The following is a 288,358-nucleotide window of genomic DNA, read 5'->3' as shown; positions in this document are numbered from 1 at the left end:
TACTATAACAAATCTAAAACGATATATAAAAGAAATTAAACAAATAAAAAAGGAATCAGGTTTTCTCAAACAATTCAGCGCCGCTTACCTAATGCGCATGAGCTACTCCTAAACGTTCACTTCTGTCTGAGTCAGACAAGGCAAAAATACATAAAAACTTAAAATATCTTCATTAAAAATTGGAAGATAAAGAAAAACATAAAACACAAAATACAGTTAAACCAATTTTAAAAAATTACAATTAAAATTAGAGTTTCTGCGCAAAAACAAGCAATTCGGCCAGCACGTAGAAAAGGCAGATTTTTCAGTGCTCAAACTAAAAGTTTCCTTTTGGTCCTACTCGGTAGAAAGACACTGAATGCGTAGAAAGACTTAATTTGTTGTGTTATATGCTGAGTCAATATATGGGATAATTTAATGACTCAAATGCTAATTCCAGAGTTGATTAAGCATGATTTAATTCGAAATAATAAAAGAAGACGTTATCTCTGTTCTTCTGAAGCTTAATTTCTCTAGATTGGCAACAAATCCACTATTCTGCTAAGTTTCAAATGTAAACAAATATGACTGCTATGGTAAAAAAATTAGGATTAGCCGCACTTAAAGAACTTTTAAATTGTTGATAATTCTACAACTATAACATGTAGGTTAAGGAAAGGCATAAAAACCTTAACCGGAAGATAAGAACAATATTATTCAATTATTTTTAAGCAAAAAATGCACGATTTGCCAACGTATAAGATTAAAAAAAACTCACGGAGCCGAATAAAACTCTGTTACTCAGCTCACGGAGCCGAGTAACAGAGTGGATATATATATATATATATATATATTCATATACCTTTGGTAACGCCGATTACAACCAAAAATGGAGGCCCACATCTACATGTTATATCAGTCCCACATACAAAATTTCAACGTTCTGAGACTATTCCTTTTTGAGTTATGCGAGATATCACTCAAAAACTTCGTTAAATTGCTTTCGATAGCGGTGAAAATGGGTATTTCAATCAAAATTTGGTAACCGGAATTTTTCGTGATTACAATACTTCCTTTACTTCGTACAAGGAAGTAAAAAGTGTTAAGATAATTGTTTCGTAATATATTTAAGTTTAACGCTTTCATGATTAGCGCGAGGGATATCCAGAAAGCATTAAATGCTCCTCATTGGCTAATGCGGATTATAGCTTAACATCCATTAACCCTTCAATCGACTAGGTCATATACAGACTGCCCATTAAAGTCCGGTACCACACGTTTAACTGCCGAACGGCTGTGGTTATAGTCATAACAGTGATGTCTAGGTATAGTAAAGTGGCTAAGCGCTATTAAATGAGATAGCTTTCAGCGCCACCTGGTGGAAAGCAGTGGAGTTAGCGTCCCTATCTCAAAAACGATAAGAGATAGAAAGAAAAAGTGAATTACAAAGTTGTAGAGTGTCATCGATTTAGTCCAAAAAAGACACCTCGTGGACATGAATATTAAAAGCAGAACGTTATAAACGCGCATTTGTTTCTTTGCGATTTGCGAAACTGTGACGTCACGAAACGATCTTTGAAAAAAAAAACAACTAGTTATCACAAGCTATGTTTATTTTCGATGTTTTACACTTCTCTCCGTCAGCTAAAATGCACATCTGGACCCTTGTTAGAGCTTCATGTTGCACATTGTAGCATAGCGGGTGACTCGTTTGTACATGTATCTGTAATACGTCGTTAAGTCTTGCAATGTTTGTGGAGTGATCGCATACACCTGCGGTTTGAGGTATCTTCACAAGAAAACATGCATTGGAGTCAGGTGAGGTTGAATGTGGAGGCCACGCTTCGAAACCACCGTACCCAATTATTCGTTCTCTGATTTTCTCCATCAGGTACTGCTTCCACGTGCGACGTCATACTGGAACAATCCATTTAGAAGTTGAAGCAATGGCAGGTTCTCAACAAAATCGGGTATTATGTCTTGCAGTATTTCTAAATATTGTGCAGCCGTTAACAGACCCTGGCAAATATTCAGCCGATTAGCCTGTTATTATAAATTCCACACCAAGTATTAATCGAAAACCGTATCTGATGTCAAACGTCGGCAGAACATGATGGATTTTCCAGTGTCCAGTAATGGGTGTTCTGTCTATTGTACATTTCATTCCGCGAAACACATGCTTCATCCGTCCACACTACACCTACCAAGAATGTTGCCAAGTCTATCTGGTTCATGACGAAATTGCACCATGCAAAACTTCTCCCAGCATCCCCATTCAGTAACGCCTGATTAGGTGTTGGTCGGTATGGATGAGCACCTAATTCATTTAGGATTTTACAAAAGCGACTTTCTGAGAGGCCACAGTTTTCACTTCTCTCGCTTGTGCTGCTGTTTGGATATGTGAAGCCGTATGATAAGATATCTTCCGGTTGCACTTTTGGCCCCACCTTAGCTGCTCTACCGGATCGAAGTCAGCTAGTCAGGCAATCTGTCTCCCTTAAACTCTTTACGACTTGTAGGATGGATTTGTCTGAAAGATGCGGGCCTGCAGGAAAACTTTGCCTTTACAACCGTGCTACCGACTGTGTTTTGCACCCACATTCACCGTAAAGTAAAACCATCTCACAATAATTATTTTTTGAAAATAGCTCTACGACCATGAGCTTCAACATACAACCCCGAAGAGATATCTATTTTATAGCTGTCTCATGTGAACAGGTGTGACTTTTCATATACTATTTGCATAATGCACAAATTCGCACACCAAGCGGAAGTTGCGTTGAGTTGGTGCGTTTTGCGACACGATTGTGCACGATCTGTATGTTCTCTACTCTATTTGTAAAGACAATCAGTACAAAGATGCACCCCGCGGGGTTTGAACCTCAGTCCTCTCGAATGTTAATTACAAGCGACATCACTGTGCTGCGATACGGGTATGTTTTTCACCCGAAAGATAATCATTTCTCCTTTCGTTCAAGTTTCCTGATGTCACAATTTCAGAAATCGAGAAGAAATCAAATGTGCGTTTTCTGCTTTCTTTTTTTTTTGGTATTTGTATCTACAAGATGTCTACTTGTATTAAATCAAACTATGCTCTACAACTTTGTAATTCACTTTTTCTTCCTATCTCTTATCCTTTTCGAGATATGGAGGCTAACTCCGCCGTTTTCCACCAGGTGGTGCTGTAAGTTATCTCATCAAGTAGCACATAGCCACTTTACTATACCTAAACACCAATTTTATGAATATAGCTGCAACCGTTCGTCAGTTAAACAGATGATACCGGACACCCTGTATATTCTCAAGAATATTTATAGTGAAACTTGTAAATATTTACTTGTGCGTACATCTTGTCCAAACATTCAAGAATACTTACTAGGAGAGAAAGATGAAATTATCTTATTCCGATATGGTAAAGCACATAAGGGCTATCTGCCTAAGGGGGAATGCTTTCGTAGAGGAAATTCTAAGAAGAAAATGGCTCGTATTCATGGGGAAAACCAGCAGTGTTGCCAGCCCATTACCCTGGGAAAGAATTCAAGTCGAATTCCCAGTATTCAATTCCCTTAATTATTCGGCCATAGGTGGAGTTAGAAGGTAGAGTCTAGGTACAAAATAAGAATAACACTAATTAAACCATGATTAAAAAAATACCTTTTTCTTCGTGGTATTTTTCAGAGCTTTGGGCCTTTTGTAACACACCTTAGAACGGTGAAAGGAAGTATATTGCCTAGCAATAGTTACAGCAATGATACACAAATGTAAACATCACGTGTTTAAGTTGCCTGCAAGAAAACGTTCTTCGCACTTGTGAAGCGCATTTGTTTGTTTAGGGGGAAATTTATTAGTTAAAGGGTAATAGGTAACTAATTAGCAACAATAAATAACAGTACAAAAAATAAGTACACTGAGCTGTTAAATTTGTTATGTCCAAAAATTTTTAATTCCACCTAATTGTTTCAAATATTAAGAAGTTGTTACGCTTCCTCTACTTTAAGATAGTATAACAATCTGAAAAATCAACTGCTGAAGGAGACTGATTTAGAAAGCTTTAATGAATTCGATTTGATGTGTTAACGAGAATTTGAGAAACCTGATAATGTTAACGTACAAAATAATTACCTATGAAATTCATTAGTCTCGCATATTAGTGGCTAATTTCGCCGCTGCAAAAGGGTTAAAGAGATCCCTAGTTAAAACTTTGCTTGAACCTGTGCTTACTAATTAATTCAACAATAATGAATTATGTTTTGCGAATCATATTAAAACTTTCCTTTAATCTAACTTCTACTTTCTATTAAAACAGTTGTCTATTTTATGTAAACTTTTTAATTGAATGAGAGATTATTTTTGTTTTGAATCATGCATATATCTCGGTTTTGGAACATCTCGTGGAAAAAGTTAGGCTTCCTTTCTACCGGCTACATTTTGCTTACAGATGATCCCTTTCAAGAAAATAAAGTAAAATGAAATGAATTTTTAATATAGTTTAGAATAACATCACCGATGAAAGGGAAGATTATCAGCATTACTACTTAAGTTACTTCATTTCGATTGCCGAGTACAGTTAAAATGCAATAAGTTAAATATTAGTTTAAAATATACACTAGAATAATTAAGATAAGAAAGAATAATTAAGATAGCCCACAACTGTTTTGTAATAATGCAAAGGTTTTGAAAGGAATTTCATAAATGGTCCACATGTAGACCAGAGAGAGAACAAAATCTGTAGAACAGGTCATTTGTTTAATACATTATGCGAAAGCATTCAACGCAAACTTTGAAAGTTGCAGCATTTTTGTGTTTTTTTCCGTTATGGGACTACTAGCACCAAACAACTTTCAATAAAAAGTAATATGTGCCAGATTTTCTTATAATGGCTACTGTTATATTAAATATCTTATCCTTATCTCTCAGTACGTTATCCTTATCCTATCTTGTAGGTCCACTTCGGTAACGAAGACTACGTTAAGTTATTTGAATTTGGCAAAGCGCACGAGAGCTTTCTGTCTAGTAGTAGACGGAAAACTCACTGGGATTCGCATTTCCATTCGCTTGGGATCGAGCCCAAGACGAAATATCAGTATTCATCAATCTAACTACTATGCCACTGGTGGGGCTACGATTAGGAAGGACTGCAGACATATGACGGCACGTGGACTTCATGAGCTTATGGAAATATTTTGTAGGAAATGCACACCATGTTACTTGCAGAGATTTTCACAATTCTGGTGTATTCCCAAATTTTCGAATTCTATATTTGATAGCACGTTACATGGCATCTCGAATGTGATCTATGATAATCAGATCTGGAGGCGCTTGGGAATGGCAAAAATTTGAATTCAGATGAATGCTGCTATAACCATAATGTAGCGTCCCGACACTTGTGTGGACAGGCATTCTGTTGTAGAAGACCCAGTTCATCATTATGTATGCAAGGCATAAACCGGAGCACCTCATCAGAAAAAATGCGCACATACCGTTCATCTTTAAGATGGAGCAAGGATCCCTTAAGTTTCCTGATAAACAAACCCCATGGCATTGTGGACTTTTCCCCCACCAGACAGAACAATTTCCTCTTCACAGACAGGATTCATGGCTTCAAACGGGTTCTACCAACAAAATCCTTCCATCTGAATGTTACAGTTGGAAACTACATTCACCAGGCCACGTTACTTGTTTTCAGTCATCAAGTGTCCAGTGTCAGTGCTTCTGTTTCCAAGCGAGACTCATAGAGCCCTGTGTTATGCAATCATCAAGAGGCTGTCTACTTTTAACATGTAAAGCACCAAACCTGTTTTGTTTTCTTTTCAGTTTAGCCCCCCCCCCAATATTCGATTTCACTTATATGTTAACTGCCAGAGTTCTATGTAAAATTCGACAGAAGACAGAGCTGCTAGAAAAACGTACTTTTTAAAATTGTATATCGTCAGTCAAAAATAATTGACGCAACCTGAACGTGAAGTCACCGGTGACCTGACGTAGTCCGGACAGAAAGTTTGTCAGTCACTGGTGATTGACGCAGCCTGAACAGAAAGCATATTGTCAGTCACCGGTGACTGACATGGCGCTGAACATGTTAAAGTCCGTATTCTAAAAGGTACGTTTCCCAGTTCCAACCTTTTTGCTTGTTGAGGCTTCGTCACTGAATTTCGATGTTGCCAACTAGAGTATTGCAAGCCTGTTACATGAAGATGTCAAACTTCATTTCTATCTCTGAAATGAATCTTCGTCTTATCTTACGAAGGTTAACTGTGACACCGCCCTGAAAGTCGCTTAAATCTTGGGTACTTATCTTTCTAACACCTTAAACAGCTTTGATAAATACTGCAATTTGACGGTATTATTTTGGGATTATATTTCGTGCAGATTCAAGGTGATTCTTACGGAACCTAAGATTGAGAATTACATCATATGTTTTCACGAAAAAAAGAACTTGATCTTAGAAAAAGAGAATTTAGACACTTCCGGCCTGTAAGTTCAAAAACCAGACCTGAGCAAGTTCGATGGAGAAATATCTGCTTTAGCAGTAGAAGGCGATTAGTGTAGGCGGTGAGGTGCGTGAAAATCCTGTTTTTCAAATTTTATTTTTTGGGAAAGATTGATGCATTTGATTAAAAATAGTCCTATGACCCATCGAAGTAATAAGAAAAAATATGATCTAACTTGAAGCTGTTAATTACAGTTTTGTTTGCTGACATCCCAAATTGCAGTTAATTGGCCAGGGTCAGTCTGGTGCTAGTGAAATTTCAGATTTTGTTATGGTGTTATATACATACTGTTAGATGCGATGGAATTTACACGTAGGTTACAATGCTATGTGTTTCGCATAAGGTCTTGTGTGCCCGGGTTTTGGTTTTTGAGAGTATTGTTTATTAGACAACATTGTTTGGCGCATGGTTTCCTAAAACGTATGGTCTTTATTCTTAATCAAAATCCTTTACAAACAGATAAGTAATTTAAGACCTAATCTACATGCATACACATATGTAAGAATATAATCAAATAGTATTTATATATGCATATGTGCATTGCTACGTTTTTAGGATTTATGACAGATCTCATGAAACACTATTCCAATGACTGCAAAAATTTGAGACTTTATTTAATCTTAGAGCATTTAATAGATAAAATACAGTAGAAGGCAAATACGACTATTCTCGACAAAGATAGGTCTGAGTATTTTCAAAAAGCTAGCTAAATCTTTACTTTTTATATCTAAAAGTATTCAGAAGTACCAAATGTGAGAGATTGATATACATGTCATGAAATTATTCAAACATACAATTTTAAAAATATTGATGGGCACCGATTTCTTTAAGCATCATTTTAATTTTAAAATCTACTTAAAACTATTACCTCGAAGCACTCTGGGGATGTATAGCTTGAGTGCTAGTTATATTCAAACTATAGATCATCGGTGACTAGTAGTCTTAACGGGAACCAGCGTGTTTTGCTTTTATTTTAATTTAAAATCTATTTAAATATAATGCACCACCTCACATCCGTGATTTATTTATAGAGCGTCAGTCATCCTCAACTTATAGGTCACTAGTGACCTACGGGTTAGAAGTAAAGGTTTAAGAAGTTTGCGATGCGAAGATGAAATGTAGAGCATAGTAAATTTTCTTTTATAAAAGTGCATAATATGAAGCATATTAAAGGTTTCGATTCTAATAAAGCTTCACGAAGGTAATCTGTTACAGTTCGCTGGTTTTTGAGTTTTCTCGCAGCATTTTTAAATCTTGCTTCACGATTAAATAGCTACTCTTTTACCTTTTAGGACGGAACTCTTTCGGAAGATTCGTTTATATTTATTTTCAAGTACTTGTACACTTTTGTAAATTTCTGTTATTCCTTATTCACGGGCAGGAGCATTCTCAATAAAAATCTTCCATATCATGTGTTATGTTTCTGTTTAGTTTGGGGAAATAAGAAATCAGTGTAGCAGAATGCTCCAAAAGGTTTGGCACATTTTCTTAGATACTGATAGTAGACATATTATGCAAATTACAAAGTTTCTCGAAATAAGCAGAAACTTTTAGCGGCTAGGTTGGTTAACGTAAGTATAATATTGAACTATTTACAATATACAAATTTAATATAAGAGAATATTCTTTACGCTTTGATAAGTTTAATACTAAACATGTGATAGCATCAAAAATGCATGCAATTAATATATTCAGGAGTTCAATTACAAATTCAATTATGAGAATTAATTTACTCAGTAGAAACTATTAATCGCCAAAAAAACTGAAATTTCATTTTTCATTTGTGAAGTTTAATTGAATAATCCTAAATTTATCTCTTTAATGGCTTGTAGGAAAAGTGAGTAAATTAGCTCTCAAAGATCGCTTTTAATTTTGAAAGAAAAATATGAAATGCTTCGTATTTAACTTATTAAAATGTAATGAATATTTTGCGAATGCTAAATGGAGTATTTTCTCTGCAAAGCCATATAAAAGTTATATTTTTTATTTACGAGGCTTTACTATTTTCACTGAGTTAAAGTGCTTCATAAAATTGTCTACTTATTTAAAAAAAAAAAGTTAGTCAAAAGTGCACGGCTGAGATCCTTAAAGTTATTCAACATATTTATTATATTTAAATTAAGCAGATTTTCTCAACATCCTATATAACAGTACTCCAAATTCACTGTCACATGAAGCCGCGGATAATATATGACTTTGTACATCACAGGATTTTCTTACAAATATGTGAATACGGTGAATTCGCGGTTATGTGAAACCGCCGTAAGATAGAGTTCTGTACATAAAACAATATTCATGCAAAATTACATAAATACAGTGAAGTTATTTCATAAATTAACATGCAAGAAGACCTTGCCAGTATCAAATAAAGCATTAATTATGTTGCATTCTACATTGACAAGACCACTAGTAACCTAACTACAAAACAGCTAAACACTGGTAGCTCATCCAAAACTGACTCCTAACGAACGGGCTGGGTGCTTGAGAATTTCTATGGTTTTCTCCAAATGGTAGGTGAATATGAGTCAATTTTCCTTAAAGCACTCTATGAAGGCATTTTCCTCCTTAGGCTGTCAGCTGCAAATAACCCTAATCCCTGACATTTTATTATAAAGCAATAATAGTGAAAAGTAAATATTGCATCTTGCTCTGTAATATTAAACATATTTGAGGAAAAATGAAAAGTAAAAATAGTATTTACAATCAGATCATTATGAAAGGGAATAATGACTCGCAGTAAAAAGCTTAATTACAGTGACTCGAAAAAGCATTGGGATACAAAACAGTTTAAATACGGAATGATAAAAAAATTATCCATTAATTTAAAGCTAACTTTTAAAATTATTTCCTGAAACTAAATACCATGTTAAATCTATTATGATAAATCAAATTAAATTAATAAATAAAGAGTTGTTTTAAATACTGTGATTGATTTTAAATACAAAATTAAGGTTAAAAAATATATCGGGGCATTGAGGTAACTCTCAAGATAAATACACGATTCTGGTTGATTTTCTTGTATAACACTTGGATGTTAATTACTGAAGGCAATGCAACACGAGGGTTATCTTCCTTGGGAAGGGATATTTTCATGAAGGACCGTTTAAATGAAAGTGGCTTGTATCCACTAACTTATTTAGTGGTTTTCACCCAACAACTTCATTTAACAGGTATATATCTCGTTGCTTTCACCGTGTTACACATTGTGAAAACCACAAAAGCTAACGTGCTGCAGACACGTTCGCCGGGATTCAAACCCGTGTTAAGGTACCAGTGTTCAGCGACTTTACCATTCAGTCGGTGTGCGCCGTTATACACCTGAAAGAAAGATTTTAGACTTGAAAAATGAAGGAAATACTTTATGAACAAGAATAAAAAAGATCTGTGATTTTTTTTTTTTTTTTTTTTTTTGAATTGAGAAATGTATAATTTTTCATGGATTTGTAAAAACCTCAGAGAAAAATAGCTGAGCTGTTGAATGTAAGCAAATCTATCGTTCATAATATAATTTCGAAATATTGAAAACAATTCTGATTTATAACAAATCACGAACACAGCAACTATAGCCCGAACTGGGTGCGAAGAAATGTGGATTCTTAGAAATATCTGTAATCCTGAAACTAATGCAACTGAATTGATTTTAGAAGCTAGTGAAGAAATTGTTAAGAATATTTTAAGTTAATATAAATTTCGAGGTTGAATAGCTAGAAGAAAACAATTTCTCTATAAAGCGAATCGTAATGCAATATTGCAATTCACTAAGACCTGTATTAAAGAGCCTCCAGACTTTTGTAATTCGATTATATTTGTAAACAAATGTAAATTTAATATTTTGGGAATTGAGAGAAAGTAAATAGTACGATGGAAACCCAATGCTTGAGAGAAAGCAAATGGTATGACGGAATCCAATACTGCGCCGCAAATGAAGAATCTTACTCTAACAAATAAATACAAAATAAATAAATAAAAAATTGGAGATAAACAAATGGTCTGGGGCTGTATGAGTGCATTAGACGTTGGAAACCTACATTTTATTGATGGCAAAATGAGCAGATTTGTGCATTTAAATATTATAAACGAAACTTTAAACAGACTGGGAAAAGTGGGTGTATTTGTTGCATTACAGATTTTATCACCAATATGATCCCAAGCATAATACTCATGTTTTGGCAAACTGCGGATTTTAGAGAACTATCCACCTGTACCATATTTCCTAGCAAAAGTTTTCTCCACCTTGTTATGAAAATTTTAAAAAAAATTTAAAAAGCATTCGTAAATAATAAATCGTAAATAAATTTTAAAAAAGCACTAATGAATAATAAATTCATGTAAATTAATAGATTAATTTTCCCTTTCCTCAATGCGTTCAGAGAACGAGCTACCCTAAATTTTAAAAAATCGACTAATCCAAGTAGTAATTATTGTCGTCTTACTAACAAAGACAAAGTCCTCACAAACTACCTGCGAATTTCACACCGAGCCTTTCCCTTCTAACTGTTGAACTTAATGGCAGTCTAATACAAAAATTGACCAAAGAAAACACGAATCAACATTCAGTTCTACAATTCCGCTAAGTCAATTGCACATTCATTTTCTCTAATTATTTATGGATAATTGAAGGCCTAAGGGTACCAAAGGGTCCGGGTTCGAGTCCTGGAGAAGGCATGGATGTTTGTGAATGTATAGTGTCTATGCAACATGGAGGCACTTTAAATATGCGGTGAGCGGAAAGTCCTCTCAAGAAGTTGTGGTGGGGGAAGAGGGGTGGGAAACCCTCAGACCCCTTCCACCAGGATGCTATCCATCAAAATTGGGGGTGGAACTGAGCGAAATTGTACTGTCACCTGTGTGGTGCTCAAGGCTCTTGCCAACGACAGGCGAAATCTTGCACTTCTTGCCAGGATGAATTACGTGGGCTAGTTCTGATGTTGCTGTTGGAGAAGAGAGATAGTATGTCACAACACAACAGAAGAGGCCTAAGGGTCTCAAAGACAACAATAAGATCGAACGAAATTCAAATTTTAGGGAAATACAAATGAAGGTATTTTATTAGATACTGTGATACTTATATTATTATATATTCCAATTGGAATGTAGGTTTCTTTTAAATACTGTGATACCTGTAAGTTACCCATGATTACATTTTATTTGTAATGTTCTTACTGTAATCTAATCATTCAGGAATTAAATTATCCGAATAATTAGCTCCTCTCGATTTTCAGACTATAAAATTAGCAAAAAAAAAGGGAGGAGAGGAAAATATGAAAATAAATGCGGCAATTAAATACCAGCACAGATCCAGCCCTTAATCCCATTCAGCGTATTTAGAATAATTTGCAAGACAAAATTGATAAATTTAAAATGTGTAACAGAAATTAGCGTGTACAAATGAAAAATTTACCTCAGACTGGGGGAAAAATTAGAGGCAAATCTCTGTCAAAATATTCTAAAATTCATGCGCAGAAGCCGCGACAAGGGCAACTGAGGCACTTGCCTTCGCAAGTGAGGTACTTACCTTTGATAATTAAGGGGCGCCAAGTGAGCTACAAAAATTTAGAAATTCGTTAAAAAAAAAAAAAAGAAAGAAAGAAAGAAAGAACAACTATGAGCTTTTAACCCGTTCAGCGCCACTCCCTAGTTAAAACGCGGCACTGAATATAGGTTCGCTTTTAGAGCGCATAAAGAATCGAAAGGAATTTTATGTTATAAGCAATCCAGCTGATATAAAAGCAGAATCAATAATGCTACTTTACTCTAAAAATGCTGAGATTTCATAGCAATATATACCTTTCCAACATTAAAATTTATTATTAGAACTAATGTATTGAAGCTAATTTACACGTATTGAGCTGTGTAATCTAAATTTGTCTAGATAACATCAGCAAACAAAAGCATTTCATTTAAGTTAAATAAACAATTATCCTTTCAAAAGTTGTTCCAAAGTATGTTGTGATCCAATACCTTTCTGACTCATTGTACTTTTTCTCGGACGAGAAAAAGTACAGTGTTGGTCGCTTAAGACAATATTGATCGATTTTAAGTTATTGCATTTTATCATGTTATAGACAGTTTGTAATTTATGAACGATTTACTTCTTTAATGAGGAAGATACGTTTTGAAGAAGGTGATGCCAGTAAATCACATATGCCGAATCATAGGTTACAGGCAGATGCTGAAGCAAGGCCGACATCAAAGATATATATTAGGTATCGATTGACCTTGCTGAATGTTAAGCTTCTGCCTTAGTTTTAAACAGGAAAATTTCCGGAACGCGTTACGGCAGTCTCCTACCCATCTACCATCAACCACTCGAAAGGAGTTTCAGCTTGCAGTGTACTTTGTGTACCCTCTTGCCACACAAATACTATACACTTACAAACATTCATGATTTCTCCGAGATTCAAACCCGGCTATCGGTACCGTAGTCAGCGTCATTAACTACTATACCGACTGGGCGGTAATTTGTGGTTACAGAGACACACCATAATATAAAAACACTAGAGGGTATGTTGTTACTAATTCCCCTGGGGCAGGAAAGACTACTCCAAGAGATCTTGTCGCACATGTGAATCGCTGACATCATCCTACCAGCCGACAGCTGTCTCAGGAAGACGCCTAAACAATTTAGAAGGTGAGCGAGAGAGGCAGGGAGGGAACAGGCACACGACGAAAAGGTACTTTCCCTCCCGCTAAAATTTTTTGCATTGAAGATGCCTGCTTCTGAATCTGGTCATGGCCGTTTGGAGAGATCTAGTTCTTTACTCTGTAGTGACAGGCCTGGTTGCTCAGTATTATACCAATAGTGAGCGGGAGAAATTTTCCACTCCATGTTCGTTTCATTCTTGTAGTGGGAATGTATTTCAGAAGGTCTAAAACCAATGGAAGTGGGAGTAGGGAAATGACAACCTTTCCTTTGCAAAATCGTCAGCTATTTCATTACCGTACACCCCCACATAAGACTGGATCTAGAGATTTATCGATTTATGCTGTCCAAGCTCAAAACATTTAGATATGATATTCTGACCGGTCTTATCCATGATCTTAGGCCAGTTTTTAAGGTAGTGAATGGAGCTTTTACTGTCTGTCAGAATCCGTATAATGTTGCTAGCCGAACAGAGAGTATAATCAAGTGCTTTGCTGATGGCGATAAGTTCACATCTGAAGATGGAGCAATGATCAGATTTTCTGATGCTGCATCTGATAACTCCCTCATTGGTGTTACTATAAGTATCACTCCCTGCTCAACCCTTATCTGATCTACTCCTATCTGTATATATCAGAAAGGCCTGGGCAGGAATATGATTAATGATTTCAAGAGCCATTTACATGAGAAGTTCCGGTTGATATGGTTGCCCTTGACAATATTAGTCGACAATGCCTCACGGATGTTAACATGATTAAATTAAGTATCTGGAGCATAACGGCTAAAGGCTTAATATTTCAACATTAAAATTGATAAAATCCGAATTCCACACATAACTAAGTGGGCTGTCTCGCTTTGGGTGCTTATTGCTTGGCCAATTTAGAATAAAAGCTGAGGTCCGATTATAAGGACCGATACTCTTGAGCTTATTAAAGTACTTGTAAGAGTTCACATTAAAACGCACTGCCAAAGGCTGGATGTCCACCTTATAGTGAACCACGTCGTTTAGGCAACTAGACCAGGGATAATTCTCGCCGCACTCCGCTGTATTCTCTTCAATTTTCTCAAGTTAGTAGTTAAGGCTAATTAATAGATTTGGTAACCATATTTAAGGACAAGGCGGACTAGAGTGATGTAGGTATTCTGAGAGTAGAGGCGTCAGAACTCCAGTTCCTACCCGAGATATATTTCATGATCAGAAGTTTTTTCTTGCTTTATCAGCTATTTTCTTGATATGTTTACTGCAGTTCACTTTGGGATCTAAAGTTGTAAGGATCTTAAGTTTTACTAACGTTTATTTTTATTTTAAAACTTTACTATCACTTCTTATTTTCTACTTCCGGCCAGAATTAAAAGCTTTAACTTATTTATGCAAATTTGTCTGGCGAACGCCAAGTACTTAAGTTGTGGCTTTTTGCCAAGCGAGAGAGAGGAAGGAGTTAGTCGAAGCAGGCCGCTTACCTTAGCAGTTTTACTCGGTTGCTGGTTGCCTTCCAGGTCCGAGGTTTAATCCTCGTGATAATTTTAAACGTATTGTAGTGTTAACAGTTCTCTGTACTACATACGGCTTCCTGTTAATATACGGCCAATCTTCCACGTAGGCCCTTGTTTATTATTCCAAAGTTAAGTTAGATTTTAGTTAAATATTTTTATATTCTTACGTTCAGACCACAAGTAGTTGGTCTCTGTATTCCGAAGTACGGAAATTATTGTAAAGAGTGAAAAATAAAGGGTTTCGTATACCCTTCCTGTGTATCTTGTCTACTTCCACATTTATTGAACATAGCTTTAGTAAGCTCCCTGTTCCGAGTCAGGGTCTTTGCATGTTCCCAAAGAAAGTAAGGCGGAACATTGAACCTGATAGTGGCGCCCAACGAAGAAGAATAACAATGGCCGAGTTTCAAGAAGAACCTGTGCTGCCTGCAGAAGCGGCTCAGAATCCAGAAATGCCAGCTGCCGCCCTGGAAGGATTTGGTTACATCGTCCAGACCATGCGCGCTTCGATGAAACCAGAAGCAACATTTAATGGAAACTCACCGGTAACCAGTTTTTTGGAAAAATTGGAGGACCACTTCATGATGTATCCCGTGTACGAGTTCCAAAAAGTCACCTTAGCTACCAGCGCTTTGAGGGGCCAAGCGTTTAACTGGTTCAAAGGTATAGGCAGAAGTCTCTTGGGTCAAGCAGGAAGTCCCACCTATACTTACGAAAATTTCAAGACTGCCCTAGTAAAAGCCTTCCCTGTCGTAAGGGATCGTGCGAAATTAGAAGCGGAACTTTTCAGCATATATCAGCAAAGAATCGAAAATCTTTCCACCTTTATTTTAAAAAAAATTCACGTCTTCAAACTCTTATATGGAAACCGTCCGGATCCTGAGATAGTTCAAGTGATTTTGCCGAGGTTACTTCCCCAAGTGCAAGACTTTATTGAATTAAGGAATCCGACTACACTGGAAAAGTTATTTGAGCTAGCAATCCAGTTTGAAAGTAGAAGAACGGCGGACATTGAAAGAAGACGCCAGTATGAAAAACGAAACAAATTTGGTGCGCCAAGACCACAGCAAAGTCAAGCACACGGCTACGGAAGCAAAGCGAATCAGTGGGCAAGGAAACCCGAGCATCCAAAAAAAAAACAGCCAAACCAAAAAACCAAAACCAAAAATCAAAAAACAGCCGTCGAACGTCGACAGTTCAATAGCAATCCAGAAAAAAGTCTCAAGGCCAGTGGAAAAAGAAGGAAAGCATGGAAATGAAAAATGATTTAAACTAAAACGGATTTCTGCTGACGGGAGGGTGCGGAAATCCGAAGGCCAAGAAAACCCCTCTTCCTTCAAGTTAAATACAGTAATGGTGAAAATTTTGACTCTTCCGAAGATTGAAGTGTTGGTGAATAATATCCCAGCCACCGCAATCCTGGAAACAGGCGCGCAGTGTTCCTGTGTGGCAGAAGATTTTTTTAGGAAGTATTTTCGTAAATATCGCATATATAATTCGGATAATACGACAGTGTTAACTGCGCAAGGAGAAAGATGTAAGTGCATAGGTAAATTACCGCTGTATGTCCGTATCAAGGACGAACAAGTAAAGGTTATGTTTTGTATAGTAAAGAATCTGCAAGCACATATTATCTTAGGAACAGATTTTCTTTCAGAGTCACAAGCAACGCTGGATTTTAATGAAGCGTCCCTTAAGCTGACGATGAAACCAGTTCGAGAAGAAAAATCGGAGCCGCCGATGTTAAACCTTGACCACCTGCCTAATGAAGAGCAACAAAGAATCTGACAAGTGGTAAGTGAATTTGCTTCGTTATTTAGTGATATTCCAGGATTTACTCAAGTTACTAACCATAGTATTGACACCGGAGATTCAATGCCAGTTCGCCACAAAGCATACCGGTATGATAAGAATAAAGAAAAAATTATAGAATGGCACATCAGCGATATGCTACGTAAAAAGATCATAACGCCCATCTCAAGTAGTTATGCTAGCCCGGTGGTTTTATGTAAGAAAAATAATGACTATCCATTGACACATCCAAAAAGGTGGCGATTAGCGATTGACTACCGTAAATTAAACTCCATAACTAAATATCCGGTATATCCGTTACCTATTATTGAAGAAATTCTAAGGAACATAACGTCTACCAAATATATGACGACTTTAGGCTTAACGACTGGTTATTTTCAAATAGGGGTTAGACCTGAGGACGTGCCTAAGACTGCTTTTATTACCAAGTCTGGCACTTATGCATTTCTGCGTATGCCGTTTGGCCTTTCAGAAGCACCGGTAACATTTCAGCGATGAATGGACATTGTGTTAAGGCCTGTTCTTGGAAAGTCCACATTTATCTATTTAGACGATATCATTATTACTAGTGATAAGTTGGACCAACATGTACAGGATTTAAGACAGGTGTTTTCTTTATTAAATGAGGCCGGTCTAAAAGTTAATGTCGAAAAGTGCAAATTTGCAGCCCCTGAATTAAAATATTTAGGTTACAAAATATCTCAGAAAGGAATCGAGACAGTCGAATCAAAAATGCTGTGCAAAAGTATCCGCCACCAAATACGGCGAAGAAGCTCTCTTCTTTTCTAGGACTTTGTTCATATTATAGGTCCTTTATAAAAGATTTTGCAGCTATTGCTGAACCATTGTTAAAATTAAAAAGGAAAAAGGCAAGATTCTCGTGGACGGCCGAAGCCAATAGTGCTTTCGAAAAATTAAAACAAACATTAACGCAAGCCCCTGTGTTGAAATTTCCTGAAATAGATGAGATTTTAGAAATTTCAGCGGATGCTTCGGATTATGCGGTAGGAGCGGTACTTTCGCAAAATCAGCAGCCCGTGGCATTTTTTAGCCGAACTTTAAATCAAACACAAAGAAATTATTCCGCGACCGAGAGAGAGGCACTTGCATTTCTGTTAGCAGTGCAAAAGTTCCGAGTCTATTTTGGAAAGGCGCCAATAATAGTGTATTCTGATCATGCGGCGGTAACTAGATTGTACTCAGGGAAAAATTAAATTAAACATCTTATTAACCCCAAGGTTAATAAGATGGGCACTCAAGCTACAAGAATATAATCTGGTAATCAAGCATACCCCCGAAAAGGAAAATATCGTAGCAGATGCCCTATCCCGAATAAAAATAGGTGAAGAAGTAATACTGTAAAGGTGGCAATGCTCACAGCATGTACAATAAATTCCCGAGAAACTGTAATAACCGAACTGGGTAAGGATCCTGAGTTTGGAAGCATTTATGAGTATTTAAAGGATCCTGAAAATTTTAGCCACCAAGATATTCTGGCGATAAGAAATAGGGCGGCCCATTACGAACTAATAGATGGTCTATTATTTTATACAAAAACTACAAATTCCAACAACGAATTTCGACTTGTTATCCCAGCTAGTCTTAGATTAAATATCCTGCAGGAGCTCCATGACAGCCCTTTAGCTTCTCATGCTGGTATTCGAAAAACTATCCAACGCGTACGCGAGGCAGTCTATTTTCCTGAACTGCAAAAGTTAACAAGGGCGTATGTCCAGTCCTGCCCAACATGTCAAGCAGTTAATTATATTAATTACCGCCCGGCCGGGTTTCTAAATAGTATTAAATCCGAATTTCCAAATGAAATAATTGGCATCGATTTATTGGGCCCTTTCCCAAAAAGTCAGTTAAATAAATGTCGGTATCTCCTTGTTATGGTTGATCATTTTAGTAAGTGGATCGAAATTGTTCCCTTAAAACGAGCCTCCGCGAAATTAGTTACTGATTCTATTTTAAATAAATATATTTTAAAATACGGGGCGCCCCTAAAAGTTATATCGGACAATGGTCCTCAATTTGTAAGTAATATATTTGAAGACATGTGCCAAAAACTGGGCATACGTCATTTAAAAATGGTCCCGTATCGGCCGCAATCAAATATAGCGGAACGGGTCAACAGAAATATAGTGAAAATTATCCGTAGTTATGTTAAAAATTTTCATAAAAGCTGGGATAACTATGTCAATGAATTTGCTTTCGCCCTTAGAACCGCAAAACATGATACAACGGGCAAAACTCCTGCTGAGTTATTTTTAGGCAGAAAGATTATAACGCCGCTAGATAAATTATTTTATGTGCAACAAAGAGCCCCAGAATTTAAAATGGGTGATATAGAAAAATTAATTAAAGAAGCAAAAAAGAATACTGAAGTAGCACAGAGAAAACAAAAACTTTATTACGACTTGAAACGACGGGGAGTAACTTATAAAGTAGGAGATGAAGTATTAAGAATTAAGCATTCACTTTCTTCAGCACCAGAAGATAAAACCGCCAAATTTGTTCCACGATTTGAAGGACCATATGTCATAGAAAAAATAACTCACGCTGTAGTGGTAAAGCCGGGAATGGTGAAACATGCTCCGCAAACATTGATCAAATAAAACCATATTATGATCGTAATAAAATGCAAATATTCACAGATCTTTTGCAGGATCCGGCACGGCAGGCACAAACTCCAGAGATGGAACAACGACAAGTACAAGGGCAAGCCATTAGGAGGCAGGAGCAATTGAAAAGAAAGTTTCCCCGTTGGAAATATGAAGGTAACAAGAAAAAGAAGCCGTTCCACCGTCCAGAAAAGAGAGCTCACGACCACCCCCAGAATGAAGAAGGGAGAAGTACGACGAATGCAAAGAAAGCCAGGAGAAATAACGGCAACTATAACCCGGCTCCCAAACGGAAGATCTAGTCATCGGACAGGACTCTCCGCAGCAAATGTCGCCGAACTGCGGAAGGGCCACTAGTGGCGGAGGAAAAGATACAAGGAAAATTTGAACGGCCAGCAACGAGGTCCAAGCAGGAACGCGAAAGGATTCTCCCGGTTCCGCCAAGACCAGCTGCCATCAAACGGCCAAGACCACAGGCAGAGGCGAAAAAGAAGGTATTCAAGGGTGACCGAACTGGAGGAAAAAGAAAGCTTCTAGAGGAAGGTACTGAAGGGCGAGCCCGCACAAGAAGGAGGATAAATTAAACTAGAATTTTCGCTACCTTCCAGGACTGGGCTGAGAAAAGAATGTCCGAATATCACAAAGATAAGTAAAATTTTATGTTACTTTGCAAACTTAAGTTAATCTTTCATTCTTACTGCAAGTGGCAGATTTCAAGAAGTTTTACCTCATGTGAGGTCTACCTTTATCACCAAAAAGGCGAGAAATGAGTTGTTACCGATTTTGGTATTATGTTTTTCAATTACTCGCGAGTAAAACTAAAGTTTATGTATAATAGGAATGTTTAAATACTTGAATATTGTAAAAGTTATTGTATAAATTTTATTTAAAACATTCTGGCAAGAAAGAAGTTTTAGTCTGAAAGACTTTTGAAATGTAGTATTTCAATGTAGAAGAATTGGCACTTGCTTGGAAAAGAATAGAAGTTAACAATGTACTACTAATGTATGTTTTAAAATGCGTAAAATTAACGGCATGTTAATATGTTCTTATATACAATGTGAACTGTTATTTTAAATGTTAAGAAATACTGTGATATGGTAAAAGTGAAAGTAATGAAAAAAAAAAAAAAATTAAACTTATTCGTGTGACTGTAAAAAGACCAAATTATGGTGAATATGTGTTAAAGGTTGAATGAATGTAGTTAGGCTCTCTGACGCTACCCTTCAGAGTTAGCCACTTTCAGAATAGTACCTCAGGGTTTAGAGTTGAAGATAGGGTGTGTTACGAGGTCTTGTTATGTTGAATTTTAACACGTTAGTGTTTTGATTGTAGGCGGCAGTGTTGAACACGTATACATAAACACATTCGTGTTTGGTGTTTTCTTGTACAACACATGTCAGAGAGCACGGGGAGAGATAATTAAAATAAAGTCATGAATGAAATAAGAATGTTAAGAGAAATATAAATATTCATGTTACTTGCCATTTCATTGTGTAACATTTCATTAAACTAGTTTTCCTTCCAGATCTCTGGAAGGAACCAGATTTGAATAAAAGCTCCTGTTTAGATGCAGTACAGATGAAAAAATTGGTTGTCCATGGAGCTGATATTGTAAAAACAAATTTTTTTTTTAATTTCTAGTTTCTAGTGAGAAATGTTTGTAAAAGATTGGCCTCGCGTTAGATTCTAGAGCTAAAAGTTTTCAACAAGGTCGTTTTAGACCTCAGTTTCAAACTAATTAACTCTGGCGGGAAGTATGTAAGGATCTTAAGTTTTACTAACGTTTATTTTTATTTTAAAACTTTACTATCACTTCTTATTTTCTACTTCCGGCCAGAATTAAAAGCTTTAACTTATTTATGCAAATTTTTCTGGCGAACGCCAAGTACTTAAGTTGCGGCTTTTTGCCAAGCGAGAGAGAGGAAGGAGTTAGTCGAAGCAGGCCGCTTACCTTAGCAGTTTTACTCGGTTGCTGGTTGCCTTCCAGGCCAGAGGTTTAATCCTCGTGATAATTTTAAACGTATTGTAGTGTTAACAGTTCTCTGTACTACATACGGCTTCCTGTTAATATACGGCCAATCTTCCACGTAGGCCCTTGTTTATTATTCCAAAGTTAAGTTAGATTTTAGTTAAATATTTTTATATTCTTACGTTCAGACCACAAGTAGTTGGTCTCTGTATTCCGAAGTACGGAAATTATTGTAAAGAGTGAAAAATAAAGGGTTTCGTATACCCTTTTTGTGTATCTTGTCTACTTCCACATTTATTGAACATAGCTTTAGTAAGCTCCCTGTTTCGAGTCAGGGTCTTTGCATGTTCCCAAAGAAAGTAAGGCGGAACATTGAACCTGATAAAGTGAATCCGAGATAAGTAGGGTGTTTATTATAGTCCAAGCTCTCTCCATTCAGGGAAATGTTAGGAGAATAATTATAAAGATGTCTGTTTGTAGTAAACTGGGGTGGTCCCTTGAGGGAGCCTGTAACCCCTACAGGGCGTGTCCCTAGTTGGCGGATCGGAGAATGCCTCTAATTGGTTTTCTGATGGGTAGTAGAAGGGAAATAAAATACTTTTCGCAGACCAACAGGCATAGAGATCTAGTCATTCTTCAGCCTTCGTGGTACCTCGATAAACTGAAGCTGTATATTAGCCTTCGCCATGAGCCAGCCGTAGCCGACCAGAGAATATAATGCTAATAATAGGTGGTACTATTCTGGTTTTCGGATTATTATAAGAAACTTTTAACTGAAAGTGTTAGACAATACATTGTATTTATTACCAAAGACATATATTATTACAAAACACCTTTAAAATGTTTTTGGCTGATATTTGACATTTATCTTCTGAAATAGTTTGCTATTCGGAAATTTTTTAGCTTCACAGTAAACGGTTATTACCAAATAGTTGCCCTAAGGTAAATTTGCGCTTCCAATTTTTCTCCATGGAATCCCAGCGTCAGCCGTATCATTTGATTTTGATTCTGAGAAACGTATTCAGAATTTCTCTGCGTTTTGCGCCTCAGTTACGCTCTGCGTAAAATCTTAGAATTTTTCAAGTTTATTCAGAAGCATCGTCCTGATAATAGAAGATGGAATCAAAGAATAAAGATAAATGGAAATCTGCAAAGAAAACACCCAGATTATTATTCGAAGTCGTAACCTTTTAAGTTTAATTTTATACCCAAAGGCATCAGAGTTGAGTTCATTTAGAGCCTCGTTTTCCAACATATCGAATCATTTTGCTGTAAGCGAAATTGGCGCTTCGTCGGATTCTTAATACTTTCAGTCTTCATAAAATGATGATTAAACCTAAGTAAATCAGGATATTCCTAATGGGAATTTTATTTTCTCAGTCTCTGTATCACGGAATAAATAAGATTTCCATCCAGTATAAAACTGTGTTTGAATAACGCTCTTTTATAAAAATTTCTCAAATATTAGATTAGCATGCATCTAGTTTTCAATGGAGATTAAAAAACCCATAGGCTTTCCTTCTAAAACCTTTTGTTATTGTTATAAATGCGCCGTCTAAGCATGTTTTTTCCCTTTATTTCTTACTTCTATTGTTTCCTTCGTTGCTCGTGCTGACAGAAGAAGGAGAATAGGATATTTATTACAGATATAAAAATAATGACCCACATTCTGACTCATTATAATAAATTTAATGATAGTGGCTTTCAGGAAAGCGAAGCATACGAGAATACAATAAAGCATTTTGAATGCAACATTTAGCAGAGTTTTCGCAGAACTTACATGGATGCATTCCACATAAAAAAAATCTGTGTAATAAACCATCTAGTCATGTGTGTTTGATCTTGCGAACCAAACTGTGCAAGTGATAATAGATTTCAATACTATTTTTCGCAAAGATGAAATGGAACAGATGTCATGACGTCTGATGAAAGCTGTGCGACATCATAGAGCAGACCGCATTCCATAACAGAGAAACCATCCGTTAATCTTGAATACGCGAAATATTGCTTAATGAGAAATCACGTACATGATAATCAACTAAAGCGACTGAATGAAATGGCACTATTTCTGGCTTTAAACAAATGATAATTTATCTAACGCATTTTTCTACATCACGTGAAATTTTGTATCTGCAATCTGCACCGAGATCTGGTAATGAAATGACTGAGCAAATGAACTCACTGATTTTTATAACCAAGCTGTTAACAATAATAAATACGCTGATATCAGCACATTGAGAAAGAACTTGAGCATGATAAAGGAGAGTTTCTCAAACTTTCTTCGGAAAAGAACCACTCTTGTAAACTAGAATATTTGTTGGCCATCTTGTTGTTGTCCCATTCGAAAGCAATTTTTTAGCTTCCAGTACACTTATATTTTTTAATTATAATTAATTAAATTCATCTCATTTTATATTAGTATTAATCAATTATAATAGAAGAAAAGTTATATTTATTTTTGATAATTCAAGGATTTTCAAGAGTTTGGATATTTTTAACTAAAAATTAAATAAATGTTGGTTCTCATTTTTATTTCATGGATGAGCCTTCTGATGCTTGCACGGCTGTTCTATGTTTAGATGTATGCTAATACGCTTAAATCTAAGATCGACAAATAACGGGTGGCCATAATTAAACTGACAGTGCTCACAGTGTTCTGTAGCGCGATCTATTTGCGAGAATGACGCCACATTTTGTAGGAAGATTAAACAAGACGGGGGACGAAAGATTCCGAAAAAAAAAAAAAAAAAATAGTTCCAAAAGTCACCACTAGGGGAATATTTGGCTCTGTGTAATAGAAAATAGAGTGTTAACAAATGCAAATCAATACGGAAATTACCTTTTATTTTGCATTCAAATGAGGTTCAATGTGACTGCCGTTGTTGTGGACCACATATTGCATTCTGTGCACAGTATGCACAGCAGCAGAAAGTAACATGTCGGCAGGAATCTCCCGTACAGTCCGTGATATGTTATCCTTCAACGTAGCCAGGTCCTGGACCACTCCTTGATAGACCTTAGACTTAAGGTAACCCCATAACCAGAAGTCGGATGGCGTAAGATCAGACGACCGAGGTGGCCATGCAGTTGGAAAGTAGCGGCTAATGACTCTCTCTGTCTTAGCATCTGTTGCACCCGTACTGCAACGTGTGGAGGGGCTCCATCTTGCATTAAAATGATTTCCCCCAGGCATTGTCTTTGCTGAAGTGCCGGAATGACAAAGCTGTTCAACATGTAGCGATATTTCTCTCCGGTAACAGAATAGGTTTCCAGTCCTGTCGAGGTAATCTTCTCATAGAAGAATGGACCTACGATAAATTCCGCTGTGAACCCACACCAAACAGTTACCTTTGATGAATGTAAGGGAATTGCTGTGACTGCATGTGGTGATTTGTCATCCCAAATTCGGCAGTTCTGGGTATTCACAGTTCCATTCAGGTAAAAGTGGGCCTCGTCTCCCCATAAGATTTTCCACGGCCAAGCATCATCCGCACCTCCATTCTGGCAAGAAAGGTGAGAGCAAAAGTCAATCGCTTATTATGGTCGGGGTACAGTAACTCCTGTACACGGCTGATCTTGTACGGATAAAAGTTGATAATCTTTCGTAAGATTTTCCATACTGTACTGTAAGGCATATCCATAATAAAAGGTAATTTTATTCCGTATTAATTTGCATTTGTTAACACTCTATTTTCTATTACACAGCGCCAAATATTCCCCTAGCGGTGACTTTTGGAACTAATTTGTTTTTCGCGGAATCCTACGTCCCCCGTCTTGTTTAATCTTCCTACAAAATGTGGCGTCATTCTCGCAAATAGATTGCGCTACAGTACACTGTGAGCACTGTCAGTTTAGTTATGGCCAAGTCGATTTCTGTCCGTTGCTTTTATTTGAGTTCGTGGTGAAAACACTTTCTTACACAGTTATATAGAACAAACGGAACTATAATTTTTAAAGTATCGTTATTAATTTCTCCATATTCCGTTTTCACTCGTAATGATGTCCAGAAATTAACCATACATAGAATATCGTTAGAAAGTTCAACTAACAGTTCTCTTTCCTTCAATGACAGTTTATTATTTTAAAATTGCGGTGGAAATTATCAAGAGTTATATCATTCATATCATAGACATATATTATTCATAATTCTTTTCCAGTAGAAATAATTTTCTACTGAAACTATTCTAAGGTTAAAAAAATGGAGAACCATTTCTCTGTTTTACCTAACTAATCCACAAACTAAATCTCCTCTCAAGCCCCTTTAATTTCTCGTGAGCATTGATCACAGTCAGAGAATTACCTCGCAGACAGAAATTTAGTTCATTTTATTTTGAGAGTACATCTGAAAAATATGCCAATGTAAACAGTCATATCTCCTCAGCAAGATATGACGTAAAATCTTGTTTAATTTCATTTACAAGTTATGGGACATTTTTGTAAAGGTAGGAGGACCACAAGCGCAGACTTCGAAGACACTTGAGTTCTAAGGACCATAGTTAGAGAACAACTGTGATGATAGGATAACGAAAATGGGAAAAATTTGATCGATTCTGAATAATATCTTTCATAGCGACAAAGTGCATATGAAGAGGAAGTACGTCAAGAACTGTGAGTAAGAAAGGAAAATTTTACTTAACAAGTGAACTATATAAAAGAATTTTACTTAGCTGCTCTACTTATTTCTACAGCTCCTGTTAAAGGAAGATCATTTCTTAAAATGGTTTCTTGTAGCCTTTTGTCAGCGATGCTCAGAACAGTTTTGGTTCTTACAAGACGGTCGTTTTGATCACCATATTAAGAGGATTGTATCAGTTTTCTACAATTTGTGTAGAGTACATCGAAACTTTCGCTTTTTCTTGTATACGGCTGTTGAACATAAATATTTCCACTGTATCATTTCTTTTAGGTGTTATGTAGGATTCTAATGTAGTTCTACACCATCTTCACCAACTGAGTTAAATAAATTGCAACTTCAGATTTTTTTTTTTTTTTTTTTTTTTTTTTTTTTTTTTGTCGTTACCAGGTACTTCCTTTATCAAGTTCTTTCGTTACCAGTCGTCCCAGATGCTTCCACTATTGCTTGAACACTTGCGCCAGTTTTCGACCATATTCCCATGCACCTACTGGACGTAAACCTACTGGAAATTTCTAGAATTGCACATTTGATTATGTTCAGAGTTGCATATATTTTTTAAAACATTTTCTTTGTGTGCGTGTGTGTAAACTGCTTGAAGTTCGGCAGCTATCGCGACATGTAGCATTTTCGTTATAAATAATTACAAAAACACAATCATTAGAAAGTACATACACTTATTTATTAAGTCTTATTGCAAGACAACTCTAGAAATCCAACTACAATTCGTTAGTTACAATGTTCTACCGACAACGCAATGCAGTCTGGAATATTAACTGCATACAGTTAACAAAACACCTGTACTTTAAATTATGTTATTGTATAAAATATCAGATGAAAAACTTGATTTTTCGATGAGATAATATTGTTAAATCTCTCTAGCTTAAAAATGACTTCCTGAAAGACGTATTCAAAAAGCAGGAAAAACTTAGTCTATTCAGATCGTCAAGAAGATAGTTCTGCTACTCATCACAGCATTTTGTAAAAGGAAATTTCTATTATTCAAAACGATAACAGAACTTTGGTAAAAACAGGCAAAGAAAAATTCCTCTCTATTTTTAAAAAAATAACATGGAAAGGAAGAATTCTCACTGAAAAATCTCAAAAATATTCTACGAAAATAAATCAGTACAAAATCTGAGATAAAGGTAGTTACATGAAATTTTCAATACATTTAACTTATAGTAAAGCCTCAAGCAAAACTGAGCGGCTGACTGAATCGAAATCGTACCTTAGTCATATTTTTTATTAGGGAACTAATAAACAAGGAGGGAAATACAGAACCTTCTAAAACCTCGACTTCTTTTCCGATAACAATTTTCAAAGATTTGAAACTTCAGGTATTTTTGAAAAATTGCTAAATGAACGATATGATATATGCATAAACTGTACGAAAAATGTATAATCATACCTTTGTGTACGAATAAAATATTTGAATAGATTTGCATGATATGCTGGAACTGCTAACGGAAACTTGGTTTTAAAATGAAGAACAGTCAGTAAGTTTCAGTAACCAACGTACTACGCTACTCGAAATAATTAGGCGATATTATGAATTCGGTATGAAATAACCATGTAATCGACAACTTTTTTAATAAAAATGAAACAAAACAGATTAAAAAGGAAAACTGTAACATTTAAAAAGTTTGGAATATGCAAATTTTGTCTGTGACGTCGAAAACTACGCGTTTTAGATAAGGTGTTGGTGTATTTAATTATGGCAAAGCACACGAGGGCTATCTGCCTAAAGGGAGGGATGCCTTTCGTGGAGGACTTTCTAAGGGAAACTGGCTCGTATACACGTTACACATGGGGAAAACCACGAAAACGCCCATGCAGCCAGCCCGTTCGCGGGATTCGAACCTCAGACCGAACTACCAGTGTTCAGCGTCTTTACCGCTCGGCCGCTGGTGGGCTTGTTTTAGATAAGGAGTGGAAAGCGATCTGCGACAATTCTTCTGTAGGAGGAGATTAAAAACAACTGATACGCGCTGAATATTCCTGTAAGAGTGAATACGATGTTTCAGCAAGATGATATAGCTGAATCGGTAACCTGGAGGTCATCGGACGTTTAGAGACGAGTCAAACGCAATCCGTTATGGTGGAAGAGTTAGGAGTTTCTCAGTCTCATTTCCAAACTATAGAATCGGTTTCTTTAAAACTGGAAATGTTCACCGAAGATCGGGATAAGATCGTTTGCCTGCAACAAGACAAAATGAGGATCGGTATTTGACACTAACTGCCAAAAGAAACCACACTATAAACGCCCCTTTCTTGCAACAGCACTTTTGGATGGCTAAAGCTACCAGAGTTTCATCTTAAACTGTTCGAAATCAAATCTAGTATGCATATTTGTATGCTCGCAGACCTATGCTTTGTGTTTTGTTGACTGTGCTGTCCGCAGAAGATGAGCATAGGAGCATCTCAGGTGGGGAACGAGATGAGTGGAGCAACATGCGTTTCACGGAAGAGTCCTTCTTTAAAGTACAATCTGGCAATAGGCGGTTTCTCATCTGGAGGGAATCTGGACGGTTATTCTACGCTATGAGAGTCGACAGCAAGTTGTGGGCCGCCAGATGTCGCTGCTAGTAAAAAACAGGTCTGCCCGACATCCTATATTCTCTGAGTACGGAAGTTGTCGAAAGCGCGTGAAAAAAATGTTGCCGCGTCGTCAATCAGGGTTGTCCAGTTGACGTACTAAGTAGACAATGGCTTTATATGTGTTTCGCCGCTGATTTTTTCATATTTAAACGAAGAATACGGTCGTAGATCTCTGAATCGGTGGCGAATTTATAGAAAATATGTTGATGCTTTTGCTCTGCCAAAAGATGTTTTCATTGCGTATTTCAGATTGCCAAAATTTATAGTTATTTTAATTTGGGATGAACTGAGAGAGTATTTGGAGCCACATTCAGAAAACAAGAACGCAATTTCTACTAAAAGAAAGGTTATACTATTCCTGAAATTATAGATACAAATTGTAATTGTACGCTTTAAAAATGTAGAAGATAATAAGTTTATCAAGCACATAAACCGTCTTCATTTAATACAAATATAGACATCCGATAAGCTTCTACTCGATTTATGTGCAGCAAGAATTACGTTTACTTTAAAATCTAACAGTTAAATACCTTACGAATAATACTGTGAACACAAAAATGTCGTTCATTATTACGCGAAATTCACACTACTGTAAAATAAAAATTAATAATAATAATAATTATAAAACTATAAAATAGATTTATAATATTTTTTCAGTAGTTGTACTACTATTAGTGTGATACTTTTAAAAATAAGTTTTAGCCCAGAGGGGCTATTAATTACGTTTTGCCATTTTGTAGCGTTTCACGATAAATGGCGTTTCACTTTTCAAATCGTTGCCACCAAGTATTATCGCACTCTGTTATATTTAAAGAAATTAAATAATGAGGAATCTGCAGAATGTATGAATGTTTCTCGCACTGTGATAAAACAACGGTACCTAGAGCCATGAAATTCTGAATAACGTAATCCTTCATCCTAATATAGGCATCTGGAGGCCCAAATTTGGAACTGGGAATTTGTATTACTATCCATTTCATATATCATATTTTGTAAAGCATTTATGGGTTTTTGATTAAGAAACCCAACGATTTCAAAGCGAGCAATGGCAAAAAACATTTTCATCTCTAGCGCGCGAGACTATGTATCGGAAATTCTAAAGATATGCTTTGTTTTAATTATATGATATTGCTGTTGAATTGAATTTTATGGTTTAAGTGCGAAAAACATGATATTTAATAAATAAAGGTAACACGCAAAACGTTAATAAAACGGCTTTTTGGGAGTAATATAAAATCTGAAGGCTTTCAGATTTTTTTTTTTTTTTTTGGTGTGTATGTGTGTGTGTGTAATTTTAATACGTTTTAAAACTGGTTTCTAAGTGAGGACTTTCTAAGAGAAACTGGCTCGTATACACGTTACACATGGGGAAAGCCACGAAAACGCCGGCCAACTCGTTTGCGGGATTCGGACCTCGGACCAAACTACCTGCGTTCAGCGACTCTACCACTCGGCGGCTGGTGGGCTTGTTAGCAGAATTATACTGTATTATTATTGTATTATGCTATAAAGTAACAATGCTATAAGACTGAGGGTTTGTTCATGGAATAGTACTTTTGTAACCTATTATAGTATTAAAAAATCATTGTTTCTTTGCAAACTTAAAAAAATAAATAAATAAATAATAAAAATACCGTTCATAGCATTCTCATTTTTATATTGTAAAAGAGATATTGATTATTATTAGTTTTCTATTTAAAATGTGTCGAAACGCTGGTTTGATAAGGACTTGAACTGCAGGAGACCTACACTGATTATTTTTACTTTAGTACTTCCATTGTGAAAACATTACTATCTTTTAATTATTTTCACAGAACAAAATCTTTTGAGAAGGAAGAATATTTAAACTGAGCAGTTCTTATATATATACACAATTAAAATAACAGCAATGTAATATTGAAAAAAAGGTATTAGTAATTGTGTGACAAAAATTGCAAAACGAATTAATCACACATACAGGATAGATTAGTTTAATTTTGGTTATGTATTTTATATTGAAAAAATAATTTTCTTTCATGTTAATTATAGAATAAATTATTTAAAATAAAGCATTTTGATGCGTGTGTGATAATTGAATGCAGGAGCAATCGGCCATACTGTAATAGCGAATGAATTTTATTTCTTTTCCTGAAAGAAATAATTTTCATAGAAAAAGAAAATAAAAAAGGGGAAGAAATATTAAGAAAGAAATATTTTCTTTCTAATTTCTTATTTAAAGAAATATTTTTCTTCTCTTAGTTTGCTATTAGATTGTAATGTAAATTAATCATATTGTTGTGTGCGTACGGGTTCGTTATGAAATGAATGCACAAGTCCGATGAAAAATGAACAAAAATTTATTATTATCACAACAGAAATGCTTAAATTTTCTCAAATTATCATGCAGTAGCACAATATCTCACAGTAGTTATCTTTTAACTACTTAAATGTACAATAGAACGTAATTCAAAACAGCTAAAGAACGCTAATCCGCGAATTCGCTATAATCAACAACGGCAGTTTTCTAAACAACAACAAACTAAGCAACTACTACAAACTGAGATGTTTTCCTCCTTTTATAAGATTTTAAAATCACGCGCTAGAATTTTCCAGTACTTTCTCGAAATCAAAAAGAGATATTTATTTATTTAACGCACGCGCTCTTGTATTTTTAATTTTTCCGGCTTAGCTTTCTTTTAATATTCGTCACGCGCTGCACTGCGCGAGAAATAAAACCATTTAATTTATAATTGAACTAACATTAGCTTTTTTTTTAAATACCAAATTCGTAACACTGCCCCCTTCCCAAGGACTGCACGTCCCGGGCAGTACAATCCCTGGACAGGAAGCTAAACTTACAACTGTGGCATAAATGCAACTGAGGCATAAACATTACATTACAATATCAAACAATATAAACAATAAATGCAATAACTAACTTAAACAAATCAAATGCTATCAAATACTAAATACAAAACAAATACTAAATACAAATCAAATACTAAATGCAAATCAATTACTAAATACAAATCAAATACTAAATACACATTTATAAACAAAAAGGACCATAGTCTGATACTATTTACAATTATTTACATTACGTACTATGGCCATAGTAATGAGCTAACCTGTCGTAATGAACGACTTTAGGTTTAGAGTTCGAAGACTTACGAATCCGAACCACGACGTCATTCAGCCTTTTTAGGACTGTATACGGGCCATCCCAAGGTGACTATAATTTCGGACAAAGTCCTTTCCGTCGAGTCGGATTCCACAACCACACCTCGTCTCCTTCGTGGAACTGATGTTCAGTAGCTCTTGTGTCGTAGCGGGTCTTCATCTTCTCCGTCGCCAAGTTGACTCGCTCTCGTGCAAAGTTGTGCATCACTTCAAACCGGGCCTGGAGATCTTGAATATATTCCTCAGACGATGAGGGAGCATCCGGAGGGCGGCCAAACAATAGATCACAAGGCAGACGAAGGTCACGACCGAAGAGCATCTGTGATGGAGAATAGCCGGTAGTCTCGTGTACAGCACTGCGGTAAGCCAGTAAAAAGAGTGGTAATTTCTTGTCCCAGTCCTGTTGGTTTCTGGAAACCACTAATGAGAGGTTATTAAGGATGGTTCGATAGAACCTCTCTACCATGCCGTCCGACTGGGGATGCAATGGCGTCGTTTGAGTTTTGTCAATGCCGAGTAGTTTGCATAGTTCTTTGATTACTGCCGAGGCAAAATTCCTTCCCTGATCGGAATGTAACTGAAGAGGCACTCCGAACCTGGAAATCCAGTGCTGTATCATTACCTCAGTTACTGTGACAGCCTCTTGATCAGGAATAGGATAAGCTTCAGGCCACTTGGTGAAGTAATCAATGACAACGAGTATGTATTTGTTGCCATCAGCAGTTCGTGGCAGAGGTCCCAGGATGTCAAAGGCGATACGTTCAAAAGGCGCCCCTACGTTGTAACGTTGCAGCTTGCCTCGGCTGCGTCTCCTCGGTCCTTTCCGACCTGCACAGGCATCGCAAGATCGGCACCACTTTTGCACGTCATCCTTTGCATTATTCCAGTAAAAACGCTCACGAACTCTCTGCAAGGTCTTCATTATTCCAAAGTGACCTCCAGTAGGGGTGCTATGTAACTCTTTAAGGACATCAGGAATGCGGGATCTTGGAAGTATAAGTTGCCATCGGAACGTCTTCCCATCATCCGATTCGAATTTCCGGTATAAGACGCCGTTTCGAATGTGAAGTGAATCCCAGAGTGCCCAATATTGTTTGGTTGTAGGACTACAGATAGAAATGTCCTGCCAGGTAGGTTTTCTGTTTGATGACTCCATTAAATCAATTATGGGTTTAATGTCGCGGTCTTCCAGCTGGTCTTTCCTGACTTCATCATCACTCCACGGTTCTCGATCAGCCGATGTTGATGTTGTAATTTGTCTTGCGACCGGAGTCAGCAGCTCGTATTTCGCTTCCACCCTGGAACAATATCGGCAGCTTTCTTGGCAAGGTCTTCTAGACAGGGAGTCGGCGTTTCCGTGTGATGATCCCTTACGATGACGGATAGTGATGTCATATTTTTGGAGTCTCTGTATCCACCTGGCTATTTGACCCTCAGGATTCTTGAAATTTAAAAGCCAGGTCAATGATGCATGATCTGTGCGGAGCAGGAATTTTCTGCCGTATAGATAGTGATGGAACTGTTCTACAGCTTTGACTATGGAGAGCAACTCTTTCCTGGTGACACAATAATTCCTCTCCGGTTTAGACAGGCACTTGCTCCAGTATGCCACTACACGTTCTTGGCCGTCTATCTCTTGGGACAAAACAGCACCAACACTTTCATTACTCGCATCGGTGTCGAGAATAAATGGTCGGTCAAGCTGAGGATACGTCAGGATTGGAGCAGATGTTAAAGCCTCCTTTAAGTTGTTAAATGCATCGTCGCATTCTTTTGTCCACAAGAACTTTTGGTTGCTCTCTGTCAGCTTGTAAAGGGGTCTTGCGATGGAAGAAAAGTCCTTCACGAATCTCCTATAGTAGGTGCAAAGCCCTAGGAAGCTTCTCAGCTGATGGACATTTTCGGGACGTTTCCAGGATTTAACGGCTGATACCTTTTCAGGATCCGTGCGCACACCTTCTGCAGAGATGACATGTCCCAGGTAAGTCACTTCCTTTCGGAACAATTTGCATTTAGCGGGACTCAGCTTCAGATTGGCTTCTTTCAGTTTCTGAAGCACCTTCCTAAGATTTTCTAAATGTTCTTCAAAACTCTTTCCGACGATGATGATGTCGTCCAGGTATATGAGGCAGGCTTCGTAGGAAAGGCCTTTCAAAACAGTTTCCATAAGACGTTCGAATGTTGCCGGCGCATTACACAGTCCAAACGGCATCACCTTGAATTGCCAAAGCCCTTGTCCCGTAGTAAATGCCGTCTTTTCTCGGTCTTCAGGCTGTATTTCTACCTGCCAATACCCACTCTTTAAATCAAGTGTTGAGAACCACTTGCTGCCAGAAAGAGTGTCTAGAATGTCGTCAATTCTAGGAAGAGGGTAACTGTCTTTCTTCGTAACCTCATTCAACCGGCGATAGTCGACGCAAAATCTTGTTGAGCCGTCTTTCTTTCTGACTAGGACGATGGGAGATGCCCATGGACTTACTGAAGGCTCAATGACATCGCTTTCTTTCATATCTTTTAACAGTGTTCGCACCTCTTCCTGTTTAGCAAACGGTAGACGTCTTGGATGTTGCTTGATCGGGGGATGATCGCCGGTATCTATTCTATGTTGTGTCAAACTAGTTCGACCCACGTCAGAAGACGAGCGGGAGAAAACAACTTGAAGATCTTTAATGACGCGATCGGCAGCATTCCTCTCTTTATCGTTTAATTGCGCATTCTGCAATAACTCCGATGTAATTCTCTCTGAGGACACGGATTCTTGGATGTTACTCTTTCTTTCAACGGTGGTTACTGGAGTACATGCTGCAACCACTTCACCTTTCCTAATAATTCTCCCCTTCTCAGTTACATTAGCGACTCTCACCGGGATAACCGTTCTGGATAGGTCGACGAGTGTTGAGGCTACTAGTACTCCTTTTGGGCTATTACAGTTATTGGGATATTCTATGATGCCGTAGCGGAAATTTCTGTTTTCGGCTATGGATCCAGGAAGTAAAATTTCTGTTCTTGCCGGTATTGTGATATTGTCTTGTGCTATGATTTTATGGACAGATTTAACTTCATCATTGACTCCAAATAACGCTATGTCCTCAGATGTAGAATGCAATTCGTTATTTTTAAAGTCCAAGGAAAAATTGTGTTTCCTTAGAAAGTCCAATCCGAGTATGCAAGAATCAGTGATCTCTGCTACATATGCCGTGTGATAGTAAGCGGCACTTCCAAACGTGATGTTAGCATTTACTTTTCCATCGATGTTGATCTTCTCACCGGACACAGTCTGTAGGGTAACGCAGGGCGGCGTCCAGATAAGTTTGCTTCCCAGTTGTTGAGCCAAATCTTTTCGGATGATGGTAACGTTGGCTCCTGTATCTATCGTCATATTGCAGGGAACTCCATTAATATGTCCTATTATGAAAAGTCTATTACTGCCGCCTCTCACTGCAGAAATCTGAAGCGCTTTAAACTGGGCCTTTCATGATCTGGCAACCTCCGCCCCGCGAGATGGCCACTAATTAGTTTCCCTGCTGTTTGTTAGGAGCGGTCTTAGCATCCGTGCCCTGGGGTGTTCTGCAGTTTCGTCGGATGTGTCCTTCAGCACCTCAGTCCCAGCACTTTACGGTCGGTTTCTTGTCACCAATATTCTGTCTCGAGGCGTTCAGTTGTCTAGTTAAATCGTCTAGACGAGCAGTGACTTGATCCCCTGGCTCCTGGACTTGAGCAGCTCTGACTGGATGGCGGTCTCGACGGGTGGCTTGCTGGGCTGCCTCAAATTTCATGGCATACACTAAAGCGCTTTTCAGATCTTTAACATCCGCCATTCGCAGTGCTTTCTGTATTTCAGGGTCCCGGATGCCATCGATGAAATATTGCAGGGACAGGATTTCCCTTGTTTCTGTCGGGCACTCCGAAAAGGCGTGATGTGACAGCCTTTCAACATCCGTGGCGAGCTCCTGAAGCGTTTCGGTGAGCTTCTGTTGACGAGATTTTAATTGGAGCCTGCTGTAGTCTTTTAAACATTTCTCGCCGAAGCGCAGCTCCAAAGCGCCGGATAGAGCTTCGAAATCTAGCCTTTGATTTTCGGGAAGCGTCTGCAGGATATCCGCTGCGTCTGCTCTCAGAGAAGCGGCGAGATGACAGGCCTTAGCTTCGGAATCCCATCCATTCGCATCCGCAACGATAGAAAATTGTGTCCTATACACCTGCCAGGAGGTCTTCCCATCATATGTAGATAGTTTCAGAACGGAACGAGCAGGCATCGATAAAAATTTGAAACCTTCAGAATTGTTTCCTACCGTCGCTATGCACTTCTTTAGGCTGTCAACTTCTTTGGCAACGGCAGCAGAAACCCTATCATCAATTTGTTGTTCGACGGCAGAAACTCTCTCTTTTATATGTTCTTTTACAGAAGAAATTCTTTCTTCTACTTGTTCTTTTACCGAAGAAACTTTTTCTTCTATTTGTCCAACTTTAGTTTCAACCGCGTCTATTCTGCCTTCCATAGCCTCAAATTTATTTTCTATTACGCAGGTAATTTCTCTTTTCATTTCGTCCTGACCTGCTTTCATCTCATTTTTAAGAGATTTCATCTCTTCCTTAACGGATTCCTGGCCCAATTTCATTTCTCCTTTAACGGATTCCTGGCCCAACTTCATTTGTTCCTGTGCCGCTTTCATTTCTTCCTTGAGGGATTCCTGGCCCAATTTCATTTCTTCTTTAAATGAGGCAAAGGCTGATATTAAATGCCTTAATTGCTCTTCCATCGCTCTTGTTATTGGCATTCAAATCCCACTTCTGACACCAAAAATTGTTGTGTGCGTACGGGTTCGTTATGAAATGAATGCACAAGTCCGATGAAAAATGAACAAAAATTTATTATTATCACAACAGAAATGCTTAAATTTTCTCAAATTATCATGCAGTATCACAATATCTCACAGTAGTTATCTTTTAACTACTTAAATGTACAATAGAACGTAATTCAAAACAGCTAAAGAACGCTAATCCGCGAATTCGCTATAATCAACAACGGCAGTTTTCTAAACAACAACAAACTAAGCAACTACTACAAACTGAGATGTTTTCCTCCTTTTATAAGATTTTAAAATCACGCGCTAGAATTTTCCAGTACTTTCTCGAAATCAAAAAGAGATATTTATTTATTTAACGCACGCGCTCTTGTATTTTTAATTTTTCCGGCTTAGCTTTCTTTTAATATTCGTCACGCGCTGCACTGCGCGAGAAATAAAACCATTTAATTTATAATTGAACTAACATTAGCTTTTTTTTTAAATACCAAATTCGTAACAATATTATAAATTTAAATAATTAAAATTGTTTATTTCTAAAAGGATTTGAAGTAAGCTTAATTCATTTATTCTTATCTATTTACCATTGCTTTCGTGGTATCCCATATCACTCTTTATTTCTTAGCTCTAAATTCCTGCGTTAACTTTCCCATTAAAAAACGAGATTTTCTTTCACATAACACAGCAGCATATTCTACTGCTTGTTGGTCATAATACTGTTTTATGCAATTTTTTTTTTTCGAACTACAAATGCAGCGTGTGAGTTAGTGAAATAATGGAAGAATATTCCTAGAACTTCAGCCAGCGCGCGCTATTTCGTCACTCGTCTGTACTGCGATTGGTCTAAAGCTCCTTGAAGCCTTGTCCCCTTCCAGTAAAGTTAAATGGACCCACCCGCCCTCCAACTGAGGACCACAGAATGGCTTTCTCCGATAAGTTGGGATGGCTGTCCATACCGGTTCTTTTGAGTCAATATTGTTCGCTCAAGTTGTAGACAGATCCAGTGATCATAGAATAGGCGTCCTGGTGTACGGAATAGCCCTTCATTTATGCAGGAAAGTGCCCGATTTGGGGGAAGTGGAGGGATGGTCGCTCTGGGCCGGTATTTCTATCAATGGCCGCACCAACCTGCACATTATCAGTAATGGAGCAGATCGCGATTATGAACACTAGTAAATGGAAAACTTACCTAAAATGCACACTTTTTCATAACTACCGTAAATTTCAAAATCAATTTTTTAAACAAATCAGAGGACTTCCAATGGGCTCACATTCCAGTACTTCGATCTATAATCTCTTTTTATTTATCAAAGAATTTACATTCCAAAAAAATTTACAACAGCAAGAATTAAATTGCTACAAGCACACTTACAGATATATAGGTAATCTTATTACATTTAATAACTTTAATAAGATTGAGTACTCCGAGATTTATCCAGAATACCTTACATTTAATAAAACTAATCATTCGCAAAATAACATCGACTATCTCGATCTTCAAATCATTAACTGCAAAAAAATTTTACTGTTTGACAAAACAAGAAACTTCAATTTCAATACTAACAAATTAATAAATTGGACTTCCAACATCTTCAAAACATTATTAGTTATACAATATTAAATCAAATACAACGTATTAAAAATATTTGCACAGATACGATAGATCTAGAACGCGAAATTGGCTCCTTATTAAAATTCTCAAAAATAATCTAATACCTAATCGATTTTTTAACCATTGTCTTAAAAGGGCAGGCGTTAAATACTCACTCTAAACCATTTAACTGATAGGGATATGATAATTTATTCTTAAACCTGAGAAGGCGGTATAAGTTGGATGACTATCAGTTGGAGGATTTGTACATAGTGTAATTGCAAAATTGTATATAATGTATAAAAAGCTAATTGTTTTCAGACTTTTCTTATGCTGTTACTAAAAAAAAAATGAGCCTATTTCATACTCTTTAGTCTGTCAAATAGCTCGTAGACAGTGATAATTACTTTTTTCCTTGTTCTGACACGACAATTAGCCAGACTTTAATTAATTTCCATTCACTAGTTAGTATATTCAAAATTTTAACAGATGTTTTCACTCACATAAGAACTCTGCAACAAACGTCCCTCAAACATTCCTAGTTCCTAATATAGTACCTAATACAGGATGATTGACAATCTTTGAGAGTAATATATGATGATTGGCAATTTAATTCATTCAAAATCAGATAGTTTTTGTTTCTGGTCTGAAAAATGATCAATGATCGATTGAATAACGCCCTGGCTATTTGTAAAAAGTTATATTTAGCGTAAGTATGAAAAAGTGTCTATTTAATGTCATATTGTTTGACCTTGTCAATGTTCCAGCTTTCATTTAGGAGGTACTCCTTAGTGTTCCAAGAAACTTTTATAAATACTGTTTAACTATGAAACAGTAGTTCTGAACAACAGTTTAAGGAATGTTATATATTTTAGAATTTATTGGCTGCAGAAATAAGTTCGTTTCCTTCTTCCTATAATCGTAATACATTTAAAAAAAAAAATCCTAAAAAGCTTAATTTATGGATTAAAAAAAGTGAAGCTCTTTCACATGATCTGCGAAATATTGCATATAGTAAAACTGAAGTATAAATAGCAAAGGATTCTAATTCATTTAGTACTCACCTAAGACGATTTTTTCATTACTGAGGACAACTTTTCTTTCGTGTTAGTTGCATGTAAACAACCAATATTAAAGACATCTGTTAATGAGCACCAGATAATATAGAGGGAAAATCTCATTTCTATGTTAAGCAGCCTTTCTCTGGGGAAAAAAAATCATATTTCACGCACAATTTCGCTTCAAGAACCTATGTTCATCTGTTTTTCAAAAGCATTCTTGTGCTTGGTTGGTTGATTGATAGGATATGTTAGATCAAAATTCCAGTCTAGCTACATTGCGTCAAACATAGTAGGTCTTAGTAACTCCGGATCAGTAACTCCGAAAAAGAATAAAAAAGGAATCTATATAGTATGAGCACCTAATGTAAGCAGTCTGAAAAGTTAACTGTAAGCAGTCTGAAAAGTTAACTGTAAGCAGTCTGAAAAGTTAACTATCTTACATAAACAGTCTTAAAAGTTAAGTATCATATATTAGCAGTCTTAAAAGTTAGGTATTCTACATAAGCAGTCTTAAAAGTTATCTGAAAGGTTAAAATACACATAATACATAAATACACCGATGAAGACTAAATTCATGACAGAACAAATTACTAATTTGCATGAAAGAATAAGAGAGCGCTGTTAAAATCATTCCATTTAGCATAAAGCATGAAAAATTATTGTGAATTCAAGATTATGAGATGATATTAGATCAAATCAAAATCTGAAAAGATTATAACTAATATTACATTTCTATGGCTTTAAGAAAGTAAGGATGTTAATATTAGGTTTAATTCCCAATAAGTTTTTTTTAATCCAAAGACGCGTCACTCCAGCAGACTTATTAATTTCGCCTTGGCATTTTACGTTGGCTCACTATAAAAATCTGAATCACTTTTCAAATTGTTGCCACCAAATATTAGAACCCTGCATTATATTTAAAGAAATTAAATAATGAAGAATCTACAGGAATCTATGTATGTTTCTCGAATTGTGAAAAAACAACGGTACCTAGAGACATCAAATTCTGAATAACGTAGTCCTCCACTAGAATATGGGCGTCTGTAAGCCCAAATTTAGAATTTGTTTTTTTTTATCGGTTTCATATTTTGTAAAACTTTAACGACTTTTTTGATTAACAAACTCAATGATTTCAAAGCGTTCCATTAGCATTAACATGGCGGATATTTTATGCGCTGGGTTTCTTTACATTTCTGACTGATATTACGTTGGTAGCTTAGCAACGCAAAGACGTTACAATGTCTAACGGTATTTTGCGTCGAATGACTTTCAATATCTATATCATTTTTCAAATCCCGTTTTGAATGCCACGTGGAACGAAAAAGAAAAGTCCCTTTGGGCGTAAGTAAAATTTGAAAGCTTTCAGATGTATTTTTTTTTTTTTTTTTTAAGATATATCTTAGTGTATAAAAGTATAAAATAATCAAAAAGTGCTGAAAACAAAAGAAGGTGTGCTGAAGGGAGAAAACAGTGTCGGAAACATCACATATTGACAGTTTGTTGCTCTTTGTGCTTTTAAAAATATCTTTTGTCTAGACATCACATTCTCATAATTTTTATCCACTGTTTCATTTTATTGCTGAAGAGTTAAAGAGATAGGGAAAAAAAAAAAAAAAACTGAAATTCTTATCTTGCTGAGTAGTATCAGTGGTTATTGTCCTATTTCCAAAGATATAGAGTGCTGTAACGTCATGAAATGTTGTAGACACTTCTCTGATGGTAGTAGGCAGTTAAGTTTACTTGAGCTTGGGGATTCTTTGCCATCGCACGGCGTAGTTTTCTAGTTTTAATTGGGAAATATTCTATGACAAAAAAAATCATTGTTAATTTCGAAGAAAGTAAATATTTTCTAACTCACTGACAGAGGGAAAACCTGTTTTCAAGGAATTTCCGCAAACTGCTGTGAACTATGTATGGACGAGAAGAAAAGGAATTAAGGATAAACCATCCTTAGAAGGGGGGCGAATGTTAAAAAGGGAAAGAGAAAATGCAAAATTTGAATCTGCGTTTCTCGAAAGCTTTAAATAAGAGTGATCAGAAATTGCTAGCAGACTGATTTTAAGAGCTAACGCACTAGAAATGGCCAAAAACTAATGTTCAAATACTTTTCGTTTCACAACGATGGATGTTTAACGGGATTGAAAGAGCTTCATAACAGCGTTTTTCGCGCATGCGGACAGCATTACTACACGTGTTTACTGTCAAAATATTTGAAAATTTAGCTATCGAAATATGCTTTCTATTTCTAGTGCGGACAACTGTTTGCACTTAGAAATCTTTGAAAACCTTGACTGATCACATTAATGGGAATTCATTATATATATATCCATAATTTTAAAATAATTAAAGATAATATTAATTTATGTATAACTATAAATATCTGATAAAAAAAAACTTTTTTACAATTCAAATAAGAGTGTCTACCCAAAAACAAGCCATTCTTCCAACGGCAGGAAGACAGATTTTTCGGTGCACAAAACTGAAAGTTTACTTTTGGTCCCACTTTGCAAAAAGACACTGAAGCTAGTGCAAAAACTAACTCAATTCACTATTCTTCTAAAGGTTTCAAACGTTAACAAATGGCGGTTTCGTTAGGCTTAGTAGACTTAAACAACTTTTAAATTGCTGACAATTCTACAACTATTGCATGCAGATAACTAAAAGTATAAAAATCTCAGTCGGGATATAAGTATAATTCAATATACAATACAGTATAATTCAATAACTTTTAAAGTAAAAAATCCACAATTTACCAACATATAAAAATAAACTAAGCTCAGCTAGCCAGGTAACAAGGTGAGAATGTATATATTATATATATATATATATATATACATTCTCACCCTGTTACCGGCTATATATTCATACATGTTTGATATATATATCTTCATATATGTTTCCTGCCAAAAAAAAAATGATTCAAATGAATTCGAGGGCGACCAAAATGGCCATTTTCGTTGAAATATGATACCCGAAGTTATCGGGATTACAAAACTTCCTTCACTTCACACAAGAATGGAAAAATGAACTCTCTGCTTATACACGAATTGGTTTACATTCAGAAATATACGGTGTACATGTTACAGACAATGTATGAAACACCAGGATTCTATAGAATACCTTGGCACTTTATAGAATACCTGGCGTTTTTAAGCTTAGTATGAGATAGGAGAATTATTATATACTTGCATGTATCTAGTAAGGCATTCATTAGAATGACAAATGCTTTCTAGGTAAAGTAGGAAAAAAGATCATAATAAGGCTATTATTTAAAAGGTGTTCATTCCTCAAACATAAAACTGTAATTTTGAAAAAATAATAAAGAACTGCTATTTAAAGGTTTTTTTTTTTTTTTTTTTTTTTTTTTTTTTTGAACTGCTATTTAAAGGTTTTTTTTAAGAAACTTAAAAAACATTAGTTTGATAATCTTGGGACAAGATAATAAACTTGTCTGTACCTGATTGAGCCTGGAAATCAACAAGATCTACCAGACAAAGGGCATTAATATTCAGAAATAAATCAGGTTTCACAACGAGCCCTTTTCAGTACCTTTTTGTTTTTTACTTCCTTGTACGAAGTAAAAAAGAAGTATTGTAATCGCGAAAAGTTTCAGGCAGCATATTTCAACGAAAATATCCATTTTGACAGCTTTCGAATGCAATTTAACGATTTTTTTGCGTGATATCTGTACATAAGGGACAGAATAAAAGACTCTTTTCCTCCAAAAAAATTATAAAACTGCTTTAAAATGAATTCTGAAGAGAATTTTTCGTGGCGTCTGTACGAACGTATGTACGTACGTATCTCGCATAACTCAAAAACGTGTAGCCTCAGAACGTTGAAATTTTGTATATAGGACTACTATAACATGTAGATGTGCACCTCGTATTTTCGTTGCAATTGGCCGTGCCAAACGTATATAAATATATTTATATATATATATCCACTCTGTTACCCGGCTCAGTGATCTCAGTTTCTTTACTCTTATATGTTTGTAAATTGTACATTTTTTGTTTTAAAAATGATTGAATTATGTTGTTTTTATCTTCCGGTTAAGGGTTTTATGCCTTTAGTAAATCTGTATGCAATATTTTTAGAATTATCAACAATTTTAAAGTTGTGTTTAAGTGGAGCTAAGCCTTTTTTTTTTTTTTTTTTATGGCGGCCATTGCTCTTGTTTACATTTGAAACATCAGAGTAGTGGATTTGCGGCCAATCTAGAGAAACTTAGCTTGGCAATAACAAAGATAACGCCTTCATTTATTATTGCGAATTAAATCATGTTTAATCCTTTCTGGAATTTTTTCGACGAAATAAACGTTTAAGATTTACTTCGTAATTTTTAATACAGATATTTTGAGTTTTTATGTATTTTTGCCTTGTCGCGAAGTGAGAACTGAATGAATTGAATGTGAAATACTCAATCGTCCGTAAAAAAAACTCTTTTCTTTTTTGTTTTGTTTCCTTAATTTCTATTTTACATCGTTCTAGCTTTATTATCGTATTTGAATAGAACATGTGGCAACGATTAGATAAGTCTTTAAATGATATAAATTTTGTGCATTCTGAGTTATGATATGAACAAAATATAATATTGTTAAGTGAACCTAGCTCCAGAGTGTCGCTATGGCAAACAAATAGAGTCAATTTTAAAGAATGCATTTATTCTATTGTGGCTTATGCGCTGTCGGCGAAGTAGATTTAATTCAATCCAATAAGTTTAAACGAAATGCAATTAAAAACGCGTATAATTTAATACTCCTTACAAGGAAGTCATGTGGTGTACACATCAGATTTTTTTCTGGTACACCTTGCACATACACACACATGCAAAAAAGAGGGGACAGTTTTATATCTCCTGTTCTAGTGGGCTGATTGATGAAATTTAACCTTTAAATATGTTTGTAATTGAACTTGCGATGTGAATACTCGTAACAAAGAAAGCACTTAAATATAAGTGCATACAGTACAGTTTGAAGACATATATAAGAACACTGATTAAAGCAAGAATTAATATCATATATTTTATAGTCCTCCCCCCAACGGTGGGCACTTGCCTTTTCGACACTAGCCACTCTAAGGCCGGAAGTGGTGGCCATTTTATTGTGGAGGGGCCCATAGAGGTAGGAAATAAGATGGAGTCGCCCTAAACAAGTTTCTCCGTACCCTGCTCTGAAGCACCGGCGATCCCTACGTGGTGACCAAAACATTGGGTCATTTACCATTGAGTTCTATGGGATTTGACGCGTTCGGGTGTAAATATTTTGTAATTACGTCGCAAATATACATATAAATGTATATATTTTCTTTTTCTACAACACTTCAGAGTCCTAAGTATGTGAAAACAACATATTTTTAAACAACATTTCATTCTGAACGGAATAAAATGCTATACTTTTCACAGGACAGTTTTCTCAGAATGGTTTAATTTGAAGGAAATATTTTCACAAGTTTTCGTTAATTACATTAGAAAAAAAAAATTAAGGTAATTCGATTTTATTCGGTTAAGGTACAAAAATTAAGATCAAAGTTTATTGTATTATTAATATTAAAATTATGCATTATTTCTTTTCTATTTATAGAGCTTCTTCCTAAAATACTTTCTTAAATATGACATGATTTTTTGGTTTCTTTTAAATCGAAAAATGTAAGTCAATTTATAATTAATGCTCTATTCGGTTCATTTTAAATTAGAGAATTATTAGGAATTAGCGAAATACTTTAAATAAGTATTTCGCTAATTCCTAATAATTAAATAGGTATTAAATAGTATTTGACTTTCTCTCAACATTTCTGAAAGGAAATAAAATAAGTTTTTTTTTTTTTTTTTTAAGTATTATTTAAAACTTGTAACTGAGTTATTATAAAATGTAAAGGGAATAATTCTTTTAATTATACTTATCAGATTTTTTTTTTACCCTTCATTTCAACAATACATATTCCAAAACTCTTTATTACGTTCTTAAGTGCGCATCTCATAGCATTTGCTTTACAATACCTTTTAACAGATTGCTTTTTAATACGAACAATTCTTGCTTAAATAGTTTTATAACGTATTTGTCAACAGGATTTCAATTTATGTTTACAATTCAATATTAAGGTTATTATATATTTAGATAACATTTATAATCATTATAAATTAGATACATTTAATCATTAGATTTCTTCACAGTACTTTCACAGTTGTTCATAAGTGAATAAATTCTTCATTTCAAATACATTTATAAATAATTTAATGAATATTTAAGTATTTTGTCAAAGGCAGATACATGCTTTTTGCAAGCACATGCATAAATACCCATACATATTTCCTATTTATCATTTCCGGCATGTGCAAATCTTTAATTTCTGTGCATTCACTATATTTTTCGTGTAAAGTAATTTACACTAATTTAGCATACACCCGAAAGTTTTACATAAAAAATATATATGAATATAATTTGAGTGAAAATTATAAGTATTATTTTTAATACCCACTCAAAGGTCAGTTTTTCTTCAAAATTCCTCCATGATGGCATCTCTCTCTTTAGGCAGATACCCTCTATTTAATAAAAACTTAATCTGACCTATGTGCCTAATTACAAATATTTTAACATACATAATTTTATATTTTAGCCATTAAGTTTCAAACTTTTCAAATCTTCTAGAAAATAAATTTTGACAGATCTCTTTTAGCAATTTTCTTAAAATCTATATTTTTGTAGTGCAACAGCTTAGAATTTTATAAAACAAATTCATAATCAAAATCGCTGTTGTTAGTTATCGAAAAATAACCAAGATGTGATTTTTGCGTAAATGTCAGTAAACTATACAAATTGCTATTATCCATCACACTATGAATGTTTCTTTCATGCGAGAGTGTCCCTTTTTCGATTTCTATGGAACTGTCGTGTGTCGAAATACTATCAGAATTTTGTCAAGCGAGCTTCTGAATGTAAACAAAGAATACCCCATCTGGTGACCCAAGCTTCAAAGCAGTGCTTCACTTCTAGCGCGGAATGGCCCCTCCTCCCTTTCCTACCTCCATGGAGGGGCCTAATAGGCGGCAATTGTTACCCCTTATGAAAGGACGAACAGTTACAACCATGCTTTCTGCGGTATTCGAACACGGACCCTTTGGTATTGCAGTTGTCTCCCCTAAACAAGGGGATGTAATAAAAAAGTTTGCCTGCCTACAGATCATATTTGGTGATTCGACACTTAACACCTGACTATCTGATTACTTCATACTTCAGCAGGTATCAAAGTATTAATTTACACATGCAATTAAAGCATGCCTAGAATGTTAAAAAAAAAAAAAAAAAAAAAAAAAAAAAAAAAAAAAAAAAACTAAATGCAGTCACATCTGTTTCTAAAGCGACAGCTGCGCAAATGATAAAATCATCTGGAACCCTGAATAATCCTCTTAGATGAAGCTTTTTACAAATAAATTTTAGAACTTTTGATGACACTTTTGAAAATATTATTAAAGTATAATGAAAACAATAAGATATATTCACTTATTCTTAGTCTTTTATTAGATATTTAAACGATTTTTCTTAAAAAAAGAACTTATTAAATTATTATTTTATAAAGTTTTTAATAAATTACATGTCAGGAAAGGCATCTTTAGGAATTGTATTAATGACCCACTCAGCAATATTGAAATTTCTTTTTTTCTAACTCAGAGAGCTTTTCGTATTTTAGAGCAGTGTTTCTCAACTGGATTTACTCCAAGGACCGGTAGAACATTTCAGTACATTCTCGCGGACCAGTAAGTTTAATAATTCGACCCATTTTCACAATTTTTTCACATAAATAAATCATGAAGATAAAAACAATTTCACGTACCGGCAAATATATCTTGCGGACCGGCGGTTGAGAGACATTGTTTTAGAGGACCTCACCTGTGACATTCCTCTATGTTAATGAAGAGTGCTTTAATGAAAATATTACATATCTTGCCATCCCAAGATTGTAAGTTAAAAACATACATCGACAAATTATAATCAGATGGGATACAATGCAAACTTAAGAATTAACAAGATGGTATGCAATTTAAGAAAATAAAAGTTATCTAAGTACTTATTTTGTTTCACATCTGTATGTTAAATCTCATATCCATAATCTAATATTTCATGTTTGTTAAGCATATCCTCAAAGTGTAAAATATTATTTTAACATTTTTATTAAGTAATGTTTATTTTTATTTTCTCTTATAATATTTTGGAGAAAAATGTTTTTCCCCTTTAACTTTGTTTTAATTTTTTTATTCCTCAATATTTCTCCATGACCCTTGAAAATTTCTGCACTATGAAAAATGTTTGTTCTGAACAATGCATATCCAAATGAATTGTTCTGATAAATGCTAATAGTTGTATATCAAGGAAACTACATACATGAGATTTGTCAATGTTAACCGTACATGTTAATATAAAATGTGTTTCTCAACTTAGCAATTCATAAGTATAACTAAAATTGTTGAATTTTTTCATGTGCTATGTAGCGCGAGACAAATTTTAAGAAAAAGCTATGCGGAAAAGTAAAAATGCAGGGCACGTGCATTTAACATTGAGCAAATTGGTATTCGGTAATTTGTATTCAAACGGAATAAATTTACAAATAAATTTACCACTACGTTAGCTGTAACCTAATTCCATCCTCTTATTGCTTTCCAGTAATTTCGCGAAGCAGAAAGTACTAGATATCTCGCTGCCGGTTGAATGCTAATTTAAGGCCGAGTAGAGAGCATCTGCTGTCAGTTGCTAAGATACTGTTTTTGTAAATTGTTTAGTTCCGCGTGAACTGAGATATCCGAGTTAGCTTTCTCCTTAGATGGGCTTTATATTGCGTTGTATTTGACGTTTTTAGTAGTTTGAAGTATAACTGCTGATTATAGTGCGTGATATTGTGAAAACTTGTACGAGCATCTCTAAGGAAAATTCCCAGAGTTCTGATATATTTCTTTTGACAAGAATTAATTTTATTAACCTATTATCGGACTTGTGCTTTCAATCTATTACGAACCCGTACGCACGCAACAATACTTTCTCTCGTTGTTCAGGGAAGGGATGGGCAAATGTTTTCGGTCGCGGGCAAAAAATAAAAAAAAAAAAATAAATAAAAAGTTTGTCGGGCCAAGATAAATTTTTCTAAAATTTTAAAAACAATATACAAGTATTACAATTCAAATATGTTAATGAGATGAATGAAATTGCGATTTCATTTGTATAAGTTCCTTATACTGATTTGGTGGTTTGTGTGCTTAATGCATGATATAATTAAAGAAAATAAGAGTAGACAATCTCCTATAACAAAAGAATATATTAAGTACTAAATTACAATTTAAATTACATTGCAGAGATCAACGCAGAGCTCCGAACACAGTTCATGCTACTGTCGCGTATAGTTGTCTCACGAGAAGTCTGAGTGAGTAATGACGTCGCTTTGCTGCTCCGATTAAGAACTGGATTTTACACGTGGCGCCATCTCATGAATAGAAGTTGAAGTATCTGTCGGAACGCCACAGTACTCCCCCCAAAGTACCATCGGTACGTTATAAGTACTTTGGGTTAAATTTAACCTTTCTTCCAGATCTGGTAGTTTTAGGTTGCTCTTTAACGGGATGTAAGCTTTCTTCCGGGAGTGATGTTGATGAGGAAGTTGTTGGATCTTGCATTAGAAATGCTGGTTTGAGACGATCGATTCCAATCACTGATTGTTTACCATTGCAGATGATGGTGAAATGTTTCGGTGTTCGTTTGACAACTTTGAATGGACCATCATATGAAGGTGTTAAAGTTGGCTTAATTGCATAGTTGCGCACGAATACGTGCGAAGATGTCTCAAGCGCAGGATGTACAAAATAGCTTGGCTGGTTATGCGAAGATGCTGGGGTTGGCGAGATATTGCTCATGGTCTCACGTAAACGATGAAGGAATGTTGGAGGGTCGAGAACTGGAGTAGATTCTGGGTGAAAGAATTCACCTGGAAGACGGAGGGTTGCACCATATAACATTTCAGCACAAGTGCTACCAATGTCTTCTTTGCTGTGGGAAGACCAAGCAAGACTAGGGGTAAGGCTACTGTCCAGTGTGTGCTACTGTGGCACTTCAGACCTTGTTTGAGAGATCGGTGAAAGCGTTCCACCATCCCATTTCCAGATGGATGGTATGGTGTTGTGCGAATATGGCGAATGCCAAGAAGAGAGGTGAGGGATGCGAACAAGTGACATTGAAATTGTCGGCCTTGGTCAGTAGTGATGGTGGTAGGCATGCCAAATTTTGAAAGCCACTGGGAGATGAATGCTCGAGCTACAGTTTCAGCGGATATATTTTCAATAGGAATGGCTTCAGGCCATCTTGTGTACCGATCAATACAAGTGAGGAGGTATGTGTAACCATTTGAAGGAGGCAATGGGCCAACCAAGTCTAAGTGCACATGATCAAAGCGTCTTGCTGGACGGTTAAATTGTTGAATGGGGCTGTGAGTGTGACGGGATACTTTACACCGTTGACATCTAATACATGAACGAGTCCATTCTGTGATGTCTTGATTCATTGCTGGCCAGACAAATCTGTCTGCGATCAGCTTTTTGGTGGCACGGATTGCAGGATGTGCCAAATTGTGCAAGGCATTAAACACTTCACGTCTAAAATTGACAGGAATATAGGGACGTATTCTATTGTTCTCTATGTCACAGTAAATTTTAAGCGTTGGATCAATGTGCAGCGGTTGTAACTGAAGGGAGGTTTGTGGATTTGAGATTAGGTTCTTGAGTTCCTCATCATGCAGTTGAGCTTTTGCAATTTCAGAGAAATCTGGGGTAGTGAGGTTGATATTGTTTACCCGAGACAAGGCATCAGCGACACAATTATCAGTACCAGAGACATATCTGATATCTGTACTAAACTGGGCGATGAAATCCAGATGTCGAAGCTGACGAGGAGAACATGAGTCAGAGTTTTTTCTAAAAGCGAAGGTTAATGGTCGATGATCGGTGAAAATGATGAAGTGTCCTTCCAAGTTGTGCCGGAAGTATTTAACAGCACAGTACACAGCAAGTAGCTCCCTGTCATATGTGCTGTATTTCCTTTCTGCAGTAGTAAGTTTTCTGGAGAAGAATGCCATTGGGGAAAGTCCTTTAGTGGTATGGGCTTGAAGCACTGCTCCTATGGCCGTTTCAGATGCATCTACAATTATAGAGAGCTGATCACTAGGTGAGTGATAAGAAAGTGTGGCTGCATTCGTCAGATCGTGTTTGCATTGCACGAATGCTGCAGATGCAGATTCAGTCCAAGGGACAGCTCGTTGATCGTTTTTTTTTTTTTTTTTTTTTTTGCTATTCTTCAGAAACTCATGTAGGCAGGCTTGTGTTTTTGCGGCATTTGGCAGAAAGTGTCGGTAGAAATTTAACATTGCTAGAAAACGCTTCAGTTCAGAGATGGTTTTGGGCTGAGGTAGGTCGTTAATTGCTTTGACTCTTTCCGGTAAAGGTTTGACTCCATTCTGGGTGATAAGACATCCAAGAAAGGAAACTGAGGGTTGACCAAGTACACATTTGGATGGATTTAGTTTTAATCCATGATCTTTAAGGCGAGTGAATATCTGACGCAGATGTTGAAAATGTTCTTCCGCATCTGTAGATGCAACCAGGATATCATCAAAATATGGGAAGCAGAAATCGAGGCCAGACAGTACTTGGTGTATGAAACGCTGAAATGTTTGGCCAGCATTGCGAAGGTCAAATGGCATATATAAGTACTCAAAGAGATCAAATTGTGTAGTCACTGCGGTCTTGGGCACATCTTCAGCATGCACTGGGATCTGATGATATGCTCTGGCAAGATCGAGGGTAGAAAATATGTTTGTTCCATGAAAAAGATGGGTACAGTCTTGGATATGTGGGACTGGATATCTGTCAGGGACTGTGACGGCATTAAGTCGACAATAATCTCCACAAGGCCGCTAGTCACCATTAGACTTTTTAACCATGTGAAGTGGACTGGCCCATGGACTTTTAGATGGGCGAATGGTTCCCTGTGTTAGCATGAATTCAAATTCTTTGCGAGCAGCTTTTAGCATCTCTGGAGAAAGACGACGAGGCTTGGAAAATACAGGTGGGCCATGTGTTTCAATGTGATGATACACTTCTGGCTGATGAGTATGCTGCCCTGATTTGGATGGGTTTAAAATGTCAGGGAATTCTGCTAATAACCGATGAAACCGTGTGCTGCCCGATACAACACTTATGTTGGTAGATACGTTCGATATGTGAGAAGCTTGGCCCTGTGATGTCAGCTGAGTTGTAGCATCAATTAAGCAATTATTCTTGACATCCACTAGAAGGTGGAAATGTGTCAAGAAGTCGACACCAATAATTGCTTGAGTTACATCCGCAATAATAAAAGGCCTGGTGAAAGTCCGGCGCAAGTTTAAATCAAGTGTCAATAGTTTGGTGCCGTAGGTTGCAATTTGGGTACCATAGGCTGCATACAGTACAAGTTTATTAAGTTGGTGAGCATTTGTTTTAGTTCTCGGGAGCACTGATATGTCAGCTCCAGTATCTACTAGAAAACATAACTGAGTTGAACGATCAGCCAGTACTATTCTGTCGATGTGGCGGACATTCTGTTGGCCAGCAGAAGACCGCCCATTTAGTTTCCCGCTTGTTCAAAAGTGCATGGAGGGGCACACTTGCGAGCTTGAGCGCCAAAATTCATATGATAAAAACATATGCCACTTGTGGGTTCTTTGTACTGCGTTCGAGTATTGTGACGAGATCGACTCCTGCTTCGACCACGAAATTTATTACGTGGGCCCTGATTTGATCGATTGTATCTCCGTGAAGCATGAAGACTTGTAGAGAGTTAAGATACTTTTTTGGTCAATTCAGCCACTTGTTGTTCGAGGGATGAACTGGAAGGTGCAGCATTAGCAGCACTAACATAAGCTGGAGTAACAAGTTTATTAATTTTGTCAGCCATTGCTGCTAAACGGGTTAGATCTTCATTGGAAGCAGCAAGAATTACTTGTATGTTATTAGGAAGACGCGAAAGCCAAAGTGACTTCAACAAGTCGTCACTAAAATGGCTTCCTGCCAGATCACGCATTCGTGACAGCAAGTATGAAGGTCGCTGATCTCCAAGTTCAAGTCCTTGTAGTAAAGTACGTATTTTTGAAGATTCACATTCTGAATAGATTTCAATGAGCCGCTGTTTCAGTTTGGAGTATTTATCACAATCAGGTGGTTTGAGAATTAAGCCATGCACTGAATTCAGAATATCAGACTCAATTGCTGCAACTTCATGGTTGAATTTTGTAGAATCCTCACTAATGCGATCGATAGAAAATTTTGCTTCGATCTGAGCGAACCACAATGAAGGATTATTTTTCCAGAAAGGCGGTGGCTTCACCGCAACGCGTGTGATTTGTGGCTCTGGTAGAATATCGTCGGGCATACTGATAGATAATTTTCACTTTAATTAATAAACATTTAACAGCACAAATATTGTAGCATGAGGATACACTATTGATATTTTACCATGATAACAATAAATATTTTAACCATGCAGAAAAAATTTACGTAACGATACACACACAAATAAGACAGGGTCAGCAATTACACAGACAAATAATATTTTAAGTACTAAATTACAATTTAAATTACATTACAGAGATCAACGCAGAGCACGGAACACAGTTCATGCTACCGTCGCGTATAGTTGTCTCACGAGAAGTCTGAGTGAGTAATGACGTCGCTTTGCTGCTCCGATTAAGAACTGGATTTTACACGTGGCGCCATCTCATGAATCTCCTCCTTGGTTCCTAACCTCCTTGGTTCGAAGACTCAGGTGTTAGAAAACACTTGTATGCAGGCACCCGGGTTTTGAAAACTCATCCTGTGTTGAATTCGTGCGAAAATGGCATATCTTTTTCTACCCTAACGTTAAACAGTTTGTAGTTGAGATAAATAAATCTTGTGAAGGTGCAAGTTATGAGTCTTCAGATACGTCCGGTGTTGAGCTAGTTCGAATGTCTGGTGGTGTAAATGCAAAAGACTGAGGTTCGAAGTGAGATGCACTGATTCTAAGGAACGAGGCTAAATGCTCCTCTGTAAGTCTACTTCTGAAATAATTCTTTCTAAGGTTCATAGTTGAAAACACTTATTCACATATATAAGATGAAGTTATCATAGCACTGCTTTTCTGGGCGTGAGATATTAAATTTGCGAAACTTAATTTTGATAATGATTTGAAAAAAATATTTGGCATATTTAAAAACAACTGCTTAAGATATTGTTAGATTGCAACTCAATTAATTCAAGCTGCAATTCTAACCTCTTTGCTTCACAGTTTACGTTGAAAGGCATGATAAAAATATCCAATTCTGTTTGAATGGCACTGAAATCTTGAAATCTTCGTTCGAACTCAAAATGCTGGTTTTTGCGAGCCATCTTCATAATTCTTAATCTTCTCTTCGTTTACTGAGGGTATTGAATTTAACCTCTGGAAATGAGACAAGTCGTTCTTAGCTAGCTGCCCAGCAAACAGATTAAGTTTTAAGTTAAGTTCATTAGTTAAGATTAAGATGTTTGTTTTGTTTTAAGTTAAGACTAAATTTTTTCTTAGAGGTCTTATTCACCTATATTGGAATCCCATATGTTTGCTCCCCGAGAAAGAAATAACCCTTGTTGGCGCCAATCTACAGCTATAATTAACGAAGAACTTCCGCTTTTAATACTTTACCGAATGAAAGCTGTCTGTGCTTGCTATTTCCGTCAATTTTGTAGAACGCAAATAGAGAAAGTACAAAGATCATCAGTTCTTTGGGAAAAGGAAGAAAAAAATAATATTTCAACAAAGTAGAAAAGGAGACGGATGTATAATATATAAATATATATTTCTTTTAATTTGCCTCTGACTGGCAAATTAAAATTCTATCTGCAGGCTGGATAGAACCTTCCGGCGGGGCGGAGTTGGCCCATCCTTTGTTCAGGAACTTTTAATGGATCTAGACGTCATAATTTAAGTAGACGTCCCAGTTGTTCCTAAATTTTTTGTGCCATTAATTTATTAATTTACGAAAAAAAAAAAAAAAAAAAAGAAAAAAAAAAAAAGATGCATCAGAAAGCAGATACAATCTTTACTGACTAGAATATTTTCAGAAAGTTTAAATTACTATAGTTTTGAAGAAGCATTCTCATTAGTTTCTGTATTATCATTTGAATTCAAACTGTGGGTTGCAGAGGAGAAACTTTTATCTTTTTCTCTCGGTGAAAGCCTAACGATAAGTCGAAATGGGCTCTTGCGAATATTAACGAGTCACTTTCTACGTTACTCCCGTATTCTTTTCGTAGAGCAGCAGATCGACCAGAACACGGCCGTAGATCCTCTTATAACTGATCATTATTATTGAATGCAAAGAATATAAGCACTAGAAGTCGCTGAAAGGATGCTTTGCTTCCGGATTTATACAATCATAATAGGGCTATGGTGTTAAAGCGTTAAACTGCGCCATGGAATGTAAAAAGTTAAATGCTAAAATTTGCTGTGCATGGCAACTTCATTGGAGAAACACATAATCCGGGAGAAATACACTCCACTTCTATAGGTTCTCAGTAAATAATAACACTAAATTGAGGCATGTTTAACATTTTAAAACTTTTTCTGTCCATCCTTGCATTTTCATGATTAACCTTTGTTTTGTTTATGCCCCCTAGAAGACCAATTTTTGTCTCATGGTTAATCTATTTTTATAACCATTATCTCTTCTTAAATCACCTCTATTTGACATTTAAAGGTTCATTTGACTCGTAACCGTATCTAGCGTTTGTTGCTGTGATTTCCAGGCGGTATTATTCGTTTCCTTGTTAGTGTGATGTTCACTTTTAAATCCAACAATGGAAAATAACGTGAGGCAGCGTACTAGACCTGTTTTGGATGCTGAATTATCATCTGAGGCTTCCATTTTTAGTGATGATGATTTTGGTAAAAAGAGATGTCCACCGCTGATCAGTAACCGGGCATGGATTTTAATTTTTATTGTCTATTTTTCAGTATTTTTAGGGGTATTGTATTGTGATGTTATTAGGTTTCCATTTCCTGTATCAGTAGAACAGCTTAAAACTTCTGGAAATTCAAGAAGTCTGCAATTTAGTGAGGAAAGAGCTAAAAATTTCGTTATTGAACTTAGTAGTATAGGTCCGAAACCTACAGGAAGTTACGAAAATGAAGTTGTAGCTGTAGATTATATAACCAGGCAACTAAATTATATTAAAAGTCATACTAAGCCTGCGAACCGAATCGAAATTGATATACAGAAACCTAGTGGTTGTTTTCCATTGACCTTTAAAGATGGAATGGTATCTTGTTACCACGACGTAAAAAATATTGTCGCTAAGATAGGGCCCTTTAAAGCCACCAATAAAAGTATAGTGATAAATTGCCATTATGATTCAGTACCAACTAGTCCAGGTAATTATTAATATTATTAACTTAATATATAATTAATTATTTGTCATGTGTAAAGTTAGGCAAAAATCAAAATATTAAAAGAGAAACTAGCTATTCTATCTAGTATAAGCTAAATATTTAAAAAAAAATTATGACTTTTGCCTCAAACTAGCTGTTCTATCTAGTATAAGTTAAATATTTTAAGAAGAGTGATGACTTTTGCCTGACTTCTTTTAAATTGAATGAACTGATGTACAGAATTCGAGTCAATCTAAGGTCCCACCCTAATTTTGTAGTTAATGGATACATTTCTTTTGTTTGAATGTATTTGTCATAGTCTTTTTCCTTATCTCACTGGAAAATAAAGTAGTTGAATTGGTTGGAATTTTTTGTTTTTACTATATTAGTAAAAGGTTTATGGTAAATATAAATGAAATACTCTGTTTTTTTAAAACTGCATTCTTATTATGAAAAATTCTCATATTTTCATTTTGTAAAATTTGTTAAAAATTAAATAAAATTAAAATTAAATAAATATAATAATATATAATTTATAAAAAAATTAAATAAAATTTTGTTAATGGTGAATTGAAAGTATCATTATCACTTTTTCCATTGGAAATTAACTTTTGAAGAACCAAGTTCTTTTTAATTTATCAGTAATAAATTGCAAAGTGAAATATAATTGTGGAAGATTAAGGAAAAATAAGTTCCTCATTAAGGAAAAATACTTTGTTTTATATTTAAAAATAAAAAAGTTGGTTATTTACAGTTGTAAAATAATAAGAATATTTATGTTAAATTTTTACAGAAAGTGATATGTTACAGGATCAAGTGATAATGTTGTGAGTTGTGCTATTATGCTAGAAGTACTGCTGTCACTCTCTCAGCATGATGAACCTCTTGTAAATGAAGTGATATTTCTGTTCAATGGAGCTGAAGAAAACATTTTACAGGTTAGTCATTCATTAGCTGTGAATTCTATCATTTCTTACACCTAGTAAATACGAATATTATGATACTTTGTGATTATCCATACCTCCATGTAAAAATGAACTCGGTGACTTTGGAGAACATTTGCAAACTTGTCGCCGACAACTAATTTTCCACCAAGCTAATCTTCAAAAGGCAACAGTTATTTTAAAAATAACAGTGTAATTTAATAACCATAACTTGTATTCCATAAAAAATTCAGTTAATAAAATTAGAAAAGCCAAAAAACTCGACATCTTGAACTTTGGCATTGTATACCGGCCAAAACAGATGTGCTACGTGCATATCTGGTTTGCCACATAAATACTTTTCATGATTTCATAGGTTATCACATAACTTTTTTCTGACATAATGCTTTTCCTTATGAATACTTTTAACTGAGAGTTGAAATGACCAGACAGTACCAATATTATTAATGAGCGTAAATACGAATATTTGAATCTTATTTAAAATTAGGTAATTTATAGAATGAAATATAGTTTGTTGTATAGTTTGGGCTTTGCAAGGAGAGCATGTAACTTCAGTTACACAAATTTTGCTGAGTTTAACAGTGCAGCTGTTGTAGATTCATATAAAATTGCATATTATTAAAAGGAATGTATTGCTAGCTCCTACCTCCTCAGAAATTACTTAGAAAAACTTAACCAAGTCTAAAATCTTAAATATGCAAAATATAAGAGTTTCTTCTGTTGTTGCTTGGCTCTGATGGCTTGGTGATTTGTGAGAGCAAATCAAATCTAAAGGTTTTTAATTTCAATCCTGATAGAAAGTATTGTCAATTTGTACTTGTACAATAAAAACATAAACTGTTGGACTGTGACAACAAGGCTGCCCTCTGGTGAGTAGCCAGAAAAGTACTTCAGTAAAAGCCAAGTTTCCCACTTGATAGGTTGTCCCAGACTTTTGCTCTTTAATTTTCTTAATGTTAAATATAATGTCCATGTGCAACTTAAACCTGTTAAAAAATACTTTTTACACTATACAGGACTCTTCTATGACCCTATCTAAAATGACCCACACACAAAGTGACACCCAACGTTAATGTTTAGCTTTAAGAATTTTCCTTGGCTTTTGCTCACTTTCTTTTTCAGAAATAGTACTTGCATCCGCACCTGCTGGATCCAACTCCTAAAACTTTAGAAAATGAAATACCTCGCCCATCAGGTATGAATTTTTTTTTTTTTTTTTTTTTTTTGTGTGTGCCACTGCAAAGTGTCATTGAAGTAAAACAGCAACAAATAGTTGTTGTCAATGGTATAATTTGTTTTGCATTTAAACACTAATGTTCTATAATGTGGTAACGCTTAATGTTGAAAACGTGAAAATGCTTAAATATGAAAACGTAAAAATACTTTACTGTAAAAAATACTTAAAGTATATATGTACATCTTTTATGAATATTGTATCATCTTGAAGTAATTAAGAAATTCTTTCATTTTGTTTACCCATAATGAGTGCTCAAGAACTGCATAATTATAATACTATTCAGTTTTGTTTCAAAATGGTAAATATGGTAAAACATAAAAAGGTATAATATATTCAAAGCGAGGCATTTTAAGAGTAAAATTCTGCATTAGAAATTGTTATTGTTATAATATGCTGAATGTATTCAATCTTATAAACGTAGTTTCGATTGAGCTAAACTTGACGAACCAGTGGCTCAATGACATGTTTATTACCCTGGTGCCTTCATAACGGTTTTATTTATTGATATTTTTTTCTTGCATTTCCGTTTACATTGCTGAAAATTGTTTATATTTGATGATTTAAAGAAGCGCAAGATTCTTTCCGGCAAAATGTTATTTTTTTATACTGATTGATATATGTTTCAGATGTGTGTAATTCTTTTAGTTTCATAAGTGCATTGCTATCCATGAATGTTTTATTTTGTTCTTTGAGAATAGAAATAATTAACGGAAAAGGATTTTATCAATGTTATTTAAACTGTGCTATTTCTAAACCCTGTAAAATGTTTTCTTTTAAGGAAGGGAGTCGAGTCTTTTTTTTATATATTATTTTGACACTGAGTTACTTTTGATACAATTAACTTTAGTATAGTGTTATTCTATAGTAAAATTACTACAAATCATTTCTGGGTACCTCATTACAACCTTCTAGTTAGTGCCATAATAAAGTGTTTTTTTTTTCATCGAAGAATTTATTTTAAGTGAAACGTGTCATCATGTTGTTTTTTGCTTTGTAAACAAGATATGTGTGTTCTAGCAAAAGAACTTGGTGTGAATGTTACGGAACAAATAACAATGCTTGATATTAAGGATGCCATTTTAACGAGTAAGGGATATAATGAAGAGTTCACTAAAGATATATTTTTTAGCATTATTGCAGAATGAAAAGAAATAGAGGAACGTGAATTTAACGAAAGAAAACAGCATGAGAAACATGAATATAATGAAAGGAAAGAGATAGAACAACGCAAGCATGAGCTTAAGAAATTGAAAGTACAAGTAGCTAGTTCAGGTGCTAGTCATGATTCCGTGCCTGCTTTGAAACCCACTGATACGGATATCCCTAAGTTACAAATAAAGTTAATTACAAACTTTAATTCCAAAATTCTTTAAACTTCGTGGTATACCACGAAGAATCATCAGCGATAATGGAACCCAGTTTATCAATGCAGTCATGCAACAAGTTTGCTGCGCATTAAAATATCAATCAAAACATAATACCAGTTTACTTTCCTCAATCAAATCCTGTGGGACGGAAAAATAGAGTACCTCGTCTTGCAATCCTAGTAGGAGATGCGCATGACAACTGGCATTCGAAACTCCCAGTTATTCACTTCACTATGAATACGGCCGTCTGTGACACTATAGGTGATACACCATTCCTAATGTTTGGAAAAGAGCTTAGGACTGTCAACAACGTTGTTCCCGATTTCATTCCTGAAATCACCCCTTATCTTAAACGATTCGCAACTATTACAAAGCACATACAAGAGCGTATCGAAATAAAGCAAGATCAACATAAAAAGCAATATGATAAAGGAAGGCGACAAGTGTTTTATTCACCAGGTTATAAAGTATGGGTCAATTTACATCCCGCTAGCAATGCAAAAGACAAAACGACTTCAAAGTTCCTACCAAAGTGTGACGGTCCATACTTGGTAATGACACAGAAATCACCTACTTCCTGTGTCATTTCAAGCCTTCATAAATCATCAGAACCGTTAGGAACGTACCATACATCTGCACTAACATCTTTAAAATCTTCCACTCAGGAAGAGAGGTAGACCACCAAAAGTTACTTTGCATTCCCGAAATAATCAAGAACTTGTGGTTCCAAGCAGTGCTTCAAAGTGCCCTTTGCCCAAGAAACAAAAAAAAAAAAAAAAAAAAAAAAAAAAAAAAAAAAAACTGAGACTAGAGACAATGTTACAAGAGCTCCCAAATCCTCCAGTTCTGTCTCCTTGCCGAGTTATTGGCGGAGCCAGAGGGGGAGTTTGTAACCAATCCCTTAACATAAACTGTTGGACTAACTGTGACAAGGCTGCCCTCTGGTGAGTAGCCAGAGAAGTACTTCAGTAAAAGCCAAGTGTCCTTCTTGATAGGTTGTACCAGACTCTTGCTCTGTAATTTTTTTAATGTTAAATGTAATGTCCGTATGTAACTTAAACCTGTAAATAAATACTTGTTACACTATACAGGACTCTTCTATGACCCTATCTAGAATGACCCCTCCCCACACATACTTTCATTTGTATTATTTCTTATTTTATCTTTGATTTTGTTTGACAATAAAATTTAAAGTATTATTTTATATACATAAAAGTGGCTTAGGACTATTTGTCTTAAAGGAAAAATAGCTTCCTAAAAAGCATTCTACATAGCTAATTATATTTTTGAGAAACTGGCCAGTATTTGTTACAAATAAGCAAATACAAACATTTCATACATTCTAGTTGATACGTCCCATTAGCAGCACCACCTAGGGAATATTATGGAATTATAACATATTGAATGTAGTTATCATTGGATGTTATTGAATGGAGTTATCAATTAAAAAAATATCACAGAATGTAACTTTAAAGATTTTTCAAAAATATTAAACAATGGCTCCAAACAAACTATTTGACAAAACCATCTTGATTATTTTCTGAGGTGATGATGCTTATGGGAAAATGCTAACTAATTCATTCAACTACTGGAAATAGAATCTGGAGTGAAAATCAGTGTTTTACAACTTTAGTATCTTAACTGTTCATGTTTTTTTTTTTTTTTTTTTTTTGTGTAAAAAAATATTTATTAGAAATATTATAACACAAAAGAAATGAAAGTCTTGGTTTTCTTATTTCTTTCTTTTCTACCAGTTTATTTGTAGGACATATTTGTCATGAAAACATGAAATGTTTCAATGGTACTTTTCTGCTATTCACCTGCCATGCATTTTGGGGGATCTTTCAGCTATAAACAATTTCTAGTTATAAGAATAGCTTATAGATACACATACACACAGGGTCTTGGAGTGTGTTTGGTTTTTCTTTTATAGGTGCTGAAAAGCATGACAGGTGCATGACCAAAAAACACCGTTTCAATTTGAATGTTAAGTACCAGTCTTGTCACAATCTAAAATCTCTTCAGGCATCTTTCTTTTTTTTTTTTTTTTTTTTTTTTTTACTGCAACAATAACTATAGGAAGTGTTCAGTGATACATTGAAGAATAAATTTTGTTGGCTCATTTTTGTTGTTGCAGTATCTGATATTTTTCACCATAAATTTCCGGTTATGTATTTTTAATAAAAATTTTAACTTTTCGATATATATAATAAACATAATATTATCAGAAAAACTCTTAAGAATTATTTGATCAAATGGGCATAAAATAGCAACCTTTCCCCATTTTCTAAAATTATTTTGAAACATCTACTTAAAATTTTTTTCAAATATAATTTTAAAAAACAAAATAACTTTAAAAGAATTAGTGGTATTGAATTTGCTTGTTTGGATTTCAAATATAAGAATGTTTTTTTAAATAGCTGCATTACCACCACTCTATCACAGACTTTCATTGTCTATGATGACTCTTTATCAAATATTACTTTATTCTTTCATAGGTGGGACTATTATTGCTTATTTAGAATATGACATAATAATGTTTGTGATATTCATGAGAAAAGTATTTAATGTAAGAATAAAGACAAAATTAAAAACTCAAAAATATTTATAAAATAAGAAAATTTTGCTGTTAAGAAAGATATTTATGTGGCCTGGAAAGACATTTCTTTAATAATTTGAAATTAATTTTTATATTAAAATTTTATATTTCAAATTATAGACTGTAAGAAAATTAAAAAGGGTTCTGTTTTTAGGCTGCTCATGGTTTTATAACTCGGCATCCCTGGGCTAAGACAGCTGTTGGTTTTGTTAACATGGAAGCATGTGGAGCTGGTGGTAAACAGATGTTATTTCAAGCAGGTAAAATTTTTCTGTTACATCTTTTTTCTTAATTTATATCTGTAGATGAAAACAATCATTTTGTTAACAAATTGTATTAATTGTAATACTTTTAATTTAATAATATTCTCGTCTAATAATGATACTTAAGTGATTATGTGTAATACATGTTTAAGCATATAACATTTTATAACCTTTTCTTCTTTTATGTTTATAAACAGGATAGATATCAAATAAAATTGTGTATTAATTATGTGTGGAAGGCAAGTGGTCTTCAAACTTAGTTGACTCACAGAACCCTTAGAACTGTAAGGTTTATGCTGGGAATTCCATTCAACCTTTAGAAAAATGTATCATAAAGTAATAGAGTAGATAAATATGTTATAGGTATTTTATATGAAGGTAATTAAAGAACTTTATTGTATTATTAAAAAATTTAACATGAAGTTATTGTTATTTATTCATTAATAACATTAACTTGTGCTCCAGGTGTCCCCCTACCCTTGCATTATATTCATTGACAGGGGTATGCCTGCACTTTTTTACACAAACTGTCAAGGTCTAGCTATGCTGATGTTGTTTGGCTCTATTGATGTTATTTGCAGTCACATTTCATATTATGCATTTAATTTGTTTCTATATTTTGTTTTTGTTGCCACCTAAAATTTTTTCATTTGAATACATTGTTCTGAATGGCATTGAAATGTTTATGGTTATTCTGCATAATAAATTAAGAGCTGCTCTTGCTGAAACTAGATTTTAAGGTAGAATCTGGCAATATGTTGATAAGTTGTCCTCTTTCCTTTGCTGGCAAAACCTGACTTGAATAGATATTTTATCCAGCCATACTTTGTTTTCTCTTATGAGAAATATTCTGTCATCATTTGAAAATGCTGCTGCATTATATAATTTTTAGCGCTGTTATCTAAATGTGATTAATGTGCCATTAGAAAACTGTTTAATTTTGCAAAACATTGCCTGTCATTCTTTTTGACATATGTCAAATTTTTGTTTGACTTGCAGAATTGATTCTCAGAACCCAGTTTGAAGATCACTGGTCTAGAGTATGATAAGTACCAAGAGAAAATTGTTTTAAGAATTATTATTCTTTGTCATAATTCTTGAAGAAATTTATGTAAGCAAATATAGCTTTATTTTAAAGATAAAACCTTTAATATGTTTTGAATGCAAAACAATTGCTTCTTGAAATGGAATTTGCCAGTTTCTTCCTAAGTAAATTAAATGGTGAAAAATATGTGAAAATTAAATTCAGTTATTCATGAAAGTGAATTCTGTTCTGAATTAATATTAAATTTAGTTGTTATTTATCTAAACTGAATAACCACTTATGGATATAAAAACTATTTTTAATAATTTGTAGACTATCCTAAAGGTTTATTTGGTAAAAGTATATTTTAGGGTACCCCTTGGCAATTTTTGGCAGTACATGGATACAGAGTTTGTGCAATTCTTTGAGCTTACATAACAGCGATTTTTGTGCCAAAAATCACCGCTACATGAAGCCAAAATAACAAAGAATAACACAAACTCGGCATCCATGTACACACCGACCTATTTTCACTTTAAAAAAAAAAAAAGAATCCCTGAATTGCACAAAAATGGCATTGCGCACTCCCTTCATTTTGTCCATAACGATAGATTTTCACTTAAAAAGTCAAAGGAGCACCCAATTTTACAATACAGGCAAACAAAAAATACATAATCTCAATAAACTACATTTTAAACCAAACAATAAAATAACATAAAAAAGGAAAAACATGTTCTACATTTAAGTACTACAAAAAGCAAATGCCCACTTATCCTATTTAGAAGTTCCTTCATCTTTAATCTGTCGCACACAAAATTCCTTCACAGCATCCAAAAACTTCCTAAAATTATTTGAACTCTAAATCCATATATCGGCATCGCCACATCCGAACCTTTCTCTCTACAAACCCATTCAAATCCATCTAAATGGTTTTTGCGTTCAACTAGGCCTATATCCTTCTTACATACTGGACCTTATAATGGCTACTAAGTAAACCTTCACTTAGCATTCATCCTAAGTTCACCTTACACATCAGTCAATTATCGCTCTTTTCCCCTTTCGTTCCAAATTGTACAGAAACTTTAAATTAATCTTACTACATTCAGCCATTCTACCGTCTAAACAATAAAACCAACACACACCACAAAAGCACTTACAAAACATTCCATGATTCAAAATTTCCCAGAATCGTGCACCTGATTATGTCACAATAGGGTTTCCATAACATTCAACTATTCAGGCTACCATAATACAAGGGGTACCTTAAAGTCTACTCTAACCGTTTATTCTAAGCTATATCTAATATTAGTAATTGCATATTATAATTTTTTTTTATATATGCTATGAAAATTAGTTTTGTGTGTATAATTAATAATAGTTAAAATAGTTCTGTAAGTAAATATAACTGTGAAGTGGTTTTAATGAAAATGTATGCTGAAAATATTTTAACTACAAAATTTTTAATATATGGCTTTCAGATAGAGAAAGAACTTGGTTATTACAAGCATATGCTAGTGGATCTCCTTTTCCACAAGGCTCAGTTGTTGCTCAGGACATTTTCCAAAATGGTTTAATTCCATCAGATACTGATTATAGGATATTTGATCATTTTGGTGGTATACCAGGTATTTATTCATTTCATATATAAATAATTGGTACTTATGTATTATTGCAGCCACCTTAGTTGAAGTTGTCAAAATTTCAAAATATGCCAAACTCTGGTGACTAGGTGCATAATAGCAATTCATACCACCATGTGCATGACAATTATTCATTTTTCAATGTCACCATTTTCCAAAATGTGTATTCATTCTTTTTATTGTACTCCAAATTCCAATGGCTTTTATAGAAAAATTATGATTATTTTTTGCCTTAAACTCGATTTTAAAATTGGTGCTTATGGGATTTTCCTATGGTAAAAGAAATAGAGGCAAAACTTCTGCAGGAAAACAGCATTTTGCCAAAAAATTTCTAAAGAAATAATGTTTTTAATCCTTTCTCAAAGCAATCTCTATGAAACTTCCACCACAACAAAAACAGAAACCCATTTGTAACTAAATTTATTGAATGTTTGGAATAAATAGATAGGAGACACAAAATATGTATGCATGTAATATACAGTTTGTTACAATAAACGTAATTGAAACCCATTTGTAACTAAACTTATTGACGGTTTGGAATAAATAGATAGTTGAGACGCAAAATATGTATGCATGTAATATACAGTTTTTTACAATAAATGTAATTGCTCTTTTTTTTTTTTTTTTCTGTAAAATTCACCAAATTGCACCAAAGGTGGTTGCAATAATAGGTTAAGTACCACATATTTTTATATTTTATTTTCAAATAGTTCTGATCAAATTGTGTTTTAAAATGGTAAGACTGATTTTTTTTAAAAATCCGTTAATGTTAAATAAAGGGAATAGTTTTTAAGGAGTGATATTTGTTTTGAATTTTCAAATACAAATATATATTGTTTACAAAGAATGTTATGAATATGCTAGTTGAATCTTTGTTAAATAACAATAACAATCTTTGGAAATTTAATTGCATTGATATACACTGATTTACAGTGTTAAAGTAATTAAATTTTTCTAAAAGTGTACCTGATGCAATTTGTAAAAATTCAAATTATTTTTCACTTGTTATTTGTGCTTGTCATCTTCAGTATAAATCATTCAGCAACAGAAAAAACTTAAGTTTTTTTTTGGCAACTGTTGTTTATTAGATTATCCTGATGTAAAAAATAAACCATTTTAGTTTAACCGTTTGACTGCTATGCGGCGCAAAAGCACTGCGTTCATTTGTCTCGAAAATGCGCTGCGAGTTTCAGAGTGTCTTTGTTGCTCCATGGGTGTGAACGTACGTAGTCTGACCTCATGCATACTTTGTAACACGAGTGCATTCTAAAATAACTAACTGCATCACGGTTTTCGAGACAAATGAACACAGCGGTTTTGCACCGCGTAGCAGTCAAACGGTTAATGCAGGTATCCTTTTTTTATCACCTTCTTTATACACATGAGCACTAACATTTTTTTTACAAAAGCATTTTAAATGGTACTTATGACAATTCGACTTGTGTTGAAAAATTTTATCTGAATTCTAGGCTCATATTAAGACTCCATTCTTTGCATACTTTATTTATATATATGTATATGTATTAATGCATGATCTCTTCATTTAACAATGATGTGATATAAAAAGAAAATAGCCTTTGAAATAGAAAAAAGGTCTTCTTTTTAAAAAAATGTGACAATCAAGCAGTGTGGAGTAAATGTCTGCATATTTCCTTTATAATGCTTTCAATATATTTGCAGTACGTTGTTCAATATATAGCAAATTTTTATGTTTTTAAAATAGTTAATACTGTGCCAATTAAATAATGTAATAAACATAGTTACATCTCTCTCTCTCTCTCTCTCTTTTTTTTTTTTTTTTTTTTTTTTTTAGGTTTAGATTTTGCTTATGTGAAAAATGGTTATGTATATCATACAAAGTTTGATGTTCCAGAGGCTATTACAGTTGGTGCGATTCAGCAAGCAGGTTTGTTAATTTTTTTCAATGCATATGTTTCTTAATTTAATTTATGTATGTATTTAGAATTAAAGTGATACTCTTATCTTAAAGTTAGCTTAAAAAATAGACTATTAAATGCTTATAAATTGAAATTATTTGTTTTCTATCAATAAGCATTTACTACTGCTGTGTAGAGAAGTCTTTTCGTTTCATTTTGTTTCATGTTTGTTTCGTTTTATTTTTATCATGAGAATGTTCTTTGTGTCATTAGAGCAATACGACTGCTAATTAGGCAGAAAAAACTTTTTTTTTGTTTTGAATATGCAAAAGTAAATTTTGTTGCTGTTGTATTGCATCATTTTAGATTATGATTAAATGCTTATAAATTGAAAATTATTATATTTTCCCCCTATCAAGAAGCATTTAATACTGCTGTATATATAAGTCTTTCCCTTTTGTTTTGTTTTATTTTCATCATAAGAGTGCTCTTGGTTCATTAGAGCAATATGACTGCTAATTAGGTAGAGTTTTTTGTGGTCTTGAATTTGCAAAAATAAATTTTATTTCTGTTGTACTGCATCATTTTAGAACATGGTATGGGTAAGAATCTGCATCATTGTTGGATTGCTTATTCAACAGACCAGAACATAGCTGTGGCATGTAGGTTACCGAGAAGTCCAGATTTAGCAATATATGGTTTATTTTTATGGAGATATTACCAAGCACCAAGTTTTTGTTCACTTTCTTTCAACAAATTTGGATGATATTAAACATTGAATCATCATAGCTGCTATGACAGTTTTAATGGACATGCAGAGAGGTGTTTGAGTAGAACTTGATTTGCTGCATTGATATCTCTACCATGTTTCAGAATGCTCACACATAAAGCATCTTTAATCTAAACCATGTAAACTTCTGGGTATATTCTTTTGTCACGTAAGTATTTCAGCCATGCTATTAATACTTGTGTTTCTATAAAACTTTAGTAGTGTCTCTTTCTTTTAGAGTTAATCTATATTAATGAATATCATTTAATAATGTATGTATTTGAAAATTGGCTAAATTTTTTGCATATTGGCATTGTTAAATTTTGCACAACATATCAAATAATGAATTGAGACTAATTGTGTAAAACAAACATTAAGAAAATTGACAATTTTTTAAAATTTACAGATAATTTTACTGCTAACGTTTCTATTTGTAAAGAGTATTTCTTTAAAAAAATGTATTAAAATTGTGATTTATAAATGTATTTTTTAATTTTAATTTTTTTTTACTTTTAGGTCTGAATCTTTTAAATTTGATACATAATGCATTAAGTTCTCCAGATATGAGAAGAGTTGAAGATCAGACAAAATTAAACTTGGTGTTTTTTGATTTCATGGGATTTTTTATGGTTGTATATCGTGTCAGCGTTGCAACAGTAGTCAATGTTCTCATTATTATACTTTGCTTTATTGATATGATTGTGAAAGCTAGATCTCTAGGTAAGTTGTTGAAATTTCATAGATAACTGAAAATTGATTTAAGACTTGTATTTATAATACTGTAAAATAATTGTCTGAATAAGTATGACTGAATACTATTAGTTTTGTTGCTATTATGTTTATAGTAGCAGAATAATTTAGATTTTGTGGTTTTTGTTGTTTTCAGTGCATATAATATATATTCAATACTCCTGTCATAAAATTTATCTGTTTAAGTTAGAAAACCCATTCTTTTTATCCACACAGTTTAATGAAGCCCAGTTTTATGTGAAGTCAGGATAGTTTAATAAAATCTTTTTTTGGGAGTCCACTAAAGTACACTATTAATACTATTTTTACGTAGAGATTACTTTTGCTGATTTAGTAGTTGTATCTTAATCGATTATGTCATTTACATTAAGAAAAGTAAGTCCTTTTCAGTTTATGATATTACGCTTGCCATGCGAGAAAGGTATCACTAAAATCCTTTACACCAGAGACAGCTGTTTTTAACTTAGTTTCTTAATATTGTTACGTTTTTCCTATTCTTCTGACACCAATTGTTACGTTATTTTCTCCTTCACGTTCGTACGGGGTTCGTAGATTTGGAGTGAATAACAACGACACTTTATGAAGTATTATATTACTTTATGAAACACATTTTATTTGACAGTATTGTCAGGACAGCTCCAAAACACGTTTTACAGTCGTTGAAGATCTACTATAAACACGCTGACACGATCAGCGACACAGCCTTCAGGTTATCAGGCTATCACGGTGGAGACAGCTTCCTGCAAAGCAGCCAACTCTGCCTGTTCGTTCTTGGAACTCCACGTACTCTCGAGACTTTCCACGCTACAACTCGCGATGCACTCAACGTCACACAGAGCACAGCTCCGGACTCTTCGGTTCAGTCGTTCCCGGAGCTCAACACGCTCTCTCGACGATGCACTAACCACGATACACTAACAGACTCCTTCAGTGGATTCGACGACCCACTCGGCGCCCGGCTGTCAACTCGATCGACTCCGCAGGGATTGACTCGCTAGACGAGGCACACACACTCTCTTTTCGATGAACACACTTGCTAACTGCAGACCAGCACGGTTTATATAGCTTTTGGCTTGTGTTCGGGAACATTCTGTACTAAACCAGTAAGAATTCGTTCCAGAAGGTTCTCCAACTGTCCATGGTATATCGCCAATTTTGTTGCCAAATGGGCGATTTATCGCCAAATGTGGCAACCCTGCCCTTCTTGCAATTTTATGGCAACCCTAAAACTGCTTTGCGGGGAAGCCATCTCACCGCGCCCTTACATTTCGTAACAATATTTAAGCTATGGCACTGAAGTCACAATACTGCATATTTGAAATCAATGTCTTATCATAAATCTACCCAAATTATTAATACATGCCTGTAGTTCTGTCAACAATACAGTATTTTTTAGACTGATATCTCACCATAAGTCTTCATCTATACAACATAAATTAAGGAGGAGAAAAAGTTAAACTTCCTTTAATTTGAATAAGATAAGTCTGTAATTTTCTAAGCCATGTGCAAGCTTGAGTTCAGTGATCAGGCCTTTACCATCATGAGCTTAAAATTTTTACACAGTTATTTGACTTCATTGTCTAAATTTCAGATAAGTGCTGTATTTTGTGATTCTTGTAGAACTAATTACAATAATAAATTTATTTAATTTTTTTTCCCCTTCAATAATTTTTTCTCTCTTAAAAATGTCTTTCGATAAAAACCAACTTATGTCTCAAAGAATAGCGGGTGATACTACACTTTTGAATTGAATTTTAAAGTGAATGAAATTTAAATTGTATAGAATACTCACTTGTTTCATTGGTAGATATAATTGTTCTTACATGTGTATCTTAGTTTGAATATATCATACTCATTTTAGAATCATAATATAAAATTTTTTCATTTATTCTCCCCCTTGCATGCAAAAGTATTTATGTAAAATATTAATTATGTATTTAATAAATTAGATATAAAATTCTAGTTGTGTTTTTTGATAAAAGAAATAAATATATTTAAAACTAACATTGACAAATTGTGTATATTTAGAGAATAAATTGAAAATTAATTTTTTTAATCATTTAAGGAAAGCAACTGTTGCAATGTATCATTATTTAACATTTACAAAATCTGTTTAATATAAATTTAAAATCTGCTCTACTCTTATATACGCTCTAAGATAACCAAATGTGGCGATATGTGTTCCGTGCTGGTGTTTGGTTCGATTCCATGCTGTGGGATGGTTTGGTGGACGATGCTGTTTGTATGGCAACCCTTTTGATGTTGAAACTTAGAGACGGGGTGGCAAGATTTCAGTTGCGTATTTTAGTTTGTGTGGAAAGTAATTTTAGTATTAAAAGGTACGATGTTGGAGTTGTTAATGAGTCTTGTTCACAGGTGTGTTTATGAGGATCGAAGTGTATTTTTGGAATTTCTGTGGGACTTTTAAAACGGAGTGCGAAATTCAGAGCTGCTATGAGAACTCGGACGAAGAAGGGCGTTTCTGATCTTGTGTGAATTTGCAGTCAAATGCTTGCTGGTAAAGTATGTGGCTATCAGCGGAGTTTAAGATTTGAAATGTGGTTTTCATGTAGTAAGTTAACTTTGGAGGAAGCTTTTATCGTTACTTTCAAAATTTTGAATCACAGAAATACATGTGATATAGCAAAATCGTGGCACTTTTGTTGACAGACATTGTGTGACTGGCGAAATTTTATTCATGTATGTATTATGGTGAGTGCATTTTATTTTGTAAAATGTTATGTTCATTATTTTTTTTTGCTATGAATTTCTGTTATTTGAATTATTGTAATTTATTTTAGTTTATTTTGTTGATTTGTGCGCAGTGCCTAGATTGTGCAATTCGTAGATTTTTTTAAAGTATTAACAGAATGCTGTGTACATGGTATTCTTTGAAATTTATTGTTATGTTAATTTATTAAAGAGAGGTGTGCGCTGTTCGTAGATTCTTTCGCTGCCTAGATTGTGCAATTCGTAGATGTTTTTTTAAGTTAAAACATATCGCTGTGTACTTGGATTCTTGTCAAATATTTTTGGTTAGAAACTTTACATTTTTGCTATCTAAATTTTTTATTTTTGTTTTGGAATTTTAGCTTAAATTGTGTGTTTAAAGCATGGTTCTTGCATGCGCGAAAACCGCGTTTTTGGAGACATTTTAAGTTTAAAGTTCGAAATATAGACAAAAAATTTAGATAGTAATATGGCACCGTGGAGTTGTTTTGGTGAGAAATTTGGTGACCTGAGGGTGCGTTAAAGAGTAGTTCCTTAAAATCATTTAATATATAAAGTTTTTTTTTTTTTTTTTTTAAATTGCTATCAATTGGAATGTCTGCATAAGTTTCTTTACTTGATTTCAAATGAACTTTGTTTTGAAAATGTTTCCATATTATATAGAAATAAAGGGTTGTATGTCCAGTGTAAACAACATTTCTGATCTTCAAAATTTATTTTAAATGACAAATTAGTTTTAATATAATGTATAAAAAATATATTGATTAAAAATGCATAAATTTATAACTTCTGTGTAAATTTTGAATTTAAGTTTCTTTTGCATTTCCTTTTTTCTAAACCCATAGGTTTTCCTTTAAAAGCAAAGCTCTTTTTAACTCTCAAAGCTGTTATTGTAATGTTAATTAGCCTGGTTTGTGCAAGTGTCACTTGTACATTAATTGCTGCTCTTCTGGATTTGTTTGGAGCAACTATGTCATGGTATCGTTCACCATATTTAATTGCTGGCTTATATGGCTCATCATCTGTAGCAGTGATTTTGTTAGTTCATTGGATATTAGCCAAGCAACAAAAGGTTTGTACAGATGTTACTAGTAAGTGCAAATTTTCAATATTTTATGATATATACCATAAAAATTTCCGAAGAGAAATCTTTGAAAGTGAAATATTTAGGCACCTTTTGTGAAATAATTGATTTGTTCATGTATGGCATTATTTGCCCCATTCTTTATACTTTGTTATTGTAGAAGTGCAAAATGGCTGATTTCATAGACTGAGAAAATTATTTCAGTTTAATCAACATGAATCAAGAGCCATAATAGATTTTAGTGAGATGTATAATCGAATTTTTTACATGCAAAATAGATCATTAGAAAGATTTTGACTGAAACCATAGTATTGTGTCTTTTACTTGAAGGGAAAGCTGATAATTTAACCTTGTATAAAGCAGCAAAAATTAGAAAAATGACATCCAGACCTGGATCTGAATTGTAAGATATAATGGATTAATTAGAGAACAGCATATGTTGCTGAAAAGTAATAATATGGAATGTTTCTTCTCAGCTGAAACTTAGAGCTAAAAAATAGAAAAGAGACAGATTGAGTTTCACTCATTAAAATCAAGATCAGTTTCCTCTTTGGCTTATGCATGCATTGTTTAGAATTATTTATCATGCATATCATTCATGTAGTTGGTTCTTCAGATTCAAATCAGGACAGGAGAAAGTATTGTAACAGAAAATATTTTGAAATTCCCTTTCCATGCTATAAGAAGTGCCCAATATGGAAAGGCACTTGTGTTTACAATTATTGACAACTTAATGACTTGAATATATGTACATATCAATGAGATAAGTCACTTTGAGCATCATGTGCATTAACTGTAATATAAAATACATATCTTTGGATATTTAAAATTTACTGTAGTTATTGTATTGTTTGGATTATCCCATGTTTAACCTGTATGTTATAAATTAATTTATTTAAATTTCACTTTATTTATGATAATGCATTCAACGTGACAGTGCAATGAGCTGTAGCATATCAGTTACAAAACTGTTGCTCTTTATGGGAAATTATATCTAGAAACTGAATGGTGATTTAAGTTTTGGACATCGTGAGAATAATAAAATGTTCATAATAGTAATTGTTATATCCTTTCCATAAATATTGCAATTATTGTGTTAATTAACTAGAATTCAGTCTTTTATTCCTTGTGGGATTTTCTTTGTTTTTAATCTTTTGAATTTCTTATCTTTTTTTGTGCATTGCGTTAATTTTTACGATTCAAATTATTGTGCTTCCATTTTATCAATTTCATTCAAATTATTTCATTTCATTCAAATTGTTGTGCTTCCAATCTTCCATTTTATCATGGGAAAACTAAGATTTACATGTTTTGCTTCTATATTATCTTTCATGTTACATTCAGTTTTACATTGTATATGCATATGATAATTCAAAATCTTCTTAAGTTTTAAATCATTAAAAAGAATCACAGGAATCAATAGTGGATTTATAATTATAAAAGTCAGTGTAAATGAATATTTTTGATGATATTGTTTTCTGGATATTTTTCATTGATTAAAATTGTAAAGTATTATTGTTGGTAAAATAAGTTGCAGTGGGGTTAATGCATTTCATTATTTTCATACTTAATACGTTGCATGCATATTGTTTATATGTTATGCATATTGTATATAAGTTGTTTTTACAAACAAACTAAAATACTTATGAAAGATAATCTTTGATGAATTTGCCATTTCTCATTATTCAGTAGAAATGATATGAACATAAGTTCTATATAAATTGTAATGCATATTAAATCAATTAATTAGTAGTATTTATCAATGCAGTTTATATGATCTGTGTATAAGAATACATAGGTAATGGTAAGTAAGACAAAATATGGAATATCCACTCTGGTAATTGACAGATTTGTTCATGTCTGAGTGTGAATTGGGTGACTTAAAAATTTGTACGATTAAAACTATATGTGACTGTGCACTGCTTGGGTACCTTCTAAATATTTTCATAAACTTTTCAAAACTGTTAAACTTTTTCTTTGCAAAAATTCAGCTTGCATGCTCATTTTAAAACTAAGAAATGTTCAGATTTTGATTATTATCAGTTGAAAAGTAAAGATATTCTGGATTAAGTTTTACATAGGGAGGGGGATATTAAGGATTAATTGATGGTCTTTGACATACCTTGCTCTTAAAAAGCAGTGTTACAAAAATGAATATGTTTGTCATGTGGATTGTATTACTCAATCTAATCAGAAGAAATGCTGGTCAAATTAAGATTATTATTAGGATAACATATAATATTTAATAGTTGTATTAAATATGACTTAACAATAGTTATTTTAGGATAAAATAACTATTGTTAAGTCATATTTAATACAATAGTTATTTTAATCCTTGCCAAAAATCCTTTCAATATTGGTAAAGTTTTAGAATTAATAGTAAATATTTGTATATAAAGTGAATAGTGTATATAAGTATGTATATAAGGTGCAATAGTGTATAAATTGTTAATGCAGTATGATTTCTGTTATAATTATGTACATTAGTCTTTAAAATTTTGTTTGAGTTATTATATGGTATTAAAATTCGTTTTACATTATACGTAGGTAAGTTGAAAAATAAGTTTCCCCTGTCGACTGTGGTCAGAGTTGTGTATGAAAGTCAAAAAATAGAATGAGACATTAAAGATATGACATACCTTTATTTTATTATTCTCGTACGAGTACGTTGAGACATTTGTCATATCACTTGATAAGCTTCAAAAAGTCCTCCAAGAAAAAATCAGGGCTTTGCATATGGAAGAAGCGTTGAACGGCTTGTTTCACTTCAGTATTGCTTCCAAAACGCCTTCCCCCGAGAGTTTTCTTTTTTGCAAATGTCAGGAAGGTGGATGACATGATTAGAGTGAACTGGCGTCTCACCATCAATGAAGTAGCGGAAGAACTTGGAATCTCACATGAGTGAGCTCAAAACATCAGCCATGACATTCTTCGATACAGAAAAGTGTCAGCATGATGGGTGCCCCGACAATTGACCTCGATACACAAGGAACAACGCATGGGGGTCAGCCTGGAACATCTCGTGCGTTACCATGAAGATGGCAATGACTTTCTGTTTCGGATTGTGACGGGGGACGAAATGTGGGTCCACCATTTCACGCCAGAATCGAAGGCCGCATCTATGGAGTGGAAACATCCGTCATCACCTGTCCGAAAGAAGTTCAAGACAACTCCCTCTGCAGGTAAAGTGCTCCTCACAGTTTTCTGGGACGCCCAAGGAGTTTTGTTGCTGGACTTTTTGGAGGTTGAAACCATCAATGCTACGCGCTACTGTGACACCCTGTCGAAATTGAAAGAGGCGATTCGGGAAAAGCGGCCTGGCCTTCTCACATCTGGCGTTCTGCTGTTGGATGACAATGCCAGACCACATTCGGCGACGGCAACGCAAAACCATATTGTAACTTTTGGTTGGGAGCACTTACACCATCCGCCATACAGTCCTGATCTCGCACCAAAGCGACTTCCATCTGTTTCTGGCTTTGAAGAAAAATCTCGGGGGAAGGCGCTTTGGAAGCAATACTGAAGTGAAACAAGCCGTTCAACGCTTCTTCCATATGCAAAGCCGTGATTTTTTCCTGGAGGGCTTTTTGAAGCTTATCAAGCGATATGACAAATGTCTCAATGTACTTGGTACCTATGTGGAAAAATAAAGGTATGTCATATCTTTAATGTCTCATTCTATTTTTTGACTTTCATACACAACTCTGACCACAGTCGACAGGGGAATCTTATTTTTCAACTTACCCTCGTAAGTTCTGTAATTTAGATGTCAAATAATTTTTATCATTTACCTGAAGTTCTTTTTACGAGTATCATTTTTATGTAAGTTATGACTGATAGCTTTTATTCTACAAATCTTCACGCATTTTACCAATTTTGTTTCTGTGATAGATATTTTGCTTTGTTTTTAGAATCAAAGAGAAAAATGGTTGCAAGAAGATGTGTATTTTGATGCTGCCCGACTTGTCTGGGTTTTTCTACTAATAGTTTTAGAACTGGCTAAAATTAACTCCTCATTCATTTGCTGTGCATGGGTTCTCTTTCCTACTTTAGTTCGTGGTGTTTTAGGCAATTTATTAAACCTTACAAGTTTTAAAGGTAAAACAGATTTTTTAATGCTGCTATCTACTTTTTTTTAACTTCCCCCTTTTTTGTATTTATTTAATTATTATTTAATTATTATTTATAATTAATTTTCTATTTATATTGCTTTTTGCATTTGAGAAATATTTTAAAAATTATTATTATTATTAACACTGGCAAGAGAAACGAGTCTTTTTGTATAAAATTCTTAATGCTGTATGTTATTTAATAAACTTTATGTATTTAAATATCATGCGTATTATGAAAAGCTTTATGAATTATATTTTTTCATGTTTATGTGTTTTGTATTAACTTATAAACATTAAGTGTAATTAGTATTGTGTTTTATTTTTGTAATTTAAGACTACCCAAGCAAAATACATCATACAAATATAATTACAAAACAATTAAAAAAAAATATAATCATGCCTAGTATTTTCATGCAACTTAAGTTGCTGAAAAATTATCAGGAAAGACATAAAGTAAGAAATTTAGAACCAGTTTTTCACAAAGTAATAAAGATCTCTTTATTTAAAGGTAAAATTCTGATTTGAATTTTTCACTAAAGTATTTTATTATTTCACTGACGTTTTCAATCCTTTGGATAGAGTTTAAAGGTAAAATTTTGATTTGAATTTACTTTCTTTTTTTCCTTGCTTTGGGCAGGGGCCAGAATTTTTGGCTGAACTATTATAATTAAAATACATTGGAATGGCTCATCAGCTAATTCTCGATACAAAAAAGCAAGAATTTTTATGGAAGAGAGATTTCAATTGATTTCAATGTTTCTTCTCCTGAAGAAGTGGCATTAAAGTTGATTGAATTCCTCTTCTTTTATATTTTTTCTTCTTTAAATTTCATTGATTTTTTGAATTAAGATATTACTGGTTTGAAGTATTTTAGTTTTAGCATTTATTGAATTCTTTTTTACATTTATAGGATTTTATGAAATTTATTACTTATGAATTTCAGTTTTTGGTCTGTGTGAAAAATTGGTTCTAAATTTCTTACTTTATGTCTTTACTTATTATATATATATATATATGTATATGTATATATATATATGTATATGTATATATATATATGTATATGTATATATATATATATATATATGTATATATATATATGTATATGTATATATATATATGTATATGTATATATATATATATATATATGTATATATATATATGTAAGATCAAAATTATGAAAGCAAATTTCTAAATTGAATTCACTATAAACTCTTTTATTTTTTATTTCATTTGGAAACTTCATCTCTCTGTCCTAAAAATAGCGCTGTAAGTCTAAACTGTGTCATTCAAATTTATCATGCGATCTTACGTAACCCTTAATTCATATATCTCTTTCTCAATCAAAGTAATTTGTAAAACAAAACCTTTTTTTGACTCCCTCCCTTCTTCCTGTGAAGTACTGCAACACTCTCTCTTCTTGCTTATGCTTTCATCCTGTTATGACACTGCAACAATCTTCTATGTTTGCTTCTATTGAAATAGTATCAAAATTGTCCTGGAAATGGGCATGGTTGGAGTGCCAAGTGAATTGTGGCCACAAAATGCGAATTAAAAATAAATGTGGAATTTAACCCGGCTCGTTTGTTTCTTCTTCAAAATGGATAGATGCTCTAAGCATCAAGTATCTATCCTATCAGCATTTCTATGCTTCTATATCTCAGTGTTCTTACATTTAGTGCTTCCAAAAATGTTCCGTCATTACATTTTTCGGCCAGTTCTAATTAAGGAGAGATCTACACAGGTTTGTTTTTCAATGTTCACTGTGAATCCTGGGAATAGTCCTGTTTCACCGAAAATTTTAATGCAAGTTTAGGCTACATTCATAATCAAATCATTCATGTCATGTCTTTGAACTGAAGTTTTAATACGTATATTACATAAATATACTACTTCCAAAGACTTGAGAAAAAATGGTAATTATTAAAATACATGAAAAATGTAAATGAAAATAAAAATAAATCCAGTAAATTTTCAGAAAAGTAATTTAAGTTGAATCCAAAAGGAACGTAACTTGTTATAAAGATTTTTGAAAAAGTAAGCCTTAGAGGCCAAACCTGAACATTTTAATAAGTCACATTTATTAAATCCAAAAATGTTTGTGTTCTGCTTGTGATTCAAAAAATTCTCTAAATTAATAAAAGAAAACTTTATTTCTCAGTTAGGAAATTATTTCATTATTGATAGCAGCAATAAAGTTCTAGGTTTTAATCTAATAATATCAGACCTATGATAATCTTATCAAATTAAATTATGAATTACAAACATAAAATTAATTTTTTTATTTTAGAGTATTCATAATTAAAATAAATGGATTATTTGTTTGTCATTTACTGAAAAAAAGTTTGTCATGTATTAAATAAAAAGTATTAAACCTGCTTTATAAAATCTAGATCTCTGTTAATCAAAATGCCATATAAGAATAATAGTGGCACAGACAACTGTTTAACCCCTTCACAATGGCATGTTGCTAGCAGCCGGGTGATGCACTGATGTATCACCCCTTGCATTTGTCTTCCCGACAGGTGTGGCATATGTGCATTCCCAAACATACGCATTCTTTTAGAATTTTTTTAAATCACTAGCTAGCACTCCGTGTCCACTACAGTTAGCGTATTTGAACATATACATTGTTGACCTTGTGTCCATGAAGTACTTTCTGATTCTGGTGATTCGTTTAGATGTATTAGCAGATCATATAAAGTAAGCAAAACCCAGCTGATGTGCAGTTTGCTTCACATGATATAAACATTGAACAGTTTCCGTTGCTTCAAATCTTTTTTTTTCCTGTGGGAAGATTGGGAGTGGAGCTGTGGTTTTAGGAACTCCAGTTTGTATTCAGTTCGCATATTCTTTACATAGCATACATAAGTTTTTTTGCACCGAGTAATAGAGTTAAATTAATGGTGAAATGTCTAAGAGAAAGAATTTTTAACACAAGAAGAGTATATTTGAATTGCAAAGCCCATGAGTGTCCATTCGAGCCCCATGAATGACTATTTTGACACCAAAAACTCTAGATTTAAGTGAGAATAGCAATTTTAATGCCGAAATTTTCTCCAAGACTGAATTGAAAGTTTGTTTTGCTTTCACCTCACAATCCAGCAGAACAGTGGGTACTTCATCATGAACTCGATCAGTTAAGTAATTAAAGCCTTATGAATTTACAGGAATTGCAGAAGTAAACTTAGTACAAAATTATGAAAATAAAATTGATTTTTTTCACTTTTATATATATATATATAATGTAATGAACATAATAGTTGAAAAAACTAGTAATTTCTATGAACAAAAGATTAGTGAAAATCCTTCATCATCCAAAATAACACTCCTCTAGATGTGTTTAAAATGAGGAGGTTCCTAGGATTAATTATTCTGCTGGGATAGAATAATTAAAAAGTTTGACCTGAAAGTGTGTTTCATAACTAATGAAATGATAGCGACTAGATTATCGCACACTGTCTTCTTTCTGAATCATTTATGCTATAATATTTGATCATATATTTTATTATTATTTACATATGTTTAGATAGAGATTTAAGTAAGTTTTTTACAACATTTCATCAAGATGAGTCAAATATTTTATTTTGCATTTAGATTTTAATTAAAATTTTTTCAGAATCTCTTGATATTCTGTATTTATGATATAATAGTGTTAGATACCATTACAGAAAAAATCAAAACAACTGATAAAAAAAAAGTACTTTTAGTGAATTTTTTTTAGAAGTTAGACTTAGTGATATGAAGTATCCCACCTTGCAAGATGCCTACTGCAACAACACACCATCTCCAAGGTGAGTTGCTCTAAGCAGCATGCCATCTCGTAAGAAGATTAACTGCTGATGCCTACATGATATACCCGTCCTGAAGGGGATAATATAAAAAGAATGTGTGTGGTTAGCTTAAAACCATCGTTGCTGTTACAATTGTTAACAAATGTAGAAAAAATTAGTAACCTTTATTATAATTAACAGAAAATACTATGAACAATTTATCTTTATTATCAAGCACATTAAATTTGTAGAACAAATTCATCTGGTTATATAAATTAAATCAGCATTTTTAAAAAAGGGAAAAAATAAATAAATAAATAAATGAGAGAACACCAAGCATCATTAGAAATAAAGAAAATTGCAAACAAATATTTATTAGACATGAGTATATTTTATATTTTAATTACTTATTCCCAAAGTCAGTTAATAACCTTGCTCATGAGTAGGTTTCCATTTCTTTTCTGTTCTGGTGGAAATTTTGTGATGATCATCTTAAGAAACTATACAAATTAATTGTTCTCTCTAGTGATATTGTGAAAGATTAATGTGTTTCTGCAGAAATGTTACTGCCACTGCAGGCAAATTCCGTAACTGCACATTTTAAAACTGAGTTTCACATGAATTAATATGTCTGCATTAAATGTTGGAGTTCAAAATACAAGAAAAGGAATGCATTCAAAAATGATGATTTTGATTGTTAAAACGGAAGATGTGTCATGTATATTTGTCAGAGTTTGGAGTGTGTGAACATTTATGTGCTATTACGATTAAAGTGGTTAGGCAAATACAAAAGTACCATTAAAGAACAATATTTTTAAGAGAACTTGAACAAGGTCAATATGTTCAAACTTGCATGAAAAAAATTAGTTAGCAAACTTCATATTTTGGCAGAGTTCATCTGGCAGATATCATCTGTTATCACTGCTGTTAACCCACACATGACTTTTGGGGAGGGTATTTTCTACTGATGGTTTATAAGGATAATAATTTTTCCATTATTCTGCAATAAGCAAATAACTTTTTGCTAAATAGGACTCAGTCTGCCTTCCCCGATTAATCAGGAGTTGAGTGTATAGCTGTATCTTGGGGGAAAAAAAGTCTATTTTTCATACCTCAGTTTTAAGTGCAAAGAATACAATACCTTTGAACTTTTAACTAAAGAAATGTGGATTAACATGCTTTACTTTTTTTTTCAGGTACCCGTGAATCACATTTGTTTACCCACTTTATAATGCAAATCATACCCTTATCATTGTTGTTTTATTGTGTGTGGTCAATATATACAGTATTTGTTCCAATTATGGGCCGTATTGGTGCCATGCATAATCCAGATGTGTTGGTTGGAATGTTTACAACGATTCTTGTCTTTTTATCTACCTCTTACATGGTAAGCTATTCTTCTCATACATTTAAAATTAAGAAATTGAATGATAATATAAATAATGATTTACATCATATATTTATTCTACAAGAAAAGTCTTTATATCTTGAAGATTAGCATAATAGTATAAATGCTAATTTAAATATTTTTTACAGTATATTTATTTTTTACGAAATCCCCATGCATCACAAATGTACAACACATTGCTTACAAAAATCAAATTGATTATTTGACTGCATTAATAAAACAAAAAAAGACAGTCTAGATTTCACTAAAACAGATAAATTCATGTCTCAAAACCCTGCATGAAAGCTTTGAGGGAGACAGCATTGGTATGAATTATATTCACATAAGAATGCTCTACCAAAAATGTTAATTGCAGGAAATGATGAGACACAAAAGACAAAGCAAAAACATGCCACAGAAAGCAATGTAAAACAGGATGAATTAACTGAAATTTAATAGTACAGCAATAGTTGAATACAGACTACAATGTTACAAGAGATGTTAAAAGTTCTGAACATTCACAGTAATGCATATCTGTCACTAATTCCACATTGAATTGCCAAACATATTTGAAGATCTTGGAGTTTAGTAGAAATTGGCACCAATGAGGATTCTTTCCTCAAGACCCATGTCAGAAGTAATTAGAAGTTTTATACTTGGTGGCCTTGAGGATTCCTTATAGAAATAGTTAGAAATATTATAATATATTCAAGGCTCAATATTTCTTACAAAGACCATTTTGCTCAAAATTTCAGTTATTCAGAGCAACGTTTCCTCTAACTATTTACAAGCATATTCAGGCACTTATATTTACGAAGATGCACATGTGATTTTACTTCCTATGCAAAACATAAATTATGACATGCAGCTAAAAGAAAAATTATAGGGAATGTTGGTTCAGTGATATTTTTGCAATAACCATCTACTTATTGCGGGAAACAAAACTGAGAGTTTTTTTTTTTTTAAACTTTGCTAATGCAACATGTTTATTGTACCTCTATTGACCCCCCTAAGCCAACACACTGAGCAGGAAGCAGTGAAATGAAAACCAAAATGAGAACAGAATATTATACGATATACTTTTGTGCGAAACATATTAAATTAGTGAAAGATAAACAGTAAACAAGATATATATATTTCCTTATGGTTCATATTGATGTATTCTACTTTTTATCAAAATTTGTACATGAAGTGCAAGATTGATTTTTAATTTTATCTAGCAGTATAAAAATGTGTCTTAATGCAGTGCTTATGCAGAAAAATAAAGTACATACTTTCAAAATAAAGATATTTTACTTAACTAATGTTTTTCAAATTATTAAATAGCTACTACATTTGAGATATTGCTTATATTTTTCACATTAACTACTGATTTCATGATCAGCAGCCAGTGGGACTTGCTGAAAGTCACCATACTTCCTGATTAAGCCTGCTAGTTACAATTTATATATTTTATATTCTATTTTTGATAAATATTTATTTATTTTGTATCTGCATTTATTTTTAAAAATTAATTTTGAAATTTTTGTGTTGCAGTTTTCTCTTGTCCGGGTTATGGCTTCTATTCGTAAAGTCCTGATGCTGCTGTTGTGCATTTTTGGTATAACTTTCATGTTAGTTTGTTTTACTCCGCTTGGATTCCCTTATTCTGGAGAAGAGGATTCTCCTGTTCCAATGAGGTTATATGTGTTGGTAATATTTTTGATTGGCTCTTTTCTTATTTTTTCCTCATTTTTTTATGTTCTTATTTCTGAATATTTATTTTCATGAAAACTGATTGTAAACTTTACAGATTTTATGATGTGAAATGTGTAATAATGTTTGAAAACAATATAAGAATTTTTAAAAAATAATTTTAGATATTTTAGAAGTTTTAAAAATGAAGTCCAGTTAATGAAAATGAAATACAGTGTTTCTGAGCCTTTTTCACACCTTTTCTTTTTGTTTCATTCATTCTCCTCATATAGAATGGATCTCCTATTACTTAAGTAGTGCATGTATATTATATATGCATTTATTAACATATAAATTATTATTCTTTTTAACCAATATAAAAAAGGAAAGTTTTCTGCTCTACAGCTGTACATGCATGACTGTGATACATTTGTTTGGCCTTTTATGTCATGATGACTGAGAACTATCAGTCTTTAGTATGATCAGTGACATGCCATCAATTGACTAGAGGGACTAGGCTAGTCCCCTAATATTTTTAGTATTAACACTTTCAAATAAAATACCTAACATTCAAAAAATTAAAAAGAACATTTTACCTCTTTCAAAATGAACCATTGAAGTTGAATTTTTGTAGAGAGAAGCTTAGATTACATTGGCTGTATGCCAAGAAAGACTAGCTCGCTTTTACCTGTTACATTAGTTGCCATAAGAAAACTGTTAACTACTGATAGTCTCAGGAAACTAAACTTTGCATATATTCAAAATTAATATGCAAAATTAATTTAGCTTTTAGTGCTATATTTTAGTTCACTTTCATGAAAGCATTCTTATTATGAGTAAAAGAATTTGAAGTAAAATGTATTGATACATTAATTCGAAATTTAAACTGCAAAGAGGGAAATGATGTGAAAAACTAGTTTTCAGGCAAGAGATCATTATGAAGCATATACAAGCAACTTCTGAAGATATTTTTATGACATCGCATTCATCAGCTGCCAATGTCACAATCCTGTAGTCTTGATAGCTTGCTATCATATTCTTCAGGATAATATTGCTGCGTGAATATGGGTTCGTAATAGATTGAATGCACAAGTCTGATAATAGGTTAATAAAAATTTATTTTTATCTAGAGAAATACTTCAGAACTCTGGAATTTTCCACAGAAATATTTGTACAAGTGTTTGCAGTATAATCAGTAGTGTTACACTTTAAACTACTAAGAACATTAAACAAAATGCAGTGCAAAGCGCATTTAAAGAGAAAGCTAACTTGGATATCTCAGTTCATGCAAAACTAAACAACTCGCAACAACAATAACTAAGCAGCTGAACTCGGATGCTCTCTCTCTAGGCTATTATAGTTTTCAATTGGCCGAGATATTTCTGGTACTTTCTGCTTCTCAAAATTACAGGAAAACAATAAGAGTGTGAGATTACAGTTACAGCTAATATAGTGGTAAATTATATTTATTCAATTTCAATACATATTATGATCATGTAGGGACCATACCAAAATGTCACCAATTTTTCCGACTTTTGGCGAGGCCAAAATAAGTCGCCAAAACCAATGTCACCTTGGCGATAACTTCCGAAATTACGGATATACCTATTTAATCAATGTTAAATGCACTTGGCTCTGTATTCTTATTTTTCCAGTATAGCTTTCTCTTAAAAATTTGTCTCATGCTACATTATGCAGAAAAATACAATTGTACGTATAATTCTATTTAAATTACCTATCTAAGTACAAAATTCATAACAATATATCTTCAAATATACCAAAACAAAAGTTAGATACAATCTGCTTATTTTGCATTTGTACAAGCATAAAACATTATATAACTTATATTGAGTTTTAATGAAAGTTTCATGCTGCTGCAAATATCTCTGCATGAACAGTTTGCTTTGGCATGTTTAATCATATTTTGTCGAACGATTATTGGCATTTGAAAGAAAGAGACTTTCTTTAGAACACTGGGTTGTGAAATTTGTAAAAATGTATCATTTTCTTTTAAGAACAAGGTGTCTGATTAGGCTAGGTTATTTATTTACGGCAAAGCCTCGAGGGCTATCTGCCTAGGGGGAGGGATGCCTTTGTGGAAGACTTTCCAAGGGAAACTGGCTCGTATACACGTTACACATAGGGAAAACCACGAAAACACCCATGCAGCCAGCCCATTTTTGGGATTCGAACCTCGGACCGAACTACCAGTGTTCAACGACTTTACCGCTGGTGGTGGGCTGGTGGTGGGCCACAGACAAGGTGTCTGAAATGGAACTGTCATGTTAAAATCTATTTGGCTGATATTTTTTACCTTACAGATGGTTGATACTGTTCAGCAGAAGGATGATTAAATATGAAACATACTCAATTACATGTGTTTATACACTCTTGGACCAAAAAAAAAAAAAAAAAAAAGAGAGAGAGAGAGAGAGGATGCACCACGACGCATCGAAAAGATATAAAGCAAATTGGACACACATTGATATGCATACAGGTTTCAATGGAAAATGCAACGTTTTACACTTTGGCTGCCAATGAATGAACGGTTGTCGCTACAGTGCATCTGATCTGTGCAACTGGCAGGATATTTAAGAGGAGAAATTACGATTCTAGGTCATAAATTCTTCACGAATTTTATTCCATGTACTCTGGTAGACAGTAACTATGCCTCGCATACAGGTGCGTGAACGATATGCGCAGATGTTGGAAATTGAGAGGTCATGTAGTTGTGTTCAAAGATGCCGGTTGGTCTTTATCGGCAAATAGCTTGACATTTGAGCGGGAGCGATGCCACTATTAGACGATGTTGGCAGAAATGGGTGAACCATGACCGCACACAGCTTCAAGAAGGAAGCGGTAGGCCTAGTGAAGCGACAGAATGTGAAGAGCGAACAATCGTCAGAGCGGCACTCACAGCCCCAGATGCATCATTATCATTGATTGTATGTGCAACTAGTGCTTCAAGGACCATTCATAGACGGCTCACAGAAAGGGGGCTGAAGTCATAGGTTCCCTTGCACCGACTTCTATTGACCTCTGTACAACGTCAAGCCTGTTTGCAGTGGTGCCAGGCTCATTCGCACTTTAATGTCATTGACTGGAGTAGAATAATCTTCAGTGATGAGTCCTGCTTTGAACTGAGCCCGATGACCAGCGAAGGCGAGTCTGGAGACGCCCCGGACAGCGGTGTGATACCAACCTGACTGACTGTCTTCCAGTAGACAGGCCGACAACCAGGAGTGATGGTCTGGGGTGCCATTTCATTTCATAGTAGGACCCTTTTGGTTGTCATCCTTACAGCACAGCAGCACGTCGGCAATGTTCTAAGGCCCGTTGTGTTGCCAAATGTCACCCACACCACATCTTACATTTCAGCAAGATAATGCCTGCCCTCACACTGCACATGTTTCAACTACTTACCTTAGTGCTTGCCAAACATTACCTTGGCCAGCAAGGCCCGTTGTGTTGCCCTACATGTCATGCCACCGTGCAGATGTTTTAACTACTTACCTTAGTGCTTGCCAAACATTACCTTGGCCAGCAAGGCCCGTTGTGTTGCCTTACATGTCACTCCACCCTGGGCTTACATTTCAGCAAGATAATGCCTGCCCCCACACTGCACATGTTTCTACTACTTGCCTTAGTGCTTGCCAAACATTACCTTGGCCGGATCTATCTCATGTTGAGCACGTTTGGAGCGTTATGGGCAGGGCCTCCAACCAGCTCGGGATGTTGACGATGTAACGCTCAAGTTGGACAAAATTTGGCACGGTATCCCTCAGGAGGACATTCGCAACCTCTATCAATCAATGCCAAGCCGAATAACTGCTTGCATAAGGGCCAGAGGTGGACAAATGCGTTACTGACCGTTTTCACTTTGTGAAGCACTATCACTTCAATAAACTATCCAATTTTTCTCAAACTGTAATCATTTGTTTTTCTGTGCACGTACATCACTTCTACCGATTTTTGTCCCATTCGCATAACTCCTTCTTAGTGCTTCTTTTATTTTGTCTAAGAGTGTGCATACATGCATGCTTAACTATTTTCACGTGCATGCCAAAAACATGCAGTTCTGCTGAATGTTGTAATTAGGGATTATGGATAATCAGAAAGTACCATAATTTCTTTTGTACAGTCACTACTTTAACACTCTGGAAACATATTACGAGGGCCATCCAGGAAGTAGCTTACGTTTCCGTCTGTGTCCGCTAGGGGCGGGGCTAGCGCGGCCATCTTGGGGTCAGAGCGTTGCGCAGCTCAGTCTGCATCTAGCCGTGCTAGTGAGAGGTTCGTGCTGTGCTCCGTTCAGATACTGTGACGGTTTGAAATGTCTGCGTTAATTGAAAATCCCGCGAGCTGCGAGGTGCGCTCAGTAATAATAAGGTTTCTGACTGCAAAAAACTGTAAACCGATAGAAATCTATCGGCAGCTTCGTGAAGTGTATGGGGACAACATTATCACTGAAGGTGGAGTGCGTCAGTGGGTCATAAGATTTCAAAATGGCCGAACCAATGTTCACGACGAAGATCGAAGTGGGAGACCCAGCATAGTGACCACCGAACTTCTCGAAAAAGTCGATGCTAAAGTCCGTGAAAATCGAAATTTCACAATAATGGAACTTTCTTTGAGTTTTCCACAAATTTCGCGAAGTTTGTTGCACGAAATCATCAACGAAAAGCTTGGTTACCACAAGTTTTGTGCAAGATGGATTCCAAAAATCTTGACAGAGGACCACAAAAATCAGCGAATGGCTGCAGCGTTGAACTTTTTGGACGCTTACCATAAGGATGGTGACTCTTTACTCGATCGCATCGTTACTGGTGACGAAACATGGGTGAAACATGTGAACTGTGAAACGAAATTGCAATCAATGCAGTGGGGGCACACAAGTTCTCCCCCAAAACCCAAGAAATGCATGCAAACAATGTCGGCAAGGAAGATGATGGCGACTGTTTTTTGGGACAGAAAAGGTGTAATTTTGGTGGACTTCCTGGAAAGAGGCACTACAATAAACTCTCAAAGGTATTGCCAAACTCTCCAAAAACTCAGAAGAGCAATTCAAAACAAGCGCAGAGGAATGTTGAGCTCTAAGATCTTGTTGATTCACGACAACGCCCGGCCCCACACGGCAAATGTCACTCGTAAAGTTCTTGAATCTTTTAAGTGGGAGTTGTTTCCTCATCCGCCGTACAGTCCCGACCTGGCACCGAGCGACTTCCACCTATTCCCAGCAATGAAGAAGTGGCTGGCTATGCAGCGTTTTGATGACGATGCACAGCTGCAAGAAGAGGTAACGAAGTGGTTGAAGGCGCAGGCGGCCGAATTTTTCGACGAAGGAATTTCCAAGCTCGTACATCGCTACGATAAATGCCTTAATTTGTATGGTGACTATGTAGAAAAGTAGTATTTGAGTGTGGCTTTCATCTGTATATAATAAAATTTGTTTCCTATACTTTGTTTATTTTTTTATTCCAAAACGTAATCTACTTTCTGGATAGCCCTCGTACATTTTGAACAATTGAGTTTAATTGGAATTTCTTTTAATGATCATACAAATAAAGATTCTGATTACTTTATAGTAAGTTTGTGCTAAATGCATTATACTATTAATCTGAATTTCATTTCTTTCATAAATGGAAAGAATATAATACAAGGATTTGTATAGCATTCTAAATTTTAACATTTATAATAGCATAATGAATGAATGGACACTTTTTGCTATTTCTTAGATAATAATTTCAAATAGGCTCTTAGGGATATTATTGTTATCATTAATAACTAAATTTCTTAAAGCACTGAAAGGCTTCTTCTATTTTGTGGTGCTCGTTGTGTGGTAAAAGTCTTAATAATTATTCGACTTGGTTTTTACAACAAAAATAACACTTTCACTACTTTTTTAATAATTTTTATTGCAAAAATATATGCATGGTTTTACAGTTATTTAAAATTGAAAATTTTTTGATTATGCACTTTTATTTAGTTTAAACTGTAATATTCTGAAATATGTAATCTATCCAAATCAGAGCATCATCTGAAATTATTAAAAAATATGTAATTTTTGAATGAAATATGTAATCATTTTAAAGTTCTCAGGTGAAGCATTTATAAAATTTGAACAATCATGAAATATCAAAAACTGAGAAATTCATAAGTGGACGTTTAACTTTAAAAGATTTGTACTTTAGTCTGGGCACTTCTGTATGAAAATTTTTTTTTTTGCAAGTTTTTATGATGTATTTATAAAAGAATTTGCTCAGAGTTTCTCCTTTTATTTAAAATGCTACAACTAATCAAATTTAAAACTGAAACTCAGATTATTTACTCATAGCATACAGAACGCAAGTTTTACAACATGACAGGGCATGCTGTATCAGAAGATTCTGGCTATTGGATTGTGCCTCTGGATTATAATGGACCAAAAATGCTTAAGAAGTTTATAGATGAAGTTAAAAATGCTGAACCTATTGACTGTGATGCTGAACTAGCTTGTGGGATGCCTTTTTATATGCCTGTGATTTCTTTGCTCAGGTATAAAAGTTAAATTTTAATAGCTTTATTGAATGATATTTTTATAATGTAGTAGCTCCATAACTAAAATATCTGTAAAATAATTAGTCGAAATTTTTTTGAGAAGCATCCAATCATGAATTAAGTTAGTAGCATCTAATGGATATTTCTTATTTTGATTTTTGCTTTTCTCATTGCTCTAATTTATAAAATGCAAAGCTGTTTGAAAAAAAAATCAGACGTTTCCTTTACAGTAATCGCTGTTTAATGTGATCATGTTTCTCCATTACTGTTTTAATAACATTAAGCAAATGAAAAAGTATTTTTTGAAATATCGTTAGAATTTAACTAATTTAATATAAATGTAACTAACTAGAAGCATTTAAATACTAACTCTGACAGCATTTTAATTAAGAAAGGAGTCATTAACAGTTATAATTATTATTTTTTTGAATTCTTGCATAATTTTTTTTTGGACTGTTCATAATACTTTTAGAAATTATTTGACCCCTAATTATTGTACCCTTAATCTTAATACTCATAGAGCACTCTTCATCTTAGCATTTGTAGAAAATTCACTTTTTTTGTTAACTTCTTCAGAAAATTTTATTGCGATATGCTCAAATTTGTTTCAGAAAGTAACCTGCAGATATCTTCTTCTGTTGCTTAATCTGCAGCTTGAGGTTTTTAATAATATAATCCAAGTACTGTATTTTTCACAATTCATGTTAGTTGGAGATATTTTTAATTCTGTATCTTCTTTTATTTTATCATTTATTAAAAGTTCATTATGCATTAAATAGTTCTTTCTTGTCTTTTCTGAGATGTAGTTCTTAGACTTATGTTGCCTTATACCAAAATCTAGATGCTTAGCCACTTCTTCCCTTACTTGGAGACTTAGATGTGTTATTTGACAATCTTTTTTCCTCTGTTTCATCATGATTTGGTCATTTTATGTTTTACTTGGCAAAATTTAATTCAGTTTAAATAGTTTATTGAATAATGTTTGATAACAGTAACTGACTTATTGATCACAAGTGGCAAAGAAATGTGTGCACCTAGAAAAAACTGAGTCACATCTATAACTTGATAAACAAATTATTCTAAACTGGGGTGAAAAAAGTGTTTTATTTATGAGTAAAAATACAAAGGGTGTGAAAATCAGTAAGTGGTCAAGCCACCCATGGCAGCTATACAAGCTGGTACTCGGTTGGGCGTGGAGTCTATTAAGCTACTAGTGCCCCTTTGTAGTAGATTGTGCCCCAAATGGAATAGTTGGTTAGCGAATTGGGATGTATTTCTGCATGGATGAATTTGACTGCTCAACATGTCCGAAATATGTTTAATACCATTTGAGGACATCAACATGTCGAAGACATTGTTTAGAAAGCCGTACTGTATGTGGCTGAGCATTGTCTTGCTGGAAAACAGAACCTGGATGACCTGCTAGCCATAAGCAGTATGATCAACTGAAAAATATCATCAATGTATCTATGAGCAGTCAGAGTAACTCGCGGCATGACTTATGGTGAATGGCTATCCCAGGTGATCACTCCCCAGACTGTCACACCTTATGTTCTGGCCGTGTGTTGCTTGGTGACAAATGGTACATCAGACCACTCACTTATCCATCTCCAGACATGTATGTAGCAATCATCAGCATTGACAGAAAAGTGTGATTCATCACTGAAGATCACATTTCTCCAACTGGGCACTATCCAGCTAGAGCGAGAGTGGCACCATGCCAAAAAAAACACTGCTTATGATGGAGTGTCAATGGCAAGTGTCTTAATGGATGTCTAGATCTGAGCCCAGCATCACCTAGTCTTATGCGAATAGTATCCTTGAGTATCCTGGGATCCCTGCAAGTTGGCAAATGGCTTTAATATGATGATAGCACAACTTTTGGTGCAGACAATGGCAGCTCTTCTAAATGCATGATCATCTTGCGGATTGGTAGCCCGAGGACATTCCGAGCCACTATGGTGGCTGACTATGTCTTCACTGAGCCACGGGTTCCAACAACGGACAATGACCATATCCCTTTGATCAATATGCTGGCTGATTTGCTTGTTCAACCAACCAGCCTCCTTCAGCTCTAGGATGCAACTCCTTTCAAAATCTGACAACTGTTTGTAATGCCATCAAGTACATCTTAAAGGCATCTTTCATTACAGAGTCATGTAACCAAGCCATCAGCACGGTTATAACACATTGTTCAATAAGTCCTGGGACTAACCAAAAGATGGTGTTAGTAATATCAACTTGACATCGTTGTTTGAAAGAACTAATCTTCGAATGACACATGTCTGATTTTAATGGCATTCGGACTGGAAGCAGCGAAGCTACTGTGGTGAAAGTGACATTACTTACGCATATGATGGACAAAATGGAGAAAAATGAATTTCAAGTGTTGATTAAACATTGCTATTTAATGAGCAAAAATACTGTGCAAGCTCAGCAATGGCTTAAAAAATGTTATCCAGACACTGCTCCATCGAAAACAACCATTTGCCATTGGTATGCTGATTTCAAGCACGGTTGCACGAATACAAATGATGTGGCATGCTCAGGTAGGCCAAATGAAGCAGTCCCTCTGGAAGATGTGAAACAAGTGTTGAAAATCGTGATGAATGACTGCAAAGTGAAAGTTTGTGAGATTGCCGAGATGGTAAACATATCAACTGCAGAGTTGCCAACTCTCCCGATTTTCGACCACTCTTCCACCAACCCGATTTACAATATATTTCTCCCGACTTTTACTTATTCTTAAAATTTCTCACGATTTTTATGGAACTTGGCTTAATACTTCATTATATGAACAAAAAAGAAAAAGTGATTTTGGACGTCTGAAAGCAATTGAATTTTCTCTAGATTTTATCTAAAACAAAACCTTGCAAATCAGATGAGAATTTCTGCTTTGTGAGTGAGAGCATACATGTCCATAACATGAACCTGCACTCACCACAGTAATTTTCACTGTCTTCGAGATCCCTCGAGGTACTGGGTTGAGTTCCTCCTGACGTCCAGGTCCTTGTATTGGTGTTTTACTGCACAGTTGATTCCTGTATTCTGCGGATGTTATAATGGCTGATTCTTGTTTTTCTCCTATTCCATACAGGGTATTTCTGTACTACTGGTACAGGGGATAATTCCAAAAATGGTGTAGAAGCTGATGTAGTAGATGGTGATGATGACTTCTGGAGGTTATCGTCTTCCTCTACCATAGCAGGAATAGTGCCATTTGTAGTAAACATGAGTTCATATTCAAACACATTATCTGCCAAAATATCTCTATTGTATGGGTATATTCCACATTTCACATATTTCTGCAAAGTTTTCTTTGGTGATCTCCTTTCCTGGATGGTGGTGAACAAAGTTTCTGCATGCCTCAGTATAAAAATGTTTCAGGCTCTTGAAATATAAAATATCAAGGGGTTGGCATTTGTGAGTGCTATGTGGAGGGAGGCATAGCATCTCAATTCCAAACATTGAAGCAGAGTATCTAGATCTTTTCAGTGAGAGGTGTGTCCATCTATAATGAGTAAAATTTTTTTTGGTGGTTTGTGTTTTTTCAGATGGTCAAGAAATTTGTTGAAGACTTTGCTTCTCATGTATCCAGAGTCTGACATCTCTAACATTGACCCATTTGGTAAACCTTTGGCATAAGACGGTTTTTGTCTAACACCCTTCATTATGGCAAAGGGAGGATGACACTTCCTGTTGCTACAGACTGTGGCAGTAACAGTAGACAGCTTTTCTCCTGTTGTGGTGTGATTCACATTTTTTTTGCCTTTCCAAGAAATCACTTTGCCAGGTTTGAAAATTAGCTGCAGTCCAGTTTCAACGGCATTCAAAATTCTTGCCAGTTCTTCCCACTGGTTCAACGCATCATACATTTTCCGTAACTTGTCAAAAAAAATTTCGTACTTCATCTCTATTGAGTCTTTTTAAGAAAGGGAAGAAGGGTGCCTTTTTAAGAAAGAATATACCCAGTCGTATCCTGCCTTGGTCTTGTCTTTGTTAAACCGGTGCGTTAAATTATTTTTCTCCACAAATTTAAATACTAGCTCCCTAATATCATTTATGGCCATGCCAAATCCCTTTGAATCCAGCAATAATATATGTTCAACCAGTTCCTTTTCCATAGCAGTATCTAGTGTTGCTTCCTTTCCAATTTGCCAGTTTGACACTGCACCTGTTAGTACCCTGGCCCTTAATGTGTTCCTCGGCACTTCGAATCTTTTGGCCGCAGTTACAAGCAGCATTTTGTTCTCTTTCACCTCTCGTATGGCAGCCGTCATATCTTCTGGCTTCCATTTGCCAAGTGCTCTCTTATATTCATAAGTGCAAGACATTTTTAACCCTAAAATATCATAAAAAGGAAAACAAAATTAATATTAATTTGTTCACTAACTATCGGGTAAAGAAATATCAACAGACTTGACTTACAATATACAAATCAGGGAGAACTCGACATGAAGATAAGGGAGAACTCGACTGTCGAGATCTCGAGATCTCCCCGTAAACTACGGTCGAAATCTGCCCGCGTTACACATTTCTATGAAAGATGACAGTACCTCCCTCTGACTGGCTATGAAACCTTTTGCGTAGATCTCACTAGCCAGTCATTTGGAAATCGCCAAAAATCGAAGCCATCATTCACATTTATCATCGTTATCAAAGCCAATCTTATACTTTATGCATTATAAACTATGAAGAACTTACTTGACATATTAAGTTATTTTCTTGATCATTCTCTGACTTGACAATACTTTAGATTCACAATGACGCACTACACTCTTAGGTTATTCCAATACAGTGGTTTCCATATGCGACACCAGGGTGCAGACCACTCTACTAAGGGACTTCCTTAAAAGTGTTGAGATGTCCCTGAATGACCATGATTTCTGCACCATTCAGCAATTCAACTGACAGTTCTCAAAATAATACTGCAAAATATAAGCGTAAAGCTGATACAAATTTCTCTCAAAATAAAAAAAAATTGCTCAACACACGAAACATATTCCGATTACTGTAAGTTTATCTTGTGAAGAACGAATATTTGTTTTATCTTTGGACCTTAACAAAGCTTTTTTTTTTTTTTTTTTTTTTTTTTTTTTTTACAATTCATTTTGCCATCATTCGATGTTCTTAACACAGTTCTACAAAGCAGAATTCCATTAATTCATGTTTTGAAATCAGTGATTTATGATCTGCTTAAAGATATTTTATCAAAGTTTGTAAAACCAGTCTGTGTTTTGTCTTGTAATTCTATATATGATGTGATTTATGGTGAGATAGAAAATCAGAAGAAAGATGAAGATTTGGTAATAGGAGCTGCAACTACAATAGTGGAAGAACTTTCAGAAGAAGACAAAAATAAGTTTTATCTTCATGTTAGAAGTTACTTCTGGTGAGTATGTGATTACATACTATATAAATTTCCAGTCAACGATGAAGTGATTTTGCATGCTAAAGTTGCTGATGTTTCTGCTCTAGCAAATGGATTTTTTTCTGATATAAGGTACTTTTTGAACAGATTTCCTGTGTTACTTCATTTTGTCATGAAAGATGATGATATTGATATTGCCACTGATATATTGCAGTCGCAGTTTTGCAGTTTACAATTAGAAAACTTGGATGGAGTTATAAAATCATCTAGGATTGACACCCAATGTAGTTTAATTGGAAAACTGAAAGGTGCTGATGGAATTTTAAAATATAATGAACTGTCTAGAATTATGTTGGCCATCTTGACAGTTCCCCACAGTCATGCAGAGTGTGAGAGGATTTTCAGTGTTGTTGCGAAAGACTAAATGTAGATATAATATTAGTGATGACACATTAGAAAAACTTTTATTAGCGAAAGCAGGTCTACGTGGCAGTTGCTATGAACAAAATTATGAAGTTTCTTTCTTAACGAAAGCAAAATCTGCCACTCTTCATATCATTTGTACAAAAACTGAATAAAGTGTCCTTTTTTTTTTTCCCCTTTAAACGATGCAAGTAACAAAAATGTCTTTTACGTGTAAGGTTTTGTGTTGCTTGCATTTAAGAATTAGTAACTATCTAAAGTTAATTCATTTTTAAAAATTATATTTTTATCATTTATAAAGTCTTTTTAACACTGTGAAAAATCTCCTGATTTCTTAAAAAAATTTCCTGATTTTTGAGTGTCATAGGTTGCCAAATATGCAACTGGAAGCGCGTGTATGATTTTACATGAAAAGTTTGGCATGAAAAAAGTGTTATCCAAATGGGTGCCACATGTGCTGACAATGGAATAAAAGCAACAATGAGTCGACGATTCACAAAGCTGTTTGTCACTGTTTACTCGCAATAAACAGGATTTCTTGAGGCGATATGTGGCAGTGGACGAAACATGGATCCACTATTTCACTCCAGAATTGAAGCAGCAGTCAGCTGAGTCCCATGCAGCTGGTGAAACCATCCGAAAAGTCCAAAAATGCAGCAGTCAGAGTCATGCCATCAGTGTTTTGGGTGGATGTGCGAAGTATGATTTACATCGACTGCCTTGAAAAGGGAAAATCTATCGATAGCACCTATTACAGTGAGTTATTGGTGTGTCTGAAAAACGAAATCAAAAAAAAAAAAAAAAAAAAAAAAAAAAGACTGCACATGAAGGAAAAAAAATCATTTTCAGTCAAAACAATGCCCCGTGTCATAAGTCAGTGCAAATGCTGGTTACATTGAATGAGTTGGGCTTCACTCTGCTTCCCCACCCACCATACTCCCCAGATCCAGTCCCCAGTGACTACTGGCTGTTTGCTGATCTCAAAAATATGTTCCAGGGGAAAAGATTTGGCTCGAATAAGGAAGTCATTGCTGCCACTGAAGCTTATTTTACGGACAAGGACAAACACTTAACAAGCACGTTATTGAAAAGTTAGAAAAGCGTTCGAATGATTGCATAGCTCTTGATGGTAATTATATTGATGAATAAATGTGAATTTTTTTAAATCGATGTTGTTTTTATAGTTAGTCCCGGGACTTATTGAATGATGTGTTAAATGCTCCTCACTTGCCGCACCTCCTCTTTTATATCCTACCAGCTATGCACGTCAGATGCATGTTATTTCACTCCACAATGCTGATTGATGTTTCAAATTTAATCATTTACACAACTTGTCAAACTACATTTGCATGCTACATTTCATAGTTGCAGCTCAATTTTTTCTGGGTGCATATATATCTTTTTGTATTTTCCATATACAAATGCATGAGGCATTGACAATACAACAACTACAAATGATAACATTAACTGTGATGACAATAAGTGGTGCCTACTGTATTTCAGATTTTTGCAATGGCTGAAATTTGCACTTCTTTAAAACAGTAAATTTTGCAGTATGCACATATATATATACTATTTATTTAGTTTTTTTAAAATTATTTTTGCCACCATTTAAGTTTTATGTTGAGTGTAAAAAAGAAATGTCTACATGATATTTACTTTTAAAACAGTGTTTCTGCTGAATTTTACCACAAAATCATTTCACTCTGTTCAGATGTGTGCTGTCTATGCAACTATAAAATTACCATATTTATATTTTTTTAAATGTGTGTATTCTTTACTCTGATTTACAAAACATTTTAAATCAACAGAGAATTTATCTTCTCATAAAATTGTTACTTGATCATTAAATAATTCAATTATTTTTTATTATTTATAGGTTAAGTTATTATGTCTCTGCCCCCAAACCGAAAATTCATGGCCATCATAAGTTTGAAATGACTTCAAGGGCACTTGTGAGTCCTCAACTATATCGTTTGGCTTTCAGTGTCAGTGGTAAGAGTTTAAATTTTTAGTTTTTATTAACATAATACTTTTAAGGAGTTATTGTTTTCATTTCACTTGGAATGATGGTTTTATCTGTAAACTTATCGAGTTTAAAATATTTATAAAGCTCAAATTTCTTAAATTCTTTTTATAGGAATGAATACATTTCAACATTGCAGGAATGGAATCTTTGACTAAAACAATATTATCTCTAGAATCCTTCCTTATTCTGTTCCAGTCTCTATTTTATACCTATTTTATGTCACTAGATTTCTAAAAGTTGAAACGATTATTATTACAAACTTATTTATTATATGAGCTGTTCATATGAAAATATCTTAAACTTTGTTAAGTTAGCTTCAAACTGCCGAAAAAATATTTGGATATAGAAAAATGCTGCTATTACTGGAAGACATATACAGTCAAAAGTCGTTAATCCGGACTTGTTAAGTCCTATAATTGCTGTGTCAAGAATACCGACTAATTTGTCAATCAAAATTGTTTCGTTTTCAATAACCTCTGTGTCACTTTCTTCACTATCGGAAGCGATATTTTCTGGATCTAGAGCCATACTACAGATTTCGCTGTCTGTTAATTGATTGATGATTGGGGGATTGTCGTCGCAATGAAAAACTTCTCTTATATCATCTTTATTTATTACCGCTTCTCCACATTTCTATACAAAATCCAATAACTGAAAAATTTCACCTTTAGTTTGCGATGTCCGAAAACCTTCAAATTCGCGGCTATCATCTTCATCCTCCTCACCATGAAATATGGTAGATGGCCATAAATTATGCCAAACATTTTTTAACGTACCTGGAGACACATCCTCCCACGATCTTGCGATGCTCCACAAGGCAGATTTTATGCTAAAAAATTTTAAAAATTCTTGAATAGTCTTGCCACTGTTCAAGAAAGTTAACATAGATTTAAAAAATGCTGCTTTATATTTGCATTTCAGCGCGTGCACTATTCCCATATCCATAGGCTGAATGATAGATGTACAATTTGGAGAGAAGAATAATATAGATACATTATCTTTCACTAGAACTTTAAGTGAAGTATGCGCCGAACAGTTATCAACAATCAGGACTATTTTTGAGTCATTGGGTAAACCAACCGAATTCAAATGTCGCCGAGCCTCGGGTATAAAATGATTTTCAAACCAATCATTCATCAACACTTGTGTCATCCATGCTCTTTTATTTGCATGATATATAACAGGGAAAATCGTTACTCCTTAAAATGCTCGAGGTCGTGCATGTTTTCTGATTATGAAAAGTTTGCACTTGTGCGTTCCTGCAGCATTTCCGCACGCTAAAATTGTTAGTCTCGCTTTGGAATCTTTGACACCAGTTGGAGCCTTTTCTGTAGAGGTTGCCAAGTATTTCACGGTACATATTGCCAGAAAAGACCACTTTCATCAACATTGTAAATTTGTTCTGCAGATAATTGTTCACTAGTTAATGAATTCATCTGCAAATTGTTCAGCAGCTTCATTATCAGCTCAAGATTTTTCACCTGAAATTTTTAATTGTCTTATACTATGGCGATTTTTAAACTTGGTTAACCAACCTGTCGAATATGTGCACTCTTCGTTTAAGTTCATTTCTTCATGAAATATTTTGGCTTAAGCCATTACCATTGGACTCGTCAATGGCACGCCCTCGCTGGGACGCTGTCTGACCCATTCAATCATCACTGTATCATGATCGTCTCTTTTAGCATAACGAACCCTTTTTCTGTTATTCATTGCAAGTGGGGTGTCGGAATCCACAAAAAAATCAAAAAGTTCCATTTTCTTTTTCTTATGTCATATACAGTTGACTTTCCTATGTTATACTCCTCACATAATTTTGAGACGGATATGCCTTTATCCATTTTTTGCAGCAATTCCACTTTTTGTTTGATGGACATCGAAACATACTTTCGCTTTGTAGATCCTTTGGGAGCTCCAGCATTGGAAATTCTATTTGACATAATCGAAAGTTCAAGCTTACTTTTATAAAATTGCTCCAACAGTCTGCAAAAAATAATAAGCCAGATCCAATTCGAAGATTAAGGTTTGGTTTATTAGATTATGGCACTCGAGGGCTATCTGCCTTAAGGGCGGAATGCCTTCGTGGAGGACTTTCTAAGGGAAACTGGCTCGTATAGGGAAAACCATGAAAATGCCCATGCAGCCAGCCCGTTCGCAGGATTCGAACCTCGGACCGAACTACCAGTGTTCAGCGACGTTACCGGTCGGCCGCTGGTGGGCTTGAAGATTAAGGAACAACGCAATCTGCAACATTAACTGAAATAGATAATTAGATAATTTTAGCTTATGCTGTCCGTTATACATTAAATGCGCATGCGTAAACGTATTATGCGCATGCGCACACGCATATGCGCAGTCGTAAAGGTCTTACGCGCACGTATAAACGCCTATACGCATGCGTCAAAGTGACGCATGCGCACAAAGTTTGTAGCTTTGAAATCCGGATTATAGATCATTCCAGATTATGGGTGTCCGAATTAACAACTTTTGATTGTACAGTATAAATCCAAGATCTGAAATCGTGAGAACTTCTGTGATTTTGGAAATTTTTCAGATTTTAGATCTTGTTTTTAAATCTAGCAAGGTCAGTTTTAGAAATTATAAAATAAAAATATTCCTTATTAACATTTTATATTTTGCGTAAAAGAAGCCCCCTCCCCCCTCCGAATCACCACAGTGCAAAATCTAAATGTGACTCAATGCCAAAATAACGGTACTTTCTGGATTTAAAACCATGCAACTGATATTCATCATTCTGTTAACTGATTTTTGGTTGAAGCATTGTCATCTCAATGTAAGACTTCAGTTTTATCATTTTCATTTCTGTTTATGTTATATTAATTGGAAAATTTCGCTTTTTACTTGTTATAGCTGAAATACATCAGATTCATAGCTTTCATCATCATGAAATTTGGTAGCTGGCTGTATATCATATCAATCATTTTTTAAATATCTGCAGACACATGTGTTGCAGTGCCCCAAACATCAGATTTTGTATTAAAATATTTCTAGAATTCTTGGATGGTCTTACTGCTGCATCAGTTTTTTTAAAAAGCTGCATTTCAGTGTGATATCCATCTACAGTGATGGATGTTTAGTCTTGGAGAAAGAGTAAAATGGAAAAATTATTATTTGTTGAAACTATAATTTTGATAACGTTAATAATTGAGCTGCTTCAAAATAGAAAGTTAAAGAAGAGTATTTGCTGCTAACTTATCCTTAGAATTTAATTTGTTCTCCCTCTCCACTACTATCCCAACAAAGCGAAACCAGTGTGAATAACCTCACATTCCAGCCAATATGACTTAAGCTTCACTTCAAGTCAGATAGAAAGATGGTAATTCTTACAACCATTTTAAAGGGCCAAAAGTGTGGCTGTGGCCAGTGTCAGTCAATGTATTGTTATTGGCCATGGTGTGATTTCAGATGCTTGAAAGTGACATACAGGGATCTAGTTGGAAAAAAAATCAGCACATCTGTTTTTCCTTGAGTATTATATTATCTATTCTGAGACTTTGTAAGGGGAAAAAAAAAATTGTCCTTATGATCATGAGGTCCGGATGTTAGATCATTCTGGAGATTGGAGTTCTAGCAGATAGTAAAGTGGAAATGCAAAAGGAGACAGAAAATTATAAACTTCCACATTCATTGAAAGAATTCCAAGACTGAACAAAGTAAACGATAAAAAAAACTACACTAAATACACATTTTTATGAGTTGTATTTGAGATATAAATAGGCATGAGTAGTATTTAAATGAAATAACATTTTCTGCTTTATGTGGATGATTAATCAGTTAGCACACCTTTTTTTCTTTACATTATGTAAAAATTAGTCTGCAGGAAGTAAATAAATGAGAAATAGCTTGCAGTTGTCAATATTCATAAGAAATAATTAGGATTTTCCAATAAAATATTGAAACACTACTGATTTTTAATAGCAGGCTGTAGAGACGTTTAAGGCCTTGCATCTCTGTGCGTGAAACATGAAAAATCAGCTATGCCCTCTTGGGGATTTATACCATTGATCTTTTGATTGCTAGCTAGACATGCTACCACTTAAAAGAATGAAAGAATGTGGTAATTCCTCATATTCTCTCATTTAAAAGGTGACTGGGGAGAGGCATAACACCCAGTTGACCTAGATTATGATGAATAAATGTAGAACACAAAGTTTTGAATCATAGTAAACTTACAAAGGAAGTTTTACTAAATGGTGATCCTAATACTAGAATTAGTTCTGAAGTCTGTTAAGATATTGTTAAGCAGCTGTAAATAGCTTGACAAAATGGGGGGAAAGCACTATTCAAATATCTAGTTTTTAGTAAAAATATTTTTTAGTAAAAATTTAGTTGAATGTATAATTGAAGACAAGCTGATTTTAATCATTCTGAGCCTACTAAGGAAATTTTGTTTGATGCTGATTATGCTATTGAACCAAATTTTGAAATCTTCCAAAACCTTGTTACAAATATCCTGACAAGTGGAAAAAAGTTAAACTCTATTCACATATCTTTATGTAGAGAGAGCCCTAATGAGTGAATTATTGTTATTCATATTATTTATTGTATTCAATCTATGCAAATTAGTTTATCAAGTTATCTTATTTAAGCAAGATTTTTCTGTTATTTTGATGCCAAATTAGGTGAGTGGTTCACCTGCACTGCCCATTTTCATTCTTAAACATGTGCAAGGGTCAGTCAAAAAGTTGGTTGCACTGCTTAACAAAACAATATAGAAATTTTATAATAACTTTATTTATATCTTAAAATTCCATTCAAAATCTACTCTTCAGCATAATTACCTACATTATTTAAGCATTTGTCGAGGCGTGGTATAAGTTTTTAATGCCTTCTGCAAAGAAATCTCATCCAATGCCAATAACCATTCTTGGATTGCAGCTTTCACCTCATCATCCAAGTGGTATTGTCGCTTTGAAAGTTTAGCCTTCATGGGGACCAAAAAAATGGAAGTCACATGGTGTAAGGAGGGTGATCTCACACTTTCCACCTAAAATTTTTCAGAAGGTTACACATTTGTTTTGCTGCATTAGATCTTTTGGTGTCATGCAGGAGCACAATGCCTTTTAACAATTTACTTGGCCATCAATTTTTAAGTGATTGTCACAATCATTTTAGTGTTTCACTATAAGAAAATACATTAATTGTGACACACATCGGCATGAACTCTGTATGCACCACACCTCCTTCCCCATAGATGGAACAGTTCGAAACTTATTCAAGTCGGGGAAGTGGAATGTTTCCACTTGAGGGAGCTGCGTTTCATTTCAGGTGAGAAGTGGTGAATCCAAGACTCATTTCCGGTCACAATTTTGTCCAAAAATTCGTTTCCTTCCATTTGGTAACATTGCCAAAATTTCAATGCACTTTCAAAACGCTTCCCTTTATGTTCCTCTGTCAGTAGACGAGGCACCCAGCGAGCACAAACTTTGTGAAACTGCAGCTGATTGGCAGTAATTTTATGCACACTTCCTTGAGAAATAATCAGTCCATTAGAGATTTCAGTTATTGTGTCTGTTTGCAAGAATGCATTCATTCACAAGAGCAGCAATTTCAGAATTTGTAGCAGTTGATGGTTTTCCCTCAAGCTCAGCATTGTCAATATCTGCACATCTATTCTCAAACATGTCTCACCACTTTGCAATAGCTCGACATGACTGCATTTTCACCATAAACATCATGCAACTGCCAATAAATTTCACAGCCATTACACCTTTTTGCCCACAAAAAAGGAATCACTGCCATCATTTCCAATTTGGATGCCACTTACAGCTGTGGAGACATGTTTACGACTGATTATAAAACTAAAATTGCCTCGTGAAAGCTGCTACTTCACACAATACAGCTAAATGTCTCAAGTGTTGCCAAACAGTTTCATCAATTTCATCAGAAAATTTTTATGTTGAACAGATTACATCCTTTTTATTTGACAGTGGCTCTTGAAGCCTTATTTGTAACAGACATCTTCTTTTAACCAATTATTACACTTTTATTGGATATATGTTAGCCTATTTCTGGATTGCCTATTTAACAACTTATTATTAACAACTTTTCTGGATTGCCTATTTCTGGATCACTATTTATCAACCTATCCCTCATTCTGGTACTTCAAATTATGATGGACAAAATCCGCATATATGTCTACCAGCATTTCTTATTATACAAAATACAAAGCTGTGTGCATTGATCTTGAAATCAGAATATCAATTATTTCCTGTTTAATTTTATTCTAAAGCAATAGCAACAGAGTTGGTGTTTCAAGACTGTCAGCATCCAATGTTTTATTCGACAGGAATGAGAATATACTCATTTATATTGTACTGCCACTTACAATACATGTAACATTAAAATGCTAAGATAGTAATCAATTTAATGTTATTAGTATATTATTTTCAAACATTTTCTTAACCCTCTGAGTGGTTCGACTTTTTGAATCTGTTCAGGAAGACATGTATTTAAACTGCACTTCCCCCAAATTTGAATAATTTCTTATTGTAATCTCTCTTTTTATACAGATCTGTTTATTAAGATGATATTTAATCATTAAAGAAAGTAAGAAAACAACATATTTTAGATTATAAGCTATTATATACAAAGTGGTACAGACATAAGTTGACTTAGAAGGAAATTTTTTAACTGAATTTAACTAAGCATTACATATATAATAATTGATTTAATTTATATCTGTTTGATATAATGTTGACCTTTCATGATTAAAAATTCATGATTAGAATGTTCTCTAATGGAAAATTCTTTATTTAAGGTCCTGATCATATGACAGTTGTTATTTCCCCTCGTTCTGGTATTACTCTTTCCAAATGGTCATTAACTAGTGATACTCCTTTGCGAAGCTTAGACTGGAGAGATAGACCTACATATTTTATTTATTATTCCTATGGAGAGTACAAAGAAACATGGAAATTTTCGATTGATTTAAAAGTAAAGTTTTTTTTTTTTTTTATTTTTTTAAGTTTGACTGAAACTATCATTTTTAAATTAAATTTTAAATCTATTTTTTTTAATATGCATCATAATTTTTGTAATAATTTCAAAAGCATGCTCTTTTTCAGTTTTTCTTTTCTTAAATAATGATGGAAATAATAGTTTATAAGGTTAAACTATTTTGTCATCATTATTTTATGATAGCAGTCATGAAATTTTGTATTAATGAATAAAGGTTGATGTGACATATGTAATTACTTTATCTTTAGGTGAATGAAAGGTAGTAGTTTTTTTATTGCAGAGACATTTGCAATTTTTGAATTACCAATTGCAGTGGATTTTTGTTTTGACATCCAAAGTTATGGACTTTAATGTTAAAATAATATTCTGAAGTATAAGTATGGCTTATCGGCAATGTAATCAATGTAAAAAATTATCAAGTTATTTAAATTCATTTTTCAGTTTATCATTGTTTTTAAAATTATTTTTGCTTTTTGAGAAAGCTATTAAGAAAAGAAATGAATTGAAGTTATTTTCTTTAAAAAAAAATGAGAGAGTATTTTTCTTCAATGTGTAACATCACTAAAAACACTGGTCTATTTTTCTTCAGTTTTAGAGAGAGGGTAATTCCAAGACAATAATCATAATGCTTATGCATTAGAGGTAATTATACAGAGGCTGTTCGCACATTTTTATATGACCTTGCTTTTCTTTAAAAAACTGCTTGGAATTTTTTTTTAACTGCAGCTATATTTTTGAAAGTATAAATTATTGTCTGCTATTCTACAATTTTATTTTCATACAAAATGTCTTTAAATACAAACATCTGTCATACAAATGTCTTTTAAAGAAGCAATGGATGAAAGGGTATGTTTGTGTTCTTTTCGAAGAAAATGATTCGAATCTAGTTATTAAAAAGTATTGTGAAAGCCATGGTTTTTTTTATACTTAAAGCTACAATGGGTAATGTAGTTAACAACAAATGGAAAAAGCTTCAAAATTTAGCTTCAATTGGAAAAATTGTTCTAAATACTTATCCAAGGAAAACACGGGAATGTTTTGAATGTTGCAAAAGTAAGATCTTTAATTAATTAAGAAGTCAAACAACAAAAATCAGCATTATATTTTCAGATTTTCACAGAAATCACACTTCTGTGAAAATTTGAAAATATAACACTGATATTTGTTGTTTGACTTCTTAACATGTTGAGTTCGGCGCCGTATTTGCTGTCCTTTCCGTTCAGCTGGCAGCGAGCTAAGCCGTATTTTTGTTTAGAATGTTTCAAATACATTTCATTAAAACTAAATTTGATCACATTTCATTGAGACTATATTTATTTTCAATACATTTCATTAAAACTAAATCTGATCACATTTCATTGAGACTATATTTATTTTTTAACTTTTAATACTGTCGGTCGTAAGGACCGACGCCAGCCAAATGAAAATTCCAGGGACCGACGCTGGCCACATGGAAAGTTCACTGCCAGTCCCCAGGAACCAGCGCTGCACTCAACGTGTTAATTAATACTTATTCGGTGTGTTATTGTATCTTAATTAAGATCTTTAATGTTAAAAGAAAATTGCCCAAGTCAAAGGATAGATGCAAAATCGCTAAAATGGTCAGTGTCAACTGTAAGCAAAGTGTTTCCCCCCCCCTCCAAATGCCAGTCACTTGTCTATAATGGCATTGGCCACTCCTAAGGCCAGAAATGGTGACCATTTTATTATGGAAGCACCTAATAGGTGACCATGTTACCTCCTATGAAGGGACAGACAGTTTTATATTCATGTCTTCTCCGGAATTCGAACACGGGCCCTTTGGTATCGCAGTCAGGCTTCCCTAACCACTATACCGCCTGGGCGGCAAAGTGATCAATGTTGATTTGAATCTTAAAAAGGCAAAAAAACATGATGTCATCGTCTTTCTCCATGACATATTGCTGAAGACAGAACGCGCTGCAGAATTCTTTATGAGAAACATTTATCCATACAAAAATGGGAAAATGTTCTCATAATAGATGAATCTTGGTTGAACTTAAATGACTGCAATAAAAAGAGATCCATTTATTATCATTAAAGAGGAGAAAAATATCTTAAAACATGGTTCAAAGAATCTAAAGAAAGCTTTTTTAAGGGATTTATAATTATTGCTCGTGTTTCATATAGCAGCAAATTAAAAATAGAGAGAGTGGAGGAAAATGTTAAACTCAATTCCATATATAAACAAAAACATATTTTGTACTCAATTTTCAAATATGAAATACCTTCTGTTTACACACAGTATGATCAATCAGTAGAGCTGCATCAAGACAGTGGCACATCAAAATCTGCTGTTAATTTCCTGGAAAAAATGGGGGGAAAAAAAAAACAGGTTTCAAGGTTCACGTTATCCCTATTAAATCTCCTGATCTATCACTAATGTGTTTTTGTTCTTCTGGGCTTTTAAAAAGCGGTTATTCAAACTTCGACCTACTCCTTAGACTTTGGAAAGCTGTTCAAGAGCAATGGGGTAAAGTACCTGTTCTGATACTAGAAAAGGCTTATCTTGAAAATTGTGGTGCATAAAGATAGTGAAGAATAAGGGTTGTCAAATAGAACATTCAAAAACCTTAAAATTTTTGGTAAAATATTTCTGTAATTACAATGAAATCGTGTAAAAAGTGTGCGAACAGCCTCTGTATCGAGTAAAGTGATGTGTAAGTTATGGGAGGTTGAGAAATTTCCTCAAGCTTTCTTTCAGAAGAAAATATTTTATTTTTTGTATTTGTTCTGCCTGTTCTTTTAATAATGAAAAATATGGAATCTCTGAAGAAGCACATAGGATTAACTTTAATATAACCATTAAAAAACTTTTAACATACTTTTAAGTCTTTAATTATGTTAATGGACTTTAGTTGATATCAATGAGATCCTCAACTTACATATGCATGTTCTAGTGTTCTGGGCAAAACCATTAAGTAACAATGAAACTTTATGTCTTGGAGAAGCTTACAATTTGTGGTGCTTTGCTAACATACGTGATTTATAAACTCATACATTATGAAATGACTATTAAATTAGTCTTAGTTCACTAATGCAGATTTTAATTCGGAAGAGAAATATCTCTTTGTTTCTGGTAATTAAGGAGTTAATTAACTGACTGTTACATTAGCTAGTGTTCTGTTTCATGATGAATGTATAATGAATTTTTGTAGATTTGGTTTTTCAACTAAGATAATTGATTACTTTTATTTCCTGAATTATTTACTGAGATGATAATGTGTGCAGAATTAAAAAATCAAATTTTGTTTGATTATAGTTGGCCAAGGAAATTTCATTTTCTGGCTAATGTATTGGTGTTTGACTCTGATAAATCATTCTGTTGTTCAACATAATCATCTAGTCTCTGAAAATACTTTATCTAATTGTTTAACTACATGTTTTATTCTCTAATGATAGAAATCTGATCCTTGATCATGGAGCTATTATAGAATCGCTGTTTGCACCTCTTTGTCATTGGCAAATTGTTGTTTATCGCTTTAAACATAGATACCAATCCTAGATACCAACTTCTGCGTAATTTTTTAGACTTTTATTCTATAACTCTTATGAATTATTTTGTCAATCTATAGAATTCTGTGATCAATGCTATTGGCTTTCCTTGTTAACCAGCATCAGTCAAGTCTGTGCTGCCATGCTGAAACTACTGAAAAGTTTGTCTGCATGTGGTATTGCTTTTGCCTCGTAAACTTCTGTAATTCCTTAATGAATGCTAGTGCATTTAAAGATATTTCATACATAAAAATCGTATGTATCCTTGCACTACTTTAGCTTAAGAGAAAATTTGCAATTAATGCCTTCATTTTGCTCTTGTGTTGTGAAGTACTTCATAACACTGTTTTCATAAATTGTTTTTGTAAGAGGTATTAGACAAGAGCTTTATTTTTTACAGGTGCCATACTTGTTGCATAATTGTTTATGGTAATAATGATAGTTATAACTTATTTTTTTTTTTAAATTCTAGATATCTTGAATAAAGTGCTAACCAGGGTTTCTGAAATCTTTTTGACCCTACTTCATAAAAATTATATTTCATTAAATTCTTTTATTGCCTTATTGTTCTTGATAATTAGAATTCAAAAACTGGAGTTTTGAAACAATAGGAATGTATACTACTTACTGTTTAATTGAATTACATGTGGAAACTAAACAATCTTTCCACTGTTGTATTGCATTTCATTTAAGCTTTATTTGGCTTATTTCATTGTTCTTGTATGTAGACTTGAGTATTTTAGTATCATAGTCATTATGTATCCCATTCAACTTATGATCATTTAGCACCATATCGATTATAGGTTTTGTATGGTCTCGTAATTAAGTCTGTAATTGTAAGATACTATTTGGTAATATTCAAACCAGGATTCATTTGTTGGGATGAAAAATCTCTTCTGAAAGTCTAGTACTCAATAAAATGTATTCTTTGGCTAAGCTTTGTGAAATACAGTCTCATTTAGTAATATTATTAACAATATTTCTTATATTTAGTATCAGGTCAATGAATTTAGTATTTTATAAGAAAGCATTTGCCTAAACTTTTGAAGCAATTAATGTGATAGGTCATATCAGACATAATAACATGGCGTTTATGAGTTTGAGATGTGTGAGACATCAGCATGAATTTTTTTTTTTTTTTTTTTTTTCCATCTGTCACTGAAGAAATATTTTTGTTTCATTTCATTTTCTAGCATTCTTTCTGATATATGCATTCACATTTTTACCTGCTTTACGAAAGAAAGTTTCATTAAACAGTCAGTCTCATTAAAATATTCAGACATTTTATTAATTGGTTTGATTTTTCAGCTATCCTGCAATTATTATCTGACTAGACTGAAGAAAGAAGGTATCTGTAATCTTGGCCTTGTTTTTGATATCCATTGTATCAGTGATTGATCCACATGGTAATCTATAACTGATTTACAGGAAGAACATATATGTAGCATGAAGCTCAGAAGGAGTAAGAGGGCACTTTTATTATTACAATAAAAAAAATATGTTAAAATCAAGTTTGAGGAAGTGAAAATTATAAAAATGATTCCCTTGGATCATGGATTACGAAGTCTATTGAAGTCAAAAGCCATTAAAGAAAATCACGCAATACATTCTTTTCAATAGCTATTCCAAAAACTTAGATAAGATTTCATTGAAAAGCATAGAACTAAGATTCCTCATTTCCCACCAGAATGCTATGAATCAGCCAAAACCCTGAATAAAACGTTTGCCACAAGTTATTGATAAGAACCGATCGTAGACTTCTAAGTGGACCAATAACAAGGTTCGTGAACCAGTTAGAGACTGCTATGTGAATGAATGATGAGAATAATATTACAGACATCCTCTTTCCTCAATCTAGTAGTTATATGATCAGCAACCATACTAAACAGAATATGTGAGTGTTTTAACAAGGACTTTGATTGTTCCTTAAACCACACTATTTATTATTTCAAAGCTTCGTTTTTATTATATTAGCACATAATTTAAAACATATAATAATAATTCATTCTTAAGTTGTTTTGTAAGTAATTTTGTATATTATCTTTATAATTTATAGGTTCCTAGCAGTTATAACAAGAATTCTCCTCTTGTTGATATCAGTTTCATAACTCATTACCTTCATGGCCATGATTATATCACTGGAGATTTTCCGTCTTTCTTAGCTCGGATTCCATCTTGGATTCATGCAACACCTTGGACTTGTACATTAGACATGTTTGTCTTTTAATGAAAATCCTTAATTTAAGAACAAGGAAATTTAAAATTAGTAGTGCATTCATTTTGATTATACATACTTTAAACTGTTTTAAATATCCGATGTCTTGTAGATAATTCAAGCAAGTATTGTGCAATCTTGCTTGCACATTAATTTCCAAATTCGAATATAGATTTCATATGAAGTTTAAACTTTATAATAGAATCTTATAAGAAAATAACCAATTATATTATGTTATCATTTAGTAAAACCTCTGTTTTATGGCTTAACCACATACATTCTTTAACAATGTAGTAGAGCTCCAAATGTACAGACCAACTAGGACTATAGTTCATATGATGTTCAAAATACCCATGTAATTGTCTTGTCTTTTTCTTATATATTTACACTAATACACTTTAAAGGGATTTTATTTTATTTTTGTTTATCATATCATATTTTATTTCTATTAAATTGGAGAAAAGGGGATAAAATATTTTTATTTGCATGAAATAAAACTCAAAACATAGTTTTATTTTTAACAAAATAACCAATTATATTATTTTTCATTTAATTTAGCACACAACTGATTTTTATTTCAGTGTAAAGTAGTGAGATTTATTTTTATTTTATTCTTCACAAGCCTTAAAACTAAGCACATAATCCTGCTTTTAATTTTATTATACTAAATGCATAGCTGAGTTCTAGTCATCCAAAATTAAAAATTTTTTTATTCAAGAAAAGCATTCATAGTTAAAATATTGTTTTTAAAAAATTCTCATTTAGAGTTCTTATGATGTAAGTGAAAAGACTTGTAAATAAATTTGCACTGAGCTTAATTTTACTTGGTCTAGAAAGAAGGTTAGCGATTTAAAAACTGAATATTTTTAGAGTCTGACTCATTGACTCATCTACTGTATTTCCATCACGATTTAGTTATGCATTAATGATTCTTAATGTTCTACAAGGAAAACAATTTTAAGATTTAAAACTTTTCATGTATTGTAACTGTTAGTCATTTTCCCCCTTTAGAAGCCGTTATGTATTAAATATTATTTTATATATTTTTTAATTTCTGATCATTTCTGCATATATTCACAGTACCATATTTCTATGCATATTTTTTGCCATTTTTTTTACTAATATAAAATGAAGGTAAAATAATTGAAAAATATGTAAATATTTTTTAAAGTAGGGTTTAAGCTTATATCAGTTCTCTCTGGTTATTTAATTAATAAAAGAATTCTTGCTGCTTGTTTGATTAACAAAGAGCTTGATTTACAAACTTAGAAGCCTGAAACAAAACCTGTTTTGGAAGCCTCATTCGGTAGGTTTCTCAATAAAGTAGATGTTTCTAATATAAATAATATTTCATGTGAAGTATTCCTGCAGTAATCTTATAACTGGATGTTTTTTATTCAGAATTATTTAAATAAAAATTAATATTTTACTTTTCTTGTACATTTTATTTCTGCAGATTCCGTTTAAGGTATTTAGTGCAAGTTGCAGAATTACATATTTTAAACTACTTCTCCCCGTAAAACAAACCACCACCACCCCCCAAAAAAAGAGAAAGAAAGAAAAGGAGCTAAAGAATTCTCTCTTGTTTTATCACAAACCATTGTTAAATTATGAAGATATGACATAATTAATGCAATTAAATTGGCAAAGAAATGAATGAAATTCATCAAGAAATTCAGTCTGATATTTAAGGAAAGGCATAATAAACTAAATGTAATATTTTATTCCTGCTTCTAACTGCAGTTTATTCTATAAGCATATAAAATATAACATTTTATTTGCACTTCTAATTGTAAAATCTAGAATTCAAAAAACATTTTACTTAATTCTATAGAAAGTTTTGAAAGGCCTTGAGCACTCTAAGAACCGAAAGAAAATTGATTCAGTTATTAACTTCATATTTGTGTGGCACTGGATAGGAAATGGACTAATAAAAGGATAGGAAGAGAACTAATAAAAGACACTGGATAGGAAGAGAACTAATAAAAGACAAGATTCTGAAGTCTGCCTCTAGCAATATTAATCAAAATATTAATGAATTCCTTATTTTCTTCATCTGACTGGATGCTTTTCCTCTTCAATGCCACAAATTCTTAAATATCATTTTCTGCATTTTGTGAGATTAGGTTATAAAAACTGTCCCCTACCAATGAAATTCCATGCCTCCATAATCTAGTTAGATCTCAATTTAAAACCCAATTGTGGTTATCACCATCCATGCGCACTTTGAATGAAATATTTGAATTGTATGTATGAAAGGTCATTAACCGAGTTGTCAAATTGAACTCAAGGTTCTAAGAATTGCAACCATAGCTTCTGCAGTTCTTTTTTTAATATGATAATTGTTTAATGTACCTTCTGTTGTACTTTTCATGGAAAAATTACTTAAATCTTATTTTTCTCAAAAATATATTGCAGAAATAAGGGCATGAAAAATATGCATGAAAATACAACACACAATAAAAGACCTGATGAATATGCTACATTTTGCAAATTTCATTATTTGTAAAAGAAATGGTTATTAATAAATTTTTTATATTTATTATGTAGTTTTGTGTTGAAATTCTGGTTCATTACTTTCCTAATGTTATGAGTAAAAGGTGTTAAGGTTTAAAATCTTTGTCCACTGTTTACTTTGATTCCCTATATGAGGTTCCATACATCCTAGCTTATCAATGTCTGGTGCCTTAGTGGTGTTATTTCTTGGTATTTGTAAGAATGCCTAGCGTTGTATGCACATAAAGGCACTCAAATGTTTGAATATTCATTTCTAAAGCAAATTTTACTCTGACCTGCTGTTGAACAGATGTTGAGTGGCAAAACTAAATCATTATGTTTGTATTTGTTAACCCATTAGCAACATGTCATTCAGCAATAACCCATGGTAGACTTTTTATTCAAGCTAAATTCTTCATCACTAACTTGAAGCAATACAAGAAGTTAATTATCATATTATTAGCACATTTAACTATCTGTGTATTTAAAAATGAAAGTAAGAATTTTAGTAAAAATTTATGACTGAATCTTCTTTTTGTTACATTAATGAATGTAATACAAAGCATTATTGCTTTTACATTACATTTTGTATCAAGAACCATTTTTGGAGTTTGCTAAAACATGTCAAATAGAGGTGAGCTTCCTATTACAATTATTGCAATGATAAAAATGTTGTTTTGTACAGCAATTTCTCACATTATCCCTTTTAAATTCCTCTTATGTTGCTTTTTTAACATTTTATTCAAAATTTACTAACTTCAGATTACTTTCTACGTAAAAAAAGGGGGTGTTAATGATGATATCATGTTTATTTATTGATGTCTTTCAAAATATTGCAATAGACATATAGTTTTAGCTTCATTGTTGCTTGGTGTAGACAGTAATGTATAGCATGATGAAAATAATGAACACAGTTTACCTGAAGTTTAATATGTTAAAAATTAATGTAATTTCTCTTCAAAAGTTTTATTTACTTTCCTTACTTTAACAAAATTCTCAGTTATACTCATATGTTAAAAAAACTTTCATAAAAGTCACATCGCATGACTTGAATTTAGTTATGGGTGTAGCATAATTTCTATAGAAGACATGTATGAAGTCACATCAGTGGTAATTTGTATTGTAGTACAAACAGAATTAAAGCATCTTTGAACCATTCAATGCTTTGTTTTATTTTAAGGAAAGATTTTTTATTTTATTTTATTTTTTGAAAGAAACAGATCCCTGTCATACCACAGTCATTTTATTTGTTAAATTTTCATCTTCTGTATCGCTGTTCTGTCTTATCTAAATGGTTTTGCAACATTAGCATTTTCATATCTTTCAAGCATGGCCAGTCTACAAAAGATATTAAAAGAAGGGCCTTTTTAATGCTTCTAGAATTGCAGGCACATTTGTGAAACTGTACATCTTCCACTCGGTGTTACATTTAAGGTGATTAGGTAATACATTTTTATGTTTTCAAACTGAGTGGCACTGCAAGCATTTTCTATGAACTTATTCAACATAGGAGTTTTTTAGAGGGACTGGAGGAATGAAATATTAGAATGGACTGGAACAAAAGTATTTTCTTTTAATTATTTTTATCTCAGTAATGTGATCATTCAAAAGAAATATCCTTTTTTTTTTTTTTTTTTAGTTATTAAAAAGTATTATTTGGGATATTAATAGCTTAGTATTAGTTTGCATAGCATATTATTTAAATATTTTTCTGTGCTCTTCAAACTGAGTTATTTGTTATGACTTTTAATATATGCTTATTTCTTTGTTTGTGTTTAAATTGCAGAACAAATTAACCGTGATTTTGTGCAGTGTATTATACTCGTTAAATATAGGTAGTTGCTTATTTTTCTGATCTGATCTTTTGTAATCCTAAAAACTATTGTTCATATGCTTGTTGTACATTCTGAGTAGTCTGTATTTTAATATTTGGTCTGAATTTTAATATATGCAAGAAATCAGTGTTGCATTTAACTTGAAAAACTGGCAAAATTCAGCTCAAGCTTGGCATGAAGTTTCTTACAAAAGAAGTTCAGTGCATTTAGAGAGGTAAACTAATGCAGACTGTTTTCTTCATTTGCATGTTATCTTGCCCATTCAGTCGTTTTGAATAATAGAAATCTAGTGTCAACATTGAGCAGAATAACAGAGAAGAAAAATTGTGAAACCAAAACAAACAAATTCTGAAAGGTTTCAGATTTTAAAGGTTGCCCAAAAGGATTTGTTAAGGTTTTTTATGCTTTAGCCGAGCTTGCAGTCTACCAGTCTGCTCCTGCACCTAATTCTGCTAAGCTCCTTTTTTATTTTATTTTATTTATTTGTCTTCTTAGCTTCTTATTATTAATTATTATCATAATTTTCTTCCCACTTTTGCCACATACAACTCAATAACAAAATTTTTAATAGCTTAATAGCAGCATATGTTTAGAATTCTTAATGCAGTATTAAGTGTTGGCATATATATATATATATATTTTCAATCTTTTCTCAGTTTATTGCATCAACATTCAGTTTTCTTAGCAAGATGGCTACCCCCCCCAAAAAAAAAATTTTATTATTTTTTTATCATTAACTTTTTATGTGTTTATTAAATATGTTCTTCGCACTTATGCCACATAAAATTCAATTCAGCAGCAAAATAAGAAAATATTTAGAAACAGCATAGCTTTAGAATTCCTAATAGAATGTTAGAAGTTGCCTTACATGTTTTTATATTTGTTACATTATTTCATTAAAAACTAACCACTCATAATACCAGACACCTAAAATAGTTATTATAAAAATGATATATATGAATATAATTATTATAAAAAATTACGTAAATAAATATAATACACAGATATATATAAAAGTAATGATTTTGATAAGCCCAGCTAGTGTAATTTCATAAAATTATTAAATATTTGTAATTAGACACCTCATGATTTTAATACATATTTATTTAAATCAGTCGCATCAAAAAATAGAAAAAAATATTCTTAAGAACTGTATTTATTGCTTTTAAATTGCTTAGTTTATAACTCGGTAACCTTCCAGATTAAATTTCAAAGTATCTTAGTCTCAGTAGCGTAGCAAGGGTGGGGCAAGGGGGAAAACTATCCCTGGGCGCAGCATCCAAGGGGCGCCAAATTGATGCTACATAATTTTTTAATGAAATATTTTCCATTCCTGGCACACAGAGAGGGGCGCAAATTCTTCAGTTGTCCCTGGGCGCTGGAAACTCTAGCTGCACCCCTGCTTAGGCTTTACTGAATGGCAACACACTGGTGTGTGAAATTATTCTTTATTTCTGGCTGCAGCAACACATTGCTTTCATAGAGCTGAGTTTGTTAATTAAAAGTGAACATTTTTCGAAATGGCAAAGTTCCCCGCACTAAGGATAAAAATGTTTTATTTTGAGCAGTGTTGCCACTTTCAAAAAGTTTGTTAATAAAAAAATTCATTAAAGTTTCACAAAATATGAAAAAATAAATAAATGAAACAAATTCAAAATTCAGGGTTCCAGGTGCACATGTTTGGGTAGAGGACTATGTTATTTAGAATTTGATGGCTCTAGATACTTTTTTTTTCAGTGTGAGGAACGTACATACAGGAATGGATATTCCTCATTATTTTAAGAACTCTAAAAATAATACAGGGGATAGTATTTGGTGGCAATAATTTGAAAACCGGTTCACCATTATGGTGAACCAATGCAAAATCCCATTGAGAGAAATAGCTTCTTTTGTGCATTAAAAAAAAAAAAAACCCGTCAAAAACAAATTAAATACTTTATTTAATCTCCTTTGATAGATGTTTCAAGGTTATCAGATATGAGCAGTTTAAAACAAATGAAGCAATATACACGATTTCAGAATAATTTGCATCAAAGAATAAGAAACTACATCAGTTTATAATTCTATAAATAGGCTAAAGTTATGCGATTCTTTTAAATTTGTATTTGTTTTAGCTAAATGTTCTCTTAATATCATAATCATGTTTTAGGAGAACAAGTGCTGTCTTTATTAAAACTTGATATCTGATGTACCGAAATCCTTGTTACACCAGTTGAAATCTTTACACCAGTTGTTTTTATATAGTGTTTAAATCTTGTTCTACTTGAGTTATATACCTATCATTGAAAGCAACTGATGTCCATAGTTGCAAAATAACTTGCTTTTCAGGAAAGAAGCTGTATGCGTCTATATATTTTGAAGTGTACTGACGCTGAAGTTCAATTCAGTGTTATTGTGGCATTTTTTCTCCTGTAAGTGCTATATTTTTAATTTGAGCATAAAAGTTTTTGGAAAACAAGTTTTATTTTTGATGAATTCTTGAATTGGAAAAGGGAAATAATAATACTCCAATATGTTTTTAAAATGTTTTATATTTCAAATATTGGATGAGTTGTTTATACTTCTCTGAGTGTAGTAAATTTCTGATGGTCATGAAATATTATGTATGTATGCAATAGTAATCTTTCCCTTTCAGTTTTTTCTTGGCAGTAGTTACTTCTTGATTGATTCTGTAGAGCTTACTAAGTATTTCTAAATTTGTAATCCAAAATAATGTTTCTATTATTCTTCATCTTCAAAGTTAAGTTTGTTTGAATAGCTTTTTGTTGCTATCTATTAATTTGCTTTTACTTTTGTGTACATTTTCGCCATTATAGGACTGAAAGAACATTGTTACAGTAAATCGGATGATCAAAGTATGATATTTTTTGTGAAAGCTCATCGATTGTAAAATAGTAGTTTGAATTTATGTTGATGATCTCATTTTGTTGAAAAAATTTGATTTTTAATTTGAAACAATTATATTATTTTAACCTTAGATCACTAAAGTTTATAACATTTTAGAGTGTACTATGTATCGATGTACGATTTTTCACCTTTTCAGGCACCTTATGAGTATATGTTCATAAGCAGCTTCAGTCCAAAGAAAGCTGTTTAGTAAAATCATTTCATGTTTTACATGATGTAATTTTTTACCACAATTTTGCAACCATAACACTATTAAGATTTTATATTAGTGCTACTTCTTTGGTGTAGTTGATAAAAGTTAGTTTACAGTAACTGCTTACGGAGAAGAATTTTGAAGATCTATGAATCCTATCTGATAGCTAAAGCTCATTCCAACATCTTAGTAATTAGATTTACATGGGCAACAAAACTCGTATCTCTGCCCTACAAAAACTACGCCTAATTTCTCAGCATCATGATATCTATTTTCAGTGGATCCCATCCCATCTGGATCTTTATGGCAACGAAATTTCAGACAAACTAGCAAAGTATGGCAGTGGCCTTTTAACTTCCTCCTCTTCCGCCCTTACCTATCTGGAATTATATTTTCTGAAAACATCACAAATCATGGTGGAGTGATTGGTGCCCCTTCACCCATCTTTGGTACATGGGCAGCAAGCCTGGTTGGACTCTTAACTCTTGAGTGTGACAGAAGCTCCTGAACTGCACTCTTGACGAATTGCCAGCAGACATATTATGAGCCTCTCTTTCAAGGAGGGCATGAAAATCTTTGCCTCATGCACCAAGTGCCAAGGACATTAGGGGTCTGCTGAGTGCATATTAGGTTACTTGAGCCTCTCTAGGAAGGATATTTACTCCAATCCCCTCCTTGTGCTGGATTTTCTCAGAGTCATCAGTCTTTTGGACCTTATCTGACTTTGTCAGAAACCGGAGAAAAAGCAACAACATTTATTTGTACAGTTAATATGTAAATTTTTTTCATTTTCATATTTTAAACCAGCATTATAGTATCAGTTTCTGTTTAGTATTTTATAAAGATGTGTTCATATATACTGTATCTTTTCTTTCTCCTAATTTAAAAGATGTTGGCTGGTCATATAGTATTTCGATTGTCTAACACTCTGTTTGTTAGATAAAATGGATAAAATGATACTGAAAATAACGCACATATTTTCTGGTAGAAAATACAAAAATATGAAAAATGGTAAAAAGTACAGTTTTCCAATTTTATCTCCATTACCTTTATTTTATAGGTGAAATAAAATTAATAGCTTTTATAACTGAAGATACCCCTGTTAGGTGCAATGAAAACAAGAACAAAAATCATAGCTATTAAAATAGAAAATCATAGATATTAAAAAAAAAAAGAAAAAGTAGAGGGCCGCCCCTCCCATTTGTAATGTCACATAGGAGAAAAATATCTTTCTTTTGTCCATCAGGCAATAATTTCGGCTGTCAAGGTTAGAATGATTTCGGCTCAATGTCAGATCATTTACTGCTTAAAGCAATAAATTCATCTCAATGTACAAATTTTTCAGTATGTAATTTTACATGAACAAATGTGGTGTAATGTAAAATTTACAAAGGTTTGGTAGTCACATATATTTCTTTCATATTTCAGTATGCTATGGTGTAAATGATGCATTTTACGATATGAATTCCAATTAAAAATTCTATCTTCTTTTCTTAATTGAAGACTATTTTCAGGTTCTTCTTTTGATTGTATTTCCTTACTCTCCTCCCTTAAAAACTTCATAATTGATATATTAACTTAAAGCAGATTTTAACTGCTTCTTAAACTCGCATGTGAGTTCAAGTACCATTAGCTAATGTATAGCTAATGAAAAAAAAAGTTTAATTTTTAAAGTATTAAAAAGAAAAATCAGTTTCTGAAATAATTTATGATATTTTATTTTATTTTCATTTTCATTTCCTATTTGTAAATGTGCATACATATTACAATTAAATTTTTAATATAATTAAATTGTTATTAATATTGTTTTGATTAAGATAATTTCTCATGAAGGTGTACAAACTTTAGCGGAGTCAAGATGGCATCAAGTTTTAAGTTTACAGTAAGAAATAAAGAACTTCATTATTATTTACATACAAACATATGTATTTTTATTTATGCATCCAAGAAAATATTTATAATGAGTAGAAAGAAACTAAATCATTATTATTTATTCCCAACTTTTATTTCTCTTGGTAAATTTTCTCTGAAACTTTAGAGATAGATAATTATTATTTATTCTCAAGTTTTGTTTCTCTTGGCAAGTTTTCTCTGGAACTTTAGAAAGTTTTCCATTTATTTTTAATTTAAAATAAGTTATTTATTGATCAATTAAACATATTAGATTTATTTGCAAGAAATGTTTAAGAATTTAATATTTAGCTGTCAGTATATTCATAATACAAAGTGTAACCAAAGTGTATTTATAGATACCAAGCTTCAGACTTCAGATAGAAAACAGGCATAAATTTGAGTTTTTTTTCCCCCCCCCCCCCCTGCTATATTATTATAAGGTGCTACTTTGGTAGAGGGTTGCACGGATTTTGGCGAGCAATACGACTTGTAGTAAACTCATTGCTGGACAACTTATTTATGGCAACCGATATTTTGTTGTCATTTTATTTAAAAAATAATGCGTTTTATTATGCATAAATTCTGTACTTTAAATATTATTTATGGCTTCTAAATATTAAAAATCGATTTAATTTTGTGTTTTTATTTGAAGTAAAAATTTTATTGTTTATGATATTTTATATGATTTTATGTTGTGGATGATGTAATCAATAATGTCACCTTACTTTAAAAGTAATTGGTTTTAATATATGTAAATTTAATCTATTTTAAACATTATTTATGGCTGTTAAATATTAAAGTACAATTTAATTTTGCACTTTTTTTCAAAAAATGATTTTATTATGTATGATTATTTAAATAATTTTAATTCTGTGTGTGATGTAATCAGCTCCCTGTTTGGTTACAGAATATTTGTGCATTAACGAGCTGTAATCAGCTCCCTGATTGGTTACCGAATATTTGTGAATTACCGTGACATTTAAAAAATTTATTAATCATCTCTTCGAATTCCTTAGATTTCATAGGAAACAGATATGTTATATCTTTCAAAGATTAATGTCGTTATTTGTAAGTACCAAGAATTATTGTTATCGGAATAAAAAGATTGTCCTTTGGGACCTTTTTTTGGCCAACCTGGCTTTCCTAATCAAAGATTTATTTATAAATTATTACAGGGGTCAGAGGAAATTTATTTTACATTTTTGGAGGAAACCTCACTAATTGCTTCTTCAATGAAGTGCGAGAAATGTGGATCACAGATGAAGATCGTTAAAAGAGCCGATTCTGAGGACGGCCGTATGTGGTATTGTGGTCACAGAAATAACCGCTGTAACGGTAAAAAAAAGTATTAGACATTCCTCCCTTTTTACCGGCAGTAAACTTCTAATTACTGTCATTTTAGCTCTAGTATACAAAGCATTTTTATTTACACATTTTAAAGTATTAAATAATATTTTAATTCTTTCAAACGTTGGAATAATGGTTTTTAATTCGATATCCAGTTTAAGTAATATGTTAATTCAATTAAATATTGACGCAATGTTTTTATAGCGGTGTTTTTATTCTTTTTCATTGCTATACGAAAGTAATAATTTAACCTTTAGTATTTTATAATCGTAGTAAATGTGCTTATTTACATTTGCCTGCCATCTTAAGAAACAACGTTTTCAACAAAATATTAATCCATTATTTTTAACGATATTTATTTTTTTAAAGTTTCGAATACTTTACTATGCGCAAAATACGTAAAAACAGCATTTTTCAAGATGGCTGATGATTGTTAAAACCGCGCCAACAATTGCGCCAAAAATCCCTGCAACCTTCTACGAAAGTAGAACTAAAAACAACGTTTTCAACAAAAAATTAATCCATTATTTTTAACAATATTTATTTTTTAAATTTTTCGAATACTTTACTATGGGCAAAATATGTAAAAACAGCGTTTTTTAAGATGGCTGATGATTGTTAAAACCGCGCCAATAATTGCACCAAAGTAAATCGCCAAAATCCGTGCAACCGTCTACCAAAGTAGCACCTATTATAATTTTTTTGCATATGTTTTGATAAATAAGTAATTGAAATTTGAAATTGATTTAAAATACTTTTTTTATTTTGGTAATTAAATTTTTCTTTTTTTTTAAAAAAAAAAAAAGAAAGAAATTCTTGCCTGTCGGCTCTTTTCTGATCTTGCATTCGGCAAGATCAGAACCACATGCAATTTGAATTTGACCCAACTATCTTAATTCATATAATTTATATACAGTCTGTGATAGTTATAAAAACCTTTCTCTCTATATTTTACAGAAAAAGAATTATATAAAGTGGTTTCTGTAGTGAAAGTGGATTGAGTATATTTTCATCAGTTGCTTGAAAATTAACAATATTAATGGAATTCTGAATTTAGGGCATAATAAAAATGTATTTTTTTGACTTGCTATGAAATAAATGTTGGCAGGGAAATTAATCTATCAGTTTTAACAGAACAATATGTATTTTAAATATAAAATTTAAAGTATTTAAAATAACATTTTCCTGTATTTCATATCTTTAGAAAAACAGTTTGAAGTCTCGGCATTTGCAGTGCTTTTTATGTTAGATATTGGCATTAATTGCAGGTTCTTCCTGCTGACAACAGTAAGAAATGTAATTTTGAAATAGATTTTCTACCCAGTTTCCTTAAAATGCATTTTAGGAATTTCATATACCATATCCTCTTCAACATTTTGTGCTACGTTGGAGAGATGCGGTAGTATAAAAATATTCACGTTGTACATTTTAACTTTGTCCAGTGCAGAAATAATTTTTCTCAAAAGCCATTTTTTAGAAATGTCTCTGAAATTTAGGGTGACTGAGAGGCCTGAAGAAAGAATGGAGCATTTGTTGGCAAACATATCACTTTTGTGGATTTGAATTTGTTGATTTGGCATGAGCTGTACAGATCTTAATTGTAATTATTACTTCTCAGTATTTGTTTACCTAATAATGCTGCTACTAAAAAAAAAAATATTCTAGCTGTCCATTGTGATTTTACATTAATTTGATAGTTTACTGTTAAGTTTTAATGTTTGAAAAAAAAAAAAAAAAGAAAGATTCCCAATTTACTAATCACCACTTTATTTGTAATATTATAGTCAGTTAATAATATATTTATTTGTAATATAAGCCAATTGATCATTAAAAGCATAAACTAAGAAATTTAGAACCAGTTTTTTACAAAAACCAAAAATTTAAATTCCTGAGTAATAAATTTTGTAATTCTTTCTCCCCCATTACTCCCTTCTTTCTGTTCTTAGGTTCTATCTTTAAAAATTATCAGGTATCCCAAACTGTCAGATGCTACCTTAATAATGTGCTCTTTCTTATCCACATTAACTATGTCTTCTATTTGGTGTTTTCCTCAGAGGCCTAAAATATTATTCCCAAATATCCTTTTACATTAAGTTCAACTAATCAGAAGGAAAATTCTACCTCAGGAATGGCCCTTTTTGCCAGTGTAAGTAATATATTTCTACTTGATTTTTGAATTAAGTTACCTATTCAAGATGATAAACAAAACTGTTGGGAATAAAGCTGATTATATGGAATTATAAAAATTTAAGTTGCAATCTTCTAGAATTTTAAATATCTTAACAACAGAGTAGGTCTAAAAAGTGGACATAACAGGGATTTTCCCATAGGAGAAAACTTCCCAGAATCTAGCTTTTAAAAAAGTATGTGTATCGATGAGTAGACAATATCATCCAGTTAGCGTCCATCTTCATTACTTCCTTGTCCGAAGTAAAAAGGAAGTATCGTAATCGCGAAAAATTTCAGGTATCATATTTCAACGAAAATATACATTTTGACTGCTATTGAATGCAATTTAACGATGTTGTTGCATTACCGTAATTTCCGGAAGAAAGGCCGCATCAGCGTAAGCGCCGCACTCGAGAAAAATGGCGGGAAAAAAATTAAAATTACACAGAAACGCCGCATCAGCGTAAACGCCGCAATAGATTAAATTGCGCGTGACATCGTCGTAGGCCGTATGTATAGATGCAAAAACTCAACCTAAGTCCTGATATATGACATACCAGTTAAGAAAAATGCATGAAATTAAACCATAACTCAAAAATAAATTAAAGGTAAGAAATGTATAGCTTCATTGCCGTTTAGAGACATTTTCAAAAATTTTCCGCTCCCTAATTAAAAACTATCCAACAAGTACTTGTACCCTAACTGATGGGATCTGTATTTGGCAGAAAGCCAAGAAAAATCCATTCATGCTGAAGGGGAAATACAGTCAAAAGTCGTTAATCCGGACTCGTCGGGACTTCGGCGATTCCGGATTATCGATTTTTCCGGATTATAGATCATCAGTTTAAATCTCGTAAGATGGCATGCAGAAATTCTAAAATTAAAAATATGAAACCGTAATTTATGAAATAAAGAACAATTATGATCTAAAGGGTATCAAAATTTGCAAAAAGAAAAAGCTTAATATTTATTTGTTTACTTTATTAAACATTTCTTTCAATGTAAGTTGTTTAAGTTTTGCTTCGTTTCATGTGATAATACTTTCTCTTTAATTCTATTAAACAGACATAATTTCTTGTTCACTTACAAAGTTCCGCTGTTCAAGTCCTATAATTGCTGTATCGAGAACACCGACTAATTTGTCAATCGAAATTTTTTCGTTTTCAATAACCTCTGTCACTTTTCTTCGCTATCGGAAGCGAATTATAACGACGAGGAACTTGTTTTAAATCATATCAAAGACGGAGCATATCGAGATGAAATACTACATTTGGTAAAGAAATTATAAGCCAAATAAAATAAAAACATCTGCGCTGAAGATAAGGATAGTGTTGACAGATCAACTTCCAATTCATTACGTCGCGGCGTTCCCCCCGCCGAGCAGCGTGAAATTGATAATCAGATTTCGGATTTCAAAACATACTTTCGCTTTAGATCCTTTACATATTAACAAATATATATCGGAAATTCTATTTGATATAATCGAAAGTTTAAGCTTACTTTTATAAAATTGCTCTTACAGTCTGCAAAAAATAATAAGCCGGATCCAATTCGAAAATTAAGGAACAACGCAATCATCAACATTAACTGAAATAGATAATTAGATAATTTTAGCTTATACGTCCATTATACATAAAACGCGCACGCGAAAACGTATTCTGCACTTGCGCACACTCATATGCGCAGTCGTAAAAGGTCTTACGCGCACGCGCAAACGCCTATGCGCATGTGTCAATGCGGCGCATGCGCAGAAAGTTTTTAATTTTGAGGTCCGGATTATAGATCATTCCGAATTATGGGTGTCCGAATTAACGACTTTTGACTGTACGTCAGAGTTCGCTATTGCGAGGCAGGTGGAGTCGTGTCAGCCTTTGAAAAAAATTGCAGAAAAGGCAGGGGTGGAAAGAGGATGGGTCCTGGAAGATTCATCGAATGGCAGAGGAGAGAGACTATTCAAACTGATGAGAATGTTGATTTGAAAGGGGGAAGAATGTTATTGTTCTGAGATCTTGTTTAGGGTGAATAAGGCATGTAGGTCCGTTCAAGGGAAAGAGCGTAAACAAAATAACGTTCGCAAAAAGCAACTGAGTGGTCTTTTGTGTGGGTACAGCACCAATCTATGCACAATGACAAGGCCATCCAAACTATGTACAACGACCATCATAGGAAGTATTTTATTTTTAATGCACCTAAACGCCGCATGGGTAGAAACGCCGCACCCGCTGAAAATTTAAGTTTTAAACACGTAAACGCCACGGCGTTTCTTCCGGAAATTACGGTACATCTGTGTGTAAGGACAGAATAAAGGACTTTTTTCCCCTAAATGAATAATAAAACTGAATTAAAATGGATTTAGAAGAGATTTTTTTCGTGGCATGTGTAGGTACGTATGTACGTATCTCAATTAACTCAAAAACGAGTAGCATCAGAGTATTGAAATTTGGTGTATAGGGCTGCCATAACATGTAGATGTGCACCTCCTATTTTGGTTGCAATCCGGCTGCACCAAAAGTATATAAATATATATATATATATATATATATGTGTGTGTGTGTGTGTGTGTGTGTGATGTACCAGCTTTAGTCGTAGCTTAAATTATCAGACGATAAGTTTAAAAAACAGGATCGATTTATTATTATTCAGGAGAAAATAGCAATTACAAAATCAGATATCCGGAGTAAATAAAAAGAATTACTAATAACTTTTTGTATGAAGTTTACTGCATCGTGACATTTAAGAAAAAGCCCCCGATATTCTTTTGCGAGTCCTTTTATAGCTTCTGGAAAGGCGGAGCTTCCAAGAAATGACGTCAGCCAATCCAGTTCGCTTTAAATATTTCCAGAACATTCTATAACTGTACGTGTAGAAAAGGCAGGAAAAACAACTTGACTACGGGGCTGTGGATTTAATTCCACGTACTTTCAAATAAGAGACCGTCGCCATTAAAAATGAAAAGAACATACAGTTAGAATTTTAAGTGTATTCTTGACTGTGGAATTTTATTATTACATATATATATATCCATTCTGTTACCTGGCTGAGTGAGCTCAGTTTCTTTATTCTTGTGTGTCTGTAAATAGTGCATTTTTTGCTTTAAAAATGATTGAATTATGCTGTTCTTATCTTCCGGTTAAGGTTTTTATGCCCTTTTTACCTGCATGTTAATAGTTGTAGAATTATCAACAATTTAAAAGTTGTTTATGTGTAGCTAAGCCTATTTTTTTTTTACCATAGCAGCCATATTTGTTTACATTTCAAACTTAGCTGAATAGTGGATTTAATGCCAATCTAGAGAAACTTAGCTTCGCAACAACAAAGTAACGTATTCTTTTTTTATTGCAAATTAAATTATGCTCAATCCATTCTGGAATTATCCCACATATTGATTCAACATAGCGTTCACAACAAGTTAAGTCAGTTTCTATGCCTTCAGTGTCTTTTTGCCGAGTGAGACAAAAAAGTAAAGTTTGTTTTGCGCACTGAAAAATCTGCCTTCTTGCCCGCTGGCCAAATTGCTTATTTTGGATAGAAACCATAATTTTAATTGTAAAAAAATTTTTTTAATTGTTTTAACTGTATTTGGTTTTTTATATATTTTAATAAAGATATTTTGAGGTTTTAGTATTTTTGCCTTTCTGCAAACTGACAACAGAATTAATTGAATGAGAAATATATCTAATGAAATTCGAAGAAATAAGTTTAAATGAAATGCAGCAGAAGGTGCGTATAATTTAATATTCCGTACAAGGAAGTCATATGGTGTACACGTCAAATTTTTTAGGATTGGACTTCTGGTTTAAATGTTGATGCAACATTATCTGATTAAAATACTGTATATAAAAATCTGCCGTTTTAATGGGTTTGGTGAAAATATGCTTTTTGGATAAGTAGCTTGTTGTTATTTATATTATCCAGTTTGATCTGGCAATTGGTCAAACTCATCGATACACAAAAAATTAAGAGCAGATATATGGTTCAGGACGCATTCAATTATACACTTTAGGACTTGGGGGGGATTGTAAGGTAAGCTGAATTCAAATGCTGAATTGCAATTAACAAATCCTTGCCAGCCATTATATTGGATGTAAATATAACATAACAGAATGGGAAAATATTTGCAAATTTTGCACAATTACTATCATGAATGGTTGTTATTGCATGTACTAGTTGTATCTAATTGATAATTTTTATAAACATCAGTAGTATAAAAGATTTTTAATGCCATGTGTTATGTGTTTTCTTGCATCATAACTTGCTGCATTTTGCTTTATTTTTTAAAACAAGTCTATAATTTATTAAATAAAAATATGGGGAGACACATTTTGAAAGCAATTTGCTCTTTAAATTTAGCATTTAAAATTTATCTCAGCTTTAAATTTTTATTTTAATTTAATTAAATATTTTTGTTTTATGGCATTTGAATTGCAGTGCTCTTAATTCTGTCATGGGTTTCATCCATTTTATTCACAGAACAGGTTTTATGGTGAAAAGAAATTCTTGTATGAAAATGAAAATTTAACATTTTTTTGCAATTATAAATGCATTCAAATGGTGGTGAGACATACCTGTTTAGAAGTAGTGCAAAGAGAGCGTCTCAAAAGATCCCTCATTATTCTTGCTACTTGGATGCTTATAAGACTTTCTTACAAGCAGACTGTTTTTCATTGTAGCCCCTACCCCGACTGTGTTTCATAGGAGTAATTTTTCTTTTTTTCCTCTCACTGGCATTTTTAGCATGCAATATAAATATAGCTCAATATTTACAAACTAGCTGTACCCGCCCGGCGTTGCCCGTGCATTTAGAAAATGCAGATAAGTGAATAGCGTAGGAATAGTAGTGTAGGACATGTAGACTGTCTCTCTCTCTCTCTTCCCCCCCCCAACACACACAACATTCCCCGTCGATAAAAAGGAACAATATATCCTAACCATGAGCCATCTGTTAAAAAATTAGTTTAAATGAGAACAGACCTCATATTATCACATGCTAGGAAACCGTAGTCATGTGGTTATAATCATTGGTCTGAAGTATAAAGAAAAGTAAACATAAAAAATTCAAAATCAAAGATAGGAAAGAGTTGAAAGGGAAAGATAGAGAGTACAGTACAGAAAAAATAAAAAGTAACGAAAACATGGATGAAATAAAACATCCTGCTTACAGGAAATTTGGAGTTAAGAACCAATTAAATTTTTAATTTAAGTGTAAGTTAAATTTAGATGACAATGAATTAGAAGAGGAGAGTGTTTGTGTATGTTTGTGGAGCTCGGGCTGGGGTCGCAAGGGCCCCTGACCGATTAATGTCTGTTGGTACGGCAGCACCATTCGGATTATTGCTCATGCTCTCAAGAGAGCACTAAACAATAACATCACTATTTAAAGCATGATAGTCAGAGTTAGTTTGGGAGAGTGGAGAGTGGCAATAATTTTTCGTTAGATTGTCCTTTTCGTTAGAGAGCCTCGGGATAAACTATATTTAATGTTCTTCCATTCGGAGCTAAGATGTGTAGATTATCGGCATTACCAACTCTTGAACAACCCACGTACAGTTGACCATGGGAGAAACACGGCTTACGGAGGTCGAGCCCTACAACTTTGAGAGATTGTCCTTGTGCCTTATTAATACTCATCGCGAAACTCAAACGAACAGGGAATTGTAGACGCTTAAACTGAAACTGGAGATCGGAAGGGATTATAGGAATTCTTGAAATAAACACATCTTCGCCTGCAGCATGTCCGGTCATGATGGTGGCTTCTATAATATTTGGCATCAGTTTCTTGATAGAAAGTCTTGTTCCATTGCAAAGTGCAGGCGGATCCAGATTCCTGAGGAGAATTATCGGTGCTCCAACCTTCAAGTCCAATATGTGGGAGGGTACTCCAGGTGGCTCTAATTTGTTGAGAAACTCTGTCGTATAGTTGACAGCCTCGTCAATATTGCATGTCGTGTCTATAGATTTGTAAATATGAAGAGTTCCGGGTAAGTTCTGTAAAAGTTCCTTGTTGATAACACTGACGGCTTCGTTTGTTGGGGCAAGAATTGCTCTTTCGCACAGCCATGCGTGATCAGTGAAGTGGTGAATCACATTCGGAAACACAGCCTCTTTCAGTTCTTCTTCAGTAGTCACAATCCTTCCAATGCCTTGCATCGCTACATATCCATCTTCATTTTCTGAAGTAAGGGCTCCATTTCCTAGTTTCAGTAGATTATCTGCAAACTGCTGGGCAGAGGGATCACCGTTGAGATGAACTCGCATGTTAGTCGATAATCCAAGTGTTTGAATGCCATTCCAGATGTAAGAAGATTTTATGCAGGCCTGCATTTCATCTGCCCTCGTTCCACGCGGAATAACTGGTAGCGTCTGTCGAAAATCGCCTGCCAAAACCATTACGACGCCTCCCATTCTGTCATTGTTCCGTCTGAGGTCTTTCATGGTGACATCTAATGCTTCGAATGCGGCTTTGTGGGACATGGTACACTCGTCCCAAACGATGAGCTTGCAATCCTGTAGAACCTTTGCCTTTCCTGAATTCCTTGGAATGTTACACGTTGGAGTCTCTGTGCTTGTCAGATTTAAGGGTAACTTGAACGCCGAGTGAGCAGTCCTACCACCTGTCAAGAGTGTAGCAGCAATGCCGGATGAAGCGACAGCCAGGGCAATCTCATTTCTGTGCCGCACCTTTGCCAAAATAAGGTTGATAAGAAACGTCTTCCCGGTTCCGCCTGGAGCATCCAAAAAGAATATACCCCTTTGCCTATCAAAAACTGCTCTAGTAATCTTGTCAAAGGCTTCTTTTTGATCTCGGACCAATTTAGGCTCATTCTCCTGTATATAAGCTGCGAGCACATCCATGTTATAACTTCGTTCTCTAATTACTTCACTGGAAATGGCAGAATCGCTGTTTCTGTTAGGTTGGGGAAATCCAAAGCTTTTCAGGTTCAATCCTCCTAGAGATATTATCTTGTTCTCAATGTAGATTAGGGCTCTGTTAAAGATGTCGTCATTGTAGTCCAGGTCCATATTCTGCTGCTGGATCCTTGCTTGATGCAGTATGTCTTCAGACAGGTTCTCCCTGTGGTTCATCCATAACTGTTCAGGGCCCGACATGGAGCACGTTTGAAGCATTACAGCAAACAGATTACGCATCATCTTGGGTGATCGAGATGCAGCTGCTTCTTCTAACGCCGTGTTCCAGTGTTCGTCATTCTCCAGAAGTCCTTGAAGTTGGCAGGCCTCTTTGAAAGTGTTGCAGACTCTTCCTTGAACGGTTCTCAAATCCGTGAATGATGTTGGGCCTCTAACTTCATGTAGTAATAGGCGAAGGTGGAAGCATTCGGAGTTGTTGGGATGGACGGTGTAGACACGGCCAAGAGCATCAGTAGACCGGATTCCTGTTTCTTCTGGAACAATTTGTCCTTGTTTACGGCGGTTCCAACTCTTGTTCCTGCTGTTCCATGTGTAGTACTTTGGAATTTGGTTGTAAAGTAAATTGCGAGCAAAGTTATCTTGGGTGCACAGCTTGAAGAAAGATGTGAGCGTTGTTTCCTGGGGTGCCTGGACCCGTTCAGCAGCATTTTCTTCAGTGAAGTACACTCTCTGGCCATTTTCAAGGTGGACGCTTAGATGAACGACTGTGGGATGACGTTCGTGGATTGGAAAGTTGAGTATTCTCCACACTGCTTCATTGCTGCTAATGTATCTTCCCATCTCATATTGATGAATTTCATTCAGTTCATTGGCTCCACTGGTGACATAAAATACAGCCATGTCGGATCCTTTATTGACATACTTGCATACATACTTTATGGACTTGACAGAATTGCGTAAATCAAACGTTGATATGTGCGTTAAAAATTTTGGATAGTAGTGGACAGTAAGGAACAATCCAGGCATTGTCCACCGAAACTTCTGATCCTCGTAGATTGATGCTTGCTGTAAAACCTCCATCTGCAGGGCTTCTACGACGATACAGTGGATATCCGTCTTGTCCCGTCTGCGTCTCTTTCAAGAACTGGCGAGTGTATCGCTTCGTGCAGACTCCATCCTTCATACAAACAGAGCGGGGATTTATGCTTCCGCAGGGGCCATGCACCATTTGTTTCGTGACCGTGGTAAAGAGGTCTGGGTCTTCTTCTGGATCCGGGATTTCTGCGCTGATGAAATCATCGACCCTATGGACGTGCAAGGTGTCTTTCAGCCAAACCAGAATGTGGGCGTGAGGAAGTCCTCTCTTCTGCCACTCTATCGTGTACATGTAACATCGAGTATCACCAAAAATCTTCGCCTTTGTGATAAGACTGATGAGTGCCTTTTGCTTGAGATGAAAGACTCTTGCCAACAAATCATGGCAATCCTGGGGCTTTTGTCCATCGAAAAGTTCTTCTTGTATCTCTTTCCAGTTGGGGTTGCAGGTGAAGGTGATGAAAAGGTCCGGTCTACCGTAGTTTCGCACATAGGTCATCGCATCTTGGGTCCTTTCGTGCATGTACCTGGGCCCCCCTGTAAAGCTGGACGGTAAAATAACTAACTGTCCCATGTCAGCAACATTTCCATCATTCATAACGGCATCCCTCAAATGGGCATATTGTTCCACTCTCAACGTCTTCTGGTTCAATCGAATGTATCGCAGTCTTTCGGATTCAATCTTGGCATACATGTCCACAATAAACTGATGAAACAGGTCTTTGCTTCGCAGTAAAATGTTGAATGTCGAAGAGCGCATCATGATCCTGTAAGCGTAAAAGTCCATTGCAGAAATCTTCTTTGTTTGTGGCATTCCCGTAGTTGGATTTGTTTGGCGTAAATCAAAATGATAACCATCTTCCCCCTGCCAAAAGAGAAGTGGGTACTGTAGTGCATCGTAAGACCTGTGGGTATCGGCAATTCTTCTGATGGTGCCACTCCTTTCTTCTAAAACTATGTCTCTTGCTCCATGCTGTTCTCCAACCATTATTACAGCCACTTCTGATGATGTCGGAGCGTTGAACCGCCTTTCATGCTCACCGCGTGGGGTTTCGTCGGCTAAAATAAGGAGTTTTAATTCAGGACTGATCTTTTCCATGGCCGATTTGAAGCTTTGGACGTAGGAGTTTTCATGATGAAGCATATCTTGCAACTGAAGTACTATGTCCTCTCTGGTTTCTGGAACATTCCTACAACGTTTCTGCGCCTGTTCTGTTCTGTTGGCAACGAAATAAACTTGCATAAATTTGGGCTCTTCATTTGGTAGGGGCTGTAGACTGCCAATGCGATGATAAACTTGACCCTGAACTTTAAATGTTGGCATGTATCCAGGCTCTCTAATTTCGTTTGTTGTGCCGAAAGAGGTCATTTGGAAACAGGAATTGTAGCGTCTGATATTAGCTTGGAAGTGTTTGTCCTGTGAAGACTGGCCAATGAGGAAAGTGCGTAGGGGCTCAGGAGGATCTATTAACGGTGATAATCGAATTTTTCCTCCACTGCAGCACATACCTGGGGCTTCACCTTTCCATTTCTTCGCCTCACAGTGTTGGCAAGTTTGCGACATTGAGCCGATGAGAAGCATAATCAGATGATGGTTCATAATCGAATGCCGCATTTTCTAAATGCCTCCAGAGACACATTCGAGCATTAGTTGTTGCAGTTGTAACTCTCTGCAGTCTTGAGTTTCTTTCTGGGGTGTTTTCTTCTTCTCTTCTTCTTTGATGAATTTCTCTCACCTGTTGCTGTCTTGACTCTCTTTCTGGGGTGGTTTCTTCTTCTCTCCTTCTTCGACTTCTTTCTGCGTCCTGTTGCTGTCTTGAGTTTCTTTCTGGGGTGGTTTCTTCTTCTCTCCTTCTTCGACTTCTTTCTGCGTCCTGTCGTTGTCTTAAGTTTCTTTCTGGGGTGGTTTCTTCTTCTCTCCTTCTTCGACTTCTTTCTGCGTCCTGTCGTTGTCTTGAGTTTCTTTCTGGGGTGGTTTCTTCTTCTCTCCTTCTTCGACTTCTTTCTGCGTCCTGTCGTTGTCTTGATTCTCTTTCTGGGGTGGTTTCTTCTTCTCTCCTTCTTCGACTTCTTTCTGCATCCTGTCGTTGTCTTGATTCTCTTTCTGGGGTGGTTTCTTCTTCTCTCCTTCTTCGACTTCTTTCTGCATCCTGTTGTTGTCTTGATTCTCTTTCTGGGGTGGTTTCTTCTTCTCTCCTTCTTCGACTTCTTTCTGTGTCTTGTCGCTGCCTTGCTTCTCTTTCTGGAGTGGTTTCTTCTTGTCTCCTTCTTCGACTTCTTTCTCTCTCTTGTCTATTTTTTTTTTCCAAACATTTCTTTTTTCGAGGTGGCTGCGGCATATTTCTTCTAAAATCTGAAAAGCAAAAGTTAAGCAACCAACAGAAGAATGATTACAAAAACTGAAGAAAACGCTACAATAAAGAAATCAATTGTTATAATCGAACGTTATTTGAAAATAAATAATAGCAACACGATCAGTGAGTCAAAAAACCATGATAATATTAATTAAGAAACAAAAAGTTTATAAAGTGCAATTCTGAAAAAAAAAAAAAAGAAATTAATGTGTCATGAAAACAGCAAACTAAAGCTACAAAAAAGAAATGAATTGTAATTAATCGATTTAATGTATCGTCAAAACAGCAAACTAACGCTAGAATAAAGAAATCAATTGTTACAATCGAACGTTATTTGAAAACAAATAATAATATCAGTGAGTCAAAAAAACCGTGATTAATTAATTATAAATAATTTTTTTAAAATTTTTCTAATTCAAAAATCGAAAATCGGGCTTCGAGGTCTGGTGGCCAGCCCCTTTGTGCTTCCGTATAAAAAATTCCAGGTCCCTGCGTGCGATAGATTTGGCTGGAGAGCTCGGTCAGACAGACAGACAGACAGACACATTACACTTGCTTTTATTATTATAGATTCTTTAATTTTAAAACCACAGGTATATCTTTGTTTCCATGTACATCTTACTGTACTATTAAAAGTAAGATATTTATATTTTTATGGTATTTATTTGTTTATTTGAATCTTAATTATTGTTATGTTCCTATCCATTTTTATTGAAAGAGCTCGAGATTTTTTTGTAATTTCTGTGATTAATAATTAGTATAAGAAGAAATTGTTAAGATTAGAAAAATGCAAAATATGAATAATTTTTATTTTCAGAAAATTCTGAATGATTTTGTGATGAGGTATCTTTTTATTATTTTGCTTCTTTTATTATTCATTTTAATAAATTACACAAGTTAATTAAAATAATAAACATGTGTTTTATGCTTTCATAAGCTGTTTTAACTAACATTTTTTTAAATTAAAATATCTGACTAAAAAGCAATTGTTTAAATAATTGAAGATATTTTTTTACTATGTAATATATTGATAATGTGATGATGTATAAGCTCGTTAGTTCTTGTTTAAAAGAAAAATTGTACATATGCAGAAATTGTTTTGAAAGTACTTTAATTAACCTTGTACAAAGTTTTATCATAAAGATAGCAATAATTGTCTTTACAAAAGGCAAAATGTCTGTTATATCTGTTGCCTGCCTCTTGCAACTGCTATTGTAAAGTAACTTTCTGAATTTAACTACATTTATATTGAACTTTATATAGAAATGTAAATATTCTGGAATATTATTAGTCTTTTTCTTCCATAATTTCCTTCTTTGGAAGAAATAGCGTTTATACTTCAGTAAAGAGGTAACAAGCAATATTCTTCTAGAAATTGGCTAGTCAGTAGATATTTTGGTAATTAGAATAATTATTAATGTCTGGTTTTGAAATTAACTCATGTACTGGAGAATTGGGAATTTATTTGCTTTTAGTTCGCCTTTTATTATATTAGTATACATAGATTTTCTGTCCCCTTTTTTTTTCCATAAAAAATATATTGGAAATACAGCCAATCCTCTCTGACAAGCATCTGCAATTAAAGGTGATTTTGATGCTTTGTCATGGTGGTTGTCTTAAAGAAGTGGTGTTTATTTACATTAAGAATCGCTTTAAGAGTTGATCATCACGAGATGGTTCACTGCATTTTATTGTTCACATACTTTGTATATATGTAATGTGAATTATCTGTAAATTTTTTTTTGTGTATTATGAAAAAATTATTTTGTTTTAAACATACTTATTTATTTCCTTTCATGAATAGTCATTTTGCATTAAGTTGTTATATACTGTACCTGCAGTAATATCTACTTAAAGCTTTATTAATTACAATGAAGCTTGTTACTTTCGTTACAGTGAATTCATTACTGGATTACATCTTGTTCTGTGACATTAATTTTTATTATGTACTTTTATTATTTTGTGAACTTGTAAATTTGTTGTATAGTTTTACAAGAGCAGCTATTAATTTTAAGGTAAAAGTATTAAAAATTTATAAAACAAACATTTTTTTTTTTTTTTTTTTTTAATTTATTTCTCTTGCAGCTGATTTTATTTTGATTCATTGTTTTGTTTCATTTTGCAGTATTTCAAGAGTAAAATTATTTTAGAATTTCTTTATTATTGAGCCTCATACATACTGCTTCTTTGTACAAGATTTAAATTTAGTATCTCATATTTTTATTGTTAAAATTTGTTTTATAGCAGTTATGCATATAAGAAATATATAGTTATTATTTTAATAAATGCATTATGAACAAACTGAATTTTTGTATTACATTGCATCTTGCACCATATTCATAAACAAAATTTTCAAATTTTGTTAATCGTATGTATTTACTAAATGTTGCAAATCAAAACTATCAAATTTTATGCAAATAATTTTTTTCATATCTCATGATATACAAAGCTGTATATATAAGACCTGTAAATAATTATTCTGTCATGAATCCAGAGTTTGTACGGTCCTTAAAAGTCCTTAGATTTTTTGGAATTGATTTTTGGTCCTTAATTTTGGCCAAAATCAGCAGAAGGTCCTTAATTTTAATCATCTGAAATTTTTGTCTGTTTTTACAACTGCCATTTCGAGTAAGAATTAGCATTTTGGAGGAATATTTTTGGTGATTCACTGATGTATATATGGTTATCTTTTGAATGGGTTCATGAGTTATAATTTGTTTCTATTTCTAATATAAATGATGGAATACTCGAGTTTCTAAGCAAGAAGTGAAACATAAGCATTTTGAAATTCATTTTCTCTAATAAAGAGCTCTTAAACAACTTTTCGCTTTTGGGGATGTGAATTCTTTTATTAAACGGTTCTAAATTTGCCGATTTTAAGATCAGTTTCTATAGAAACTTTTAAATTCCGAGATCTGAGAATTTTTCGACGATTTTTTCAAAACATCGTGACATTGATTAATTTCATTAAAATAATGGTAATATATTGAAATTATATTTAAAAAAATAACATTAAGATAAAACATTTTAATTTTCTCTGTCATATAAAGTTTCATTTTGGATACTTATTATACAATATTTTGAATCTGAAAAATAAACAAGGTACAATGCTATAAAGTGCAATTTATGAAACAGCTTTTAGCAAAAGCAAAATTAGCAATGTAATTAATAAAAATGTCTTCTTTTTAATTTTTTCATAGTAAGAGTTTTTCCCGTGTAATTGTCTCAGAATATTCAAAATTCTCAGAATGTGCATGTTTTCTCTGTAAAATTAATTTTACACTTTTTCCCTCCTTTTTTTTTTCTCCAAAATATTTCTGGCTTTCTGCTGTTTACAGAATTGGTAGGGATAATTTTACTTTAGAATTTTAGACATTGCAGGTTGGAAAATTTAGAAGGATTTGAAGGCAAGATTTATAGACCCATGATTCTAGAAGATTCGAGAAATATGTGACAAAATGAAAAATGTCTCCACGGTATCAACACATAACGGATGTATTTTACAGAAAGTTTGCAATGAATTTCTTACTTTTTGGACAGCGTCTGGAAGAACAATAAAAACATAATACCTGAATGTTTTACTTCTGATACTAGAATCTTAACATGTTTATCTTCCCTTTATTTTCTCTACTATTCACTAGACACAAGCATGGAAAATAGCAAAAATGTTTCTAATCTTATCACATGGGCAGGCATTATAGAAAGAGATTTTTTATTAATAAATTAATTTAAAATTTACAATTTAAAAGATTCATCTAATATGTCTTAATGCATCATACACATAGCTGGCACTGGGCATTTCCCACCTGATGCAATCTCTGTGGATCCTAAATTCTGCTGCATAGTGCCTTTCTAAATTCTGCTTCCAATGCCTGCTCTAAATTCTAAAGTTTTGCCATTTCTAGATTTTGTTGTTCGGTGTGTCACTAAATTCTAAAAATTCTGCCACATCAGCTCTGTAACCGGCCTTTATCATATACACTGGTGTGCAAAAATTAAGGACGAAGTCGAAAAATTAGCATATCAGCTGAACGAAGAGGCAGAGCGGACAGAAAGACCAATCAGGAGATTAAGTAAGGTGATGTACGGTAGCACATGCACAGATATGCAGGTAGACATAATGGGGGATTGTCTGAGTAGTATAAAGCATGTTGTCGGTGTAAGATCAGTATTTCTGGCAAAGAGATTGCACGCCGTATAGCAGTTAAAATCACACTGAGTTGCTGCCTCAGCGAGAAATGGCGAATAATCAATGTGTTAGACGACATCTGGATGCTTTTACCCGAGGTCGAATCATTGGGAAATTGGAGGAAAGTCGCAGTGCAACAAGTGTGGCTGCAGAGTTCGGAATTGCCCACAGCATCGTTTCACGACTTTGGAGACAATTTCAAACTACAGGAACAGCTATCCGGGGGTTTAGTAGTGGTCGTCCATGAGGAACCACACCCGCAGATGACTGGTATATTGCCTTACAAGCCAGAAGAAACAGGTGGCAGACAGCGGGAGAAATCGCTAGACACACGACACAGGTGACTGGACGACCGATATCGCGTTTTACCGTGGCCAGAAGACTGCACGGTGGTAGTCTGTTCGCACGACGCTCTGTATGGTGTGGACCTCTAACGCCTGCCCATCGGAGAAGGCGTTCTCTGTGGTGCCGGAAACACCGGAATTCGAGAGACAATGAATGGGGACGAGTACTCTTTACAGATGAGAGCAGATTCAGTCTGAGTAGCGATTCTCATCGCATACTCATCTGGAGAGAGCAGGGAACCCGCAATCATCCCTCGAACATCATTGAAAGGGACAGGTATGGAGGTGGCGGTGTTCTCGTTTGGGAAGGCATCATGCTTGGTAGTCGTACAGACTTTACTTTACTTTACGCCACGAACTGAACTTCCGTTCTACGGAATCCAAGCAGAATATATTCAGTTCGTGGAATTCTACTATCGACTCACAGCCTCAGGAGGGGCTGGCAGGTCAGGCAGGCTTTTATTTTCAAAATTCAAATTTACATAGATCACAGTACAAATGTTTCAGAGGAGTTATATTTGCCAAAAGGCCACAGAGTATTACAAGTAATAATTTAGCACAAACATGATGAACAGCTATAATTGTATACAATAATATGATGTGTTAATACATAATTCAGCGATATAAATATGATAATACAAGACAGCTATACAACTATAAAAGAATATAATACATATGTTACATACAGTGCAGTGGTACTATACAATGCAATATAAATGCATAGCTTAATATGACAATATAAGTATGGTATTATAAGACAGTTATATAACAATAAAATAATATAATACATATGTTACTTGCAATACAGCGATACTATATAGATTTAATTCAATGCAAGGTGGGAAATACATATAGTAAGACATTAGGGTGACAACATGAGCATACATATAACATATACACAATATATATAATGAGTTGGAATACTAATTTATAAATAGAACAATACAATACTATACAAATAAAATGGAAAAGAATAAAGTAACATAGAAATATAATAAAATAAAATGAAAAGTATAATAAAGTAATAATGGAGAAAAGTTAATGTGTCCAACAATAGACTTATGAGATGAGTACATAAGTTCCAGTTGAAATGGTACATGCATATCTGCATATGATAGACTTGTCAACTTATACTAAGTTCAATCAGAAGTCATCATAGATCATTAAGTCATTATCAATAGACTCGGTAATATGACGCAGAGTTCTATATGATAGATAATGTTGGACTCTTACACAGGAAATGACATATTGGCAATACAGATGGATTATAACTAGGAGACAATTTTATAATACAAATGATAAGTGAATATATAGGAGCATATAGAAGATATAATTTATGCAATAATATTGTGTATTGCAGAACATACACTAGAATGAGTAGGGTGAAGGAATGGTATATATAATAGACTTGGTTAAATAACTCATAAAGTTCTATTGAGAGTTCAATAGACTCGGGTCAGGGAGTACGCAGAGTTCTATTTGATGAACAGTTTTAGACATATACAAAAGTGACACATAAAGTTCTAGTGTTAGTCATCGTAATAGTCCAATAGACTCAGTCGAAGAGTACTCAGAGTTCTATTTGATCAACAGTTTTGGACACATATATGAAGGGACACAATAGGGAGTTATGGGATTATGATAAAAACAGTACATTTGTCGACATATAGACAGTACAATCAAGTGATATGAATATAATATGTAAGTATATCATAAAGACACAGACAGGAAATAAAGAAATAACAATGATGTGATTGTATTGATACAGTAAAAAGAATATAGACAATGTGAATTTAGAGTGAGACAGAGAATATGAGTGTATATGTACATGTTGAGTATATGTATAGAGTGGAGCTCAAAAAGTTGGGAGTGCTGCATAAGTGTCTAGGCAGTTGGCGAAATGTCAGTGGGATTATCTGCAATATTGCGATAGGCACAGCGTTCATTGCACCAGGACATGATCGTGAGGAGTTTTCCATAGAGTCGAGGATGGGAGAGGGTATACTTCAGCCCAAGGAGGTTAGAATAGAAGGAGGGAGGGTTCGCAGTTTCCTCCACTATCCGGGAACGAAACTCCACGGAACAAGCGGCGTCCATGTTTGTTACTTCAAAACATTGCAATACGGTAGTGAAACGTACATGTTTGTAAGCTGTTCTATGCATGAATTTTCCAGTAAAAATATGTTAAATTTATAATGAAATGCTTCGCTATTGTTAGTTTTTTGTTTTAAAGTTATAAAGATGATATCTGTAATTTACTAAGTACAGAAAATCATTAAGAAATATTTCGAAATCTAAATGCATGTGCATAACATTAAAGCCTTTACAAATTATGTTTCTGCATAATTTCTAGAATTTGTTTAGGTTTTATTAGCAACTTCTCTGGTATACTTTCCAATTGTTTCTTTAAGAAGTGATATTTCTGATTTATTCGCAATATTATTATAATTTATTAAAGAATCATTTTTACCTGAAATTAATAGCAAATAATTATCTAAAAAAATGGTAACATGTTGCTTTTTTTTTTTTTTAAATGAAAGTTTTAGATAGATTCTTTTCACAATCAACAACCTTATATCAACAAGAAAATAAATATTAATAAAATAAAACAGATTTATGTGAATTCAATGATTTCAGTTTATGCGCGTTTCATATTTATGAATCTCAAAGAAATTACCTTGAATTAAGCTGAATTACAGAAATATACCTATATAAATTTTTGGATATATCTTTTCACATGTTCAGTTGTGTAAATATTTTACTTACGTTTATCGCTATACTGCCCAGAAATTTGTAAGCTTATGCAAAAACATTTTAACAACAGAGCAGTTTATCTTGATCAAATGCACAAATTATATTCGTAACAGTTCACAAAACTTAAGAATGAATAATAATTAATACATAAAGAAAAGCGTTGCTTTATTTAACACCTTTACAATTCATAAAAATAGTAACAATTGATTTCTTACTTTTCGTGAAAATTATAAAACGAATTATCTAAGCGTTCAAATTATACAGCAAGCATATAATCCTAGCATATATCATTGTATGTTAAAGAACGAAGATACCAGCTGTAAGCAAAAGCATTAAAATGTATTGTATTTAACATGTTTCGATTATTATTAAGTCTTTTTTGTCACATCTGGAAAGAAAACAACATGACATTGTGACATTTTTTTAACATATTTATGAAATTACATAAAAAAAAAGAAAATACTTACGAGTGAATAGTAATCCCAGGAATATTTTTCGAAAATCTATCTGTGCATCCATATGCAATATAAGCAGACATGCTTCAAAAAGAAAAGGAAAAAAAAAAAAAAAAAATGTTACAATTACAGACTTCCTTGCACAAGTCACATTGATAACAGTAACATGGCCGCCAAGCTTCACCGTTTGAGTTGAACCTTCCCTCCTTCTATTCTAACCTCCTTGCTTCAGCCAAAGTGGCCATTGTTCTCCAGCAGGACGATTGAGATGGAAGTTGAAGTCAGTGCAGTCAAAGATATAGTGATCCGACGTGCCTGTAGCTTGTAAGCATTCACACTCGTCACTGTCCTGGAGGCCAAAACGATAAAGATAAGATCGAAATGGACCATGCCCAGTCAAGAACGCTGTCCAAGCTGAAGACGTAATAAGGAAGTCAGTGGACACTTTTGGTAAAAATTGAAAAGTTCTCCTTCCTGTGGATGAAGTCGACCAGCGTTGTTGCCAGATCCGTAGTAAATGTTGAAATGTGATGGTTTTCAAATGAGATGATGGTAATGGAATGGCAGATGTCGGAAGCATGTTGCTTTGTGCAGCTTGTTTGGCCATGGTGTCAGCCCAACGACTTCATATAACAGGTAGACGGCTCACCCACAGAGAATTCGTCTGCTAGGGTGTCTCCAACATATACCACGTGACTAACGCTCTTGGGGAGTGATAGCTTAGGCTGTTCATCGCCAGTTTGGCCCGCTTTTGATATGGCAGGTAGTGCTTTTTATTTCCGTCTGCTAGCAGTCAGCAGACAACGGCCTCGAATTAGGTTGTTCGATTTTTTACAATTATATTTAGATATAACTTAACCTCTTTTTTCCTGAATATTTTATCTATATTTTTAATAATCGCTTTAAGTTATTTCCACCATTGTTTAAGATGTTTAGGTTAGATAATTTTAGGAAGAAAATCTAAAATAAATAGTAAAAAATTGAGATGGAAACTTTAATTTTGAATAACGTTAAAAAATTAATTGCACTACTGTTATAATATTTGAGAAGGTAAAAAAATCTCGTTTAATTTTAATGCGTTGCATCCTAAAGAGAAAAAGAAAATCACATTGTATTATATGTATTTATGCCATTGATTGCCTCTCTTTTCTTGAGATTATATTACTGGGACAAAATAATGCACTCTCTTTTCTTGAGGTTTTAATGCGTTGCATCCTAAAGAGAAAAAGAAAATCACATTGTATTATATGTATTTATGCCATTGATTGCCTCTCTTTTCTTGAGATTATATTACTGGGACAAAATAATGCACTCTCTTTTCTTGAGGTTTTAATGCGTTGCATCCTAAAGAGAAAAAGAAAATCACATTGTATTATATGTATTTATGCCATTGATTGCCTCTCTTTTCTTGAGATTATATTACTGGGACAAAATAATGCACTCTCTTTTCTTGAGGTTTTAATGCGTTGCATCCTAAAGAGAAAAAGAAAATCACATTGTATTATATGTATTTATGCCATTGATTGCCTCTCTTTTCTTGAGATTATATTACTGGGACAAAATAATGCACTCTCTTTTCTTGAGGTTTTAATGCGTTGCATCCTAAAGAGAAAAAGAAAATCACATTGTATTATATGTATTTATGCCATTGATTGCCTCTCTTTTCTTGAGATTATATTACTGGGACAAAATAATGCACTCTCTTTTCTTGAGGTTTTAATGCGTTGCATCCTAAAGAGAAAAAGAAAATCACATTGTATTATATGTATTTATGCCATTGATTGCCTCTCTTTTCTTGAGATTATATTACTGGGACAAAATAATGCACTCTCTTTTCTTGAGGTTTTAATGCGTTGCATCCTAAAGAGAAAAAGAAAATCACATTGTATTATATGTATTTATGCCATTGATTGCCTCTCTTTTCTTGAGATTATATTACTGGGACAAAATAATGCACTCTCTTTTCTTGAGGTTTTAATGCGTTGCATCCTAAAGAGAAAAAGAAAATCACATTGTATTATATGTATTTATGCCATTGATTGCCTCTCTTTTCTTGAGATTATATTACTGGGACAAAATAATGCACTCTCTTTTCTTGAGGTTATATTACTGGGACAAAATAATGCGCACTCTTTTCTTGAGATTATATTACTGGGACAAAATAATGCAATCTTAATTACTGATTTCCACGCTCATGTGTATGTCATGGCAGGGATCAATACATCTTATTAACTATAACAAATATTTGATATTGAATATGTATCAAACGGTAACAAACTTCAACTCAGTATTTATTATTAGGATCAAAACGATATTACAGTTAAAAATTCTCTCACTCTCCTTTTTTTTTAAAAAAATACTATTTAAAATATGATAAGTTTTCACATCACATTTTTTCAATTACAATAAATTTCTAACAGCATCGTAGATGAGACAGAATTATAATCCAGATTATTTTTATTTTAATTGATTTTATAGAAAATAATGATAAAGCATTGAGCTTTATAAAAGTAATCTGATTTTTAAAATAATGCTGTTTAACTGTTTATGTTCAATGTTGCATGAATCAAGATCTTCAGCTTTTTTTTTAACAAAGTAAACATATCGCACAATCTTTTCTCAATAATTTAATGCTAATAATAGCATTTTTCTTTTTTTTTATCGCAGGCAGTAATTGTTTATGAAATCAAAACGCGTACGACTTGGCGAAAAAAGGTTAACGCCAATTGGCGCAACTTTCTATTTCAACGGAATACACGGAAAAAACATATAAAATTCAATTATTTGTAAGGGGTGATTCCAGTAAATAGTGGCACAGTATTTAATACATTTTGATGCTAATAATACATGCTGAAAATGTCATATACGGCGGCAATTTTCTTATACAATATGGCTGAAACTTTCCAACCAATTCAACAGAGATAGTAAAATGAAATAATAAATCATGCAGTTTTAACTTACCTATGAAAGGTTATAGGTCCTCCTTTCACGAAACTTTCTTTACATCCGTAGGCGCTGCAGCGAATAACCATTTTTAGTTAAATTTTATGTGACCAAGCAGAGCAGCAGTCTTTCGTCCCATAGAAAGCAATGTAAAGTATTTCCGGACTTTCTGAATTCGCGCAGCAGTCACGTGACACTAATGTCGGAACCGGTTGAAGGTTGCAATACGCTCTCTACCAGTATATTATCTCGTTGTGTCAGCCCGCTCATTCCCGACATGTCCCTTATGAGCTGGGATCCATGAAAGAATTGGACGTAATTCAGGTGGAAGGTGTAGAAGTGAAATTTGAATCGAACGGACCAAAGGGTAGCGAATGTCCGGATTGGATATAGCCATAAGGCTGGACATAGAGTCACAGTAAATTGTAGTTTGAGTGGAGAACATATAGGAAAGTGCTATTGCCTTTTTTATTGCCATAAGTTCTGCCTGATAAATTGAATTATGCAGACCCAGGCGTCGACGCCACTCTCTCAGGATGGTGGAGCCTTGCATAATGCACAATCCGCTCCCTGTTCCCATGGACATTTTGGATCCGTCAGTATAAATTTCAAATGCAGAAGTGGATAAGATATGTTGCAAATTTATTTGTCGTGAAAGGTCAAAAGCCGCTGGGTGACAGAGAGGAGATGAGAGCTTAGTTTCATATTGATCAGCATAGTAAAATTGTTCCCATAAAGCAGAGTTTTGGCGAAGTCGTAGGATATGGCAGAGTGTGGCTTCTCTCTTAGCTAGGAGGTCGGTCGGTGGAATTCCTGCTAAAACCTGTAATGCTGCTGTGGATGTTGTTCGATAGCCTCTGTAGGGATTGGAGAATATTCCTCTCATGACCTGTTAAATGATGTGCCCAGATTCCTGAGCCATAGAGTATAAACTTTTCAATGACTGATCGGTACCATATTTTTAAGAGACTGGAGGAAATTCCCCATGTGGCAGCTGTTGTGAGTTTCATACTACTGTGGAGGTGCAGAAGTTTCGATTTGAGATAACGAAAGTGTGGTATCCATGATAGTCTATGGTCCAGTATGATTCCAAGATATTTTATTTGCGGTACTATTTTAATTGGGATGCCATTCATTAATATTGAGGGTTTCCGCTTTAAAGGTCTGGAGACGCCTATTACCATTCCTTGAGTTTTGGAAGTTGAGATGGAGATTTTGTGCGAACGTGCCCAGGCGGTGAAAATGTCGATGTAATATTGAGCTGTAGATTCCAATTTGGATCTTCCTGAGATGACCAAGAGAAAATCGTCCGCATAAGCCAAGATTTTGCAATTTTGTTCATTAGCTAGCTGATGAAGAATGGAGTTAGCCACGATTATCCATAAAATGGGGCCCAAACAGGAACCCTGTGGGCATCCTTTAGTTAAGTCATAATGGATGGTACCAGAGTCTGACAATGTTTGTATTCTCCGATCACTGAGATAACTGCGGATTAAGTCCAGGAGGTCCCTCGGACAATCCATGGCAGCCAACATATTATAAATATCTGGCCACCACAGAGAGTCAAAGGCTCCCTGGATGTCCAGACGTATAATCAGCGTATGGTCATTGTTAGCTTTGTTATCGGTGGTAATAGTCATCAGTTCTTTAATGGCATGTTCCGTGGACCTTCCTTTCATGAAGCCGAATTGCGATTGGGTCAGGACATTGTTCGAAGACAAGAAGAATTGCAAGCGACCAAGAATGAGTCGTTCCAGCAGTTTCCCAAAGGCTGGTAATAGACAGATGGGCCTATAAGAACGTGCAAGTGTTGGATCTTTATCTTTTTTCAGAAAGAGAACGACATCTGCATTTTTGGTGAGTTGAGGGAAGTGCCTTAATTTCCAACAAGAGTGTACGAATAGAAGGACTGTGTCAGGAAAAAGTCGGTATAGCATCTTGATAAAGGCGTTGTCCAAACTGTCAGGACCAGTGGCTTTCTTGATGTTCAATTTTGAGATTATGCTAGATAGTTCATATTCTGTAGGTAGTTGTATATTGTAGTTGAAGTTTGGAGATGCCTGGTCAAAAGTTGTTCGAAGCTTCGCCTGTTGGGTGGTATCTGTGGCTGGAGAATCATGGAGGAATAGTTCGGATAAGATATATTCATAAACTTCAGATGCAGACTTCGCAGTAGGTTTGAGGGAGGCAGGCAGAGCACTTGGGTGGAAAACGCGGTCCATGGCTATTTTAAAAACAATTCCGTAACTATTAACAGTTCGAGAACAAAAGTCTCTCCAAGAGGATTGCTTGGCCATAGCTATATGACGTTTGTATTCTGCGTAAGATTTTTTGTACTGCTGGAAGAGTCGCTGACGTTGCAGGGGATCCGTCTGTGCTTGGGCACAGCGTCTCTGCTTCCGTACAGTGCTACGTTCCTTTGCAAGGTCAGGTGTCCTCCAAGAGGCTTTGGAATGTGAAAAAGATTTCTTCAATCGAAAGGTTTCCTCACATGCTCTTGTGTAGCATGAAATAAAGTAATTATATACTTGATCGAGGTCTGATTGTGTAGAACATTGTTGAAATTTACAGTTGATGTTTTCTATAAAAGGAGTTAAACTCCGCTGCAAGGCTTGGATGCGGTGAGTTGAAACTTTTAATCTTCTTTTGATGATATATTGACATGGTTTCTCAAGTGTAAATGAAATAGACCTATGATCACTTAAAGTGAGAAGGTCGTCCACTGTCCACTTCTGAACATAGGGAGCTAAATTTCTTGTGAGAGAACTGTTAGAGAGTTAGACTCTATGAATTCTATTACTGGAACGGAGCGGGCATTATCAGTGACTGAGCCCCATAGTGAGCTTGACGCATTGAAGTCACCACCAATGAGGACTGTTGGAAGGTGTTGCTGGTGAATATAATCCAATTCAAATAGAAGGGAGTCAATATCCAAACTTGGAGGAAAATAAACGGAAACTATTATTATTTGGAAGTCCAGTAGATTGAGACGTATGGAGACAGTATGTTCTGTTGTTTTCTAGAGCATAGGAGAGAAAGTACTATTGAGAACTGTGGCAGCTAAGCGATTATTGGAGAAAAATTGTTTGAAGTGCGCTGTGGAACCTTCGAGTTTAGCATCTTGTTTGACATATGGTTCTTGTAAAATTGCTATTTGAATATCTTTTTTCAGTAGTTGATGTAAATAGTGGCAAGTGGCAACTATGGAGCGTTGTAAATTACACTGTGCGAATTTAATAGAAGATATAGAAAGCAAAGAAGTACTGGTACGTATTAAGCTAGAGGTTTTCTCATGAGTCGTTGCAGTTCCAGTTTGTAGGTCGGGCATTGTGATGAGTTGGCAGAATGGTTGAGGTCGTAGTTAGAATTGAGTTTGCTATTCGAGTGTTGACAGTTGATGCAGGACGGCGCCTCCTGACAATCCTGGATCGGAGTGTCGTGATGCTGTCCACAGCGGACGCAGCAAGGTTTCTCTTTGCAAACGCTACTGTGATGTCCGAGACCCTGGCAGTTGAAGCACCGGAGTAGGCGATAGTATTTTCTGAAGGGACAGGAAGTAAAACCAAAGTAGAGTCTGCCTTTTTCTCCTATTTTATCTAAGTAGCTTCTATTGATATTGTTGCGTGCGTACGGGTTCGTTATGAAATGAATGCACAAGTCCGATGAAAAATGAACAAAAATTTATTATTATCACAACAAAAATGCTTAAATTTTCTTGCTTGAACGCTTGAACGGCTGAACGCTTGAACGCTTGAACGCTTTCAAAAAAGCTTGAACGGCTTTCATTTCGTCCTTAACGGATTCCTGGCCCAATTTCATTTATTTCTTCCTTAACGGATTCCTGGCCCAATTTCATTTCTTCCTTAAATGATGCTTGGCCAGCTTCCATCTTTTCTTGGAATGCAGCAAAAGCACTAATGAGCTGTCTCAATTGTTCTTCCATCGCTCTTGTTATTGGCATTCAAATCCCACTTCTAACACCAAAAATTGTTGCGTGCGTACGGGTTCGTTATGAAATGAATGCACAAGTCCGATGAAAAATGAACAAAAATTTATTATTATCACAACAAAAATGCTTAAATTTTCTCAAATTATCATGCAGTATTACAATATCTCACAGTAGTTTTCTTTTAACTACTCAAATGTCCAATAGAACGTAATTCAAAACAGCTAAAGAACGCTAATCCGCGAATTCGCTACAATCAACAACAGTAGTTTTCTAAACAACAACAAACTAAGCAACAACTACTACAAACTGAGATGTTTTCCTCCTTTTATAAGATTTTAAAATCACGCGCTAGAATTTTCCAGTACTTTCTCGAAATCAAGAAGAGATATTTATTTATTTAATGCACGCGCTCTTGTATTTTCAATTTTCCGGCTTAGCTTTCTTTTAATATTCGTCACGCGCTGCACTGCGCGAGAAATAAAACCATTTAATTTCTAATTGAACTAACATTAGCTTTTTAAATACCAAATTCGTAACACTGCCCCCTTCCCAAGGACTGCACGTCCCGGGCAGTACAATCCCTGGACAGGAAGCAAAACTTACAACTGTGGCATAAATGCATTAATAAGCATTACATTACAATAATAAACAACATGAACAATAAATGCAATACATAAAACAAATCAAATGCTATCAAATACAAATCAAATACACATTTAAAAACAAAAATGGACCATGGTCTTATACTATTTACAATTATTTACATTATGTACTATGGCCATAGTAATGAGCTAACCTGTCGTAATGAACGACTTTAGGTTTAGAGTTCGAAGACTTACGAATCCGAACCATGACGTCATTTAGCCTGTTTAGGATTGTGTGCGAACCATCCCAAGGTGACTGTAAATCAGGCCTGACTCCTTTTCGTCGAATCGGGTTCCACAACCACACCTTGTCTCCTTCGTTGGATCTATGTCCAGCAGCTCTCGTGTTGTATCTGGTTTTCACTTTCTCCGTCGCCAAGTTCACTCGCTTTCGTGCGGAACGGTGCATCACTTCAAAACGGGCCTTGACATCTTGGATGTGTTCCTCAGGCGATGAAGGCGCATCCGTACGGCGATGAAACAGGCGGTCGCAAGGCAGACGAAGGTCTCGACTGAAGAGCATCTGAGATGGAGAATAGCTGGTAGTCTGGTGTTTCTTTTCGACCCTAGCATGATTTCGGCTGTTTCTCGAGCTGGTTCTTTCGGACAAAGCGTCGGCATTTCCAGGTGAGGATCCCTTCTTAGGATGGATAGTCATGTCTTCAGATTCTGAAAGCAGTTTTTTGTTTTTCAAGTCTAAGGAAAAATTGTATTTCCTTAAAAAGTCCAATCCGAGTATGCATGGATCTGTAATATCCGCCACATATGCCGTGTGATGGTAGGCGGCACTTCCAAACGTGATGTTTACGTTTAACTTCCCAGTTATGTCGATCTTGTCACCAGACGCAGTCTGAAGGGTAACACAGGATGGCGTCCAAATAAGTTTATCTTTAAACTGTTCAGCTAAATCTTTCCTAATGATGGTAACATTAGCTCCTGTGTCAATGATCATTCTGCAAGGAACTCCATCGATATTCCCATTGATGGACAGTCCGTTATTGTTGCCACTCACTGTATAAATTTTAAGAGCTTTAAAACAAGGTTTTTCACTATCTGGCAACCTCCGTTCCTCGATATGGTCACTAATTTGTTTACTGCGTTGTTGCTGGGAAATGGTCTTATTTTCCGTACCTCGGGGTGTTCTGCAGTTTCTTCGTATGTGGCCTTCAACTCCGCAGTTCCATCACTTTAGAATTAGTTTCTTTTCACTTCTGTTCCGTCTCAAGCCACTGACTTGTCTGGTAAAATCATCTGCTTTATATTCCTTTTGTTTTCGGGAAGAGTCTGAAGGATATCCGCTGCGTCGGCTCTTAGAGAAGCGGCGAGATGACAGGCCTTAGCTTGGGAATCCCATCCATTCGCATCCGCCACGATAGAAAATTGTGTCTTATACACCTGCCAGGAGGTCTTCCCATCATATGTGGATAGCTTCAGAGGTGGACGAGCAGGCATTGGTAAGAATTTAAAATCATCACTCCTGCTCCCTGCCGACGCTACGAATTTCTTTAAAGTATCCATTTCTTTGGCAACTGCAGAAACTCTCTCATCAATTTGTTCTTTTACAGAAGAAACTCTTTCTTCTATTTCTTCTTTCACCGAAGAAACTCTTTCTTCAATATGTCCAACTTTATTTTCAACTGCGTCAATTCTGCCTTCCATAGCTTCAAATTTATTTTCTATTATGCAAGTAATTTCTCTTTTCATTTCTTCTTGACCAGCTTGAACGGCTTTCATTTCGTCCTTAACGGATTCCTGGCCCAATTTCATTTATTTCTTCCTTAACGGATTCCTGGCCCAATTTCATTTCTTCCTTAAATGATGCTTGGCCAGCTTCCATCTTTTCTTGGAATGCAGCAAAAGCACTAATGAGCTGTCTCAATTGTTCTTCCATCGCTCTTGTTATTGGCATTCAAATCCCACTTCTAACACCAAAAATTGTTGCGTGCGTACGGGTTCGTTATGAAATGAATGCACAAGTCCGATGAAAAATGAACAAAAATTTATTATTATCACAACAAAAATGCTTAAATTTTCTCAAATTATCATGCAGTATTACAATATCTCACAGTAGTTTTCTTTTAACTACTCAAATGTCCAATAGAACGTAATTCAAAACAGCTAAAGAACGCTAATCCGCGAATTCGCTACAATCAACAACAGTAGTTTTCTAAACAACAACAAACTAAGCAACAACTACTACAAACTGAGATGTTTTCCTCCTTTTATAAGATTTTAAAATCACGCACTAGAATTTTCCAGTACTTTCTCGAAATCAAAAAGAGATATTTATTTATTTAATGCACGCGCTCTTGTATTTTCAATTTTCCGGTTTAGCTTTCTTTTAATATTCGTCACGCGCTGCACTGCGCGAGAAATAAAACCATTTAATTTCTAATTGAACTAACATTAGCTTTTTAAATACCAAATTCGTAACAGTACGTAGTAGGCGATAGTACAGAAGTACTGAAGTACTGAAGTACTGAAGGGACAGGAAGTAAAACCAAAGTAGAGTCTGCCTTTTTCTCCTATTTTATCTAAGTAGCTTCTATTGATATGTACGATTCAGTTATCGTTTGAGTCTGCTCTGTGGAGGAGCGTGCGAGGGTGGACGGGGACGGTGGAATCTTCAAATGGACAATATTGTGAAAATGCTTCTACGACGTCGTCTGCTGTGAAATCACTAGGCACGCCGAAAATGATTAAGGAATCTCTTGGAGCTTTTGGTTCTCGTATTTTTAAGTGACCTAAGTCTTCGGTATGGGAGAGTTTATCTCGCAAATGTATAATGTCTTCTTTCTTGGAACAGCTGACTAATAACTCACCACTCCGAGTTGGTCTGATTTGCCGGATAGGAATCCGGAGTTTCTTAGGATTAAGTTTATGAGCTAGTTGTCGCTGGACGTCTTGAGGGGTGGTGTCCGGTTCCGTCGATTTGAGAAGTAAAACGTGTTCCTGTTGTGCTGCGGCTACACGAGGTTTCCTTTTCTTTTAAGATACCAAGGTAAACTGATTTTTATCCGAATTTGCACGTGGTGTTGGTGTCACTGGGTCTCTGGGTTCCTCGGAATTGCTGCCGACAATTGTTGGATCGATCAGCGTTAGGGATTTGAGTAAAGATTCGTTCAACGCTATCGCAGTCTCTTTTTGTGTACGTTCCACTAGAATATTATTGTCTCTTTCAATGAGAGCTTTTTGGAGAAGCGTGAATAAGTCTGTCAAAAATTTAGTATCGTCCTTATTAAGTTTGTGTTTTGCATGAACGGTGCCAGCAAATTGCTGAGCTGCAGACAATCGAGATAGGAGATGTTCAGAACTCAAGTTGTCAGTATCTATTGATAGTCCAGATGACGAGGGAATGCGAGATGAAGATGGTGTGGCAATAACTGTATTTGAGACTGTTATTGAGGATGTTTCATGAGTTGATGCCATGGATATTGCTTATGTATAGAACATGAGCAAGGGTTATCAGTTACAATATTGCACAAGATAATGTGTATATAAATAAGTACAAATAGATGATACAGATATGTGTATACAAATAAATATAATAAAATAATGTGTATACAGATAATTACAAAAGAATATATGTATACATATAAAGAGTAGATAATTGCAATGGCATCCAATAGATAAATATATGTCCTAAATAAACAAATCGTTAATAGTAGATAATACTAATAACAGTTAAATAAAAATACGCAAGAAGTAAATATAAGTTTAATTGTATCAATCGATCAGCCACGTTAATACACTAAACACAGTAACTTAATAAAATACAATATGTATTATAAATGGCAAGCGTGGCAAAATAATGATAAAGTTTATCTCAGGAATTAATTAAAGGTGAAAAATAAGGCTAAATCGCAGAATAGGCTGCATCAGTCGATGCTGTGTTTACTTCTCTTATGCTTGGACACGCCTTTTTATGACGTAATATTGGTTACGCCTCTTCTTAAAAACAAGTTATAAGTATGCTATAGCTTCGTATTTAAAGAAAACTTAAATTATATTTTAGCTGAGTTGAAATGGTAGGTTTATAATGTTCTGCGCGAGATTTTTTTAATTATAAATCTACTTTTGTGTGTTGTGTGGTAGTGTTAGCATTTAACGCAACGAATTATCTCTCACAAATGTATTATTAAGATACCAAAGATTGAAAACGATCATTAGCAAACGACTGAAAATATTGAATGCATGAATTAAAAATTATAACCGTAACTTCTGAAAATACAGAAAAGAATTCTTTTGCTTGAAGAATATTTTGATTATTGATGAGTGTGTTAAAATCGGTGCTTACTGCAGAATGGATGAGTATCTGAATCTAGATTTTTTTAATCAGTTGGAGCGAAGAGGCAAAAAGAGCGTTATTGAGCGGTGTATGGAGAAAAGTTTGATTGCAATATCGTATAAGTGCCCAATTTGTGGAACAAATATGAAACTAGTAGAGAGACGGTTTTGAGACGTATAGACGATTTTGAGTGGTGCGCAGTGCCGAGTTTGTGCAACTCTGAGATGTTTTTAAGTGAAAATTGATCGATGTGCACGTGGGCAAAGCCAATGCTGTGCGCGATGCCGAGTTTGTGCAATTCTGGGATTTTTTTTAAGTGAAAATAGATCGATGTGCACATGGGCAAAGCCAATGTGGTGCACAAGGCCGAGGTTGTGCGCGATGCCGAGTTTGTGCAGTTCTGGGATGTTTTTTGAAGTGAAAATAGATCGATGTGCACATGGGCAAGCCAATGTGGTGCGCAATGCCGAGCTTATGTGCGATGCCTAGTTTGTGCAATTCTGGGATTTTTTTTAAGTGAAAATTGATCGATGTGCACATGGGCAAAGCCAATGCTGTGCGCGATGCCGAGTTTGTACAATTCTGGGATGTTTTTTTAAGTGAAAATAGATCGATGTGTACATGGGCAAAGCCAATGTGGTGCGCAATGCCGAGCTTATGTGCGATGCCTAGTTTGTGCAATTCTGGGATTTTTTTTAAGTGAAAATTGATCGATGTGCACATGGGCAAAGCCAATGCTGTGCGCGATGCCGAGTTTGTACAATTCTGGGATGTTTTTTAAGTGAAAATAGATCGATGTGTACATGGGCAAAGCCAATGTGGTGCGCAATGCCGAGGTTGTGCGCAATGCCGAGTTTGTGCAATTCTGGGATGTTTTTTTAAGTGAAAATAAATTGATGTGCACATGGGCAAGCCGATGTGGTGCGCAATGCCGATTTTGTGCAATTCTGGGATGTTTTTTAAGTGAAAATAGATTGATGTACACATTGGCTTGCGAATGTGGTGCGCAATGCCGAGGTTGTGCGCGATGGCGAGTTTATGCAACTCTGGGATTTTTTTTTAAGTGAAAATAGATCGATGTGCAGATGGTCGAAGTCAGTATGGTGCGCAATGCCGAGTTTGAGCAATTCTCTGATTTTTCTTAATAGTGAAAATAGATGGATGAGCACATGGACACCGAGTTTGTGGAATTCTTTGATGTTTTTCGAGCGAATACTGATCGTTGTGTAGAAGAGAAAACGAGGTTATGTGTGATACCGAGCAGTAATGTAACTTTATTTATGTGCAATGTTTAACATATCGTTAGTGTATTTTAAATTTGTATTGTTGTTTTAATTGCGAATTATATTTAAGACGTCATTTTTCATTTAAATTGTATTTTTAATTTTTTGGCTTTGATATGTTTATAACGCTTTCCGACTTACGACATATATCGATAGCCCGACGATCTACTCAACAGTAGCAAAATTGTTAACTGTAACTCTTGACGTAACGTTTACCTCATATTTTAATACGTAGTGTTTGGTATCGTAATTGCACTTGATAATATGAGTTCATTCATAATATGTGTGTGTGTGCGTATGTGAAGCATTGCTTAGTGTTCCAAGTTTGTAGTATTTATTTTATTATATTATTTTCTTTCATTCTGAGAAATTATATTTTTTTATTTATTAATGCGTAGAATTCTAGCATGCCTACACAGAATATGGCGTGATTTAGGAATTTTAGAAACTGGTATGAAATCTGTGTAATGATGTTCATATGCAATAAAAAATATTCTTCTTTTTTTATTAATGTAAAGTTAAACATTTTTAGAAATAATGAAAATTGTCTAATTATTGGTATGTAAGGAATTATGTCGTTACGTAGCAAGAAGGTAATTTGTAAAAATGATAAAATTGAAATGTTCCACAATATGAATTTAAATTTAAAAAAAATATTTTATTTGTATAAATAAAAAAAATTAATAAAAATAATTTAAAAAAATAATAATTTAATAAAAATCTTTGAAAATATTGAAGCTCTACAAGTATTAGAGACTCTGACGTTGTTTATCGTTTTAATAATTGGTAGAATTTGCTCACTGTATCATGGTAATTTTAAATATAAACAATTTATTATACTTATTATCAGTAACGCCTAAGCTTAAATGTTATAAATGTAAATTGCCCACCAGCGGCCGAGCGGTAAAGTCGCTGAACACTGGTAGTTCGGTCCGAGCTTCGAATCCCGCGAACGGGCTGGCTGCATGGGTGTTTTCGTGGTTTTCCCCATGTGTAACGTGTATACGAGCCAGTTTCCCTTAGAAAGTCCTCCACGAAGGCATCCCTCCCCTTAGGCAGATAGCCCTAGTGTGCTTTGCCATAATTAAATACACACACACACATATAAATGTAAATTAAAAGTAAAGAATTTGATATTAATTTACAATAATAAACAATTTATTATTGTTATTTTTAAGAGAAAATAGTAGAAAGTACACGTAGTGTTAATGCGAGACTACATTGTGACGTCATAAGCTTAGTCCCACTCATTTATGGACGTCACACAGCTGCTCCTACTGAACTTTGTTGATGCAGCCTATTCTGCGCTTTTACCAAAAATAATAAACTTTTTAATGAAATATTATATTTAAAATCTCTAAAATAAAGAGATTTAATAATTGGCAAAAATGAAGTTAAAAAGGAAATAAAAAGTCAGTTATATATCTGAAGAATAAATTCAAGCAATTAGTCTGCGAAAGTAAGCTTAAGACGTAATTAAATTTAAAGTAGAAATGGCTGTACAACAGCTAATCGGTTAATAAAAGTTCACTAATAAAAAATTACTGAATCATATATAGTTATAATAAATAGGAGCACATGAAGTTTAATGAGTTAAAAATAAATAAGGAATTAAAGTAATACACTGATAAGTAAAAAGCTGAAACCTATGGCAACAATGATTTGAAATTGAAAGAAATAAGAAAATATGAATTTAAGGAAATTTAGGGGAACAATGGTATAATGTGAATCAACCGACTTTTTGAAAACTATTTAATTAAATAAAACAATATTAAAATGATAAAATTGTAAGAAAATAATATAGAAATATTACAAAGTGATCACTAATTACTATTTAAATACAAATAATGAAATAAAAACAGGAAAACATGAAAAATAATGAATGTAAACATAAAACATAAACGACTTATCGGGTATCCTGTTAAAGTCTTTGAAAGTTGATTAAAGTATTTCAAAACGTCCAAAAACAGGTGGGAGCACGTAGAAGTAATCCAATGCTGTCAAATAAATGTCCCAGGAATAGATAACTTGAATTTCTGGGCTAATTTCCAAATGTTTCAGGAATCGTTACTGTGATCCAGTTGTTTAGCCTGTCATTGTCAGGAAAAACTTGAAAAAGTCCACAAGTCCCAAAATAATTGTCACATCCGTTTGTAACTGATATCAAAATGTTCCTCTCTTGACGGGCAGTCAGGGGATATCAAAATCACTACAATCGTCAAAGTATTTCCGCACTTAGATTTTTCTTATCAGGAGCGTTAAAAACTTGCAACCAACAGTTGAAAATCAAAATGCATCACATCTTCGACGCAGGTTCAGTCAACGGGACCCGTTATTGTAACGAGATTCTTCTTCCATATGTGCGTCTTTTTAGAGGCGCTATGGGTCCGCAGTTCCTTTTCATGGACGACAATGCACCATGTCATCGCACAGTAGCTGCCGAACAGCTCTTAGAGAGTGAGGATATTGAACGTATGGATTGGCCGGCACGATCTCCGGATCTCAATCCCATCGAGCATGTATGGGATTTTCTAGGCAGACGCTTGGCAGCTCGTACCTTACCACCAGTAACGATTCCGGAGCTTCGATTGGCGCTGCAAGACGAATGGGCAACAATGCCTCAACAACTCATTGACACCCTCATTTTCAGCATGGGCAGACGCTGTGAAACCTGCCTAGCAGTCAGGGAAGATCATATCCCCTATTAAAGATCGGATGTTTCTTGCTGGACACCCATCACAGGGATGTTTCGGCCTTCAGTCGCATTGCGCTTCATGCTACGTTTTCAATAAAGCTTCTATTTATCCCTCTGATTTCTCTTTTAGTAAGTGTTGCTTACATTACTCATGTCCTTACGTATTGGGGATCTTACGGTATTAAATGTGTTGATTTGGAAAGCTTTTGTACAAAGTTATATTGAAAAAACCGTCTCGTCCTTAATTTTTGCACACCAGTGTATATTTCATATTTCTTTTTAGTGTTCATATTACTAAAATAAAATTAGCTGCTTTTTCTGAACATTCTAATTGCATTTAATGTTTTTTAGAATAACAGAAATCTTTAATTAAATCCAAAAATTTTAAAATGAAAAGGAAACATGAAGAAAGAAACTGAGTACATAAAGAAAATTATTCTTCAAAGATATATGCAGTTATTATTATGTAAATTACCCAATTATTTATGATTTCAGCCTTTACTATAATTTCCCGTTTCTGTTTCCTCATATGATAGAGTTGCTGAGCCAGATTAAATTAAAATTAAATTGTAGAATCTTTGACCACTAGTCCACATTATTAGTTTGAATTTGAGCGTTCTTGTTTAATTATGTCACCGTGATCTGTAATTGATTTTATTAGCATCAGAACATGCCTTTATGTTCTAAGTTCTTCTTAAATAAGAGGCTTATTTAAACCTTTGTCTGATATTGTAGTTACTTTCAGACATAGCAATTTCTTCACGTCTGTCGGAGGTTTTGGACTATATAACTTTTACCAGATCAAGTAAACCCTCATAGGTACATAGTGGAGAGGTTGGCAAATTAAAAGATAAAGCACGCAGAAACTAGCTAGAGCTTGGTTTGCATATTGAAACAAATCTCTAATTGTTAGAAAAGATGCTTAAAGAGAAGGAAATCGATATAAACTAGCCAAAATGTCTGGGAAGGCTTCCAATTAAAATAACGGATAAATATTTTGTTGAGTGTTGTCATTACAAAACATAAATGTTTTGTAGCTTTTAATGTGTAAATATCCTAATATCGTTTAAGAATCAATGTCATAAATTACATGTATTTTAAACTGTGAAATTTCATTAGATTTTGATTTTAATAGGGCTTTTTTAACAAATATTATTTAAAAATAAAATTTAATAGTGGTCATGTAAATCCATAATGACTAAGGTTATCAAACTACGTAATTTAATTATTTATAACTAACTGCATACCCTTAAAAATTACCTCTACATATTAAAGCGAGTTATTGCCTTTCAATAATACTCACTGTGGTCACAAGATAAAATACAAAAATGTAAAAATTCAAGTAAAACTTATTCTTTGCATCTACTGAGACTTAAAATAATACAAAACAGCTTATCACCTCTGGTGCTTTAATGCCTTATTGGAATTTTAAAGTATATTAACTGGGTTACAACCCCTCGAACTTTACGCGAAGCTCCGACGCTAACTGCATCAAACAAAGCCTAACTTTCAACACTTGCCAACCTATGCCTACATCAGGACAGGTTTGTACTAATCAGCAGGTCTCTCTCTAGACAAGCAGCAGTGACAACATTCATTTTGTTATGAATCATGCTCATTATAATCTTACTTCTCATTTTAACCTATGCCGTTTGACATAAAATCTACCTGCTACTAAACCTCCAAACTGACCAAGTATGTGACAAAATGAGACACACACACACACACACACACACACACAAAAAAAAAAAAAAAAAAAAAAAAAAAAATCAACATATAGCTAGCTGTTAGTTAAACGTAAATGCCACTTATCTTCTTTCAAATATGACTAACTATTATAAACGTAAAATATTTAATGCTACTTGATAAATTGCATAAAGTTTATTTTATTCTCAAACTTATTAATAATTATGTTCATTAATTCATGTTTAGTAATAATGCATACTACTTAGGGATCTAGTATTTTATTTTTAGGATGGTGTTACAAAAGTGAAATTCAGGCATAGATAATATTTTTAATTGAATTTATTCAGTTCCCATTTGCTCATAGGTCTTTAATTTTTTCATTAAGGTCCTTAAAAGTACTTAATTTCCGTGTGCAGAAATGTGTACGAACCCTGGAATCATAGGGTTATTTTTTCCTGTATTAATATTAACCCTATAATATGCTTTTTATATAAAGTATTTAAGTTCATAATGAACTAGGTTATTTTAAGGGTTAATAATTTTTAATTTGAAGCTTGCGGAAATTCTAGAACTAAAAATTTTGAAAAATACAGAGGAAAATATATATAATGTTATCTCGAGTAAGGATATTAAATTCGAAGAACTCTCAGTCGAATATATCCATAAAGTTCGTTATATCCGATTATTACTGGAAGTTTGCTGTAGCCAGTTTTGCTCCGTGAACCCCTTTCACCTTTGTTAGATCATTCCCCCCCCTCTCATTTCCAAAACTCGAAAATTACATACATGCATTTATTTAGATTTAGGTTGAGTTTTAAAAAATTAAACAATAAAAAGTATAGAAAATGTTGATGAACACCAAAACTTGAATAAACGTTGTTTTTTCAATATTTATAAACTAAAACTAAATATTTAACGGTTAAGTAATAGGTTGACCGCATTAAAAAGCTGAATCTATGAAATTCTTCCTTAGGAGGGAATTCACCTCTGGTTGAGAACCTTTGCTATAGTTGTATATAGTAACATTTAAATGTATAGAAATGCTACCACGATGAAATGGTTACCATCCTTCATAAAAATTGTCAATTTGCTACTTTCACATTTGCAACTGCTATTGCGTTGAAATAGGTTGCTCATTCAGCTCTTTTTCTAGGAGGATTGTCATGCATTGCCCCTGAACCCGTTTAACCTACTTAGCCAAAGCCGCTGAGTGGAACCAAAACATACGTTCGTTATATCTGGGGGTGTGAGGAGAGGGTTGTTATAAACTCTTTTCGTTACAACGGAATTTAACTATAATTATTTTATATTAATTTCAGTGACTATGCAGCTCTCTTTCCGTTGGCAAATTGTAAAACATTGGGAAGTGTAAGAACTACAGAAATCCAGTTTACATAAAAACAAAATGATGCAGGTTAGCAGTTTTGATATGAAAACACAGAGTATTAATAAAATTGCAAAGAAATCGTTTCCTACTAGTGTCCGTTATTGAAGTCAATGATAAACATCATATAAAGCAGTTAATAGAAGGAAATTTCTTATTTTAGCTATGTGCTAGGAGGAAATTTATTATTTTTAGCCATTTTGCGGTGGCTCATGCTTGAAAATTCAATAGACTTATTCGAACCTCACGCGTCGAGGTGTCAAGCTGATGTATGGCGTACCGCAACGTGCCATCAATATCGGTGACTAAGCGTCCTTTAATTTGATACCTCTCAATGCTTATCATTCATATCGAGTCAAAAATAATTCGTTCATCCTATTATTTTTAGTTTTTCTCTTGCCACACAACTTTGTATCGCTAAAGGCGAGAAAAAATTTTTGGAAATAATTAATTTGCTCATTGTGTTGTCATTCTTTAAGGAATGTGTTATCGTTAGGAAGCATTTTATTGATTTATTTATTTTTGACAGGTCTGAATTTTTTAATTCAAAACGTTCAACGATTTTTTGTGACGCTTATATATTACTAATATTAGCTATTAATGTTATCGGCACTAATATTAGTTATTAAGAGATGTTTTTATGATATGTTTACAGAGAGTTAAAAAACTAGTCTTATTTTAATACTTATGTATCTTCTGTGTAACCAATCTCTTGTACTTTAAAAGATAAATTCGGCGACATAGGTGTTTTACAGTATATGCCTGCAAAGTTGGAGTCAATTGGATAACTGATTGATTAAGTTTAAGCAGATTATCTGCTCAAGGGCTGTTTGCCCAAAGAAGGGATACTTTTGTGGAAAACTTGTTCCAAAGTAATTCGTATTTACAGGGTGGTGCACGGAATGTGATGCAAGTCAATAATACCATAGAAAATTCAATAATATACAGTGAATGTTAAAAAAACGCATTCTGGTACTTCGGTCACGGAAAATTCAGAAGATGTCAGTAACGTACTCTAATTTGCCGCGAAACAGCAGTTTGCGAGGTAACGGACTACAGCTAGTTGAGTGAATAGAAGCTGAAAAAGTTGTAATGTTTTTTTAAGAAACCAAGAGTCGGATGGCGACACATAGACGTTTTAGTACAAGATGGTCTCATTGTAAGCATACTATTCGCAAACTGTATCGGAAGGCTGTGTGTTGAAGAAGAATTGACGGCTCCCAATTAAGTGTCCGTGCACGTGAAAATGACAATAGATCTTTCTTTACACACTCATGCAAGATGGAGTTCACCCATACGTTGCAAATGTTGTTTTTGCTTTTTCAGTCTAAAGACATCAAGCGGGAAGGACGTGCAACGGAAATTTAAGTAAATGCTTATTAAAAACAATGTTAAATTTTTGGACTGAAATGTATTGTTTTGAAAATTTAAAATTTAGTCTAGCATATATTCAGAGGCGTAGCTAAGGTTTTCAGCGCCCGGGGACACTAAAGATTTTGCGCCCCTTTCTGTGTTCCAAGAATGGAAAACATATCATTCTAAAATTTGTAGCATCAATTTGGCTCCCCTTGGATGCTGCACCCGGGAACAGATGTCCCCCCTTTCCCCACCCTAGCTACGCCACTTCATATGTTAAATATAATTGGAATGTATAACCCCTCCCAAAGAATTACTGGTTCTTGAGCAACAAAATTGTCACAAGAGAAGCTTCAAAGAGTAAATTTGAATTATTGATGATATTTTAACTTAACGTGGTGAGTTTCCTGTATTTATTCTTAAATGATAGAAGTCTTAATTATAGATTACAATTTCAAGAAAGATAAATTTTAATCTAAATTAAAACAAGAAGAGATCTTGTTTATTTTTCTCCTAAATTTGCGCCAAGAAAGAATGATGCGTGAATTATATTGCAGTATTTCTAGTGTGTTTGTATTTCCAGATCATGGATCAAGGAGGAAAAACGTAAAAAAAAAGTTTTCCGTAGCAATGTCAATGTAGTGAATCGCATATTGTGACTTCCCCTTTCATAAAGCCTTTTAAAAATGAAAGAATTCAGAAATAGAATTACGCTTATCACTTAATTACTAGTTAGCTGTTATAACTTCTTTTGAAATTACGTCGTTCTATTATTCAAAACTCTTTCGCTTTAATTATATAGAGAGGACTTTCCTCTACGTATCATAATTAATAGCATCTTTAAGAGAAGAGCAATATCCTTGTACATATATTTTAGATGTTACTTGGCTCTCGTATGGTAATGCTGGAAGAAGTAACTGCTAATTGCAATTAAATAAAAAATGGAAAACAAAATATCCTTAATTGATACTTTGCTTAGCAATTAATTTTACACGCTTAATTAGTCTTAATCGCTGAACACCTGTGATAAATTGAAGAATTCTACAAAAACATAACGATCACTTCAAAACCTTTCAATCAAATTAAATCGTTTGAGACTATGGATTACTGAAATGTTTTCACATTCAGCTTAGAAATGCTTCTTTACTACGAAGTAATCACTGAAATTTTGCATGTATCTAAATTCTTTTATTGGAATTTACACTCTAAGGTGCAAAATGCATATGTACAGGAGTTTGTACAAAGTAATGAAAAGATTATGCTTATAAGAGTTAATTCAGTCAGTTACACAGCAAGCCGTAAAACTAGTCATCAATGTTTTGTAATTGTTTTACATACATTCTCAGGGTTGTGTTAAATTACAAATTTCAGTTGGGATTTGTAAATCTTAGTTCACATTGAAGAAAAATAAAATGACTTTTAGTTCGTCTTGAAGCAAAATAAAATGACCTTACTAAGTTCTCAGAAAGTCGTTGGTGCATCTGTAACTTTGTCGTTGGTGCATCTGTATCAACCTCGCTCGTTGGTGCATCTGTAACTTTCATTGTGTAAAAAAGAGATTGGAGACATCGAGAGGTACAGTGTTTACAGACACGACAGCATACAACATTCTTGACAAAACATCGTCTACGAGACACACTTATAGGATAAAATCAAATCTTTTTGACAAATCCAGAAAAATGTTGAAGAGGATTGTTTTACTTCAAAAAGCAAACTTCTGCAAAAAAGGTGACTTCTGAACTTAAAATGCATCTACAGAACACAATTTCAATACGTACAGCACAAAAGAAACGACATAAGTAGAATTATTTACAGATACTGGTAATGACTCTGACTGTCGTACAGAAGGGCCAGGAGAAGGCATGGATGTTTGTAAATGTATAGTGCGTATGCGGCATGGTTTGTAAATGTATAGTGTGTATGCGGCGAACCGAAAATCCTCTTGAGGTGTTGATGGCAGGGGAAGAGAGGGAGGAGACTTTCGGATCCGTCATCCCCTGGGGATCTCTCCTACAAAATTGGGGAAGAGGACTGAGAAAAGCCCTACTGTCACCTGTATGATGCCCAAGACAGGCGAAATCTTGCCTCCTTGCCAGGATGAATTTCGTGGGCTTGTTCTGATATCAGACAAGCGAGATTTGTCACAAAAACATTTACAGAACAGCTGGCTATTTCAAATTATCTTGTTCACAAGTAAAGACGAAATAGAGTGCAGTTAACTTAGTTATGCTTTGGTAAAATTCAAATATATTGATAAATAAAATGTAATTTCTTAGACTGGCATTTTTTCAAATAATTTTAACATGTTTAATTAATCATTAAATAATTTACTTTAATTTATAATAAAAACAAACTTGAAGACTTTCTAAGTTTTCAGCGAAAGTTTACCAAGCGGAACAAAATTTAAGAATAAATAATGACAACTTAGTCTCTTGTCTCTTATTTAGTAAATATTTATTTGATGCATGAATAAAAATATGTATATTTATAGGCAAACAACTTAAACGTCTTTTTTCTTATTATAACATGACGCTTGATGGCATTTCTATTTTGAAAAATTTATGAAGCCTAATAAAGCCTTGGGGAGAAGTTACTAGAAATTATCTTCAATATGGATTGTAGATGCTCAAATGTGAATCGGACTCTTTTTTTTTTTTTATACTTCCTTATACGAAGTAAAAGAAGTATTGTAATGACGAAAAATTCCGGGTACCATATTTCAACGAAAGTATCCATTTTGACCGCTATTAAATGCAATTTAACGATGTTTTTGCGTAACATCTGTACGTATGGACAGAATAAAGGCCTCTTTTTCCCCAAACGAATTATAAAACTGAGTTAGATTCAGAAGAGATTTTTTTGTACGTACTGTACGTACAGTGGCTCAAACAATTGAGAATACACCTTACTTTTACTTGATAAATCTAAATTTCAATATGAATGACACATTACTAAGAAGAGCAAACACCTTTTTATTTTTACATGTAACAAACGGTTTAATTTAAAGTCAAAATAAAGAGGAATTAACGAAGAAAATCCTAAAATGAAAATTTTCAGAAACATTTTAAATAAACATATGCAGATTTTTGCCTAAAAAAAATTTAGAATAAACCAATGAAAAAATATGTTTAACTACCACTACATTTTTCTACGTGGCTTCTATTTTAATCTAATGTTGCGTAATCTTGTTATAAACCTTTGCACTTTTTTGATGAAGTTTGTTACATGATCTTAAAGCCGCATTTTTAAATAGAAAATGGCTGCTCGAAAGGAAGCCAGTATTGTCGTAAGGAAATTCGTACTAAGATTATATAATAAAGGAAAATCTTATATATCACCCCTTCATATTCTTTGGTACAGGCAATCCTCACGTGTGATTGGAATATACGCCGTGTTGCTGCTGACTCAGGAGCAAAAGGAATACCGCGTCAAAGTCTGCCAAGAACTTCTTGAGCATGCCGTGGATGATCAGTGCTTCGAGAATCATTACCGATGACGAAACTTGGGTGTTCGGTATAAATCAGAGGTAGTCTAGAAACGTTTTAATACTCTGGTCACTATTGTAATTAAAATATTATATTATTCTTCGTATTCCTAAACAAAGTGCAAAAATTAATTCAAAAATTCTTAATTGAGCTTATTTATTTCTTAAAATAAACAAGCACATTTATTTTTTGACACAAACAACAAACAGTAAGAACAAATGTTAATAAAATCTTTAAGTAAGATTTAAGTCACATTGTAAATTAATAAGCTTCATTTATAGATTTTCTAGTGTGTTATTCACATTCGTTTTTAATGGGAATGAAAATAATGTGAACTCAGACTTGAAATAACTAAATTCTTGAAATCTTTGCAATGGCATGTTTGCAACAAATACGTAACTGAAATGTCTTCGAATAAAATCGCTTCGGGACCATAATAAAATCACTTCGGACGAGGAGGTGGGCGCCTGCAACCCATGGGCCTCCCGTTTGAGACCACTCTATTAGATTGTTTGAATATAAGACTGAGTCAGGCTTAGTTTTTATGTTAAGTTTTTTAGAAGGTGAAAAATATTCGAAACAAGTAGCAGATTGTAAAACCAACTGATGAAATATTTATATAGAAGAAAATTTTTGTACTAGGACAACAGGGTGCTCATTCGAATAAGATGAGAATGCTTATTCTCTCAAAAATGGTTTTCGTTCAGTTTTAATTACAATAGTGACCAGAGTATATATTAGATTTCCGCATATTTCCGAATGTATGTCGATCCGTGTATAAAACGAGAGGTAAGATTTAGTTGCAGAAATTCAACCCGAATTTAAAATCACCTTATAAATCCAATTATGATATATCTCCAAATGTGCGAGTGATTGGTATTGTAGCTTAGCTAGACCTATCAAACAAGTTAAAGGCTAGCATCAAATCACCATCAGCATACATGTGAAAGCGTTTTAGAATGAAAGGACAAGTGGACGTCACAGTGGACAGTGGACTTCTTTTTCAATTCTCCCAATACCAATAAATTGGTTGTGCTCAGTATTTGATGTATTGACAATAGTATGGCGAATTTCACTTGGTTCTCAGTCGTGGAAACCATTTTCAAGCAATCACAAGATGTCTTCTCCTCAACTGCGATCTTGTTTTTAGGACTAAAATGCAATTTTTGTGCTGCTGTATAGAGCAAGATACCCAAATGAAAAGGACTGCGTTTCTTAACTAAAAGCACATAACAAAATAGCGGATGAAGACATTCGCCCGGACTGACTTCCGAAATTTGGAAGATAATTGCGACACGGATACCAGTATTAAAAACTTTGATTAATAAATGCATATTAAGATCAAATAAATTAATAAAAACATTTTTTTGCAATTATTTAACCTATAATATCTCCTTTACGATCGATTTATTTGTTTACCTTTTTGAATTTTCGACTGAAGACAAATGCCCATACTTCAGTAGCAAATCATCTGCTGAAATTTATCAGCTTGTACCACGGAGTATTTGAATGTAAGACTCAAACGGATTATGTTTCCAGAATATGAAGTGTATTCGGATGTTGTTTATAAAACCAGCTGATAAAACTGTATTAAGTTTAGAGAATATTACGGCTGAGAATGCTCATTTCCTCATAAATGATGTTATTTCAATTTTAGTTATGCCGTATTCTCGCGTGTATAAGCCGTACTCATATGTAAGCCTTAGTTTATAACCTCTAATTTAAAAATAGTGCTTTTTCAAGTAAAGCTGCGGATAACCTGCCTACCATCTAGAATATTTTTTTCGTTTGGAGGTGTGAAAGCAGCTAAAATAGAAACAGTACTTACCACAGATTGAGACAAAATTTTTATTATCGGTATAAAGGAAATATGTTTCTGTGTTTAGAATCTTTTATTTACTGTTACTATGGGCATCACTAGAGTAGTTGCCAGCGCTATCAGTATGACTATCACTGGTACTGGCATTTCACTGCATGACACCAAGACTTAACTTTTGTAGGCCTATGTGACGTTCAACTAACAGCAACAAATATCTACGCTGCCACACGTTTGTTTGTACCTGTTTCTAATCATTCGCATGTATAAGCCGTACCCCTGATTTGTATCTGCATTTTTGTGAGAAAATATCTCAGGCAGAACAAGAGGAAAACTCAAAGATAATCTTGCAGTCTTCAACGAGTTTTGTATCGCACAGAAACTATTTCAAAGAAACAGTCCAGGGCGAAGATATTTCCCAAACGTGGCCAAACCATACAATGAAAACCATAGCCTTCGAAATTAACGAAAAGAAAATAAAGATTGTAAACAAACTGAAATTTCTTCGACTTATAACAGACAGAAAACTCAACTGGATAGAGAACCTTTGAGGTATTGTAATAAAAACTTAATTGTAATAAAAAATTACCATCTCCATGAAAAAAATGAAGGGATATGACTGGGACTTAAATCCTCATATCCAGAAGCTACAGTTCAGCACCGTGGTAGTAAAAATTGTCAATTACGGAACTGCTATCTCGGCTATCCTTAGGACAGAAAGGAAGAAACAACAGCTGCGTGGCATTCAATGACCATTTCTTCTGAAAATCAGAAAAATCTTTCCGAGCCATTTCTAACTCTAACTTGTGCCTTCTATCTGGAATACCTCATTTATATTTTCTGTCGGAGCTAGAACTGCTTAAGACCAAAATATTACAGCTTAGAGAAAACTCTCTTATAACGACTAATTTACGATCGAATAACTTTGAATTCCCAACCTGTCCCTTTTCTCTGCATCCTGAAAATTCACCTAATATAAAAAATTTACTTAAAAAAGCCTCTAAATACTAGTACATACCCAATAGCATTTACAGATGGAACAAAAATAGACGGAAAAGTAGGATCAGCCTGTGTTTTCCATAAAACCGAAAATCTAAAAATATCTTGGAAAGGACGCCTTTGCCCAGAAAACACAGTTTTTCAATCAGAAATTTTTCAAATTAAAAAGGCAATAGATATTGCAATTAAAAATAAAGGCAATCAGCTTACAATTTAATGAGATTTTTCTTCGTTACATGCATTAGAAAATTCAAACATTCTTCTCCAAAGCACAAGAAATCTTCCATCTCCTCCAAGAAAGTAGTCAAATTAAAATTTCGCTGGTGTGTGAAAGCGGATTGTGTGAAAGCACACTCAGGGAATGAAGGAAACGAAGACGATGACTCCCTAGCTGAAGTTGCAGGTAACACTTCAGATTCCGAAGATATGAATTTAAAATGGCCTAAGTTATACTTAAAAAAAAAAAAAAAAAAAAAAAAAAAAAAAGAAGTATAGAAAAAAAATAAATCAAACCTGGCAGAACGAATGGGAACTCTCTTCTCAAAAGCAGGAGAATACATGAACTAATCAACTTAACAAACGGAAAAAGATGTCTCAATAACCCCGTTTAAATCAATTCATATCTGGACATGGACTCTTCCCCACGTATTACAACGAAAGAAATATTTCTTCTTCAAACAGCAGTGCTCCTGGTGAAAGGGGATCTCTCGAATGCTACCTTTCCTCATGACCAATAACGCAAGAAAATCACAGCGTTAGATCAATAAGAAACGAACTCGAGTTTCGAAAAATAAAGATCATACGGGTGTACTCCAACTGCGCTAATGAAAATCCCCCCCCCCCGGGTCGAGCTATAGTCTAACTGCGTCAATCAGAATTTCTTCCCCCTGCTGCCTACAGGGTTACAATTTAACATTTCGAAGCCAATTGTAGCCAAGAGGAAAATAAAAATAAATAAATAGAATTACATATCACAAGACCAAGTAAAAAACTATCTAACAAGCAGGCTAATTACTTGAATAACAGTAATAAATGCAAGAGCTAACAAAGAAAATAAAAGGTATTGGTAAGCATACATATTAGCATTACAAACATCTTTCATTTATTATAATAATATCATAAATTAAATAATTATAAAGCATACAAATTATATTTTTAATAAATTACATCAATAATAAGCAAGATGTCTGAACTAGACCGAAAAATTTAATAGAGTTTACTAGCGTGCAAAAAATTATTCCATATCAAAGTGTGTTAAAGTGTGCTAAAAATATTTTTTGTTAATTAAAGTAATCATGTAAATGTTTGCAGAAATTAAATTTAGTTAAATTAAAAAAAGCTTGGCATGAAATCTATTATAACAACATTACTATGCATTTGGAATACTGACGCATAAATTGTAAATAAATTTAAATTATTATGCTAAGAAGTTCTTTCTAAAATTTATCTAGAAGAAAGGAATTTAGATAAACAATACTGCAAATTAATATCATCAATCAGGCCTCTCAATAAATAAAAGTTTAACCAAAAATTAAAAATTGGGATGCAAAAGTTTGTGTAATATACTTGGAAATATCTGAACATATAATTAATTAGAAATATATATTTAAATTAATAACAAGCTAATTAACAGTAACATTAAGCTTAATTTCATTCAATCTAAAAAAAGCAATCGATGAGGAGCTCAGCATAACTGAAGTTTTAATGCTATTTTACGTAGATTTGCGTATAAAATAAAAGTTGCACTTGTGAAACAAGTGAATAATGTACTGATAATCAACAGGAATTAAAATACAGTCGTTAAAAATATAACTACTTGTTAGAAGGTATGCAAAGTTGCCATGGCTAGAGAAATTGAATGGTTACAGAAAACTCATGAAGTTAAGCACTACATTGTGAAAAGAAAATTCTGGAATAAACATGTTAAGAAAATTAGATGGAGAAATAATCCTTAATTTATTGATATCCATATAAACTCGATGCTTTTGTAAAAATGTTACATATAATTTGCACCAAACCGAGTTAATTTATTTCCTTATTTTTTCTTATTAGAGGGATTTGTAAAAAGATATGCTAAGGTGAAAACTTTTGCAATATTTTTAAAGAATAAATTAAAAAAGTATTTTTACTTCATGAACTGAAATTTTTACGCTACATTTTTACACAATAAATAAGTACAAAAAAAAAAAAAAAAAAAAAAAAAAAAAAATAGCTGGGGGAAATCACTGGGACTAGAAACTCGGGTCGAACTACCAATGTTTAGTGACTTTTCCGCTTGATCATAAGACCTTTTGAAATTAGGCTGAACAATATATTAAAGAAAATAGAAGATACAGCACACGTAATAACAAAAGTGGGCTGAATTATAGATTTACATGTTTGGTGAATGAGTTAAACTTACCTGTATGCCATTATGAAATATTAGGAATGTAGCATAAAAGCATGAGTGAAGAAGGCAATGGCAATCTAAATCATTGTAATCTAAATGTATAACATTATCAGTATCTGCTATTAATTTCAATACTGCTGAAAAAATTATAAATGAATTATATTATAAATCACACGAACTCGTTGCATTATAAATTACAACAGTTAGAAATATTATTAGCGTGATTTAGCTACCATCTTTGTTAACAAATAATTTCAAGTAATTAATTTTACAAATAATTCAGCCTGAAACTAGGTTAGAAAATAAGCTGCATGCTGAAGATTAAGCTTTACCAAGGTGTTAGAAATATCTTTTCTTAACTAGAGTTATGATGCAAGAATTCGTAAAAATTATCATTTAAATATAAATTGGCCTAAATACAATACAAAATATATAAATTCTACATACATGAAAACTTGAGTACAGTGCAATAAGGGCTATGAAAGAAATGGCTATGAATATAAGGGATTATTATTATATTTTTTTTTTTTTTTTTTTGTTAAGTATGAAATTTCTGCTGACGCTCATAATTATTAATTTATTAATTAAGTGTGTATTAGAAATTAAATGTATGCCAAAGTACATCAAGTGGAAAACAGAATAAATATTTAAACGTTTCTAGTATTAAAATATGGAATTTGTAACAAAGTTAAATAACCTTAAAATAACTTCAATAATTAAAAATGGAAAGCTTAATACGGGAATATATTGCAATAATATTAGTGTGAATTAAGAACGACTTAAGAAGTCCAATTTTTAGATTTAATAAAAATAATTTTTATAATTAAATTAGAACTGTTTACCTAAAATGGTAAATTTGAAAGTTAAAACCATTCTGCTATCTAAGAAGATTTGTTAATATTTATCTAGACAAGAAACTTATTTAAGGTGAGCTACAAATCCGATATTTAATACGTTGATTATGTATCAGTTTTGTGTATGTCATTACAGCGACTAAAATCTAGAACTTGGAAAGATTTTAATTCTTACAGAGAATAAAAAAGATCTGGCTCATCATTCCTTTAAGCATCATAAAACTTTAAAATGAGTGTAAAAGAAATTTATTTTTACTTTAGCACACGCCAGACTTTAAATTAATATTTGTTTTGCATGCACAATTTTTACAAAATTGCTAAACGAAAATAAAGGCTTGCAGTCTCAACAGAATGTCCCATTAATGGCGATAAACGACTTTTTGTAGCACCCAATCTTCTCGAGAAAGAAATAGGGGACAGGAAACGTCGCACAGCTCGTGGATTAGATGAGAGGAGGGACGGGGATCTTCGATCAAATTTGGCACAGTTCGTACCCTACCGATCATACATAATAAAGAATCCAAAAATTTCATCACATAATCAACAATATTGTAAAATACCTTTCGGAACAAGGGCAATATATTTGTGAGCAATAACTGTTACGAAAAAGGCCTTATATTAGTATATAAATTCTTCTGAATAATAATTGCATGTGTGAAAATGCTTTGGAAAGTTTCCATGGAGCTTCTGTAGAATGCTTCATTGAATCAGTAGCATCACAAAATAGCATTTGTGTCATTATATGGGGTAAAGTTCTGGTGTCCTCGCCTGTCCTGTGAGAAAAACTTCGGTACTAGAGAATATAGTATCTACTAGATTTTATGAATATAAGGTTGAGTGGAGTTTAAATTTTATGTTAAATTTTCAGGTTGTAAAGCATATTCGATTGGAGGTTATAAAACCAACTAAAAAAAATCATTTAGGTTTGGAGGATGTTAGAACTGAGAATGTTCATTTCCTTAATTATGATACCCATTCAATGTTAATAATAATAGTGGCCGGGGTATCTATTAAATTTTAAATATGAGGTTGAGTCAGGCTTGGTTTTTATATTAAACTTTCAGGATATATAGGAAATTCGGGTACTATAGGAGGTTATAAATTGCTAAAATTGATGTAAGGTTAGTCGATAATGTAATTGAGAAAAAAAATGAAGTTTGTGCCAGCTTTCAAGCAATATTATCTTTTTTTTTCTTCTTTTGTAATAAGTTATGTTTTTAAAGAAAAACAGCCTGTTTGTATAAAAAAAATGTAAAACTATAAAAATTTTGCATTGCTTTTCTGGTTTTGTTAACAATTTATGCCCTCGTAATGTCCGAATTGTGGGCTGAATTTTCATTTCTCGCACTATACGATAATGTTATAAATAGAATATTTAACCTTTTTGGAAGTAATACTTATTTAATTCCCTTCTATTCATTTGGCAATACATATCATTGAAAGATCGGTAATTTTTATTAAGAGGAGGTGTCTTAGCAAAATCTATCGCACTGCATTTAAAAAAAGTCTCCGAAAATAATAATAAATGCATTAAAAAAAGGAGGAGGGTCTGGCCTTGTCATTTTCCGCTCCCTCTGGCGCCTTCCGCTGAAAAGAAGGCGTTCAATTCGTAATCTAATAAAAACCTAATTTCTTGCCCTTTGACACTGAGGAGTAACAAATTTCCTGGCCGTCTTGACACGAGGATAATTAAAAAAGCGTTTACACACGTGATTACACTTCTTGATGATGGTTTCAAAGATAGTGCGTTTTGAAAATCCTTTTTTCTTTCTTCATGCTCTAAGTCATATTCGCAAGGTTATGAATATTAAGATATCTGCACGTTATCCTTCTGAGTTTCAGTAATAAAACAATTCAGTAAGATTTCTGAACAAAATGCTGATTGTGTATTGAAATTGCTACTGCTATCAGTTGATGTGGGTTAATCCAGTAGGGTGCGCTAACAGAAGTATTTACATAGATATGTGCTTGAACGGTACTTAGTGCTGAAGTGTTATAAATAATTAGATAAACATAATCATTGCTACAAATATTTTAATAAAATTATGATTTAATATTATTCGCATACTATTTCCTCTGCATATCAGAATTAAAATATATTAAAATTAAATATTCTGGAAGAAAGCAAATCAAAAAGCGAACTGGTAAACCACTTTATGGGATATCTTAAATTATTATAATTGATTATTAAGGTTTAATAACTTTTTTGGCTTCTGTCTAGGAAATCATCAATTATTTTCAATATATCAATGTCATTTAACACTTCTTGTTGCATGTATAATAGAGTCTTACAGTTTTATCTTTTCTTTGACATCATAATTCTAAAATAATATTCTATCTCTTCTAAGACAGAGAACTTTCTCATGCACTGGAAACGGGAATGGTCACTCAATTTTCTTAGTTAATTTCTGCCCACCAGCGGCCGAGCGGTAAAGTTGCTGAACACTGGTAGTTCGGTCCAAGGTTCGAATCACGCGAACGGGCTGGCTGCATGGGCGTTTTCGTGGTTTTCTCCATGTGTAACGTGTATACGATCCAATTTCCCCTAGAGAGTCCTCCACGAAGGCATACCTCTCCTTAGGCAGATAGCCCTCGAGGCTTTACCATAATCTCACACACACACACACACACTTGGTTAATTTCTACATTAAGAAAAATTGATGACATTTCTCTGGCAGCATCAGCAGAACTAAATTTGTCTTCCTCTTCTTTTAAAAAAATAAAAACTATTTCATTTCATCATCAAAATTTGCAATATTTATGTAATTTTTAAACGTTTCTTTTAACTTTCCTACATAGAAATATTTCCTAAATTCGACAATTTAAAAATTTTTCTGCATTATTTATTTATGATCTTTTAATATATTATAATAATAATATACCTATAATCTATAATAAGTTAGCAAGTTTTGCCATTATTTTATCACAAATAATATTAAAAGAATAAAAGTTTTTGCACAGTGAAAGTGATTTTGATTTATAGTTTTATCTAAAAAATTCCCTTTTCTGCTGCCAGCAATTCTGTTCTTCGAATATTAAAGGTGTTATAGCAACTGTTTCCTTTTCTGTGTTCAAAATACATGCTGGAATCGTGCAATAAAATTTTACAAAGATTTTTATAAGTGGATCGGTTCCTTTAAATAGGGCGCACTCATTTTGTAGAGATTTTCTGATGGCATTCATTCTCTGCAAAATGGTGTTTGGTCCAAATTATTGTCGTGAATATCGTTTCATATCCGGAATTTTTGTGAACAAAGGTATAATCTGCACTGCAGTTACTATTATTTCCAAACTCGAAGCGCAGATGTCAGGTAAGGCGTCTTTCCACGTTTTGTAACCAATTTTTAACATTAGTATAGCATCTGCTTTTGCCAACTATCTAGTGTCGGATAATGTTTTACCGTTAAATTAAATTCTCACTTTTTTTTTTTTTTTTTTTTTTTTTTAACCCTTGATTAGGAGATCCAGGAAAAAAAAAAAAAAAAAAAAAAAAAAAGCAGATAACTTTTCCACAAACATGAAATATTGAACAGCAGCACTAGAACTTTCTCAACAAAATTAGCTACTAAATTTGAAGAATGATCAGTGCAAGGGGCAGAGCCGTAGCTAGAGGGGCACAAGGGAGAATATCTGTTTTCAGGTGCAGAATTCAGGGGCCATCGAACTGATATTACGAATTTTTAGAATGAAATGTTTTACATTCTTGGCAAACAAGAGGGACGCGTGATCTTCAGTTGTCCCCGGGGGCTGAAAACCCAAGCTGGAGCTCTGAAAAGGAATGCAGATCGCATTTGGATTGTAGTATTTATACGAGTCTGCAATACTGGGTATTTTACTGATAAGCTTGCTGCCTTGCCATTTCTTTGCCTTCGATAAGTTTAATGCCTATACCTAATTTTGTTGAAGTGGACAGTACATGTTGTTTCAAATATGATGCTGTGTGCTTTATAACCGGTATAAACTATAGATTTTCTCTTTTTTATCACCTTTAGTAATGCGTATTTATAACTATTTCCTCGCCCTTGATTAAAGTGTTTTTCTAAATACAGTTTAAAAAACATTGTCATATTTACTGAGATATTAAAAGCATATGGGACAGTTTCCTTTGCTGTTTGAGATCTGACTTCCATCATGACTTGCAAAAGATAACCTAATCGATCCTTTTTAATATTTCTTTCTAATAACTTGACTTCATATTCTGTCTGTTGCAATAAATCAGAATCGATTGTATTTAAAACTGAAGATCTTTAAAAATTACATTAGACAACATATGTTACTTTGATATATCATGTTTTGATAACGATACGGCTGTATATTCCCAGTTTTGTAAATCAAAAATCTGAATGTGTTGCGGCATATCCTTTGGAAATTATTTGGAAAATATTTGCAAATATAGCAATTTGCCTGTTTCTGAAAGTATGAGCCAGGTTTTCTCTTTGACACGACTGATTTTATGTGGCAAAGTGATTGCACGAAAGCCTTCTATTATGAATTTAATCCAGATCCTTATTTACCGATCTTACAGTTTCCTTATTTATAATATTTTCAGATTTGTTTAAAAGTATATTCGTATAAAGTTTTTGCTTGTTTCCTTAATCTATTTAAAATATTTTCAAAATTTGCTAAAATTATTCATAAGGGAATAAAACAATAGCATATGGCTAATAATTCCCTATCAGCTGGATGATGTTAACTTGTGTCATGTCTGCTCACATCCCAACTGCGCGAATCAAGTTTCCCCCCCCCCTTTAACACTTATTAGCATAGGAAACATGGTTGGGTTACACCGACCGATTAGATGGAGATGAGACTAGAAATATTATATAATGGAAGAATTTAAACTGTAAGAACAAGAGCTTAAATACTTCTCTTTTCAAAATTCATCTACAGTCTTACCAAAAGTAATAAAAGAGTGACCGTACTTTAATAAAATAACTGAATCTGTTAATGGAATTGCATTGTCAAAAATACAAGTCATTATGTTTATGTATTTATCAAGAATACCACAACACTTTTATTATTTGTAATATAAAATTTTACATCAAGTCTGTAAAGAGAATTAATCTTTTGCTCCCATTAAACTATATAATAAATTGTTTTCATCCTTTTAGTTTCATTAATTATTTTATAAATTTTAAATAAAAGCTTTTTTTATAAAAACTATTTTTAAAAAATTTTTTTATTAACTTTCTAAATTTATGCAACATTTCGTGCAATCTTTTGTTGCTTGTATAATATAAAAATTAAATCTTGCAAAAAAGAAAATTAATTTAATTCATAAAAGATTAAATTTATGCTATAAATTATGCTATTCATAAAAGATTAAATTATAAAATTTTATGCTATTTTATGCTATTCATAAAAGATTAAATTATAAAATTTTAATTCGTGAAATTAAAGCTTTCAATTATTGTATATGTAGTCCTGAGAAGAAAAATAATTTTTTAATTTCAGTTAACTTAACTGTAATTTAAAATGAATTTATTTTCATTTTAAATAATATTTGAAAGCAAACGGTATTGCAATTTTCATTGGAAAAAAATATTACATCTATTCCGAAAAATTTTATTTCCCCTCTCTCCTTTTCTTCCTTCTGTTTGTCGTAAGACCATTTCAAAACTTGGATTCAAAATATTTTATTTAAAATAAAAACGTAATTCAATCTTTTTAATCACATAAGAACATTTTGTTGATCTTATAATGCTTTTAAATACTCAAAGGCTTCTATATGATCCTTTAAGGTATCCGATCTCGTACAAAAGACGATTTTCGGTCAAAATTTCGATTTTTACTTTATTAAATTATCTTAAAGAATACATCTTTAGCTATCAAAGAGAAGTTTTTGTTTGTTGATAGGTTAATTAGAACTGAATGTTATAAGCATTCTTCTGTAACTTCTGACCCAGAATATTGTTCCGGAATAAACCGGAAGTTCCAATATTCTGGGTCAGAAGTGAGCGTTTAAATAAATATACCTATTTAGAAACCTTATTTATCATCAAGATTTTGCAAATTATAAACCTTCATATTTAGATATTTTGTAATACATTTTAAAAATCTGGCAATAGTTTTTTCCCTTTAATTTCGTATTTAGTTTGACGCAGAGGGTATTCGCAGTTGAATGGATGTGTTGCAGCTTTGTCGATTACGTTGACAAAGTGCTTGATTTGAAAGCTATGTCACATTTTTGCATCATTTGCAACAAAATAAACAGAATGGCATACAATCTTCAGCACGACATATGTAAAGCGTAACATAATTGTTCTGCAAATTATAAAGAAGCAGCTTCGGGTATGGAAGCAGTTAGTGCTTATCCTTTTTGAATGATCTATTACATTACGAAAGCTGAAGTAAACGGTGTATTATGAGGATGGGGATTCTAAGGGGTTTTAATTGTGAAAGATATATATGGTGAAGATTCGGTCAAGAAACTGGAATGCATTGGACATGTACAGAAAAGGGTTGGTAGTAGACTACGAAAAGTAAAAAACTCCGCTCCTGAATTAAAAGGAAAAGGTAAACTGACTGATTCTTTTATTGATAAACTGCAGAATTAGGAATTGCAATTAGAAGTAATGTTGGAAACTTAATTGAGATGCAGCAGGTTGTATTAATTGCTTGTTCCATTGTAGCTCTTCGAAATCAATGCCCTCCTCAATCAATGAGTTGGTGCAACTATGAATGTGCGATTGCAGAAATCAGAAAGAAAAAAATCAAGCAAAAACCTCTGGTATATCAATATATATATTGAATTTAATTAAACCTACATATATGGAGTTGACTACATAAACAAGAGTTATTAAAAAAGTGCCTACATGGCAAAAATCAAAATATCAAGGAATGTTTTAATGGCATTTTATTGCAAATTGTTCCGAAAGAAACATTCATAAACTTGCGAATGTTAATGTTTGGAGCAAATGTAAGTGTTGTGTTATTTAATGTTATTTAATGATGGATTTACAGGTTTGCTTGAAGCATTTTCAAGGTTAGGTATGTGCCCTGAAGTTTAAATTGAGCAGGGAATTCGAAAACTTGATAAAGTGCAGAATCATGACTTTTGGTGGCATTCCAAAAGTTTTAACAAAAATCCAAAGAAAAAATTACGCTTTGTTCGAAAGAAAAAGTGCAAAGTGTGTGAAGATAAAACAAGGTGTCAGTTACAAAGCAGAGGAATTTTAATTATCAGGGATACTTCTTCCGCTAAGAAATTGTTTTATGAAAACTTTAAACTTGTTTTCTGAAAAATGTTTTTTTCTGTAAATATTGCCAATGATAATTAGTTGGTTCTATACATATTATATAAGATTCTACATTTTTACTGTATACATTGTTCACCGTGGTTGTTGCTGTAAAGGCACAATTTAAGCAAAAATTATCCTTTTTCTCATTATTTTTCAAAATTAAAATTATTTAGCATTACGTTTTAAGCTGTTTCCACTCATTAATATGCTTATCTTCAAATTTATATGGTTATAGTTCAAATAAAAACCATTTAAAAAAAATGGTACCCGAACGAGGTCGAATACCTTAAAGAAAATTAAAGCAAGGATGCTTGTTTAGAATTCTTTAGAATTTATTATGATCGATTTTCCATACGCTGGATACAATAGTTTCACTAGAATTCCATAAATTGGTTCTATACACATTATATAAGATTCTATGCATGGAGCCTTTAGAAAGTGTATACAAGTTTGAAGAATCTCTTTATAAATCTCTATAGAATCTTTTTCCATAACTTTATAGAAAGGATATCTAAAATTTTATAGAACTATATGGATCTTTGACCTAATTCATAGAAAATTGGACCATAATCCTAAAGAATTCTGCGAATGTTTAATACTGAATTATTTTGATAGAATTCTATAAGACATTTTCATAGGGGTATTACTTCGGTTAATTGGGAGTTATTGCACATACTACACATGCATTCAGAACAGATTTGGATATTTTATCTGGCCCTCTGAAATATGATATTACTCTATTGTTTTCAAAATATTCTGTAATTCCTTGTTCGTTGTTTTAAAACACTCATTATATCTGATACGTACATAATGATGTATTCACTAGAACGCAATTCATTTTATTCCATTATGAAAAGCAATTTAATAATTCCATAACAGCAAGAATCTTGAGAAAAGAGGAATATGCATATAATAGGTATATTAAACTATGATTAGATATAAAAATATATGACGTTTAGAAATTCTAGGAAAATAAAAACCGTGCATAATATTGTAGCTTCCTCCTACGTACAGGTTCGTCACTGTCTGCGAGATATGACCCGGAGACATTACTGATCTTTTACTGTACATTTTCTTTTTTCACAGCCATTCCATTCTTTTGCACGCAGACCATTGGGTCAAAGATCAAGGTGCGAGAAACTAAGTGGGTGTGACGCCTACTCAAATGACAGTGGTAGTTGAATTTTGCATTAAAACAATCAGCCAATAGAGAAAGGAAGATGTAGTAAATATTCATATTTTATCTTAAAAATATAACTAAAATTTTCTAGTTTTTAAACATAAAGAAAGGTTTAAACGAATTAAAGCCTGATTAATTTTTAAAATATCTCACAAGCAAATACCAATACTGACAGAACAAAATGAATCACTCAGTGTGTCAGTTTCAGAGATTAATTTAGAAAACAAACAAAAAATTAATTGTGTGTGTGTCTTTCGTTCGTGTTGCGCGTAAGCTAATAGACTCAGGGCTACGAAATTTGGTACATGTAGGTGCATCTAGATAAGAGCCAGTGCACCTCGAAGCGATTTTTTCAAAATTCGAACCAGACTTTTTTTTAATTTTATCTTTTTTGATAAAATCGCATCATTTTGAATAGTTTCATTCTTTTAGAAATGTGTTTTGGCAACAGTTTTTCATTCAATGCTTTTTATACTGGACTGCTGACTGTTGAAAATATGAGATAAAATATTATTAATTATACTTTCTTTTTCAGAATTTTTTGTTGCTTATGTTTCTTTCATGTTATTTATTGCTTATGTTACTGTTTTTAAGATACTGAAAAGTTTAGCATGATATTTTTGTTGCAACGGAAGTTGGTTAATTTATTTATTAGGTTAATTAATATTTGTGTTAAGAAATATTGCTTATTTCATTCTAATTTTTTTTAATATGTGATACATTTTTATTTATTTACTTATTACATTAGGATCAGTAATGTTGTATTTGTGGCTAACTTTCAGGTTTCATATCCGGCAGCTTCTAGTTCGTCTGTTTAAGCGACTGAAAAGTCTAAATGAGAAAATCTCTAGTCTGGTGTTCATACTTCCCTCTTACTCCATGGACCTTATAAGAGATAGATTATAACCCAGTGGACGGGGCGCGCGTCACCGACATGTCGGCAAGAAAGAGTAGGGACGATCTGGTTTATTTTAACACTGAAACCTTTGCGTTTGTATCACATAACTCTTTTTAATTATTAATTGTGATACGTTGTATAGTGATGAGATTATGAAAGCCACAGTTTTTTCCAAATAGGATTTAATATATCTCATTAAAGCACTTTTTAGTGCATTTCGCGCATTTTTTTCACGCGTAATTCTTGTACAAACATCTTTGCTTTGGTAAAACGGTAAAAACTCTAAGCACAAAATTTATGAACTTAATTTTACGTAAAAATAAAGTAAAATTAAATACGATTGGTAGTACATGATCCTTTGAAATAAATAAGGTAAAATTAAACAAGATCTGATAATTTTTTTTTTAAAATTTAACGAACATTTTCAGGCACTGATTTTCCAAACTATAATAACATTACAAAACGATCATATTTATTTGATTATATGATTTGACACGCAACACGAGAACTAAAGTGACATTAAAGTAGATTAGTTATTTTAATAATTCATAATATTCGGAGCATAAAATTTTCTGAGCGCGATGAAGGAAAAAAAAAAAAAAGGTAAAATAAAATCTAGAAGCACTCAGATTTTATATTACGCCCAAAAGGAACCTTTTTTTAAAGTTTTGTGTGTTACCTATATTTATTGAATATCATGTTCTTCGCCCGTAAACCACATACATTTGAAAACAGCATATCTTTAGAAATTCCGCACTGAAGATAAAGCTGTTATTTTCCGTACAGTGCTCGCTATGAACTCGTTGAGTTTGTTAATAAAAATTTCGTTAAAATTTTACAAAATATGAAATAGATTAGAACAAATGCGAAATTTCCAGATGCCCATGTTCGGGTGGAGGATTACATTATTCAAAATTTGATGGCTCTAGATACTGTCGTTTCTGTCACAGTGCGAGAAACATATATGTATCCATGCAGATTCTTCATTACTTAATTTCTTTACATATAATACAGGGCGATAATATTTGGTAACAACAATTTGCAAAGAGACACACTAACAGCCTTTCTAGGCTACCACCGCTTTGAGCTAATAAATTAAATTAACAGTAAATAAAAAATACGCTTATGCAGAACTAAAAATAAATCTAAAAAAATAATTACTATAAAATACAAGCAAAATTAATTATTACGGTTAAATACAATTTTAATATTAGAATTAAATGTATAAAAATTTTTAAGGAGTCAAAAGTGTTTATCACTATGATGTATTATGAAATATTATTGAAATAAAATTACTTTATAGAAATTGTGCTATTATACTCATCTATAATTTTAAAAAAGCAGCACAATTTAGAATTTTAAACAAAACTTTCAAAAATTCGTTTTTAAATATTTTAGTAATTTTTACTTATTTACACCAATAAAAAGCATAAAAATCGCAAGAGAAAATTGCTTGTTTGAAATTTTCTATTAGTTCATATTTAAAATATTATTTTCTAAAAGAAGTAGTTACAAATTTCCTTACAGCATAGGAAAAGCTAAAAAAATATCCAGCCCTGAAAGCATGCAATAGCTTTATAATTATTTGGAATGTTAATTATGCTTGATAAATATGCTAAATTTTTAACAATCAATCTCAATTTCAAAAATAAAAATATGTAAAAATTCTAATTTGTGTAATGAGGCGCTACAACCAGCTTTTTCTTGACAATTATACACGCTGCAATAGGCAACCAATGTTAAATTTCTGCAAGCCATCCCTACTCCGCCGGATCTGATCAAGGTGACAGCTGGCAACGCCTCAGACGAGGGAGATAACCCGTCTGGGTTAGTCTATTTCTTAATAGGTCCATGTCTTACTCGCAGTGACGTGATAGCACATCTGCTCATGATCCGATCTAAAAAGGCTCCTTTCTCTGATCTTTGGCTCCTCTCATTTATCAACTAGCACACCGTTAACAGAAAAGTAGCCGTTTTATCACGAAAGCTTTTCTGATATTAATTTAAGAAATCTATGTGTACCAGAAATTGATGTAAAAAGGATTAAACCAATTAATATTTTTGTTCATCCTGATTTGTGACTTCATAAAATTAATCGTTTTGATGAAGTTTCACGGATGATTCGCTTTGCATTCAGTAATTTTACGTTTTCACATATTAACCATCGTAACTTTTTTTATGTTTTTTAAAGTATGTATAAATAAGAATAAGTAACAGCCTATGTTCTAGCATATATGCAGAACTTATTTTGCTGCTTCAACAGTTGAATATATTTGTGTTGTTTAACAAATCTTGAAGCGTAATCTGAAAAGATAACAAAAGTAAGGATACCAGTTTTCAAATTTTAAGAACAATGAAATTCTTTGTTGAGGAAACCGAAATTGGTAGTAAAATTTAAGAAAGCCATCTTGCATGTGGTTTTCTCATATTTAAATTACTTACACCTGCTTGTTTGCGATATCCTTCCTGGTAATGCAGATACCTAGCTTTGAGTTTTTTCATTCTCTGAAATTTGAATCAGAGTTCAATTTAAATACGATCACATTAAACATTGTTTTCCAACAATAACAACTCGCATTGCATCGTTAATTTTTTTCTGTTACAAAAAGGCTTATTATGTTAAACAACCGTATCTCATAACTGATATAACGACTGACTGTTACATTCAAAAATATCCAAACGACAAGAACGCAAGGCTCAAGCCAGAGCCGGTGCAATCTGTGCCGCTGCACTAGACTGCAGAATTTAGCGCCGGCAAAATTTTGAGAATTGAGAAGAGCAGCGGTCAACGAAATTTACGAATACCAAATTTTTTTAGAATTAAGGGGTGAAACTGGAGAGCAGAATTTAGGGATCCATCGTGGAGAAAAATGTAGGACCCGCTGGAGATTGCAAATGTCGCCAAAATATCTAGCGTCCAGTCCTGTAAAGATATGGGATCCAGACCTCTTTCGTAAAGTACTGAAATCCTCCAGTTAACAAGTTCCAGTTTAAGGAAGATTGTTCTGCACGCAATCTGAATTTAGCCTTCATTCAATCGGAGAAGTTATGATAATCAACTTATTATTCATTTAAGTTCATTCGTATATTCATTTAAGAAGTGAAGAAAATCGTTCTTTACTTTATTTTCTTAATAAATTTAAAGTTCTGGAGAGACCCTTTCGAAAATGTCTTATAGAGTTCTATAAAAAATCCAATGTTAATCTTTTTAGAATTATGGCACAGTTTTCTATAAACTAAATCATAGATCTTCTATAGAATTCTGTAAAATTTTAGATACAGCTTCCACAAAGTTATGTTTACAGATTCTATAGGTATACAAGTATGCATAGATATTTTATAGAGATTTGTGCGGAGATTCTATACAAATTTATACGAAGTTTTCAAAGATACCACGTGTAGAATTTTAAATAATGTATGCAAAATCGGCTAATAATATTGCACTGAAAATATCACAATTATTTTATAGAAAATTGCAGTATAATTCTTGAGAATTCTAAAAGGTGATACGTCTCATCAAGCTTTCTCGCTTTAATTTTCCTTAAAGATCAATAACAAAACTATCTTTTTAGATTAAGAAGAATTAATTAAATTTCAACTTTTGAGCTGACATTTTTAACACTGTCTAAATTTCAAAATGATCTGCGACATGGAGCAGGGAGAGGAATAAACATTTTTGGAACACATGTATATTGCTTCCCTAATAAAAACTTTAGCATTGTTTTAATTTCAAAAAGATATTTAAATAAAAAGAATACGTGTTAAGTAATAGTTAAGCTTAATTAAAATTAAAAAATCATTTTTCTTCTTAGGGGTATGTATACACTAATTGAGAGCATTAATTTTAAAAATTAAAATTTTATAATTAATAGCGTGAATGAGATCTTTTATTTAATTTTATGATTTAAATTGATTTTAGTCTTTTATAAGATAAAAAAAAATATATTACATAAGCAAAACTGTACAAAATGTTACATAAATATGGAAGCTGAAATACGTTGAGCTGGGGGGGAGGCAAATATTTTCTTTCACAAATGTTTCAAAACTTATGAATAAAAGGTGCTTATCTTTTCTTTGTGTGTTCCCCATATAGCGCATCAAAAACTGGAAATTTGATATGATTATAGTTTGAAAGACTTCTGTAGAATACCATTTTATAAAGATTTTTTTAAATTTCTATGAGATTTTCTAAATCAATTCTTTACTTTATTTTCTGAATAAATTTACAGTTATAATTCGATAATTTTATTGAATTCTGTTCTATAAAATCTTTATAAAATTTCAATAGTACTTTTTTAAGAAGTATTTTTATCGACAGTTTCCTATAAAGCACTATAGAAATTTCTGTAGAGCTCTAGCAATCTCTATAAAAACTCCTTTGCAAGGTGGAATAACAACAACTATTTGTATGCACCAAGTTAACGATGCCTGCAACGATAATTTCCTATTACGTAAGCCATACTGCAACAGAAATAAACGATGACTGTTGAATTTTTCATATTCTGTATTTTTAAAATGTATGCTAGTCAAAATCTCTAAACATCGAAAATCTATAACTTAAATAGTTCAACAAAAGATACTTGCCCCACTCCATCCCATCCTTATTTAATCGAATCCTTCTTGAGTTGTTGACATTGATATTTTCTGACATCATAGAATCTGCGAGGAAAACGTACAGATGTTTCCAAATACTTCCTCACATTATTAGAGCTAGAACAAAAGTTTCTTCGAAGAGTTCTGAACAAGTCTGTGGCAATTAAATCACGCCTCTGTTTTGAAAGGCTATTATAAATATCAATTACACTGAGTGAAAAAAAATGGAGATTACAGGCCTCGTTCCGCGGGGCCCCAGGCCCGGTTGGATAAACGGTTGGATATTCTGCGGTTCAGGTGGTGGTAACAGTGATAGCAAATCAAAATGTCGCTTAGGTGATACGTCTCATCAAGACCGACTCGGCAATTAATTGCCCTATGTTCCGGGGCTAAGGTTCCATAATTGTGGGGTCTATTACTTGTCTGGGGGAAAGCATGAATCAAAGCGCTCTGTAAAAGCATTTTTTTTTTTTATATATAAATCGAAAATTTCACCTCATTAGCGACCCAAGTGCAGAAATGGTAATTTGCGACAAATTAGAAATTTATTCTAATTTATTGTGTCTAGCTTATTTTCTCTTTCATCTTTCAATGTTTCATTTATTTATTCATTTTTAATGAACAAAATAGTTATTGATGGAGAACGAAAATAGAAAAATCATTTTCTTAATGAGGTAGCTGGAAGTCATACTTAGATAAGTAAAGGAGCGTCAATTTTCAGCACCGATGGAATGATTTTTTTTATGTCTTGTTAATTTTACTAAACGACGCTTCGAAACTAATTCCTTATGCTCATACCCTTAATTTAACAGTTGGAACTAAGCTAAAAAATTATATTAGAAAAATACTGTCATATAACAGATTAGCATTACTGATACCGGAATTAAAGGATAGCAGTTTTATTCGCTACCAATTTTTCAGAAGAAGGGATCCTGGGAATCTCAAACCGAAATAAAACGAAAAATAATTTTTTATTTAGAATTAGGTATTACAACCGAATTTCATATTAATTCCAAATTTCATTGGCGGCATAACCAGGTCCCATAGAAATTTTCTAAAAAGCATAGACACAACTAATTCTATAACTGGCACACCAGCGGCCGAGCGGTAAAGACGCTGAACACTGGTAGTTCGGTCCGAGGTTCGAATCCCGCGAACGGGCTGGGATTTCCCCATGTGCAACGTGTATACGAGTCAGTTTCCCTTAGAAAGTCCTCCACGAAGGCATCCCTCCCTTTAAGGCAGATAGCCCTTGTGTGCTTTGCCGTAATTGAATAACCCATAACCCATTAATTCTACAATTGAGTAAACTATACAGCAATTTTGAAAATTATGCTTATTTTTTAATAAAGACTTTCTTCTTGTCGATAAGAAATAATCGAAATGCTTAACTCTCTAATGCAAGGATTCTCAATAAAAGGGATTTCATTGTTTTAGGGGAATAATACGGTCAGCCTTTATTTAGCTATTAAGTATTTAATTTTAGTGCTTCAATATAGAAAACTACTTTTATTCACAAGTTTTGTTATTTATTAACATTTTCTATATTTTTTGTTGTTTAATTTACAAAACGCATTAAAAAATAATCTAACTCTGTATAAATGTATATGTATTTGAGTTTTGGAAAGGAGGAGTTCATGAATGAGGTTCTAACAGTGGTGGAAGGGTGCATGAGGCAAAACCACTGCTATAGTGCCTTGTTTATTGAGTGATCTTAATTTAGGATATCCTGTGAATAACAAATAATCTTAGAGTTAATTAGACACAATAACACGCCGAATAAATACTAATTCAGGAGTCAAACAACAAAAATCAGCGTTATAATTTTGTAAATATAACGCTGATTTTTGTTGTTTGACTTCTGAATTAGAATCTTAGAGTTATTTAGAAGACATTTTAACAACCCTAATTAATAATGACATAACGGGCCCACCAGCGGCCGAGCGGTAAAGTCGCTGAACACTGGTAGTTCGGTCCGAGGTTCAAATCCCGCGAACGGGCTGGCTGCATGGGTGTTTTCGTGGTTTTCCCCATGTGTAACGTGTATATGAGCCAGTTTCCCTTAGAAAGTCCTCCACGAAGGCATCCCTCCCCTTAGGCAGATAGCCCTCGAGGCTTTGCCATAATTACACCACACACACCCACACAATGAAATAACGTAAATTTTATAGCAAAATTTCTTGCTATAGACTACTTGAATTACACTGGTCAACAAATCCCACAACTAGCCGAAGACTTAAGACAGCTGAATACTGGTAGCTCGATTTGGATTCAAACCCAGGTGAACGAACTGGTCATATAGTCGGTTTTCCTGGTTTTTCCTCTTTTGTATAATGTGAATGTAAGTTTCCATTACAAAGTTTCTCACAAAGGCCTTCCTCGCCTTAAACAAATAGTGCTCGGGTGCTTTGTCCCATTCAAACAATCTAATCTAACACTGACCAACTAATTACTATTCGGCTAATTACTATTCGGCAATTTACTAATCCTTTATCACAGGATTAGTAAAATTTGTTCTTTGCGGATCTGTTTATACCCTGATGTCATATACATACAAAGAAATTTTCCTAATACCAACAGTTTTGAATGGTGCACGAGGATTATTCGCTAAAGAGAAGGGATGTTTTTGTGGTTTTTCTAAGAGAAACTAACTCATATTTCCATTCGCTTGGGGGGCGAACCCAAGTTGAACTACTAATATTCTGGGCAACTATTCGGCCACTGATAGGGCTTGTCGAAAAGCTGAAAATCTTGTCTAAAATCTGAAAGCGTTCAGTTTTCTTATTTATTTATTTTTATTAATTATTTAGTTTTTAATGACTATTTATTTATTTCGGTATATATCACATATCCTTTCTCCTCTATATCTGATTATTATTTATTTCGGTATATATCACATATCCTTTCTCCTCTATATCTGATTATTATTTATTTCGGTATATATCACATATCCTTTCTCCTCTATATCTGATTATTATTTATTTCGGTATATATCACATATCCTTTCTCCTCTATATCTGATTATTATTTATTTCGGTATATATCACATATCCTTTCTCCTCTATATCTGATTATTATTTATTTCGGTATATATCACATATCCTTTCTCCTCTATATCTGATTATTATTTATTTCGGTATATATCTCATATCCTTTCTCCTCTATATCTGATTTTCACAAATTTATCACAGCACGAAAGAATTATTATATTCAAAAATACAGCAAACCCTATCGCAGCGACAACCTCTCTAAGGCAACATAAATAAACTTCACCTTTCTGAGATGACCCTCTCCACTGAGGACCATAATCTTCTGGAAACGTGCGTATCTATCTTAGAAAGGATTGCAGTTTTTCTTCCTGTCTAATCCCCTTTAACAACACCCCACTGTTATTTGGATTATAAAATATATATAATTGCAAAAAGAAGTATACGTAAACATGCCTAATACAGTCTTTTAATATTATTACCTCTATTTATTCTTAATCTACCTGCTTTCTTCCCATTTTCAGTATTTGTTATTTTTTAAGTACAAATTTTAAAGCAAACTTTTTTGTTTTATTAGAATCTAGCGTGTCTCAGAATTACAGAGACTCGTAAGATTCACGATTATGAATTGCATTTGACTTCCCCTTCACCTGCGAGAAATAAATAATTAACCCTTATTTTATGTTCAGTAAGGTATGTTGACACATACTTGTCCTATCTTAGTCACTTTCTGTTCTCAGTTGAAACAGCTGTAACGCCCAGAATCATGAGCTGACAAATCATTCCCGCTGACCAAAGAATTCATGAAAAATTTATGAAGAGTGAAGTAACTAGCATGTTCCGTAGTTCGTCCCCCCTCCCAATATGTGTAGTATGTGTTGCTCGGCTTTTAGAGGATGAGTACACAAATAAGATGAATCTTTACGTTGCTAAATTATTTAATTGAACTATTTGTGATGTACACTGATGTATTTTGATCATATTTACGGATGAAGTTTCAGCATATCAAGTATAACAATGGAGGTAGTACGTCTTCGCTTCATCGTCATTTGTTTACTGCATCTACCTTCTTAAATGGAGGTTCACGTTCCCCTTCTATCTCATACTTGAAAGTTGCCCCTTGAAGAAGAAGCGTTGCTTAAGAGAAGAAAGTATTACTAGAAATAATTAATGAGGCTATTTACTGAATTTACGAATGCAAGAAATTAAGAAAAAGGTTTTTATTGTCGTTTTCGTCCCGCCTACTTTTTGACTCATCTCTCCGAGTCTGCAGCAGCAGCGAGGTAATTCAGTTAAACTGAGAATATTACTAATAAGGTCATTGAGGATATCAGAGAATTATACTGAGGTCACGTATAAATTTATGCCGTCTTTTGATACATGCACATTTATTACCTTCCTTGTTAAACTAATTACACAAAGTATCATTAATTGCATTGCTCACAATATGTTCCCAATGTACTGCAGGTTTTAAATTTCATTTCTGTAACTTCTTGATGATTTGAATGCATAAATCTCATCCAAAAAAGCTTACAGTTAATTATTATTTTTGAAAAAAAACTTGCCACGGAGTGCAGCATTCGACGGAGACTTGAAAAAATGGAAACCTGAGGACGATACATTCGGAAAATATGCCGGATGCGAAAGAAGCTTTCAGTTAAGCTGCTGAATGACAATTTTTGTCATTTTTGCCCCATATGATCTGGTGTTGCCCATGCGGATGATGATATTATGCCATTTGCTCGGCTTTTTCTCTTGAGTTCTGCATGAACACAGTGAAGTTGCTCACAGTAGATAATTGAGCTCAAAGTTTTCCGCGCCGAACCTGTCAGTCCATTTCGGGCTACCCGTTCAACAATAGCATAAGCTCCATACGCAGCACAGATTTGTCTGGAAGCCTTTGAATTTCTGGGACATTTTTTGATTGCTTAATAAAAATATGTCTGCAATGTTTCTTGATTTCAACTTCACGCTGCCCACTTCTGGTACTGAAAAATAAATCTGATTAGCAGAAATGAAAGCATTCATTTTTATATGGATAGGAGACATAATTGGCTACAATTTGGCCTATTGAACTTAACTGCGATTCTCGGTGACTCCTCGAAAACAAAATCCAGGGAGACGTCACGAATTTATGAATCATCTCAATAGATGATTATTATACAAGGCAACTCACATATTCTTCAGAAACAGCAATACAATCACCTTTGACCATGAGTGATCACTAGTTCTAAATCAAGCAATCTGAATCAGATAGAAAATACTTGCTGTTGTTTGTTGTTAATAACCCCAAGAAGGCTTGAAAGTACTCTTCTGCTGTTTATTAGTGACGTTCAGTTTTGACTACATGCCAAAACTTATACTCTATGACGTTCCTTCTAGACCACTTATACAGATGCTCCCTGGCTTACCAACGAGTTACTTACGAATGACTGTTCATACTACAAATTTGATCTTAAAATGTTACTAAGTTCGCTACGAATATCTCCTAATAATGTTCGTAAGATAACAGCTGTAAATTCTATACAATTAAAAAATAAAACAAATAAATAATGCAGTTTAAATTTTAAATTCAGGATATTATAAATAATAAAATTTTAATTTATAATATAATATTATAAATTAAAATGTAAATAAAGAATTACTTTGCTATATAGTCCGTATCATGGATTGTCATATTTTGAGGCATGTGTGGATGGGACAAGGATAAGGCTAGTTGATCTTTACACAAGTAAGATGAGTCAACATCTGACTCGCCTTCTGAAGACTCGTCGACAAGTAAAAAGGATATTTGTGATGAGGAAGCTGTATGAGAGGTGGAAGGAGCTAGCATATTAGATGAGTCAGAAACGCTGATTTCTGAAGTGTTTTTCTTCAGAAAATAAGGGCTTAATCTTGTCTCAACAGGCTTTCTTTTTCTCTTCGCAAGTAAGATTATGACACTGTATGTCGTCGATCACAGCAGACTTCTCAGAATTTGGGTCTTGGCTTTCCAAAAGATGTGATGCCTTCTCCAAACTTAAAATACGCTACTGCTGTTAATTTTGCATTAAATGTTTTGATTGGGACAGGCTCTTCCTCTTCTCAGTGTTGCTCTTTGTAATGTATCAGGTTTTTGATTGCATTGTTCCTTTGACTGATAACTCTTGGTTTGCCTTGGCATTGCGACTTTGGGATATTCAGTCATGCGATTTTGTTACTTAAGAACTGTTCCTTTCGTCGAGCGATTAATATCGTTCGAACGTGTCACTTTCACCATTTTCTCACCACTTTTAAGATATTTTATTGCAGCGACTTTTGTTTCAAACAAAACGGCTTGTTGCTTTTTATCACAGCTTCATCAGTACTTGATTTTATCTTTTCATCAACCATTCTTGCTATTATTTATCTTATTTTCGAATCCAAACAAAATTCATTCTTTGAAAACGGGTTTGTCTATAAGTTTGTAAAGTGGAGATCTTCTGTATGTTCTAAATTGGAATATCAGATTAATTTGGAACAGTCCTTAAGAAAGATTTAGGAAAGTTACTTCTTTTCAAAGAATGTTCTTCCACGAATAAGCTCATGTACAATGTAAAAACAAACCAGTTTCCCGTAAAAAGACTTCCATGAAGGCATCCCTCCCTCCAGCCCTCGTGTGCTTTGCCCTGATAAACCAAACCAAACCGATCAATCTTCCAAGAATAAACCATTAGAAGTTTTTCCAGAGAAAGAAGTTGCAATGAATAATTTTGATTCTTCGACGTTTTTTAATCTCCGAATCTATTAGAACAGCTGCCATTTTACGCAAAATCTGTTGTAATGCAGCATTACATGGCGCTTAAAGAATTATTTCTGAGCAGAAATTTTTCCTTTTTGCCCTCTCGCTTAATCTTTTTTAGCTTCAATATTTGCGTAAAATTTTGTGTAATGTTTTGGGAAGTATTTCCTATGTAATATAAATATTAAATCTTATAAAAGCGTAAAGCAAATATAAATAATAAAATTAATTTAAAATTTAATTTATACTATTATTTATAAAATTTTAATGCCTCTATAATTGTTTTAATAATTGTATATGTACTCCTCATAAGTGAAATGGTTCCTTAATTTTAATTAACCTGAACTACTGTTTAAAATATATTTAATTTTATTTTAATACTTTTAACATCTAACTAATATTGAAATTTTTGTTAGAGGAGGAAGGGGGAATCAGGACGTATTCCGAACGTCCACCTGACGTCATAAATCGTTTCAAGATTCAGATTATAAAATGCAAAAATTTAAATTTGATTCATTCTTTTTTAATTCAGAAAGAAAATTTTATTAATTTTTATGATGCTCTTAAATACACAGTTTCTATAGAATCGTTTAGAGAAAATTAAAGCAAGGAAACTTTTTTAGAATTCTTTAAAATTATGGCCCAATTTTATATTAACTGAATCTAATATTTTCTGTGGAAATCTTTTCGTTGGCTTTATGCACATTCTAGAAGATTCTACTTGTAAGCTGTACCACACATCTATTTGCTTCCGAAGAACAACTGCTTTAACCAATTTTCTGCCTGCTTTATCATTGAAAGAAAGACTCTGGGTTTTCCCGTTCATTTTGATTTCTTTTTTTTCCTTCTTTCGTTTGTTGTATTGCTCGTTTTTAGCGATCAGTCAGCTATAGCATCGCATCCCTCATCATCAAACGTCATTAAGTAATAGAGAATTAGTTTCCCCTTTACATGGCAACCCGAAAGAGATCCGTGATGATTGGTTGTTTTATATCATATAGCAGAGTAGAAAAATGTGCTGAAGAGTTGTTCTTTCGAAATTCTTTTAAGTCTATGATACGACCTTTAGAAACTGCGAACATTTTTATAAAATCTCTGTGTAAATCTCTGTCGAATACCCGTACATAACTTTATAGAATCTACGTATGTGGCTACGAAGAAGCTACATCTAAAGTCTTAGAAAATTCTATGGAAGATCTTTGACCTAGTTTATTTATAGAAGTCTGTAATAATTCTGTAATAAATGAAAATAAGGGATTATTTTCATTTATTATGATCCCATATTTTCATAAGGGTTAGCTTAAAAGAAATTTGGAAATTAAATGCTAAATCGAAATGATGTGTTCCTTCAAAAAACTTTTAATACTATTTTTAAAGCAGAAATTTTCAGGTTTACGATCCTGCCTTTTGTTTTTATGACGTCAGTATCACGTAAGCGCTCTTTATATCAGCCGACCAATACACCCACTAATTAGGCAGAAAAAGCTTTTTTTTTTTTGAATATGTAATAATTTTTTTACTGATGTATAACCTTATTTTAGAACACGTAAGAATACATCAAGCCTCTAATTTTTGTTCTTCCCCTACAAGATTGTATGATTTTTAGCGGACCATTACGACAGCTGCTGCGTTGTTGACATATACATGTTGAGACCTGCTTGGGAAAAATTATAGCACTCATTGCAAAAGGATTGCACATAGAACATTTGCAACTAATCCATATAAAAGCTAAGAAATATTCTTTTAACAGAACATATTTAACATTTTAAACTTCTTATTAAATCTGTTTCTGTAAAACTTTAAAATTTCCTATTTCTTTTAAGCTAACTCTACGTACGCTACTCAGAATTTCGAATTAGTTAGTGCCAGCATGATTTAAACACCGGATGCCACGTAAACGCAAGACTGAAAAGGTGTTGACAAGTATTAGCATTAAAGAGTTATCACCTTCATTAATAATTAAATGTTTGCATTTATCGTTTTTTTTCGTTGTTTTTGAGAAAAATAATAATCGCACGATGTCATATTATTTGCATTTTTTGGCAAATATGCCGCCTCCTTTACTTTCCTCAATGTTTTTTCCTGTATTATAATTTTACAAATTTGGTTACGCCCATTAGACGATAAGCCTATGATAGATATGTCCTTACATACAGGGCTTTTTAAGGGGAATTACATTCTTGCTAAAAAAATAAAAAAAAAAAAGCAAGATATAGAATGTGCGTGGTTTCCTGTGCCTACACATTTGTCATAAAATTTAGATGCAACATTCTTTGACATTATCAAACAAAAATGAAGAAGAAGAGTCCTAGTTATTCAATCGATTAACGTTAAGATTCCCTAAGACTGGTTTTAAGTACGACATTGCAAATGAAACCTAATGGCTAGAACAATCGATGAAGACGCAAGTAGGAGGAAATAATCAAGTAAGGAATAAAGTTATGAATTTACTAAGAGATTTTATTTTTTTGACATTAACTATTTACATGTGAAAGTCGGTTATGATGAAAAGTTTTACTTTTTTCATATTTTTTGTTCTGTTATTATTGTTTCATTCTTGCTATTAAATTTCACTGTTATTAATAAAACTATTTTTAATTAATTTTACTGTTATTATTTTATTCTACTATTATCAATTTATTATATTATTTTAAATTCAATAATCTTATTTTATTATATTATGAAATTCGACTATTTTTCGCAGTTTTAGCCCAGAAGGACTAATAGTTTCGAAACGGAATTTTGCGTCGAATCTCTATAAACTTCTGTATCCCTTTTCAAACTGTGCCACCAAATATTATCACGTTGTATTATATTTAAAGAAATTAAATAATAAAGAATCTGCATGAATGTATCTGTGTTTCTCGCACTGTGAAAAAATAATGATACGTAGAGCCATCGAATTTTGAATAACGTCGTTCCCCACCCGAATTGGAATTGGACCAGATTTGAAAGCCCAACTCTTGAATTCCGAATTTGTTTTACTATCTATTTCATATTTTTTAAACTTTAACGAATTTTTGATTAAGAAACTCAAAGATTTTAAGCGAGAAGTGGCAACACACTGTATGGAATAAAATATTTTTGTCTCCAGCGTGCGAGACTGTCTATTGGAAATTCTAAAGATATACTGTTTTCAAATATTTTTAGTCCAAATGCTCTCGAAACGTGTGTGTATGTGTAAATGAAAGAAACGCCCGTTTGGACATAATATAAAATCTGAAAGCTTTCAGAATTTTTTTCTATTTACTTCTTATTTTTTTATTTGTTATTTTTGTAGGTCAGGGAAGGTCATGGAGATTTTGTTATCACATAGTTTTCGTGCCTTTAATTTTAATGAGCAGAAATTAAGATTCGTATTGATTTATGGGCAATTTTGTCATCACGTGCTTTTCGTACCTTTGGCTTTAATAAGCAGAACGTACGATTCGTTTTGAAACCTGGAAACATAGCATATTGAATATTTTTTATAACTTATGAATTTTATATGAGCAGTACGTACTTCACCGCTTACTTAACAAAAAAAAAAAAAAAAAAAAAAAAAAAAAAATCACTGAACTGCATTTTTTTTGCAGAAGTATATTTTTTGTAGTATAGATCAACATGTTTCCACCTTATTTGAGCGTGTTATATCCAGATTGTAGTTGATTCGACACGACGTTTACCAGTATTGTGATCGTAACATTTACCAGTATTGTAATTATAAAAATTTTTAGTTTTTTTTCCTTATATATATATTAATCATCAATTAATTATAATATAATTATAATAATTATTTACTATACAAAAAATATTGTAACCAATTATAATAATATTTAACCATATATAATATTATAAAATTATTATTACCAATTGCAGTAATATTATTAGAATTCACTATATTACGAAAATTATACAATAAAATGTAACGATTAAATAATTATAATAAAAATTGTAATACGATAACAATTATTTATTACAATTAATCATTAAATTATGTACTAAAATACTCATATTTTTACCAATAAATAAATAACTGCACAAAATTAAACACTATGTAATGAAACAATTAATTACACATGATGGTCAATATTTCGGCTTAGATTACTTAAAAGTAATTTTTGGTTTAATTCTGTGCTCTTTAAACGCTGCCAAAATAAACAAGGAAAAAATAAGAGTGGAAAACTCATGAATGAATCATGCTCATCCTCCATATTTCATGAAGAAATTGGTCCGAATGGCGCATGCGTGTTTGCGCTCATGGTCGCGGCTGCTGCGATCAGACTATTATACTATAACATTATAGTAAAAAAGTAAGATAAATTATCTGGAAGTTCTCATTAAATACAGAACTTTTTTTACATTAAATATTTAATGACAAGTGAAACAACATATTAATTTGAACATTTTAAAGTTTGACAGGTGGGAAAAAAATTTTTCGTTTCTTCATATTGTTTTTTTTTTAAATTTTTTTATGTGTACTTAATCCCATTCATTTGCAGTTATCAAAATTTAATCCGTGATTCTATTTTAATGTTCGTTTTTGACTGATTTCATAATGGAAAATAATGACTTACATTAGTAAGTAAAGAAAAAAAAATGCTTTTATTCAGAACATGATTTTGCTTATTTAACTGTATAGCGTTCAGCTAAAAAGCCATACTGATTCTATAGTTCAGGACACACTCTATAGCGTCAAATCACACGTTTTACACAAAATCACACGTTTTACACACAAAAATTACACGTTTTAATATTGCTTTTAAGAAACCTTTCTTACGGGTAGTCGGTAGTGCAGCCACAAAAAGGCAGTAACTCGTGACAGTTTCGTAACAACAGCTTTCAAATGCCATTAAATAATTGTGTTAAATTTCTATTTATAACAATAATTTTTCAGTTCATGTTGTGTTTGACATTTCTGTGATTTCTATAGCAACAAATAGCAAAAACGCCTTTTACAGTAAATAATAAGCAATACTATAGTGCTGTTACCAGAAAGACTTTCTAAAAATCAATTCTACTCAAGTAGTTAGCGAAATAGATTTTTTATTATGGAAAATTTTAAATTAAATTAAATTAAATTAAATAATTCTTTATAAATGTTCCCGTCTGCAAAACTGCAGACAGTTACTCAAGGTAACATTAATGAAATAATACATTAAAATTCAGTTGCAATTCTTGTAAGCTTGCCGATTGTGTTCGAGCAATATCCTTCAAACCAGGGTTTCTCAAACTGTGGTACATGTACTACTAATGGCACATTACATTACTTTTTGCGGTACAAATTTTACATAAAAGATTTACATGAATTTTCAAAATAAATGTACCCCCCTTTTGGTCCATGACGATATGCATATTTTTTTATTTTGATTTATGTGGTCAAAATTGAAAAATTTGAGAATACCTACTTTAAACCATAGTTTTCTAAGTTGGGCTCACCACCGGAGGTGTGGATAAGAACGCTGAGCACTGGTAGTTCCACCCGGGCTCAAATCTTAATAAACGGGGGGGGGGTGCATGGCCGTTTTCGTGGTTTTTCCCATGTGCGATGTGGATACAAACCAGTTATCCTTAGAAAGTTCTCCACATAGACATGCGTTAGGCAAACAGCGCTCGTGTGTTTTTCATAACCCATTAATCTAACGAAACTAATATGGGCGTTATCGCACATCAATTAGTAGTTAATGTATAAAATTTTTCAAAAAAATGTTTAATATTTTTTCTCTTTGTCTTTCTTTTAAAGGAGAGAAAGTTAAAAAAAGGTCTTAAAATACAGTGATTTCTTTCTAAGAAAGGTTTCTCATTTTGCTTAAATGAGATGGTAAATGTCGAAATGTTATCTTACGAAATAGATTCGATATAAGTGTCTATTATGATTTAACAACTGCTGTCACTTTCGGAAGTGCAGTATTAGTGCGGTAAACGGTTAGCAGTATATATATTAGCCGACGTAATCAATGTAAATTGATTGGAGCTTATATTATTTACCTTAGTCACTCACAGTCCATGGATTTTGTTTCCGCGCCACAGTGAGTTAGTCAAAAATTCCGTTAAAAAATATTTTTCATTTCCTGTAATTCCTAAATCAACAACAACAACAACAGAAAATTTATCTAAAAAAATTTAGTTAGCTTTTCATTGTACTGAATTGCATAGACAGGTAAGAATACTATTTTCTTCCTACGTCGTAATAAATCTTAACTTAATCTTCTTTAATAACTACAGCATTTTTCTATAACGAACTGAATTATTTATTTTTACACCTGCCTTGACATGAATCATAGGATTTCGTTACCAGAATCTCTCAATTATGGAAAGCAAATGCTTAAGTGGGAAAAGCAAACCTAAATCCCCCTTTGCAGTAAAACATTGTTTTTGACGTGAGCAGTGTTTTCTTTGCAATTAGGAAAAAACCACAAGGGTAAGAATTTTTTTCTTTCTTTCTTTTCCTTTCTTTTTTTTTTTGGGGGGGGGGGGAATTTTTTTTTAGTAGAATATTCTTTATTATTGGAAAACTAAACTATCGCAGATAATGAAAATTGCATAATGTTCATTGTACTCTGCGTCTTACATTTTTTCTCCTTTATCAAAGAAACGTAACGCGCAACCAGATGATATAATGAATTGCACAACGTATTTTTTTAATAATCCATGAATGCTCTAGCAAAATTTTCTTATAGCAGAACTTTTCTAAAAGAAAATTTTGAAAATGTGATGAGTTCCATTAGGAAATAAGGAATATCAAATGATATAAAACTGGGCAAAAAGGCAAGCTTAGTTTCTCTTAGATTTTGAATAAAATTCTATCGATTTCGAAAGCGACTTGCTTAACATTTGCATGCAGAAATATTTCTGCTTCTGAAGAGAGGGACTTATGTCTGATCGCTCTAAATTTCAATAAAATGCTATTTCAAACGTGCAAACCAATGTTGCTTTTTTCTTACTTTTAAATTTTGTACAGGCATGTTCTTTTTTCAAATTAATCAGATAATGATTCCAATCAGAGTGATCACTACGAATAATTTCGTACTAGTCTGGTACGTTTTATGCATATTTGGTGTTCTAATACGCTTATTATCGGATCTAGCACTTTCTTTCGAGAATAATAAAAATAATATGAGAGTGTTAGATAAATAAATTCATTATGAGTGCTATAAAAAGGTCAAATCAGTTTTAACTTCATTACAAAATCCCCTACCAAATGTAGGAATCCTAAAATTAGATCAACAGAACTTTTATTTGAATATCGCGTTCGTCTTGTAATTTATCAGCCAGAAATGAAATGAAAATTGTCACTAAATATTTTAAGGAATTGAATCTTTACCAATGGCACCAAAAAACGACAATTTTCGGATTTTAAACAGTAGGAAATACGGTAGGGTACGAACTGCGCCGAATTTGATCGAAAATCCCCGTCCCCCTCTTTTCTAATGCACGAACTGCGCGACGTTTCCTGTCCCCCATTTCTTTTCAGGAAGATTGGGTGCTACAAAAAGTCGTTTATCGCCATTAATGGGACATTCTGTTGAGACTGCAAGCCTTTATTTTCGTTTATCAATATTGTAAAAACTGTGCATGTAAAACAAATATTAATTTAAAGTCTGGCGTGTGCTAAAAAATAAATTTCTTTTACACTCATTTTAAAGTTTTATGATGCTTAAAGGAATGATGAGCCAGATCTTTTTTATTTTCTGTAAGAATTAAAAACTTTCCAAGTTTATATATATATATATATACGTATATATATATCAGTTTTTAATAGTAAAATTGATAGATTAATGACATACACAAAACTGATACATAATCAACGTATCAAATATCGGATTTGTAGCTCATCTTAAATAAGTTTCTTGTATAGATAAATATTAACAAATCTTCTTAGATAGCAGAATGGTTTTAACTTTCAAATTTACCATTTTAGGTAAACAGTTCTAATTTAAATATAAAAATTATCTTTATTAAATCTAAAAACTGGACTTCTTAAGTCGTTCTAAATTCACACTAATATTATTGCAATATATTCCCGTATTAAACTTTCCATTTTTAATTATTGAAGTTATTTTAAGGTTATTTAACTTTGTTACAAATTCCATATTTTAATACTAGAAACGTTTAAATATTTATTCTGTTTTCCACCTGATGTACTTTGGCATGCATTTAATTCTAATACACATTTAATTAATAATATAATAATTATGAGCGTCAGCGGAATTTTCATAATTAACAAAAACATTTTGAAAAGAATAAACTCCCCTTATATTCATATCCTGGGATTTTCAGTTACCTTTTAATCCATTCCTTTTTCACATATTGTTGCACTGTACTCAAGTTTTCATGCATGTAGAATTTGTATACTTTGTATTGTATTTATGCCAATTTATATTTAAAGGATAATTTTTAGAAATATTTGCATCATAACTCTAGTTAACAGAAGATGCTTCTAACACCTTGGTAAAGTTTAATCTTCAACACGCAGCTCATTTTCCAACCTCGTTTCAGGCTGAATTATTTGTAAAATTAATTACTTGAAATTATTTGTTAACAAAGATGCTAGCTAAATCACGCTAATAATATTTCTTACTGTTGTAATTTATAATACAACGAGTTCATGTGATTTATAATGTAATTCATTTATAATTTTTCAGCAGTAGTGAAATTAATAGCAAATACTCATAATAATATACATTTAGATTACAATGATTTAGATTGCCATTGCCTTCTTCACTCATGCTTTTATGCTACATTCCTAAAATTTCATAATGGCATACAGGTAAGTTTAACTCATTCACCAAACATGTAAATCTCTAATTCAGCCCACTTTTGTTCTTACGTGTGCTGTATCTTCTATTTTCTTTGATATATTGTTCAGCCTAATTTCAAAAGGTCTTGTGGAAAAGTCACTAAACATTGGTAGTTCGACCCGAGTTTCTAGTCCCAGTGATCCCCCAGCTCTTTCTTTTTTTGTACTTATTTACTGTATAAAAATGTAGCGTAAAAATTTCAGTTCATGAAGTAAAAATACTTTTTTAATTTATTCTTTAAAAGTATTGCAAAAATTTTACCTTTACCTTAGCATATCTTTTTACAAATCCCTCTAATAAGAAAAAATAAGGAAAGAAATTAACTCAGTTTCGGTGATTGATACCTTGGTGCAAATTATATGTAACATTTTCCCAAAAGCATAGAGTTTATATGGGTATCAATAAATTAAGGATTATTTCTCCATCTAATTTTCTTAACATGTTTATTCCAGAATTTTCTTTTTACTCTGTAGCGCTTAATGAGTTTTCCATAATCATTCAATTTCTCTAGCCATGGCAACTTTGCATACCTTCTGACAAGTTGTTATATTTTTAACCACTGTATTTTAATTCCTGTTGGCTATCAGTACATTATTCATTTGTTTCACAAGTGCAACTTTTATTTTATACGCAAATCTACGTAAAATAGCATTAAAACTTCAGTTATGCTGAGCTCCTCATCGATTGCTTTTTTTAGATTGAATGAAATTAAGCTTAATGTTACTGTTAATTAGCTTGTTATTAATTTAAATATATATTTCTAATTAATTATATGTTCAGATATTTCCAAGTATATTACACAAACTTTTGCATCCCAATTTTTAGTTTTTGGTTAAAAAAATAAGCTTTTATTTATTGAGAGGCCTGATTGATGATATTAATTTGCAGTACTGTTTATCTAATTCTTTTCTTCTAGATAAATTTTAGAAAAACTTCTTAGCATAATAATTTAAATTTATTTACAATTTATACGTCAGTGATCCAAACGCATAGTAATGTTGTTATAATAGATTTCATGCTAAGCTTTTTTTTAATTTAATTATTAATTTCTGCAAACATTTATATAATTGCTTTAATTAACGAAAAATATTTCTAGCACACTTTAACACACTTTGATATGGAATAATTTTTTGCACTCTATTAAATTTTCCAGTCCAGTTCAGACATCTTGACTATTATTGATGTAATTTATTAAAAATATAATTTGTATGCTTTATAATTATTTAATTTATGATATTATTATCATAAATGAAAGATGTTTGTAATGCTAATATGTATGTTTACCAATACCTTTTATTTTCTTTGTTAGCTCCCGCATTTATTACTGTTATTCAAGTAATTAGCCTGCTTGTTAGATATTTTTTACTTGTTCTTGTGGTATCTAATTCTATTTATTTATTTTTATTTTCCTCTTGGCTACAATTGGCACGAAAAGTTAAATTGTAACCCTGTAGGCAGCAGGGTGGAAGAAATTTTGATTGGCGCAGCTGGACTATAGCTCGACCCTGGGGAAATTTTCATTAGCGCAATTGGAGTACACCCGGAAATACATATCTAAAACCGAGTGTGGGAACTTTCCTAAATGGTGTTTAGATGAGAATGAAGTTTAAGAAAGAAACATTAAAGCGTTTTAAGGTAAAATGTCTGTATATATGTCCATGTATTCATGCACTCCGAATTCTTTACAACTTCTTAAAAGGTTAACTTTGAATGATACTATATTATAAAATTTATCGAGGCTGTTCTGAAATGCAAATCAAATTGTTTTTACATGTTAATGCGTTATATTTGAATTTTTTAAGTGGTTTTGAAGAAAATAAGTATGAAGATTTTAATAGATAACGAATTTTATTGAAAACTGTAGAAACGCTGGAAAAGAATCAAGAATTCGGATATTTTTAGAGTAAAGTTTTTGAATTAAAATTGCTGAAGAACAGAAAGTTCCGTGATTTAAAAATATCAGTCAAAGTTGTATTGTGCTTCCCTTATTCGTCAACAGTGACAATAAATAAGATAAAATATGAAATCAACTAGAAACTTCCTTTAAGAATGACTGTTTCTGACAGTGAAAATTTGCAGTGAATGTCTCCGAGAATGAAAGCTCGCTTGGATTTAAAATTGTGCTACGTTATAGACTCGCTCGCTCATTAATAACCGCACAAGAATTTTGCTCCACATTATAATACGTTAAATACGAAGCTAAATTTGCTTTATTTTCCGTTTAAACAACGCATAAATAAAGAAAATGTGTCTTAAAATGTGCATAAAAAAGGAAAAGGAAGAAAGGACGTACATGTAAACATATTTCTTAATATAGTATATACAGCTCGCTTATAACGAGAACCCGGATTTAGCGAGGAAATCGAAAATACTCGGTTGGTACAATGTTAAGACTATGGAGGCATAACTTGCTTGAGCAAACCCCGGTTATAGCGAGCAATACTTTTGTGGTTCATAAAATTTCTATTGACGTTCACCTCTCCAGCTCAGTTAATCCTTTCTTGGAAAAATCCCTTTCCTTTCCGAAGTCAACCGAAAGTTAATAATGAGTCATAAGTTCTACGAACAAGGTAACGGCGGCCTTTTTTTTTTATCTTAGAGAGTGATCAGGATTGAATTTTTACCATTGAGTTCTACAAAAATTATCAAGCCTATGAACCACGGGATCATCAGAAGTTTTAAATCAAACTTTCGTAAGCACATGAGCCATCGAAGACAACATCACGACGATGCAACACCAAGAAAAAACCTGCATGAACAATGTGGGAATGCAGAACATGCAAAGTTGCATTCTGCATGAAAAAGAAAAACTGTTTCCATGAGTACCATAGAGACTGATTTCTAGGGATGTGTTCTGTGGGCGGTGGTTACTGACACTAACCACCAAAAGTGGTCATTTGTTTCACGGGTCTTGGTCAAAATATGTGTGATTGTCGCAAATGATTTCATTGTAACACCTGATATAGTAAATAAAACAAGTATTTTGCTGAAAATGTTAATTGCTTTTCCTGCCCCTTAAAGAGTTAATAGGAATCCTATACCTGTTGCTGGCTATTCCGATGCTGTTCTTGAAGAGGATAAATTAAATTTTGTTTCACAAACGGAACTAAGATGAATGATAAGGTTGGTTTTGTTTTTGTTGTTTATGAAGATAAAAAAGAAAGAGATTTCAAACAGCACAAAATTAATTATACGAGTTCTGTTTTCCAGGCTGAGCTACTATGTTTAAGTCTTGCTGTGAAACGGATTCAAAATCCTTGTAGTGGTATGAGATTAATGCGCATTTAATATGTAATGATTCTCTTCCTTCGCTACAATTATTACAGAAAATTAGTGTTTCAGAGAAACTCGCTGTTGAAATTCAGATTATTATTAAGATCTTGATATAGATATTAATTTTGCTTACGTTCGTGGACACTATGGAAATTTTGAAAATGAGAGTTGATGCTCTAGCAAAAGTAGCCACGAAACGTCACATTAATTCAAATCTCCGTGTTTCTGTTTCTCATTGGAAACGCTTTTATAGAAATAATGCTACCTGTGTTTGGAACAGAAAATATCTGGCCTCACCAAAAGCACAATGGACCAAACCTTTTTTACCTACGATTTTCCACAGAGTAAAATTCAATCTTCTACAGATATTAAAGTAACTCAAATTTCAAATGGGCATGCAAATTTAAGAGCTATGCTTCAAGTGCTTCGTGTATCTACGGTAGTGGCGATCAAAATTTAAAGCATATTCTTCGTGATGCGTTCATCATGTCCAACAGAGGAAGATGTTTCATGCAACTTTGATTCGTCTGTCTCTATCTTGGTCACCAATTTTTTCTAAACTTTTATGGACTAAGGAGACAATTTCTGCTTTTTGGTATTTTATCTTAAGTTTAGATTATTGAGTTCACTTTTTTATTACATTTTATCGCCTTGTACGAAGTTTAGGAAGTACTGTAATCACGAAAAATTTTAACCATCTATAAATCTCGAATCCATTTTAACCATCTGCATGTATGGACAGAATAAGGGACTCCATTTTCCGAAACATGTTGTAGAATAGATTTAAAATTGATTCAAAACAGATTTTTTTTTTTTTTTACTACAAACTTCACGGAGATTTACGTACTTGTGTATATATCTCGCTTAATTCAAAAACGAGTAGCCGTTTTGAACATTGAAATTTTGTATGTGGGACTATTATAACATGTAGTTTTTCACCTCCCTTTTTCTTTGAAATGGGCCGCAATAAATATATATATTCAGTGCAGAGTGGTTATCCAGTTCGGTGAGTTCAGTTTCTTAATTCTTATATGTTGGTGAATTGTGCATTGTTTTTTAATGTGATTGAATTACGTTGTTCTTATGTCCCGGTTAAGGTTTTTATATGCCTTTATTTAATTTGCATGCAACAGTTGTAGAGTTATCAACAATTTGAAAGTTGTTTAATTGGTACTAAGCCTAACAATCCTTTGCTTGCATTTGAAATTCTTAGTAGAACAGTGCATTAAGTGTATTAACTTCAGTGTATTTTTCCCGAGTGAGACCAAAAGTAAACTTTCAGTTTTGTGCGTTTTGAGCTTTTATGTATTTTTGCCTTGCCGCTAAGTGAGAACTGAGTTGATGAGAAATATATCTCTAATGAATTTCGAGGAAATAAATGAAATGCACCAAAAATGTGTATAATTTAATAAGCCGTACAAGGAAGTCTCTTATCCACAACACGTTTTTATTTTATTTCTTCGTTTGCTTATTTTTTGTATATTTATTTATTTTTATGAACGTAATTTCAAATGTATGTAATTCTGACTTTTTAAATTATGTTCACAATTATTATCAAGGAAAAACGTTTGCATTTATTAATTACTTTAACTGATAAAAAGCTAAAAATATTTAAAGATAGATTATATTCTAAGGTCCATATTTTAAGCATTCATTCGCTACATATAGCTAGTTAATTATTCAAGATAACAGAGTCATTATAAATTCTTCGAAGAAACACAAAAAGGTTTTTCCTTGATGATATTTTATGCTACTATCTAAGTGCTTCCATACTGACGTAAAAATTTCAATCCGGATGAAAATCTAAGCGAAGTTTGTCTCGATTTACTGTTTTATTTGACAATATGCATATAGACAAAATGACCTAAAAATTTTACTTTCTTAATGCAACTGCCATATATATTTAAGGGTGACATAGTGGATTTCTTAATGCACATTCCAAAAAGTAGACCAGTGCATAGTATCACAGAATTAATCTAATTTTAAATGTCATAAATTTGATCCAGGTAAGTCTCGAGAGTTTATGATTCAAAGTAAGGACGCATATTCTGCGAAACCTGATGTCAAAAGTTAAGATTTTTAACCTTTAGATCAACATATTATTAAACGATATGCTTTGAAAGGCCGAGCTAATTTGCTGCCCGTCAGTTTACTGATTTTCTGTCAATCATATTCAATACACACGACATCTAAAAGTACTTTTAAAGTGCAAACAACTCCATTGATGCGACGTGACTGGACCACGATACACCACGCCCTAGTTGCTCAGGGATTTCAACAGTAGCTTCGCGTTCTGTGCCTCAAAGCCGAGTTTTAAAATCATGCGCAGTGCTTTTCACAGGGTAAAGAAAGTATATGAAGTGGGTTTGAAGGTTCAGGGATACAATGTATAAATTTATTTATGGCTTTAAAAAGTTTTAAAATATTCTGTGTCAGAAAAACCGAGCTTCGCACTTGCTTAGTTGCTTATGGTTCCAGAATATTCCCACATCCTAAGTAATTAATGCTTGTTGTGTGTATGTTGTACAAGATTAAGGTATATATGTTATATATGAAATTCATGCGAAATGCAAAATTATATGCAGTGAATACTCTCTAAGATGACCATCAGTAGATTTTGGTCTTTTACAGCTATAATCGCCTTAGAAAGTTTATGTTCAATACCAGTGTTTATCTCTAAGAAATACATTGGCCTTCAAAATGAAAGGGAAATGACAGAAATAAGATGTAACTGACAATTAATGAAAAATTATTAAAAAAAATTGTACAAAAGCATTAGTTAACATATATTAAAATGTTTGGCAATTGATTATTCGCAAAATATTGAAATTAAAAGCAAAATTACGGAAATTGGAAAACGATGGAAAAGTCACTTCTTGTGGAAAACATTTTTGTTTAATATTGTGTACTGTCACCTCAGACTGATATGCATACCTCACATCTTGATTCATAGACTTTACCAAAGTCTTGGTCAAGTCTTGTGGAATTGCACGCCACTCTTCTAAATGGGCATTTTTCAGCTCCTGGAAGTTCCGGGGAGGAATTTGGCGCCCTAAAATTCGGCGTCCTAAGGCATCCCACACATGTTCAATCGGGTTCAAGTCGGGTGAGTAAGGTGACCGAGCCATTCGAATAATATCTTCTGTTTGCAAGTATTCTGACGCCACATATTCTCGATGATGCCGGGCATTGTCATCCATTAGAAAACATCTGGGCCAACAGCATCCCTAAACAGTCTAACTTGAAGCTCCAATACCTCATCCACATATCTTCAAGCGGTTACACAAGAACCTCACTGAAAGATATGCAGCTCGGTGCGGCCATTTGTCATTATTGCTTCCCAAACATTAAACCGCGATCTCGGAAACGGGATACGGACAAGGGAAGGCAAGTTGCGTGTTCCTTCTCTCTAGATCGAAACCCACCTAGAATCACTGTTCAGACTATATCTGGTCGTCAGTAAACAGCACTCGAGCCAGTCGTCTTGGTCCCATTGAACATGACAACGGCACCAGTTTAAACGGGCCCTTCTGGAAGCTGGAGTAAGTTGGACATAAAACATTGGTTTTCTCGCATACAGTCCAATCTCGACAAGAACTTCGTGCAGCAGTAAAACGGCTAATTTGAGTTCTTGTGGCAGCTTGAAGGCCAAAAATAAAAAACTAAATTAATATGAAACCAAATTTTTGTAGTCGCTTCGCGGTTTCTTCGAGCCGACAACGATAGAAAACGGATAGAAAACATTTTCTGATGCAGTTGTTGTTCTTGGACTCCCTTGACCAGGCTGTCTATCAACTTATCAGTGCTTTAAAAGCTACTTTAAACTCTTGGTATGATACTTAGGTAGATATTCAATTCTTGGGCGACCTTCATTTGTGTTGGATCTCCCTCGATTCTACCAATTATTCGTCATTTTTGACCTTCACTTAAAGGATGCCTTTGAGCCATAACTACTGACTACTGATTACTCTAAGAAACTATGCTTACTTTAGACAACACTACAAACCGGAATTCGAACATGCGTGCATTACGCACAACATTGTCAATCACCGAATTTGCATATTTCCGGCATTAACGTATGCACAGAAGTGAAATTTTGCATTCCGTTGTATTTAATTAATTATAGCAGAGTGCATTGATTGCAACATTAGTGAGCATATTTTTTCTCATTATTGTTTAATTCTGATGACCAGTGTACTAGTCATTTTCAGAAATGGCTAGTACACTGTTCATTTTTGGAAGATGTTTCCCTCGTAGGATTCGCTCTACATTTGTAAACTAATGATGTTTTTATGCATATCACAATTTAAAGTACTGTTTTATAGCATCTGCTGATCTCTGGGTCTGTGTTTTAAGGAACCTATCTCTGTTCATTTATACCTATTTCTAATTGCAATAAATTTATCTTCGCATACCGTTATCCTTCTCGTTACAACCGCTTTTCTGAGACAACTACTGCTGAAAATGACCAGTATTTCTGAGAACATAATTAAAAGTTGATATCGAATATCAGCTCTGTAAAATAATCATCTCCACTGAAAACGAAAATCCTCTGCTACCATGGGATAATTGTGTTAGAGATGGTCAACTATATATAGACGATAAAATATATACGACAATAACTTTAGTTAAAATGAAAACTGGATATGTATTACATTACTATTTCTTTGAAATAGCTTTCAGCATACTTAAAAAATAGATACTTATACAGTTGAACTCCATTTGTCTCAACTCTAAAGGTTTCAGAAACTTCAGTTCACTGGTTAGTTTATTCTTTATTCTTCATTTTAGGCTATATGAAATTAAGATAGTCTAAACAGAAATTTCATGTAGCTGCTAAGTTATTTAAGAATTTTAATCTTTTGTCTTTCGCTGGTTGTTCTCTCATATCTTCTATCAACTCAGCTGCAGATGAAGGCTCTTATTGTGCCATTATCACCGCCCCATTTTGTTTTTTCAGTGCTCTCAATGCTTCTTTACAATGAAATTACGCTTGACGTAATTTTTCCTCACATTAAGTTTGCTTTATATGTTAATACATATATTCAAGTTTTGGAAATCTTTGATTACTCGAATTTATGTCAGACATTTGAAGTGTGGCTTATTATTTTTTGGTGCTGCCGTTTTGACACAGTGGTAGGCCAGGTGTCATAGGTCTAGATATTTCTTAGTATATTTGCGGCACTTAAGGCACTTAAATACTGTACATCTGAAAATGTTCTTGAGATACTGATGGTATAGGGAGCGTAATAGGATATTCTCGAACCTTTTTCTCTGGGGATTGGCCTTCGAAACTGGGATGGAGCTGGAAAAATTCATATTGCCCCTCTTGGTCATGGTAGACTTCGTGGGAGTTTTATCATTGCCGAGAAGATCCATACATAGTTACAGACGTGAGTTTATGGTACAGATCAGGAGTATTTGGGGGGGGGTGCAATTACTTTTCATTTTAAACTAACTGGCTTATTATAACAGTCCTTCTCCAAAGATAAAAGAAATTTTAACAATTTATTTATTTCCTTGATTTAATGATCGTTATCTTCCTTTTTCCAATAATTTAAGTGTTATTTTTTTTTTAAATTCATATGCTGTACTCTGTTTTATTCTCCATTCAAAGTCATGATAATTTATTATTTATTACATTGTTTCAAATAATTATGTCAAAAGAGATAATTTCAAAGTGAAATTGTACTAGTAAATCTGAAAGTTATACCCTTAAATTATTCAAAGTTCCTGTCAGATTTTGTACCCACGAGGGAAAATGAAAGTTCTGTTCCCTATTTACTGCACGAATGTGTTAAAAATATGAATAAAGCTTTAACCTTCACAATATATTTTTCAATAACTGGGAGTTGACCATCAGCAAAAAATTATTATCCTTTCGTTTTATTTAAATAATTTAATATTCTTAAAAATACAGAATGTATAAATTATTTTTCTACGTCGTCACAAGATATAGGACCTTTGAGAAATAGTGTTACTATAACAAACAACGCAACTCTAAAAAAGCAATGCCTGCAAATACTATTATTTGCATAAATGTCTGTCTCTAATAAATTTGTATGGTATATCCTACATAATAAGCACAAATATTCTCAACTTTACTTTACTCTTCTGCGACAACGAAAAAAAAAAAAAAACGAAATCATAAATTAGACTTTTGCTAAAAAACATAAAATTTTGTGCCTCCAGTAGGGATCGGAGGGGATATTTTTCCCCCTTTAAAAAATACGTGAAATCGAATTATTATGCAGTATCTGATTATATGCTGTAAGCTTGCTTCAGAAGCAAATATTAACAAAGCCGAAAAGAAACATTTAGGTATTCTTCCCTGTCCCATGAACATAAAAACCCCGGTAACTTTTCGGCGCCGCTCGAACTTGAAAAATAGTTGTACCGAGATTGCATTGAGATAGTGACGCAAATCCTCTAACTTATTCTCCCCGAAATATGGGTTGTTTAAGCAGTGCTCTCACACCTCGAGAGGTGTGAAAAATTGCACCTTCAGGCAACTACCTGACAAATATAAGCAGATAAGAATCTACTAACAGCTACCGCGGCTTTTCTTTCTCTTCCCCTTCTTTCTTTTTTCCCCTCCTTTACCTACACACACTCTCTCTCTCGTTTTCTTTTAAAACTGATTGGCATGCGCTCAGGTGCCACATTCTCTCTTTGTTTCGAAATGCAGTGGAATCTCGCATAACGAACGCCTCTCTTCACGAACAAGGTGTTTTTTAAAACATTTTAATATTTTCTCTTGTTTAACTCTCATTTAAAAGCCTGGCAGATAGGTACGTAACCATAAATTCTGTCTGGACGAAATTTCAGCCAGATCGTGTCTCAGACAAACATTTTGACTGGTTTAACATTGACGAATTCTTTCTTGTCTATTATATTGCATCTATAGGAAAGTGACCACACTTCCCGATTTTGGAGGGACAGTCCCGCTTTGTGGAGGACTGTCCCGCGTCCCGCCGATTTTCAAAAATGTCCCGTTTTTTAGAAAACATCTGTATTTCTTATTTTAAATGTACTGTAAAAATATATTACCTATTATTCATTAATTATTATAGTAAATATAAAGAAATAAAAATACATAAATAAAAAAAAAAAAACATAAAACGTATGCAGAGTAAACTAAATTAGGCGATGTAACAAGTTAGATTTACTCGGTGGTGTTCGATCATTATCTTCGCGTCTCGTCAAGGAATATGTATTATTAACGGAGGAACAGCTAGCATTAGCTGAAGGGCCATTTGCTTCCCACACCATAAACCACAATAAAAGTTTCAGATCAATTAAATGTACGTCGCAAATGATCAAAGCATTGTACGACAAAAAGATTTGCATTTGCAAGGACAAAAACCGAAGCAATTATTTGTAATGTTTTTCATCATATTCATTTTCACAATTGCAGAAAGAATTAGATTTAAATGTATATTTATATCCATATATTATGATGCTTCCAACCACAAAAATTTTAAATTATTTCCCACAATTGTTAGACTTTTTGATAAAGAAACAGGAATTAAAATTAGAATATTAGATTTTGCTTCATTGCTGGGCGAAACTTTTTTTTTTTTTTTTTTTTTCCCAATGGCAGATTGTGAACAGTTACAGTTTTGTAACAGAGTCCATTTATCTGTACTAAGGCTAGATGTGGTAGTCTCTGCATTATGAAACACCTAATAGGTGGTCCACCATTGCCTCCTATGAAGGAGACGGACAGTTACAACCATGCCTTCTCCGGGATTCGAGCCCAGGCCCTCAGTCATGCTCTCAGTCAGGCTTCCCTAACCACTATACCGTCTGGGCGGCTGCCGGGTGAACCTTCGCAAATAATTTTTGATTCAATAAGTACTTTTTTAAAAAAGAATAATTTGAACAATAATATTATTGCCTATTGAGAGGATAACACTAACGCAAATTTTGGTGGAAAAGCTGGAAGAGGCATCAATAACATTTTCACGAACATTTGAACCAAAAAATGATTGGAGTAGGTTGTGCAGCTCATATTCTACACAGTACTATTCAAACAGCATCTGACTTACTTCCAGTGGATCTTGAAAATATTATAGCAAAAATTATGTATATATACTGCGCGTGTTGAAAGTTTGAAGGATTTTTGTGAAAGCGCAGAAATCAAATATTAAAAAAGGAGATTTTATGGGAATATGTGGAAAAAATCTTTTTAATATATTAGTAACCATTTTCCGAAAAATAATATTTGCGAAAATGATCTTTTTGATGAGATGTCATTGGTAAAAAAATATGTTACTGAAGCTGCTATCACCCTTACAAAGCTGCTAGCAAGCCATCAGGAGAAGAAAATGTTCAATGACAATCACATTGGGTAAATCTTGACGGAGAGATTGGTATCAAAATTGGAGACGGAGGCCTCCTAAGTCTCAGGCAGAGTCGAATGGCGATTAGAGACAAAGAAAAAGTTACAGAAAATGCCTTCTTAAAGGCTTGGGAGGATGGAAGAGAATTTCGCATTCAAAAAACATCTTCGTCATTACTTCCTGCTTAAGCCGTCGTACAGGCACGGTAAAATTAAATAGATTTCTTTTGTTATATCTGTTTAATATTGCTTTTAACGCTTTAGTTTTGTATTTAATGATTTCCACAGGTTTTGAATTATGAAGGAATTTGTGCACAAGGTACAAACAACAGACAAGTTTAAATAAACAATCATCTCAGGCCGACGAACTAATTAAACCATTTTACATAACATTCCTAAGGAGAAAATAATCGGTTGATGAACATTTCGATTGCTTTCAGGAATGAATTAAACTTCTGAACTGAAGTTTCACTATTTAGGAATAAATAACCATCCAGACATTTTTTAAACTATATTTAGGACATTGAAAGTATTATTAGGATTTTATGAAGTGCTGTTTCCTCTATTATCCCAAATTAATGATATCAAAGCTTTCAATGTTATAGTTTCGAAAGTTCGAAAAATGCCTATTTTCACTCTAATTGCGAGTCGTACCTCTCCAAAAGCGAAAGAGAAAATCACTTCCATATGCAGTTATTTAACAAATTGCAATCGAAACATGTTTGTAATGTTATGTGTTACATATTGAAACGCCAAACCACAGATTTGTTTTTCTCTTTTCTCTTTCTAAAATCTATTCACGGTGAAATCACATAAACAGGAGGGATCTCTTGCATGAATGATTGACTCAATTTTCCATAAAATGTGTGTCGTCTACGCATATTTTATAGATAAGCAAACATGTTTAGCCTGCATACATTTAATCATATATATATAAAATGAAAAAGATGAAAATGTTGCAAAATATCTTGCATTACCTATGATTGCTATCCCGGGAGACTATTCTAAGGGTCGGTAATCATTACTGATACATTGAAAATATGAAGAAATAAAGCTAAAATGTTAAAACAAATACAAAATACATCTGCAAATTTTTAGAATTAACTCCGTAGAAAATTGAAATATAAAGGAAATAACGTTTATATGACTTAGCTTTCAATATACAATCCATGTAAATCTATGGCGAACTTAGTTCTTTCACAGATATTCTTGATTTCTACGCAGAATTCATCTTTTAAAATACTGTTTGAGATTCTGCTTACAGTTAGCACGTTGTATTCACGTTATACATGGTGAAACCTCGAAAATCAACTGTGCATTTAACCTATTCACCTGGGTTCGAAACTACTAGTATTCAATAGCCTAATTCCTCAGATATTGGTGGAGCTCACGTTTTTGGAGCATGACGGGCGAAGCGTGTTTGTTAGATCAGCCCAGTAAGAGGACGAGCAGGAAAGCTGCACACTCGCAGAATTGCAGTTATGCAATTGCTGTGCGTAAATGAAAGCTTAATTTATGCTGTACTGTGTATAAAGTACTGTGGTTAAAAGTATTTAACCAAATCCGCGTGAAATGTAGCTGAGATTAACTTCTATTTTATATGTTTATAATCTGTTTAAGCTTTAGTTGATAATTCTTGCGATAAGTTCCTTGTTCTTTAATATGTTCTTCATGTATTCCATTCAGTAATATTTTCAACCGATAAAACGTTTAACAACAAAAAGAAGAGCATGCTATTTTCCAGAAAATGAGCAAACATCAAGTGTAAGAAAAGGAAAAAATGAAACAGAAAGAATAAAAAAAAGTTATTCTAATTCTTACTTTCGGTAGTGCGACTGTCCAAGACAACCGACTCCATCCTGATAAGGAAGCCTTTTCATTCTTTCAATTATTCGGATTGCGTGGTTAAGAGCTTTTTAACTCTGTGAGTGCACCAGATTCTGAAGGTGTGCAAAGGTCGAGTGCTAAGGCCACCAACACAAAAGAAACACAAGGAAGAAGAATTTTCAAAGAAGCCCTACCCGTTTAAAATGGGTTGGGTATTTGCATGAAAGTACTTGGTTGCAAATGAGGTGCAAAGACGTCGGAAATGGTAAGCGTTTCTTGTAATAAGTAGAGCCATTCAGAGAAAAAGGCATTTTCTTTGTTCCTTAAATCTTCCTGGTTGGAGTTTCTTTCGGACGCGATGCTGTTAGACAAGTGAAATGCTGTTGCTCTCCTGAATAACATGGATTGAATTTTACTGAAGTAGGTGTATAATTTCATGCAGCGCCTGTTTGGTTTATCCAAATGCATATTATTTTTGGAAGGTTTAATTGTAAAGTATTATTGCTTAAATTTGTTTACTTATCAGCATCTATAAAAATCATGCTGCATATACTGAACTGCCTATTCAAGGTCATCCACAGCTTCTGTGTAGATGTAGAATTATACAGTATTTTAATGTAGGGTTTCATTAAATGAAAGGACTGTGTAAAAAAAATTAGGGTATTAGTTTCTAATTTTCTTTTAGATTTTCGAATTTAGCGAAAAAGCTTAAAAATAACGTTATGTTGTTTTAATTCATATTTTATATTCGTAATTAAGTTCATTTATGACACAAAAGCAAATGTAAAAGATTTATATTTACATCTATAATATATACATGTATGTAATATATTAGAGCTGTTTTATTGGTCAGACAGAATGATGACTCGTTGTCGTTAACTGACAAAGTTGGTGACGTAGTAAATGGAGGCAAGAAACTTGAAAGACGTAGTTTAATTCAATTACTTCCTTTTTATTCATGACTGATGCACGTTTTTCATTAAGCCAAACAAGCAATGTGGCCGTCACAGCGCCTTGTTCTTAAAGGATTTCGCATCGTTACTGACAGACATGTGAATTGTAATTTTTGAAAACAGCAAGCAGCAACAAGTTGCAAGAGCGAAGCAGAAAAGCGAAATATGACACATTTAGATGAAAGTATGGAAGACAGAGTTAAAGGTTTGGGGATTCTTAATGGGAATCTTTAATCTATTGGCTATAAGATCCCTACATTGCAAGGTTATGTAAGAGGGCAAGAAAAGAATAAATTTTGAAATGACGCACTTTAGATTATTATATTATTAATAGTTACCATTTTAAGGACAGACAGGGGAAGTAGTCACATTAAAATGAAGAACAAAACAGGCTATAGAAAAATTAAAAGTAGAAGTTTGCTTTATATACAGTGGGTGATCGGTTAACAAACATAATCTGTTATAAGACTATGTTCGCTATCCGAATTGTTCGTTAACCGATCATCGATTTACCATAGATCATCGACTCACCATTTGTGAAATCGATTAATTCGTTCTGGAGACCCTAAAAATTAAATTAAAGAAAAGGATATATAATTTATTAGTAAGTTTATTAAAAAATACATACATATAATCTTTTATATTAATTAGTTCGTTTCATTTTTTTTATGGGGCGTTAAAGAACATGCCCAATGTCGATTGCTTTTCTCTCTTTTTCAGAATTTTCCGGAAGTCATTAATAGCACTGTCGTTCTAAAGATCCCCAACCCTACTGACATCAGCTTGGTTTGGGTGTCATTCTAAGACCATTGCTCTGACGTCCTCCCACTTCTTCAAAAGACCTTTAATGGCAGATGACGGCATTGGTCTTTCGTCTTCCTCCTGGTTAGAAGAAGACACATTTCGTTGCGTTTCTTGCTATTCTTCATTCAAGATTTCTAGGAGTTCTTCTGTGGTCAGTTCATCTTCATGTTCCATTATGAGCTCTTCTATGTTATCCTCGTTCGCCTCCAATTCCAGATCTCTAGCAGCTGTCGAAATTTCATTCATAATTTCAGGAGGTGTCTTCCTGATCACCTCCGTCTCATTGAACGAAGGATGGACACATCTTTCGCATCCACCCCAGTATAGAACTTCGAAGTTTAATAGGCAAGCAACATAATTCAAGACAGATTAAAACGATTTTTGTCCTTTGGATTTGACAACCGTGCACATTATGCTCCGAGAGCCGAGAAGTGTTCGTTAGAATTCGTTTTTGTTCGTTATCCGAATATGTGTTCGTTGTCCGAACACAAAAATCTCCCATGAAAGTATTCGTTGTCCTATTTGTTCGCAGTCCGAACTGTTCGTTAACCGATCATCGACTGTATTTTAGCTTATACACACACATGCACAAGCACACATACTCATGTATACAGTTTATAAAAAAGAATAAATACAAAGTAAAAAGCAGTTTAAAATCTAATCCAATGGAAAACTGAAAGCAGCAACAAGTGATGGTAGTAATGCAAAATAAATAATACGTTTAAAATTCATATCATATTCAATCCGGAATAAACATATAATGCAATAGATTTATATGCTTTCAACTTCTCCCTTATTTCTCTAGAAGTTACTGTTTTGCTGAGGCTCTTATATCCTCCTTCCTTAATAAAATCTTCTCCACAACTTCTTGCTCTCAAACAGAATGCAGCTCTTCGCATTCGATTACACTGTCTGGACAAAGCCTTCTTCCATACTGAAATAATGCTTTTATTGGTGCCTTCGTCTCATGCGTAGTCGATCGAGGCAGGCAAACGTGTGAAAGTGAGCTTTCCGAAACGCTTTGAGAATGGGATTGGTTCCTTCAGTTACCTCAAAACAGCGCTCGAAGATCATTTTAGAGTAAGGTTTTTTAAAATTTGAAATGATCTTCTGGTCTATGGACTGCAGTGAAGGAGTAGTGTTGGGAAGCAGGAACTCGAACTTGAAGAAATTAATTTCATCAAGTCCTAGAAAAGATCTCCTTAAGAGATCATCGTCTAGGATTGGAGGGTGTGCATAAGCGTTGTCCATAATAAGAAAGCACGGAGTGAAAGAATTATCTGAAGTAGACAATTTTTTATAGAAGACCAAAATGCTTTATTGATCCAATCTGTAAAAAGGCAACGTAGCATGTAAGCCTTGTTCTTTCACATGCCATTTAGCCTTTTCTTCTGAACTTTGTACTTTGAAGGCTAGTGGATTGCCCGAATGGTAAACGGGCGGCTGTTTAATTTTTAAATCGCCACTCGCATTTCCACAAAACAACAGCGTGAGACGGTCTTTCATTGGCTTATGGCCCGGCAATACCTTCTGCTGCATTACTGTCGTATAAGTTCTTTCGACGTATCTTCTAGAAGAGAACTGTCTCATCGTATTTAAAAACATACTATAGCATACTTCCCTCGGAATTCACAAGCTTCTTGAATATGCCGATGAAGTTCTCTGTTGCCTTATGTCCGAGCTTGCTATTGTTCCGTGTTTGTGGATGCCGTTTCTTCTTTTAAACATTTTGAACCACCCCCGCATGCCTTGAATGCTTCTTCTTAGTTCGTTGATGATACTGGCATCTTTTTAATGAGGTAGGCGAAAATTAGTTTTACCTTTTCACAAGTTATATTTTTGTTAGTAGTGTCACTTTACATTTGCTTCTCATTGGCTCATATGAGAAGCAATCTTTCATGAGAATACGTGGCCAACGTGTAGAAATTCTTGTAATACCCTAAGAAGCATCAATGTCCTTAATCTTACCCTTGTTCTTAAGGGTACTGCAAATCTTGATGTAGAGCGATTATATGTGCGTGTTAGATCATTCATCCTCACACACCGTTCTCGCTTTTCAGTTTGGCATTTGATTTCTAAGATGATTTTTTTTGTCTTTCCTTAGTCTTCTTGCGGCATTTTCTTTGGGGGGGGAACGTGTATGTATGCTTAAACTTTGCACTTAAATGCACAATAATGTATCCAAATGCAACTTTCACAAGTGACAATAAGACATTAGTTAAACGAGCTCAAAATGTATAATGATAGCGCAAATGCAGGCAAGATCCTGCATGTGATTTCACAATGTCTCCACGTCACTAGTTATATCAAACATCGCTCGTTAAGGGAGTCCACTTTTTTTTTTTACATTTAGTTTTGCTAGTTATGTGAATCACTCGTTATGGAATGTGGGCGTTAAGTGAAGTTGACTTTGTTGAGATAAACAAGTTTTATCAATTCGAATTTGAAATTTTGTGGATGCCAAAGTATATTAATCCTTATTAAATGTTTTGATTCATTATTTCAAATTTTGAACAATAGTTCGTTTTTCTATATTTTTTGGAGATAATTAAAAATGCCCTACGATTTCTGTTTTGTTTTCAACAGTGTTTGTCCATTTATTTCTATAATTTTACGTACATGATTTACTTTTCTTAATTGTGACAAATTGAGCTCTATGCCTCAGATATACACGTGCTACTAAACACAAAGTTATTGAAGAAATAAAAAAGAAAACATCTGCTACGTTTGGCTTCGATTGGAAACGGGATTTTTAACTTTTATATTATTGTTTATAAAAGTTATGTTGTAATCTTAAACTCAAAAAGATTTCAGAGTTCAGTTAATATATTTACATAAAGATTACAAATTCAGAGAACCTTCATGTAAAAACATTAAATGAACGCGACTGTTGAAAAAGCATTTAATTTCCAATTTTTTTCGCAAATGCCGAGTTTACAATTACACAAATGCAATCATTCTTCATAAAATGGATTCACTAGTTGTTATCATTAATGCTATAACTATTAAATTACATTTACATGAATTATTAAATGAATTATTAAATGAATTAAAATAATTATTAAGCACGGCCCTCTTCGGAATTTAAGTCAACGACATTCTTCCTGAAACTTAGTTACATGCACTAAGAATTTTATTGTATTTGACAACTGTATTTTATGTATGCATTTAATTGTCTTAATGTGTATATTTTTTTTCTGTTGTAAATGTTTGTAAATGCTGTTTATGTTTTTCGGTACATAATTCTGAAGCTTGAAGTTATTTGGTTCACTGCATATATGTGTGTGCGTGTGTATAAGCGAGAGAGAGAGAATGGAATATTAAAGATTATTTTCATCAGGTAAATATCTTAAATGATGAAGCTGAGAGAGCAGAATATTTTTTCGACAGTTTCTGAATCAGAGCTTGTAAAGAATTATTTCTTATTGACGCTTGTGGTTCTGTGGTGTTTTATGATGCACGTCCAACTAGCAAAGCTGACGATCTGTATACCTGCTACAGAATACCTGCTATAGTACAGCTAATTTTTAATCCTACTCCGAAATTTCTAGTTGTCTCAAGTTTTCAGTTTAGCTAGAAATTTCTTCCATTCAGTTATAAAGCAAAATACAGTAGAGCTTCGATTACTCGAACTTCTACAAGTTAAAGCTTTCATATATCATACAAAATGTTTGCCCCAGATAAAATGCACTGGAAAATTAATGTTATAATTAAAGTTTGTAAAAATTCGAAACCTTCTACACATTGAACTATTTTGTAATAAGACTGAACGTTTTAGCTTATTAGCCGCATGCGCGTCCAGCCGTTGACAATTGTTTTTAAGAAAAAGGAAACGTATATGAGTCTAATGAATATCAATTGGTGTAATTGCATAAAAACATTTAATATTTCAGATATCTCATGACTGAATGAGATATCTCATCATTGAAATGCATTAATATTTTAATTAATCAGCTCAAAAAGTAAGAATATTATTCTTAACAGCAGCGTTCATTGATTTTAAATCCCTTAGTTTATTATTCTGCAGCAGACAGATTAAATGTGGAAGTTAAATATGATGTGCTTTAGTGAATGACAACACACTGACGCTTAGAATATAAAAGTATTTTATTTCAGGCAGTAGTAATACATTGCTTTTAAATAGCTGAGTTTCTTGATTAAAACTGAAAAACAAGTATTTTAGTTTTTATTAACTGGAAAGTATTTTGTTTCAGTGGTAACGCATTGCTTTTAAATAGCTGAGTTTCTGGTTTAAAAATGAAAGCTAAGTATCTTGCATTTTGTCAACTGTGAGCAGGCCCGCGACAAGCCTAATCGGCGCCGTCGTGCAAATGTTTAACGCGTCTTTATATAGTGACGATATTAAAGGAATATTGCTTATGGTTAACATTTAAAATGAAGCATTAAACATAATAATATGAAAAAACCAAAAGAATTAAATTTTATCTTTTATCTAAACATGCAAACATTTTTGTTAAAACCCACATTCAAATATTGAAGAATTATTGAAGAATTATTCATACATTTATGTTATAAAAAGTCGCCTAACCGATATAGTGGTTAGCGTTGCTGACTCCCGTGCCAAAGAGCCCGGGTTTGAATCCCGGAGAAGACACGGATGTTTGTAAATGTATAGTGTCAGTGCAGCACGGGGGAACTCTAAATATGCAAGGCGAAAGTCCGCTCAAAAGGTTGGTGGTAGGGCAAGAGGGGTGGGAGACGCTCGGATCCGTCCCATAGGGTGCCCTTCATCAAAATTGGGGGGGAGGCGGGCGAAACTGAGTTAAATCGCACTGTCACCTGTAAGGTGCTCAAGCCGTTGCCAACGACAGGGGTATCTTGCACTCCTTGCCACGAGGAATTTCGTGGGCTTGGGCTGACTATAGGTCAGACAAGTGAACATTGGTCAACAACAACAACATGTTATAAAAAAGTAACACTGCAAGCGAAGCGAAATACTAAACGCGTTGTATACCAAATATATTGCTGAAAACTATTTATTATCTTAAAATTAAAAACAGATTAATTTAGATATCTAATAAATTTGCACTGAATAAATTGTTGTTCGCATCGTAGTTTACTACAAGGGTCAAACTGAGATTACAACAGGGCACAAAAAGTGCTCTAGGACTGATATCTAGGGATATATCCAAAATTCTTTTCTGCACACCGCTATGTTGTTGACAATGCTATAGCGTAGTTTCAACCGGCGATACTACATTTCCTCCAAAAGTTGAAATTCATGCATAAGATTTATACCACTTATATCGCTTTGATTTTTATCAGTTAATGCTTTTTGCAGTTTTTGACATAACTTGAGCTGATCTTGTAAATATATGTAAACAAAAATACTTAATGCCGATACGTATGTAAAGGTACAGGAGGCGCCGCAGACGCGTTCCACAAATTGCTTAGTCCTTATTTTGTGTCTACTGTTGCGATCATAAGAATTTGGGCAACATAAATCTTTTTTGTGATTTTTTGTTTTGGTGATTGCTTGTTGTTATTGTTATTCTACATAACAAAAAAAAAAAAAAAAAAGTGCAGTTACATATTATGTTAAACTTAGGTTAGCTTTTTAATTCAGAAAAGCGACGATCTGAGCATAATTACTCGAAAAATAATTTTTTACAGTTTTAAAGGTTCCTAGATGCATCAACTGCAGTAGAATAAATATATTGAAGAAAATGAGGACGGAAGTGATCACGAATGTTTAGCTTATATGATAATGATTCTCAGAAACTGATATAGATTCTGAAAACGAAAGTAAGAATAGCATAAATTGCTTTATTGGAAAAAAAATTATCGGGAACGATACAAAAAATGAAGATTTTACCCAGCGAAAAACAAAAACGAAAACACAAAAACGAAAACGTGCTGCGCAGAACGTGAAACATATTTGTATGTGGAACACGCAACACTTTGTACAAAGTACTGCTATCATTTCTTGTTGCATTTTTTCTCTGTCTATAGTGCTAATAAAGAAAATAAAGAATCGATGCTGCGTAAACAACAAAGCTAATAAAGAAAATAAGAATAGACTTAGAGTTAAAATATTTTTAATATGTAATATAAATTTATATTCCTTTACGAAATTTTCTTTCATAAAAGCATTTGCAGAAATTAAAAATTTAAACCAGCATATTTTTTCATGTTTGATCCTGAAATTTACTATTGACACAAATGTAGCACGTTTTCTGAAGATTTACAAATTTTCTTGAAAAACCCCGAATCGGGTCTTTTGGACCCAGTGCGAGAGCTTGTGTAACTCATGTGAGCGCGCGCACTCGCGGGTTAACATAATATGTAACTGCACTTACTTTTATTTTATGTAGAAAAACAATAACAACATGCAATCACACCAAAAAACAAAAACAAACAAAAAAAATTATTACAAGAGCAGACAAGATTACTATGATTGCAAGAGCAGACACAAAAGAAGGATTAAGCAATTTGTCGAATGAGTCTATCCTTACACACGCACCCCCTTTTTTACATACGCATCGGCATTAAGTATTTTCACGTTGAAATAAGACAGAAGAGAACACCAGAGACTAACTCCTGTCCTAGTCATAACTTTCGGTCAAGTCAGGCAGTGTGCTAGGAAAGGGCGGTCAGACCTGGCAAGCTCGAGGCTGCCTCAACACTGTTAAACCCACCAATTTTAAGAGGCGATCCAAGAGGCCGCTAACCTATCGGCCGAGCCGACTAGCTAAGCAGAGTCAACAGGAATACCCACAACTCACATTCCACGTTCCCGTTCTGGAGGGATGCTAAAAACATTTGCCATCAACAGGACAGCAGAACGAAGTCACTTAAACACTGTCAGATAAACCGGACCACCTAAAACTACGTCATGGTATACAGATGTCGGCTTAAAGCGCCCCCAGGTTGAAACCAAGGAAAGATATGAATAGGCAGTTTTGAGGCTCGAGGCGCCCACTGGAGACCTCAAGCAGTTTAAAGGCCAACTCCATCGACAGGGACGTTTCGTCCCGGACAACCATGACTATGTGACTATATAGCTCCACCACAACCAACGGAAAGGAAAAGAAAGTACCATACGGTCCTTGTCGAGCCTGAAACAACCATCGCCAGCTATGACTCCAGTCCTGTGAAGACTGATTTTAAACACTCGTGGCCGAGACTGGCCAGGTACAGATCCTAATCAGTAGCTTTCCAGGTTTTACCTGAGTCGACGACCAGAGGGACGATCATATAAGACAAGAATTTTCTTGTTCATACAGGCAGCCAGACGAACTGCTTGTTTTAATGATTGCCCGGCGCCTTTTTGACCGGCGCCGCACGACCTTGCTCCTATTGTCGGCGCGGACTTGACTGTGAGCAGTCTGGTGCTCTGGAGTATTTTATTTCAAGCAGTAATTGTTACTGCTCACTTTTAAATCGTCGAGTTTATTAATAAAAACGCCGCCAAATTCGTACAAAATATGATGTAAATAAATAAAAAGATATACAATACTGCTGAACGAGAATAAATTATATGACAATGCACCGTTGTTCATAAAACCCAATTATTGGACTGAGGTTTTTTTCGGGCCTAACTCTACAAGTTCTTTTCAAAATTGCCTATTATATGTTTGTGAAGTATCCTTCTAACTCTCAAGCACAGATTCTTGTAAATTATTTCTTTCGAATTAAAAACGTTTAACAACATAGCCGAGATTTTTGAAACCGCAGTTTCTGTGACAGACGTAAACATTCTCAGCCCACGCAAATGATTGCTGTTTTGTTTCAGGATCATAAGTAAAGCACCAATTTCATCTACAGTCGCAATCTCTTTGAAAATTCAGAATTAGTTCCCGCTTTACAGAAAAACTTTACTGCCATTTTTTGTTCAACTTTTGAATCGATTACTTGACTTGTGTCTAATGGAAAGAGAGTGATAGCACGCTTTTACTCTGCATCAGATAAAAGAATGTCGGGAACAACAAAAGAATGATAAGAAGAATCGAGATGTTAGAATGGGATATTTCACTTAGCCGCTATCAGTCGGCGAAGAAAGATGTAATGAATGAAAATAGATAAGCAATGTGAAAAAAAGTTGGATCAGTAAGGTGAGTAAGTACTTCAAATAATTAACAAAATGTTAGGTAAGAATATCCGAAGGATATTTGTGTTTTTCTTTAGGAAAAGGTGAGCGTCGCAAAGAACTGATACAGCTGTTTGGATGTAATAGTACAGAAAGGAAAAAAATTTTTGCAAGTTTTTTGACATAATTTTGTATAGTATCAATTTGAAGATCTCTGCGAATATATGAATTTGGGATGAACCAAGGTGCATTAATAATTTCACAAAGGGTTCTATTTTGAATAACTTGGATCTTTTTTATGTGGGTTTTAGCGACGTGTCCCCATACCGGACTGGCATAAAGTAAAGTAGGTCTAAGGATGGACTTGTATAAAACAAGTTTATTGTTAATAGTCAGATTGCTATATCTGCCGAGGAGAAGGCGCCTAGTAGCAATTGAGATATTAAATTTCCTGGCAGTTTCGTGTAAATGTTGGCGAAAAGTGAGTTTTTTGTCAACAATTGTTTTCTGGATCCAACAAAAGATAAACTGCATAGAAAGTTCTGTCCGTAAGGCTGTTATTACATATCCATACGTATATTTCGAACACACAACTATTTTAAACAATTATTCTTTCTGCTTTGCCACTGAAAGAAAGACGCACGATTTTTTCCTTCTTTTCGTAAAAAATAGTTAAGTTGTTCGTTTTCAACAACCAATCATTTATAAACATTAAATGCCCCATCATAAACTATTATTTATGATGGAAAACTACTTTTCCCTTTATATGGTGACATCAAAGTGAATTGTAGTGATAGCCTGATTTATGTCACGTAATAAAACGGAACCGTTGTTGAGAGAGTTGCTCTTCTGAAATGTTTTGAATTTTTTATCAGACCTTAAGAAGACATTATTATAGGAAAAGCAAGTTAAGATGTCACATTAACAAATGATGCTAATTATCGTTTGGCAGTTCAGTGGAATCTATTGAAAAAAGAGAGTTCTAAAACTTTGCACCGCGTATAGAATTATTATTCTTCGAGACTATATAATTTCGTGCCATTATCATTTTACTCCCAAATGTATTCATCATTTTCGCTTGTTCTAATATCATCATCTAAATCAATAACAATGAGTTTTTTTATCATGATTATATTTAAATAATTCAGTTAACCATCATATTTTTTACCATTTACATATGCCATAGTTTTCTAGCTAGCTTTTTACTTCCTTATACGAAGTAAAAAGGAAGTATTGTAATCGCGAAAAGTTTCAGGCAGCATATTTCAACGAAAATATCCATTTTGATCGCAATCGAATGCAATTTAACGATGATTTTGCTTGATATCTGTACGTAAGAACAGAATAAAATACTCGTTTCCTCCAAAAAAAATTATAAAACTGCTTTAAAATGAATTCTGAAGAGAATTTTTCGTGGCGTATGTACGAACGTATGTACGTACGTACGTACGTTTGTACGTACATCTCGCATAACTCAAAAACGAGTAGCCTCAGAACGTTGAAATTTTGTATATAGGACTGCTATAACATGTAGATGTGCACCTCGTATTTTGGTTGCAATCAGCCTCACCAAACGTATATAAGTATATTTATATATATATTCACTCTGTTACCCGGCTCAGTGATCTCAGTTTCTTTACTCTTATATGTTTGTAAATTGTACATTTTTTGCTTTAAAAATGATTGAATTATGTTGTTTTTATCTTCCGGTTAAGGTTTGTATGCTTTTAGTAAATCTGTATGCAATATTTTTAGAATTATCAACAATTTTAAAATTGTTTAAGTGTTTAAGTGCCGCTAAGCCTTTTTTTTTTTTGGCGGCCATTGATTGTTTACATTTGAAACAGCAGACTAGTGGATTTGTTGCCAATCTAGAGAAACTTAGCTTCGCAACAACAAAGATAACGCCTTCATTTATTATTGCCAATTAAATCATGCTTAATCCTTTCTGGAATTTTTTCGAGGAAATAAGTGTTTAAGATTTACTTCGTAATTTTTAATATAGATATTTTGAGTTTTTATGTATTTTTGCCTTCTTGCATTGAATTAATTGAATGAGAAATACTCAATCGTCTGTGAAAAACTGTTTCTTTTTTGTTTTGTTTGCTTAATTTCTTTTATACATCATTCTAGCTTTATTATTGTATTTGAATAGAACATGTGGCAACGATTAGATAATTCTATTCTTTAAATGATGTAAATTTTGTGCATTATGAGTTATAATACGAACGAAACGAAATATAATACTGTTAAGTGAATCTAGCGCCAGAGTGTCGCTATGGTAAACAAATACTAGAGTAAATTTTAAAGAATGCATTTATTCTATTGTGGTTTATGCACTGTCAGCGAAGTAGATTTAATTCAATCCAATAAGTTTAAATGAAATGCAAGAAAAAATGCGTATAATTTAATATTCCGTACAAGGAAGACATGTGGTGTACACATCAGATGTTTTAAATATATTTTTACAGTGGTTCACATTTGTTTTCGGACACTTGTGTTTTTCATTTTTATTTGAAAATATCAGATACTAAATATCTAAGCGAAATTGCTTTATTTTTCTTATACGTATACTATTGATTATCTTTCCTAAGACCTGCTTGGTTTGAAATAAAATTAAAGAAAAAAAATCTGAAAGGTTTCAGATTTTAACGGACCTCCAAAAGGGTTTGTTCAGGTGTTTTTACTCTCTCGCCGAGCTCGCAGTCTACCAGTCTGCAGTTGCACTTACGCCTGCTAACCCATTTCTTTTTGTCTTTTTATCTTTTTATTAAGCATCATTTTTATGTCATATATAATTCAACAAGATGATTCAATGCACTGATGCCGTATACAATCTAACAAGAAAATTGCAAAAAATTTAAAAGTAGCATAGCAACTTATATATATGATTTCCGATGCAGTGTTAAGTGTTGGTATATATTTTTATACTTTTTCAATCTTTTCTCAGTTCATCATTTCAATATATCATCATATCAATTAATTTTTTTTTTGTAAGATGGTTTGCTAAACTCTTTTTTTTTATTTTTTATTATTATTAATGTGTTGCTGCTCTCACTTACCCCTCATACAATTCAATTGAAAAATCACAAAATATTTAAAAATAACAATTCGGGTGGAGCACTATGTTATTAAAATTCAGATGACCCTAGGTACCGTCGTCTTTCCACAGTGCAAGGAACATAAATACATACATACATCATTACGTAATTTCTTTAAAAATCATACTGGCGATAACATTTGGTGACGACAGTTTGAAAAAGTGATTCGCCGTTTATAATGGACGACCCAAAATCCCATTTCGAGACTAATAGCCCATGGGCTAACTGCCATTCGAAACATTCTTTGCAAACAAAACAATTTATTCGAAGAGTTCTGAAAATGAAATAACAGAAGTATTTTGAATTAACAGTTTATATTTAATAAAAACCCTAAAATAACGGGAACACTAAATATTACGTTGAATATCCTTTAGCTAAAATTGCATTTTTTATGTGCCTTTAGAAGAAGTCAACTAATTTTTTTATGTAAAAATTTTCATTTTGTTCCATCCCTTCGTGAGAATTACTTTTACTGGAGCTTTCGAAAAATACCAGGTTTCCTTATTCTTTTCTCCAAGTCACTCTCTATATAATGTGGAAAAGGAAAAATACGGAGGAGTTTTGGTAACTTCAGGACAGTTGTTGTATAATAATGACAAGCGAACATTTAGGTCTGCATGTTTAGCATCATTATCCTGATACAACTTAAATCTGTATTGCATTCCAAGTTTTTTTGAAGATGCTTTCAGGTTTTCATTATAAATATTTATATATTTATACTGATCTATAACATTTTCTACAAAAACTAAACTCTCTCTCTGAGAGATAGCGAAACATCCCAAAACCATTATGTCTCCACCTGCATGCTTAACAGCAAATAATATTTTTTGTGGAATCATTTTTTTTTTCATTCGGCTTTCACCACACCATAATTCGTCCATAGGACACTAATATATTAAATTTCGACTCCTTTCCAAGTATAATATTGTTCCAGAGTAATAAATCTTTGCCTCCGTGGATTTTGCGAACGGCAAGCATATTTATCCTTTCTCTTTTGTTGAAGAGTTTCCTTCTTGCTGATCACTCGTGGTGTCTATACGCTTTAAAGTGACCCTTCAAGAGTTTCAGAGGGAATTTTTACTAGAAACTATTCTTCTAAATTCGCTGCAAGTTTTACTGAGGTAATTTTTGTGTCTAGTTAAATATTTCGCCGGATTAATTTTAGATTCCTTGGTCTTAGCTTGAAATGTGGTCCAAACTTCATTGCAATTTAACAGTTAAATGAAATATCCATCGTTTTATAGCATCAAAGATAGTTGAATTCAAGTATTTTGGGGATATTTCGATTACTTTTACCATTTTTAAATGATGAATAATTAAATTTATAACAGAATTTGTTATCAGTTTTGTTTATTTCAGAACTTGTTATATTTCCATGTTCACTTCAGATATGGAACCGTTAATATAGTGGTTCTCAACATCTTTTGTCATATGCACCCTTTTCACCATTCCTCTCTTTCCTAAAACTCGAAAATACCTATAATTTATTTAAATTTATAATCTTTTTAATGCGTTTTATAAATTAAATAAGTAAAAATATAGAAAAGATTGATAAATACCAAACCTTGAATGAAAGTAGTTTTTTATATTAATAAAATAAAGCTAAATGTTTAACAGGTAAACTAAAAAATGGCTGAATTTCCCTCCCTTCTCAAAATATGAAATTCCCTCCCCCCCCGCCCCGACTGAAAATCTCACGTTAATATATTTTGCTAACTAAGTAATGATTTCCTAATGCGGACGACAATTCTTGGGAGATAATTTCAATTAAAAAAAAAATATGACAAGAAACATCGTATGCCTGAACATCTCAACAAAACTTTCGAATGTAGGAATTATTATGTAAATTACTTAATAACACTTTTTGAGTAAATTATTTTATAATAAGAAATATTTTGATGATAAGCGTTCAAAACCTAACGTGAGTCACTGTATGCATAGCCATGTAGAGCTGTAAATGTTTCTTAGACGTAGTTTTTCATTGTTGGGTATTCATTCTTCCTTTAGCTTTCTTACTAGAACTCGATTTTATACTTTAGAAAAGAAGGAAAATGCGTAGAAAGCAAGACTTTTGCTTCCAAGAAAGAACCTTTCTTTTATAAGTGAGAATTTAAAAGTAAAATAAATTTAAATTAAAAAAAAATTTTTTTTTTTGCTAAACCGAGTAAAATTTCCTCTTAAGTGCTAACAATATCTGGATTCAATCCCATTAACTATTACATTTTTATTAAAGGAGTTAACACATTCATTTATAACCCGTGTTTGCAGAAATTCCTTTCTATATTCATGCAGCATAAGTCTGCGTAAATTTTACTTAAACTGAAAATTTCGTCTGGCGACACTGGGACTTATGAACGCAGGTTTTGTAGAAAAGAGCCGTTGCTTTTGAGAAAATATGATGCCTATATTTCTTCTTCGAGAAGCAAAAATATTCTGCCAGTAAAGCTTTTTACAGCATATTTTCGGATCTAGTAAAACCCACTTTAAGAATCTTGTTTTCGCGTTTTGAAAAAGAGTGATCCGTATTCAATTGCATTGGAATCCGCAGAATTTTTTTCTAAAGAGATCATCAGTCTAAAGATAAATTTACGATTTTTAAAACGACATAATGTTTTACTACAATTAAGAAATATATTCCATACTGTAGTTCATTCTTCTGCCAAGTTTATTACAATAATTGGAGTTACAAACTTTCTCATATAAATTTATGCGCTTTTTAGTACTTGAAGGTTGGGTGAAAGCAGGGCTAAAAAAAACTTTGTTCTGTAGTTTAAATATAATTTTTTCTCTAAAGTCCGCATATCTGTTAATACAACTTGTCTGATTACTTTTCACATTTTATGTAGATTTTATGCAATTTAAAAAGGCTTTTCTTTGCAAATATATCTCCTTAAAAGGAGTGTATCTGAGATAGCTATAAGGTTATATACCTAGCCATTAAGATTTTAGTTCATCAGTAACAATTAATATTCTCTGCATGTTTTCATTACAATTAGCGTGTAGAAGACAGGTGTAAAACGTTTGCGATTAATACAAGAAATCTGAAATTAAACGTAACTGAGAAACTGAAAATTGAATAATTAAGAAATAATACAAGCACAGAACTAAAAATTACTCCCTTTTAAAACAGAGTTCAGAGAGATCAGTGAAATTTAAGATATGTGAAAGTATAAAAATATTTGAAACAAAATAAGGTGTAACATTAGAAAATAAGCACATTTTATATAATCACTGCATGTAATTGAACAACTTCCACGAGAAAGAACTCCACTATGAGCGAACTCACTAACAAATTTCCCGGTAGTTTTTATGATAATGAGTTTCGAAGAATAGCTTATATTAGTTTCAAGCTCCCCTCCCCCCTCCCCAAAAAAAGTCTGAAAGCTTTCATATTTTACATTACGCTCAAAGGGGCGTTTTTTTAACGTTTTGTATGTTACTTTAATTAATTAATTATCACATACTTAATCCTTAAAATTCATTTCAACAGCAATATTGCAAAATAATTTTAAAATGGGCATATCTTTAGAATTTCCGATACACAGTCTCTCGCGCTAGAGATAATTTTTTTTTTTTTTTTTTTCTGGGCAGTGTTACCATTGCTCGATTTGAAATCGTTGAGTTTGTTAATCAAAAATTCGTTAAATTGTTACGAAATAGGAAACTGATAATAAAGCAAATTCCAAATTCCCGTATTCGGTGGAGGATTACGTTATTCAAAATTGGATGGCTCTAGGTACCGTTGTTTTATCACAATGCGAGAAACATACATACATTTATGCAGATCTTCATTATTTAATTTATTTAAATATAACACAGGCCAATAATATTTGGTTTCAACAATTTGAAAAGTGAAACGGTCATTTAAAGTTTTCAATGCAAAATGCCCAAATGACATTAATAGCCATTCTGGGCTAACGCCCTTTGGGCTAAAAATCTTAGTTGGGGCAAAAGATAATTACATAAATTAGGCTTTACTTCTTTATTACAGCAGTTAATATAAAGGGATAAAAAAGCACCACAGGGGTTTACTTATACAAAGTTAATATTTATTACAATTAAGCAGTATTATGGCTTAGTATAATACAACAATAAAGTAAGGATTTACAAACGTGATAGGAAATAAATGGGAAAAAATCATTAAAATATTGGTTAAAAAAGGTCTTTGACAGAAACATTACGATTTTTTTAAAAGAAAAACGCATCTGTTAAAATATGTAAAATATTGAAAAACAGTATACATTTCAGTTTCTGAGGTAAAGTCACACAAATTTGGTAAAACTGGTACTAAGAATACAGAGCCGTTTTCTCTCTGCTTTACAACATGATTTGAAATAAACATAAATAGCAAAAACAACAACAATAAATTTTAAAAAAAAAAACTGTTTTTTATTTGGATACATATTTTTGCTTCCGCGGGAATTTCATAGCCCATTGAACTGAAGGAATATAAACTTTTAATTAAGAAATTTCTAAATTAAACACCGAAACTTATTCATATTTTGCTATAAATTGTTTAAACCAGAGTTTGGGGGTTGCTAAAAATTTTAGCAGTTTTGATATTTATTTAACTTATTATAATAATTTCACAGTTACCTAGTATTAATTAGTATTTTTATATAATGTATCTGAAAGTAGATAAAGGTAGGACAACACAGACAAAGAAAAAACGAAAACGTTTCGACGCATTTGTTTTATAATATAAACGTTCATTTTACTTGCTTTGCAGGCGACGCTGTCATTTCGTCTGTTACTTATTTAAAACTTTCACATTGTTCTATATTTTAAAATTAAAAATTAATGACCTAAAACTGCAATAGTATATTACAGTACAAGTGAAAAAATTAACAGTTTCACTCATGCGTATGTCGCATTTGCGCAATGCGTGTGTGCCGCCCCCCCCCCAAAATTTTCGTAAATATTATGGTGTCTCGGGGTTGCGAAAAAGATCTCAGTGATAAAAAAGGGTCGCGACTGAAAAAGGTTTAAGGAGTCCTGGTTTAAACCATGCATTTTAACAATTTTTATAAATACTCCAGGAAAATGACATTCCTAATTTTCAATTAATGATACATTTAAACAGAAATGTGATTATATATATAGAATATTAAATCACTCAATTATCATTGAGTGATAATTAATCGATATTTTACATATATTTTCAATTTAGAGAAAAGCTACTGATTGAAAAAGATTCTAATCGAACTTTGCGAATCTGGATTAATTCTTTCTTATGCTTTGTTACAGGAAATTATTCCGTTAATAACAAACCCACGTTCCATCCTAAATAAGTTAATAAAGAAGAGCGACATAAATGCGGTTTTGTTTCTTAGCTGCAATCTTGAAAATGATTGGCTAACGAGATCAGGCACGCGTTTGAACCCGCCCACCTTTCAAAACAGGTAAGATCATTCAAAAAGTGTTTTTAAGAAGCAGGCGCACATATAGAACGTTTACAGTTTTACGTATATCTCAGAGCTTTTATTATTGTACTGCACACCTCATTTTTTTAACTGAGGATGATTAATATAAAGCTGGCTTTATAGCCAATGTAATGTTTTCGAATTAAATATGTCATTAATTATGTTTTTAGAGATGTTGAAAAATATAATTGGTAATTTCGAAAAAATCTGTCTGAATGCAGCTTCTGTTTAATAAACAAAAGTAAATTTATCGGATTATCTATTTCACTAATGATTTAAAGTTCAAATGTTTAGAATGTGTCCCAAATTATAACTGCTTTAAGAAATTTAAAAAAAAAATATTACGAATTGTCTGACTTGTTATCAATGCATAAAAGCTCAAGTTTCTTACATCTGAAATGGCAGCAATAACCGAGAACTGCATACAAGATGTTTCTGTTGGGGGAAAAGTAGCCCCCATTGATTTTCAAGAGGTATGATTTTTTTTAATAATTCCATCATTTCTATAAAAGTCAAATGCTATTGCAATTAATTATTTATGAGTCCTTTACTAATAATTTCCCAACATTGATAATTTCGATATTTTGCATTTCGATGAAAATTTTTATAGTTGTAGAATTTAATAAAGTATTCTTATGTATGAAACACGCATAGCTTGACATTAAAATACAACATGTTTGTTTGCTATAATAATGCAAAAGGCTGCTCTGTGTTTTGTTCATTATCTTATTTCTCTTACGCTTTTGAATGTTCGTTTCAGAATGCAAGTAAAAATATGCCTGCTGACTTCTCAGTTTTATTGTTTAACATACCTCATTTACTAGGTGGGAATACAATCATTTATTATCAAATAATTAAATAAATAATAAGGACTCTCTGTAAATTTAGGAAGTAAATCTAAATGAATATAAATAGAGAACTTCTTGAAAACAGCAAAATTCTTGAAATATTGTTCTACATTCCTGTTAATTATAAAGTGTTGCTTTTTAATATTTATTTACTACTTAAATTGACATATTTGCATTCAGTATTATTAAATATATCGTTTTAATTTCGCAGACTTCACGTCCTGATAAAATGGAAAGTTTCTTCACTCGAGCTTGCTACACAAGCGATCCAGTTAAATCCAATTTAATTCCGTTTCCCCCTTTAATTGTTAACAAATTTGAGAAGAGGATTATTTTTTTGATTAAATCAGCTATTAAAAAATTGCATTATATTTTTCTTTATGAAATTTGAATACCCAAAAGAGAAATGTTAGAGATGCAATGAGCCCTTTCTCGGTGACCTCCTCCCTCAGATGACCATTTCTAAAAATGACCAGTATTTCAGAACATATAAATAAGCATTGGTACTGATATTATCATAAAATTGTTTATTGCTTTTACTGAAATGTTTAATTTCACTGTCAGTATAAGGTAAGTTATGTACTACATAAGTCAAAGAATTGCATTTCCAGTTCTTGTAGTAGCAATGTTGTTTTTAATGGAAAAAAGTAGTTAATAGAATGAAATAGAATTCTTTAAATTATTGCATTTCTCTACTGTTTGTAATAACTTTCTCACATTCTGTCTGAGCAGTTGGACTTGCATAGTAAATCACTATTGAAATAACGTCAAGAGGAGTTCATTTTTTTTTTTTTTTTATGTTATTGCAATCTGTCACGCAAGTTCTTAGTTGAATCTGTCTAAGCATGCTTTGAAAATTACTTAAAATTCCTATATTTTAAGTTATTAATTTTAGATTAAAATATCCGCATATTAAAAATTAAAAGCGTGTAGCTTAGAAACACGACTAAGTGTTACTGAAGATAATGCTAGTGGTGTGCTTCAAAGAAAACTGAAAAACTTCAGTAGATTAATATTTTAATAAAGGCTGAAATTTTGAGGAATTATTAAGGAAAATTTAGTACGTTCAATTTTATTTAACTTTCTTACTCTGTGTCATACGAAAGGTGTCTTTTGCGCATATAATTCGCTCATGGTATTTAAAAAAATTAAATATAAAGTGATACTTATTTTATTCATTTAATTTTGCTAAGAATATTTCTTATTTACCTTTGTAATTAATTGGTAATTTGTAATTTTATAATATAACAGTATTAGTAAAATAATTATTATAACAATATTAATAAAATAATCCCTTCTTCAATATTTTTCTTTTAACAGGTTTCAAAAATTTTAATAAATATTAATATACAGCTTGCAAATCGGTAATCACCAATCAGCTTCAATAATACAACCTTCTTTACAGAAGATCAAAATTTTTTAGAACCGTGCGTTGTTGTGTTTGAGAGGATTCTTTGAATTATTTCGATTATGTTAAAGTGGTGTTTCTAATCTTTTTGATAAGTAGACCCCGTTTTAGTGTCCATTTTTATCGTGAAACCCTTGGTTTGCTCCAGTAGTATGGTTTTGACGCAACATTCTGTAAACGGATAATTTGTAACAAAATGATAATTATTACAATAGTATTTATTTGCTTCAAAAAGATAATTTCAAAATTCATCCAAAAATTCTTAAAACAACGTATTCAAACCCGATTTTTAAAGTTTAATGAGACGAGTGGTTCTGCTTTTTATTATCGCATATATACTTAATCTTAGGCTTTAATGAATGTAGAACTCCTATCATGTTCGAAATTTATTTATTTGTCAACACGTACGACTGAGAACCCCGTTTCATGTAGATTCAAATGGTAAAAGGGCCGACACGGCCTTTTTGACAAGTTACGATGTTCGTCTTTTAAACTGCACCATAATTTCACTAGTGGTATTAATTTACATTTTTCTTGCAACAATGTAAAACGCTTCGTATTCTTTTTCTGACATGATCGAAGGTCGTGCATATTCAATAAATAAGTTTTAATACACAATTCATTCTGATACTTAATCTGTTGTTCGTTAGGAAAAATATTGATTAAAAGCTTCGCTCAGACCTTTCAGGTCCTGAATAATTTCTTTGATAAATATCTTTCCTATTTTAACCCTTTCCTCTTCTGAAAAACCTTTCATTTCTGGAAAGTCGTTGGAGCGTACACAAATTGTCCAAAATTCTTTTTCTTGAAAGCAAAAATTTTTTCGTGAGCAGTAAATAGGTATACTTGTTTGCCCTGAAGCCTTTTAAAGTTTAATGACAAGTTCATTTATCTTTATAAAAGAATCTCTTAAATAAACAGTTTTAAGCAGAAAATTTATAGCTAATAATTCACTTAACAAAAATCCGAGTTAGTGTCTTTTCTCGGTATGTAAAAGAAAAGATGTATGTACACTTAAGATGTATGTACTATAACATCGCGTAATATTTTGAATAAACGATTAGTTAATATCCGAATTTTTGTCAAGTTAATGACTTTGATGACACATCAACAGCATTCTTATAAGAGGTTTTATTTTATTTATTATTTATTTTTCCTGCAAACGCTTGCCTATGCGTCATGCAGTGGTTACTAAAACACGTTTAGTGATATTTTTTTTAATAAACTATGCTGCCCCATTAATTATGCCACTCATGGCCATAGCTTCATCGGTACAGACAACTGTGCAGTTGTACCATGGTATCTATGTGTGCAATCATCGAAAAATAAATGTTTGTCTGTTATCATGATTCGATCCTTTATAATTTACATTACGGGTCCCTACATGTTGTGTTTTTTTACTTCTAAACTTATGAATGTGTAATGTGATGTTATAATAACCAATAAAATTTATCAATAAGCAAAAAATTAAACTTTCAATCAGCTTGTAGATACACACTGACCACTGATACACAGCTTTATAAGACACACAGACCAGTGATTATTACCCCGGCTACTTGAAGCACCCTTCTATATTCAAGCATTATTGACTTCCCCAGTATTTTTAAAACTGGGGAATTTCCCTGTATTTCTAGATCTGTTAAATTCCCCATTTGTAGTGATTAATAAAGAAATGAGCTGGGGAATCATCGATAGCAAGATTACGGATGATTCCCCAGCGCGGCCGCTTCAGCATACCAAAAATTGCCCCGAACTCATGACTTCACGTTCGCATCGATTGCTGTTCTCAATGAGACCCAGGGTTTCATGGAACACAGTTTAATAAAAGCTGTATCAAAGTAATCAAAGGTATCTGCCTGAAGAAAGGATAATTTTCGTGGAGAACTTTTTAATGGAAACTGGTTTTTTCACGTGACATGTAGGGATAACTACGAAATATTCCACTCAGCTAGCCATTTCGCGAGGGTCTGAACCTTCGTTAGACTTGACAATATTCAGAGACTTCGTTTCTGGTTGAACCAATTATATTAGTAATGGTTATCATATGCTTTATATAGGCTTTTGTGAGACGACAATATTATTTCAGGAGCTGTGCAGAGGTTAAAAAGTTGAAAACTGCTGTATTCCTCTTTTTATTGCTGCAGAAATCCACAGACCGCCGTTGCTTAACATTTATTAAACAGCGTGAACCTAATTGGAACATTTATAAAATAATAAAATAACACGCATTTTCAGTTACCGTTTATTGCAAGGTAATTTCAAGGAAGATTCAAATGGAATCAAGAGGATTTTACATCTTCTGATTTTTAAATACGCATAATCACATTTTCGCAAGGAGTCGAAACCTTGCCTTTCGGATATAAATTTATACTTTAAATCAGTGGTATTCAAAATTTGTCGACTTAGGGAACCCAGGACTTAGGACTGTCGACTTAGGACCGAAACTGTTAATTTTTTTTAGGGCTGAAACTCCCATCACCTTCGGGAGAGTAAATGTTGAGAAGCACAGAAAATGTATGTGTTCCGTGCCCTTTGCGGAAAATAAAAATAAAATCTTCATCACATTAAAGACATTTCTATTACAACTGAAATAATAATAGAAATGTTAACACTTTTTTAACTAATTATTTTAAATGGTTATAAGGTGTTTCTCCCTCCTTCTTGGCATGCCTTTGTGGTGTGGTGGTCCATGTATCGCTTAATAATAATTTAGTCTCAAGAGTTTATGAGTTGTCTATCAGCAGGCTTTTAATTATTATTATTCTCAATATGAACAATGAGTAATCACTTGACAGATGAAGCTTTGAAATTTTTAATTGTCAAATTAAAAATAAACTTTGTTACTGGTTAAAATTTTAAAAACAGTTAAAGCTTGATTCAACAGATAACGCCGAGGCCGACATTCAGAGTTAACTCAAAATCACAATTAATCCGAGGGCTGTTAAAAACGCAGGAACGAAATATTTAATTTAGTAGAATGAGTTCATTTGTTTCCGCAAATTAAACCAATATTCAAAACAAAAAGAACATCCGATAAACGGAAAAATAAGCATTATTAGAAAATAAATCGCAACCACCCTATTGGCCTATCGTGAGAGTCGGCTGCCATAGCACTGGGTCCGGGTTCGATTCCCGGAAGAAAGCATCGATGTCTGTAAACACAGTACCCGTCGCTTATTAAAATCACTCCCGTTTTAAATTTATTTGAGTATAACACACGTGCAATTCTGCTGTTTGTGCTATTCTGAAATTGACTTTTTATATTTTAAGTAAAATATTTTATAATTACATTCTTGATGAAATTTTACCTCTCACAAGCAACTATGCTTTTTGTGTTTGATTCGTATTGTTCACCAATAGTTTGCCAATCGCATTCCCAATTTCGTAAAAATACTGATAGCTTTTTGATCAGCACTTTTCAGTTCAAAAATGTTTTTTAGAACTTTCAGTACTTGCTATATTTAATTGACGATGGCATGTCATCACTTTTACTCTATCACTTTCGTTGTCAGTTTCTGCAGTTCTTTTAACACTTTTATAGTGAGTTTTTATACACGTTGTCTCAATACTACTGTTAACATCATATTCTAAAACTGAATCTTCATAACTTACGTCACTGACGTCTGAAACTTTAAGAATAGCTTGAAATTCCTCTGAAGCTTCTTCTACATAAAAGTCCCATTTTCGAAAACAATTTTAACTTCATTTTCACAAAGTTTAATTCTCTTCATCATTTCCGGAACATCTTTTTTGCAACGATATTTGAAAGCTTTTATTCTGCACTAAGTTGAATGTTAGAAGTTTTATTTGCAGGAAGAGGCACTAATGTGTTTCAAAGAGAGATGTGTGCGCTGCACATTTACGTGCCATGAGTGCTTCTTGTTATGATATACGCCAGAAGTAAATTCTTTCAGACATCGAGGTTTTCTGATTTTTTTCAGTAAGCAGGGCTATTTTTCATCTTATTGAGTCCATATTCCATGTTAATAAAGTAGTGACATATTCCTTCTCTTCCGTAAACCAGCTGCTGTTTCACATTTAAATATTAAACTGTGTTCCGACAATGTTTTGTACAGCAGTTCAATTTCGCCCGTATTATAAATTTCCTGTATTATAAATAAGAGAGGTGAAGATGCTTGCCCTCAAGAGATTGCTTATTTATGTAATTTACGTAATCAAATGAATTTATTCTTCATATTAAATTGCTTGAAAATACAGTGAAACCTCGGTTAACGAATTTAATTCGTTCCCTAAGGCCGTTTGTCAACCGAAATGTTCATAAAGCGAAGCAATTTTCCTCGCAGAGTTAATGTAAAATGGATTAATATGTTCCTGGACCCCAGATAATGATTTATTTAAACTTACAGACTCCTTAAACTTTAAAACAATACTTGAATGCGAAATTCGCTTCCTTAAAAAATCAAGTAACTGTATAGGGCATCCTCTTTTACTTTGTCTCTAAGCGCCACTTGATTCTGTTTCAGATTGATTGCACAAATTTCGCGGATTAGAGAAAGAGTATCATTTAAGAAGAAATGCGCCCCCTTCTCTCCTCTTCTTCTGAAGGTGTTTCTTCCCAAATCGACTTTTGCTGTTGTTTCTGAAGCAGTAGTTTTTTCTTCCCAAATCGACTTTTGCTGTTGTTTCTGAAGCAGGAGTTTCTTCTTGCTGACTTTATTTATGTTATCGGCAAAGTATGAAATCCGGCATTCTATAGAATGCCTGAAACTAGCCGACAATGTATGAAACGATTCATATTTCACACATTTCATAGGCATTCTATTGAATGCCAAATGATAAACCGGCAAAGTATAAAATACATTTCCAATTCTTTTCGAAGAACCGAAACTACTTACCAGAAGATAATAAATGATGTAAAAAGGCCAAAATGACTACTAAGAAGGAACCACGGGGTACTGGCCGCCGAATCGCTAGGTTGTGATGTTTGTGGAAAACAAAAGTACATTCATTTATGCTGTTAAAGAAAGCTTCAATACTATGTAGTATTGTGTCACGGGCGCTGAGTTATTTTCCGTATTTCATGAAAACTCTTTTGAGTACTGCACAGGAACGACGTGACAGAATGTCGAAAGAACTTTCGACCAATTACAAAAACGTTACACATAATGATGTTGAACTGTAACAACCGCCTTTGTAAGCTCTGCTAGAAAAAACAAAAAGGTATTAAAAAGGACACTGATGTGAAACTTGTGGATGTTTCTGAATTTAACTTCCGTTGTCAAGTAGATTACCGATTCCCAATCTCAGCCAGATAGAAAATAAAAATTTATTATGTTGTATCAAGATCACCTCACTATCTTTTTTTTTTTTTCACATATTTCGAAGAACAGTTTTTTAATGGAACTCTTTCATTAATTTTTTTTAATAACACTTGTATTTTAGAGGAATGAACGTCTTTTAAATAATAGTCTTATCATAACCTTTTTTGTCATACCTTGCCTAAAGAGCATTTGTCATTCTGTAGAATGCCTAGGTATTATATGCAATGCTTAGGTAAAATATGCAATAATTCTCTTATTTCATACTTTGCCTAAAATCGTCCGACATTATATACAATGCTTAGTCATTCTATAGAATGCAGGCGTTTCATTTTTTTTTTTTCTTTTTTTTTTTTACTTTGCCGGTAACATTTATATATTTAGTAACTTCTCCCCATCTTCGTTGTTTATTTCCTAATCCATGGTTTTGCTTAGAGATACAATAACGTAGATAACAAGAAAACTCTTAAGCGCAAAGTCTTAAAGTCTCTGTATGCAACCTAATCTGGCCACAATCTTTTCCAAGCAGAATTATCAGTTACTTGTAACCAGGCCTTATTAGCGACTGTTATGCACTAGAAGATATTGAAATTATGTTTCTAAAAATTCCAGAATAAGATTATGGAACATTGCTTAGCTGAAAAAAAAAAAAAAAAAAAAAGTCTAAAAATCATGTTACCGACTTGAATTTTTCTGAACTTAACATACCTTTCGTTTTCCGAGTGTTTACTGTTCAGATATTTTGTTCGTGAAGTCAGACTTTTGTGAACCGAAGCTCCACTGTTCAAATTAAATAGTTAATATTTTTCTGTTAATTAAAAATCTGGGTTATTCCTTTTCATGTTTTTTTGAACTGACCTCGAAATAATCGTTGACGTCATATCCGGTATTAACCAGGTAAATCGGAAGCTAACGGTTATCTCATGTAATAAATACTATATGTGAAACCTATATGTTTGTGTGTTTGTTCAGCGATCGGATGTAATTTTGAATCCGAGCAGTCTGTATACCATGTATAATTAATTATTCATTCCGTTTAATAATAGCGAAAGAGTACATTATATCGAAGTAATAAGCACATAGTGATGATAATAATAATAGTACGTGCTCATGAATTATTATAATAATACATGCGAAAAGTCATCCGATAAGAAGGAATGCTCCAACTATAGATCAATACTTAAAAATACAAATCAAACACCTTAATTTTTGCTAGTCAGGTAATTTAAATAAGCCACAAATACATTCCAAAGAACCGAAACATGTATAAATAAGTGGAAGTAAAAATGGAAGAGTATAAAGAAATTAAAATGTTGTTAAAAATAAAGAAAGACTGCAATAGCCTATAGTGCAGTCTTTTTTTATTTATAACAAAATTTTAGGCATCATTTATTTTCAAAAACGATAGTTTTTATTACAACAGAGCCTCGATCTAACTTTACCATATCTAGTTTGAATCCCGAAGAAGTACGACTTAAATAACATTATTTATTGCCATATCCATCGTTTCTCGAATTATTGTTTAATTGTATTCGTTTTATATCAAATTTCTTGCTTAGCATTTCACTCACAGATCGCGTCAGGAAGGCGTAAAATCTGAAGTAAAGTACTTTCGAACCTAGATCACTTGAGGTAATTTTGGCAGTAACTATATTCGATAATTGAAAACCCGTTTAATGGAAACTAAATTTTAGATCATGCCAATTTTTTTCGGAAAGTTTTTCCGAAAGTGTTTGTTTGAAATTCTAAAATTAAACATATAATTGCGGCCAAACATTTTAACAAACGTATTGTTACGAATTTGGTATTTAAAAAGCTAATGTTAGTTCAATTATAAATTAAATGGTTTTATTTCTCGCGCAGTGCAGCGCGTGACGAATATTAAAAGAAAGCTAAGCCGGAAAAATTAAAAATACAAGAGCGCGTGCGTTAAATAAATAAATATCTCTTTTTGATTTCGAGAAAGTACTGGAAAATTCTAGCGCGTGATTTTAAAAGCTTATAAAAGGAGGAAAACATCTCAGTTCGTAGTAGTTGCTTAGTTTGTTGTTGTTTAGAAAACTGCTGTTGTTGATTATAGCGAATTCGCGGATTAGCGTTCTTTAGCTGTTTTGAATTACGTTCTATTGTACATTTAAGTAGTTAAAAGATAACTACTGTGAGATATTGTGATACTGCATGATAATTTGAGAAAATTTAAGCATTTCTGTTGTGATAATAATAAATTTTTGTTCATTTTTCATCGGACTTGTGCATTCATTTCATAACGAACCCGTACGCACGAAACAATTTTTGGTGTCAGGAGTGGGGTTTGAATGCCAATAACGAGAGGGATGGAAGAACAATTGAGACAGCTCATTACTGCTTTTGCTGCTTTCCAAGAAAAGATGGAAGCTGGCCAAACATCTTTTAAAGAAGAAATTAAAGAGAAAATGGATGCTGGTCAAAGGTCCGTTAAAGAAGAAATGAAATTGGGCCAGGAATCCCTCAAGGAAGAAATGAAAACGGCACAGGAACAAATGAAATTGGGCCAGGAATCCGTTAAGGAAGAGATGAAATCTCTTAAAAATGAGATGAAAGCAGGTCAGGACGAAATGAAAAGAGAAATTACCTGCGTAATAGAAAATAAATTTGAGGCTATGGAAGGCAGAATAGACGCGGTTGAAACTAAAGTTGAACAAATAGAAGAAAGAGTTTCTTCGGTAAAAGAACAAGTAGAAGAAAGAATTTCTTCTGTAAAAGAACATATAGAAGAGAGAGTTTCTGCCGTCGAACAACAAATTGATGATAGGGTTTCTGCTGCCGTCGCCAAAGAAGTTGACAGCCTAAAGAAGTGCATAGCGACGGTAGGAAACAATTCTGAAGGTTTCAAATTTATATCGATGCCTGCTCGTTCCGTTCTGAAACTATCTACATATGATGGGAAGACCTCCAGGCAGGTATATAGGACACAATTTTCTATCGTTGCGGATGCGAATGGATGGGATTCCCAAGCTAAGGCCTGTCATCTCGCCGCTTCTCTGAGAGCAGACGCAGCGGATATCCTGCAGACGCTTCCCGAAAATCAAAGGCTAGATTTCGAAGCTCTATCCGGCGCTTTGGAGCTGCGCTTCGGCGAGAAGTGTTTAAAAGACTACAGCAGGCTCCAATTAAAATCTCGTCAACAGAAGCCTACCGAAACACTTCAGAAGCTCGCCACGGATGTTGAAAGGCTGTCCCATCTCGCCTTTTCGGAATGCCCGACAGAAACAAGGGAAATCCTGTCCTTGCAATACTTTATCGACGGCATCCAGGATACTGAAATACAGAAAGCTCTACGAATGGCGGATGTAAAAGATTTAAAAAGCGCTCTAGTATACGCCATGAAATTCGAATCGGATGATGGGAAGACGTTCCGATGGCAACGTATACTTCCAAGATCCCGCATTCCTGATGTCCTTAAAGAGTTACATAGCACCCCTACTGGAGGTCACTTTGGAATAATGAAGACCTTGCAGAGAGTTCGTGAGCGCTTTTACTGGAATAATGCAAAGGATGACGTGCAAAAGTGGTGCCGATCTTGCGATGCCTGTGCAGGTCGGAAAGGACCGAGGAGACGCAGCCGAGGCAAGCTGCAACGTTACAACGTAGGGCCGCCTTTTGAACGTATCGCCTTTGACATCCTGGGACCTCTGCCACGAACTGCTGATGGCAACAAATACATACTCGTTGTCATTGATTACTTCACCAAGTGGCCTGAAGCTTATCCTATTCCTGATCAAGAGGCTGTCACAGTAACTGAGGTAATGATACAGCACTGGATTTCCAGGTTCGGAGTGCCTCTTCAGTTACATTCCGATCAGGGAAGGAATTTTGCCTCGGCAGTAATCAAAGAACTATGCAAACTACTCGGCATTGACAAAACTCAAACGACGCCATTGCATCCCCAGTCGGACGGCATGGTAGAGAGGTTCAATCGAACCATCCTTAATAACCTCTCATTAGTGGTTTCCAGAAACCAACAGGACTGGGACAAGAAATTACCACTCTTTTTACTGGCTTACCGCAGTGCTGTACACGAGACTACCGGCTATTCTCCATCACAGATGCTCTTCGGTCGTGACCTTCGTCTGCCTTGTGATCTATTGTTTGGCCGCCCTCCGGATGCTCCCTCATCGTCTGAGGAATATATTCAAGATCTCCAGGCCCGGTTTGAAGTGATGCACAACTTTGCACGAGAGCGAGTCAACTTGGCGACGGAGAAGATGAAGACCCGCTACGACACAAGAGCTACTGAACATCAGTTCCACGAAGGAGACGAGGTGTGGTTGTGGAATCCGACTCGACGGAAAGGACTTTGTCCGAAATTACAGTCACCTTGGGATGGCCCGTATACAGTCCTAAAAAGGCTGAATGACGTCGTGGTTCGGATTCGTAAGTCTTCGAACTCTAAACCTAAAGTCGTTCATTACGACAGGTTAGCTCATTACTATGGCCATAGTACGTAATGTAAATAATTGTAAATAGTATCAGACTATGGTCCTTTTTGTTTATAAATGTGTATTTAGTATTTGATTTGTATTTAGTAATTGATTTGCATTTAGTATTTGATTTGTATTTAGTATTTGTTTTGTATTTAGTATTTGATAGCATTTGATTTGTTTAAGTTAGTTATTGCATTTATTGTTTATATTGTTTGATATTGTAATGTAATGTTTATGCCTCAGTTGCATTTATGCCACAGTTGTAAGTTTAGCTTCCTGTCCAGGGATTGTACTGCCCGGGACGTGCAGTCCTTGGGAAGGGGGCAGTGTTACGAATTTGGTATTTAAAAAAAAAGCTAATGTTAGTTCAATTATAAATTAAATGGTTTTATTTCTCGCGCAGTGCAGCGCGTGACGAATATTAAAAGAAAGCTAAGCCGGAAAAATTAAAAATACAAGAGCGCGTGCGTTAAATAAATAAATATCTCTTTTTGATTTCGAGAAAGTACTGGAAAATTCTAGCGCGTGATTTTAAAAGCTTATAAAAGGAGGAAAACATCTCAGTTTGTAGTAGTTGCTTAGTTTGTTGTTGTTTAGAAAACTGCTGTTGTTGATTATAGCGAATTCGCGGATTAGCGTTCTTTAGCTGTTTTGAATTACGTTCTATTGTACATTTAAGTAGTTAAAAGATAACTACTGTGAGGTGAGATATTGTGATACTGCATGATAATTTGAGAAAATTTAAGCATTTCTGTTGTGATAATAATAAATTTTTGTTCATTTTTCATCGGACTTGTGCATTCATTTCATAACGAACCCGTACGCACGCAACAGTATTATTAAGAAGCTGTTTTCCCTCTTTCTGTTAAATAAATAATTTGCATTAGGTTTTATTTTGTGAAAAAGATATTTATAGAAAGTTGCAAAACAAAATTTGCCCAAAATGGGTATTTTTTTCAAACTTTTTTAATACATTCTAGTGTTAGCCTTATTTTTTTGTGATTATTCTTAAAACTTTGTTTTCATAGTTTTTATATACTTTGTTTTGTATAATACATTTATGTTTTTATATTCCAGCTATTTACTGTGTTTTAGCTTATATAATTTTTATTTTATTAACTGCATTTAAAATTATTATCTGGATTTTTGTTGCCTTTTTCCCTCATTGCACAATCTGACCAGTTTTTAACCAACAAAAGGTCCATCGGGATGTTGCTGTAAGAGCTTTGTTCAAGATTTTAAAATTGCTAATTTTCGTACTTTTTCCGTTGCATCATCATTCTCAGCACCACTTTCATCTTTATAATTTTTTTCCTCCCTCCGGATCTACGACACGACTTATTTCTTTGTCTCTCAAAACTTGAAATCTTGGTTTGCTGTTTTCCACATTTTTCTGTTCAGAAACGTCATCTTGAACGTTTTCTTCGCATCCTTTTATCCTTTGAAGCGTGTCTACGTATTTCATTGCCAGTTAGCATCGGGCTATTACAGTACCTCCTACATACATACTGTATGTATTAGCTATTAGCGTTAATTCGCAAACCATGCCTTTTATCGTAATACACAATAGGAAGGCATGTAGTGATCCACTATTATTAAGATGCTAATCACATCTGCTTACCTGCTCTTGCCTATATTTCTGCTAAGAAATATCTATTACTTAAAGGAGAAAGCTGAGTTTTACTTTATTGCTTTCCCACATTTTCCATGATGAATAGAGATTTAGCAGTCTCTCCCTTGTATCGTAACCAGCTTCGCGTTGTTAAAAAAAAAAAAAAAAAAAAAAAAGGAGTCTTCGTCAACGTTGACAGACTCTAGCAGTGTCTGTAGCTTTTTAATAAAAAAGCTTGCTAATCAGCTTGAGCCACATTCATCCCGCTAATAAATTCAATAATAATTATTTTATCTGCTGCTATTTTTTAATCTTGGGAACGTAGTTTATATATTATGAATATATTTGGTTGTTCTCACATGTATTATAAATTATGCTACTAATAGTAAAGAATTTTCGCATCCCCCAGAACATGCCCTCGTGTTGTAAATGGTCCGTGCCCAACTAGTGACTGGAAGATCATGGTACAAATTCCAGCGAAGGTACAGTTGAATTTTTATGTTTTCTGCTTCGGAAAAACTTCTTAGATCTTTATATGGGTCTCTATACCTTCTTACAGTTATTCATAAATCTCTTCAAAGATCTCTATATCGCATTTATATTTTGTTCAGATGTTAAAAAAATATTTTGCGGTTAATTGTTTATATTCCTGCAAAAAAAACGAAATAACTTTATTTCATGGCGGCTACATACAAGTGCACTTAACTAATCGAAAGAACTATTTTGCCTCAGATTACTATTCGAATCCAGAGAAATAAATTATGAGTTAGAAGAAACAATTTATTCAAAAATGTTCAAAGCCATTGGTCTAGACCGAATCAATTAAAATTCCCGTCATTTCTACCAATCCAAATTTGGCAGAATAGTGATTAAATTATTCATTTTATGCGCACTATATCTTGGCTATTCTCTTGCCGACAGTTCAATTCCATTCTTTAAGATATATAACATTTTCTCTGTTTGTTTAAGAGTACTCAGCTTTTCTCGCAACTGCTGCTGTATAACTTTAAGATATATCAGCTAGAAAAAGACAGCCGAAATATGAAATACGACTCAATAAATTTGCAGGCATCCTGCCGTGATTATATATCAAAAGAAACTAAGCCCCGAAGTGTTCTTGAATAGAAAAGCGTATCCTTGAAATAATACGTTTCACTTCATCCCTGCGCCGCATTAACTAAACTGGATCTAATGAAGACCATTCAATCCCGCGTGCGTAATGCATTCGCGACAATCAATTTCACGGACAATCATTTGACAAATTGAGCCGCGCTGCCCAATCACCGCGTGACATGACGTGATTCTTATCATTAAGAAGATGGAAAATTGATAAAAGTGGGGACCCCAGAAATTTGCCGTCGCCCATTAATAACAATCATATGAGAAGAAAGAAGCAGAAAAAATGGCTCAGATCTGTGAATAGATACAGTATTTAAGACGTACGAGCACACGTGCGTGCAAAGAATTATTGATTGAACGTCGCAGAAGGTGAAGCGATCTTTTTCTTATAAATTATTTATAACAAAAAAGGGAAAAGAGAGAGAGATGGAAAAACTGAAAAGCAATGGTCAAAATAACAGCATTTGCCATCCTCAAAGCCGGAGGGCCAGTTACACTTTTTCCCAAGTTGTCTTAATTTGCCAATCCATGAAGGCCATGAAATTACGTTCTGTATTCTTTCTTTTATATGCTAAGATTGCTTTTTAATCTTTCGGGACGAAATATGAGTTAATGCAGAACATCAGAGGAATGCTATTTTTCATGTGGCATGCTATACTTTTCTTTAGTAGTTAACGCTGTTTAGTCATTTCATATTTGAACGTCAAGGAAAACGCAACCACATATATGTCGATCACAAAAGAATTCTTACAAATTACAAATTCCTACAATTCCAAAGAATTATGAACTATCAGGGAAGGGATAAATTTCAATTATCTTGTAATATAAAGTAATAAATTTTAATTTGTGAATAGTTTTGTTTATCTTGGTTCGGAAGCAAACTCTTAAAATAATATCGATACAGAAATTAAGAAATGTGTAATCGGTGTCTATAATGCTTAAGAAAATTTTGATTAAAAAAAATTAAATATGGCCAAATTTACTTTAATAAGATCTATATTTAGGTATGGTTTTAAAATCCGAAACTTTATGTAAAGTATAAGGACGTCTTCTAACTGTTTCTGGAAAAAGATTTTAAGAAAACTTTTGGGGACTGTAAGCACTGACGGTTTGTATAACGTTGATTAAATAATGAATTATGTAAATTATGAAAATAAGTGATTGTATCAAGTACATTAAAATTAATCGCGTGAATTGCTAGCGTTATTTCCCGGATGAATTCTTTAATATTTAAAATATTTAATTATAAATTAGCTACAAAAAGAATCAGAGGAAGGATCAGGCTTCGATGATTGAACTATATCTATAGTGATTTTAACATGATTAAAATTACTAATTAGAAAACTCTGGCCAACCGAAGAACGGAGTGGAAAAGGTTTCTAAGGAAGGCCAAGGCCCATCAGAAGCTATCGTGTTAATAAAAAGTTTTATCAAAAATCCAACAGTTCTAGTTTAATCTAGCTCACTTAAGAACTAAAAAGGAATTATCAACGTACCCACGGCAGTGTTTACTTCACTTAAATAAATACTGGAATAGGTTTCAAAAATGAATTCTTTTAAAAATAAAAGCATATAATTTCATGGACTTTTAGAATAAACAACGAAAGCATTCAGTGTTAAATAGAAACCCCAGTATTATAATTTTAGTTTAGATGCCTCGTAACTACAACAGATTGAATTCGAAAATATGAACCAATTGGTCTATGTCTACTAAAGGTATAGGGTCTGTACCTACTAAAGACTGGAAAATAGCAAGTCATTGTTTCGATTAAGGCTATACTATAGTTACATAATGTTAATTCACTACCGGGGAGCGTATTTCATAGTTTCATCCTTTTATTTATCTGTTAAGTATTTACTTTAGCTTATGAATACAAAAATTACTTTTATCCAAATTTGGTATTACTAACATTTTCTATACTTTTATTGGTTAATTTATAAAACACGTTAGAAAATATTCTATTTTTCAAGTTTTGGAAAGGAGGGAGGGGAATGATCTTCTAGCAATGTTGAAAGGGGTGAACGGGGTAAAAAAAGTTGAGAACCATTGTTCTAAGTATCGAATTTTTAGATTGCTGGAAATCAACTACTTCAAAGGTCTCAAAATATTTCTCATGCATCACAGCGTACCGAGCCGTTTAAGTGTGTTACTACTGCTTACTCACAAGCGACAAATTTTTAGTAAAATTAGCGCTTTACTTTCCCTCTCCCTTCTATAATTATGACTAAATGGGAATGAAGTCCGTTTCTTCAGTATGAAGAAAATGACAAGTGACTATGAATTATTATTATTTTTCCAGTTCAAGAAGCAGTTTCATTTATTTATTTATTTGCTTTGGCTTCGCACACAATGGTATTCGCCGAAAGAAAGGTATGCCCCGTGGAGGACTTTTTTCAAGAGAAACTGTCTTATATCCACGTTATACATGGAAGAAAACCACGAAAGCTCGGATGCAGTCAGGCCGTTTGTTGGAATTTGGACCCCAGACCGAATTACCAGTTTTCAGCGACTTTACCACTCGGCCGTTCATAGACCTTCGACAGCATTTTGGAAGAGATTTAACCATTTACCATTAATGACGAATAAATGGTTATTTTTTCTCTCGGGTCTAACTTCTTATAATGTAAATTCAAGTGTTTCTTGAATTTAGTTCATAAACAGTTGGATCTGAAAGGGTTATATTCTAATAATTCCATGGTTAACTGAAATTATCATACGCCTATACTGTATCTAATATATTTAATTTACCAAGCACTGCATTTTAGTCTAGCCTAATTTAAATGTGCTGAAAATGCTTACATCAACCTGAAACTGGACAAAATAATTTAACACAAAGACTGTGATTTAATAAAATGGTCATTATCTCAGATAAAGTAATAAATATAGCATTGGAAGAGAAAAGAGGACAGTTACATGGATGTCACTATTTAACTATGATCAACTGAAAGCAATCCAGGCTTGTTTGGTATTTGAGATTATTAAGTTATATTTATAAGGAATTTAATTAACTGGATTTGCATACCACAATTTCTTTCTTTTCTGACGAGCTGTGGAATAGCTGCTAAATGGCGCTGAGTTCTTGACATTTGTTAAAGATTAAGAAGTATAAGTTATCTTCTTAGAGAAAGTTCTGAATATATAGCTTGTTTCTTCTTTTCACTACCTGTTTCGTTAGCAAGCATCGTTAACATCCTCAGCACTCTTGCTCACAAGCATTCGTAAATCATATTATATATTCGATAATAGTATTCTCACTTATTATTATTGTATTATTATATATTTAAATGTCGGAAGAAATCAGACTGCATATTAATATTTCAAGTAAGATTTTTAACGTAATCTTTCGTACTGTTGTAAAACCTCCATAATTGTTCGTCTAGAATTTAGTTGATAAGTGGAAACTTACTTTAAAAATTCAACATTATTACCAAATAAAACAAATATTTACATTCTGTTGTTTGTGGAAAATCACTGCAGTATAACACAGATCTCGAATTTCTGAAGAACGAGTTATTTGCGGACAGAAGAGCATCATTGCGTCATAAAAATCATCAAACATTCTTTTTTGTTTTATATTATGAAATACTCTTGAATAAAATATAACGCCCAAACATATTTAAATATAATTTGTTTATTTGTTTTTATGCTTATTATTTCTGTTAATTTGTATTAAACAATAATGCTTGCATCCTAACTCCCATCTTTTTAAAGATACTCTTCACTATAGATGTCGCTTCACTTTTCAAATTGTTGCCACCAAATATTAGAGCCCCGAATTATATTTAAAGAATTAAATAATGAAGAATCTGCATAAATGTATGTATGTTTCTCCCATTGTGATAAAATAACGATAACTAGAGCCATCAAATTTTGACTAACGTACGTCTCCACCAGAATACGGGCATCTGGAAGCCCAAATTTGGTATTTTCAATTTGTTTTATTATCTATTTCATATTTTGTAAATCATTTATGACATTTTTATTAAGAAACTCAGCGATTTCAAAGCGAGCAATCGCAACACTGTATGAAAAAAAAAAAACTTTTACCTCTAGCGCGCGAGACTCTGTATCCGAAATTCTAAACATATGCTCTTTTAATAAGAAATGGTAACACACAAAGCTTTAAAAAATGCTCCCTTGGGCGTAATATAAAATCCGAAAGCTTTCAGATTTTTTTGTTCGCTTTTTTCTATGTTTTACGTTCGTTATTAATTTACTGTACCGAATAATAATCTCCTTTGAAAACTTAAATGGTGTCTGCCATCGATAGTTGTGAATGTAGTATGCTACGAAAGAAAACTTGGAAACCTCTGGGTTACTGATAATTAACATAGTTATTTACAATGCAAAGTTTCGCTTAAATATCAGACTAAGATTTTATACATTCGGTCTAACAAGAATTACTATTATATAATTGTATTTATGTGAAACTAAATTTTTCCAAGTAAGGCAAATCACCATCAATTGGTACATTTAAGGGCATTCAGTCAATCAAAAATTGGTCATTTAAAAGTTTTATCTTTGAGAGTTCTAGCGTAAATATGCGTTTTTTTATCATTGCCTAAAATTCTTTTCTTTAACTATAATGTCAAATTGCAAATAAAAGCTCAAACGTTTATTTAAAAAATTTTAATCTTTAACTTTGTGTTCCAGTAGCGGTCATATTAAACTTTTGCCGTACTTACAGTGGACTTACCTAAAGTTCAGCGATTTATAAAATTCCATGAAGCACTATCAGCGCGAAGTTACATTCGCCATACATATTATCATTAGTATAGTTACTAAAGAATGTGCAAAAAATAAAATACTGAAGAACAAACAAATTTGTAACAAAATTCGTCATAAAAATGTTCAGAACTGAGTTATTTTTAAGCTTATGTTATTTATAACCTTTCTCTTACAGCTAATATTTTCGGAAAATGTGCTTCAGTTGGTGATCTTTAATTACGAGTAGTGGTTGCAGTACCATTGCATTACTATTTGAATAGTTACTTGAAAAGCACAAGTTTTCATTATAAAAAATAAAAACATTTATGTGTGTGCACCACATGACTTCCTTGTATGGAATATTAAATTATACGCATTTTTTCCAGCATTTTATTTAATACTAGCTGTACCCGCCCGGCGTTGCCCGTGCATTTAGAAAATGCAGATAAGTGTGAAAATGCAGGAATAGTAGTGTAGGACATGTAGACTGTCTCTCTCTCTTCCCCTCCCACAAGCTACAAAAAAGAAATGAATTGTAATTAATCGATTTAATGTATCGTCAAAACAGCAAACTAACGCTAGAATAAAGAAATCAATTGTTACAATCGAACGTTATTTGAAAACAAATAATAATATCAGTGAGTCAAAAAAACCGTGATTAATTAATTATAAATAATTTTTTTTAAATTTTTCTAATTCAAAAATCGAAAATCGGGCTTCGAGGTCTGGTGGCCAGCCCCTTTGTGCTTCCGTATAAAAAATTCCAGGTCCCTGCGTGCGATAGATTTGGCTGGAGAGCTCGGTCAGACAGACAGACAAACACATTACACTTGCTTTTATTATTATAGATTATTTCCTTGACCTTCATTAGGGATACATTTCTCATTCAATTAATTCAGTCCTAACTTCGCGGCAAAGCAGAAATACATTATCAGGTTCAATGTTTCTTCTAACCTTTTTCGGAAACATACAATGACCTGACTAGAACAGAGAGCTTACTAAAGCTATGTTCACTAATTGTAGTAAGTAGACAGGATACAGACGAAGGGTATACAAAACCCTTTATTTTTTTCTTTATATACAATGACTTCCGTACTTCGGAATACAATGACCCTCCACTCGGGGTCTAACTTAAAAGATATCAAAATAAAACTAAACTCTAATTTAACTTTAGAATAAGATTGGCCTTATAATAACAGAAAGCGTATGTAGCACAGAGACTGTGAACACTACAATACGTTTAATTTATCAAGAGGATTAAAACCTCTGGCCTGGAAGGCAAAGTAGCAACTGCGTAACTTCTAAGGTAAGCGGCCTGCTTCGAACTCACGGCTTCCTCTCTTCTGCTTGGCAAAAAGGCCACACTTAAATACTTGGCGTTCGCCAGACAACTTTGCATAAACTCCTTCACGCTTATAATTCTGGCCGGAAGTAGAAAATAAGAAGTGATAGTAAAGATTTAAAATAAAATAAACGTTAGTAAAACTTAAGATCCTTACATACTTCCCGCCAGAGTTAATTAGTTTGAAACTGAGGTCTAAAACGACCTTGTTGAAAACTTTTAGCTCTAGAAACTAACGCGAGGCCAAACTTTTACAATCATAACTTAGCTAGAAACTAGAAAATTTTAAAAGAAAGAAATTTGTTACAATAGCAGCTCCCGGAATATACAACAATCTTTTTTCTTTTTCATCTGTAGTGCATCAAAACAGGAGCTTTATTCAATTCTGGTTCCTTCCAGAGATCTGGAAGGAAAACTAGTTTAATGAAATGTTACAGAATGACATTGCAAATAACATATAGAATATACTTTTCTTAACATTCTTATTTCATTCATGACTATTTTAATTATCTCTCCCCGTGCTCTCTGACATGTGTTGTAAAAACACCAAACACGAATGTGTTTCTGTCTATGTGTTCAACACTTCCTCCTACAATCAAAACACTAATGTGTTAAAATTCAACATACGAGACCTCTTAACACACCCTAATTTCAACTCTAGACCCTGAGGTACTATTCTGAAAGTGGCTAACTCTAAAGTGTAGCGTCAGAGAGCCTAACTACATCATTCAACCTTTAACACATATTCACCATGATTTAATCTTTACAGTCACACGAATAACAAATTTTTTAACATTACTTTCACTTTTACCATATCACGTTATTTCTAAACATTCAAAATAACAGTTCACATGTATACAAGAACATATCAAGATGCCGTTAATTTTACACATTTGAAAACATACATTAGTAGTACATTGTTAACTTCTATTCTTTTCAAAGCAAGTGCCAATTCTTTCTACATTGAAATAATACTACATTTCAAAAAGTCTTTCAGACTAAAACTTCTTTCTTGTTAGAATGTTTTAAATAAAATTTATACAATAACTTTTTACAATATTTAAGTCTTTATACAACGCTATTATACATCAACTTTAGTTTTACGCGCGAGTAATTGAAAAACATAATAAGAAATTCGGTCACAACTCATTTCTCGCCCTTTTGGCGATAAAGGTAGACCTCGCATGAGGTAAAACTTCTTGAAATCTGCCACTTGCAGTAAGAATGAAAGATTAACTTAAGTTTGTAAAGTAACATAAAATTTTACTTATCTTTCTAATATTCAGACATCATTTTCTGGGCCCAATCTTTAAAGGTGCTGCAGACCGTAGCTTGGTTGATCCTCCTTCTTGTACGGGCTCGCCCTTCAGTGCTTTCCTCTGGAAGCTTCCGTTTTTCACCTCTACGGCCACCCTTGAACATCTTCCTTCTGTCCTCTGCTTGTGGTCTTGGCCGTTTGAAGGCAGCTGGTCTTGGTGGAACCGGGAAACTTCTGTCGTGATCCTGCTTGGACCTCGTTGTTGGCCGTTCAAATTTTTCTTGTACTTTTTCCTCCGCCGCTGATGGCCCTTCCGCAGTTCGGCGACTTTTGCTGCGGAGAGTTCTGTCGGATGAGTCAATCTTCCGTTTCACAGCCGGGTTATAGTTGCCGTCCTTTCTCCCGGTCTTTTCCACATACGTCGTCCTTCTCCCTTCTTCATTCTGGGGGTGTTCGTGAACTCTGTTTTTTGGACAGTGGAACGGCTTCTTTTTCTTTGTACCTTCAATTTTTCCGCGGGGCAATTTTCTTTTCACTTGCTTCTGTCTCTCATTGGCTTGTCCTTGTACTTGTCGTTTTCCCACCTCTGGAACTTGTACCTGCGGTGTCTGCCGTACCGGATCCTGCAAAAGATCTGAAAAGATTTGCATTTTATTACGGTCATAGAATGGTTTTATCTGGTCAATGTTTGCGGAACAGGTTTCACCATTTCTTGCCTTTAACACTACAACAGCGTGAGTTATTTTTTCTATAACATATGGTCCTTCAAAGCGTGGAAAAAATTTGGCAGTTTTATCTTCTGGTGCTGAAGAAAGTGAATGCTTAATTTTTAGTACTTCATCCCCTACTTTATAAGTTACTCCCCGTCGTTTCAAGTCATAATACAATTTTTGTTTTCTTTGTGCTACTTCCGTATTCTTTTTTGCTTCTTTTATTAGTTTTTCTATATCACCCATTTTAAATTCTGGGGCTCTTTGTTGCACGTAAAATAGTTTATCTAACGGTGTTATAACCTTTCTGCCTAGAAATAACTCAGCAGGAGTTTTGCCCGTTGTATCATGTTTTGCGGTCCTAAGGGCGAAAGCAAATTCATTGACATAGTTATCCCAGCTTTTATGAAAATTTTTAATATAACTACGGATAATTTTCACTATATTTCTGTTGACCCGTTCCGCTATATTTGATTGCGGCCGATACGGGACCATTTTTAAATGACGTATGCCCAGTTTTTGGCACATGTCTTCAAATATATTACTTACAAATTGAGGACCATTATCCGATATAACTTTTAGGGGCGCCCCGTATTTTAAAATATATTTATTTAAAATAGAATCGGTAACTAATTTCGCGGAGGCTCGTTTTAAGGGAACAATTTCGGTCCATTTACTAAAATGATCAACTATAACAAGGAGATAGCGACTTTTGTTTAACTGACTTTTTGGGAAAGGGCCCAATAAATCGATGCCGATTATTTCATTTGGAAATTCGGATTTAATACTATTTAGAAACCCGGCCGGGCGGAAATTAATATAATTAACGGCTTGACATGTTGGGCAGGACTGGACATACGCCCTTGTTAACTTTTGCAGTTCAGGAAAGTAGACTGCCTCGCGTACGCGTTGAGTAGCTTTTCGAATACCAGCATGAGAAGCTAAAGGGCTGTCATGGAGCTCTTGCAGGATATTTAATCTAAGACTAGCTGGGATAACAGGTCGAAATTCGTTGTTGGAATTCGTAGTTTTTGTATTAAATAATAGACCATCTATTAGTTCGTAATGGGCCGCCCTATTTCTTATCGCCACAATATCTTGGTGGCTAAAATTTTCAGGATCCTTCAAATACTCATAAATACTTCCAAACTCAGGATCCTTACCCAGTTCGGTTATTACAGTTTCTCGGGAATTTATTGTACACGCTGTCAGCATTGCAACTTTTACGGTATTACCCTGTTCGTCTAATTTAATTCGTGACAGGGCATCTGCTACGATATTTTCCTTTCCGGGGGTATGCTTGATTACCAGATTATATTCTTGCAGCTTGAGTGCCCATCTTATTAACCTTGGGGATAAATTTTTTCCAGAGTACAATCTAGTTACCGCCGCATGATCAGAATATACTGTTATCGGCGCCTTTCCAAAATAGACTCGGAACTTTTGCACTGCTAACAGAACTGCAAGTGCCTCTCTCTCGGTCGCGGAATAGTTTCTTTGTGTTTGATTTAAAGTTCGGCTAAAAAATGCCACTGGCTGCTGATTTTGCGAAAGTACCGCTCCTACCGCATAATCCGAAGCATCCGCTGAAATTTCTAAATTTTCATCCTTTTCAGGAAATTTCAACACAGGGGCTTGCGTTAATGCTTGTTTTAATTTTTCGAAAGCACTATTGGCTTCGGCCGTCCACGAGAATCTTGCCTTTTTCCTTTTTAATTTTAACAATGGCTCAGCGATAGCCGCAAAATCTTTTATAAAGGACCTATAATATGAACAAAGTCCTAGAAAAGAAGAGAGCTTCTTTGCCGTGTTTGGAGTCGGATACTTTTGTACAGCGATTATTTTTGATTCATCTGTCTCGATCCCTTTTTGCGATATTTTGTAACCTAAATATTTTAATTCAGGGGCTGCAAATTTGCATTTTTCGACATTAACTTTTAGACCGGCCTCATTTAATAAAGAAAACACCTGTCTTAAATCCTGTACATGTTGGTCTAGATTATCACTAGTAGTAATGATATCGTCTAAATAGATAAATGTGGACTTTCCGAGAACAGGTCTTAACACAATGTCCATGCATCGCTGAAATGTTGTTGGGGCGCCTGAAAGGCCAAACGGCATTCGCAAAAATGCATAAGTGCCAGACTTGGTTATAAAAGCAGTCTTAGGCACGTCCTCAGGCCTGATCCCTATTTGAAAATAACCATTCGTTAAGTCTAAAGTCGTCATAAATTTGGTTGATTTTATGTTCCTTAAAATTTCTTCTATAATCGGTAACGGATATACCGGATATTTCGTTATGGAATTTAATTTACGGTAATCAATAGCGAATCTCCACCTTTTTGGATGCTCCAAAGGATAATCATTATTTTTCTTACATAAAACCACCGGACTAGCATAACTACTTGAGATAGGCGTTACGATCTTTTTACGTAGCATATCGGTAATATGCCATTCTATAATTTTTTCCTTATTCTTATCATACCGGTATGGTTTTTGACGAACCGGCAATGCATTTCCGGTGTCAATACTATGGTTAGTAACCTGGGTAAATCCTGGAATATCACTAAATAAGGAAGCAAATTCACTTACCACTTGTCGGATTCTATCTTGCTCGTCATTAGGCAGGTGGTCGAGATTTAACCTTGGCGGTTCAACCTTTTCTACACGCACTGGTTTCATCGTCAGCTTAAGAGACGCTTCATTAAAATCCAGTGTAGCTTGTGCGTCTGAAAGAAAGTCTATTCCTAGTATTAAGTGTGCTTGCAAATTCTTTACTATAAAAAACATCACCTTTACTTGTTCGTCCTTGATACGGATGTACAAAGGTACTTTACCTACGCACTTACATTGTTCTCCTTGCGCCGCTAATACTGTTGTATTATCCGCATTATATATGCGGTATTTGCGAAAATACTTTCTAAAAAAGACTTCTGCCACACAGGAACACTGCGCGCCGGTATCCAGGAGTGCGGTGGCCGGGATATTATTTACCAAGACTTCAATCTTCGGAAGAGTTAAATTTTTCACCATTACTGTATTTAACTTGTAGGAAGAGGGGTTTTCGTGGCCTTCGGATTTCCGCACCCTCTCGTCAGCAGGAATCCGTTTTAGTTTAAATTATTTTTCCTTTCGGTGCTTTCCTTCTTTCTCCACTGGCCTTGAGACTTTTTTCCTGGGTTGCTATTGAACTGTCGACGTTCGCCGGCTGTTTTTGAATGCTCGGGTTCACTTGCCCACTGATTCACTTTTTCTCCGTAGCCATGTGCTTGAGTTTGCTGTAGTCTTGGCGTACCAAATTGGTTTCGCTGTTGATATTGGCGTCTTCTTTCGACGTCCGCCGTTCTTCTACTTTCAAACTGGATTGCTAGCTCAAATAATTTTTCCAGTGTAGTCGGATTTCTTAATTCAATAAAGTCTTGCACTTGGGGTAGTAACCTCGGCAAAATCACTTGAATTATTTCAGGATCCGGACGGTTTCCATACAAGAGCTTGAAAACGTGAATTTTTCTTAAAATAAAACTCGAGATGTTTTCCATTCTTTGTTGATATATACTGAAAAGTTCTGTTTCTAATTTCGCACGATCCCTTACAACAGGGAAGGCTTTTAGTAGGGCAGTCTTGAAATTTTCGTAGGTATAGGTGGGACTTCCTGCTTGACCCAAGAGACTTCTGCCGATACATTTGAACCAGTTAAGCGCTTGGACCCTCAAAGCGCTGGTAGCTAAGGTAACTTTTTGAAACTCGTGCACGGGGTAGAGCATGAAGTGGTCATCCAATTTTTCCAAAAAACTGGTTACCTGTGAGTTTCCATTAAACGTTGCTTCTGGTTTCATCGAAGCGCGCATGGTCTGGACAATATACCCAAATCCTTCCAGGGCGGCAGCTGGCATTTCTGGATTCTGAGCTGTTTCTGCAGGCAGCACAGGTTCTTCTTGAAACTCGGCTATGGTTATTCTTCGTCGGGCGCCACTATCAGGTTCAATGTTTCTTCTAACCTTCTTCGGAAACATACAATGACCTGACTAGAACAGAGAGCTTACTAAAGCTATGTTCACTAATTGTAGTAAGTAGACAGGATACAGACGAAGGGTATACAAAACCCTTTATTTTTTTCTTTATATACAATGACTTCCGTACTTCGGAATACAATGACCCTCCACTCGGGGTCTAACTTAAAAGATATCAAAATAAAACTAAACTCTAATTTAACTTTAGAATAAGATTGGCCTTATAATAACAGAAAGCGTATGTAGCACAGAGACTGTGAACACTACAATACGTTTAATTTATCAAGAGGATTAAAACCTCTGGCCTGGAAGGCAAAGTAGCAACTGCGTAACTTCTAAGGTAAGCGGCCTGCTTCGAACTCACGGCTTCCTCTCTTCTGCTTGGCAAAAAGGCCACACTTAAATACTTGGCGTTCGCCAGACAACTTTGCATAAACTCCTTCACGCTTATAATTCTGGCCGGAAGTAGAAAATAAGAAGTGATAGTAAAGATTTAAAATAAAATAAACGTTAGTAAAACTTAAGATCCTTACAACATAAAAACTCAAAATGTTCTCATTAAAAATTGAAAGATATAGAAAAGCATAATACATACAATACAGTTAAAATGATTTAAAAAAATAATTTTTACAATTAAAATTACAGTTTCTACTAAAAAAATAAGCATTTCGGCCAACAGGCAAGAAGGCAGATTTTTCGGTGCACAAAATTAAAAGTTTTCTATCGTTCCCCCTCGGCAAAAAGACACTAAAGGTGCAGAAAGAATTAATTCACTATTTTGAAACGCTTCAAATATAAACAAATATGTGTGCTATGGTAAAAAATTAGGCTTACCGGCACTTAAACAACTTTTAAATTGCTGATAATTCTACAAATATTGCATGTAGATTAATTAAAGGCATAACCGGAAGATAAGAATAACGTAATTCAACCATTTTTAAAGCAAAATATGCACGATTTGCTAACATATAAAAATTAAAAAAAAACAAAAAAAAACTGAACTCACCCAGCCGGGTATTGATTTATATTTATATTTATATACTTTCGGTGCAGCTGATTGCAACCAAAAAGAGAATTGCACAATTACATGTTATAGTAGTCTTATGTACAAAATTTCATCGTTCTGAGGCTACTCGTTTTTGAGTTATGCGAGATATATACATACGTACGTACGTAAGTACAAACGTCAAGAAAAATCTTTTCTGAATCCATTTTAAATCAATTTTATAATCCGTTTGAGGATGAAGAGTCCTTTATTCTGTCCTTACGTATAGATTTCACGCAAAAACATTGTTAAATTGCATTTGATAGCTGTAAAATGGATATTTTTGTTGAAATAGGGTACCCGGAATTTTTCGTGATTACAATACTTCCTTTATTTCGTACTAGAAGTAAAAAGTGACTATTTTTTGTTGACTTCAGTATTTGAACTTATGTAATACACGGTGTTTAAAAATATCTGTTAAAAAAAAAAAAAAAAAAAAAAAAAAAAAAAAAAAAAAAACAGTGAGAGGGGATCAAAATAAGCAGATTTGACAATGGAACATATGAACATATGTGCGGAAACGGCAAAAGAAATAGGCTGCTGCTGAGAAATAAATAAAAGCTTTCTGCTGGCACAAATCGCTATTCTCAGTGCGGATTTCGTAGAGGTATGCATCTCTACATGAACGTGAAATTGGTCGACATGCGTTTCATCTGATGGGCTGCGGCTAATACCGAAACATCTATGCAGGGGAGATACAAAGAAGAACACCCGATTACTTATTCTGACATGACTGTCTACAGAATCATTTATTTCGCACTAGACTAGCTGATTCGCCATTGTGTGTTTTATGTAATAGTGGATGGCCAATGACGGCGGAACATTTGGAAGAGTGCGAAGCACTGACAAATTTTTCTTGCAGATTTCAGCGCTATGGGCAAGTAAGGAGTTTAATGGCCTAACGGCCAATGTAACTGGCATTTGACAAATAAATAAATAAATGAATGCATCATGCTCTGAAGATACAGTGTATATGCAATATATACGTAGATAAGTGGGAATACCTCAGATGAGTAGAACTCGTGTATGGTTCAACTAAAAGTATAATGATCTGTTCATCTCGTCAGCAGAGACCATTTCTTTAAATGCTAAAAAGATAAATGTATGTTGGGGACAGCCATCACTTGTGAGGAATGAATGGATTTTTGGAATCTATATTCCTTTCACTGATTTAGACTTTTGGGAATAAATATGTAACATTCTAGCATAACAATAAATAAATAAATTCTAGCATAACAATAAATAATAAGTGTTTTTTCTTCTATCAACAAAGCCTTAATCTCATCTTCTTACCGTTTTCAAGAAGTGTATGAAATGGTTGTGTCTCCATATAAGATCCTAATACTAGTGCGCTGTGTGGTGCAGAAGTCAGAGCTTGAGCTTGCCTTGCGACTTCGTCTGTCGTTTCATTACGGACGATCCCAACTTATAATGTCAGCCAAAAAAGTAGTTGTCTAGCATTTGTAGGCATAAGAAAGCAGGAAGGAGTGTTTGGATATTTTTAACTGCTAGTGTTTTGTTTGTCGCATCCGTACCTCTACAATAAAATGTAATAAAAGTATCAAAAATGTTATATCTTGTTTGTTCTAGTAATGAAGCTACAAATATAGCAGTGGTGGCCCACGTGGTCCATTTTTAATATTCATTGCTAAAAAATTGAATGCGTTGTATAATAAATCTTACTTAAATATAACTTAAGTTTACATCTTATAATTCAAAATTATCATTCAATTCAAATTGTTCTAGTAATGGAACAAATTGAAAAACAATGTTTCAGAAAAGTATATCCCCTCATATTAATAAAATATTCATTTTATGTCTTTCAAGCATAATATGCAAAAACGGTTAAAGTATGGTTGTTAAACGGAAAAATGACACTTTAATGCAAAATTATGTACACTTTTACAGATACAAATATATATCCTAAAAATTTCTCTTAAGAAAAGATTTAAAGAATGGTGAAGAAAAATCCTTTCTTTGTAGTACTTCTGGAGAATACTTTTACAGCTAATAAACTAGCACGTTGCCCAACCAATCAGATATTATTTCATCATTTTCTACATACTACTTCAAAGCTTATTTTTCAATTCTGAAAACTATTCCCACTATTGTCATATATAGCTGACTATAGGTACACTTAGTCTATATCTGTCTTTAAGTGATGTTTCATTTGACTTATTTATTCATCATAAATAAATATGCAAATGTCTTGACTCAAAAAATTTCAATTAGAAATTTTCTTTTTGAGTATCATTAACATTTTACCCATTTGCTTTCCAAATTTCAGATATGGCAAGACATCGAGACTGTTTTAAAATCTGCAACAATGTGGATCGAGAACGATGTGCAGAAGAATTTGGACAATTCGAGTGGAGGTGTAAACGAAGTAACTGTAGAATCAAAAGGCCAGACTTCTGTAAGCTGCGAAGGTTGTTCATTAGGTTCACAAGCTGCACCTATGATTTCGGTAAGTGCTGCAAGCAGTTTTTTTTATGATACTATTACTTTAAATGCTGCCATACCATTTTCTGATAATTTCACTATCATAATTCAATTACTTTAATATACATATGTAAGATAAAACTATCTAAGTCAACTTATAATTTAATTCATGAATAGCTTTTTGATTCCTCATTGTTTATTTGGGTATTTCGTCTCTCTGTTCTAAAATTAACAACAACATTTCTGCACTGCGTCATTTCTAGATCAGTCTATCTTGCATGCCTTGCGTAACCCTGATGAAGTAGGTAATTAAATAAAATTTTGAGAAATACTGACGTAAGAACACTGAGAAGTAGAAACATAGCAATGTTGTTTGGCGTAGAACTTAGATCCATACTGAAAAGTGAACTTAGCAGTCGAGCCAGAATAAATTTTGATTTTATTTCAGCGGCCACAAACAACATGGCGTATTATTTGTGCCTATTTCAAAAACATTTACATTTTTGATACTGTTGCGATAGGAACACGGCACAGCAAAATTGCGTCCAAGCAGCACACACAGAGAAGCTAAAGTGAGCAATTATATAATATGGAAGCTCACGAAGAGGAGAGTTTTGGTTTAAGTTAGAAAATTTGGGTTAAGTTCTCAAAATTTTGCTTATTTACCTACGTCATCAGTGATACGCAAGGCATGCAAGATGGATTGATCAAGAAATCACGTAGTCTAGAAATGTTGTTGTTATATTTAGAGAGACGAAATACCCAAATTAACAATGAGGAATTAAGAAGCTATTAATAAATTAAATTATAAAGCTGATTTACATTGTTTTTTGTCTCACAAATGGGAATATGTAAATAAAAAAAATACGTAAGTTAAGATTATATTTTAAATCAGCTCTTAGTTTTCTTAATTCCTTTTTCTTTTTTTAATTTGAAAACGCGTCATATCTGGAAATTAATTCTGTACGCGGCATTGAGCATAATTCCTCGCCCAATCAGATTAAAGCAAAACTTCTCATATAAATAGCTACTAACTGCGTAGTCTCTCTCTTTCATTCGTCACCTGACTTCCGAGCGTGAAGGTGCTCTGTCCCCTCGCTCGTCTCGTGGAGTTAACTAGGACTAACACGTGGCAGCTTTGGTATCGACGAAGCAATTGTGCCATATATGCTTATCGCACGGAACCACTCTGTGCAAATAATTTCTTGTGATTAACAAGAAATAACTTAGAATTTTGGTCGTTCTGAAACCAGAGTACCCTCCAAGCTTGCTTGTCGGCGCCTGACAGAGGCACTGGTTGTATTCATCGGAGATTCCACCTATTGCACACCCGGCGCGGTGCGGGCAAAGTGGCTCTTCGATTTTTTGTTTTTTTCTCCTGTTCCTGCGGTCGATACTCTTTTTGAGTATTACATGATACACAATGACAGATCATTTTAAGGATTCTGCTGCAATTCCACCAGATATCAGCCCAGAAAAGAATAGAGATAAAATGTCGCACTCACCACCTAGCTCACCAATTTCAAAGATCATTGCTTATCCGGAGGAAAGAAAAAAGCTTTTCCAAAATGAAGTGGTAACTGATCAGTTTATCACATATCTGGAAAAACAATTACACATCCTCTCCACTGTTGAGGAATGCGCTAGACTCTCTGCACTAGCTCAAGACATATTAACTAGTGAAACAATTACTTATCATGCTTCACATAGACTGCAACACTTTCTAATATGCATCTTAAACAAAACACGTGTATTAGAAGAAAACCAAGCAATTACTGAAATTGAATATCGTGACCAAAAAATTAAAGAATTGGAAAAAAAAGTCTATCACTTAATGAACGCCTTACATGGAGAACCATTTAAGGAGCAACGTAAAAGACATAGGCGCCGTCCTTCGCCTTCTACAAACTCCGACACAGAACAACTTGAACCTGCCATTAAAACCGCTAACAGATACAGTGGACTTGAAACAGAAATGAGTGAAATTAATATAGACAACAATGAGGAAAAAATGGATAATGAAAGTGAGGGTACACATAATCCGGCGGCCCCTGAGCCCTCGAACAGTAGAAAAATCAGAGTTCCGCCAATTATTATAGATGATGTCCCTCAAGCTGATAAATTCCTGGCTGAGCTTAGTGTTCAAACAGGGAAAACAATTACAGGCCAATTAAAAGGCACCAAATTGCATGTGACTCTCCCTGATGCAGATGCTCACAGATATGTGAGAGGAGTCATTAAGGAGAAAAAGTTAAAATCTCATACTTACCAACTTCAAGATGAAAAGGTTTTAAAAATTGTCATTGAGGACTGCCTGTTACTATGGACCATCAGTACATAGTACAAGAATTAAGAAATCAAGGATATGGAGCTACCTACACAACTAATCTTAGAAATAGACGCGAAAGCAAACCAATGCCGCTCTTTCTAGTGCACTTGCTAAAAAACGAGCAAAACAAAACCATTTACAACCTCACTTACATTGGCTATCTCAGAGTTACCGTTATCTCAGAGTTACTAAGAGGCACTTAAGAAAACCAGGACCTCCACAGTGCTGTAGGTGCCAGGGGTTCTTCCACAACTCATTATTATGTACAAGAGAATGGGTGTGTGTGAGATGTGGGGGCCCACATCGTTCGACGTCCGGAGAATGTCAATTAAAACCAGAAGAACCTGCAAGGTGCTGTCACTGCGGGGGGCCACATCCTGCGTCCTTTTCCGGTTGCCCGGCTATACCAAAGATAAAAATGAAAACTGACAATTTCATCCCAAGCCAGCCACCCCTGGACAAGCAATACAGAAAATTTCCCGCCACTCACAGAACCAGCTGCTGCAGCCCAGACAGAAACCTCAGAGACAATGCAAAACTCTGACGACCTCCACAGTCTCAAATCGCTAAAAGTCATATGGAATGACATCAAAAACGGAATAAAAACAATCAAACAAAAAACTTCAATATTTGACAAAATAGAAATAATAGTGGACATTATTGAAAAAATCACTAGTCACATTTAACACTCCAGCAGCAAATAATAGCAGATACTACAGCATTCTCACTTGGAATGCCAATGGACTTTTCTCCAGAAAAGATGAATTAAGCGACCTCATATTAGAATTCGAGCCGGATGTAATTTTAGTGCAGGAAACTCATCTCAAGCCAGCCAGGACGGTCCTCTTTCCAAATTACTTTGCCTACAGATGTGATAGACTCTCAGGACGAGGCGGCGGGGTCATCACGTATGTTAAAAGCAGTATCTCACACTTCCACAAGCCAGTGCTCACAAACAGCTTTGAAGACGTCAATGTCATTATCACAATTGACAATACCTCATTTGCAATTACCAATATTTACATACCACCCACAAATCACCTAAACATTACAGAACTCAATAGCCTGATCACTATACACCCCAAATCAATAGCAAGCACTATAATAATATAATATGGACCGTCGGGAATGGTTTACTCTGATCTTGACAAAGCCAACACAATAGCAGATGTCATTCAAGACTCTTTTACTCCAAATCCAGCCCCTTATGACAATGACCATATTGATCACGTCAACACAGTGGTTGATAGCTATCTTGGCATTCCGGCTCCACTAAATTTCACCTTCCTTGCCACACCAACACTTGTTGCTCAATTGATCAGTGCACTTAAAAATAAGAAAGCTTCTGGCCAAGACAGGATACCAAATAAGGCATTAAAAAATCTCCCCATAAATGGGATCACTTACATTACTAAAATCATCAATGCTATTATCAAATATTCATATTTCCCATCAGCCTGGAAAAATGCATCTATCATAGTATTCCCAAAACCCAAACAGAATAATACATTTCCACAGAACTACAGGCCAAAAAGCCTGCTTAGCAGCCTATCTAAAATCACGGAAAAAATTATTTTGTATTTCATTCACAAAAACATTCCAGTCAGCCATTACATACCCTCAGAACAGTTTGGTTTTCGTCATTCACACAGCACTACGCATCAGCTTCTAAGAGTCATCAATTACATTACAGATGGTTACAATGCCAAAATTCCCACAGGAGCAATTTTCTTAGACGTGTCAAAAGCATTTGACAGAGTATGGCATAAAGGCCTCATCTACAAACTTATCAAATTGGACTTCCCAGATCATCTTATTCGACTTATAGCTTCATATCTTAGTAATCGCACATTTACCATCAAAATTCGCAATACGCACTCCACCATATGACCCATCACAGCTGGCGTCCCCCAGGGAGCAGTTCTTTTCCCCCTACTCTATAATATCTATACATATGACATACCCAAAGATGCCACTATCACACTAGCACTCTTCGCTGATGATACCGCCATTCTCACGAGGGCAATACATACAAATCACATTCGACTTCAATTACAGCATTATCTCATAACACTCGAGCACTGGTTCACACTTTGGAGAATAGCAATCAACACTAATAAATCAAAAGCAATCATCTTTCGTAAAGGTACCTCCAATTACACCCCAGCACCACCTCAAATTTTTGATGATGATATAGAATGGGTCTCCGAGGTGAAATACCTAGGGATCACTCTGGACAGCAAACTCACCCTTAGGCAACACTTCAGTGCTGTCACAGAAAAATTTAAAATAACAGCGGCCACTATGCGGCCACTCTTAGGCAGATTCAGTGTACTTTCCATATCCAACAAAGTCATACTTTACGAAATGATACTCAGACCTGCTCTTCTCTATGCCTGCCCTATATGGGGACAAGCGGCAAAAATGCACATAAAAAAAACTACAAATTCTTCAAAACAAAATGCTTCGTGAAATTGTAAATGCACCTTGGTTTATCCCAAATAACACCATTCACACAGATCTCAATATCAATACCATTGCGGAATATATACGCATAATCTCCACCAACTTCCTTCAATCAGTCCAATTTCATCATAATCCAGAAATATCAAACCTTCCATATACTCCAATCCCTGTTGAAAAACACAGGTACCCAGCACATATACTTGCCCCATAACGCAGGCATTAATACTGACACCGTCACTACAGCTACCACTATACAAAAACACTACATTACCTTTCACATCACTGCTAAACTAGTGTGGCCCCGCCACCACCGCCTCGCCGGTTGAAGAACGGCTCACCTCAATTCTTTACTCAACCACCAGTCTCGGACAGCTCATTAACGAACTCTAACTCCTGATAGTTTTAATATGAAACATAGTGTCAGTAACAAAGCATATGATCTTCGTCGTCTCTCTCTTTCTCTGCCTACACTTGCTAGCTAAAGGACGTCTGTTGCTTAGCTGCTTTTATTAAAAATGTAATGCGTCGTCATCAAAATTGCGGGCTGCAGATTGGCCCCATTGGGATGTGCCATGCCATAGGGCAATCAAAAAGTAATAAAGAGATATTTGGATTACCAAGTGATTTTTTTTTTTTTTTTTTTTTTTTTTTTTGTGATTTTTCAAAAGGTCTTATCTTCTACTACGTAACTGATATGTTCAGTTATGATCTAACCTCAATCTACTCGCGACGGCAAAATAACGTCTTCTTTAGTCAAGCACTAACCTTTCATCAAATAACTGCAAGGAAAAAAATCATTATTCATCACATATATATATTTATATATATATATTAAAATAGTTATGAATTTCAACTAGAGAAATATGAAGATAAGCTATATAACTGATGCAATGTGAGAAAGTGCAACTTAATTTCGAGCATAAGAGAAACATGTATAAGGCGCAAAGTAAACTTTTGTTGCAAAAACTCAACTAAAACTTAAAACCCACGTATAAGGCGAATTTGAAATCATTGTATAACTTCAGTTATATATCTATACCTGCGTATCTGTATAGATCACTCAAATTCAAATAATCTAGACCTATCAGACGAGTGGAAGTGTCAATTCATTTCAACTGCCATAAAAAAGGGGAGTGGAGTTGAGGGTTTTACAGAAAAGGTGCATTTGACACCAAAAATTTCTCTTTATCGTTTCTCTCAACTTTGGAGTATGTTCATTATAGAGTCATTAAAGTTTTCGATGCTGGATACGTTAAAAATGTGCAGAGCCCTTTCCGGGATTCGAATGCTGGACCTCCGGAATACGCGTGAGTACGCTTCCAGTTACACCACGAAAGCATGCGAAAAGAAAGAAGAAAATACCTTGTAGCAATATTTAGCGCTTAGTGTGGCGAGTGTGGCGAATTTTACCTTGGTTCTTAACTAATGTAACCTTTCTTATGCTCTCACGAGATATTTTCATCTCAGTTCTCTCTGGTTTTCACGATAGAAACTATTTCAAACTTCTTCATTTCTGCTATGTAGTGTAAGATACATATATAAAAATGGAGTACATATTCTGCTGGTTTTCAAACAAAAATATACTATTTTTTCTGAGCAGTATTATGGATAGAATTGAAAATCAGGCGGATGACAAAGATGTTAATGGTGAAATGGAGGACGATGAAATTCATCCGGACTTGTCTCCTGCAAAAACTTCCGGAAATTCTTAGAAAATTCTAGTTTGGATACCGATATTAAGAAGTAGGATTAAAGTATAAAAACATCATAAAATAAAAGTATTAAGCAATTATTTAACTTGTAATACCTTTCTGGTGATCAGATTATTTAAAATTCCCATATAAACCTATTCCCAAATTTTAGTTGTAAAACATTTGCTAAAAATTCCCAAATTACACAAGGAAATATATTGCATTTATATTTAATTATTATAATTAAGAGTTAAACTGTTGCTTAAGGTAAATTTTCTTTGCCTGCAGATATTTATTTTTCTAATTCGGAATTTCGTGTTCTAATCATGAATAAAATTTAATACTATTTCTGTTTTGATATATTTCCTTTGTTTCTCCCATTAGTCACGGTGTTTGTTACTTTTTACTTTTACTGCATGACCACCAAGTCGATCCCGAAGCAATTTTCAGTTTATCGCCGTTGTCAAATAATATTTAAAAAAAACATATCCTAACCAGTTATCAACCTAATACTTTACCTCTCGCATCACCGATTAGCTTTAAACCTTGAATGTATAAAATTTTACGCATTTGATAGATAGCTTGGGATAAATTTAATAAAATAATTCAAATTTCAATCTAAACAGAAAATTATTTTATCTCAGCTCTGCGTAATAGGAAATCAAAAGTTAACCTATTTTTTTTTCTTTTTTTTAAAGTAAATTTTACACACAGACAACTTCAGTTTTGTATATTTTGTATTTTGGAAGCAATGTTCCGTTTGATTTCCTTGTAGTGAGAGTTGCTGAAATGTATCTAGACTACTTATTGTTTCAACCAAACATCATGTACACTCATTTGTTTAATGTAGGTTTACAAAGCTCTATTTACTGAAGCAAATTATTTTTCTAATCATTGTTCATGTTATTAGTTTTGAAAAAATAAACTGTTGTAAATTTTCCTGTATTTAGAAAACAGTTCTTGTTTCTCCAAAATAAATATCATAAAAATTATTTAAGGTACACTTTTCTTCTATTAAACATTCTTCATTTTTTGCCCTTTTCAGAAGCATGATTTATATCCAATAGGAAACTCAGTTTTAAATTTATCCAACGTAACGTGGAACGCTGCCAAATGGAAAACTGAGCATAGTCCCTCTATTGAAAATATAGATCATTCGATGAATACTCAATGTGCAAATTTGGCTTCTTCTTCTCCCGAGTCCCACAGTACCAAAATTCAGTTTTTCAGTCAGGTGCATAAGGAGAAAGTCAGGTCGAACTTTTCAAATGATAATAAGTTTCTGGCAACTCAGTATATTACCAGTAGTTTTGATTGTTTTCATCAAAGTGTTATAAATCAAGTAAGTACTCATCATTCTTTTTTTAGCTAATTTTTTTTAAAGCTCGATAAGTTCGTAATGTAAAATTAAGTATACGGTTTTATAACCTTTTTAATTTTATACTTTTCAATTACGGGCTTTCAGCTAAGTAGCTGTGTAAACATTTATTGCCATTTTTAGCATTCTTACATTCTGGATTCTGGATCAAGACTCACAACTTACTCCAAACTCCAAAAAACTGCCCGACAAATTTTGATTCAGTCTTGTGTTTAATCCTGAAAGGTAGATTAATTTCAGCAAAAGAATGCAAGTATTTTCTTTCTACAACATCAGCGTTTGCTTTCCTTTTAAAGTGAAGGGCAAATTCAACTTCACATCCAATTATCTGAAATACAACTGTCATTTAAATGCAATTCGTGTTTTTGGCTTAATCGTAGAAGACTTTAATTGTACTCTTAGAATAACATATGAAAGAGGCGCCTTTTTAGCAGTTTTAAACTAGAAGAATACAACTTCACAAGTAGACATATCGAAATACAACTAACGAAAATATTTCTTTTTTCAGATTAGCCATACACCGCATTGTTCTAATGTATCAATGTTTCAAAGTTCTTCTCAGTCTTCTGACAGTAACCATCACAGCTTCCCTACATCCACAATTGACTACAATAATTCAAGACATGACTTACCTTCGACTACAGACAATATTTCTTGTGCCTTTACTCATCTTCCGTTGTGCAGTTTAAATGCCAGTCATCAACCGTCCTGTATCATCTCCCCCTCCAAAAGAATCAGGCGTTCACGAAGATCTTCCAAGCGCAAAATTACGTACCATAGTTGTAATTACGAAGGTTGCTCCAAAACCTATACGAAAAGTTCCCATCTCAAAGCCCATCTAAGAACGCATACAGGAGAGAAACCCTATGCCTGTTCATGGTGTGGCTGCGGATGGAAGTTCGCTCGTTCTGATGAGCTTACAAGGCATTTCAGAAAACACACTGGAGACAGGCCATTCCAATGCCGCTATTGTGACAGAGCTTTTTCCAGATCTGACCACCTAACCCTCCATATGAAACGCCATGCCGATCTACTGTGACTTCATAAAGATCCATGAAAATATACCTCTTTGTTAAATTATGTTGAGACTGCTGTTGATATCTCAATCTTGGATTTCTTTTAATACAAACTTTTAGCATTATTGAAGTAACTGAATATTTGTTTTATTGTCCAATATTCATTCCCTTTTGTTTCAACTGCTGTTATTTTATTGTAAATAAAACTACTATTTTTAGTGTTTTTAGTGTAAATTGAATTTTTTTTTGCCTTGATTGCATTACATTATTTTACATTACAATAGTATTTCGCAGTCTAAACAATGATTTCTTTCCATATCTAAGCTAGAAATGCTTAACAAATCACCGCTTAATTATTATTGTGCATATAATATATGTATCCATATATATATAATAAAAAATATATTTTTGGTTAGAGTATTATGAGCAAACAAAGAACAATTTGGTCCATTCTAGCTTTTGACAGTAACCTAATTTTATTTTTTAAGACCTGATGATTTCATTGGTACTTTTACCTACTTAAAGACAGTGTTGCTGTCACACCATTAATAATAAATAAGCGGAAATATTTATTTTCCATTAATTAAAAAATGTATTATTATACTTAAAATTAGTTATCTTGAATAAAATAATAAATATGGGAACAACAGTAGTTTTTCTCATAAAATAGGGAAACGCTAAAGGTCATTTGATTTTCTATGCTTGCATTTTTAGATGGCGGAGGGACATCATTTTCTTCCTTAAACTAGAAAAAGCGGGTTTCTTTCTTTCTTTCTTTCTTTCTTTTTTTTTTTTTTTTTCTTTTTGTTTGTTTGTTTCCCTGTGAAATTCTGTGTAGTATTATAGCTTAGATATTGCTAAAGAATATTAGTAGTTTTTGTTGTTTTAAATGGCTGGGCACCTGCAATTTAATGCATTTGTTGGGAAATGGCCAATAGCCATTCGCCATTTAGCCGTTTGATCACTGAGAACATTGCACGTAGGGCATCATACAGGGCGACCGATTTTACACCTACGAGAATAGTAAGCACTGTAGGGGACAAATCCGAGGGTCTCCCATCTCGCTTTTCCTAACACTAAGTCTCTCAAGAAAACTTTTGGCTTTCCAGTACTTTAATATATCATACAGACCATATACACTTACAAATATCCAAACCTCTTCGGGATTCGAGCCCAGGCTATTGATATGACAGCTAGCAGCGCTAACTACTATAGTAATCAGGACGTTACTTACTATTAAAATAAATTACATCTTCAAGACTTTCACAATAACTAAATATGTTACTTATTGATTAAGGCATCTGTTAATATACAGATGATTTAAGCTCACTTGTAGACATAATTCTTTACTAAAAATGTACTACACGTGTAATTATTAGAGTAACAATATTAATTATTAGAAGCCAGAGCAGTAATTTGAAAGTCTAAGGGTCTGCTCATTACAGAATTAAAATTCCTGAAATAGCATCGATCAAACTATAATTGTCTTATTAAGTCTTAAAACATTAAAATAATAAAAGTTATTAAAGAATCATTAAAGATTTAAAATTTCTGAGGGATCTAGAAAAGGATAGTTTCTGCAGCTAATCAAACGATAGAAAAGTTTTATTACTCGTATATCAATAAACTAGAAAAGAAAAACATTTTCTCCTCTTTTAACCATGCAATGACTTCTATTTCTAAAACAAGAGAAACTTGATAATTACTACTGATAATATTTGGACTGAACTATTTAATTTAAGCAAAATACACTATAATTGTCTTCCTAAGTTCTATGCCAGTTTCAGTCGAGAGAGCTTGAGGAGACAGAATCCAAAGTTTTCCTAACCTCTCTTTCTTAATCACCAATCTCTCAAGAAGATTATCACTACAGATAAGTAGGAATAAAAAGACAATTTTTAATAAAAATTCACGACACATATCACAATAAATAGCTCAAGGAGAGTGCGTATATTAAGCAAACTCTCCTTAACGGACAAGAAATATAGTCCCAAAAGATTATAGGCGAAAACAATGCAAGACGAAAATGTAGTCGGATAAAACATCGCGGGAGAAAAGAAAGTAAGGAGAAAACATCATGACACAAAAAATCGTCATTGAAAATTAAGAACGGTTAAAAAACTTCGCAGTTTAAAAACATCGTCGTTGAAAACATCTTGTTAAAAAGTAAAGCACCTACAAAGCATTGCACAACGAGAACATCGCAGATATATTTTTTAATTAAGTAATAGCTTTTTGCTGATAAAGAACGAAGGAAACTTAAGCATTCAAAACCTGAAAATGAGTAGAAAATTAAATCTACTGATAATAATTAATAGAATTTTAAGCTTATGTATTTAACTGATATAGGTCATTAATTAATTAAACTCGTTCATAAAATTTTATTGATATTTTTTCATGAAAAACATAATCTAAGGAAAGATTAGGAAAAGGAAGATGAGTAATTGCTTGAAGTTACTTCTATTAAAATCGTTTAGTTTACTATCAGATTATTTTCTTTCACATTTAATAATCTGATATTCTTTTAGTAAAAATTAAATCTTTCTTCTTTCCAGTTTATTCGTCTTAAAGTGTCATTAACATTTTTATGTACATTTTCATGTACTTTAATCGTTTCGTTGCTGATTTGTTAATTAAGACGAAATATATCAGCTATATAATATTTCAGTAGGAATTTGGATTTATTGAATTGTGGCAATTGTGGCTATTGCTATCTGCTCGAGGGGAGGGATGACTTTCTTGAGAATGTTCTCAAGAACTGTCTTGCATCGACGTTATGCATTAAGAAAACCATGAAAATCTCATGCTGCCATTCGTCGAATCGAACTACTAGTGTTTGAAGATTTTAACTCTCAGTCACTGCTGCTAGTCAGTTCAGCAGGAAATTAATTCGCTTTTACATAAGTCATTCAGAAGACTCAATTTGCAAAAATCTGCTTATTCCTTCTTGCTTTCATAAATCATTACAAGAATATACAATTACAACTTTTAAATCCTGAAAAATGCATGTTTGCTATGTTATCGTCATGCGATGATTTGTAGGTGCTTCATTTTTTATCCCGATATATTCGACTATGATACTTTTAAGCTGCGAAATTTTTAACTGCTTTATTTTTGACCGCGGTGTTTTAGAATTGCTATTCTCATTGCTGTCTTTTCTCCCACGAAATTTTGCTCAACGACATTTTCGCCTTGCATTGTTTTCTCCGCGATGTTTTCAGAAATTTGAGCCGTCAGATTTCCCAGCTGATCAGCAACAAACGTATCCTAACTATCGGAACTGTATTTATATGGAATAGCTACTGAAATCTTCGGGGGGGAAATAGGTCCCAAAGCTTCGAAAATGTGCTTTTCTGAATCTTCCGGAAATTCGTCAAGTATCGTCAGGAGCGTTTTTGCTCATGTTTCCCGTTCTAATTAAGCTATTTTTACAATTTAAACATGTGTAGCGTACTAAACTAAGTGCTGAGGAACAAGCAAATAATCGCTTAAGTCCATGAACCGAAACGTTAACTCAAAAGGGTTAATTACCCTTTATTTGCTCAAAATAAAGATTTACAGTCGGCCCCTTTCTCAGAGCGTACAACAAAACCCCCACTTGGGCTTAAACTCAAAATGTAAGAAATAAGAATTAACTAATGACTAACTAAAGAGATTTAGCCGAAACTAACACAATTCCAAACTAGTTAACCTGTAATATTAACTTAGCCAGCAAAGCTATCAAAAGGCAAGTAATACGACCGAACGTAATAACAGTTAGGTAGACGTAGCCAAAAAAACAAACTACGAGCGCTATTCAGGAATCCTAACTCTCTTTCTCTCTCGAAGTCACTGGAACTTTGACTTTAATACTTTCTACTTTTCATTTGCATTTAACGCGATTCTAAAAAATCATTCCGGTAAGGAATTGTAAGCTGAAGCTAGAAGAGATAGAAAAGGAGAACTAAATTAAAATAACTATTATAAAACTATAATATACCTTACACATGGTCGGATTCAGAAATGAAAAATGTATAAATCTATGTAAGGAATAAGCAATTAAGCATTAGGTCACAAGTTCAATTACATACAAAATAGACCCATGCAACAAATAAACACGGACCGAAATAAAGCAATGCACAATTAGAACAACACACAAAACCTAAAATGGAAATATTAGCACTGATTAATAGAGGATTTTTAATAATTTCTGAATATATGTTGGATATATATGTATATATATATATATAAACTAGGGTGGGAAATATAGATCAAATTAAGCAAAAACCTGCTTTAATTCAAGTCATGTGAAATGATCTACTCTGAAGTTGTAAGCTTTATTTTTATACATCTGGAAACCTCTTTGTAAATTTCCCGCTTCGAAAAATTATAAAGAATTTTTCCTGTTAAAATTATTGAAATTATTTCAAATGCAATATGACTTTTCTTTTATAAAAATGTATTGAATAAAAATCAAAGCAAATTCTTCTTGTTTAATGTGAGGAAATGATTTCAGTGCCGATTTTATATAAAATATAGAGACACTTTAATTCGATTAAAAATTACTTAGCTGATTAAAATACTCGTCCAAATGGCTCTTTTAAATAAAAACCAGCTATTGAATTAAAAAAATTTAAATATAGGATTTTAAGAATTTGTTTGGATAATTTGGCCTGAAGATCTTTGTATTCTTCAGGCGATGAACGAGCATCCGGAGGGTGACCAAAGAGATCACAAGGCAGACGAAGATCACGACCAGATGAGCAACTGGCATGGAGAATAGCCGGTAGTCTGGTGTTTTTCTTCCACCCTAGTATGATTTCGGCAGCTTTCTGAGCGGAGTCTTTCAGACAATGCATCGGCGTTTCCAGATGAGGATCCCTTCTGATTATGGATAGTTATGTCCTCTGATTCTGAGAGCAGTCTGTTGTTGAAGTCAAAGGAAAAATTGCATTTCCTTAAAATGTCCAATCCGAGTATGCAAGGATCTGTATTATCTGCCACGTATACCGTATAATGGTAGGCGGCGAATCGAAACGTGATGTTCACGTTTAATTTCCCGTCTATGTCGATTTTATCACTAGACGCAGTCTGGAGAACGACACGGGATGGCATCCAAATAAGTTTATCTTTAAACTGTTGAGCCCCCGTAGAGGTCTTTTCAAGGGAAACTGGCTCGTATCCGCGTTATACATGGGGAAAACCACGAAAACACCCATGCATTCATCCCGTTCGCCGGGACTCGAACCCTGGACCGAACTACCAGTGTTCAGCGGCTTTTATCTCTCGGCCGCTGGTGAGCCAAAGTCTAGGTGTTGAAAATGAAACTTTTCATTAAGATCAGTGACTAATGTAATGACTTTCATGCGTGACATGTATTCGAATATTACAAATTTATAAATTGTGTACAGCCCATGAATCATCAGCTGAAGACTTCCTCGAAGCTACGAGGATAAAAATAGGTTGTGCAAGTAAAAATACGGGGATGCACAAAACCGTTAAATATGCCAATGGATAAAAGATGAGTTGATTTAAAAAACGGGTTAAAAAAATTATGCTGATTATGACACTATTATGACAATTTAACAGTTGAAAATAATGAAATTGAATTTTGACGCAGAAATGATGACATGGAGTAATTCTATTTACACGTTTTACGTCCTTGTGTAAGCCATTTAAATGCAGTTATAATTTTTTTTTCAGCTGTCTTACTGCATTGTATTATACACTGCTGGCCACCGTAAATGCAGCACCCGGAAGGAAGCATGCAAATAACATGAAATTTACAACATGCATTAGCGGAGGTGAGATATGCAAATGATTAGAATTTCAGCGCAGACGAACATATTTCAAGTTCGGCAAGTGTTTTTTTTTTTTTTTTTAAACGATCAATTATGCCTCGTAGTAAACAGCGATCATCGTTTGATCAAGTATCCGAGTTCGAAAGAGGAAGGATAGTGGCCTACAGAGAGTGTGGATTATCTTTCAGGGAAATCGGTAGTCGTGTTGGACGAAACCAAACAACTTTAATGCGGATATGTTAACGTTGGATGCAGGATGGTACGACGGACCGACATGTTCGATCGCATCCACCTCGGTGCACCACTTCACGTGATGACAGGAACATTGTGCGCATGGCAGTGACGGATCGCTCAGTCACATCACGAACCATAGCACAGCACATTCAGTCTGTAACGCATCATCCAGTGTCTGTGCGTACCATTCGACGTCGTTTACAGCAGAGTGGTCTGTCCGCAAGACGTCCATTACTTTGTCTACCTTTGACGCAGAACCACAGACATCTCCGCCGCCAATGGTGCGATGAAAGAAGGATGTGGACGGTAGAATGGTATGAAATTGTCTTTACTGACGAGTCACGCTTCTGTCTGCAACACCACGATAGTCGGATTCGAGTATGGAGACACCGTGGAGAGAGGATGCTGTACAGCTGCGTTATGCACCGCCACACTGGTCCTGCACCAGGTATTATGGTATGGGGTGGATATTGGATATCACTCTCGCACTCCTCTAGTACGCATTGCCGGTACTTTAAACAGAGCGCTACATCTCCGAGGTGTTGGAGTCAGTTGTCCTTCCTTACCTTCAGAGCTTGCCCACAGCCATATTTCAACAGGATAATGCGCGACCACACGTGGCACGCATTGCCCAAGGATTCTTCGTCAATCGCCAGATTGAATTGCTTTCCTGGCCGGCTCGCTCTCCGGATCTTTCGCCGATAGAAAACATGTGGTCTATGGTTGCTGAGCGATTGACCCAGATTACATCCTAAGCTGCCACACCAGATCAACTTTGGCAACGTGTGGAAGCTGCTTGGTCTGCTGTACCCCAAGAACACATCCAAAGTCTCTTTGAATCAATGCTGAGGTGTGTGGCAGCGGTGATCTCCAACAATAGCGGCTACTCTGACTACTGATTCTGGAAGGAACCACACTTCACAGAAGCCTATAAATTTAATCATTTGATACTTGGTCAACATGTTATCTACTAAATAAATTTTGTTGTGCTATCTCTTGTCTTTCTTGGTGTTGCAATTTGGTTGGCCAGCAGTGCAATAAAAAATGTTACTGAATAAAAGTCTGATGTGTACGCCACATGACTACCTTGTATGCAATATTAAATAATACGTAATTTTCCTGCATTTCATTTCAACATATTGAATTAACAGTTAACGAATTTTGAATTATATCTACTTCGTCGATAGCACATAAAACACAGCAGAATAAACGCACTCTTTAAAGTTCAGTATATGTACCATAATGGTAGCGACACTTGGGCGTTAGGTTCACTTAACAGCGTTACATCTCATTCATTTTATAACTCAGAGTGCACAAAAACTATATTATCTGAAGAACTACCACATGCTATATTCAAATACTATAATAAATCTAAAACGATGTATGAAAGAAATTAAACAAATGAAAAAGAAATAGTTTTTCACAGACGATTCAGCGCCGCTTACCTAATGCGCATGCGCTACTAATTAAATCAGTTTTCACTTCGCGACAAGGCACAAATACATAGAAATTCAAAATATTTTCATTAAAAATTGAAAGATATAGAAAAACATAAGACACCAAGTACAGTTAAAACAATTAAAAAAACAACTTTTACAATTAAAGTTACATTTTCTACCCAAAACGAGCTAATAATAACTTAGAATATAATTCCAGAATGAATTAAGCATAATTTAATTCACAATAACGAAATTCGCAAACTAAAATGTCGCGGAGGAAACAACGCAAAGTGAAAACATCGTCGTTCAAAATATCGTGGCACAAAAGAAAGCAAGGACAAAACATAGCAGTTCTAAAACATCGTGGCATAACTCTTTGACGCACGATGTTCTCGCCCTGAAACCACCATTTTCCGAATTTTTTTCCTCCTCTTTTTTCCGAAATTTTTGAATCAAAATGAATTGATTACTGATCTTTTACATCTAAATAACACGAAATGACTGTAGAATCATATATGTTTTAGGTATTAATACTTCAGATCGGATGCCTTTTAAAATTCGTTTTCGATGAGACAAAATAACTTCCTTTTATTAATATAAACATTTTTAAATTTCAAAAGTTAGTCATCGCACATCATGATTTCTAGCATAAGCAATAAAAAATTGCAGTAATTAAACTGCATATATATAAAAAAAACCTCTATATGTATGGCATTTGCTATGTGGTTTCAGGGCGCGACCACTGCACCACTAGAGCATTGTGTCACAATGCTTACAATCCTCTAGAGCAGGGGTAGGCAACGCTGCGCCCGCGGCCCCGATCGATTTTTAATGCGCCCTCGCTGGACTAATGTAAATGTATGATAGCCAGAGCGATTTACTTACTCTTGTCAAACGGCGATATACAGCAAGTACTGTCTGACTACGTATTCCAGATCTATGTAAACATCCGGTTTGGGGCGGAAGTGGGCACATCTATCAGTTATGTAGGGGTGAGTGCAGTAGCCCGGTAGACACTAAATGTCCCCTGACCTTCGATTTCACCCACACCCCTTCGACCTTCGAGAGGGAAAAATAGCCGCGCTTTTCGCCCACACACCCCTTTAATTAAACTGACCCATCTTGGCCCTCAGCCAAACTGCTCTCGCTAGCGTGGTTAGACAGTAGTCAGTTGAGCTTAGGATTGTGCATAGATTAGCAGTTAGCTAACCTTGAGCGTATCTAATAACACGCACGTATTTTTTGTTAGTGTGTGACCGTATTTCGAATAGACCATGCGTAGACCGTGCATTTAAAACTACCAAGTAATCCGAAATAAGTCTTTTCTTTCAAAACCCTTCATGGATAAATGTAAAAGAAAAAGAACATATTATTTTAATGATGAATGGGAACATCTATATTGTTTCGTTGATTACAAAGGGAAGTGTATTTGTTTGTTGTGTAATAATAGTGTTGCGATTCCCAAGAAAAGTAATATTGAACGATATGTTAAGACCGTTCATACCAATTTTGATAGTGACTATCCAATGAACTCTGAAATTAGAAGAAAAAAAAATATTTCTTTAAAATCTTCAATAACTAACCAGCAAAGTTTTTTTACTAAACCACTGCAACAACATAAAGCAGCAACGATCGCGTCATATAAAATATCGCATTTGCTAGCTAAGAATAAAAAACCATTTATAGATTAGTGAAATAGATTAGTAAGATTAGTAGAAATAGATTTATAGATTAGTGAAAGAAGTCATGTTAGAAGCTGCTGATTCACTTTTTGAAGAATTTAAAAATAAAAAGGAAATAGTTTCAGCTATAAACACATTGCAATTATCAGCACGAACTGTTACTAGAAGAATTGAAGTAATTGCGGAGAATTTGGAGGCAGAATTAGCAAATGATATGGAAAATTGTATTTTCTTTTCGCTACAGATGGATGAATCGGCAGACGTGACAAATATATCACAATTAGCAATTTGCGTGAAGATGGTATTTTCTGATTTTAAAACAAAAGAAGAATTCCTTAAAGTTCTGCCATTAAAGGGAAGCACCAGAGGAGAAGATATATTTTCTACTTTTATAAAGTATATGTAAAATTACCTGTACAAAAGTTATCGTCAATTACAACAGACGGGGCACCAGCGATGACTGGTAAGAAAAAAGGATTTATTACCTTATGTAGACAGGATTCCTTATTCCCGAAATTTATTTCTTATCATTGCCTCATACATCAGGAAATGTTATGCGCAAAAACAATCGGTTTTCAACACGTATTTACGATAGTAACAAAAATTATTAGTTCCATAAGATCGGGAGCTATGCAACACAGATTGTTTAAATTACTTTTAGAAGATGAGGACGATCAGTTCACAGATCTTCTTTTACATACTGAAGTGAGGTGGCTGAGCAAAGGTAAAATACACTTATGTCCATAAATTAAGGATAATTTGGAGTCACGCGGAAATCGAACTCTAAAATAAACATATCACCTGTAAAATAACTACACACATCTTCAAGAAACATATGCAAATTTCAGGAAGTAACCAGATGACACCTATGGTACGTCACAATGACGAGAGTGTAAGAGAGTGGTATATAAGGAATACAGGCAAAGAAGTAAAATTGTTCGCAGGCGCTTTATAAGCATTTCAGTGCAATAACCGAATAGTTATGACACAAAGGACGCATTTGGATAATTTTTTACGTGGTAGAATTATCGGCCGTCTGAAATGTGGGCGTACCCAACTGGAAGTATCAGACGAACTTGGAATTGCTCAGAGTGTCATCTCCAGGCTTTGGCAACGATTCCAAGATGATGGTAATGTCAGTAGACGTTACAGCGCAGGTCGTCCCAGAGTTACAACGCCGAATGAGGACCGGTATTTGGCAGTTACTGCCAAACGAAACAGCGGAACACAGCCTCAGACCTGTCTCGTCAGCTTTCTTCAGCCACTGGTACGACAATTTCAAGGCAGACCGTTTACAAACGCTTAGGGCAGATTGGTCTATATGCTCGTAGACTGTCAGATGCGTTCCACTTACTGCAACTCACTGTCGCCTGCGGTTAGCCTGGAGTAGAGAGTATGCATTGTGGACACCGCAACAGTGGGCTTGTGTGATGTTTTCCGAAGAGTCCAGGTTTAGCTTGCAGTCTGATTCTCGCCGGACTTTCATATGTAGAGCTACAGGTATCCGTAGCACCAAGAAAACATCATTGAACGACACCATCACGGTGTTGCAGGAGTGCTCGTTTGGGGTGGAATTATTCTGGGTTCCAGAACTGACCTGGATGTTCAAAATTGGAACCATGACAAGCCAAATCTATCGGGACGTCATTCTGTAACAACATGTACGTTTGTTTCGGGGCGCCATGGGCGCACAATTTGTCTTTATGGATGACAACGCCCGTCCTCACCGTGCAAACATCGTAAACGAATGCCTTCAATCGGAGGATATCACCCGTATGGACTGGCCAGCATTCTCACCGGACTTGAATCCAGTAGAGCACGTGTGGGACATGCTTGGCTGACGAGTTGCAGCCCGTCAACCTCCTCCTACATGTCTACCGGAACTTCAGAGAGCATTGCTTTTTGAGTGGTGTAATATTCCCCAAGATCAGATCGATAATTTGATACTCAACATACCTAGGCGTTGTACGGACAGTATTGCATCGTCTGGGAGACATACAATGTAGTTACAATCATACCAACCGTGTAATATTAGTTTTTTTTTTTTTTTTTTTTTTTGTAAATAGGTTTTTTTTTTTTTTAATTTGCTCGAGGGAGAAAAAATTGCTAATTGTTTTAATAATATCAAACATATAGCATCTTTTTTTTTACTCTTTACCTTTTGTTTCAGAAAAAAGCTTTACAAATAAGTCAAATTTGTTTTGCTTCTAACTCTTCCTTTGCTTGATTTTGCATTATCCTTAATTTATGGACATGAGTGTACTTGAGCGGTTTATCATGCTTTTGCCACAAATAAAGGAATTTATTGCATCAAGAGGCGAATTTTACGAGCAATTAGAAAATAAGGATTGGCTAATCGACCTCGGATTTCTGACAGATATAACGGCAAAGTTGAATGAATTAAATTTAAAAATACAAGGGAAAAATCCGCATATCGCTGACATGAAGTAAATGCATTCAAATGCAAGTTAGTGTTGTTGAAATCCCATCTATTGAAAAAATCATTATCACATTTCCCAAATATAAAATATACTGTTGAGAGTTTAAATTTCAATAATGAAAATTTTACTGCTACATCATATTTAGAAATTATAGATAAGCTAATAGAAGAGTTTTCTTTCTAGATTTGAAGATTTTGCAGCATTAGAACCCGTCTTAAGATTTTTCATAAATCCATTCAATGTTACTGAAGATGATGTCCTTGAAATAGTTTCAGTGTATTTCGAGCTTTATAGTACCGAAGACCTAGAATCAGAAATAATAAACTTGCAAAGTGATATTATTTTAAAAGCGCATAGTAATGATAAAATGTTTTGAAACTTAGTCTATGAAAATAAGTATCCTATTTTAAGGAAATGTGCGCTAAAAATTTATTCATATTGTGCAACAACATACAATTGCGAGTCTTTGTTCTCAAATATGAAATATTTGAAATCAAAATACCGAACAAAGCTTAATGATTCACATTTAGATAATTGTTTAAGGACTGGGAACTCTAAATATATCTCTAATTATAAGAAATTAGCTGAAAATATGGATACCCAAGTTTCGCACTGAATTATATGTATCATTATGTATGACACCAACAAAATAAAGTTATAAAAAATCTGTTTTTTTTAATGCCTATTTATACCTGTTGATTATCTGTAAAATATGCGCCCTCGGTGATTTTTCATATTTAGTATTGCGCCCTTAAGGACAAACAGGTTGTCGACCCCTGCTCTAGAGGCTCGGTGGTCGCGCCTTGAAACCACTGGCGTTTGCTACTCAATGGCGTTCGCTTGCTTTTCAAATAGGAATGTTTATTTTTACCCGGACATAGATAAAGGGCTTTGAAACCACAGAGTTATTTTATTACTAAACAATAGATGCACCTGCTCAGTAAAAAGGTCTTTCTTTTCCAAATACCTTTCTCTGACATCAACACACTTGCTCCCCAAGCTAGTATTGTGATTTTATAAATTATTTTCTGTGGTTTAAATTTAATGTAAATATACTTCGCTATAATTAAAAATAGAAATTGCGTAAAAGTTTTATTTAAATTAAAAATATTTTCTGAATATTTTGGGACGAAATACGAATAAAATAAGTATGAATGGGAAACGAACGATCTGTACAAAGCCAAAAAGACCAAGCCCCCCCCCCCATTAACATAAAAAACCACAAATTTCATGTGCCAGATGAAAAGAAACTTAATAACGCTGGACATATACCAGTGAAATTTAAATCCAGGCAGTAAACATTTTGTAGCACAAGGAAAAAACCTCATAGAACAAGATGTATGTGCGAAACGTGCAGTGTGGGTCTATGCATATGCCAAAAAGACAAAACATGCTTTGAACAGTGTCACAAAAAAAATTTGTTCTTTGAAATTAAAAAAAAAAAAAAAAAAAAAAAAAAAACTGAGTTCTTTTTTATTCTTATTTAATTGAGTTTTTTAATCCATTTATCCAATTGTCCTTATTATGTAGGTACTTATATTTTCACTGCTATAGAAAAATTACATAAATGTTTATTTTTTAATTTTTTCTGACGATTTACTTTGTAAAATAATGTAAAAAAATTATACATAATGCAATTCTTACAGACTTTTTTTTTTTTTTTTTTTTTTTTTTTTTTTTTTTTTTTTTTTATATCGTAAATTTCGTCATTTATTGGAAACGTGCGCGGAAAATGGTAAGTTTTTTTCCCCACTACATCAGTAAGTTTCAAAGTCCTAGACGCGCGGTGGTTTCACAGTGCGACCACCACCCACAGAACAATGAGCAAGAGTAGATTTTTTTAAATTCATATATTATTTGTCTCTAGGATCATAATATTCAATTTCTAGAGTTTTTAGCTAAAAAATTATAAAAATAATATCGCGCGCGTCAAAGGGATAAAACATTATCGTCTAAAATGAAGCAGTTGAAAAACATCGCAGTTTTAAAAAATCGTAATAAAAAATAAAGCCTCTACAAATCATCGCATGACGATTATATCACAAGCACGTGTTTTTCAAGCTTTAAAAGTTGTAAATGTATATTCGCATAATTATATTTGTGGAAAGAGGAATTATTACCTCTACATTTCATATTTTTGGTTCAAATAGTAATTTTTGCTAAAAAAGGAAATTTAAGCATTCTAAAACTGAAAATGTGTAGAAAATTAATCCTACATATAGCAGTTTATAAAACTTAAAATTTTTGTATTTAACTATTAAAAGTCATTACTTGATTGATTTTACTTATGAAGCTGTATTGGAAGTTAGTTCTTCATGAAAAATATAGTCTAAAAAATTAGAAAGGGAAAGATAAGTATCTGTGTGAGGTTACCTATATTAAAACTGTTTAATTAATTATCACATTGTAAAATTATTTGCTTTCACTTTGTTACCGTTATTATTATACGTAAGGTTAATTTTCTCTTCATTTTCAGTTTTTGAATGCTTAAGTTTCCTTTTATGCCTTTTAGAAAAAATTATTAATTAATCCAAAAATATAAAGGTAAAATAATCCTCATTCCTTCTTGCGCTCACAAATCATTATGTGAATATACATTTACAACTTTTAAAATCTGAAAAACGGATATCTGCGATACTATCCTCATGCGATGATTTGTAGGAGCTTTACTTTTTACCATAGCATTTTTTACGACTATTTTTTTTTAAACTGCAATGCTTTTTAACAGCTTCATTTTTGACGACGATGTTTTTTTTATATGGCAATGTTTTAGAACTGCAATTTTTTTTTTCCCTCTTTGCTTTCTTTCCTTCCGCGATGTTTTGTACGGCGATGTTTTTACCTTGCGTTGTTGTTTCCACGATTTTTCCATCTGCGATGTTTCCGGCGAACACCGGTTCGAAATACTTCCCGATCATACGTCAGGCTTTAACTGGTACGGTGAAAAAAATTTCACTTAAATGGTGACATCGGGTCTTACGAATTCATAAATAAAGTTATAATTTTTAATGCATCTTAGATAAGTAGTCAATGATATTAGTATTTATTTTATTTTAAATTAAAAATATGCTAAATATTTTTACTAAAATTGATAATGATACCGAAATGCGCTAGATATTTACGTATAATAAAAACGCCATTCAGGAAAATGTAATGCTCGTGTCTCTAGCACCCGTTCATATCACTTGTAATTGAAAAGTATTAAAATTGATTTTTCTCTCTATTCCTTATTGTTTTGGGAAAATATTTAAATATCTCTTAAAATGTATGCTGCGAATACATTTTTCAAACGATATTAATGGCAAATAACTAATAATACCAATCACTACACCTCTGTTTTATCTAAAGTGTTTGTGGATACTTTTCTTAAATATTCGTTATCGTCAAATCGTTTCAAGCCACTGAGGGCAGAAGTATTATATGTTCAAACAAAATATACTTGATATGCTTAAGTTTTATCGTTCATCATAACTAAAATTGCATTTGATACACAATCACAGAAATTTGCTTTCAGTAGGACTTTCTTAATTTATTATTTTCGAAGCAAATAATAACCTCATAAGAAAAGCTTTAGTTGCGGCTTCCATGGGCAACTATATATAGTATTTGGGCACCTAATGTATTAGATTCATTAAGACAATTGTTCTCATTACACTCAAGAATACTGAAGAACTTATTAACAGCTATAACCCAAAATGAAAGTAACAACTTTTGCAACTTTAGTGGTAAAAAAGAAATTACAAACATTAAATTTAAATCATTTAGATATTAAATTTAAAGCATTTAATTATAATAAATAGAATAATTTCTCTGCTTTGTTTCAAAGAAGCAAGGGTGCACTTAACAACATACTTCGTAGAATTTTATAAAAAAATCCTATCTTAACCTTATAAGGTATTTCTCCCACTTTCCTTGCGTGCCTTCGTGGTGTACTGCACGCTGGACCGGTATTTCCAGAAGTCCGTGGTTCGATTCCCGGAGAAAGCGATTGCTCATTTTTCATCTCTTCGGCTTCCAAAAAATCCTACAGTGGCGCCCGAAATAAAAGGGTGTTGTATGAGGTTTCTCCACACCCAGGATTTGGTGATTGGGTCCCCTGAAAACCCCAGTCGCCCTTTAAAAAGAGGAGTATATAAGGTATTTTTCCCAATTTCCTTGCATGCCTTCGTGGTGTACTGGTTCTGCACGCTGGATCGGTATTTGCAGAGGTCCGTGGTTCGATTCCCGTAGAAGGCGATTGCTCATTTTTCATCTCTTCGGCTTCCAAAAAATCCTAATGTCTCTACAACCTTTTTCAGAATCCTTTAGCTTTATAATCCAGTTTTCTGTAAACTAAGCCAGAGATTTCCTACAGAATTCTATAAAATTTTATATGCAGCTTGTACAGGTTTAAAGATTCTGCATGGAAATGTATGTGCTGTAAAATGGTTTGTGAAAAGATTATGTAAAAATATTATAGGGTTACTAAAGATATAGAATCCCGTGTATAGAATTTTAGAAATGAATATTATTGAGTCAACTAACAGAATTCCACAGAAACTATCTGATCCAGTTTATAGAAGACTGTACCATAACTCTAAAGAATTCTAAACATATAAAAGATCCGAAAGAAGTTTTTGAGTATTTAAAAGCATTATAAAAATCTAAAAAAATTTCTTTTGGGATTAAGAAGAATGAATTCATTAAATTTTAATTTTTGAATAGAATATTTTAATCTAAATTTTGAAACGATCCATGACATGGAAGAGAAAATTTTCGCAACACACAGCGAATTTTTTAACAAAAATTTCAATATGGTATTGGTTAAAAAATATTTTAATAAAAATAAATATAATTTGAATTGTAATTAAGGTTTATTAAAATTAAGAAATCCTTTTTCTTTTCAGAGTACACATCCAATAATTAAAAGCATTAATTTCAGGAATTAAAATTTTATAATTTGCAAAATAGATTTAACTTTTAATTAATCTTATTATTTAAATTGATTTTATGCTGTTACAAAATTTAATTTTTTAATTTTCAAACATTCAATCAAAATAGGTTCAACATTCTTGAATAAAAAGTATTTATTTTTGCTCCGCTGTCTCATATCATCAGAAATTCAACATTGGCTTCTACGAGCGTTTGTAAATTTTGCAGATTTCTGTAGAACACCATACTATAAAGACTCTATAAAATTTCTGTATGATGTTAAAAAGCAATATTTCTACAGAAGTCTGTTCAGCTAAAGCTTTATAAAATTTTTATCGAATTTTGTAGAGAAACATTTCTGTAAAGCTTATAGGAATTTGTATAGAGATCTATCAGTCTCTAAAAGAGATTTTCCTAAAGCTACTGTTATAAAGAATTTATTACTTTGCAATAAGAATAATAGCAATAATAATATATGTTTGTTTAGTAATAAGAATTAATAGATATTGCATTTGCTTACGAAGTTTTCCTTCGAATTTTCGAAATTTCCAGCCTGTCTTAATTATTTATCAGTTAAAATTTTCATGTTAAGTTTGCTTACATTCAGTACCTTAACGTATTTTTTATTTGTTCTTTGAAAACAAATAAAGTGTAATGTTCCTCTGCTTACTGGCAGTAGAATACAAGCTTTGTAAAAGAGTCCAAATATGAATTCCTAATTGGCAAATATGACTAGCATTTATAGCATTTTACTTCAGCTGCTAAAATAGTTGCGACCTTAATCAGAATCTTGTAGATGCCATAATATTAGGCTTAGCAAGAAATTACCTTTCCCTGTAAACTAACTAATCGAAACCGGAAATTTACGAGACTTCACGCAGAGAATAGGTGAAAAACAAAATAAATAAAAGAATGCTTGTTAGCGATGCCTTGAGGATATTGAGGGACTATGATGAATGGACCACTTTTAATGATTCTACTTTTTTTTCTTCACGAGCTGCTCATATTAAGCACGTCCGAAAGGAAGAAAATGGTATCCAATGAAAATTTTTTCTAATGGTGGTTAATATCAAAATATTTAAGACATAACTTCAAAGATTACAGAAATTGCTTTCAGTTTTATCCCCTGGCACATATTTCGTGTTATGAGGCATGAAGTCAAAATATTCTTCATTCCTTACGGGGTGCTTTAGCGCAAAGACACGTTCAAATTCTTTATAGGTAAGCAAGGAAATTGAAACCAGTTCCTCCT

The 288,358-nt window shown here is 33.7% G+C and overlaps 2 protein-coding genes across 6 annotated transcripts; both read left to right on the top strand.

Moving 5' to 3' along the window:
* Positions 1–54,472: 54,472 nt before the first annotated feature.
* On the top strand, positions 54,473–113,269 carry LOC118197271 (endoplasmic reticulum metallopeptidase 1-like). The gene is made up of 14 exons (XM_035368767.2): positions 54,473–55,319; positions 56,127–56,254; positions 61,618–61,723; positions 64,229–64,375; positions 66,204–66,296; positions 67,553–67,756; positions 71,362–71,588; positions 75,512–75,698; positions 80,679–80,869; positions 82,406–82,561; positions 88,878–89,077; positions 96,754–96,869; positions 103,685–103,860; positions 109,454–113,269. The coding sequence occupies exons 1-14, from the start codon at positions 54,746–54,748 to the stop codon at positions 109,622–109,624; spliced, it is 2,676 nt and encodes an 891-aa protein (XP_035224658.1). The 5' UTR covers positions 54,473–54,745; the 3' UTR covers positions 109,625–113,269.
* Positions 113,270–153,860: 40,591 nt separating this feature from the next.
* On the top strand, positions 153,861–270,842 carry LOC146995164 (uncharacterized). Of its 5 annotated transcripts, none has more exons than XM_085826114.1 (4): positions 153,861–153,940; positions 261,585–261,764; positions 269,271–269,567; positions 270,112–270,842. In XM_085826114.1, exons 1-4 carry the CDS (start codon positions 153,899–153,901, stop codon positions 270,640–270,642), a joined length of 1,050 nt encoding a protein of 349 aa, XP_085682240.1. In that variant the 5' UTR covers positions 153,861–153,898; the 3' UTR covers positions 270,643–270,842. The 5 variants fall into 5 exon arrangements, with proteins under 5 accessions (XP_085682240.1, XP_085682241.1, XP_085682243.1 ...); XM_085826115.1 differs by lacking the exon at positions 153,861–153,940 and adding an exon at positions 193,244–193,366; XM_085826117.1 differs by lacking the exon at positions 153,861–153,940 and adding an exon at positions 213,455–213,584.
* The last annotated feature ends 17,516 nt before the right edge of the window (positions 270,843–288,358 follow it).

This window comes from Stegodyphus dumicola, chromosome 10 (genome assembly GCF_044657685.1).
Source record: "Stegodyphus dumicola isolate Sdum_Otavi_A_Nest chromosome 10, ASM4465768v1".
NCBI lineage: Eukaryota > Metazoa > Arthropoda > Arachnida > Araneae > Eresidae > Stegodyphus > Stegodyphus dumicola.
Note: the sequence above shows the minus strand (reverse complement) of the source record. Positions and strands in the feature narration are given on the sequence as shown.

Bases quoted from the DNA above. Each gene is read 5' to 3' on its own strand.
- LOC118197271 (XM_035368767.2), top strand. From the start codon at position 54,746: ATGGAAAATAACGTGAGGCAGCGTACTAGACCTGTTTTGGATGCTGAA. The intron at 55,320-56,126 runs GTAATTATTAAT...GATATGTTACAG, and splicing joins TTCAGTACCAACTAGTCCAG to GATCAAGTGATAATGTTGTG. The intron at 67,757-71,361 runs GTAAGTTGTTGA...CTAAACCCATAG, and splicing joins TGTGAAAGCTAGATCTCTAG to GTTTTCCTTTAAAAGCAAAG.
- LOC146995164 (XM_085826113.1), top strand. From the start codon at position 231,894: ATGGCAGCAATAACCGAGAACTGCATACAAGATGTTTCTGTTGGGGGA. The intron at 231,969-261,584 runs GTATGATTTTTT...TCCAAATTTCAG, and splicing joins CCCCCATTGATTTTCAAGAG to ATATGGCAAGACATCGAGAC. The intron at 261,765-269,270 runs GTAAGTGCTGCA...TGCCCTTTTCAG, and splicing joins AAGCTGCACCTATGATTTCG to AAGCATGATTTATATCCAAT.